A 288358-nucleotide genomic window follows, 5' to 3' on the forward strand; every position below is an offset into this window, starting at 1 on the left:
GAGTTAATGAGATAATTTTTCTCCTTGGAGGCTACGCCACTGTTAAATCCATGAGTAAAGGCAGCCCTTGCACAGGCAGTACCTCCCATAGAGCAGGCCCCTGAAACAAAACATTACCTAATTGTAGGCTGCAACTCAACAACTACAGCCAAGAAAGGCTCCTCCTCTCTCTGACAGTAACTGCTCACAAGTGGGATGTGTTTGAATGCGAGCAGCTCCAGGATCTGTGTGCATACTCTCAAGGCTGTTTACATCCCTTCAACACGTCTGTGGTGGGTGGCCTTTCTCTGTTTTGTTTTTGATTGTTTCTACCCCCTCCTCTTTCCCTCAAAATCATTATTATTCTAACTGCTATTCCTTAGCCTGATTAAGGCTCTCTGGCTTTAGGAGGTATTTTAAATTTTGATTTAATAAAACAAAATAACAACACAGCAGAGAACCCTCAGGTCTTTGAGTGGATTCAGGCAAATGGATGTTTTGATTGTTTCTAGTCAGATCAGAATAAAGTATTTAAGGTATTTAGGCCTATGCCTAACTTAAAGCTAGGAGTCATGACATTATCTTCAACCTGACGGTGCCTCCGATCATCTGCAAGTATCTTGCTGAATCAGTAAAACAGTGCAGGAGAACAACCCTCATGCCTGCTAATATTTGAACTTCTTAAGCTTTCTTATTAAAAAGCATTTGGGTCAGCAGAGACTTTAAGAGGATTTTGTAGTCAGCCTATGATTTTACAAGGAAAAGAGATACAGGAGACAATTTTTTTTTTTTCTTTTTTTTTTTTTAAATCGACTAAATGAAATCAGTAAGGATGACTCTCGGCAATAAATGCTCCATTTAGGCTTGTTCTACTGCACAGGCAGAACAGGTAGTCTGCAAACAGGTTAACAATTAATACTAGAGGGATGGCTCTGCCAGCATTTCCCACTGAAAACCATTTACAGACTATGTAAATCTTGACCCTTATGAGGACAAATTTTTCAAGCTCAAGTCCAAATTTGTAAGTGTTTAGCAGTGAGTGTGGAGGTCAGATTTTCAGCAACTTGGGTCCCATTTAGACATTTAACAAAGGGTTCAGATTTTTGCAATTCCTTTGTGTAAGTAACTGGAGACATCTGAAAATTGGCTATGCGTTACAAGCAGCAGTTTCTGTTGCATGAAATAACCTTTACTTAACCTGGTTCATATCTAGTAGCACAGAGAGAAGTCTGATATGGTCTGCACAAAATTGCAAGAGTCCCATGCTGTAATAATCTATCAAGATGTTCTACATTGTGAAGAGGTGAGGTTTTGCAACAGGACAACACAACATTACAGCAAGTGAACAGCCATACAGTGGGGATTACCCTAACCCTTAATGTAGTGGAACAATGGAGTAAACATGCAATTATGCCCACCAACCAGCTGGGGCAAGCATTCAGTCCTTTTCATCTGCTCCCTACATTGGTAATGACAGCCAACTATGCAAAAATTTACAATAAGGTGAAGTCCTCCATGCCCCTCAACCAAATATAGGCTTAAGCCTAGCTCAACATTAGAGCCTGGGAATCATTACTTTTTGATCCCTGGGACAGCCTGCTTGACTCAAGTTTTAGATGTGAATTTGCACAGAGAATAAAACACACCTTGAACTTCCTCACACAGAGTCAAAACTCTCAGTTCCTCCTGCCCAGCTTCCCATTCAAATTGGTGACCCGTCCACTGCTGCACTTTCATCTAAGTTGCTTATTATGGATGACCAACCATCCTCGAAAACTGTGTAGGATATAATGCTCAGGGGCTTCTCCAGCATAATTTTGTTCTCACAGTACATGTTTGAGTGTGCTAAAAAAACCAAAACCCCGAAAACACCAAGCCAAAATCTGAGAAAAATTGCTGAGCATGTTCTTCTGTAATTTGTAACTCAAAACTATTAAATGCTTTTACTGCTTCGACTACAGTAGTAGTTGAAGGTCATAGAAAGAAATTAGGGTCTCATGTGCTAGTGGCAAAGGGTCAGGGAGAGTACATGCTAACAGCGTTATTCATAGATAAGAGCTTCTTAGCAGTTTATCATCCCTCCATCGTGGTTCTGTAGCGATCTTTCTAAGCTCCTGATGGAAGTTAACAACAGTTCTGAAAAGCTCAAAAACTCTTACCTTTTACAGAATGCTTAACAATACATTTAAGCTCCAGTTCTCGCATTTATTCTGGATTCAGTCATCAGTTCCTTATAAACACTTAAACCAAACAGTTAAAGGGCTGCAATCTAAAATACTAATGCCTCTTCCCATTTTCTTAGACTGACCTCACCTCATTTTTAGGGACTTTCCCTTGACTATGTGCATGCATATATTATTGTTTATAGAGAAAGAGATAGATATATCCACTGCACTACATGTACCAGCTAAAGGTTTCTCAGTGCTCTTGGCAAATTTAATCTTGTGACCTTGAAGGATGAAAAGCCTGGTTGGGGCCACTTAACATGGAAACTGGAGAAGAAGGGTCAGAGCTGCAATGGAAAGTTGGCTTTGGGAAGGCTTCAGGAGAGCTGGGCCTGCCCTCCCTGCTTCCTCAGGGGACCAGAGACACTCAATCCTGCTTCCAGGAAAACCTCTCTATCCCTGGGAGAAAGGGCAGTTCTGGCTTTCCAAGACTGGCAGAGGAGATATGGTGAGTTTTCCTGGACAATCACTTCTCCTTCTGCACTTCAGCATGCTGCTTCCCTCCTTGGACACACACATATATACAGGCAAAGTATAAAAATGAAGAGTACTCCGTTTATATACCTATTTGTATTTGCACAAGACCCAAAGGCAAAAAACTTTTAGGGCTCTGTAACCAACAAAACTTCCACTTGCCAAAACACTAACATTCCATTTTATAACATGGCATCACAGTGATCAGTCTGTCACAGCTGGAGTACAGTATTTATTCAGCCTTAAGTACTTCAAATTCATAGCAAGTTTGCTAAGCACATGAGGTCTTTCCTGCTGCAAGTTTACCAGGATTCATCCAGTCCTGGATTCACATGGAGGGGTACCACAGAGATGAGACAAAATGAGAGTAAGACTGAATAAAGTGGAAACTGAAAGGATGGCTGAGGTTCCTTTTTTCTTTTGGTATACACCAGATGACCACTAGAAACAGAGGATATCTTCAAGTTCATTATAATAAATTCCTAATACCCATATGTTTAGATTACTTGCTCCTGTGACCGTTCATTGCACAACTTTTACGTGCAGCACATATAGTAGGGCTGCTTGACTTTTTTCACTGCCTGTTTTTTCCCACTTCACAAAAAAAAAACCCGCAGCCACCTTGTCTTTGCCACAATGAGAGGTGACAGTTCATGCCATTGTCTCAGGATGTGATAACCCAAGAGCAGCCCCAGTCCACAAGGGATGTTGATGCTCCTGTAACGAGCGGTGAGCAAGAGGCAGTAGTTTGAAGCACAGCCCTAGGTGTCAGTTATTCTACTTTGTTAGGAAAGAGTAATTAGAAAATAACTCCCTGTTGCCTTCAACCCTCTCCCGCCACCCCCACTGGTTCTCATCCATCATCATGAAGACTTCTCTCAGTGATTCATTATGAGAAGGCTGCCTTTCCAAGCGAGGCACTGAGAGGAATTTTCCATTTCTCCCTCCCCCTGTGCACAGCAGCAATCTCATTTCATTACAAGCCCAGGATCCTAATGTCAGTGGCTTCAGGCATCTGCTAATAAGGAACAAGCAGTTTCCAGGAACAGGAGACACAATGAGTGCATTTAAAAACTCTTCTGAGAAATAAAACCCATCACGTGTTTTGATAGGGAAGGTGAGCAAAAGGTAAGGGCCTGTGAAAAGCTGAATGAAATCCTGGAGGGAGGGAGGGAGGGAGGGAGGGCGGGCTGGCCTGTAAAGTACACAGTAAAAGCACTATCAGACAGGATGAAAGAGAGCAAAGAAGCCTGGGCAAATACTGGTTTACCTACAGGACTCTAAGAAGAAATGTAGGGCAAATATATATTTGCACATATAGTACCAAGAGGCACAAAGCATTTCAAAAGCAGTAAGAATATTTGGAACAACTGAACTCAAGATATATTGCAACAGAACTGGGTTCTAACTCTGCCCATTTTGCTGGTTTCTCCTTCAGAAGTAATTGCAAAATTTATCTCTGCGTGAAGTGGCAAGAGGAATTACCTGTTTTAGTAAAGTTCTCAGATCCATGTGTATGTGCATGCACTACATGTCTATAACAAATACTGCAAAGGAGGAATTTTCACTATTCCAACTCCTTTGAGCTATTCTAGCTAGGTTCAGAGGATCCTTGAAAAGAGCTCGAAGTTTCTAACAGCCTTGCCAGTTTAAAGAAAGCTGTTTGTTAACTATATTGTTAAAGTTATACATATATTATACATACATATAGCATAGAGTTATATACTAAACCAAGCTCTATGTTCATTCTTGCAGGTACATATTGTAAATGGGGAATCTTTCCAGACCTGGAGTAGGAGTGTCCTAGTTCCTGAAGAGCAACCATCAGAGAGCACTGAACCGGTTCCACTTTGAGGACATCTAATACTCAAGAGTGCCACTAAGTTCCTCTCTGGAGGACATCATCCTACATCTGATGTCACCTATTTCTTTGAGGCTGGAGAAACAACACTGCTTGAAAAAAACAGCTTTACTCAAAACAAAGATTTAAAATCTGAGATATCAGCTCATTCAAGTTTCAAAGGGTTTGAGAAAAATTGCATTTAAGGTAGGAACTGAACTGAGGCAAATCAAATTAACTGACATAATGGCACAAAAGACAAGCCTTTTGTGGAAGCTGAATGTTGTGTCCTTACTAAAAGTATGTTTATGAACTGCCAGGTTTCTACAATACTTTTAAAGTAATAATTATACTTACACAGCAGAAGATAGACTGTGCTACTCTTGTGCTCACTGGTGCCAGAACTACACACTAGGCTCCCAAACAAGATAAAGTTCTCTCTGTAGATGCGATTGAAAAAAAAAAAAAAAAAGAAGTACAGCTCTGACTTGTTTTGAGTCAGCTTGCTGTGAGAATGCCAAGTGAGAAAAGTTTAAGGCTAAAAACCTGTCTTTCAACAGCTGTTAGAACATGTCAGGAATACCCAGAGGATGAATGCATTCAATTTGTGTAAGAACAGTGACAGTCTGAAACAGTGGAAAAATAAGTAATAGCAGGATATCACATGTTAATTTATCTGAGATGATGACTGATAGCAAAAGCAGAGTATCACATGATCGACTCCATGACATTTAATTCCAAAATTCTGGTCTAGATTTATCTCTGTTAACACTAATGATTTGTTTCTTATCAAGTCCTTTTGCTAGAGATCTCAAGTAGAGAAAAGGTGGATGGGATAGGAAGAGAGAGATCCATCCAAAAAGCTTGAAACTTCCTAGCTTGTGGTATTTTAGTGTAGTATATAAACATGTCAGTGAGATTAGACCTCCCTGCTATACCTTCATGCAGGCCTCAGTGCCTACATTTCCCCTTAAAAACTGAGAAAACTGTTGGCAAAAAGAATTTGGCATTTTACTACTGCTGAGGCAGGCAGAGTTTTTATGCTTTAACAAGCCATACCAAGACAAAAGCACTATGCAAACTGACCTACTTCTCCTATTCTACACATAACTTCTGTGCACACAACACAAACTCACTTGAATTGCTAAAAAAGAACTGAAAATAAAAAATACTTTCTTATTATGCTCTGACCTCTGCTTTATAAGGCAGGCTATGATTTTATTGCTGGTATTCTAGAGGGTTGTAAAGCCTGGTATTTGGTTAATTTTATGGAAGGTGTCAAACTTGATCAACATTAAAGAAAAATGTAAGTATTGTAGTTGTTGAAAACAGATCATGTTTTATTATGGCCTAACTGCACCAGAGTGTTTATTATACACTATTAACATGATTGCTGGATGTAGCTAACCAAAATTTGTAACAAGCTTTGTAATACAAGGGCTTATTCATCACTAGTACTATATTCTTGATAGATGCTATGAACTGTTTGTGGGAGTGCTGAAATTCATTAATAGTACTTACTAGTGAAAGGATTGTTTACAAAATCAGTGATGGAGAACTCATGTTGACATCTATCTTTGGCTTCCCAAGGAAACAGCTTGCTCCTAGGAAAGAAGTATTTAGTGTCTGCATTGTCTGCATACTCAAACATTTTAAGTGGTCACAATGCTCACCATATTTATTTTTTCTACACTGAGTAAAATTAGGAAGTGTTATTAGCCTCATTTTAGTGAGGGGAACTGAGCCACCTAGATTATGCAAGACATATCAAAAGTTTGTGGCAAGGCAGGCAATAATAGCCTGATAACTCAAGCTACTGCCATCATTACTGGATCTCTTAAAACTCCACAATTATTCCACGTACTTGTTCTGTACTCACAGGACTTTTACTCCTTTGGCCAGCTCAGCTGGCAAGAGCTGATACCACCAGATGCTATGACTCTCTAAAATGACGTAACACCAGATAACCCTAGACAGACAAAGAAGAAACAAATTTAATACTGCTTCAGTTAGGAAATATTCATTAAAACTGATCTACAACTTTTCTCTGGCTTGTTCCCATTGAATATAATGATTACCACACTGATATCTCAGTTGCTCTATCTGTTCTTTCACATAGATTACTGTGTCTGGAAACTTGGTGAGTGTACATTATAGAATATAGCTCCCAAGCAGATAAAGACCTATCAGCAGGGAAGTAAAATATGTGAATTATAACAGCACATGCACTGCGGTCTCTCTACCTTTATGTGCAAGACAACTACCGGGAGGTTAGTCTGAACATGGATTTACATTATAGTTAAACACATTTTGGGAAAAAGCTTTACAAAAAATACTTACAAATTGATTCAGTGGTAATAACACTCTACTGATTCTATTTTTGGGATCAGTTTCTTTAAACTTTGCATAATGTTGGTTTACTAAATGCTGATATAACAAGACAGCCACACTGCAATATTGAATTACCTTCAACCACATGCTTATGGTAGTACGAGATGAATTTGTCAACCTAAATTAATGGAATACAGATTCTGTTGTCAGAGAACACAAACTGTCGTCCAACAGCTATTTTCATGTTACTATTTAAAGGGCACCACCAGCAGCAAACTTCAAGCCTCATGGTTACTTGAAAGGCAAATGAAACACTACTTCCAAAACAGAATGCAGTTCCTGGCATCAGTTCTGTACTGAGGCTGGAAATCTAAAAGAATGACAATACTGCCATTATAGCTTGGGATTAAAAGAAAAAGGAAAATCTGTAGTTCTGCTGTCAAATATACAAATCTGATGTTAGCTCAGTCAGCACAGATCAAGTTTCACTACTTGACCTGGAAAGAAACACTCTTCTGGGAGGAATAATAATTCTTTCAGTCAATCTTCACAAGTTGGGCCCAGGAAAAGGAATTAAAAATAGATAAGACTGATGGCAGTAGTTAAGTTTCTAACATAACAGTGGGAGAGGACAGTCCGACTCATCAGCAAAGAAAAGATAACTGGAAATGGGAGATTAGAAGGCCACGCTCATTCCCACACAATTCCCAGACTTCCTAGTAACTCAGTCTGAACACTGTGAAAGCTAAATAAAGTTATAGCTAGTTTTTATATTATCTGAGGAAACTTGGTAAGGTACCAAAACTGCAAATGTAAATTAAATCTCTGGAAGGGATATTCTGGACAACATTCATGCCCTGCAAAAAGGAACAGCAAGTATGTCTCAGGCCACAAAACTAACAGGCTCTCACAGTATCTCTCTGACTAATAACATGAGCGATCCAGCTGCTGAAGAGCTCATGTGATATGAGGTTTTTTTGTTTAGTTGAGTTGTGTGTGATGCAACTCTCAAGTCCAGCTAAGAGATACTTCAATGCGCATTTTCCGTAGCTGGCTAGAACAGCAAGAGAAGTCTAGACACTAATATCCAGAAGGTCACAGAAATAACATTGCACCACTGTATTATGCCTACACAGATTCTGTCTACACAAAGGCATAGAGGGATGGCAACAAATTTAAGTGTAGTGGTCTTGTCAGTTAGCATAATAATAGATTAAAGCCTGAAAAAGAAACAAGGAAAGGATGGTATTGAAATTTAACTTCTTACCCACTCTGACAAATTATTTAGCCCTTTACACTTCTAAAGATTATTCAAGAGATTGGAAAAATAAATTACCTAAGTGAAAGTATACATACCCGTCTCTGCCAAGCTGCTATGGTTACTGCTTCTACTTCAGAAATAACAGAAAGACTGTCTACCCAATACCCTAGACTACCAGTGGGGAGCACATAAATTGAAAGGGAAAACTCATGCTAAATTAAAAAAAAAACCCAAACCAGAAGTACCTGACATAAACCAGATTAATGAAAGTTAAAGTGAAGTAAACACCACAGCTTCCCTCCTTTCTGCTACATAAGGTGAGTTGTTCCCATCCTGAACTGGGAAGGTACCATGGTTGCAGATGACCTAGACTTAGAGAAACCAGGATGACAAAGGAAAACAAGATGGATCCAGGAGAGGAGGTTCCTAGGATAAGGACAAATAGGCTTAGCCTTTGCTCAAAAAAGTGGACCAAATAGAATAAATAGCCACGTGTAAACAAAACAAAACCAACCAAGAAACTTAGACACAAAGTGTAATAAAAATCTCAAAGGACTACATCTTGCCTAAAGAAGGACACCAGTTTAACAGCAATTGTTTCATAGTCTGCACTGATCAATAGGTCTGAGGCTGCCAAAAGACGGTTTAACTCCTTTGCTGGGTTCTTCTCCTTAGATGTCCACCTGGGTATCCTGTGGAGAATCCACTGTCCTGGCAGGAAGCTATAGACCCAGGTGGCTGTGATAGATTCATAATGTTTTTTAAATGGTAGGAAAAAAAACCAGACTAGGTCAGTCTGCATTTTCCAGGCCAAACAGTGGGAAAATATTTAGTTAGGACATTTTTCTGCTAGCAGTAGAAGACATAGAAGATTAATATTCTTTTTTCTCCCACCAGATCTTTATGGTATCCAGCTGTAGTCTAAAACAGAGAATGAGAATGGTACAGCTGGACAAACCATGGTGCTAAAAATGTATATGTTCAGAAAACCTGGCCTACAGAAATCTTTCAAGAGCTCTGTAAGACCTGACAACTGCTTGCTCCACCAAAGCAGTGCCAATATTGGTGGGGTAACAGAGTAAATGCACTTTGGTGCTCTTAAACTGGGCAAACACCACAAAAATTACATAAAATTATTTAATGAAAAATTACCACAAAATGCAAGCATTTTCCTTGTCTATGGAAAAGGAGATCAGAAGCTAATTTTGTGACTGAGCACTTGTCCTACATAAATGAATTAAAATAAATAGGCATAGTATGCCTATTTATAGGCACAGTTTCAAAAATGCTGACTAAAGTAGTAAATACAGGTACATCAGCAACTAGCAGCCATAACCAGTTGTTAGCTACAAAACCTTCCAGGGTAGTTCTATTTCCATGGGAAAAAAATTCAATACTTTTTAGTAGTTGTTGACATTTCCTGCTTTTAGACACATGCTCTCTCACAAATTCTCCTGGAAAATATGTGTTACTTTACATTATAAACTTTTACTTAATGGCAGCTTTTAAGTCTTCTGTCAAAAACACATCCATGCACGAATGGAATACATAGGCTTTGAATCTTACTCAGCTAAATTGAAAGCGAAGACTGAACTACATTATAGCTGAAATCCATAGACACTCAACATTTAAATACTAAAACCAGTTGTATTAGTTGAAAAAGAATTGTTGAAGCCATTAAATATTAGGTAATTTTTACTCAAAAGATAACTTTGCTTCTCTAAGAATGAAAATACCTTTAGGAAGTACAGAATACTTCCTACCCTTCCTCCCAATGGAACAAGTAGCTGGGTACACATTAAATCCCATTTTCTCAAAGGCATTCTATACTTTGTGCTTACAGTCCTTTTCTGAGTACCTGTAAAAAGGAGAAGGAATAATCAAGATGGGACTAAATATTTAACATCACCTGAACTGCCACACAGGGTATAGCCTAATATCCACTTATGAAGGGGAAATGCTTGAAAACAGGGTGCAAGAAACAGGGCAAAAATCTTTCTCCGGTGTATTCTCCCAGCCTCTCTTAACAACAGGTCAGGAAATTCCTGAGTTGAATACTGTTTCTCAATCATTGTGGTTAATAGCCAGAGATAGAGCTCTTCCGCAAATCTGTCTAATCCTTCTTTATGAGTATTTTTATAAACTGTTGGCCTCTTCTGGTGACAATTTCACATTTTAAGGATGTACTTTCAGCGAAAGGTGGGATGTTCTATTTTGGTTGCCTTTTTCTCCAAATTGAAGAGTTTCAGTCAACATAAGTAACATCATCTTATTCTGACCCTGTTTTGTGTCCATTCTAATCCTGTGTCTCTTTTTTAATATTATAAAGCATCTGTGCTGTGTTCAAAATGTACCATATGGGTTAATTCTCTGATGGTATAATTTCTTTTGTTCATTTCCTTCCCTGCAATCGCCAATATCCTGTGTGGCTTTCTGGCTACTGTTAGGCATTTGCAGTGCTGCCTTATCTGTCAACAAATTCACTGTTGAACATGGTTAAAACTGTTGTTCCTCAGGACCCTCTTTCATAGTGAATCCCTCTGACACCGAGTATCACAAGGTCTTTCTCATTCTCCATGCAGCTAGGCAAAACTTTGATCACAGTGGATGATTTTGTAGTATCAGGAAGCTTGTTATTAACCTCACTGCTTCTCTTCAGTTCCAAGTAATTTTTGAAGTCAGCTGAGCACCATGGGCCTCACCAGAGATTGTTGTAGAAACCCTCTGCTAACAGAGGAACCTGATGATCTGTGCCTACATTTTATTTCTGATCCCTTTCTCAGTCACTCTGCCAGGCATCTTGAATTTTTAGTCAAAAACTTCTTGAAAGCTTTGCTATGTTATGCTGTCCTTAGACCAAAGAAAGCCCATATATATATATATCAGCATGTTGTAATTCCACAGGGGATTTTTTTTAGATAAATCACAGCTGAGATAAAGGGAGCTAAAAGGTGCCTTTCTTCCCCCATATTCTTTTCACCCATCATACTTTTCCAGTAGGGTTCTCAAAACCACAGCTGGGGCAAGACTAAACCTCCCAGGAGACAGCACACAGCGCTTGAGACTAGCTTCTGAAGATTCAGGATAAAATCTGGTCATTGCACAGGCAAGAACAAAGCCTTCCTATTTCAATGCCTTCCACAAAGTCCCATCTTCTATGGTTTCAAGTCAAACAAACCTCCCAAAACAAAAAAAACCAAACCCCACCACCACCACTAAAAAAACCCACAAAAAAAGTGGTAATTTTGCCTGGGATTTATAAAGACTGTTCACTGCCTTCTCAGTGACCACCCCCCCCCACCCCCCCACAACTGTCTCAGTTTTGGAAATCTCTTGTGACAGAAGAAAAATGAAATAAATTTAGCTGCTGCAAATTTCTGTTTGCCAAACTAAAAACTATTCATGATATCAAATCCTTGGCTAAGGCATTTGATAACTATATCCAGAGCAAATCCTCGTTACCCTAACAGTGAGTTGGTATTGTGTAAACTGCTGTGGCCCAGACAATGCTCTAATAAAGAGCATCATGTCAAATTCACAATGCAAGCCAATATGCGATTGTAACTAGGCAAACAGATCTTTGGTGTCATTTTGTTCATTTTACAAAATACATTTTAATCCTCACACTTCAGTGATTATTAAGCCTCATGTCAGACCAGTGTTTTTTAAACTTTAAAAATGTAGAAAGAGCAATCTAAAAGCTTCTTGTCTTCTAAAATAAACTCTTCCAAATTCCCATTACATTATCACAACTGGTTTTCCTGGATTAAAGGTACTATTTTCAAGTAACATTTTATTTTCCTAGCCTTCCCCCCCATTATTTTTAGAATAATGGACCTGACATGCTAGCAAAGCTAACCTAGGATTTTGAGGGGGAGAAATCTGGGTGGGTACTTGTTTACATCTCTTGAAAGGTGGTACTTGTCTGAATGAAATTTATTTTTAGCTTCTCAGCAACAGAGAGATGCCAATTCCTGTTTCTGTTGGTGCTTTCAATACTTTTGGCTTCTTATTGTGAAGTAATTTCCACATCTATAGTGCACAGTCACCTTATGCCCTTTGTGGAAGCCACTGATCTACATCACTTGCATTCAGTTTAGTTTCGAAACAGGTTTGCTGTCTCAATCTGCCAGGTCTTGATCTGTCAGTTTTAAAGTTCACATTTAAGAAACAAGACTTAAAAAAATTGACACCACTAGCTGAAAGAGTATAGAACCAAAGAGAACTGTGCAATTCCAATTCATACAAGAGCGGTTATTCTAGAATGTTTTCATATACGAATTAAAATTGCATTGTTTCTTTTTAAGGCATGAGCTTCTAAAATGGAAAATCACTATTAATTGTGGAATAACTAATCTATAGTCAGAAGACACAGTATTGTCAAAAGCCTTCCTTGCTGGTAAATATAATTGTTTCAGAAATTGTTGTGTTTGATGCGTTTAAGGAAACAGAATGTTAAATTCTCCAGAGTAGGATTTCTCCACTTCCGCAGGATATGATACAGGTTGGAAGGAGTCAGCAGCAGCTCTTACAGTGACTTCCAGTCTGTGACACATCTTTATTTCCAATGCAGATGAAAGAACGCTTTCTCAAAAAGAAATCAGATCACAAGACACAGCAATTACTCTTTAAAATATTAGAGAACACACTTTTTCACAGGATATACGCAGGGTACAGTTTCAGCTTGTTACTGTCAATATTCACAGTAAAATACTTTTGAAAAATAATCTATTTAAGTGCAGCTTAGAGCCGTCAAATGCCTGTTTATTTTGTTCTGCAGAAATAGTTATAAGATACCTAATGAGTTACTCTTTCTGTGTTCAGAGTTGCTCAACCAGTTGTGCACTACATCAATGCTGAAAGAGGTTTCTTGGAGAGCTTGAAGCTTCACAGTTTTTACCTGTTCCAACTGAAGCTCTATATTAAAGAACAAATGCAAAGCTCCTGTGCTCTAGATCTGCATGATAAGACATTGATCATCAGGCTAGCTTGTGAAGACACCTTAATGCCCTTTGGATTTGGGACATCCATGTTCTATGGTAAGACTTCTCTATTCAGATAGATTGTCCTGAATATTTACAGTCACTTAAATTTGTGGAGAAGGAACAGTGAGGAGACCAGTTGGCTTGATCTTGTTGATTCCTCCATCTAGGATGCAGACCCTTGGGTATTTGTTTTTCACTAGATGAGCTGCAAACTGAAACAGATATATCATTAGCACACTGCATATTATAGTCCTCAAATCAAAGTAACTTTGGTTTAAGTAAGGCGAGTTAAACAAAAGAAAAAATTATCGGACCCTAGAAGTTTGTTCTTTGCACCAACTAGTCCAACACAGGAACCCAGGCCTGTCTGTTGAAACAGCTGGGATGAATTTGGTGGTCATGAAAGTGTCACACTGATAACCGTGAACTTTATTTATCTCTGCTTAGGCAGGATTTTACCTCATTCTAACAGGATTATTTTATCTCAGAATAATCACTGGAACCCCTCTCAAAGCATGAAATAACAGATTTTTTTCTCTGCATTAACCTAACTCCCAGGTGGTTTTCTGTAGGTTCACAAGTGTACAAGCATCACAGTTTGATGGTATAGTATAGTCATTTGCTTACCTATTAAACTTGTCCAATGTGACTTGATTTCACAGATGTCAGATACGAATTTGGGGTCTAGCAGCTGCACTCTTGCCCCCCTGCCCCTCCCCATCTGCCCATAGGCAGGTTACATACTGCAAGCACATAGACCCCTCCCACCCCAGTCCTTGAAAGCCTCTCTTGCCAGTTAATTCATTCCATAAACCAAACACAGGAGTTGTCAGTTTCTGTGTAGCGATTTTTCATGAAGTTGCTACGCTGATGAAGGAACAATATTTTGTGTATTAAAAAAATAATAATGAGTAAAAAAAAAAATCAAAATAGTAAAATTAAGTATCAAAATCCCAAACCAAAGGAACAATATTTTGTGTTTAAGCTTAAACTTGCTTTTTAAATACTGATTGCAACACATTAAAAAGCAATCCACCAAAATGGATTAATCCGAGAGAAACTCCAATAGTTTTACCTTATTTCCAATAGCCGTGAAAAAGTCTGCCCCATCATCCCAATCTTTCAGATTGTTGCTTTATACTTGATTGACAAATTAGTACCATTTGTAAAATCAGAGTGCTTCAAAATGGGCTATGTAAAACAATCATAATTACTTTTTTGATCCTTTAAAATGATTTGTGATACTATTCCAGAACCTAGTGCAAGCATGACCTCTGAATAAGTAACTTTACAGAAACAACTAAATTACCAACTCAAGAACAGCAGTAGGCTCCCCATCCAAGCTTAGTACATGGGACTTCTTTTTACATTTACGTTCCTTCTAATTACCTTTGATAGTATAGCAGATACTAAGACAGAACGAGATGTACTACATAATTACCTGATCTAGTAGGTCCTGAAATAATCTCTTTAACAGGTAAGAGTTCATAGTAGCAATGTTTTAAACTCCTTCCATAGCCAGAACTTCTGCTTCACATCGAAGGTATTTTCTATATTCAAGCAATTAATTACTGTCCACTTATGTGACAAACACAGCTATGTTCCTTTCTCTGTGTTTCAGGATGGATTTAACCAGGGAATAACTAGTACATGGTCTGTAACCACTGAGGACTTGCTGAGGCAGAATAAGAGGCCACAGTGGATCAGTCAGGACATTTTGGCTGTTGTGTTTGTTTCAGGTACTTGCCTAAGGAAGACCAAAAGTAAGTTCAGTCATCTCTTCCCCCGTTAGTTTGGGTCAGTCAGCACAGGATTCAAAGGATCAAATAAAAAAAATCCTCACAATCTAACAATCAAAACAGCTAATAGTAAAGTTAGACCATATGTGGATGCCAGTTTTAATGAGAAAAGTAAATGCCATGCTTTTAGATAACCTCTCTGATGCAGCAGTGGTGTAATACACACAGAGATATCACTAGGAGAGTCCAAGTACCTCATGCTATAATCACAGTCCATAAAGATGTGGTGTATAGTAAAACAGATACAAAGATATTTCTCTTTGTCAAAAATAGCACTCAGCTGTGCATACCATGAGCTACAAAACCAGTATATATTCCTAGGGAAATACTCCTACCAGACATCTCTACTTCATATGTAATAACTGTCACCTCACAGTGCCCTCCACCTGTGACTAATGGATAGTGCTCTGTCTTGGACACCAATGCTGCTCATAGCTGGCAGAAATGAAAAATAGCAACAAGTGTTCAGACTGACAGGAAGCAGCATATTATTTGCTGAGTATAACGTCCCATGTGTCAGCAGAGAGGTTCAACTCCCTGTCTACTGATAATTTTACACTTCTGATAATAAACTGTAAACTCTGCTCCAAGTTTTCAGATGTTCTAGATATAACAAAACTACCATTCCACGCAATCTGAAAAGAAAAGATGCAAACAAATGCTTTGTGTTTAGGGTTTGAGCATTAAGGCCCGTGTCCCACTGTGTTTTAGAGCTACTTTAGTAACCAAGATATAGCTGGAAATAAATTTTCTTCACTGCATATGACAAGAGGTTCCTTTATAACCTTATGGCAAGGAATCTCTTGCTTCTTGCAGGGCCTCTGCGAAGCAAGCGCTGCAGAATCTGTGACTGTTAGCAAATGATAGGCAGAAAGCACAGAGCAGACAAGATGATATACCACAAGATGAACTGATTTTTTTTTTTTTTTACGTTGTCACAGAACTGTCTGCACTTGTCTACATAGCTTCAGTGAGACAGGCTGCAAATACAGCTCAAAATATTGCATCTGAACATCCAGCCAGGGAAAATCCAGTGAGCATGGAATGTACTACTATTGGTACCACACTACTGTGGGAATTAGCTGCAAGTCAGGAACCCACATGCATATACATTGCCATAAGCTGAGAGCTGCCATCGAACTCCAAATATCATCCTCCAAAAGCTTTGCACATACACCCGTCTCCCCGCTGCAAAGAAGAGAAGAGTCAAGGTTTAACTCACAGGGTAATAGGATTTGATCTGATTAAAGACATTCCTAGTTTTACCTTCTGCCTTCCCACATTGCGTCACTGAAAATAGAAACAGTAAATTTTAATAAAGAGTAGATTTAGAAGTACCCATCTTACTAGCACTACAGTCTTCCTAATTAAAGCTTTGACTTTTTATAGTTCTGTTCCTCAGTACATGTTTGTGCCTTCCTCTCTCAGACAGAGGAGCCTGCCAGTCAGACAAGAATGTGAACTTATTCACCATGTTTCTGAAGTGTTCCAACACCACCTGGTATCTTTCCCTGTCAAAATATATTGTATGAAGCTAGTATTTTCAAAACACATGAAAGCGTTATTTCTGGCATGTGAACTGATGGAAGGGCATGAGAGGAATGACTATTTGAAATAGCTACATAAACTTCCTCCCTAATGTGACCTTCATTTATGTTCAAATATCAGTAACTTAAATCGAAGAAATTAAGATAAATAAAAAAATTAATGTTTCCTAAAAAGTTGAAAAAAATCAGTGATCCAAAAAGAACAACATTTCATGCATCAACCCCGCCGCTCCCAAGGTGCTCTTCTGAATTAATGCCAGACTTTCTACAGCAGAAACTGCCACCTTGGACTTTACACACAGGCTCTATTCTCTTTATAAATGCTATCATGAAGTGTCAATGAAAAGTTTAATAACAGGCATCTGAATAAGTAATTTGTAGTCTACTAAATAACCTAAATTACAAAGGTGCTCTTAAGACAGAAGATAACATGGTGAGGAGATAAGCAAATGAGTTACATCATTCTCAATAACCTGTAAACCACCTACAATTTAAAGAAAGATTTTTTTGAAACATATAAAGGTAGTGCATTATACAGATTGATTTTAAATAGAAATGAACCTTTGTCATTTATAAGGTGATTATACTTTCTTAAATTTATCAAATGCTTGTGTTGACATTACTTCTGAGATATATCTGTTTCCCCATACCACCAGTGGATCAGTGTCCTCTGCAATGCTTCTGTTTTCCTTTAGACAACAACACTACTTGGGGGAAACAGTTATGCTTATCTGAGGTAGAGGATTAAAGGGATGCTATAAGACTTTAAGCTTTTTCCTTTCTGCCTCAGATGGCCTTTCCTCAAGATGTACTTCCCAAGAAAGTTCAGTTACTGTGTTTTTACTGCCTGCTTCTAGTGTTTAAATTGAACTTCCTATTGCTACTTTCACAGCAAATATTATATATGAAAGGATAAATATGTAGCAACTTATTTAATGACTACTATGTGATGGCTTTGGTGAAGGCTTTGGGAACACTGTTCCTCTATTAAGTAATGTATCAATCAATTCCACATAAAACACCCTTCCCGGTGAGTATATCTCAGCCAGAAAATTGTAATCTGTATTTGAAAGCAGTCAGCTAAGACTCTCTCACATTCAGATACAAGAAGTCAGGCTTTCCAAGACAGACAAGATGACAGGAAATTTGTATCAAAATTTGGGCAAATATTAAACACTTTACCCTGTATTAGTGTTGCTCTAAATACAAACGGCATAATAGGACTGCTCCTTTAAGTACCATCTGCACACTGGAGCATATATCAAAAAGTTTCTACTATCCTGTTCCAAGTAGTAAAATCACAGCTTTCAAGCATGTTGAATATATTACACCAGGAACATCACATTTTCAGACTGTCTATAGCAAAGAGTCTAATAACACAACACAGCTTGAGCAGCATCGTTCCCAACACCCTTGGGGCTAGCCTTCAGGGTTGCTATGTACACATTATTCACTTTCACAGACATTCTTGTGACAGGTTGTAATTAAAGGGCAAGCTGGGAGGGAAGGAGGAGTAACATACTGTACCAGAATACCAAAAAAGACCACTGTGACAAATGTTACCAGGGTATAAATGTTAATATCATACTCTGAAAGACCGAGAAGAAAGAGATATACTTTAGAAGCTAGATGAGAAATATTAACCTGATTTTGTAGTACTCATCTATTGCCACAAGATTATTATTAGTTTTTCATTTGTAAGCACTGGTGAAAGCACACCATACTCAAAGTGATCAATCTAGAGCTTTTTAAACAACACTTTCCATATGCCACAAAGCAGACCCAGCACATAAGATTATTTTTAGTCAGCTACTTCTTATACTAAAGGGTTCCAGATAAATTAAATGGCATTTTAACACCAAGGGAAAGAAGGGCAGCTAAAGCCTCCCATATCAACAAAACAGTGACTAGTTAATGGTTACAGTATTAGCATAAACTAAATGGAAGTACAAAACACAAGTAGTAAAACTTTGTTCAAACACATACTATGTAAAGAAGAGCAAAAAAGAGGAAGCAGGAAAAAGAGTGAAAAGAGAGAAAGGAAAAGAGTAAAAAGAGAGAAAGAAAAAGAGCAAACAAAAGGGAGAAACGGGGGAAAAAAAAAAAAGACGGACTTGCTGCTCTAACAAGATCAAGGAAAAATTCTTCACACACAGACCTGGCCAAAAAGGAGCATTTTCCATTCCATTAGTACAAAAACACAGCAGTAACTTAAAGGACTTACATGCAAAGATTTGAAAATAAACCTATACAAACAGGTATTTAATAGCTGGTTTCAGAATAAATGTTACTGAGTATGAAAGTAAGAGTAAACACTCAAACTTCTCCAAGTAATAACTTATAAACACCTGCATTTTTTGTTTTCCACCTAGAAATGATATATTAAAAAACAAACCCAGCTGAGAGCAAGCACTTGAAAATGAAAACTCAGTTGCAGAGATTTAGCTGTTGTAGCACAGCTAATTTATACTAAAATATATCCAGTGCACCCAATACAGCTAAATGGATTGTAAAATTAAAATGCAAAAAGCAAACCTATTCTGGTTTTGATTCAACAGAAGATAAAAGCTGTTAGCGAACAGAAATATGTATTTTTAAAAAGATGTGTAACAGTTGGCTTGAATATGAAAAAGAAAGCATGAGTCTTTCTGAAAGATTCTACCCCCCTCCAAGTCTAAAGACTGTCCTAGATGTCAAAGAAAGTTCAGAGAAATACTTGGTAGTGAAAACCCTTTCTTTGTGATTTGCAATACTTTTTGCTAATGCTACCCAAACTGGAGTCTTTTTTCTTAACCACAGAGACAGCTGATGAGAAAGCCTCTGGCAGATCCATACAGAAACTACCAGCTCTTCGGTATTACTGAGGGCATGCCTACACTGTCACTTTTGTCCCATTTCTTCTTAAACTCGAGGACAAATTCCTTGGCCCTCCCAAAAAATGGACACATTCCCTCCTGTAGCAGTCAGTCAGTCCTCTTCAAAAGCCGATTCAGATACAGTTTAGAGAAGAGCAAAACAGCATCTGCCCCAGACAAGCAGTCTGGATACTCGAATTGCCAAATTTGTCAATACCACTCTAGCTGGCAATATCCTTACACAAATCTCCTGGACCTATAACATACATTTATTAGTTCCTTACTGTCACTATTTCAGATTCTCTGAACTGAAATAGCAGGAAACATAAAACACTGTCTCAGAACTGAAAAACAGCCTCAGAAAGTGATAATTCTGTGTTATAATGCATTAGCCCTGAGTGTACAAAGTGATACAGCCTAATCATGCAAGCTCATGAAAGGACAAGAGTGCTCTTTCAGAGGTGCAGCCCACAAAGGCAGTATAACCACAGCCAAGACTGACTGGAAGACTCCAAGGAAACTGTGGAGCCTATCAGCAGCACTCCAGGATTCAGATTCACCATCTCCCATCTTTCCTGTCCTTACAGATCTCCCAGATGGCTGAGAAGAGTTGAGATCCTGCTTGCCAGCACGTCCCAGAAGTCAGACATATTTTGATAGGTAAAGCTGATGACCCATCCCACAGTCCCTCATCTCAGATACACCCAAGCCTCTGTGTAGTAAGGCACACAGATGGGACAAACAATGTCTACATCAACAAACAACTAAAATTTCCATTAACCATAACGGCTTGTCTCAGTGAAGATTAAAGAACAAAACTTATTTGGAGTTTTAAAAACAGCCTGCTTTCCTTGGCACCTACTTCAGAAGAGGAAAAGGAACAATCAAATTCTGATCCTGAGCCTCTCCAACTTTCATTTTCCCCCTTTCCTCTTTCATACCTAGATGGAAAGGGGGAATATTTAGGTCATCTCTGCTATACTTGAGGCATTCAGTGCAAACTAACCAAAGCCACTGACAATGGCAGAATTACAACAGCGTAACATAACTCCTGGCTGGCAGCCCAAGTGTCTTTTTTGGGCTGTGTGAAGAGCAATGTACTAGCAACAGCAGCCGGGTTATCTTTCTGTCAATGAAGGAAAACTTGCATGCATGTTACAATAATAAAAAGCACTAAATAATTCAAAATTTACAGAATAAGAAAGACTTCACTGTGTCTTGAGTAGAGGTACAAGCAGCAGGTTTGTTGCTGATTAACTAGGCCTTTCAGCCTCTTAAAAATACAAACTTAATCTCTTCCTCTTTAAAAGCAACAAAGAGGCAACTGATGATTCCAGTAGGCTGAGTAATGCAGATGGGAGGGTGATGCCTTAAGAAAACAAACATGAAAAAAAGACAGTCTGGCAGTCATAAGGAGCCCCTCCATCCCTGCAAAGAGCAAATATCTTCAGTTTTCATTTCACTTGTTCAATCACTTATCCGTAGAGAATATTTACAGGAAAATGTAGAATCTAAAAGATGGATAGTGGAAATACCTCAAGAAGTTTATCGCCTAATTTCTATTTACTTTCAGTCTAGAAATTTCATTAGGCCCTTCTAACTAAGTGTACCCATCTTTAGAAGCATGAACACATCTGCCCTTTAGTATTCTATGCAACACCTAATCTTCAGATCACCCTATAAAGTTTTATAGGTATCCATTTGTGTTTTTAAGACAGGTTTATAACAAGAAACCAGCTTCAACACGCAGGGACTTGCTTCTCTGGCAAGGCCTTTTTAAAAGGCCTGAGGAAGATGACAACAAAAATCACAAGAATTCAGTGATAACTGGACATTTTTACTCATGTGTCTCAGCCTTCATATAAGAAGAAATGTATCTTTGATAGTGTACTGAGAGAGAAAAAATGTTACTTTCATATAGAAAAAGTATTTTTTTTTTCAGAATAGGAATATGTTATATAAAAACAATCTCAGAATTGACCCTCTCCCCCTTGCTCTGAAAAGAGACAGAAAGATCTCATGGAAAATCAGGACTGTTTGCCTTTGCTTTGGAGATAATTCATATATTTTATCTGTTTACTACTGTGATGCAGTAGGAATGACTACCTTGTTTCAGTAACTTGTAGAAGTTGTCTAGACAATGTATTTATAGCAGCATAACTTATCTAGATAAAAAATAATCAGTGTAACAATCAGAAGTTATAATTTAGAATTTATTTCCCTACTATTAAGACAGATGTTTTTAAAGCTTTGATTTACAGCTTATCTAACTGTTTTTCCAAGGCAAGAAATAAATGAGTTGCTAATTATTAGACAGACTAAAGTGTCCTGTGTACTTTATTCTGTTCTAGCATTTAACTGACAATAAAGCACGTATATATTAAATGACCACACCACACGAGTAGAAGCATGTCACTGTCAAAATTGAGTTGCTGGAGCATGATTTAATATCAGGTAAGGTATTTCTCCTCTTCTAATTCCAGTCAACATTGCATTAATCTAGACAAAAAGCTGGAAACAGAAACAGATAATGCCTTAGCACCTCAGAGTTAATTGAAGGAGAAGAGATGAAGTAGTGATGTCACCCTTCCAAAAAAAGACCCAAACCAATCCTGTTCCTACATATGCATAACTATAATCCGCCTTTGCACTTGCTGTATCTCAGACTTTGAAAGTGACAAAAATCAGGAGACGTGCTATTTGCCATGCACTAAAAAAAAAGCAGCTACAGTTGAGCACTCATTGCCTATTTAACTATTATATTCCCAACTGTAATGATCCTCTGCCCATACCAGAATTTACAAGGTACTTATCTATCAATGGATTTGGGAAAGGGGAATTTAATTCACTTAAAGAGATGGCGCCACTTAACACATTTAAAAGTTAAAAATCAAAATAGAATCTGGTTTATTAACTCCAGCATAATGCCTTTCACGTAGATGTTTCCTGCTCTTTTCAGAGTCAAACAAGTATTTGCTCTGTTAACAAATGCCCAGAATCTCCTAGGAGAAGAAAGGCTGGCACAAAGTGAGAACCAGCCTAACAGAAGGAATATTCTGCAAAGAAGTGCGAGCCAAGCACCACCACACGATGCCCAGTGCAAACTCCTCTTCACTATACCATTATGCTGCTAACAGCACATTCAGTAATGCTCTTGCACATCAGCCAATCTGTTCATTTAATTTTTAGGGTAAATTAAATGGCTGAACAAGCAGGATTATCCTGTTTTAATTCTGTTTTAAGGAAGTATTCAACTAGAGCCAGAGCTATACTGAAGTCTGCGGCACTGCTGGCTTCCTTTGCCTCCTGCTGGAACAGTGCTGTGGTGAAGTTTTCACTTTTCCCTCTTGCCTATCGAGTTCTAGACAGCATTTTCTTTCCAATTTAAATGTTTTATCATCTGGCACCAAATCAAATACAAAAGATAGAAAATAAGTATGAAAAGGGGGAAAAGGCATTTTCTACATGTCTGTTGAGTACACTTAACTTTGCTTCTTTTTAAAAAAATTTATTTAAATGATGCCATGTAGGCATGAATACAAAAAGCAATTGAAAGATTCAACCTTCTAATTACAAATAGCCCCATAAATAATCAGTGTTTTTTCACACTTACCCCCACCTCTCTCAGTCCTGCATAAATTTAAACCAAACATCATCTAAAGGTGCCCATCTCCATATTTTTAAAGGAGTAAGTATCAGTGAAGACTTCTGAAACATTCTCCTTTATGGTGGCGGGTACATTTTGTGGCTCATTCCTTTTCAGCTGGAAATACATAACTCTGTCTAGAAAAAATACATTTGAAGCTGAACACCTTGGAACATTTCTTTGGATGTAATTGTTTTTGTTTCCATGCATTCATTTTTGCATTTTTTCATATGATTCAATTACCTAGTAAAATTCAAAAAGTAATAGCTATTCTTCTTGTCAAGCCTCAAGCTACATAGCTTTGGATTGGTTAAATTCATGAATAGTGCCAGACAGTTTTATGCAGCCATGCAGGGTAAAACTGAAATTTGTCTTAAAAATTAATCCACAAAAGAAAGGCATTCTAAATTTTATCACCACAGTCAAATTGAGGCTGGTTTTATATGTACTCTAAGGGTGCGATAGAGGTGGTGAGTCCCTATCAGTATTTAGGCTCCAATATTTAATTAATCTGTGGTCAAACTGGTCAATCCAGTATTTTGTTGCTATTTAAAACTCTACACTCTTTAGTTAGACTTTCAAGAACTCTAAAAGCAAAGCAAGAGGCAAAGCAACATTTCTCTTTTATGAAAAGCTATAATATTGACAATTCCAGGTAAACCAGGTAAACAATGTCTCAGTTGCAGAAAGTCTGGGTTTGCGGATAAGGCAGCACCCTCCTATACGACTGAAGTACTTGCACTTACTAAGCACGCTGCAAGTTTTCTATAGCTGCACTGCAAAGGAAACATTCAATTTTCATTTAACAAAAGATTTAAAAGGCAAAACAAATCTAAGTTTGCATAAGAAGTGTCACTACCCTGCAGGAGAAAACTGTATCTTAGCTATGGTGTAACCCACAAGCACTGTAAAGACTCTGTCCTTTCTTTTTGTCAGACAGGATTGTTTCTTCATGCTGTTTTAGACAGAATACTTATAGCGTTCCTCTGTTTCAGATAAAACATTTCTGACAGGTCCTGGAAAACAAGTCCCAGTAAATGACTTGGTAGTATGTGGGATATCTCCCATAAAGACACTCATTAGTGAATACCAAAGCACTTTCTTTTTCCTGTTCCATTTCTTCAGGATGTTAGTGAACAGTTAGGCTCTTACTGAGATAAATTAGGATGTTCAGTGATTTAAAATGTAATTGTTGAAAGAAGCTGCATAACCCACCATCAAACGTGTAAAACATTTAAATCATCTCCACTTCGCTCTTAGCATTTTATGCATTTTGCATTTGTTCGAGGAGGGGATTTATTCATTCAGCAGTTAGTGAGCAATTGTGATTATGCAAGTTAATTGCTTTCATGTTGAAATATTTATCGTGGACTTACCCAGATCTCATGCACGAACCTAGGTCTCACTCACTAAAACTATGTGAGATATGCTGTACAGTCTCTTTTATGCCATCACTGTTACTATTTAAGAGACTTGATACATATCACAAGTTAATTTTCTAAATGATGAAACACAGGTTAATGAGAGGGATTGCTCACACTACTTACAACTCCCTGTATGTATTAAAAACTCCAACATTTGTTGTGCTGATGCTTCTGCTGTCCACCACATGAAGACCTTTTAGTGGTCCACAACCCTCCTTGTCATATCAGGGCTACAGTTCATGCCCTCTGAATAAATAGACTTAAATTGTGGTGAACTCAAGGTACACCATACCTAAGAATTTTTTTTTTTTTAATTTAAAAAAAGACACAAAGGGTAACTCTTCTTCACCTGAGAGGAAAAATGGTGAAAGAAATGCTTCTACTTGTTATCCTGCTGGTTCACAACACTACCCAATATTTAGTTATAAAAGGAACAGCCAAGTCTGAATATTGTCCCTGTCTAGTTAAAGGCACTGACAATAAAAGTATAATACGAAAGTTACCATTCTCCACAGGAACCATTCTCCACTGAGCACAACTGCATGAGCTAAATGATTCTAAAAAAACTAATCAATACACTGTTTTTTATTAGCAGGAATATGAATTATATCTTATTTCCTTTGGACTTCATAACATACCTGTCCCCACCCTACTTACCTTGTGTGCTTCCTAACACCACGGAAAGTACACCCAAGTGAGTTTTGAAAACTAGATCTTACTGATGCACATTAGAAGTGCTGATGTCACTTCTATAACATGCCAAAATAAAGATTTTAAAGCCTAAAAAGGTCATGTTACATAATTTCATTTCAAAACATCAACTTTCTCAGCTGTTGATCACTTGTAGAAAAATGTTTTTGTCTAGAAGCAGAAATGAACAAAAAAATCCCCCCAAATCCTGTCATCATACCCAGTTACTAATCTGAATTATCCAGACTCTAGCATTTATTTACTACTCTCTGTATTAATGACACTGATGTATTTCTAAGTATCAACATATATTTTATAGCAATATACTTACAGCAGCTGTGTTCTTCACTACATTTCCTACAATCACCACAACTCTTCCTTTAAAGCTCTGGAGAGTGGCAGTTGCTGGGCACTGGACGAGATCCCCTTCTGCAGTAAATGCTGATGCAAATGGGACATTGATGCTGCCAGAAATGTGCCCACGGTTAAAGCTTAGGAAGATCAGTTAAGGACATCTGAAAGGCAGAAAGATCCGTGGTACATGCACAGCTGTGGGATGAACTTGCTCTTCATCCTGGCTGTCGTGATACAACACCATCAGTCTTTTGTACTAGTGTACTCATTTACTATTTACTCATATGGAGAAAACAACTTCTGACAGTACACAGAAAAAAAGGACAGAATGAAGAGTTGTTTGTTTCATAAAGGACATAGCACAGCACTACAGAAACTGATCTGTGAAATTAAACACTTGGTGCTAAGGACTAAATATCCACAGTATACATATTTTTGTGGATATTACTTCAGATCAGCTCTAGTTTGATAACAGGAGCCAAATACCAATAGGTAGCTGGAGCACCTCTTCCAGAGGAGTTTTATGCAAAAGGAATGAAGTACTTACAATAAGAACCAAAACTAAATAGGGATTATTGGAAAATTTCCTTAAACCTCCTGCCAACCCCCGCAAGCCCCCTACAATTTTGATCCAAACTGAAATTCTAGTGAACGTGCACTCAGATTCCCAGACACGCATCGTGTATATTATCTGCAGTCTGAATAACAGCAGGTGTGTATTGGGTATTGAAAAGCAAACAACATACAAATGCTAGCAACTTTCAGATATAGTTAGTTGTGCTTCACTTTCAAAGGATGATCGTTCAATGAGATTTTATGAACAAATATTGAATGTGAAACTCTCTTCAATAAAAATTAAGTTGGACCACTACTATTTAGCTTTTTATGAATTTGGAAATGCACCATGACCTTGACAAACCTCTGAATTACTTCCACAGACTGTACACACATGCCCAGAACACTCCCCTTCCCCAGCAAAAAACAAGCACACCTTTGAAGAGATGGGAAACAGTAAAGTTCTGCAAAAATATACACACTGTCAAATATCCAGATTAGTCACTCTTTATTACTGTACTTGCAGAGAGCTAGTTCAATTTATAATTAAATCTCAGAATCCTTTTTAATAAAGGAGCTGCCTTAAATGGAGGTAAGATTTAATTGACTTAGATTAATATTAGCATTACTTTCTTGTGATTTATGTAACAGTTTCAGCTTTATGGTCATCACTGTTAGTGTGGGAAAAACATTGCTATATAAAAAAATTTGAAAGAACAAAAGATGATCACGTACCATTCATTAATGTTGTCAGTTTGTTTCTATTTTGAAGGGGAAAATTATAACATCCCTCCTCACTAATCTGTGTCAACCGCCTTTCCTCAACCCCATTTATAACCACATCACTATCATTGCTACTAACCAGGATAGAAGTTCTGAAACAATTATTGTTTAGACAGAAAATGACTTTGGACAGATTTAGTTGCTCACTCTTATGCCACCGAGTATGCTTCACTGCTCAGAGAAACTTGACCTGATCTTTTATAAAAGAAATACATTTGATATCAACATTAGTACCAAACTAGATAGGATCCAAATTGTATTTGCTGTCATTCACTTTCTCCCTAGTCTTAAGTGACCATCTTAAGCATTCCAGTACTAAGACAATTAACAAAAAGGCCAAGATTTTGTGTGACAGTCTGAGAGACCATAAGCATGCAGCTATAACTTTCATAACAGGAATGGAAGGCTGCCAGTATTTCTGCTAATATCCTTAATGAAATGAGCCTTAGATGAATTGCTGGCCAACAGAGACACTGCTTTCAGTATATTTATTACCTTTTCATTAGAAAGTCTACTGTTACAAAGCTGTCTGTTGAGAAAAAGGGCTAGTAGCTCTTGACCTCGCAACATGAGCTTCATTAGAAAACAATGCCCTAGCTTTTAAGTGCATCCTAGTATGAAATATGAAGCATGTCTGATACTTGTCAAAAGTCCTCTCAATGCTTTTTTCAAATCACACTGAAAACAAAGTGAGAGTGAAGTTTAGCATGGCAGGCATAGACGATGAGGAAGACTAACAACAAAATGTAAGAAACAATCATATTTTTGAAACACCTCATAGTGGTCTGTCACATTTTAAAACACATGCCACTAACATACAGACTGCCTGATCCTATTGTACAGTTTGTTGAGATTTTCTCACAAAGACTGTTTCTTCACTGCAAGAATGAACAGGGCACTGAACACAGTATTCCTGTGGTTTCCCATGTATATTCATAACTGATGACAGTTTAATAGCCTTCTAAGATACCTTATGTTTTCTTCTACAACTGACATATAAATCAACTCACTTAAGGGGTAATTTTACTACCTACCAGGCTACCTTTTTAATAATGACGTTCCCTACCTCCTAATGCCAGATGGGTATTATGATTTAAGTCCACTCATTATGTAAAGGACAGGACATTTTAGTCTACCATAAACTCCAACCAGATCGAAACAACAGCACCAGTGATTACAGTGCACTGTTCAAGCTATGGAGATTTTCTCTCTTCAGTATTCTTTTGAATGCCTCCTCATTCAAAAAATATAAATGGAAAGTCTGATTAATATTTTGTAATATGAAAAACAGCCTCATAAAACCACTTACTTCATAGCAGACAGACGATTTTAAAATAAATGAAATTTTGAATCCACTCTGCTGGAGTAGAAAGAATTAGTATGACAGTAGAGTAGAACCTATTATCGAGCTATTAGGAAAGCTATAGAAACATTCAGGCAAACACCTTGCCTTTGATCCTGATTATAGTATAAATAAATCCATTACTGTACATAGATAATACCCTTTCAGTGCAATGACTGTAGTCTAGGCATTGTATATTACTTGGTCTCCTGCATTCTCCTTGATTTCTAGGAAGTAGCTTAAATAATTAATAACAGAATGATGCATGTAGAAATAGAAACATTATTTAAGTTGGTAGTATCAAAGCTTTGTATGCAGTAACAATAACCTTTTATGGTTTTTAATTCCAGGGACTTCTCTTTTTAACTGGAGTCAAAAAAGTGTTATCTCTTGATAAAGAAATGTCTCAGAAAATAGCCTGCATTTTTACTGTTTTCTGAATAAAGAGGACCACATTTTCAACAATCCAGATCCAGGAGTAAAGATGTTGCTGGAGCCTAGAACATAAAGAGTCAAACTACTCAGACACATGAATTTATACTTAATTGGAATCCTTAACTGACGCATGAAATTAATACATGCAAGCAGAAGAAAAATTACATTTTGTGTTCTTTTGACCATTTTGTTTTGTCTCCACAGCAGATCACATTACAGGTTCAAGTCTGGCATACAATAAAACGGTAATTCCTTAAAAATAACAATTTTAATTTAGAATAGTCCAATTATACTATTCTGTTTCCCCTGTAAATAATAAATCTATCTCTACATAGTAAAAAATAATATTTTTCTACTTCACCATACTTTGCCATAAATATTGCTAAATATTTAATAGAGAAAAATGTTAACGGCAGTGTTTTTCTCTATATACACAATTACCTTTAAAGTGGTATTTTAAGAAACTAGATGAAAAAAATCAGGTTGAAACATTATTTATTTAAATTTTTACTACATATTTTAGCCAAATATTGGCATTGATCCACCATTCACTTCACTGTCTAGAATTTACACTTTTCTAATATGCATGCATTATATTGGTAGCATTTGTTAGACACTGGAAGATCTTTTCTAATGGCAAAGATGTTGGAAGCCTGTTGAATCTCTATCATTGGTGATCTTTAAGAACAAGACAGACATACATAAAAGGAATGATCATCCTTTCTCAAAGGTGGACTAAAACTCACAATTCTTTTGTTATTTTTCTATTTAGTATTGTTTGCCCATGAAGAATTATGGCTTGTGACACAGCAAGTTAAGAGTACATTTACCGCAAAAAAGAACTGTCTACATCACCTTTGCTATTATGAAAGGAGAAATACTTAAAAAATGATACAAACCAGTAACAAGTATATTCCCAAATACTCGATAGAATGTTAAGAGTTACCTCTAATAAAATCTTGTCATTATTCCCACTTTTAGATGGATGTGGACAAAGATGTGCAAGAAAGACTCCCCCTTCCAGAACCCAAACAAACCCAGCCCTGTAACTGCACTACTTCAGAAAAACAATTAAAAAAAGACTCCACATGCAAAGAACTACATATCTGAAAAAAAAACCAAACGAGTAAGGTGTAGACAGAGTAGCAACCCTGATAATATAGCTTCAAGATACCTTTAGTACTTTTCTGAATATAAGCTAACTAGAGGACGTAAGTTAGGGAAGCCATATGGCTGCATTACCTGACCGTGGCAAGAAGGCACTCAATAGGAATTGATTTTCCACTGAGGGATTGGCAAAGCACAGGAGCCATCAACTCTTCTCTATCTCCCTTCCACTTAATTGGAAAGCCTCACATCCTTCCAAAATATTGGTCCTATTAAATGGGGAAGGTCTGCTGACAACACTTGTCATAAAAAAAAAAGTAGCATTAAAGCATTTGTGCTACTGGTACAAAGTGGTTTCACTGGACCCACAGTTTAAAATGGGAAGGCAAAAATACATTTCTCCTCTTCTCTGCAAGCCAGAGACATGACAAAAATGTCTGCCTTTGGTCCTTCCACTGTACCTCTACCACACCTATTTCCATTGTTTACCATTCTAACATCTCAGTGCCTACAGACAATGAAGTAGTAATTGACACAGGCATGATTTGGCAAGGCTGGCACTCAGATTTGAAGGATACTCTTCGCTGTTACGAATGTCCACCACCAGCAGCTTTGGCTTGCTAGACTTTGTTTTCTTTACAGGTGTTTTGGAATGACTAGGTCCTGTCAACTCACACAAATCAATCAGATCTTCTGCTGAAATTCGTGGTGACACCTCTGCCTTCAGGTCATCCAACTTGATGGAATCCCTAGACTTTAAAAGAAGAAAATTAATATTAGAGGTGATAAAACTAGAGTCATGGTGTTCTCTGAAACTTCTACTTACTTGACAACCTCAAAGTGTAACAATGCAGTTAGACAGAAACAGATCTCTTCCTTAGAACTCTGAACTAGTCTGAGTTAAACTACCTATACAGAAGAGCTCCAGAGCACTGCCAAATGCCTATCTGCTAATTATAGTCCTATTTCCTGTTGAAATTGTTAAAAAAATAAAATTGTTTGACAATCTGTGCAAACTATTTGTTTGTGATCTGTTAATGAATTATTCACTGTGGCCAAGGGGGTCACAAAACCCACAGAACGTTTCTCAGCATCAGAAATTAAGTAAATTGGCTAGAAAGCACTCTCTGAAAGGAGTTGCTGAAAGGCCTTATGCTTGGAGCAGGAAAGAACAGTAGCAATTGGAGACTTGGCACAGAAACTGCAGGGAAGCCTCTAAGATACAAAGCTATCTAAACACTACGTATTACCCCAGCCCAAAGAAAAGGCACAAATCAGGACACCAGAAACGTGAGAAATAGTCCTGTATTATAACCCAGAAAATTTTTTCCATAATTTTAGGGGATGGGGCAATTGTGGGACAGGACAGGTAATGATACAACACACAACACCACATACCTGGTAGTACTCAAGCAACTAGTTTGATAATACTTAAATCGTTTTTCATGAGAGCCTTCACTGTGAATTATCTCAGAAATATTCCTAAGTGCTAGCATTTCTGCACTTGACTTAGAAGCTCATGCATGTCTAAATTAAGCAAAAAAAATAAATCAACCCTCCTTATTTTTTGCAAATAGAGTGCAGAAATTCCGTATTTTCATTAATTACCAACACATACAAATCTCTGAACTGCAGCACAAAAAAATAAAATATGGCCACCATAAGACAGTTGTGAAATGTTTGAAGCCATGTCTCCACCTTCCTTCAGAGGCCGTTTTACACTGCTGAAACTTTCAAGTGCCATTACAACTACACTTTCACCCAAAAGAACTAGCTTGATTCTCAAAATAAATGAAGAAGGAAACCTCCAGCTTGTTCAAGAGGGTCAAACTTGGATCCTTTATAAGCAATAGGCAAAAAGATGTGCAGCATGCCCTAGGCTTTTGTTCTTGGGAACATTGGGTTTGCAAAACTTATCTGAAGACCTAAAAGTTAGAGGACTGCTACAGTCACTTTTCCTGTTATTACATATGCAAAGATGAGACTTTTTTCTTTAATCTCTTAGCTACGCTGGTGGAACTTGCAGGACTATATTTGCACTAAAATGTTCTCATATCACTTCAATCAAATGTTGAAAGTGCTTATTTTTTAAACCTTTCATAAGCTATGTAATTAAATATACATTATCATGCACCATGGTGTTAAGGAGTTAAACTACACTTATGTATAGTCTTCTGCAGCAAAAGCTTTTTTTTTTTTTTTTCTGTTGGTGCCATTGCTTCAATCTGAAGAATCACGGGTAAATTGTAAAGTAGCTTGTTTTCACTCTGATTTAATCCAGTAGATACAGAGTTAACAGGTTGGTTACATATGCAAAAAACCTCTATGGAACATATGGAACTCAACTTACTCTTAAGAGTTACGTACATGAAAGATACACTTATGGAGCTTAGTCATCTTACAAGAGAACTGGCTTGTCTTGTGCAACCATCGTGCTCCTGTTGACAGGAGGTCAAATAGAGGCAAAAGTTGTTTATAACTAAGTCCACAGCTATTTCTGGTGAGTTATTCTGGCTTGTCAGGAGACAGGAACAAACAGAGTGACTAGGATTCATTACAGGGAGCATATTCTGAAAGATCTTCAGACTGTTTTGATGTCTTATTCTTAAGGAAGAAGACCTATATTAATGAAATTGCCAACCACTTCATCATGAAGATTTGCTTGTGCACTATGCAGTTGTTCATAACATGAGCACAAGCATACAGAGATGGACTACAGAAAGTGGAAAAATAAAGAACAAATAGAACATTATCGCATATTATCTTTGAGAATGGGTCTATACAGTGCAGTCAAAATATAGGTCTTTCTAAGAGTATCACAGTAGTGAATTTTCCGCTTCAAAAAAAAAATTTATCTTTGTTATCTTGTTTTAGATTGCAGTGATCACCCTGATTCAAGACACTATGTGCTTATAGCCCATTAAAAAAAATTCAAGAGAACATGAGTAACACACTGAAGGAAACAGAGGCATTATTCATTAGTATTAGCCCAACTGACTGTTAGCTCTAGCTTTTGTTTTGGTTTCTAAACATACCAGTTTCTTAATTAATCTGATGACTACTCCAAGTTGAAAGAACAGAGAGGCATACACTTATTCTCCTGAGTTATGTCCCAGAAAAAAAAAGACTTCTTAGACAGTCCTTCTGCAGTTCAAAATACCTTTGCTGTAAAACAGATTATCAAAAAGCACTCAAAATTACAAACAAATCAGGGAATATATTTGTCCACCAAACTGCCTCTTCCATTGTATATGACAGTACTAAAACCAAAAGAACTTACAAATTGCTAGTCTCAGCACATAATTTCATCCCAAATTCAGAATAATAGAGGTCAAGATGCTTTATATTCAGAAAAATGCTTGATTTTCTGAGTAACACATTATTGTTTCAACAGAATAGCCAATACTCAAGGGAGACCTATTTCCTTACAAATAACAGTGTGACAGAGGACACAGCCAACTCCCAGTTGCTGTCTAAAGCCACCTCCCAGTTGAGTAGCTGGATTTCCCCAAGAGGAGTCCAAGGAAATGAATTTCATCAAAGGGGAGGAGGCGGGGGAACAATAAAGTCAAACTCTTCTCAAACTTCAGGCTTGCCAAAAGAATTCAGCAGTCCACGTCTAGGGGATTCACAGCAGACACAAGTTTGCAATACCAAACAAAGGCAGTAACGTAGAAAGAGCAGTTATTACATAAATACACATTTGGCTGAAACAGCCTGATGTTAATTTGCCTAATGACTAAAACTGGCAGACATCTCTATACCCTCCTCAGGCGACAGCTTCTGCCTCAGGAGAACATTTGTGGAGCAACACTGAGGAGGGAAGGGAAGAAAGGCTCCTGCAAAAAAAGTTCAATCCTTGAAACAGGGTCAGACAATTACAGGTAACAATAAACACAGGTAGCAAAGTCAGGCATTATAAATGTGGACTATGCCAGTGAAGCTCGCCGAGATGACCTGAATTAAGTCTTCTGGAGAAACATTTACATTACGACGGACTCTAATTATACAATCACTTCCTACTTTTGTTTATACAATTTTTGTCTAATTCAGCAGATGGGATGAATGCCTCAGGGAAGAATAAAAGTTTAAGAAGAAAGCATGATGTCTACAGCAGAAAACAAGACAGTCAAAATTCACCTGTACTGATATAAAAACATTTTCTCCTTATCTAAAAGTATAAAGCCACAAGAAGTGCTCCACAGGTAGACACCATCTCTCCTATGAATTGGTTTTAATAACCAGGATAAACATTTTTTTTCTTTTAATTGGGTTGAAAATAAGGAGAAACACATTCACCTGTGAATTTTACAGCTATCTTTGCTTTGACCTAGTATGTCCAGATTTGCCTAAATAGTATATTTAGTGATACATTACCTCTATACAGCTTTGAACAACACTGCAGCCTAAAGCTCCTTGACAGACTTGCAGGAAATAAAATTGCTGAATCAATTCTTGTTTTATCTGTTTTAACTGTTTTATCAGACTAATTTATTTCCTACAAAGTGAAATATGTGCACACACAAGTAAGATCATCTTTCCTAATTACACTTAAAAATTCGACTTTATCTGCTGTATCTGGTAACAACTACATCTCATGTCAGACATTTTCTCACAGGAATTTCCTAATGAACTGTCAGTCAGCACAAGCTAAACACAGCTAACACCAAGCTGCTAATCCTTCTACCAAGTCCTCCTCCTCATACCACCATCCTGCTATGGATACCTGTAGTTTGGCACTGGACTTGAGTTCAGACTGCTGTTGAGACTGTCATGGCGCCTCAGCACCCAAAACTTGCAGATTCTTCTGAACTTTTAATGCCTTTCCTACTCTTCTCCACAACAGTGTTCCAGCTCTTGTCTACCACCTCAGTGACTACTTGCTTAGCCTCAGTCTGGCCAACCAAGAGGAGATGCACTAGATGCAGACTGACATTTTAGACAAGAGGCTTAACATTTCTCCTGACTGCTGGCTTCAATTCCCTGTTTAGGCTTTATTATGTCATTGCAGGCATTGTTTTCTGGAAGAACCAGAAGGAATAGTAAGTGAAGGAAGGGAGAGGGCCCACTTTAAACCAAATTGTTTGAGTAAGGTTAGATGCTCTCAGAAAAAGTTTATGGCACTGATAGTCTCTTAGTAATTATTTACAAATATCCAACAAATTGTGAACAGGCAGTAGTATCCACTGAGATTTTGATTCCAGGTAAGTTAGTTGCACGTAATCACATCTCAGGACAGCTGCTTACAGTATCTTGTTGAATTTATCATCTGCAATTTTTTTTTTGTTTTAAACAATGAAGGGACCATAAGGACTATCCCACAAACCGAGATTCCCATGCAAGTAATACTTATTACTCTATTGGGGGTACAAACAGGACAAAAAAAAAAAATATAGCCAGGATAACCACTGGGAAAAGCTTAAGTCCAAATAGCATATCACATATATAAGATGCTTGTTTCTTCCCTTCAATTATTCTTCTGCTGTGATCTATTGACACTTTGACAAGGCAGATATGGTACATAATTTCTAAAAAAACCCTCCCTTACTCTTTCTTAAAAAAGGCAAAAACTTCACTTTAAGCACAATGCCACAATACAACAGTTAAAAGTCCGGTTACACACCTGTGTAGCACTCCAACAGTTTAGTCAATATATTCATGGTTTTAGAGATAGTGTAAGAAATTGTATACCGAATACAGCAGTTGTTTCACCTGTAAAGAGACAAGACTTATTCTAGCATATCCTAACTTCAAGCACGAATCTTGCTTTAGACGAGTCAGCTATAAGAAGTTGTTCATCAGGGAAGACTGCTTAATCAGCAGGTTGGTAAAAGAGTAGGAAAAAGAGTACTTAAGCTCAAATCTGAGGTCTACTTGCCTCCCAGAAGTTTCTCTGACAACACCCTAAATTCTTTACTTTTAAAGTACTTATTCTTCTCACCCCATTAATTTTCAAATAGGCCTGGGAATTGCTAAGCCATATGCATTTACTGCTCTTAATAAGAAGAAATAGGCATTAAGAATTTAATTTTTTTTTAATATTAGGAATTAAAGCTGCTTAAGCATTCTCAAATTAGAAGTCAAGCTTCAGAAAGATTAAAGCACTCCAGAACATGAAGCTAGCACAATCACAGCTCCTATCTATTTTTCCATTAGCCTGTAATCTCTTACAGGCATTTCATCCTGGCTATTAAATGAACCTGAACTTAACAGTCCCATCTGATAAACACAGGAGCTATAAAGCAACTTTTTATCCATGGAAAGGATAGCTTTATCTGAGTAGAAGCGGGGTTTCCACTCTTTTGTCTTTGAAGTTGGCAAAACTTATTGCAGCAAATTTAATACAGAGGGAACTTCAGACTGAAAGTCAATATAATTAAAATCTGGCGTTCAAGTAAAATAGTCCATGCAAAGTATCAAAGCCCTTCATAAAGAAACATGCTTCATGGAAGGTGTCATTCCATATTTTTAGAACATAACATTTTGTCTTGAAATCAGTGTATGCATGCATATCTAGGAAAAAGATGACAAAAACATTTTAAAACCAGCTTGGATAATGGTTTTAAAATATTTCTGAAGAACTGATCAAACGGAGAAAGAGGCAAAAGCCAATTCACACAGCAACCACAAATATATGCAACTCTGAATCAAGGGCCACACCAGTTTGTAGCAAAGACATTGCTGTTTGTGCTTGTTTTTACTTTAAATAACTATAATGGAGAAAAGATAATGTATTTTTTACAGTGAGTTCCACCTAAATATAATACTTAATGTCATGGTGCCATCATATAAGCTTTGGGATAATTATATTTGTACAGAGTAGCACTATTTTATACCAATTAAAATATAGCAGTCAGATGAAAACAACTGGTAGAAAAGGAGAAGAATAAACAAGAAGAACAGGACACTTCAGGACAGATTTGTAGGCAAAGACACTGCTATCGTGTTTTTATCAAAAAAGCAGTTTCTATGACAGACAGAGTCAGTTTTCAGGAAGTATCTGAAAACAAGACCAAATGAGAACACTGGATTTTAGCTGCATCATCTAAAATGGTTTTGTGACTGAAACCAATCATTACCAGTGTGTTTGCACTTAGTATTTTCTATGCAAATATTTTTGTTTATATCCTTCATAATTAAGTAGATGAAGGCAGTACTTGATCCCCTAGGAGCATTGTCCTTTACACATGTATTTTCGGTAAGGCTTTTTTGTTTGTTTGTTTTTAAACAAACAGAACGACCCCCATTGCTCCTGTGAATTCTGATGGCCTGATAAGCAAAAAGTATGTAACTCCTGTACCAACTGTGAAAGAATGATGCTTAAATCCACTGAAAAAAAGAGGCCTATACAGACAGGGAAGTATTCTAATGATCGTAAATAAATAAAAAGGAATATATGTCTTGACACACTCCCTAATCCCCCTTCCCTCTCCTCCCCCACCATTTTTTATGACCATTAAAGGGTCATAGAAAAAGGCTTCAATTTTTTTTATGTTCAATCAGGACTACTTATAAAGGAGAAGCAGCCAAACTTCCGGGTTTTAGGAACTGTTTTCTAAAATTTTCAAAGACTTGAGAGCCACTGCTCTCTACACAACCTACCAAACTCTTTCTTACGTTTCAGATTCAGTCCTCCCTTGCTATCATATTGTACTTCTTATATTTCCAAGTCAAGACATTGGTGCCTACCTTCTCTCTGCTCCCTATCTCCCTCTACTTATTTATTAAGTTTACTCAATTTCATTTGCAAGTACATTTTGCAAGCTGCACTCTTCCACTCTACCACCCTGACCCCACCACAGAGCTTCCTGCTCCAGAACACACACCTTAACGAGTAGGGAAACACCAACTTTTAGCTAATTGTCTTCATAAACATCCTCCAAACGTCTTTGTACACCATTGTAGGCAGTCTACAAAAACATACGTGAGCTCTGCTTGCTGAAGAAGCCTATTATTAAGGAAACCTCTCTCTTTCTCCCTGGAATAACATAATTGAGTGAATAAGGTGAGTCAGCAGCGCAGTTATTCCCTGCATGCAGCCAAGCAGACATGCTGCAAAGTCTCATTAGTTATTGCATCTGATATGACAAAACAGGCAAACAATTCTCATGACTGCAGGGAACCACTTTAAAATACAAAACTGAGCTGCAATCCAGTTGTGCCTGAAAAAAAAACCCACAAGACATGGCTTTAAAGTGAATTAAATCTTGAAAAAAAAGAAGTAGCAAGAACGATCTTGCAAGCCTTCCCCGCTTTCCATCAGTGCATGTTTTTTCCTCTTGATAGATGCTCTCTCCTTGACAAGAAACTGTATTACTTTGCTTTGAGAAAAAAATATTACAGAATCTTAGAAATATGAGCTGTCAGAGATTTCCTTGCGTTCTTGAAAAACAAAATCAACAGCAATTCAATATCACCTCTCAATGCAAATTGCAACTAGAAGAGAAATTTTCTTTCCCTCACAATGTGATCACCTATATCACTTGGTGTCAGAGACCTTGGATTTAGACAATCCATCTTTTCTCAAGATTCAACTGTAGTTGATATTTATCTATGATTGCTGTTCTCTAAACTGGCATTAACAATTGCAGCACAGCTCTGGGACATTTTCAGTTATTTACCACTGTGAAGCCTGCCAAAGAGCAAAACATACTGTTAGGGCTCTACCTTAACTGGTGACTATTAAGAGGAGTGCTGAATTTGAGTAATTGTCAAGAAGTTTGAAAGTACAGTTTAGCCAGACAGTTACCCTGTAAGCTGTACATGCTTTTCAGATCAATTTCCTTGGACTTCTGTACCACTTAGATCATTTTAGAAACTCGGGCTCAAGCTTTGGTGAGATAAACATAAGTCATCATTTTAGCATCAACAGAAACATTTATGTCCACCAACCTAAAATGTGTTCATTCACATTTGCAGGATGGCCTCCATGACTAACTTTTGCTGCAGGTTCAACTTTGTAGTCGGTATGCACTTTCTTCTAGTTATGCTGTCACATATATTTGAAAATCAGATCTTCCACCAGTAACAATGGCAGATGGGAATATATACATAGCTGTAAAAATTTTACTAGTAGATTAAGATGATGTTGACATAATCACACAGGCCACCAGCCAATTTGTATATACTAGGCTATCACCTGAAAGAATGCAGCAACACCACCAGGCAAGACAGTTGCATTCAGGAAAGTCTTCATCCTCTCACTGCACTTCCTAATGAAGTTAGATCATAATTATATCGTGTCCTGACTCAACTGAGAAAAAGCACAGCACTCAGCCTGGCCCAAGGTGCATTAAGAGAGAGATGTGATGGAATCCTGGATTCAAGGTTAGCCTAAGGCAGGCTCCTATAGAGACCTATACAGAGAAAAAGAACAGGGGGGTAGGACAGAGGACTGGGGAGTAGGGAGAACAAACACCTTAGACCTTTGATAGAAATAAGTATCTTGGACAGAATACACCCCCTTCCCATGTTATGAAAATTAATTTTTAATACACTTTCTTAATAGTACTGTTACACAGCACTGTGCTCTACAACATAACTTTCACAGCAGCAATATATGGCATATGCAGGAGTTAGTGCATGTTGTAATTAGAGTTGCTGTGAGTGGCAGGAGGCAGCCTTGTCTCTGTACCTGAGCATATTTGTGTGTGAGATAAACTACTAAGACCCTTGAGTTCACTTCTCCTCCAAAACCAACTTCAAAAATTTCTCCGTTGCCTTCTAATGCTACAAGCACACACATAAAAAAATGTAATACCAAGGGGACCATTTCTCTCTGCAGTATCTAGCTGTGCTTACCAAAAACTGAATAAAGCATTAATATTTTTAGATCCGTGCTGGTCCTAAAGCATATTTTGAGAACACTCAGTGGGTTATTCTGAGTGTTACTTCTAAAGTAAGTTCACATAACACACTGCACTGCTTTTTCGTTTTCCTTTTTTCAGATGTAGACTACTATTTTTTTGAGAAAATATGGATTATTTAACAAAGTATGAAATAAAACTGTCATCCAGGAAACCGCACCAAGTATTTATATTGGTTCCCAAAAAGACTTCTTTCCACTATAGTCCTCCCTGTCTCTCAAAGAGGGCTGGAGTCACTACTAAAACTTGTGAAAACAAAGTAACAACACCGTCTTCAGCCAGGCAGACAGCTTGCAACTAGGACTGCTAGAGCCTGAAATTGTACCCTCCTTAGGAGCTTGCAAGCTTATCTTATTATATATTTCTCAGGGGAGAATTCTAAAGCATCACTCACAATATGTTAACTTTACATCATATTGTCAGCAACCCAATAAATAATTACCAGTGAAATTATTAAAACACTGAGGTGTGTAACTATTTCCTAACATTCTCCATGCACTGGATGTGCATAAAAAAAATAAAGGACGTGTTTGAAAAATAGCTTACTGATACCACTCTTCAGTGAGACCAAGCAAATTCCTCCTTGTTAAAACTTAGTTATAATATAAGGCTTTACTCCAGCTGTACTTGTGGAAAGAAACATTTGCACAACACCAAGTTTCCAAGAATGGAACTGTGCCAGCTCACATATCACAGAGATCACCCAGCAAAAATCAGTAATGACAATGGGCATCAATCAATGTAGATGGAAAAAGCACAGGTAAAAACCATAGTGTCACTTTGCAGAGCTCAGATTCGTATTGCCAGCTACAGATGAGTATTGAGTATGGCTGAGCAGATGTAACATTGGCCAGAAAGAGTGGAAATCCTGGTTTTCCTCCATTTTTCATTTCAACATTCCAACAATTTACTCTGGCAAGGACTAACCTCAGATTACGTTACTAGTTCTACCCTCTGCATTTCAGACATCATTGGCTCATAGAGTACACTCCACAGGGGCTAAGATTGGGCATAGAAGGGAAAAACAGAGTTGGCTCAAACCAAATTTTTTAACAGCTGTAGCAAACTGGAATGCATTGTTCTGTTGTGTTTACTACTATGGGCCCAATCCTTTCTTTATCTTGTAAACAGCTCATTTGTCAATAACTTCTACACCTTAAAGGATGGTGACAATAGCTGCCATATTCCGTATTCTGACGTACAGTGGCTACAGCTTACATTTTTTAAAAATAAATTTCTTTCCCCCAGTAATATGACAAAACTGAAAAAAAACCAGAAAAATTAAACTCCTAAGACAAATTGATCAAAGGCTATCAAACCCAGAATCTGATTTTAAAACAATTTCCAAATAAAAAAAAAATAACATAAAAAGAACATTCTCATAAGATGTAGAGAGAGAGAGAACTGGCTAGATTGTTTTTTTTAAATTAATTTTACAGGTATAATTTCCCCTTTCCCCCCAGCACATTTTCTAATCAGTCATGGAATCCCAATTGTGGAAAGTCAGAAAGGTCAAATTCACTTAGCTTTCAACTTCAAAGTGGGTATAATTGCAAAGGCTTGTGAGGAAGGACTAGATGGACAATCAGTGAATCCAGAACCTGAGCCTAAGGCTTCAGCAGAGAGTGCTCTGGCTGCTCCGACTGCCCATTTACATTTATAGCAGACAAACACATCCCAGGGAGACTCAGAAACCAAGTCTGTGCAAAATGTTTACAATCCTTAAATATGATCTGAGTGTCTAACAAACTACTGAAGTCTCATATAAATAATATTTATATTATTATAAACATACTCCTTTAATTTTGCCTCAACTAAGAAAAAACACAGCATATTTGTTCCAATGAGTTTACATTCAATTAAAATAATTGCTATTTCTGTTACAACTTTAAAACAACTACAACATTCATTAGAGACTCTTAAATTAATGTTTAACATCAGTTATTTCCTAAGCCCTGTATTTCTTGTTTTATCCACTCTGGTAACTGATGTAATGCCTTATTTTCTATCAGAAGAAGTCCTAAAACATAAGAAAATATATTCTTATTTTTAAAAAGAAGCAGAGTAAAGAAAGTGCTAAAAAAAGGCTTCCTTCAGCTAATTTAATCTGCAAAACCAAAGCACTGGAAACAGTTTTCCTTACACTCCCCACTTTTTGGTTGCTGGTTGACTGGCTTATGAGTATCAAAAAACCTTTGAAAAGCTAACAAATACACAGAGAAAGTATTGAAGTTTTCAACAATTCCCAAAAATATTTGTCAGAATGTGATGGGCTTATGACATGCCTAATTAAACAGTGAATTGTTTATTCACTCACAGGAGAGTGACATAAAAAGTGTGTTTTAACCAACTCATCTCAAAAATGACAAACACAACTGCTCACTCGAGCTGTTAGCAGCTACAATCAGAAAAACAGAAGCATCAAAGGTATATGTAAAATAAATCAGAAACATTAACTCAGATCTTGACAAATTTTAGGAACAGCTTTCTGTTGAGTAGTAGCACAATGAAATAAGAGAACAAAAGCAAGTTCCCTACAAAACCAGAACACAAAACAAACCTGAAATGGGTCAAGGCAATCAGAAAACCCTTGAGGCAGAATAACATAACAGTCATTATGAACAGCACTGACAGTGCACTTGGACATATCCCTGCTTCTACCCTGAAACAGAAATGCTGGTATACACTACTCATTATGTTTCTTTTAGAAGAATAGATTGACTTTACACACTAGTTATTAAAGGGCTTAATATAAACCTAGGCAATACATTTTATATGGACAAATATATCCTAGGTGCATACAGTAAATTAAAAGCAACTGAGTGCTGACATGTTTATTGCAAATAGGCCTGAATTGCCATATGTAAGAAGTCTCTCATGCAACATATTCTTGATTATCTGCAAAGAAAACTTACCATCAGGAAACCTTTGCTCATATTATTTTTGATAAAAACAAATGTTTTTCATGTTTGTACTGTTTCATCAAACCATTAGTCATCTTCCCCCTTAGGTATTTCACCTACTGCATCAAAAATGAAAAGCTGAATTGGACCAGTGGCATTTAGATCAGTGCATGGGTCAATAATCATCTGGTAGACTTTTCTCCAGTTGAATGCTTTCACTCCCCAACATTCATCAGGAACTCCCACCATTGAAAAGAGGATTGACGGTAGAAAACAACGACAAAGGCATAATTGTATCAGCCTTGGGATTTCTGGGAGTGCCCTGTCACACCTGAGCAGACATTCATAAAGTAACTGCATCATTCTCTCACTTTTATTTAGAAGTATACAGGTAGCTGGAGAGAGCATACACCTACCATGTCTATAATAAGGGGGAGATACAGGCATAGCAAAAAATTGTTACATGACAAGTGTTACTTGTCTCTGTGGCTGCTGGACATAAAAAAATATAAAAATGTTGAGTTTTCAGGGTATGAAGTTAAGTTTCAGGAAGAGTAAGAAACAAATCATCTGTGTACTGGTCAATAAAAAAATTACAGACACAAATTTCAGTAGATTGCTACCAAAATTCATCAGTGAATCTAAAGGAGTTTTTCTGTTCTTAGTTTTGACATTTTATCTTTCTCAAAATAAACATGCAAACCCACTTAAGGTTCCCTCTGAAACTATTTCCTCCTTGAGATTTTATCTCAGTAGAAATATGCTTACTGGCTGAAAGATAAAAGATTAAACAACACACAAGTCCAGGAGGGAAGAGAGCACCCAAGCCTCTCTATGAAGTTGCAAATAGATGTCACTAAAATGAAAACTAAGAAATGCTAGTGATAAAAAGAATCAAAACAGTTTTGTTTTACTGGCTGCTGCTTTAGGGAGAAAAGTGCTCACCCAGGGGCAAGTACTTGTGTTATTATTAACCAAAGCACTATAATATGCAGATACACACAGATATTTGAGTAGCCAATAAAAAGCACTTAAGAAACAAACTGAAGCATCTTAAAAAGAAAATACAAATATAGGATTAGGAGACAGCTGGTGTTTAGAATTAAATACATTTAACACTTAATGTTTCAAGAAGTCATAAACTACCTTCAGAAGCAAACCCACAGCTTTGTTTACAGAGGAATTGTTTCCTACCCTCCCCACCCTCAACTACAGAGGTGACCCACAAATATAAAACTGGAGATGCAGAAGCAGTGCAAAGCGCTTGTCCAAATAATGCCCAAAAAATAGGTGGGGAAACAGCAAAGTCATTTTTTAAGAGCTAGACTGACCACCAAGGACACAATAGTGTTTTAGAAAATCCACTAAAGGCTTCTGTGTGTAAGAAAGAATGAACTCAGATTCCACTGTTTTTCAAGTAGAAAAATGTTTCCCCATGGCAGCAAACACCAGGTAGAGTACACATTTGAAGAAAGAATAGATAGTTCCAGGATTAAGGTTAAAAAAACCAAAACACAACACCTTTGGGTGTAATTAGTGTATTTTACCAACAATTTCAGAGGTTTTTTTAGCAACATTGCTCAAAACCATGAGAAGTGTCATCTTATAATGACAGATATCCAGAAGCGCAGAACTGGTCACAAGTGGGAGGTAGCTCATTAGTGGATCATGTTACACAGGATCTTTGAAGTCTGAACTATGGCTCCTGACAGAACCATAAAGTGCTTGGCTTGGATATGTCCATCTCAAAATCTGACATATAAAAAACCAGCACATGAGAGCAAACACGTTTGTACACTATAACTTAACATACGAGTCGGCTTCCTTGTCATTCAGGTGTCCATGAGATCAGTTTTCTCTTTGCTACACAAAAAGCCTGAATATGTTCACATATTTCTGTATAAATCACATAGTGCTGCTCCATATGGTGAGCTAAAAAACCCCCTACAGCAGCACCCAAAAGATTCAATACACTTGAGCTTCAAAAGAAGTTAAACCATCAGTTACACTGCAGTAAATGAAAAGTGCTTTGCTGTTAAGTAGAAATGAAAGAGAAGGCAACAGAAGTTATGGTATTTATTTTTCTTCTCTGTAACATACCAAAAACATTTGCTTAATTTCTTGGAAATTGTGGGATAGATGAGCCTAGTTACTGGCATTACAAACAAACCCAATTTCTGGTGTGAAAATAAAGTTGCTATCAGTAAAAAAAAAACACCCCAAAAATTTCTCAGGAAATGGAATTATACTGAGAGAAACTTTGCTTAACCCAAAAGAATGGATTTTTATCTCTGCTACAAATATAAATCTTTGTTCAGTAGACAATTGTTTTCTCCCATGGCCTTCCTTGCTATTTCCAAGTCCCTTCGCTCTTGCTTGGACACAGAAAGGCACAAGCACATCCTTAGGACTGAGAAGACTTGTCTTTTTCCTCTCTTGTCATCGTAACATTAAGAAAAGCTAGCACATACACAAAAACATTTTCACTGTTAGCACTGTCAGGCTGCCAAGAGAGACTGCATAATCTTGGAAGTTTTCATGACCTGACAGAACAAAGCCCTGGGCAAACCCATATGAATTCAGTGTTGGGCCTGTTTTCTGCAGGAATTTGTACCAGATGACTTCCTAAGGTCCTATCTGAAATATCCTATGAATGTGCAGCCCTAAGCTCCTTCAGAAAGTTTTACTACATATCTCTACAACAGCACAGCAGCAGTTGTGTTGGCTACAATTCCTGTGTAACAACCACCAGTACTCTCCTGTTACTTTTCTTCCCAGTTGCCTTTCTACATCTACTTATTATTTCTTAAATTCTGTAAGCTTTTTGGAGTTTCATTTTGGTTTGCATCTGCCTATCTAGCACTTGGTGTCCTGCATTTGTGGCTGAGGCTTCTAGAAAATACAGTAATAGAAATAAAATTAAAACTAAAGTAAAAATCAAGAAAATGACTTATTATCACACTCAGGTTTAAGGACTACTTAAAAAGTAAGATACACCTGAGCGACAATACACTGCTTAGTAGTTAGGAACAACAAATGGAACTAAAACCTAATGCAATTGACCAAATAGATACGGCAGGACTATGTATCCTTCCCCTATTCTTGTAACCTACTTATGAATGAATTCTGATTGTAGGAGAACATGGAACGAAAAAACCCAAAACTGTTTAACTTTTAAGAGACTGCCTAGATTTATATACTGCTGAGAGGAAGGAAAGGAATAATTTCAAATCACTATTCTTCAGATGGTGTATTTGACAAGGGAAACAACCATCAGATTTTACTGGAGAGAGAACGGAAAAATATTTTTGCTGAACTGAGTATCTATTTAATGCAGATATACTCTTAGCCACTAGTTATTCTTTGCCAAGACAAACACAGGCATAACTTGCATACTACCTCTCAAAATAACTTCAGCCATACCTTTAACCTGACACACCAAGATGGAAAAAGCAGCCAGAGCTGCCTGCATCACTTCCCAGTTACCTGCTTCTCACTGGCAAACTGTTCTTTTCACTATTTTTCTCCTAAGATAAAGCCTGTTTGTAGTTCTGCAGGTGAGTCATGGACATTGGCCTGTTGTGGTAACAAACACCACAGAACTGAAGAAGCAGGAGTTGGGAGAGGCAGAAATCCAGCACAAGAAGAAATAATTTTATTGGCATGTACATCAAAGAACCTGAAGTTCAAAGCAGTAAAGTTAAAAAAACCCAAACCCCAACAACCTCCCAGTTAGTTCTCATTCACTGCATTGGACTGTTCATCAAAATTAATAATATGGCATAGGCTCTAACACTGTGCACCAGCTGACAAACAAATCAGAACATCTGATGAATGTGTCAAACCCCTGTGCTTGAATGTGACAACAGAAATGTTAGTAAATGAGGTTTGGTGGGTATTTTCTTCTGGTCTAAATTTTAAGAGGAAAAAAACCCACCTGGGGCAGGAAAAACACACAATCTGAACAATTCTCCACCCTCCAGTTCCCAGGTCACTTACTAGGTCACTTCGAGGTGCTTCCTGATAATCTGCTGAAAAGCAGGACACTGAACTTTTTGTGCCATTGCTCTCACTGGCTTGCCGTGGAGGCTGTGCATATTGCCTGTATGTTGCACTCTTCGGGGTCCAGCGAAACAGGTTGATTGATTCACGAACACAACGCTCAATGTCAATCTCTGATCAGGGATTCAAAGAAAAAACAAGAAACGCAATCATGAAAAATTAGTAAAGCAAATTAACCTAGCTATGATATCGCTAAATAGACATATATCCATCTATACCTCTGTTTGTCTCTCTTCCCCCCTTAAAAAGCATATAGTTTTCAAAGATGTTTTCCCATTCAAAAAAACCACTTGGAAATTTTTTATGAAAAACTAGCAAAGACATTTTGAGCATTAATTTTATTCCTAGCTATGTATGGAAATACAGCAAGCTGTTTAAGAGAACCGTAACAGAACTTTAACCAAAGCAAAGACAGGAATATAATTGAAGCCTACTCGTTGTAAGGCATCTTCATTAAATGTCTTTACAAGTCAGACTATTGACTCTTAGATGTATGTACATGTAGTACATCAAAAGCACATTTCATGCAATGTATGGACATCAGGATTTTTGGATCAACTGAGTGTCTTATTTGTCAGTTAAATAGTGCTGTGAGCCAGACTGAAATCTTTCAGTTGTCAAACTTCGTGTGGCCTGCCATTTTGACAAAGCTACATGTTATCTGTTTGGTAGAAAACAGAAACACTAATTTTTGCCTGATGGCAAACAGAATGGATTTTAGAGCTGGGGTTTTCTGGTTTTTTTTTGTGGTTTTTTTTTTTTTTTTTTTTTTTTTAAAAAAAAGCATCCCAAACCCAACCAGACGTTCACAGTGAAACATTCTGGCTGAAGGAGTGAAGTGCCTGTGTGTGTGACAAAATACTACTCAACCTGGGAGGGAAGCAGACACCCATCAAATGGGAAGCATCCTAAAATAAGCTGCGGTCAAAAAAAAATTACTGAAGCGTAATGAAAAACATATGCAAAACAACAAAAAAGTAAACCTATTACAAATATTGTTTTTGCAACACTAAGCATCCTATATGTATCTGCATTCTAACAAGATGTAACATAAAAATAATTTACTTTTCTATCACTATAAAAAGACTGTTAGTTTTGCATCTCCTGTCTGCAGTCTCATGAACAGAAAAAATATTCTAGCTGCATTTTATGACAAACCTAGTGTGGCACATCAGACAAACAATGGGTATATTAGCACTTTCTTGTGTCTGTCCCAAGCATCTTGGATGATTCATTACAGCACTTGCAATTTAGAAGACTGAAGCATCAGCTTCTATGAAGAAAACAGAGGCACTGTAGCCAAGCTTTATCTGTGTATCTCAAACAGATTTGATACATTTCCATCAATCATTCATTGTCATCAACAGATTTGATGCATTGCCATCAATCAGGAAGTTACTCTGGTTACTCATTTAGCAGGGTAGTGAGTGAAAGAAGCTGAAATTGAAGATTGGGCAGAATATTCCAGTTGGATGAGATTATTCACTTTGTTTAAAAACTGAATGATGTGATCTATTAACTTCCCATTCAAAAAGCTGTCTGTATTCAGGTAGGATACAACCTGCAGCATATGCCTTAATTCCACTGAAGATGCTTATATACATCTTGCTTCTGAAATTCTGAAAAATGTGGGACTAAAGCTATGGTTTACCTAATTTTAATTATAGCTCTAAAACCTTTCTGTGGATGTGAAAGTAAATCACATTTTTCCTTAACCGTATCAGGTTCCCTAGCTACTTGGGATAATATTTGCCAGGGATAAATGGACTATATGATGTCTCAACAGTAACTAACAATTTTTCATTCTGTGATGTAAACTTATTACATTTTTCATCTTGAATATACTGTAATGGAAAAAAATATCCATGTAACTGCAGAATTTTATACATTTTCTAAATTCAGATAAAGACAGCTGATGTTATTATATTGATGTTATTAACACTGGTTATTATTCCTAGAGCTCAGAATACACTCTGAAGCATGGTCATTAGTCATATTTTCTCTACATTTCTGAAGACTCATTTTATTTATAAAAAGTGAAGAATTTCAGTTCAAAACTGTAGTCCATTTATGGTTTTTGTTTTTTCTGTAAAGAGACTGCTATAACAGTGAGTTATAGCCCTGTCTCCTGAGATTCTTAACTAAGGAAATATTAGCAGTACTTTTGTAATAAGTGAGATGAAAGCAGAATTTAGCCAGTAAAAAAAAAAAAACCAAAACACAAATAATAATTAATAGCTTGAGAAACATTTGGTTGTGAGAGGGCATAGTAGCCTACAAATATCTGAAATTGAAAACAGAGAACTGGGGGTTGGAATAGGGATGCTATGTGCAGTAGGAAGCTATGAAAAAGCTGAAAGCAGAAATAGGGATAGATAGAGTTAAGCATTGAGACGGACTATCAAAATATTTTTCCTAGAAACAAGCTCACTAATTCCAAAATGAATTCATTTAGAGAAGTGGGAAATGCAGCAATAAGTTTCCCTAAAAACGATAACCAGTTCTCACACACCGAGATGTAAGTAAAAAATCTAGGAGTCTGTTATTCTGTGACTCTTGGCTGTTTGGTTTCTCGTTTCTTCTAAGCAGCATTTCAGGAGGACAGTGGCCATGCCTGAAAATGGAATTCCACGGAACAAGAGGGAATTTTAAAAGGTTTGGGAGGAAGCCAACAAAAGCCTAACACTGATTTCCAGTCTGGCGATTAATTAATCTGCTTCTAAGTAATAAAAAATAAAAATATAACAAGTAGATTGTGGTTTCCACAAATAATTAAAAGAAGAATAAATGTATGCACACAGGTACATGCATGCATATGCATGGAAATGGTCAACTTCTATCACCCACAAGGGAGACAAGATTATTGGTAGTGAAAGAATTTACCCACATTCTTTTTTAAAAAAACAATTAGTTTCAGGATACTGGAGTCTAAGACAAAATTAAACTGGTGTAAATATTTACAGAACATTTGTTAGTCACATTGCATGAACAAGCTTCACACTTGAGTAACCTTCAAGCCCATCTTCACTTTGTTTGAAATTTTAGTTTAAGAAAATCACTTCCTGTCAGTAACTAAAATGCAATGCAGTCTTTTGGAGCCTTGCCGGATAAGATCTTTCCTCCTCCCTTTGGCTAATAAGTAAGGGTCTGCTGTGCTACTTCAATTCCGATTTCTTCCCATGCCCTTTCAAGACAAATGAGTCAGTCTCCAATTAAATGTCCATCTTTTGTTATCTCACCAAGACTCTGCATTCACACACTATTAATCCTGCTTGCACTCTCCCTGCTCTGAACTAACTGTGTTACAAGCCAGAAAAAACAAACGTATTTTACATATTATTGAAAACATACTGTTGGTATATCAGTAGTGTAAATATATTAAGACAGTACCTAGATTCTTGTGCAGGACTATGAACAAATGAACAGAGTACCTCACCAGGATGCCAGACTACTTGTCATGTGCAAACATCTTAGAACATCCTCCTGAGAACAGACTCTGCATAAATCTCAAGGCATCAGCAAGAAGCAAACAGAAACATTTAGAAAGGACAGGGAGGGCCTGCTCACTCATGAAAGTGTACATACAACATCTCTGTGCTCTCCAAAGTCCCAACATTGGGGTATTGTGTAGTATCAAAAGCACACGCCTTCCATTTTTATTGATACAAATTTTGCTGGAAAATCTACAAGAAGAACGTGGTGCCATAACATGGTGCCATTAACTGTGAAGCGTGCACTGAAAAAAATTAAGCCCAACTTTAAACATAATTACTATAAAAGTAAGTTTACATTTCAAAATTTAGTAGTCTAGTTTTCAAAAAAGTGCAGAGCACCTGCATTTCAAAACAGCCAAAGCTGGCACCCAAATACCTAGGAACTAAAAGTCACAAGTTTCATTTTACAACATTGGGTTGAGGAGTTCTGGCTCAACTGAGCTCAAAGTCAAGCAGCAATCAAAACCTTACAGGAAACAACTCTATGGCACCAGCTAACTACTCTATTACTTGGCATCAAAAGACTTTTCATGAGATTTCTAAATATGCAAATAATATGGGAATTGAAAAAGGCAGGGGTGGCAAAGTAAACAAAAAATGATCTAATAGTAATATCCTGGTTTTGCCATGGCCCCATGCCAATACTAAGCCTACTGAAGTATTGTGCTCCTTCGCTGAACTAAAATTCCTGGTTGCTCTAAAATGTTACTCATTTTGCTCTGTTCATGCTAAATTATCACTCCCTACCAAGCTGCTGCCTCTGTCAACAGCCCCAACTGAAAAGGACAGCTCAGCTGACATAGCTGCTTTTTAAGCTACATACATTTAGTGTTTATTATTATAGATACAGGAGAGAAATATACCACATTTGAAACAGATGTTAAAAAGAAAGCATCAGTTTAAAGGCAATACACCTATGACAAAAGTACAGAGAACTTTTTATTTTTACAGCAAAACTGGACATGCATACACTGTTCGCAGCAAGTGAAAGCAAGTAATGGAGAAAAACATAACATGAATGCTTAGTTCTTAAGGAAAATGTACACAGACCAAGTCTTTGTGAGCAGTTAATCAATTCCAGAGCCCTTTCCTTGGGTAACAGGACACCACTTAAGAAATTTGGCCAAAATAAACTGCTTCTGCATTTTGGAAACAGCCCAGAATTATGAGCTTGGTTTGACCTCTCCATCACAAATACTTTACTACTACCCTGCCAGGCAACATCAGCCACCACACTGCCACATAAATAGGCCAGAAAACCTCTTTGCTATAAAAGCAGAGAAGGTGAATAGGTCAGTTCGATCTCACAATTCCTGCTCTCAGAAGAAACAGAGGTGAAAGGCCATAAGACTTTTCTTTTCTGATGACATACAAAAAGATACACTAAGCCTAGATATTTAAAAGGACAAATCTAGGAAGAGAAGTGACATTTCTACCCAACATCTCTATTACTGCTAGAAGGTTACTATAAATGAAAAGGTCAATGCAACATTATTCTTTTTATATAATTTATTTCATACATTATAGGACAGTTGTGTTACTTCATTGTTTTGAGGATAGTAATTTGCTCTTAAACACATCAGCATCCCCTTCAGTGCATCTTGCAACAAAATTTTAAAGGCAACATAAATATCAGTCATTAATTTTAAAACTCTTCAGCTAGTAAGACAGAAGTCTTTGTTCTTCTTTCTACATGGATGCAAGGTGTGCATCTTTCAAAGAGCTGCCAGGAGTCCAAGTGTTGTCAATCAAGATGCCATCACAGTTCTTGCCTAATGCAGCAGGTGTACAGAAGTTGCATTCAGCTAGAAAAATTATTGGACACAGAAGTAAAGGAACAAACTACAGTACTCTGTCTTCACACAGATTGCATATTGCACACCTCTAATAAGGATCAATAATTTCAATGCTGCATTGACAGGCTACCTTGTCTGACAGCACATTACCCTACAATTCTTCCACTATTGCGGAATAAGAAATCTCTAGACAGTTCTCCACAGTCAATATTGTTTACTACCTCTGGGCAATACTGCTGTTTTCAGTGTACATGTGACAGTTGTCTTTGTTGGAAAGACAACACTTTCAACTATTCTCAAGTCTGAATGCCCAGAAACAGCAGTTAGTGTATCAAAAATGAAATGGTCCAGGCCCCTGCTTGGTGAAAACACATCAACCATCGGCATGAGGGTTCAGAAATGCTGGGAGAATAAGGACTTTTGTTTTTATGCAATGAAATCACATGTAATGTCCAAAGAGCACAAAAAGAATTTGTTGGTCTCTTGTCTTAATCCATAAAGGAGATGTTCAAGAACTGAGAAATTTGGAATGTATCCAGATAAAGAGTTCTGTAGCAGAGGGTGTTATGAAGATAATTCAAGTAGAAATGACAAATCTATGTGAGATACTGATGTTTCTGCTGAGACCAACAGCAGCTATGTTTGGCGCCTGGGTATAAACAAGGGAAACTGAGAGGAGTTGTGGAAAGTACAACTATTACAGTACCTGCAGTTATGCAGTCACCTGGATCAGTTTATGCAGAACTTACGAAAGTAGTGAGCAGTAGAGAGGAGCAGCAGAAAACACCATGAATTATTTCCTGAGACACTAGACTGCATAAAGGACAAACATGAATCCTTTTCTTACTCATGATTGTAAAATTGCTCCGAATCAGCAGTTTAGTGAAAAGGTTTCATAAAGAATGCCTTCCAGTATGGAAATGTGATGTTGTCCTGCATTGATAAAGATGAGCAGGGAAGACACAGAATGATGAATGACTATATGAAGAGTAAAGGTTTACTGTAAGTGACCACCAAATGTCACATGCTACGTCTTACCGAGAAAGACAACTAGTGTCGGCTAAGCTCCAACAGGAAAATGTGTTTTAAACAGTTTTATGAGGTGCGCCATGGCTCTTTAACAGCAGACATTTCTACAAGCTAACAAAATGTTAGCGACTTCTGGTCCGGCGCTGACATCAGAGTAGGATACTGGCCAACAACAGAAGGATATGAATTCACACTGTATAATGGAAATAGTCAGATGGAGGCTACTACGCAAAACCTGAGATGTACACAAGAATAAGGGGAAATAATGCAGATCAGCAGAAGAATGAGCATTATTTCATAGCTAGATGATAACCATCTACAGGAGATGCACAAAAGTACAGGTTTACAAACTGCAAGGATCAGCTTAGAGAAGAAACTTGTTAGAAATACATGGAAATGAAGAACTTGTGCCAACATTCAACAACATTAAATTTTTGATAGAAAAATATTGCTTGGGCTTTTCTGTGTTGTACAGTTTCTTAAAATCTTTCTCAAACTGGCTCAACAGACATTTAGCAATCTCAAATGCTAGTGAAAATTACCTCCTTTATCCTAAATCTGAAGTAATATGCAAATACTGAAGCTCAGTATGCATTAGTAAAGATCACACCATCTAAGTTTCTAGCTGGGTGGTATGTAAGAACCACTTCAGCTATTTCCAAGACATAACAGGTATAAAGTTATAAAGAACTCTACAATTGGAAACTCTGACCAGACCAAATGCTTATAAAACCAATCAATCTCTAAAGAGCCATAAGTAGAAGACCTTTATATTAACAGAGCTCTCCTCTTGTTAGCCTTCAGGATATTTTTAAGGAAATAATATGAAGTAACTTAGAATTTCTAGTTTTGAAATAAGACAAAAATTCAGGCAACCTTGAGAAGGAGTACCTGTTGCCATGAGAAAAGGATCAAAGCCTCTAATTTGACCTGTTGGTTCCTAGGCCAATAATGGAAAAAAACTTTACGTAAAGATTAATACGGGTAAGGTATCTAGATCTGCCTAAAGAGTATCCTGAACCATGTAACACCCACAAACTACCACAGATCAAGAAACATATTATTCAAGACTAAAATGTTACTATTTTCCCACAAATACAGTAACTGTAAACAGGAAGGATAATAATCATCTTGCTTATGTACCGATGCTTAAACCAGGTTTAATTTCTAAAAAAAATGCTCATCATTTGACACTACAGTAGATAACTTACTGAGATGCAAAACTGCCAGTGTTTACCATTAGTCAAGTCTATGTTAGTGTTTCACAGTGCAAAACTAGTAGCTTTAGAGTATCTAACCTATACATTTCTAAATGACTTAGTTCGCTGTATAATTAACCTACTCAGAAGTAAAAAAAGTTCCCCTATTCGATGAAAAAGCTTTCTAACATCCCCCATTTGAATTTACACGTGAAAGTATTTAAGAAACACATTCCTAAATATATTCTTATAAAAAAAAAAAAAAAAAAAGAAAAAAGACCATCTTTAAGACATTTTTAAGTTTGTGTCATTTCAGGGTTACACTCCCAGCGGACAAGTTTGTGGTTTATACTCTATCAGTTTACATGATTGCTGAATTTGTTGCTTTAGAATTATGCTATGCTGGTTAATTAAAAGAAAGAAAAAAAGGTTTTGGTTTGGGCTTTGAAGAACCAGCAAGAGATTTTCTAGCTCTTTGCCTGGCTCTGAAGTCAAATGATATGTGACTAGTCTATCCCCTAACAGAAGCTTTCCTAGACTTTAAATTTTTGAAGTAACAGAGGTTTCACCTGACACACCCCTGATGGGTACTTAGCCCATTTATCACCATTTTCAGAATACAGACAACATTCTTCATATGCAACGTGATGTTTTCCCAGTTGAGATACCTGTGCTTCCTAAATTGCCCTTCAATGCTAACAATCAAGTCCTGAAATTTATTCTGAGCTTGCAATATCAACAAAATCTTAGCTTTAGGTACAAACCCTGCTCTACTTCTTCATGTTTAGTTTTGGTCTTTCTGTTGACTTGTATTAAACTCCAGCTCTTAGTATATTAAGAACAAAGAAGTTTGGATAGACAGAATCAAATGCCTTACACAGATTTATAAAGGCAAGAGTTTAAGTTCTTTAAATATGAGAAAGTAGACCAAAGGGAATTGACAGCTATCCCAAAGTATGAGACCACTGAGAATTCACTTAAACAGACCTCATTTCTCAGTCCTTATTTTGGCAGAAAGATTTTTCTAGCTTTCAGACTGCACTTCCATTCCAATTCTGTATTTAAGTAGTTATGTGTATCTCTATTAACAACACTGGATATGCACACCCCCAAAATATATCTACATTCAGAGATGTGCTGCTAGTGTACATTTTAATCAAGGAATTTTAACACTGCAGTATTTGTGCAGCTTATATTAAAATCCTTCTCCATTAACAACTAGAGAACTAAAGATTATTGGAAAGATCATTTATACCTGTACAGGCAAAGAAACACATTCAGCATAACAAATACATAGACAGATACCCTATTAGGCACCTTGCTCTGTCAGCAACATTTTCCATAATTGTAAAAAAAAAATATCTAGTGCATACTCTTGCTTTCTAAGCACTAGTATAATCCTGAACCAGTTTTGCTCATAACGAAACAAAAACAAAGAGGGAAATAGTTTTCCAAGACACTTTTGTAAAGAGAAAAAAAAATAATAATTTGCCACATCTAGAGGCAAAACTCAGATAAAAGTGGCCTTCCCATGCCTAAAAATGCTAATATGTTTGACAGTCTACCTTCAGGTACTTTGATTTTATTCCAGGGTAAAGATATACAAAATCCTACATGACTAACAGGTGGCTTATTGTATTCTCCGAAGTCCCCTTTTGCTATGAAGAGTACATACAGGTTCTATCAAGAAACAGGAGGTGTAAGCTGTGCCTCAGACTGATTTTAAGACATGCACTAGGAAAAGTTCTACTGATGAACTCACTTTTCACCCTTTTTATGAAATACCATCTCTTGAGCCAGTCCTTTGCTAAAGGATATATATTTGATTTTCTTCTGCCAGAGCTACAGACTAGCAAGAACACTAATATAAATAAAGGATTATGGTATTTTTTCCTTAGTGTGTCACCCACTGCAGCATTTCTCTTTAGTCTCAAGAAGATATAATCTATAAATAGAACAGCATTTTGTTCATGTCACTACAAGTGGAAAACGTGAATAATTAAAGAATTCACAGCTTCAGGTAAAATGATATCAATCTTACAGAGTTTAACACTACCGAACAGCCTTGGTGAGCAGGTGTGCCCTAACAAATTGCTCTGCTTCTGTACCAAAGCCAGCTCCCAACCCATAGCTGGCTGTAAGCCATTTGGGGAAAAAAAAAAAAGGGGGGGGGGGGGAGGGGCAAAAAAAGAAAGCAAACAAAACCCCACTTACTAGCAGCAATGCACAGTTTCTGCTTCATAAATGCCAATATTTGGCAAAAATAATCTTTGTGAATTGCATTATAAAATATACCTGCCACTGGCATCTAAAAAAGCTAACACAGCATAGATGAGGAATATGTTCAGAAAAAGATGTTTCCATAAATTTCAGTCAGACCTCCATCTTTCAAAAAAAGAAAACTAGAAACATGATTTCCTTTTTGCTTCTCATGTCTTTTGGTATTTCCAATCCAATTTTTTTATGTTACAGTTATAGCACCATTATCATGCGCATCATGTGACAGAGACCAAATTACTGGTTTTCTTCAGACATACTGTAATATGGAAAAGCAGTCCAGCTTCACTAACTGCATGATAAATCACCTTGCAGTGTCATCTTCCATGGGGAACAACAGTTTTGAACTTGGGCAAGCTACAACACAGCCACATGTCAAAATTTCATAGCTGGAGTTATGAAAAAAGTTTCCTTTTAAAAGAGCTATTATGACACCTATTCCTCAGAGCTTCATCAAAAGCAGTTTTTTTACTATTCACTGGCACACTGAAGACCCCACTCTATCTCTTTCAGTCTCCTCAAATTTGGTGTTTTGATCTCAGAGTTTACATTTTTATTCAAGAAGTGGTGCAACAAATGGGAACAGGCACCAAACACCCACAAACTCAGTGTGGGCTTGGCAGCCAACTGCCATTTCTTCCTCCCACCAAATCTTAACTAACTAAATGCTGAACCACCAGAAAGTCTGGCACAATAAAAGTATATGAATCACAGATGTGGGCAGACAGAGGATTTTCAGGAAGAAAAAGAACAGAAAGTAAAATGGTAGCTACCTAGGGTCAGATACATATTTAAAGTAGAGTTCTCTGATGTACATCTAATTCTGCTGCTATCAGCAGAAACACATCACTCATAACTGAACCATACAATCTTAGTGTAGAATTTCCACTATTTTTTAATCTTCAGTCCATTTCTGAGATGCATGTAATCCTTCTAATCATTTATATGGCTTTCACCATCATGGGATTCAGCATTTTGGCATGTCACTACAATGGCAACAGATATAATTGTTTCTCCCACATCAGAGAAAATCTGTTCCTTGGAGAATCATTCTTGTGCTTTGATGATAGCTGGATCTTTGACTACATGCTGCATCTTAAAGCTACATGCCAGTGTCTCACAAAGTATAATCCTCCACATACTCCAATTCAACAGTTTTACTGTAGCTCCTTGTTCAACTGGATTGCTTTTCCACAGCCAGTCTTTCCAGACATTCTATCTGAGGTTGAGGTTCTTCCTTTGGAAGCACTGACTAGCCTTGAGTCAACAAAAATACACCTTCCTAAGGTGCACAGCATTAAAAGAACAAACCCTTCTCTTGCTCCAAAAATACAGAAGATGATTTTATTGTGTGAACTAACCTACAAGGCTTACTTGAAAGTATGTTTTATCTCACATCTAGGCTAAGTGTTTACCTGTTCTCTAATAGCATCTGTTCCCATCTTTTAGTTGTCCTATCTCTTCTCAACACCACAATTAATCTCTATATGTCAGTGATGACATTGGCATGGATCTCGGGTGGAAGATCTGTTCACCAGGCCCTGCACTGCACCCATTTCCAGGTGGGAGTGAATTGGTCTACAGGATCCTTCAACTGTTTGCAAATTGCTGTACATATCTGGATGCTTCCTTCCTGGGTTTGTTTCCCAACAAAAGGTGCTGGTGACTGCACTACTTGTACAACATGTAATGTACTTAGTAATCAAATCAAGCTACAATAATAATAATAATTTTTGAATTGCGTAGTGTACATGAATCACATGAACTTACGGCAAGATGTTAAAGACTAAGCTATAAGAAAAACTGCACGTTTTAAAGTAAAGTTACTCATACAGCTGGCCCTCAATGCATGAAACAACCTTCTGGGTTGTAAATTTGCTGATACATAAGATGCAGACATATCCAAACTGGCTTAGTACAAGTCAGTACTCGTCTGAAAGCAGAGTCCTGCCCCTGTTCTTGGTACCTCAGGAATTACATCATCAGAGTAGCACCACCCTTACCACCCTCATTTTCCTGCCACATTCTCCTGCTATGTGTCAGACTAAGATCAAGAAAAAGCAAAGGTAATGTATACTGTGTTTCCTCTCTCTGCATCACCCAGAGAGGATGAACTTTACTAAATCTCAAAACTACATGTAAAGAATTAGCAATGACTCCAGGGTTGGTTTTGTTTGTCTCAGTACCTCCTAAATCTTCTCTGGTATGTATATTGTTTGAATAAAGTTTATACTTAACAAAGCTCCTTAAACACAAGGAAAAAAAAAGAAAAAACAAACAAATAAAAAACCCCACCTTGGGGTACTAATTTCCTAAACAATCTAATTCTATTTAAGTTTTAGCAGTTGCTTATATGTCCCCTTTATACAGACCCATAAGGAATGAAATAGCACATTTGTTGCTACAGCAGAGGGAATTTCCAGTATTCTTAATTAACCAATTATTTTGTCAAATATTTCAAATAGATTTCCTAGTGGGCTAGAATATGGTAAAAACTATATATAAACAAATCAAGATTTTTAACACAGCTCCCGAAAATAGCAAGTAATGCCCAATTGTATTTGGTTTATAGATAAAATACGGACAAAGCTTTGAGACAAGTATTGAAAAGGATTTTCAGAATCAAGTAATCAATAATGACACTGGGACCCTTCTTTTCCCTCACATCATTAACTTTTTTAAACAGTAATTGAAACTGTGTTATATGCAGTAAACTGGAAATACAGTTATGGGGTTTTTTTTTAAACTCTAAATATGCATTTTTAGAAACTGTAAAAACAAGAAATCTTAAAAAAGCATTCCACAAAGTTGCAAGACTGCAGTAAAACAGCTTTATCAGTTTGGAAAGCAGGTCGCTTTCACTGGCAGCCTGAGATAAGCCATTTCAGTGCACAGAAAGCTTAAAAACCACAGGAGTTTTGGGCTGTTGAACAACAATTGATTTTAGATTGAAATTATTGCAGATGTTTTGAACAACATAATCTCTTCCTTGGGGTGACCCAGTTTCAGGTGAAGGTTGTTTGCAAATTACTTTCAGAAAATTTTCAGGCATGGTACAAAATTTATTTTAACCAAAATAACAGAAGTCCTGTCTGGAAGACAGAGGTGACAAAAACCAGAAGCAGTCAATACTACTTAATCAGAAATAAAACTCAGGTCAGAAAGAGAAGGCACAAGGATATGATAATTATATGTTCAAAGAAATTACTGTTTATAGAAGTCTCAGTTAGACCAATAACTTTTAAATCACACTAAGATTGTCTTTCATCCTCACTCTTTTTTCCCTTAGTAGTCAGTTTATGATATACTTCGGATTAATCTCACAATATTCAAATTGTGCCACTGTTGACATACAAAATATTTCAGGTAACAGGATCAAAAAAAAAAATCTTACCAGAAATACCATTCTACTAAAACATTTCCTAGCAGAGTATCAGCAAAGTTGTCAAACTATTATCAGCAGAAAGCATGTACGTTATAATATTACAGATTTTAGTGATTTCATTTTATTCCATAAACAGGTATGTATTATGAGAACTAAGGTGTTCTTACACATGACCTCAGCATGAAGTACTTCAATTGCCATTAAATCAGCTGGTTCAAGGTAAATTGGAATACATAATTTAAAACCACTCAAGGAAAAAAATATGGAGAAATGACATTAGGCAAGAAAATAAGTTAAATATTAATGAATCTAAGACATACAACTAATAGATGGGGGAGGAGGGAAGGGGGTAAAAGACAATCTCTTAGTTTAACACTCACATTTCAGACCATCTAAAGATATCCAGTTAAATTTAATAAGGGCATTTGAAATGACTAAGCATATAGACTGAAAATGAAAAAAACCACACTGTAAGGAATGGCATAAATAAATTTCTTATAAATTGAAAAATACAGCAGCAATTACATAGTACATACTAAACTGAAAGGTAGCAGAAAAGCAAAATTTTGAAATCCAGATACATGTTCAAGGGTATACAGTGAGGGACAGAATTTGTGACAATAATATTTAGAGAAATCACAGAGCTGCATCTGTGAGAACTCACTGAACTTCTGAGAAACTGATTTATGCAACTATGAACTTAGCCTCAGCCTGCTTGCTGCCATATCCTAGACTACTGCTAACCTCTGTAAACTCTGCAGGTGTGGAGACTGCCACACTTAAGAGCTGTTAAGCTTAAATGCTTTTCCAAACTTGATTCTCTCATTCAGTTCTGAAAAAGAATGACTTCTATTTAAATGAATTATGAATTACTGAATTGCACACATGGTGTTCAGAGCCCACTAAATCTATAATTAGCCAAGGAATTAGCCAAAAGTTACAGTTACCTTAAGAAAGGCCACACAATTAAAACAGTGTCACCTCTTAACCAAGACATATATCATGTTAGTAAGATCCTGGGTGGGAGAGAGGGAATTAATACAAGAATAGAAGTACGTTCTGGGTGCAGTAGCCTTCCAATTCATGGGTTATGTAAATATGAGGCCATCACAAATGGAAACACCTCTTTCAGTTAACATTCTCAGTTCAAACGCATTCTATTGTCTCATTAGAAAGTTGCTCAGAAATAAGATCCAAACTTCGTGGTTAACTGCATTTTTTTTTTTTTTAAAGATACAACACTTAACTTGTATGGATAGGTCAACCACCCCCCACTGAACGAGAAGACAGAACTTCTGCACAACAATCAAGTAGCCTCTGATCCGATTTTGAGGGTTCTTTTGAAAGCTTTACATTTCAAATGGAAATTGATTTAACACAGAGCAATTCCAACGGCTTCTATATTGCTTTCCCTAATTCTTTTACATTAATTGCTTCCACAGCAAAAGTTTAATTATTTTTTGAAATCAGGCTAATATTGGCATCAAAGTAGAAAAGCACTGTTTAAAACAGCACTATTTTTTTTTTTCACTGAGAAATCACTATCAACTGGATTGTTTCTATACATGGCATGTCTACACACAGTCACATGAATTATTTAAAATTGTTTCAAATTTACAATAAAGTACTCCAACGTTCACTTGGAAATAATAACAAGCTCACCCAATTCTTGCTGATGACAGCAAAAAGACTTCTACTAACTTCATCAAGCTGTAGTTAAGACCTAGACACTCTGACAGTGAGTTTGCCTACATATACCATGATTTCAGAACACATGTAAGATTTGTAGTATATATTCACATGCAAGCACATACCATCTTCAGCAACACACTGGAGAAGACAGAGAAAGAGGGAAGAGTTTTTTCTGTACCTGGCAAGTCTGAAAAAAGGAGAATGCATTCATTGAATCCATTAGCCAGAAGACGATCCCTCAGTTGTTGAAGTATTGCAACTCCAATACAGAATGGGAAGGAGGAATTTCCAAGCAGTAATGTATCCCACAAGTGAAAAATTTTGTGCAAAGGAAAGACATCTGCATGATGAACAAACACAATTAAAAAAAAGCTATAAGCATACAAGTTGATAAAAACATATACAACACGCACACACTTTTCCCCCTCCTGTCTTAGGGTTATTTTTATTTGGGAGCCAAAAGAACTCAACCTTTTTAGAAACAGGTTTGTCTTCATATGCAGTTTGATTATTCCGGATATCATCAGTGTCTTCTTTCATTAGTGAATACTTATAATTGTGCAGGTTTTCGGGTTTCACACACACACAAAATTAGGCAATTTATTTTTCTTTAGGTATGTGGAATTATGCATTAGGACATGCATTTCCAATAATATGAAGACATTAATGAGTTAGTAAGCTTAACTACTTAAAATTAGACAAGAAAATGAACAGAATAGAGCAAAAATTGGCAGAATAAAGGAAAGACAAGGAGAAAAGCCTATTACAAAAAAAGCCATTTTACATACAAAACTGAAGGTTGCTCTCCTAAAATAAGCTATCCTTCAACTAAATAATTCTAACTTTTTATTGCAATTCACTGCCAAGGAAACCATCCCTTTGGTCTTCCAAAAGTGATGATTCTCATGAAAGTTTTGGAAGAATGGACAACTGCAAGAACCAGTGCTTTACAGTCAAGATCTTTAGAAATTGCAATCAAGAATCTCACATTAAATTCTTTGATATTTCATCAGGGAAATAATCCATCAGCTCTTTTCATCCTGCCACTTTTTTAAAAATTCAAAGTCTGCCAATGTTGACATGAAATAAAAAAAAAAAATCAGATATCTTTGAATTACTTTCTAGACTTGCTTTAACAACTTTGTCCTCTTTCATTAAAAGCTCACCAAATTCTAAAGCTCTTTCAGTTCCCTAACATACATGCAGAAAGATCATAGTAAAATAGTGCTAGCAGAATAACAATGTGTCAAAGTGCAATAAAAAAGAAGCTTGTTTTGTTGGTCTCCAAATACAGGTACTCTCTTTCTTATATTATTTGGGTGAGAGCAGGGGAAGGTGGTGAGGTTTGTTTTTGGTTTTTTAACTATTATTATATCTTTTTTCTCCAGTAAATAACAGCTTCCTTTGCACGCTCCCTAAATACTGTGTGTGTAAAATAATCCAGTTCAAACTTAACATAATACTTTTTTAAAAAAATAAGAAAACGCTGATTATTGTCAAATCAGGGCAGAAAGTATGTGACAGGCACTGTTGAGACTCAAACCACAACACACATTCTTGCAAATTACAAGCAAGGTACTAAATGATAGACACATCACACCAATTAGGAAGGCTTTAGCTAAAAAAGTGAGAAAAACTGTGCTTAAGAAATATAAGAACATTTAATCAGAGAAAAAGAATGCATACTCACGTGTGAACATTGTAAGAAACCAAGGAATAGCATACAGCTGCAAAAGGTGGTGATGGGGGGAAGAGAACAAAAAAATGTTTTAAGAGCTGAAAGTGTTTATGAATTGTCTACTATATTAGAAATTGCCTAGCTTGGCACAAATGTCTTTAAAATGAGAAATAACTGCAGCGGCAGAACCACTATCACACAACTTTTAGCCCCTCAGAGGAGCTTCTTCCTCCCCCAGGCCCGCATTCTCATCTCCTTCAAATTACTAGTTTGTGATACTGTATTGAAAACAATAACAAAAATCACCCTCACTAGGCTTATGTTTGCAAAAAATAACTCCCAAAGTCAACTCAAACACCTGCTCTACTAAACTGCCACAGTTCTCACCCTACATATATATACCACTAAGTAAAAATTAGCAAAGGATGTCTGAACAAGCATAAAACAACTTGAATCAATATATCTCTTTGACTATGAAAAAAACCCTGGTTTTTTTATATATACTTAACAGTGCAAATCACAATTTCCAACAGAAAAATTAACCATATCTATTTTTTTCTCCTATGTTGGTGTGTATCAAAACGTATACTTGTCAGTGAAAGGCACTAAAAGAATGGTTTCATTCTCAAAAGCACAGTGTCAGTTACCAACACCAACTACGTTGTTCTACTGTGACCTTTAAAGGCAGCTGTTTTCTGAAGAATTTGAGAATTTGAAGAATAGTTTCATGCAAACTTTCATACACATGACATCATACAGAGAAGATTCAGTATGCATTAGAAGAGGTAAGCATTTACGACACCTTAAAGTTTATTAATGTTCAATGAAGTATTTAGCATGTTGAAGGCAACAATCTATTTTCTTGAACTGCACAGAAAGTCCCCACAAATTAAGAATGCAAAAGAGAGACATTCATTGTTGAATTTTACTTAGTTGCATAGCTCATATGCTCTGTTTTCCACTTCTGAAGATTTACAGTTAGACATAAAGCTTAATATATTACTTTTTAGCTCATAAAAAGTGCAAATTAGTCCTTGTATTAAGCTTTCCCTGGAAGTAAGCAAATGAGAAGCAGAAAGCATAACTGATATTATGTTAATAAATTACTACTTATTTCATAAACTCTTAACTGGGTAATGGCACTGATTAAATGATGCACACATTTGCTGAAAAGCTCTTTAGCACAGCTGTCTCTAAATTTTATTCCTACATGTTCATCTGAGCATCAGATAGTATCTGAACCATATTGTCCATAAAACTAAAAAAGCTGCGATGACCAGACTGTTCACCACTTTCAGTATTCAGGAGGCTTTTATAAAGCTTGGCCTCCAACCCCCCATTTGATTTTAAGGTTTCAAAAACCAAAACAAATCAATTTCTATCACCACTTTCATCTTATAATACATTCATACTATTTCCCAGAGTATTATCTTTGTCATGTCTTCAGGCTCCCTACTGAATAACATAGCCTCTTCCCTGAAATATCCCCTACGGTGGTTGTGACCAGCTGATACCTGTTTACCTGCTTCCTTGTCCACAATATCTTGCTTTCCATGCAGTAGGAAAACAATAATAACAGCCTGAGGCTCCTCTTTGCTTGGAGGTACAAATTATGTGGGTATAATTTTGAACCACATTACTTCCTTGGTATTTAAAAGCAATTACTTCCTCTTTTTCATATATTTGATTAAAACATTTTACTAAAGCAGATACACACTTTCTCCTAATTTCACAAACACTTCTATCTTGTATGCATCTACCTACATAAAAATACACAAGATTTGAAGCATTAAACAGATTATTATAAGGTAACCACAAGGCAAAGCACTGATTTGCTGTAAACTATCCTCATCAAACCTATCAACAATGACAGGAGAAGTAGGTCAAACTATTTAAGTAGAAGGTATTAGGCAAGTTTTTACTGAATGAATTTTTCCCACTGATTTTCATAAATATAATGTGCTAAGACAAGAAGGTCCTGGTAAACCTGAAGAGGTTATGGTTACTATTAATAAGCAGGCAAAGAAAAGTCACAACACTGATGGTATTATTCCACCATACAAGTCAAACTGAAAAAAACAGACAAAAAGAACTGCACTGACTTGAAGTCCTCAAATAGGCTGCCAAATTCTTTCAGACTGCACTTATAACATATTATTAGTAAATACTGCCCTCTAGCAATCACCGGCTGGAACAGCATTGTGCCATGCTTCTGTACTAACAAGCTGCTGATAAAGAGGTTTTCAACCCTTCACCACTAAACCTTGAAACCTAATGGGGTTGTGGTTTTTATTAACATTTAACTCTCCGTAGCTAGGAAGCATACCTAATGTTTAATCAAAGTAGCATCTGAACTGCTGGAACAGCCTGAGAATAAGTCACATTAAAATAAGAGCCTGTAAAACCAATACTTCATTTTTTAGTTAACTTTAAATTAACAACACCATAATTATCATTTTGCTTTGAGGTAAAATACAAGATCTTCTGTGCTTTTAAGCAAGGACTTGGACATTTCTTATACATGAACACAGTAGTACCCTAACATCAGTTCCCATTCAAATAATCTCAATAAATGCACAGGTTTTTTCAGTTACAACTGAAATCTCTTGTCCTTAAGATTTGGTTTCACTCTCCATCTTTCCATTATCCCTAGCTAAAGCTTCCTTTCCTGCTCTGCTGTGACAATTTCTGCTCAATACCTGAACTTGGAGATGCACTCCATTGTTTTTCAACAGGGTGAAGATGTTTACTTGCCCATAGTTAGATGGGCGTATTTTGAGAAGAGTGCATCTCCCATTAAACATTCAAAACTTTTAGATATTGTCTCAAATGACAGCAGAGAGGACTGAGAAAAGGTATCGTATATTTCTTTTCTTATTGTCCAGTAACAACCCCAAATACTGAAGATCTGTTAAGTAATCCAATCTTTCTTTCCAAGCTTACTAAACTAAAAGACCATTTGACATAGCTACACAAAAAGGTGGTCAAACAAAGAATGAAAGAATGATCCTCAGCTAAAAAGATGATCCTCAGCTAAAAGGAATCCCTTTCACCCTTGGGACACACCCACCCCTTCCTTCCCCCTCATCCACGGTCATCCTCACCAAGTAGAGAGCCCCAGCACCCAGGTGCACTGCTGCCACTGAACAAACATACAAACCAACTCACCCCTCAGCAGGGAGAGACACCCCCCACCCCCCCCCTTTCCCCCAGAGACCCCCTCCTGCCTGAGCACCAAAACTTCAAGGCCCTGCTTGCTTTCTTAAACGTACTGTAAAGGAGAATCTGTATTTTTTATTTACATTTTATATTTTTGTACATAGTTAGAAGGCCCACCATTTAAAGTGATCTTGGATTGACCAAAAGGGGGGCTTTGAAATGTGTTATCTTGTTACCTATCTCTGGCTTTACTTGTAGTGTGACCAGGCCCAAACCATTATCTCAAAGGAGAATAAAACAAAACCTTGTAAAAAAAAAAAATAGAAAAAGACAAAAATGAAAAAAAAGAATTTACAATCTTACCCTGAGTATTCCAGTAACTTGTTTTGTGCGTATGTACTTTAGCTGTACCATAGATCATGGTTTGTATGAGAAGGCAAGGCCAAAGATAAAAAGGCTTTTTCTCCGCCCCCCCCCCCCCCCCCCCCCCCGTGAAGTTGCTCTTTATTTTTACCTTTTTCTTTCTTTCTTTTTGGCTTGTTTGATGTACATGTGAAACAACGCTGTCCCACAATAAACCGGAATTTTATTTTGCTGAGTTTTCTAACAAGGTTGCCTCCCAACTGCTGCTTTTTGTTTTAATTTTCATTTGTCAAGAAAAATTTTTGGTTTGTTCTCTACAGCTTCATGAGAAGGGGAAGTGGAGAGAGAGGTGCTGATCTATTGTCCCTGGCGTCTAGTGATAGGACGTGTGGGAATGGCTCAAAGCTGCATCAGGGGAGGTTTAGACTGGACATTAGGAAGCATTTGTTTACCAAAAGGGTGGTCAAACACTGGAACAGGCTTCCTACAGATGTGGTTGATGCTCCAAGCCTGTCAGTGTTTAAGAAGCATTTGGACAATCCCCTTAACAACATGCTTTAACTTTGGTCAGCCCTGAAGTGGTCAGGCAGTTGGACTAGATGATTGCTGCAAGTCCCTTCCAACTGAAATAGTCTATTCTATAAAACCCTGATCTTGCACCTTCATGTTTTGTCTTCAAAAGACACACGTACTTAGCTTCAAGCCTATATGGTGCCTAGACAATTAATCATGTATTTAAATGTCACAGAAAGGTGAAAAAATATTTTGATAACTGAGGATACTAAGAGAATGCAGATTGAGTCCAATTTTTAGTATTAGATTCTACCCATCTATATGCACCTACACAAACAAAATTTGAGGAATGATCACTTTCCTCACAAGATAAAAATACCAACAAGAAACTTCTCCCCCAGATTCACCATTAGGTAATCATGTAACAGAACAGAGATAAAGTACTTCAATTGCAGAATTTTTAATTCTCACTTAGATGAAGTTCTATTACCAACACCTCCTGCATATTGCCAAAACCAAGCTAAGGTATCTATCTATGACAGCAGCTCCAGCACAATGATTTTAAGTAAGTGCAGCCAGACTTTGTCATCTCTGTTAATGGCCAGCTGACAACTGTGGCTAGCTTCCATAATTTGCACCTGAAAAGTTCTTTAGAATAATTTATGGCTATAGTTACCCTTTTAGTACTGTAGAACACTTCCTTGTTTTTCTTCAGTTCCAAATGGTCTGCTGTTGATGTCAGAATTATTCAGTAAAATATAGAATGTGTTATGAAGCATTATATAGGGTGAGGGAGATTATAAACTTTGGGAGAGTGAGCAAAGAAGAACTGTAAGATTCACTGTACATATCCCTCTATTTACATGTAAATCACACAGCCACAGCTATGTACTTAATCCAGGCACCACATCAGCTAACAATATTCACAACTATCCAAGCGTCAGCAGTGTTCAATATTCTGAGAGCTACGTGACCCGAAGCAAATGAGAAGAGTGCCAGGAAACACAATCTTTCCTGCAGCGGAGCCTGCGTTTCAATGATTAAAGATTAAGCAGGGTTTACTTTGATAGGATTAGTACTCAAGCACGAAACTCTGGTTCAGATCTCATTACTACAGTGCATATCCTTCACCTTGATGGATCCTCTTGCTGTCTTGTTACAGGTACAAAAACCACCTCTCTCACTAACCTAAAAAGGCAGAACAACTTTTACTTACAAAAAAAAAAAAAGAGACTATTTAGAAAGGACAAGCTCTCTTCAGAGGTTAGTGTTAATTTTAGAACTAGCATTTATATTCAATGCAAAGTCTTTTTTAAAAAAATACACCTCTGTTTTGTAATTATTTGCTACATTACCTAAGCATCTCTAGACTGTAACTCTTAGAGACAAGGTTCACATTTGACTATGTGCTGTCCAATGACTAGCAAAACACAAAAATGAAAATATTACAAGACAAGTGATTTTAAACTATTCCATCTGACTTGCACCTTGAAAGTTTTCAGTGGAGAATTATAACTGCATAAGCAGACACTAGGAGCTGCTGAAAGATCAACTAATACCTAAGATGGATTGTTGCAGAGCTCTCATGTAGGTTAGTAGCAGAAATGGGGACCTGTAAGATGGTCAGGGAAATTACATCTCTACCTCTTCAGTGAGAACTAGTATCCTGGACAAAATACACAGATTAATTGCTTTGGACATCCACAGCCTTTAACAAATAAACATCAAGTGCATTTACATAGTGATGCAGCAAAATTGATTCTCCCTCAGGAACTTAAATGTTGCTGTTATCCGCGCCTTTCATCCCCCCCCCCAAATATTCAGGGTTTCTACAGATGAATGCTCTCCCTTCTCTCCACCTTCCCTTCGTCTTCCTCCCACCCACTCTCTTTAGATGTGGGTGGCTCATCAGCAATACATGGGGCCTTCTCAAACATCTTTGTTTATAATGCAATACACTGGCTTTCTCTTTGGTTTATTTTGATGCCACAGTATCTCTTAAATTTATATCATTCATAAACAACATTATTACATTAAAAGCACTTCCAAAAATGAAAGCATCTCTTTGCTTTTCCATTAAAATTTTTGTAAACAGTGATAATGTGTATCTGCCAGTCCCAAAGACACACAAATTCACCCAGCAATTGTGTACAACAAATGACTTAAGAGAAGCTTGTCCTTGCTGCTTCAACTTAAAACTTATTTTACCAGAAAAGCTGGAAATGCTTTATAGTGCTTACAGGAGAAATGCACATAAGTTTCTTATTTATGAAATTTATAATTCTACATCAACATCTCTTGACTTGTTTCCTTGTTCCATTCTGACCTCTCGTCATGACCTCTCATCATCATCTGTTCTTGCGACCAACTTGTGATTACCAAATTTCTAATGTCAAATATGTCATGATATAGACTGTATGAATTAACAGGGTTCTCTCTATAGCCTTGCCTAAGTCTACTTTTCAGAAACATCGGCCATAAACTCCAATAATGCTATAGTATGCAGACCACCATTTTTATAGAGTATTATCTGGGCTTTCTGGACTATACATGCCTCTCTAAACAAAGGAAAAAAACTTCACTATTTACAGTGATAGCTAAAAGCGAGGCTCTAAAAGAAGGCCTTGTTTTGCTTTTTCCAGCATAGCCCTTCCTCTCTACTGCATTTTGGCTGTGATATCAGTTTTCATCTTCCTCCATCTTACAGGCTTCTTCCAATGAAGGCATAAAACTTACGACACAAATTAGGCACTTATCCAATGTTTCTGACAGACTCCAACAAATGACTGCTAAGCATCTGCCAAGGTCTGCCATATCTACAGATTAACCATTACTTGCAAATTGATGTGCCTTTTGTGTTAACCAACAGCATTTAGTTCGTTTGCAGAAATTTTGCTATTAGTCATTTATAGACACATCAATTTTTGTATATTAATCCACACTTCAAAAATAAAATTATATACATCTTTTAAGTTATCATAACTGACTAGTAGTATTTCTACTGTTTTTATCATACCAACAGATTGGGAAGGTCTGAAGTATGTAAAACAACAATCAAAACTTCACCATTTTATCAACATATTCAGAACGGTGCATTAATGTGAAAGTCCCACTTTATGTCAAACTGCTACTGAAGGAGTCTGGAAAGGCATCTCATCCTAGTTGCCCTCCATTTTTTACTTCCTTTGAACAATACTTATAAGAACGCTTAGCACTTACATCTGGAATAAAACCAATTTCATTAAGGTGGTTACTCAGCTCTGGATCATGGAATGCAATCATCTGGGAAAACACCGTCAGGTATTCTGAAATGACAAGCATATTGAAGATCATTGTCAAAAACGTAAGCCACCACGTGCTGCTAGCTCACAACAGAGCTGTAGAAAAGGAAGAAAACTTCTTTAAATTTTTTTTTTTTTAAACCTACAATAAACCAGCAAGTGAATACACTACTGCCCTCCTTGTCACCATTATATTCAATACAGAGGAAGAAAGGTTTAATTTCTCTTCCTTAGTACTTCTCAATTTGATTTTTCAACAATGGTTTACTTGGCTCATACTTAGGTTGTGATTATGTTTGACATGAAAAGTTAAAGACTTTTCAGTATGAGTATGAGCCACAAGATATTGATGGAACCAGATTAGAACAAGACTGTTCCAAGGATTTTTAAGACCCAAACTCTTTTAGTGATACACAAAGTTGATATGCTTTAAATTATATTCTGTGTGGTTTCTTTTCTACAAAGTTAAATTCTGTATTCTGGAAGCTCAGGTTTTTAAGGCAATGGGGCTTTAAGGTTACCACCTCCATGATCAGTAACATCTTAATTTGTATTTTTTGGAACAGGTAAGGAGAAATACTTACATTACATCTTCAGCATGGCACATTAGGCTGATGGTTACAATTTCATTAAGTTGTCTAAATAACATGTGCTTTTAATTAGAAAAGAAGCAGACAGCAGCACACAGACACTGACAGATTTCTCTTTCTGTTCTGCCCCTCTCCCAATTTTATCCACATTGTCATATGCTTTGTTAGAAGGAAAATGAAGAGGCAACATTGCAATTTTGTAACAGATGGCAATTCCTTTTCCTCCATGCTCCCAGGAAGAGAGTAATTAGGGCCCAGATTGCTAGTTGAGGGGAGGAAGAGAGACAGAGAATGTGAACGCTGGTCCCAGATCAGAACATGCTGGCATCTCAATGCTCCACAGACTACTGTGTAAATAACTCCCTATTACTCTGTCTTCATCCCTGAAGTGGCAAAATTAAATTCCAGTTCCACTGCTAAGAAGCACAGAAGTGGCTCTGCTGGAATAATTCCATGCATAGACACCTTTAAGAACAGAAGTGGGTGTAAGCGTTCAGATGTTTACAGACTCCTATCTTACTTAAATCTTGATTATCTGCACTCAGGTTAGCTCCTCTCAGGTTAAGCCAGCAAGTTAAGAACAATCACTCTGTAAAATAAATCTATTTGGACTAAACATTTTAAAAGATGATTCTGCCTCAGGAAGACTGATAAACAAGGCTCTCACTGTAAGAACACAAGGGAAACGAGCCACAGTACTACTGAAGTTATACTTGAAAGGATGCCTAATTCTCCAAGATAAGTTGCAATAAAAATTAAGACCTCTTCAGTCTACTTCAGAATTTTGAGACTTTTGCTTCAAGCTGCAAAGACAAGGCCACAGCACACTAAACCTCTCAGGAGATTTCTGGCATCTTAGGAGTGCCAGCCTTTCCCTTCTGACACTACATCTCTATTATGTCACAGATGCCCTGGCAGCACTCAGCTGAGCAGTTAGGTGGGTAAACAGACCCGTGCTGAGTTTTGTATCCCCAAGGCCAGACTGCTTTGGAGCTACTCACATCTCATTTTCTCAGTTTCAAGATGAAGTTATTTTTGTTCACATACATACAAGTTAGGGAGATAACTGAACTCATGCCTTAAAAATTATTATCATGTAGTATGGTATGAATTTAAGAAGTGCATCTCTAAGGTGTATCTGACATGAATTCAATGAAACTGAATATGAAAATAAAATGAAATTTTAGTCTGGAGAAGAGGAGGCTGAGGGGAGAGCTCATCGCCCTCTACAACTACCTGAAAGGAGGTTGCAGAGAGCTGGGGATGAGTCTCTTTAACCAAGTAACAAGCGATAGAACAAGAGATAATGGCCTCAAGTTACGCCAGGGAAGGTTTAGACTAGATATTAGGAAGTATTTCTTTACAGAATGGGTTGTTAGGCGTTGGAATGCGCTGCCCAGGGAGGTGGTGGAGTCCCCATCCCCGGAGGTGTATAAGAGTAGGGTCGACATAGTGCTGAGGGACATGGTGTAGTTGGGAACTGTTAATGCTGGGTTGATGGTTGGACTGGATGATCTTCAAGGTCTTTTCCAACCTAGATGATTCTGTGATTCTGTGAAACAGCCACTAATCACAAGTCAGGTATAGCAGATCAGTAATCCTACACATTCCTAACACATTCCAACGTATTGCTGAAAACAATTTCACAATTAGCTTCCTGAAGCACATTTATTTTAAAAATTAAGATTCATGCCCATGATAGTTCTCCACAGATGTACTACAGGTTGGTAAATACCATCTTTATTTGACTATCCAGTCTCATGAAATAGAATTACTGTGTGGGATTACATGGTTAATTAAGGGTCTATCAAAACCACACAAATCTTCACAAAAATGTATCGCTTAGGTCCAGCCAATTGCTGTTGGTTGGAATTTTATTATATTAATTTCTGTTTTATATAACTGGTCATTCCATACCTAAACCTCTTTAACTGCTCTTGCTTCCTGTTTCATGTAAGGAAATATGTCTGATAAGCTTAGAAACACCACCTGTCTTCATTGTATAGGACAAAGTCAGAAATGAGGTATGCTGAACTCTGCAGTTTGAAAGATTCCACCCATCCACTCCTACACGGAAGACACAAAGAAGCTAAAAACTAAAATTGCACTAGACAGTTAAATGACACATTCTTAACACTTTCTTCCAACCCAATAAGGCAGGGAAATTACACAGATTTTTCCTTTAAAACCATATTTACACATTGGTGCTTGACATACAACCCTAGAAAGGATTAAATCAGGATACTGAAAGAATCCTAAAAGTTCCAGTCTCCCTGAGTCCTTGATGATGCCAGATGTTGCACAGGAACGCCTACATCTACTTTGGTTCACGGAATCCTACTGACCTACATTTCTAACTTTGGCTGACACATATTATTGTAAGGCCCCTTAGGAATAACATCAGGGAACTTGAGAGAGCAAAAGTATGATTTTATGGAAGAGTATACCTCCTTTGAGAAAAGTCTTTACCAAGCCATTAATCTTGAAGTCTAAAGCAGTTGTGTCCACAGGAGCATCTAATAGAATATACTTACACACTGCCCCTTTTTTTTTCCAGCTAGCACTCTCTCTTTACAGACAAAAGGATGCAAACGAGTTCTGTTGAATGCTCTTTCCAAACTGTTATTTTACGTATTCAGTTCATAACACCTCTTAATCCACCGTCTTTCATATGTAAACTCTCCTGACCACTGTGTTCTCTCCTTATGCTAGCTCTTCCCTATTATCAGTACATAAGTGCTTTTCTGTCTTAATTATTTTTTGTTGATCAGTTCTTATTTTCCTTTTGTTTTTTTGGACAAAATATGAGAAACACCATTTCTAAGTTGAGGAGATTCACAGGTCATATACAAAAGAATTTCTTTAAAAAAATACAAGGACAGCAAGCCATGGTGAAACACAATATTCAAACACCACTCAGAACTGCTTGCAATTCAAAACATTCATTAGCACCTGTTTTTCTAAAGTACTGATGGTTTTTCAAACAGCTTCTATTGGTTTTTAAAAACTGTCTGCAAGTTTAAAAACTTGACTGTGCCAAGGTGGCTTTCTAGGTCTAAACAATTCCTTCTTCATGTTTCCATGAAATTTACAATTAATTTTAGAGTAGACAGACATTTACCTTCCAGATATTTTTTTAATTTGTCTGAGCTACTTACATAGTTGTTGAAGACTGAACTATGGAACATTGTTCCTCAGGGTTCTTCAACTCCTGTCCTGTACTGAGTGATATTATCTTCTGTTCAGTAAGAAACTCCCCTCAAATCCCTAACTCTCTGAATACCATGACTTCCATTTTCTGCAGAGTCCCTAGTTGGTACTGTTCCTCTTCATTTTCCCTCATTGTCAAAATAGCTCCTGTAACAGTATGATTTTGATCACCTGAAGGGTAGGTCTCTACAATCTAACGCTGGAAAGACTATTTCCTTATTTTGTAACTTTGCATGATCAGCTGACTCTTACCTTGGATACTACACAGAACACTTCTGGATATTTTTTTTTTTTGTGTGTGTGTGTAGTTGGTGTTTTTCTCCTGCCTGAATCTTTACCCACTTATTTTGTTCCTATTTTTCTTGCACAGCTGTTCTTATTTATCTAAAATAAAGCTTTAGAATGAAATAGGTGGGTATTTCTACAGTGTAATTCTAGCTGTGTTCCAATTTACAACCATTTGAAAAAGTGTATTTATATATCCAGAAATAATTCTGCTTCTTTTAGAACTACAAAATAAATACAAGGACTTACCTTGAATAACATGAGAATTATCCTTCAGAAAGAAGTTATACAAATACTTGGGGATAAAAGCAGACATGCAGGCATATGCCAGAGCTGAAAGAATTAGAAAAATGAATACAGCTATGGAGGTAGAAACATACGTACACTTAGAAAAGATCATTATTAACCAGATAATAAGCATAAATACCTAAATCAATCTATACACAAAAATGATTGTAAAACATATAAAAAGGACATATTCTTCAATAAAGAATTTTAAAAAGCTCCTAAAAAAGTCTCCTTCTGTCACTGAGTAATCAATATAAATCTGGTTGGACCTGGTCTGCACCCAGTTTATTTCTGTACTTCTCAGTGACACAGTAATGAGATGATGTTTGGAAAGCCATGGTGATGTTTGTATCAAAAAGTGAAGGTCCCTGGATGAATAAAATTTTAGAAGGCAGTTTCAGGCAACTGCATTGTTGCAGTTATAGGTTTTCTCCTACAGAACTTACAGCCAGTTTATGCCCCATCAGACTCCCATCTCATCTCTAACTTCAGCTCAGAAAGAGACTAGAGTTCAGAAGAAAAACCACAGAGTGGAATATAATTAAAAATACTGTCAGAAAGACGGACAAAAACATCTTAAATTTCTCAACAGCTCCTCACATACATACCAGATAGAGATTAGAGGGTAAAAAATTTAGTGTTTGTACCCTTGATTAATTCCTGGGAACTTGGCTAAGAGACAATCTATTGTAACACAATTCTTAGCCATGGTGCTAGACCACAGATGTAAAACAGAAATGAGGGTTTGTTGTAAATTGTCCAAAGACAGTAAATATAATTTTGGGAGTTTCTAAGCAAAACATCATATTTATAGCAAATATGACATCGGATCGTGTTATAAATTAATTGTGTTACAACTTTTCTATCATTGAAATCACTTCTCAAATATCCAAGCCAAATGTGTACAATTAAGTTCATAAACCAGAACACAAAATTTTACATAATTCACTACTATTATGTTTTGCTTCAGCTGAAAGAAAACAAGGTTCTACAGTCAAACTGTGTAGGAACATGTCCACGAGCAAGAAAAATCTGTTGAAATGGTTGAATTAGTATGCACAGCAGGCATAATAAGAGTCATTTCCTAAGAAACTAGTTTTCCCCACACAGACCTTATATAAAGAAAGCCATGTGCAACAGAATAGAAGATTGGACTAGACCTGTTCTGAACAAATTGCATTCCAAGAACGTAAAGGGCACATATCCAAAGCTGGTCTGATAAGCTTTTAGGCATTTAAAACAATCATCAGCTTTTCTGAATAAAGCTAGTCTGACAGGTTGCCCTGGTTTCTGCAGAGATAGAGTTAATTTTCTTTCTAGTAGCTGGTATGGTGTTGTGTTTTGGATTTAGCATGACAGTAATGTTGATAACACATTGATGTTTTTAGTTATTGTTAAGCAGCATTTGTATTAAATCAAGGACTTTTCAGCTTCTCATGCCCTGCCAGTGAGAAGGCTGGAGGGGCACAAGAAGTTGGGAGGGAACACAGCCAGGACAGTTGATTCAAACTGGCCAAAGGGATATTCCATGCCATATGGCATCATGGCCAGTATATAAACTGGGGGGGAAAGCTGGCCGGGGGCCGCTGCTCAGGAACTGGCTGGGCATTGGTCAGTGGGTGGTGAGCAACTGCATTGTGCATCGCTTGCTTTGTATATTCTATTATTTTCTTCCTTTTCTGTTCTATTAAACTGCCTTTATCTCAGTCCATGAGTTTTATTTATTTTTTTTTTTTCCCCCCTCTGTTCTCTCCCCCATCCCGCTGGGGGCAGGCTGTGTGGTGCTTAGCTGCTGGTTGGGGTTAAACCACAACACAGGTTAACAGTTAGGTTAACAAATAATGCTTTCACATTAAGTGAGGCTGAACTACAGCTTCACTGAAAAAGACAAGTACTAGAGAAGCACTTCTTGCTATTCTATAATGAAGGTTATTTGTGCTTTTTCTTATATATTTATTATTGTACTTGGCAATAAACACAGGGTTTGAACCCCTGTTTGAAGAGCAGTACACCACATATGCTTTTCAAAAACCAACCATTTCTTTTGACTTGTGGCAACATGAGCTTTAAAGTTCCTTAGTAGCTACAGAAAGTTTCCATCTATAAGTGGGTGCACACATATCTGTCTACAACTAGATACAGATGACAGACTGTGCTTCCCCCTCATCCCCAGCAGAAAAAGGTACTCACCTTCATTGTTAAAATTCAAGTACAGAAATGGTGCACAAAGAGAGTCAAGACCTAAAGAGAGAAGAGCCATGAAGAAACTGCATAAAGAGCTCATTTATTGTAATGCACAAGATAGTCATTAATTTATCATGAAAATTTGCATACTTGATAATGATTACAATTCTGCAATGTCAGGCTCTGCATGTAATGCTGAGAACAACTGTGAAATCAATGCATGAAAACAGAGAGGATTTCAAATTGTTGAACTATAATGCTGAATTGATTATTCTGCCAAGGCTTCCAAGAAATGCATTTACCATCCCAAGAACTCGCTCAGTAACTTTTGCAGTTTTACCTTGGGACTGAACAGTAAGCGAGACTTTTTTTTTTTTTAATAAAGTGACTGAAACTTAAGGACAATAAATACATAAGAAAGAAGGGGGCACTTTGCATTACAAATTAAATACAAATTACTAGGATCTAAGTTTGCAATAATGCACAGATTCATTCTTCAAAAGAAACAGAAAGGAAAGCACTCAAAAAAAGCCTACGGGGTGGCAGGGGGCGGGAAGTGGGGGAGATATTTTTAAGTCATCACAGCTTTCCAGTTAATTATGTGACTGTGCCAACTAGTTGAACTCACCTTGCCAGTACACCAAATCAGGATGGGAAACAACCCAGGCTTTCAATACACGTCTAAACTTTGCATGACCCTCTGGTGATGACAGCAATTCATCATACTGGTGGCAACGAGGAATATCAACTTCAATCTGCACCGCAGCCAAACATATAATAGAAAAAGAAATCAGGGTAAGTGGGGTAGTACTACAGCAATCTTGCAACACTAGAGGTGGAAGTCAGCCAAAGAACATAGGTCAGACCACCACCATAAACACAATCTGCTTCCTCCATCACTCTCAAAATCAAAACTGAAAGGGGACAGGGGACTCTTAACAGCCCTGTCAAAGATTAACAACAGAGACTTTTTCCAGATTCATATTTCTAAAAGGGTTCTAACCCTTGAAAAAGGCAGAAAGCAGATTACAGTTATATTTTTTTTTTCAGATCCAACTTTTGGACTCTTTTCAGGTGCTAATATCACTTTGCCCTAAAGGATAATCAAATCAGACTTCTCAGAACATTGTACCCAATTTGATGGAAAATATTTCTTCACTCAGCCAAAAGGAACAGCTGTTGCTCGTGATGTCTTTTTATGTCTGGCATGGTTTCTTGGAGAACCAAATTGCTCAAGAACCCATTTTTGTGAAGCACAGCTCACCTTACAGGATCTCAGGGTACTCAGCACTATCTGGTACAAAGTCCAACAGGCACAACTAACATCTGATAAAAACAGGACTTTTAACAATACATCAGTAATATTGTCCACTACACTCTGCTGCTGCTACAGAAACAGTGATTCTGAAGTAAAAGAGGATCTCACTTTCCACATGTTATAACATAACTTGAGTTAAACTACTTGTTCGTATCTGTTTAGGAAGATTCTTGCTACAGCATGAATAAGGTTAGAGGACAGGGGGAACCCTTTTAGTATTATCAGCTACATCTGCTGTAATAGGCAAATGACTTTTGCATTACTTCAAGTGACAATATTTGATAGCACCAGAAGTCTTACTTGTCTGTCTGTAGGAATTGGTGTGTCTTTATCAATGGCATCATATTTTGCTTGTATGGCACCCTAAATGTGGAAGAAGAACACTTGAATTTAGAAAGACCTTACTAACATAAATGCATATTACAATGTACATGCTGATACACAGAAGCTGACTGGTTTTGTTAGGTGCTTTAGTTAGCAACTTTCTTTTCCTGAAAAAATTTCCTAAAGTACATAAAATTCTGAGAGTTGAATTTTAACAAACCCATCTTTAGTCTTATTCAGGACACATAGACCTTCCTGTGACCTCCTCTGTACCATCTTCAGTGATTTTCAGTTGTTTATACAGAAAGCTATGTACTTGACACAGTTTTCCATTTTCAAGTTAAGAAATGCTCTCAATTTAAATTTAGTGCTTACCTCAGCCACTGGCAAGTGGTTTTCAGCATCATCTCTAAAGGCACTGAATCCAGCTGTCTGTTAATTATTACTGATACTACCAATATACACTACTCCTAAGTAGCCTGTCCTTGCTTGAGTCCCAAGACAGACATACCAACAAGTCCATCTTAATGTTATGGAACAGGGTAACAACTATCTGCATTGTACAGATGGTAAGCTGATGAAGCATGAGAACTTACTCATCTCCCAAGACCCAGGCTACAATCTTGACCAGCAACTTGTTCTTTACCTTTACAGCTTTTTTTTTTGGTCATGTTATATAGCACTCAGCAGATCACATCCTAAGCTAAAGATCCTAAATAACCCGGGATGTATTATCTATAAGAACCTCTTTGCTGCACTACTGCAGATTGCAAGCAGGGTAGATGCAAAAGCTGAGTAGTCAAGCAATCTCTGTTAGGAGTCCTCATTTCAGGGACATTCCTTTCTAGTCCTTTGTCCAAATGGGTTACGTTTAATTTATTTATTTTCCAGTCTTTGGAGGAAGTGCATTGATTGGTAGGTGAGAAAAATACATTTGATATGCTTCATTGTGTTTGCCCAACTATTGCTGACCAGAGCAGAAGGATTCTAACTGCATTTGTCAAAATATTAAAAAGCAAACCAAAAAACCCCATTAACTACCAATTGTATTTAAACAATCTAGCAAAATTTGGCTGTATGGGTAGTATTTTTCTATCCCCTAATCAAAATTTAAGGCAGTCAAGTTTATATACATTCTGTGAAATCAAATATTAGAAACAAGAAGCAAGTTTGTCTGAACATTGTCTTTGTTTACACAATTTCATGACTCATTTTGCTTGAAATTCCAGTAATTCTACCTGCCAAATCTTCAAATCCATTCCAGCTTCCCTGTCAATCCCATTCTTATCCCATTCCCTCCCCAGCCAGTACTGGAACTTCTGCAAAAGCCCTCCCATTACCCTTACCTCAACACCCAACAGAGCAGCCCAGGTTATGCCTCTCAGAAGAGGAGGGATGTCAACCCTGGCTTCTTTCCAAATTTGGTTTTTCTTATATGGGTAGGCCTTCAAAGAGAAGAGATTAACAGCAAAAAATGTTTCCATGTAACTGAAACAATTCAAATCCCCATCCCAAGACAGTCGTTCCCCCAAGGGACAAACGCTGTCAGACTGGACAGTAAATGCAAGTTTTACAGCAAGTCGGTTTCATTCCTGGAAGGCCTGTATAGCGGACTACTGTTTGATGTTAAAATACTCACTCTTCCTCATAAATGTGTTCACGTGCTTTGGTATATATTTGATATATAAATTTACTAATCCAAATTTTTATTAAAAGTTTTTTCTTCATTATATGTTTCTTTTCATACCAAGTATCCAACACTTTTTATTAAATATTTCCAGTTTATACCTTCCTAAGTACTGCACTTGATGCACATCAGCTCTCTCTCATTCTTAAGCAAGAATCCAACTCTCTGCGTATATGTAAATTAGGGACTGGTATTTTCCCCACTCAGTATAAGCCCCATATTTCTTAACATGGCACTGCTACAGTGAAGACTGGTATTGTTTTCAAGTACCTTACTGCTTCGAAATGTAGAAAAGTTACAGGCGTATTTACACCTATAATAGCTTAGTCTGTTATGAAATAAAGGATGAGAAATATTTTCTTCAGTAAATAACAGGTATTAGCAGCAGCTCTATTTTCACGTGCGCACTTTAAAATCTACTTTTATATTCATGACTACTGAAAAGACATATTTCTCATAATTTTATTTTCAATCTTATGCAGGGTTTTCTTCCCCCCTTCCCGCTGTGGTCTCTTGTATCTCTGCTTCCTTTTTCAATTACTTGGTCTTTTAAAAACCCTCTAATTAACAGACCAAATCCAATTATTCAGCATCAGAAAGATTCCATACCTTCAACAGCCTGTCAAACAGGATAATTCTATTTAGCTGGTACTCTGTGTCCCTCTCCCGGATGATCAGAGGAAGACTAGCAGCTGCAGACAGCTCATTAGTACTATTTGAATGAGGTAAAGTTGATTGGCTGGAAAAAGAGTTAGGATAGCAGTAGTGAACAAATACAAATCACTCTGAAAAAAATTAATATCCTGTGATGCATTTCTGAGCCAGAAACAAGTATAAATGTATAATTTTGAATATTCAGCAGAAACAGTTGATTTCCAGAACAGATAAACAGGCTAGGATCCTCAGTTTGGTATCAGGGCCCTAAGTTCACCCAGTGCAGAGTGTTTATCAGTTCTCGTTGACTTTAAGAGCCAAATGAGGACATGTTAGGTCTGCTTTTGGAAGGCAGTTGTGTCTAGCTGTGCAGTGTGCCACTCAAATAGAACTAATAACTCAAAATTCAGTCCTTTATATATGTACAAACTTACACACACACTTACTCATCTTCAAGCAATGGATAAAATGCTTCCCCACCAACATCTTTCAGTCTCTGAAATGAAGAATAAAAATAATTATCAGAATGCTGCTCAGAATTCAAGCGGAAATATTTAGTGGAATACAAAACTATTAATTAGCAATTCATCTACCAAATTTAATAGCGTGCCTTGAGATCTAAGCATTAGCGCAATCCTCCATCAGCAAAGAAACATACAGTCTTTAACACTAAAAACTTTTGCTAATACAGGCTGAGTTGATGGAAGTTCTGCCTGAACACTCGTCTCATACATAAACGTATTTCCACATAAAAAAATAGCTGCCATGGGCCATGGATTAATAGATCAATACTATTACATAGTTCTTTTCCTTGTTTTTCTACATGGAATTCCTATCCAAGTAGCTGCAAAGCAACTGCACAACTTGGTTTTATGTTTTCAATCAGTTCAAGAGTTATGCAAATTTGAGTTCCTTTTAGTAGCAGCATCTGAAAGCTGCACAGAAATACAGACGCTCTCTGGAAAGGTGACAGACAAGCATGCTTGGACTTTTGCCTGAAGTTTTCAGACATCTTTGGTGCATTGTGATTAATGTTTAATACCATCCTCCCTGCAGTGCTCTGTTTTGCAGTTCAATCCCTAACTTAAAGGCATACAGCACACAGCCTGTTCCTCCTGGAATTGACAGAACAGTTCATTCTCAGTTCATTCAGTACTCATCCTCTTTTGATTACAAGGATCATGCTCTGCTCTATAAAAGGTGTTTGAAGAATTGCATAAGTTCAAAAATTTATTTCAACTAACACTGCAAGGTTCAGGCTTGTTTCTTCCCCAAAAGAAAACTTCAGTATATACTTATTTGCTGCTGTATTTATAGAAGTATGCAGCAATATCCAAAATTACAGAATGAAGTGTTTTAAAAAAAGCTTTGAAAGCTGCCCTTTTAGTAGGAGCTGCAGTGCGTATTACCCTTAAAATAGCTGTTATATATTCTTAACCTCTGCCCCCCCACCCCCCCATCCCTCAAAGCCCATCAACCAAGCAAACAAAACAACGCAGTTCTTTGGTCCGTTTTCATGTCTTTGTGTGAAGTAATGCAGAGTTCTACTGAAGAAGTATGTTTACACAGTATTTGCCACATTGCCCCTAAAATTAAGGTAATGGTGGCAGAGATAAAGACTTCAGGAGTCGCCTTCCTTTCTGTATTAATGAAGTCCTAGGGCTTGGACAATAGGCCCAAGCCAGAGTTGACCTATAGATGAATCCTGTACATTTTGTAACTGATAACCATTGTGCTAGAAGGTATTGTACTAAGTTATAACAAACCACCTATGCTGATGTAAAAAGTGCTAAAGTGTTGAAGTATTGAAGCCTGAACAACAGGCCTCGAGGCAAAGGTGCTAACTTCGTATGTAGACATTAGCGCAATATGTATGCTCATTAACGAAAGATGTAGCTTAGATATCATATACTCATGATGAATGTAATGAAAACATGTCTATCCCGAATGTATCTTCCTCTTTGTGTAGGGGCTAGTTAACAAGGCCATGAAGCCAGCTGTCCGGCCTTGGGTCCAGACGCATAGCCTTGTTCTAAAAAGAACATAAATAAATTAGATAAGCAGGGAAACTCCCTTAGCTTCTCCTTTGCGCCCTGGCCAGGCTCTGGGGAAATCTAATGTGAGAGTGAAACCAGATGTTCCGCTTAAAACAAAGGTGCCAGTTATTTTGGCTTGCTGATTTTTGGTATATAAGGCTGGACCCGCTTGCAGCGACTCTGGATGCCTCACCTACGGATGGACGCATAGCGTAGGATTTCCCACTTGCCGGGACAGGCTCTCCAAATCCTCGCTGCAACCAGGGCTCCCCAGCGTCTGCAAATCTGGATGATGGTAACATACGCAAGTGGTGATGTACCTTTCTTAATCACTATTCTCTCTCTTTGGTGGTAATGATTTGATGCATTGCCCTGTATTTTCCTATTTGTTTACTTTAAGTGCACTATTCTGTCTTTTCTTCCTGTATGTTTTCTGTATCACTCTGTTACATTATTTAGTTATCCCCAGTAAAATATGCCTACTCTTTTCACTCTCGTGTCCAAGTTTAACTGGGATCCTTAATCAGCAAAACAATTAACCCCTGTAATAATATGAAAAGGTTTTTTATAAAGACTGACAGAATTTCATTTGGTACTAAAAAAGCAACCTGCAAACAGTGCAGCATAAATTTCTAGTTCTACAGCAATAAAGCTCTGTAAGTGCGAAGACATGTGAACAATTAAAACATTTCAGTGACATATGCAGTAAATCTTGTGACTGATCATTACATCGGGCAAAATTACGAGTTATCATCTGTTGATTTTTCTACTGAAGATGGAAGAAAGCTGCATTACTGCATTTTAGCAAAACGCTTTGAAGTCACCTTTTGAACTAGTTGTTTAATAGCTATGTATTCCAAAGATTAGTAATTAGCTCCTGGAAACTTGGTATCCAACTTCAAGTATAAAGCCTTTAAGAAGCTGCAACTGAATTGAGTTGATCTTTCTTTTGAATATTGTGAGCCACCTACAGACAGGAATTAAAGAATGCAAGACGACACTCACTGTTCAATTAGTTCAGTAATCGTGGAGAATATCAGGTATTACAGAACTATTTGGGCTACACCAGAACAAAGCAGGTAACAAAAATTAGGAAAGGGAGGGACACAGGAAGGGGATAGAGGGACAGAAGATAAATCAAATTTAGTAAGCTTTTACAAAGCAATTTAATAGCATAAATCACAATTTGACTCAGACACCAAGAAGTGTTCCCTTGGAATCATAACACTGTCATTTGTAGGAACAGTAGTAGGAGCTGCTGCTCTGTACTCCCTTTAAACAAATGATTCTGCAGTGAAGACATAAGAACAAGTGCACAATCGTATTCTTACGTTTCGGAGCTGGCACAGAGACAAAGTCACTGTTGTGTCATCTAGGAGGGAACTTCTATCTCGTCCTTGCCCAAAGCTCTCACCATCTTCTAACAAAAAGCTTCAAAAGGGAGAAAAAAAAAAAATCAGGTCATTTTATAACATAAGACTTGAGTTAGAAAAGAATAGAAGATTCTTACATCAATCAGCGTTTCCTCTTTAAAACAAAATACTAGCTCTTAGAAGTATACTGTATTGACTCTGCATGGCATGAAACCTGCTATCAAGGGAATGTACAATCACCGTAAATTATTCAAACAGTTTTTGCTGTAAAAAACCCCATTTCAGGTTTTCTATAACTTTGGTTTGCACACAAAGAAAGAGTAATGAGATATGGGATTAATATTCCCTTTTATTCCTTGATCAGGTCTGTCATTTATTGTGAAAAGCAAAAATAAAACATTATTGTCATATGAAAGCCATTTCCCACCATGACAAAAAACAAGCAAAAGCCTGACCCAGATCTTTTCTGTTGCAGTCCATCTAAGGATACAAATGCACCCAAGAAAGAGTATACAAAAATTGTCTATTTGGTGATCTTTTTAAAGCAGACAACATGAAATTGATTTCCAGAAATTAAGCTAACATTCTCAGTATCACTTAAAAGATGGAGTTAGACTGCATTTTTGAAATTAACACCTCAGCTTCAAGATCAATAGTATGATGAAAAATGTTTTCCCCTTGTAATTCAAAACCACATGCATTCACCTATGGGTGAGGCAATCTCTCCAAAATCTCACTCTAATTTTGCCACCAAAATAGCACTTAAAATCTAGTCCCACCTTTTTTTTTTTTTTTCAAGATATTTCACTTTGACTGTGCACTAACTTCACGTGTTTTTAAAACCCAGAACCAGCAAATTTATCTACATGGACACATAACTATGCTTATTGAGATCAGATTGTAGGATTAAAACATGAATAGACTACATAAAATTGCAGTGTGTGCAGCAGTAAGATAAAAGTAGTTATGTCTAAAATGCTGTTACAGAATTCTAAGTCATAAAACTAGGCATTTTAAAATAAAGTAATCAGCTGATCTGCTGAATAACTGGGCTGACCATTCAGCACTGCTGCTCCGTGAAAGGGAATTCAGAATGTGAGGGGTTGCTACAGAATGTATTAAATTATATTACAATTACAAATCTGCTGTTGAAGCACAGTGAGACATTTTTACTAAAACTTAATGCTATTGGAAAGCGTGCTAATTTTAGAGACTTCCAGTTCAGTATTTTGCACTGCACCTACGTATCTTCAAATTTCAGAAAGCAATATGAAGTGCAGGTAGGGGACAGATATAAGGCAGTCAAACAATGCCTTAAATTGGGTAAGAGAAGTGACATGATTTCCTGCTCTTCAAGAATGCTATTTTTCACATATACAGGTATTGAAACTAAAAACCAAACCAAAATGTTCTCTCAGAATCAGTGGCCTTATCCACCCATTCTCCTTTCCCTTGAAGTGCTTTTCCTTCCTTACTTGGGAAGTGTGCAGACAGGTGGTTTTGATCGAATGATTTCCTTGTTGACAAGTTCTTTCTCCAAGTCTCCTCCAGCCAAACACCAAAGATAATAAACCTCTTCAATTGATCTTTCTGCTAGGTAATCACTATCTTCATCTATTAGGGGAAACCACATAAAAATGAGTTACAGCTTTTTAGGCAGCTTGTATTTCTTCCTACCACTCTAAATACATATAGTTGGGGAAAAAAAAAAAAGTTATTATGCTTGAAAGGTCCTCAACCTTAATGTGAAGTTATAGGAAAAGTGACCTTCCCTTTGCAAGTGCCCTTTAGGAAGATTTACAGAAAGAGCACATGGACAGAAGTCAGAAAAAAGCAAATATTTCTGCAGTTGCCTTGGTGTCAGAAAATAGAACCGATTGGATAAATACATTGAAGTGTGGATTTTTGCTTCCTGTGTGTCTTTAAAACAAACAAACAAAAGCAAGCACTATTTTGTACACAACACAGCACTAAGGGTAAAAATAAGAAACTAGTGATTCATAATGAGTAGTTATAATCTATCTTCCCTTCACATACCATAGCCATAATAACAAGGTATAAAATCTTAAGTCTCCAAAAATTGTATAACGAGATTTTCTAAACGTGTAGAAATCTGAGTTCATCAGAAAAAGTTTATGAGGGCTTAAAAGCAGTAACACTTTCAGCGTACTGTAGTTTAAAACTTAGAAATGTCATCTTTTATTCTAGAATGTGACCTCTTTCAGAAGGATTTAGTTTTCCAATATTCCAAAAAATCACCTCATGCTATGATCCAGCAGAATCCAATTGTCAATTCACAACACGATTTAGTGAAAAAAATCTGCCTTGTACATGCACATGTCCAAATTCTAAAGGCAAAAAATGATGTTGATATTCCAATCTGGACTTGAATACTAATGATAACTATTTCCTGAGGTTGAAACACAAAATCAAGATGCTCTCCTTTGACTTGCACACATCCCTCAAAACATGTTTGCCCAATCTCTGCCCATTAAACAACATACTACAAGAATGTAGTATTGTAACATTTAATAGTTTCTCTCCAACAAAGTATTCAAAGAAAACATGAAAACATTTTATTTTCCTTCCCCCTTCAATGACATTTATCCCACTACCTGCTTTTACCTTTACATAATTGACTTATGTCTTCAGGAAGCGTTAAATTAGCACACCTTGGAAAAGATGAGAACAGACCAGCAGGTTTGTGGAAAAGAGGATATACTGAGGATACTTCACTGAACAAACTGTCATGCAGCAATTCCTCTGGAGTTGGCCTTGAATTAAGAAAAGAGAATAAAACATTAAGAGTAAAGTGCTTCCAAAAATGTTACATTTCAGTAAGAAATGTCCCCAGTAACAAGTATTGGCAAGTTATTTTAAATTATATTGGATTTCAGAAAGTTTTATACCAAAACCATCTACCAATTTTGTTCAATTCATGATGCATAACACACCACACAGTCTGCTTACACCCCAAGTTCAGATCTCACCTTTATTTAATATACATGGCATCTATTTCAATGCCCCTTTAATTCCTCTAAGCAGAGATGGAAAAATGCAAGTGCAAAGCCTTGATTAAAGAACAAAAGCATACTTCAGTTTTCAGAAGAAAGTTGTGGTGGACCGACATCACAAAAAAGTACTTTGAAAGAAGAGATTTGAAGAAAGCAGCCCTAATTCTGGCTACAACAGAGCTATAGTAACCACCACCAACTTCCAGACATGGAATCAGTAAAAGCTGTGAACTTAGAACTAAAATGCCTGAATAGTTTTCCCCCAAAATACTCAGATTCAATTTAAAGGTTTTGCACACTTGATTTCTACAGACCTTCCCCCCTGCCCCCGCAATGCTTTTCCTTTAAAACAGTGAAAACCAACAAACCCAAGAATTTCTTATAGGTAGCACAAATTGTCAGTATTCCAAAAAAGGTTCTGCAGCAGGTCTTCTAATTTCATATTGTCACTAGATGCATGGACTGAATACTTGCCTCTTAGAAGGCTGGAATGTAAGGCATTTCTTCAGTAGAGCTATAATATTTTCAGAAAGGTCCTGGAACATAAGAAAAATATAGAGGAGGTCTGTTTATTACTGTCTTAATTCAGCAAGCCACTTAGCTCATACTTAACTTTTAACATACAGACTATTCCTTTGAGGGCAATAGTCAGAATCCTTTTACACAATGTCTCAAAATATACAGACGTTAAAATTCAGTGATTAATTCTGGGGGCGGGGACAAGTTGAACTGTATAAACCTACGCTATGAGAATGTATAAAGTGGACCAGATAGAAGACTAAGTGGCTAGAAGAAAATACTTAACTCCCAACACTTTGTAACTTATTAAACTATCCAGAGAGCTATCACATTTACTGTGATGGACAGTAATTTTAGGAAAGAATGAATATTACCAGTACTGGCTATTTGAAAGGAACTTGAATATGCAGTTCAGACTCATACTGCAGTACATCAAGTGACCAAATAAGTGAAAAAACATAAATAAACGTGTGAAATACTATGCAACAATAATAAAATGTTTTGGATAAGACAGCATCAAAGAGCAAACTAGTTCCACAAACCTTAATAATATCAAGGCAACCATGTTCTTCAGCCAATACAGTTACAATATCATCTACACAGCCTTTGAAAAACAAACAGAATAAAAAGTTAGAGCCTGTGAAAAAAGTGATACCAATTAAAACAGAATATCAGGTAAAAACCCCACCTCAATAAAAAGCATGTAACTTCAACTTTTTATTGACATTGCCACATCACCTGAAAGTGAATTCTCAAAATTAGAAATTAAAATTATCACCTATGCAGACAGAAAATTGAAGCCTAAGAAAGTAGCACATCTAATTTAACAGCACACATCTTTTTGCAGGTTTAGTAAATCTGGAGCATCAGTCTCTGCCAAATAAATTAAAACAGTCTTTCCACTTATAAAAAAAAAAAAAACAAACCCCTGAAAGAACTTAAAAATAACTGCATATAGAAGCTCAAAGTAATTTTCATTTTGTTGCTACTTGCAGATAATTCTAGCAGTATTTTATAAGTTGTTTTCAACACATTATTGACAAAATAATTTCCAAATCAGGAATGTTTTTCAGTGGATAAAGGTTACCAATAACTTGCACGCAACTTGAAGGGGACCAAAATGCTTCAGGAAGCTTTGTTAACAAATCACTTACAAAAACAGTCAGAATTTCAGCACCCAAGCACTAACTGCTGAGTGAAAAAGATATTTCCACTAACAGTAACTAACTTTAACAGTATTACTCTTTGCTCTGGATAATAGTAACTGATAAAGCTTCATATTGCAAATTCATGCCCTTCCTCTCCCCATGGTTTATACATAAACCCCACAAGAAACACAATTTTAAAAGCCAGAAAATAGTCCCACTTCCAGACTCATTTACATTAATCAAAAATTTCACATCTACGGTAATGTTTTATAGTTTGTAGGGGAAGCCAGAAACAAAAGCCTGGATACATGTCTTGGCTCTCTTTATTTTCTGTCTTCCTATTTGAGTTCTCCCTGCTTGGGATTTGGTGCACAAGCACTACTAGTGCAGGGACAGTTTTCTTTATTGTCATACAACAACTAATACATTTCAGAAACCTCCTGCAACACAAAACAACAAATAACCATCAGTGTGACCTTTCCTGAGCATGCTTTTTTATAGTATGCCCTTGCTCTAACATACTTATAGCTGTTCTGCAAAGTTATTTTTCCTGGCACCCACCTCTGCACCTTCCCTAGACCAGCAACCATGCTTCAAATGCCTATTTAATCCTGGAGATGAAAGCTGACAAAGGTAAAGTGCCTTAGTTCCGAGCATCACAAGCTGACTAGTCTGTAAAACTCTAATTATAGAACTGCTTGGAAACTTAAAAAATTGCTTTACTTACCTAACATAATTATAAATTTCAATCTTTCTGCTATCTCCAAGCTTTGGAATAATTTTCTCCCCTAAATAAATAAGAAAATCAAATCAACAGCTGATACATAAAAATATTTAGATAGTGTACACACCCACCTATATATAAAGACAGTGAAATAAGCTTCTATATATCACTTTTAGATTTAGGAAAACTATCTGTTAGAACAGAAAACGTTATCTACCCCAACTATAGCAGAAACAGTTTCATGCCATCATAAAGAAAAAAAATGTATAATTTATAATGTCTCTTAACGGGAACAAATGCAAAGAAAAAAAAGCAAAACAAAGCCCCAAGCTGCCTTAGCAAACCTGCAGGTTTATTATTAATTCAGTGAACAAAACAGCTTTCAAAAACTATTTTTTCCAATGTGAGCATGAACAAAGGTAATTAATTACTAAACGTGGTAATCATCATAGCTTGTATTACTGCACAGTGCAAAAAAAGTAATCTGAAAATCCCTTTAAAGGTGCTTCAAAAAATATTATTGCATTTTTAAGAAAATATACTTGAAAAGAATAATGATCTATGAACACTATGCAAATTTACAGAAGAGCAGAATATGCAAAACACTATTTCCAATGTCCTGATCTAATCACCATATAAAACACTATAGAAAACAAGTTCTTGACCATGCAATTGTCTGACAATTTATCTTACATAATGTGACTAAATATCGAGGTATTTGCTAGATCATACCTCCCTACAGAATGCTGCTGTCTTTGAATGAAAGAAATCCAGTTTAACATAAACAAATATTAAAGATTATGCTGTCAGAATTCAGTTCCATTTCTACAGTCAAATAAGCATTTTCCAAATAAACCCTTAATTCTGTGAAGAAGCTCTTTAAACTCTGGCAATAAGGCAGATGCTCCCTTCTCCTCCTCTCCATGAAACTTTATGAGTTCCTCTTTCTTTCCAAGGAAAATGAGGGCATGACAGCAATGGTTATTTCATGCTTAAAAGCACAATTAAAACAAATTATCTAGAGAGACTTCTTGGTTCAGAAGCTATTGCTCACTACAAATTTGATCATGCAATCACATCATTGTGGCATAACAGGCAGCTGCCCTTCATGGTTAACACATATACTCATATCAAGCCAATGTGCATCCTACTATTTAATCCACCACCAATACTGTCCAGGTAAGAATGTTAACATATTCTGATTTTTGGACTCGGGTGATGGACACAGTGTCATGAACCCCATACTCAAGAGCAATCAAGAAAATGTAACTAATCCCCAAGAGTCACTATCAAGAGAATAATCCTCTTACATACCATGCAAAGCTCAAATAATATTATACCAAGAGACCACAGATCTGATTTAGGGCCAGAAGGCAGAGGCTTCTCACACTGAGTATGATCACTTGGTTTGACTATTCCCTGTGCAATTACTTCAGGTGCCAGATATGATGGGTACCTAGAAAGATGCAGCAACATTAAGTAATATTCTGTCTATCCAAAACAAACCTATCTTTCAGTTACAGTAATAAAAATAATTTTACATTCTGAGAAACTAGAAATAGCAATGCAGATGGTTCTATTTTATTCAGTCAATATCTACACGTTGCAGCAAAGTTTCAGTTCAATCGCAAAATACATAGTGTGTACTACATAAAAAGTCAAATCTTAATCACTAGTTCGGTGTTTTTGTGAGAGGAAATAACAGCAGCTTTCAAAACAGTGTATCTACATATCTCAAAGAAAATGTGTACTGAGTTTCAGCACTAGCACATTAAATAAATGTATCCTAGACCCATATTTGGGGGTGGTGGCAGTATCCCCCTCCATTGACAGTGTTCCCATCAAATAACTTCTGAATTTGTAAAAAAAGCAACAAAAGGTGTTGAGGACATATTCTACCCACTGCTAGATCATTTTAAAATAACGTTATCGATTTTTCTGTCAACAATTCATTATAATACTTAAAAAATCTGAAATCACCTTTTGAAGGGAAACATCATTACTTCTTTTGGGCATTTGTTTAAGAATCAGATCAGTATTTCAATTGTAAACAACATGACACCTCAAAAGAACAAAAAGTGGCAAGGAAACACTGCAAAGCAGCGTGTCACTTTGGCAAGACAGTAAGATCATGTGAAAATAAATCACAAAATTATGAAGAGACGAGGTCTACAATGTTGCACAACAGTGAAGCACTGATTGTGCTTCTTCCTAAATTTAAAATTTGATTGTACCTCCAGAATCCGAGTCACAGGGAACTGCTGCATTTGAAGGCAAGTCTAGGCAATAAGGACTGACATCACATAGTTACAGTAACATGCTTGCATGGTACCCATTCTCTGGCTTTCATTAACTTTACCTAGTCGGATGATAACCTATTCAGTGGCATTATCAGAAGCTTCTGTGTAAGGGGTGTATGCAACACATATGAATTAAAACAGCAACCTATAAACTGTGCATACACATTTTTGAAGATGATTAGTCAAACCAAATATATTTCCTGAAAAAATACATCCCTGATGTATTTGTACTGTGTAGCTACTTACCCTATAGGAAAATCAACATCAACACCTTGAGCAGTCATATGGTAGAGTCCAAATTTAGCCAGTTTCACATGTCCCTGAAAAGGAAAAAAATAAATGATCAATTGCAGCAGATTCTGACCTTGGAAGAATCTGTGTTTAAGTTAAAAAAAAAATGTAAAAATCATTTTTGCATTAGCTATCAGAAGAGATACCTATAAAAAGTCATTCTTTTCCATATATTCCATATATTTCCATCTCATCGATTACACAGAACTCCACTGCAAGTTAATAAGGAGCTTATTTCTAATGCTTTTACTTTCCAAGACCATTAAGTAATCACCTTTGGAACACACAAGAAAATCAGAACTTTGTAAGTTACCGTATATTTTCAGTAAATTAAAAAGGCTTAAATACTCTATTGTACATTTTTCCTGTTTGAAAACTGTTCAAAATCCTGTTTGAATCCTAGAACTCCCTAAGCATCACCACTATTTCCTCACCTTTTCCATTTACCCAGCCTTGCTCCTCCAGTCCTTCCCATCAACTCATTACTGTCTTGCTCTCCTTAACTGTATCAACACATATTTCAAACCAGTTTTCCAGGTGCCTCCTATTGTTCTGTGGAGGCAGAATATTAACACCAAAACAACAAAAAATAGGCATAGAAGTTAAAACTGATGTATTGTTTCTGATGGATTTTGAATATACTGAGCCAGCCTGCAGATGGTGCAATAGTGAAGCCTACAGCAGCAAGCTATTCAAGTGCAGGGGTAAAGTTTAGAAGTTTATGGTCTCATGGCCCCCTTTTGCTCTTTTTTTGACTGTTGGAGTATCTTAAAACCCTGAAGTGCTTTTGCTTGTTAGAGCATTATTATGACTTTCATTTGTTTACAAGTAAGTCAAAACCACTGTTCCTCCTTTCCTTCTTCCTCTTTTCCTTCTGCCTTCCAAAGGGAGGATCCAGCTATTCTATCTAAAGTGAGTAAGAAGGGGAATGAGAGAGGGGTTATGCAGACAGGATAAGCTCTTTAGCTGTCAGTTCAGATGAAGCGACTGCTCTGAGTACAACAGCAGCTATTAATTTCTCTCAGTTTTTATGAGCAGAACCTGTAATCCACACTGCCAACTCAACAGTCTGTGACAACAAAGTTGACAGACACTGGAACTTTAAAAATTATCTTAAAAGGCAAGTATCAAGTATATAAAAAATATCTGAGAAGTCAAGTATCAGATCACCATGAAACACAGGAAATATTATTAACAGCTAATTAGCCAGAAGAAATATTTTCCCATTCAAACAGCTAGGAAGGTCTTGTAACTAACTAGACTGATGACAAGTAGACTTAGATTACCACCTTAAAAAAAAAAGGTGAAAAAAGTAGTTTGGGATAAAAGAAAATGAGAAAAGAGAAAAATAAAATTTGAAATATATTTGAAATTTAGGAAATGGGGAAAACTGTGGTTCTAAAAAAACCAAACCCAACGCTTTTCCAGATACGCTATTTTTTCCCCCATCAGAAGGGCAGTGACTGCCCAATCTCCAAAGATAATATAGCATGCTACTTGTTGGCAGCAAGAGGAAACAACAAAAACCAACCAAAACCATAGATTTATTCCTGTAGGTGTACCTTTCGATCCAAAAGAATATTGCAAGGGGAGAGTGCTCGGTGGACCATTCCGTGTTTGTTCATATATTGCAAGCCTTGCAAAACCTCATATGCTATGCATAAGATCCTTGAAGAACTGGGAAAAAAAGAAGAAAGTAATGTTATACTGAATGTTTCACTTTTTAATTTGTAAAAATGCACTGTTCCATAGTTATTCCAAACACAAGTGAGACATTTACAATTCCTGAACAGTTTAAGGGATCAATATTGAATACAGTAGGATATGTTCAGAGCCATACACAACTCCTCAATACCCCACAACTAGGTTTCTTCACACTGAATTGGTCCTTAAAACCCCAAAGTATAAAATATTCTCTGCAATAGAAACTATGAGATATACCTCAACTAATTAGGAAAAAAAATTCCAACCCTCCTTTATTTTTATTTGCTTTTCCTCAGTCTGCTATTGATATTCACAGCGAAGTTCAACTAAACAAAAGCTTTTGAAACTCAGATGTTAACTGGGGCTTAGCTAGAAGATAGTGCAGAGGCATGGCTAGATCACGCATATAGTCTTCAGTCATCTCAACATCTAAAACAAGAAACAAAAGAAAGGGCAGAAAACTTAATTTTCAGCACATTTTGGTTTACAACCTTGGAAGCAACAACCTTACTGTCTTTTGAAATGGTGAACTTTACCATCCAGATCATTTTGACACAACTATATATTTTGACAGAAGTTACCATTTACTACAAGTGCTGGTAACTCTAAAGAGGAATTTTTGTGAACAAGTGAAGAGGAATTTGTACAGAGACCACCAGTATTAGGCTTCAAAAGCGCATCCAAAGTAAGAACAAAAGGCACAGATCTGATGTCCCCCAGAAAGATTCCTTTTAACTTGTTACCTTCCTCATTTCCCACCCACACCACCTCAGAGCACATTTCAGGCCTGTTTGGCAAATTTATCACCGAAGGCACTGGTTTACAAAGTGTCCAGAAAACAAAGCATATGTACTTATGAAGGCATCCCCATTTTTTAATTTCATTGTTAAAGAATAACACACAATTCCGGACAAGGCTCGCTACCTTCTCTTTCTTATTAAAAATTTGTGTAACAGCAAAATGAAGGGGAGCATTACAGACTGGCAAGAGTGACAAGCCAACCAACTGACTAAACACCAAAATTTAATAAATTAAAGCTTTATTAGCTGCTATTTATACCTGATGGAATACCAGAACTTTGTAACGAGAGTAAATTGCTAGATTTTGACAAAAGCCACAATTCCAAGGCAACACAGAAATACTGAAAAGAGCTGTTTCAATAATAGTTTGAGGCCACCATTAAGTTACCTTACATGGAGCTATTCTCTAGACTCTAACCTTTTTCCTAGGAGAGCTCTGTACTAATTTACTCTAGTTGTGAAGATACACTTTTAAGTGAAATTTTAAGCACAAGGGAATCTATTGTAACATACGTCCACACTGCTGTATCCTCGATCATAGCATTTGGAAGTCATTCTCAAGGTCTTAGCAATTCAACCAAAACCACATGGCTAATAACCACAAAAACAAAACAAAATCCCACAACTATCTCTCTCCTCTCTCACTGGCACTTTTTCTTTCCCATCCCTCCCACCCCCAAGTTATACAATACACCACAGCATCAGACACCACTAGCTGTGTAGTGTTTCCTCCCAGTCATTCCTGGGCTGAGATATAACTGTGGTAAAAAATTTACCTTACAAGCTTTCATCTTCCTTGTACATTTTTTTTGTCTGCAACGTAAATATTAACAATAATGGTTGCAAACAGAATCCTTTCTCTCGCTTTTTGCAGAACTTTGCAAAACAAGACATGAAAAATAGATTATGAAGAATTCCTGTTTTCAGTAAGGAAACAATTGCATGTGAACAATTAGTACATTATGAGGTATTTTAGCCTAAAAGGTGTTTCTTTGTATTAAAAAAATCAAAGTAAATATAAAGTGCAATTTTGCGACCGTTGTGCCTGAGGAGTGCAGTGTGCTCCGGCGGCACTAGGGGCCCTCAGACACCCATTTATTCTCCATGTTCTCTTGCAATTCATAAAAATAGAACCCGGGCAAATGCCTGAACATACTGCTTTTGGATTCTTTGCTCCTCAAGATAAGTCGTCCATGGCATTACAACGACCAGCAACACATATTTTTCGTCGCACATAATTCTCAGTGTTCTTAAACTCTTGATGCCACCCTGCTGGGGAGAAGTGTTCAGCCAAGTACCTCACCCTCAAGCTGAAGCATGTACACCACCTCCCCAGGAGAGAGGGAACGCTGTGTAACAAGCTCTTCATAGTGCTGTTGCAGATTATCTAGTTCTTATTTAATTTATTAGGTAAAACACACTGTTTGTGGTTATTACCCATGAGATTTGCCTTTAACTGCAAAGGGCCTGGCAACAACACTCACCACTGTTATCGAGTACAAGACATCTCTCTGCTTTAAACTCCCCAAGGCCAAGTTCAACAGCAAGCAGTCCCTTGCCTCACTGGAGATCATTACCAAGGCTAACCCTTTGCTTCAGTGGGGCTCAGCTCCCAGCTTCTACAGCAACTCTGTCAACACAGCACTGCAATGGGGTTCTGGCAAGTGCAGAAGGCGCACTCATGAAGCTTCTTCTTCCAAGCTTCAGATTAAGGTAACCTTTAAAAAGCCCCCATAAGTAGAAAAAGAAAACACAGTCCTAAGTGAAGAGGACATTTACAATACCCAATGTTAGGGTATTGTTTTCCCTGATTATCTGGAAGCCTATTTTTCAATAGACTAGCTAGTGTCAAACTATGATAGATCTAGAGGGATGGTTTAGCCACTGGGGCTCTGGAACTGCAGAGGTTTCAGTACCCTCCTTTAACAGGAGGTGGGGAAAAACAGCAACAGGAAAAGCACTAGAAACAGCACAGGAGACATGGCGGCCCAATGAAGGTGTGGCAGGTTCAACACCAACTATGCTACACCACTGACCTAACAAGAGCCGTAACAACAGTTGTATGGCATGAAATACCCTGTTCATCTCAGCAGCTCATCATCATGGTCGTGACTTTAAACTATTGTGAAGTGAATCATTCCACTGCTCAGGGCAGATATGGTATGAGGCAGTAAGTAAAAGCATGAAAGTGTGACATGCACTTCAACCACTGGCAGATCTGGAGGGACACTGGTTGTCTTCGGTTTCCTAGCTCTCCTAACAAGGCTTGTTTTAAGGTTCTTTTCCTCTCCACAAATGTGAGAAAGAGAGAAGCAACAGGAGTTCCTCTGCAAAAGGAACAATTCACAGGCAGATAAAAAGGCATGATCTCTCCACAACTACTAGCGCAGTTTCAAGGAGCAGGCTTCGTTTTAATTCTCAATCTGGATACCAACAAATCTACTCTGCTGTAGCCTACTCAGGCTTTTGAAAAGGGGTTCCCTTTAAGTGAAAGGATTGCACATTGATGTAAAATCAAGCTGCTTGGATTTAATCATTGCCTGCTTTTTTCCTGGTTTGGAGAAGAAGAAATGTTGCCATGAAAAGGGGTCATTTTGTGTTCCTTCATTCTAGAAATTAAGAACTGAAAAATTATAAGGATTAAAACAAATACCAGGTTTAGGTCTGTAACTTGAATGTAACCATAGCAAAGGAAGCATGAAGGATAACTGAATTCCTCCCTCAGAAATTATTCTTTTAAGTAGGAGGGGAAAAAAAAACCTCTACAAGTTGATATGAGCAAGTTCAGCCAACAGTGCAAAACCAGCATGGTTGAGAGGCATGTGCTTGGCATTTGTGGGTGGAGAGAGAAGGGAAGACGACTTAAAAACCCACAAAAATGAGGATTGTTTTATTACCTCCAGAATTTGTCAGACCAAAAGCTATACCAGACAAATGACTAATTTCCACACTGTAATAGTACACAGGTGGCTGCACTGTGCCTTTACAAAAAAACATTTAACTTTTCCACTGAGCAGTCAGCCTGATCTTCAGCCTGTTCAATTCTTACTGTTAAGCACACAAAGCCATTTTCTGGAAGTCTGCTTCAGAAATAATGAACCTAACCTGTCAGGAAACAGATGTTTTAGCAGAGTTTCAATCTCCTGTGGTGTTGCAAACCCACTGATTAAATAATCTGATTGCTTAGGACACTTTTGTCACTTTTTGGATTCAGAAGAAAAAAAAAAATTCTTCTTAGTGCACCCACTACAATCTTCCATCTGACTCAGAACAGCTTCTGGGCCAGGTTGAAAGGGGGAAGTTGTACTAGAAGAAATCGGCATACTGAGAATCTTACCTTTCTTCAAAAGGATCAGATATTAACAAACAGAGAGGTGGAAAGAGGGATTTATCAGGAACCAAGTAAAGACAATAAGCCCCTAAAATAATTAGTGGAATAGAGAGATAGTGACAGAACAGCACATGGGAACAAACATCTAGGAAGGCTTGCCCATGCCATAGGTCAACAGAAGCACAAGATAAAAAAAGGTTGGAAACACATTTAGAAATTAGAAAGTTTATGATAGAAAGGTGGGATTCTGAGTTCTTGGAAAAAACCCCACAAACCAACAATCAACAACCACACCTATGTATGATTCAGTTTGAATGGTTAACTTATTATTTGTGATTATTAATGGGAATGATAATGCAGCTGGCTTGTAGAAGCAGGAGGCTGGATTCCAAGATAAGATGCTCTAGGAACAAACAACTTTCTGCAACTGATTATTTTCATTTTAGATAAAATTACTGGTCTTCTAAAACCTACAAATGGCCATACTAGCTCAGACCAAAAAGTATTTGAGACCACTATCCTGTTTCCAAAAAAGAAGACAGACAGATGCCTCGGAGACAGAGCATACAAAACAAGCATATATGAAACGTTCCCTGATATTCTCCTGGCTTCCAACCTCTTTACTTCAAGCTTGCTTCTGCATGAAAAAAAGTTTGCCTCCTAAGCATCACATCTGACGATGTCAGAACATAAAGTAACCCCTGCAAGACTCAACAGCTCTTGTAACAGGATACCCATTATTCCAAGTCTTTCATCCATGTTCACAGAATATCATCCACAAGTTACTGTGGAAATTCACAGCCACCAAGTATTCTGTTGGTAAGATCTCCTTGCTGTCTATTTTATCATGAGGTTCTCTTCATGGTGCTCTGTTGCGCTAACCTCCAGAAAGCCAATTTTAAATTTCAGCTTCAAGCAACAAAAAGCAATTGCTTAACTCCAGAGTAGGAAAAGTGATAAGAGGACTGTAGATCATACAGTTGGAAATCAGGGATAGGTAGATAAGACTATAAGACTTATCGGAGATAAGACTTGACTTATTAAACTGTTGGAATAGAAGAATTCAAACAGGAAAAAAGAAACAATGAAGAGATAAAATTTCAGCATTCATGTCAGTATTATGGAAGTTACAGGTTCACACAAGTTCCTTTTCCTCCAGCTTAAAGGAAAATTAATGCTAATCCGCACATGAATTCACCATATTAATCATCTTTAACAGAAGTGCATTCAAGGCATTAACTGGAAATACATCTTCTCCATCCTTTTTTTGATGTTGCAATAAAAATAGTTTAACATGAAAGAGTAATTTGGTATCTCAAAAGATCTTCCGCCTGCTTGCCATCTCCAGCCCTACCTTCTCCTAGACAAAGCAATCTCCCCTTTTGATGAGTTTGACCCAAGCAGCTGTAGTCGCTACAGTGCAATTAACCAGAACACAGATGTACGTGGACAGCGGTAGAGAAGCAAAGATAACTGGGGCTGGAGGTAGACTGGAGGCAGCAGCAAAATCTTGGGGAGAGAAAAAATATTTCTGGTTGTTACAAATGCATTTGTGCTATTTTTAACTGGTTATGGCCAGTTGTAAATCTCACTTGCTTTTATGCTTTGATAACAGTCAACATGGAGTACCTAATCCATTTTGTAGAAGGAAGAAAGCTGTGCCCGGCAAGTACTGAGAGTGCAATCAACCCTTAAGGGACTATTTTGAATAAGAGTGTTTCATCTCGTGAAATGAACAGAGGCCCTACTGGAATTTGAAACAACACAGGACTGGCACCAGAAAGCAAGCCTCATCATCTACTTAACTGTAGAGAGCCCTGGTACCTACTGGAGACATATATATGGATTAGTGTTAAGTCATGCTTCTTCAGTGCAGTGGCAACTCAAGACAAAAGGAAATTGCTAACAAAAACTGGAACTAGAAGTATTTTGACTTCCCTCAGGAAGGCAGAGCAAGACCAAATGGGCTAAAATTATGCTGATGATACCATGTTCCACAGTTTCTCTTTCCTCAGAGTTAGAACTCCTGGGTACATACACAGAAGTGCATGCTTAAGGAAGTCCTTTATCAAATCTGTGCATCCTGTTCTAACACTGTATTATTGTAAACTCTAGAGGAAGGGAACCTCAGCTACCAGGAGTCTTAAGAAGCTTTATGGCACTGATACACAGGAGCAAAAACACGGGTTCCTCTTCCAAAGAGGAGTGTCAGACAGGATCTGCCCCAAGGAAGCACACCAGAGCAACACAAACCAGCAATGTCATCAATCACTACCCTAGAACTCATGAAACTAACACACATTTGGAATTCAGGAAGGAGATTCATCACAAAAAACTGTGTCCGTTCAAAGTGGAATGGAACCAGGTTGTGAACAGATGTAATGTTTCTGAACTCATAAAAGTGACAATATTTCAATACAAGCAAAACTATAAAACAAAGAAAATGACATTTGCAGTTAGTTCCATTACTGCCAACAATGCAGATAGACTGGTTAGGAGTGGTGTGGCCAAGTGGTTACAGCAAAGGATAAAGTTTGGGTATAATCCCAGCTGAGACAATCACTACAGTGACCTCAAGAAAGCCATCTGACCTCCTTATGCCTCAGTCAACCAGCTGGAAAACTGGATAAAAAGCAGGACTGGGTTGAAAAACAGATGTGCAGATAAATTGGGTCTTCCTGGGTAAATAAATTACAAAATACCCTATACAGAACATAAAGAGTTTGATGCAGGTGGGAATGGTTTATTTAGCACTTTATTATGTGTTTGATTAAAAAATGGCACTAGGGACCGAGATGGTAAACACTGCCAATTTACTTGGAAATGCATTCACGTTATCAGAATGAAGTGAACTGGAAGGGAATGCAACAAGCAGAGAATACCAGACAAAAAAAAGAATTTTATAGGCAAAGTCCTCAGGAAGTCTCTAACTCATGCACAGAGGTATTTCACACAGGATATCTTCAACAAGTTCATATTGCTCAACTGAGGAAACTCAAAAGTTCTTTCATTCCTTTTTTAAAGTTCTAAGCTGCAAGCATGACTTTAAAAGCAATGCAAATGATGTTACATTTTTATGAAGGTCTCAACTTGTAATGTACAATAAAAAAGTCCATAAAACAACGAAGGCGCAGATAAAGAACAACTTCATATATAGAGCAGATTGCACACAAAGATTTTTAATAGCAGGTGATTTTTCAGATCATTATCAGTATGACTGATTTAAGTGTATCTGCTCCCCATAAAGCAAAAATTTTAAAACATCGCACCTTGAATTCCTTTAAGACATCTAGCATTCATCCCATAAATTGTGGGAGTAAAGGAACAAAGTCCTTTTGAAAAGTAAGCACACCTTATAAAGCACCATCTTAATGAAACTTCTAGTGCCATCTGGTTTAGTGCACAGAAGGGTAAAGACACACTCACATTCTCAGTTTTTGATCTTGCCACCGATTAACTTCTGAAAAGGCATTTTTTGCATCTTACCCTAGCTGGCTCATATGTAAAAGGTATAATAAAGATACTTATAATTGGACCAAAAAGTGCAATGAAATAAACATTTCAATCACCACATGTAAAGTTAGGTAAAGCAGCCCTCATTTAAAACCAGATCACAGTCTGCATTCTTATCACAGACAATGCATTCTGAGATAACTAACACAATAGAACTAGATGCACAGGTGATAAGAGAACAAGACCTAATGGGATGAAAACCAAGACAGTGACCTCGAGATACAATAAAGAACTTAACTTCAACAGCATTATATACATGTAACATATATTACATTGCCAACATTTCATTAAAGGAAACAACGCATCTCACATTCCCCTCTCGTCCAAGAGAAGTGAACTGGTAAAATGTAGGAGTAGAATTATGATCAATTGAAATCAGATCTCTAAAAATCTTTATTTTGTTTTCTTTTGGACTTCATCTGAACAAATACATGCACTTTTAAAAGGCCACACATTTTGTGATCAACAATCCTGGCAAGGTCTATCACAATCTGACAGACTCAGGAAAACCATCAGACAACATATAAAAAGCAAATAAGGGAATTAACTGCAGATAGGATATTCTTCCTTTACAATAAAAGGCACTAAATCAGATCTTCAGCTGCTCAGGGATGTCTTGTTAAGTTACACCCAAACCAGGCATGAAATCCTATGCTCTAGGCAAGGACTATCATTACTTTGTATCTGAATGCACCAGCACCTTAATTCCTAGGCAGTTAAATTTCAGCTCTCAAAGTAGAGAGGCCTTCACATTTGTCTATTAAACAATTCACTATGCAATAAATGGTACAAGTAGCAGTATTACCAGAGCCTTAAACCACACAATCATTGAAGGAAAAGTGACTTCTAAAGATGCATGATGAATGGTCACACAGTAGCTAGTGCATATTTCCTTACCTTCCTCCATGTTAAAAGTTTTATCTGAAAAACAACTGCTGTTTGCATGCTGAAATGCCAAATGGCAACTATAGATGAGCGTCTGGCTCAGACTCTGTGCTTCTGAAGACACCTAAGTCGATAAGCCTGAAAGTGACTTTTGTACCAAGCAAACTTTGCTTGCTTCCCAAATCCTGACCTGTCACAATTCCTACATACTAACAATCTTTTCAGACTTAAACACCTAATGTTACATGTTTAAATAGAAAATAGATGACAGAAAAAGTAACAGACCTAGCAAAGATCACATCTAAATTCTCTCAGTTTGGAGAGCTGAGGATAAAACAAAATCATGGGTTTGGATTTTTCACCATAACCTTTGTTATGAAAATAAAACCAACAACTTCATACCATAGGAACCATTAGAAAAGGTAAATGCCTGATTCAGAATGACCAATAAATACGAAACTGCCACCAGGTCCACACATTCCCGAGGCTGACTTCAAAAAGAATAGTTCTGCTACTACAAGGAGGGGGTGGGAAGGATTACAAAAGCTTGTGGTTACAACTATATAGGTAAGATTTTTCTCTCGAAGATAAAGAAAATATTCTAAAGTAATCACACTAAGTGACCAAACTGTACTAAACTGGCATTTCAAAAAACACTAAATGATAGTTACAATACAATGACAAGAGTTGGCAACACTGACTTTGCAGCAAAAAATTACAGAAAAGGAGTATTATGCATTACAGAGTCCATGTGATCCCTGTAACTCACCAGCAATAGCACATCCTTTCAGCAGATAGAGCAGTATAAAAGGCAGTTATAGACTTGGGAAAGTGGGTAACAAGCACCAAAGTGAGGTGCTCCACAAAACTTTTTTATTATCCCTCAGCCAGCAACTCTTCACCTAGCTCATTGCACCAGTGCGCCGCTGAGAAATTTTGCTGCTGCACAACTCGACAGCTGCAGGATTTTTGTAATACAGGAAAACTAAGAAGTTGAGGAAATTTATTTCCCTTTCCTACAAAAAACGTTTGAGGAACATAAGCAGCAAAGATGAAGACCAAGAAGTATTCTTCTTGTTTTGATATCACTTTTAAACCAGAAAAGTTAAGATTCAGTTAACACACGTTAGCAACTTCCAGATCTCCAAAGCTTTCTGGTTGTATGGAATACCTTCATATCTGAGAACATAGTTGTTTTAAGGGTCAAATCTTTGCAAGCCCCACTTCAAACCAGCGATCAAAACAGGAAGTTCTCCTTTGTCTGTACGCTTCTGACACATGCTGTGAAAACATTGTTTCCAAAGGCTGAAGTTGGCAGGTTAGACTATCACATCCAGGTATCAGTCAATGCACTCTCTACACAAAAATCCTATTTGGAGCTGGGGATCTCTACCCAGCACTCACCTAACAGAACATAATTTGGTCTGCTATTCTCCTCTACCACTACAGATGTTTTGAGACTAACATAAAAGGATGATTTCAGTTAGACTAAATTTCCAGAACACCATTCTTCTACATTTTTCTCTCAAAAATATATTAACGATTTAAGAAAAAAATTATACTTCAAAAAAGTTTACATTACATTATGCATTGTCAATTGTCAAAAATCAATGGAAGCTTTTTTTTTTTTTCAAGTGTAGTTTTTAAATATAAGTGTTGACCTAATGTCAATTATGGCAACACTATGTTGACCTCAAGCATATTTAAAGTGGTCTTTGAAGGGGAAGAAAATAATAAAATCCTTTTTCAGAAGTACCACAGTCATTCATTATAAAGATTTTAAAAAATGTGATTTACAATCTCCCTATTTATAGTTAGATGATATCTTTAATGATTGCTGAATCCAGACCGAGAAACAAAAATAGTGTTTAATGCCCAGGTGTTAATTTCTAATTTGATCCAACACAGTTATCAGAAATTATAGTAATTAACCAAAACACTGTCCATCCTGTGTTGTTAGTTCACCCAATGAATATCTAAAAGTTACTCCAAGCTTTCAATACTACACTTATAGACACTACCATGAGCTTGTTCAGCAGCAATTCTGTAAAGTCAGCAAGTCTCAGTACTATTTGCATTAGTCACTCAAAATTACTATTTTTCAAAGGTTTGCTGACAGGATACCGCTGATTAATTTCATCACTGCTGTTCTGCCTCCTTCCATTAAGAAAAGAGGTAATATGGCAGAGAGTTTGCTAGTACGGTCTTTGCCAAGAAAGAAGGGAAGTGGGGTGGGTAGGAGGATATTATCAGAACTGCCTTACTGTGCTACAAGTTAACTTAGTGCAGCTTCCTTCTATACACCAAGGCCATAAGGAAAACATTTTCTTAATCAAAGGCACAGCCATGTACATATGAAAGAACAGCATCAGTGGGCCACCTTAGGCTGTACGTTTGAAGCACTGTTTTAAAACAAATGTTCATATGCTTGAGGTACATTATTTTCAATACTGAAGCAGCCTTTTTTCACCCTGAACTGCTATACCATTCAGGCTTAGCTCAACAGGATGACAGAAGATTATTCTGCCACTGCTGTCTTTAACCAGACAGAACTCAAGCCTTATAAACTGGAAGCTGTAACCTTATACCCACTTTATAAAGAGAACTGAGATTTTACTAGGGCTGAGGATTCTCTGCTACAAAGATCAGCATCACCGCAAGAGTTTTTTAGAAACAAACACCAAGACAGCAACATTTTGAAGTTTTCATTCTGATGGGGAGTGGGTCATAATCTACATTTATTCTTAGAAACAACTCTTCAACCATGTCATTACAAGACTAAAGGTCTTGTCATACTTTCAACTGTGAGCAGAGGAATTATTTCGAGATATCATTACTAAGAGGAAGCTTTCTAGGAAGTTTTGCTTAGAGTGACATTATTCACAAGAAAAAGCTAAAGATGCTTTATTCGAAAACAATGCTTTTGGTTGAGTCTTTCAGCAAGGGCTTTCATTCCTATATTATATAGTCCTTGGTTGAAATAAATGAATTGGGGGATAGCCACAGAATTCCAAGGCTGCTTTAAGCATTCTCTCTAAAAAAAAAAAAAAAAAAAAATTTTCCTTAAGACAATTTGTTTGTATATTAGCTTCTCTGCTTCTAAGAACATGCATATGCACAGCATACACAGAGGACTAACACCGGGTTTACAGTGCACAACATTTTTTTCCCCATAAAGAAAAGCAAACCTACTGTTTTATTACTTTTGTAAATGCTGCACCAGCAAAACAGCTGAAGTTGGCTTGTACCAGTTGTTTATCATCTTTGATAAAATTACAAGAGCTGAAGAAAAATGAGATTTCAGAAATCACTAGAAAATAAAAACAAGTTAAGGTTGTCTGCTCCAAATTTGATGGAAATTTTGTACAAAAAGGCACCAAATGGCTAGCCATAGCCTAAGTATAGGAAAGAAACATGTCTCCAATGCTCATTTTTCACTGACATCATATTAAATCTGCAGATCTCTCAAGATCAAACTGTCTGAAGAGTTAAAATTAAAAAAACAAAACCCAAAAAACCCAGTGCCTACATTATCTTTATTGCATTTTAAACCTGAATGACTTCTTCTGGAGACTACAAAATATTACCAATAGCAGACAGGAAAGAATTCACATGTCTCCTTTTATATTTTACCATAAACTTGCACAAACTTCAGTTATGCCTGGAAGCCAAACATAAATGAATCACAGAGCATGCAGGTACTGAATCCAGTGTTTTCCTTATCTTTGAACCTCTCCCAGCTTGGACAGATGTGCCATTCTTCACTATGCTGGAAGAGAACAGAACTGATGAGCTCCTGGAAATCCAGCTTTCTTATTCAGACACCCAAAGCATGGGGCTACCGACCATTAAAATACTGCCTGAATTCAAAGATCATGTATTATGAATTACTGTGTAACATGGTTAAGAAAGAAATTGTTAGTAACAACGGGATTCTCAACGCCACGTCTTCTGCTCCTGAAGAAATCCAACATTTTTTTCCCTTTGTTTGGGGATTAAAATAGTCCCAAATCACTCTCCAGTGCACAAAAAGCTGAAAGAATTTTCATCTCAGACAATGAAAAAACAGAGAGCTCCCCTTCTTCAAAGACCTAAACCCTGAAGAACTCAGCTCCCTTTGAGAATTTAGCTTCTCTCAGCAGAATAGTCTTCTTGTGCACATAATTTAGTTCAAGAAGCAGCCAAATAATCTCCTGCAGAGATTAAAGATGATCTCATGACTATTGCACAAGAATCCTCAGGTAGGGAGAAGGAAGTCTTCACTGAAAGCAGGCATTATTATCCTGTTACCACACCCCACCCCACTCCGCCCCCCCCCCCCCAAAAAAAAGTTTTCTATGGTAGCAAATGGTCAAGAAAATAACACAAGAACAAGTGTTCACAATTTTAAGAATTTGCATGAGGGCTATAAATGCTACACCATCTCACCACAGTGGCTCAGAACACAAAAGTGAGCAACCTCACAGGTACTATATTTAAAACTACAGAATGCGTAGAGATTACTGAGGATATACAGGGAAAAATATTTTTTTTTCCCCAAGAAGTACACACAAACACAGAAATTTGTACAAGAACCAACTATCCTCATCTACTTTCAGCATCTTACCTGTAATTCTACAAATATCAAGTAAAGCAAGAACTATGTCCCACACCTTCTAGCTTCTCTTGTTTCACTCGGCCCTGAAACACACTAAGTATTCAATCTTTGCAAATTAATTATATCTGTCAGGAATTCTGAGCAACTAAGATGAAAAGAGGAGAGACTTGACTCTACTTACAGGTTACTTTGATAATCAGCAAAGGGGATATGTAAGCTACTTACGCAGCTTACAGCTCAAAGCTTTTCTGCAGCTTATGCAGAATGGAGTTTTAAGTTATACAAATGAGACATCAACCTTTAGTTTTGTGTTTGCAGCAGAGAGCTTAAGGCAACTTAAGGAGTTCTATATTAAGACTTGAGTTCAGATCAGAGCATACTTTTAAAGGATCCCCTCTTGATCAGCCCCTCTTACCACACTTGATTCAGAACAGTTTCAGAGCACACAAGTTGGATTCCTTTTAGATCAACCAGAAGGTAGGATCCGGAACCTGCCTATTGCCCTGCAGCTGCAAACGGGCATTTGGTCCAGAGCAGACTAGAACTATATGGAATAAGCACCCTAAAAGATTATAGCACGCTTTGCTTTACACATCTGTTCCCACTGGATCACACTGCTTGCTAATAGAGACAGCCTTAGATAGGCCCTTTTTCTTAGTACACATCATCCAAAGCTTTTTTTACCTCATTTGTGGTAGCCTTTGCTCCTACGTTCCACAAAGACACTCTAGCACTGTGGGCCAAGGGGAGCACGGCCAGCCTACAGGCCCTCCCCACGACTGAGCCAGCTCCCAACCTCAGCCAGCATTGCCTGTATGAACTCTTACCTGCAGGAGGGCACAAGCAGGGGCAAAAGTCTGAGCTGCAGCTGACCACAGCTTCCTCCACCACAGCCAGGGAGCATATGTAGTTAGACTCTCAGGTGGAGGACTCTTGCCCTACTGCAACTGAGGGCCAGGTACTGAGCAGACATTTTAAGATCACAGATGTGCTTTCTCCCATTTAAGGTTACAATGGACAACTGCATATTTTAGTTTATTTTTAAGGAAGACCTATATCTATGGCCTAAGAATAGAGTATTGCTCAATGTTATCCATTTTTCCTTCCCCCTGCAACAGAAGTGACGGGCCCCTAACTTCATTATACAAGGAGATGGATTCTCTCTCATTCTTTCTGTGGTGCCCCAGGTGGATCAGAAAAATCTCATTAAGAATCTGATCAATGAAAATTTTAAAAAGAAAAGCTGAAAATGAAGTGTAGTTATTAATGCAGTTAACATTATTGCAGCTGCGTGGCAGTATGAACTGAACTGACAGCTCTAGAAATCGTGACTAGCGAACAATAAATAATACTGTACTGCTGTCCTTGCAGCCAGACAGGATTGATTTTTTGTTATTAATTTCTGCAGTTCTGTGAAGCACTGCCAGTTGAGAAAAGAAAAAAAAGGAGCAAAGCAGGCCTGTTGGCTACTTCTTGATAGAGTAGCTGTAGAGCTAACACACTAGAATATAATTAATTTCTTAAAAAATAAATTGCATTAAAAAAGGAAAGTAATTTCAAAGAAACAAATATTACCACTAACTCCAGTAACTACAGATACTACTAGCAATGATAACTGAGCATGCTTTCTTTTTTTACGAGTTACTCGATAGCAGGAAAAACACCTAGGACTTTGCAAAACCACACTAAAGCAATCTCTAGAAATTTCTCAGACTTTGACATAAAGACTGCACTTTAGGCATCTCTCCATGAGAAGATGAAGCATTAGCAACAAGCTATATTCCCAATTAAACCTCTGCCCTGCCCCCATTTTATAAAGGTGCAACAGAATTTTTAAAGCTATGAACAAAACATTGCACAGCTCTTCTCCTAGAGTCAGGCGTTTCCTGTAAATCAGTAGAGCTTGCAACAGCGTTCTTTTAACAAACAACTTGGCTATACCATACTTTTTTTTAAAAAAAATCTAGATATCTAAGGTGAAAAGCCATACCTAGATACATTTTAGTGGTTAGCTCAAAAAACCTGGATCCCTATTATCAATGGTACAGATGCTACTCAAGTGAAACAGAATGGAAAGTTCCAAGAGAACAGTCTGCAAATACAGGTGATCAAAGGGACTTTGCAAGTAGGCCAATAAGCAACGGTGCTGTTAGGAATTTCATAGCTAACAACTAATATTCCAAAAGGCATTAGAAGTGCATCACTTTGATCTATATCCCAGTACGCGCCATCACAACAGGCAGGAAACGCCAACCTAGAAAAGTAACAATAAAAACTTAAGTGTAGCCAAAGCAGATGCCTGTGACTATAAATTAGAAATGTATTAATCAGCATATAATTAGTATTCAATTTCCTTGAAAGTACTATGAGAAATGTGATTACCAAAGGGGCAAATAGAGATGGATATAGTTGCATGTAGAAGAAATCCACACAACAAAAGCCAGATAAAAGGACAAGAGAAGCACAGCAGACTGTAAATATGCAGGACATACTCCCAAATACATAAGGATGACTGGCAAAACATAAAACAAAGCAAGCAGTACTGGGAATACAGACCACCCCTTGCGGGGGCTGTAGAGTGGTGGTAACAAAAAAATCAGGCATTAGATAACAGTAGAAGCAAGACCAGTCCACACTGGTTCTTACTTCACTCAAAAAGCTCTCAAGCCTGATCACCTCAACTTCCAAGGAACACCAAGGGCCATAGCTACCACTGTTAACTGTACAACATCAGCTCTGCAGTATTGTATACTCACAGCTAATTTACAGTATCTGTTAAAGACTAACAGTTTTGTGTACACAGTGATGATTAATAACATGCATGAGTTAACCTTTAGCAAAGGTGTGCTGTTAATGAATGAAATTAATGTTTTAAACCTTAAATCTTGCCTCATCTGCCAGCCTTCTAAACACTATCACAGCAATCTCCAATTCCCTGGTATCTACCTAGCTATAAACACACGCACAACTGCTTATATTCAGTCCCAATACAAGTTCCTTCTGTCTGCACACGTACCTGTCCACCTGAAGGTCCTGCTGGTTCAGGAGCCAAGCAATTCAGTTAACTTACTGCTGTGCTCATGATATGGTGCCTGCAAAATTGCAGGGAGGGGAAAAAAGTGCTATACCATGTTTCCCATATCATGATGTTCTGTAAATCTATCATTTCAAGTCTGGCACAACACTGATGTAGGGACGGTATGCGACTAATGCAGCTTCTAGGCAGGAAAGCAGCTAGCCTGGAGTGAATGCGCAAGTCTGGGTCTATTTGCACTGTAAAATAGAGGAGCTTGAACCCAAGGAGAGAACATCCACATGCACAGAAGAAACAATATCAAGCCACAATGACGTTAGAGATGTTTGCAAGCATATCAATGCATCTAAATAAACCAGCTGTCTGATCCCTAATTTGTGACAAATGCTCCCTTGAAAACATTGCTCAGTAGTTCCAAATGTGAGAACTTGGACTTGAAAAATATAATCCCTTTCTAAAAGTATGCACTGTATAGCGAGTTTAATGAGTGTTAGCTCATCCTTTTTTTCCTTCCTAAAAGCAGGATGAAGTGTCAAACACTGTATTAACTTAGAATAACCATATACTAACCACATCTTGTTCTCACAAGTCTACAAGCAATTTTTATTCTAAACACAACTATCATAAATCAACATTAAGATTAATAATGTGGCTTGAATCTAGTAAGATTTTCACAGTACAGATTTGACATTTGGTTTTTCAGCCATTAGCTCTTTAGTAGTAGTTTGCTCATTTATGCAGAATGGAATTTTAACACTGATCCTTACACAATTCCTTGCAGAAATATTTCTGCAGGATGAAGCCACCCTCCTGCTGAGGTTGATGTTTGGTCTGTTCGAGAGAAACTCATCATCCTCTTTCATTCAAAACCCTCAGCTAGTTTTGTTCTCAATTAACTCAGCATACCTCATCTTCAGCTCAAGAACTTTAATATTGCTTTTAGCACGGAAATCTGTATGAAGTGTCTACAAGCAACTACAGAAGAAGCATAGTAGCGCAAAAGGTTGAAATATAATTACACACTTTTTCCACATCTACAGACATTATGTGGTATACAGCTACAATATCTACTTTTTAATAGAAGGATTCTACTGTTTTCTTTTTTCTTGGAAGAGAAGATCAGAAACAAGTGTGCACTCACTGTTGGGTTTCACATGTAAGGGAGACATGGACACATGTTCTGGGATGTCTTTGTGCTGCCATCAAACACTGCAGCCAACTATACAAGCAAAGAATTTGGTTCCATACCTAAAAAGATCACTCAGACATCAAGAGCAGTAACGTTCACCTCGAATACCTCAAGAAAGCTCTACCCCTTTTCCATTCCAAACAATCATTTTCTCGTGAGGGGAAACACAGTCACAGGAGTCAACTTATGCTAAAAGGAATGCTACAGGAAGATTTTCAGCCAGACTAAAAATTGCTTACAGAAATAAAATACTCCTATATGAAGAAAAGCATCATTGAACAATATATAAACAAGTCTGGACTAATAGCTAATCTTTCATCATAGCTCTGGAAGTACAGCATTGGCTAGAAACTAAAGGAAAACTCTACAGACACTAAATGTCCAAACTACAGACTCTCACACATGCTTAGGAAAAAAATAATTTTAAGTTTGTTTATTAATGCTACTTCATTTTACTACTTCATCATTTATTCTTGCTAAATGCAGCCTCATTATGACATATGGACTTCTCATGTGAAATTCCAACACAGACTTGATTCAAAGCAGAATACACTCAGCCCTTGAAGTTCTGCTCATATGCAGCTCTTCAAGTCAAACCATGTAAAACCTTCAGCCTTTTGATGACTTGCACCTGTCTTACAATATTTTTGAAGAAACCCTGGCTACTCAGAAATTGCTTTTTCCCCCCTGTCTAATAATCTCTTCCGTAACGTAGTTTCACTTCAAGTTTGCCAAAAGCACACTAACAGCAAGGCTAGCATAAAGAAATCTAATCCAATCAATGAGCAGACAACTGTTTAATACAGCCAAATAAAATGTACTCATCCGAATCAGTCAGATCATGTTTTCTCCAAACTAGTAAACAGCTGCAGACACAGTCTGCTTCCCATCAGATGTTCTGTGTATAACAAACTATACCTTGTATCTCTGATGGTTCACTAGTAATTCTTCAAAACCATGACTTTCAAAACATATGACAACTATATTTTATTGAAGAAATTAATAGGCTTAGACTGCTCAAGCCACAAATTGAAGACCAGTCCAGAAACACTATTGTAGGTGCCAAAAGTCTGCTGAAAGTTAGTATTTGCTGGCATTTTTATTATTATGAATACAAGTGCAGACCAACTCCTTTGAAGAAACGCACTTCAAGTGTGACAAAAGGAAAAGCTCACAACGCCTATTATAACAGCACAGGAGCAGAGAAAATAACTCCTTTAACGCTGTCTGGAAAAGGTATCCCAAAGGAGTACTTATAAATGTGTTTAAAAGATGGAGAACCTTAAAAGTAAATGCACATCTTACATTCTAGTCTGTGGTACAAACAGTGCTAAAATAACTGGCAAACTTTGAAAATTTAGTAAAATTTTGACTGCCACAAACATGAAAACTACCCTTAGTGAGACTGCTGAAGTACAAAACTTCTACCCACCATAATTTTTTGTGACTTATTTTCAATTCATTCACAAGAAAAAATCCTTGCATGTGCAAGAAGACAGACACAAAGGAAGCCAGCCAGACTGAGACACATTTTCAAATCTCGGAACAGCAGTAAACTATTATGAGCTTAAATCAGGTATTTACTATTTTTGCTTGACTATATACATAAATTTCTAGCTGTTTAAAAATTTAACTGACTCCTAAACATACTTCAGAGAGCTGTGTTTGCACTAATGTGACTGTTACAAACTAAAATTCAGTGCATACTTTCTCTCAGAGTAACAACAAACAGGACAATAAACAGGGAATAAACAAATCAGGAGACAATGACCCAGACTACAGTCTCTCACACAGAGGACAATGGAGACTGGTCTGGTAAAAAACGGGACATCAATGCCCAAAATTCTTATCCTACCCTATCCTATCCTAAAACTCTTCTCCATGGTTGCAGCTTGAGTTCCCTGTGGCACACAGCTCCAAAAGAGCTCCCCTGCTGTTATTGTGATGCCCTGTGGAAGCACAGTAAAGAAAGTTGGAATTAGTGTTACTTTTAGAAGCATTGATTGTAGTTATGATGTACACATGGCTATCACCTGAATAAAATACAGAAAACACTAAACTAAATTCCTTTCTGCCTCTGGTTCCCTACGGTAAGAACTGCAAAGTGCCAACTCATTTCATCCATTTGAGAGTCCTTGAAATTTACCTGATAACAGCAGCAAATGCTCCTTCTAGGATCCCAAATATGCATCACTCTAAAGAAAATAATCTGGCTATAAATTACCAAACACTTACTTGCAATAAATACCCTTTGAAAGTAAAGTTGAGCATGTAAACTTTGAGGACAATGGCAAACCATCTTTGTAATTCCTGGAGACTGTTGTTACAGTATCGTTAGGTAATAAATAAATTCTTGAATATATCACAAATCCAAGTTCCACAAAATTTTTGGTGGTTTGCTCAGTAAAATGACTTACTGCACTGTGACAGCAAGGTAAATGGTTAGAGCTCTAATACCCAGTATTCGGCCCCTATGTGCAACTGATTCATTAGAATTAGAAAACATGGTGAAACTCTGAGGTTAATTGAACAAAGAACTCCACTGCATTTCTTTTTTTGGATATAATTAATATAATAAGGAATGTATGCTACACGTGATGCATGACTTCAGGAAAGATTAACTGCGAATAACTACCAAACAGCTGTATGGCCTGTTTGCCAGTATGTATGGAAAGATAGACAGTCCATAATGTAATGTCTTGAATTTCAGCACTAACAAAATAGAAGATTTCCTGCTGATTTTACATCGGCTTGTGGTACAGGTGCAAAGGACTTAGGTTACTGGCAAGCGTAAGGAAAATTAATCTAGAAAACAGAAGAGCAGCTTCTCACATTCCATAAACAGTTTATAAAATTAATTACAATAGCATACACATCAACTCCGGATGTGTAACCAGCTATGCAACCAGAATAAATGGAAAAAGCCAAATACTTCCCTCCAAAGGTAATTGATATAGACAGATCACATAACCAATAACTGGGAATTGGTCCATCCAAGTTACTTCTGGACGTTTACGGGTCTCACATAAGAACCAAAAATGTCAGTTTTCATTAAAAAAGTAGAAGTAGAGGGAAAATGTCACTCTTGCAAGAAACTTCATTTGAAGTCAACATAATTTATTTTAGTTACTACTGCAAAAGCTGTAATTTACAGTAGATGAACCACTAATGTCTCATAAAGCTATGAACATACATATATAGCCCTATACCTCAGGTGTTACAACTTCCTGAAGAAATCCCAATTGGCTCATTAAAAGAAAGATCAGATAGTAGAGTAACTTATTTCAGTAAAAACTCTCTCAAGCCAAGAGGAAAAAATAAAGCCAGGCTTTATGCATTTACCCTTAACAGAGCCACGGCCTAACTAGCTGAGGTTACTGTCACAAGCTAAGTAACTTCTCTCACTATATCAAAAAAACAAAGTTCCATACCTTAGAAAACTATCAAAAATCCTTCTGGATGCTGCAAAACACATGCTAGTATAGATGGACATAAAGGATGTGCATACAGACCATAACTGTTTTTTGAGAAAGTTTGTTCATAAAATTATGATAGAGAAATAATTTTTTTTTTCCCCCTCAAGAAAGGACATCTTGCCCCTTGCAAGTTTTAAGGCTGCAGGATTAAATTGCAACAAAAGTTGTCAGAGAATCTACATAAGTATACTGTATCAAGAAATTCAAAGCAAATTAAAATAGCTACAAAAACAGTCAAGAGGCAGCAGACAGTCTGGGCTGCTTCTCATCTGACACCAAGATATACACCTCCAAAGAACAGTGTGACAACTGAATGAAAAAGGAAAGAAAGGAGCTTCTAATGCTTTAACTATTTCTGGAACTTTACACAACAGGAACCTTTATCTCTGCCAGACAACATTGTTAACATACTATTTAGGGGTTGCAAAGCTCGAAAGGCTACAAATCCAGTATTACTACCTGTATACAAATCTAATTTGGGATGAGTCACTGGCAGGCTGTCTGGATAGTACTTTATCAAACACATCTGAGATGCCTAATGTTAACTGGGAAGACACATAAAAATTTGTTGATTATTTTACTGAGTAATCATCTTCTCTATGCTTACATGAGATGAAACCTAATGCTTGCTATAAACTTTTCAGAAACTAGAATGAAGAGACTTTGAATTTCTTTAGACACGTTTTATATTTACATATTTCTGTGGTCTGAAAATAATCAGTTAGCCTACAATGCCTTCCTATCCCAAATGGAAATAATGTTTCTCTTCTTCCACCTTTCATATTTTCTGTGTTACATATTAATTAGGACAAGGGCCCACTTCTTTGCTCCAAAAGTAATAGTGATAGATGAAAAATACAGTTAACACTTTTAGCAACAAGTCTGATGGGGATTTTGTTTGTCTGTTTGCTTCTTTAAAGATATAGCTCAACTATTTTATATATCGTAGTATGAAAGCAAATATTCTTGACATCCAGTCTTTGGACTTGGTTTTGACCAAAGCCTTGCTGAAGCGACTGTATTAACCAAAATTCAAATCACTTATTAGCACCCTGGCATATGTATTTGACATCCTGTCCACTTTCTAGTTAATAAATTAATACATTTCTGCATATGAAAAATACACATCAAATTCTGTTTTTTCTAGTGAAAGTTGTATTTCATCTGGCAGGCATACAATCTTCAAATTAATTCTTAGTAAGATACTTATCCTGTCATAGGACTGATTTTATTTTTAAAAAGAAAACCCCCAACTACTAGTACCAGACAGACAAGATTTACGAGTTACAAAGTATTTCAGTTGTAAGGAAGTGCCCTGTAAGTATTCTAGCTTTTAGAATTGTATGGAAATAAGTACTCCCTCTTTCAGGCATATGTTTCATCTGATAAACAATGTCTTCAGGTTAAACTTTGACAGAGTAAAATTTATATAAACCAGTAAAAGTTAAAAAAGGTCTGGGACTTTGCTACAGGCGATATATGAAATTATGGTGAATAGATTTGTGTTCAGCTTGACACCTTACCTGACTGGCTTGCTTTCTCGTAGCAAATCTTCCAGACTCTTTTCACAGTGTTCAGCTGCCACAACCAGTCTCTCTAATTGAAAAAAAAAAAAGTATAAGAGGACTAGAATCCAAATGAGACAATGGGAGTACAAACTTCTCAGACTAGCTATTTGGCAAATGTTAAAATATTCTGGCATACACTGTATGGACAATTACACATAATTAAGTGTTAAAGATGTGTAACTTCTGGATATCACCACCATTTTCATTTATGAGATACAGCAGATTATCCTTCCAGTTTCCTCATGCAAAGCACTGTCAATCCATCCATCCATCCATCCATCCATCCATCCATCCATCCATCCATCCATCCATCTCCTAATAAATGTTGAATCCCTCAGCAAGTGTCAGTCAGATTTGACTTAAGAATTGAGGTCTCAGTGACAAGCATCTACAAATTTGCAGGAATCTGTAGCTGCGTTGATGAGAGACTCACAGTAACACCAGCTTTGAGAAAAGGGACTCAGGGTGAGCACAGGAGTTTTAGTCCTGATGGGCCAACTAGCACATTACTAGCTCTAGTACCTCTTGCCCAACAAGTAGCTACAGGACTTGCAGGGGTCCCATGTGTTCCAAAGCTTAAAGCTAGAATCTTGTTACCTAACTCTATGTATCTCCTTTTTGAAATCAAAGAACCACTTGAGCTTTCTTTGAAAGAAAAAATTCTGGGATTGCCTTCTATAATGCTAGCAAAGATTTAAAAGTAGTTAAATTTTACCAAAAAAATCAGTTTAAATGTTTTCCTATTTATTTCTTTTACAGTCCCTTTTTGAGGATCTTCTTGGAGGGAATGCACACATGTAATTTTTTTTTTTTTTACAGTTTTCTTAGTCTGCTTTCATATTTCTCTGTAAGAGCAGAAACTGAAATTTTCAAAAAAATAACATGAAATCACTATGCATAGGATTGACAAGTGAAAAATTCTGTCAGTATCAGAATAAAATTTGCCACCAAATTTGCTGTATTATTTGAAAGTGATTAACTGCTATTCTAACCACTAGGAATATAACAGTCTCCTGACTTCATGGTTAGACATTTTATTTGCTGTCCTTCAAATTACTTCAATTATCAAAATATATTTTCTCCTTCATATTTATACACACTCATAAACCTTTGTGTCATTGACTCTTTATTGTCAAGAAGGCCATGTTTTCGCATTTAACCATAACTTTTATTTACTAAATGTTATGTCAGCTACTGTTTCTTAACCTTTCATCCTAAACAGTATTGTAAGAAAATCCCAGTTTCTATTTCAAGAAGATGAAAATGAATAAACTTTCTAGATCTCCTGACTGCAGAAAATGAAAAATTTAAAAATTTGAGAACAAATGAAAACACACAAAGTATCCCCTATCCCACAGAATGCTTCAGTGTTTGGAGTTTGCAGAATTCTCATTTTCTAAAAATCTGAAGCATCCTATCATACTGCATTCTAAAGGGGAAAAAATTACTTTCTCTATTTTATGAGACCCTGTAGCTAATCAAACAAATACATACAATGTACTTTTATATGGGAACATTGTTGATTTAAAAGTTAAAGGTGGCAACCACTTAAATTGTCACAGGTGTTGCAGTCTTTTTGTGGAAATTAAGTGCTGTACTCCTGATGAGCCTGCAACTGAATAAGATCATTTGGAGCAGAAAAAACACAACAGAAGCCTTATTTGAGCTAACAATACATGTAATACAGTCACTAAAAAAAAATAAATCTGTACTAGAATAAAGTAACTGTAGTGGGAGAGATCTTAAAGAGCTAGAATAAAAAAAATAAAATAAGGGAAGCTTGCAGCCAAGACATGAGATGACTGAGAGAACAAGAACAGCTGCAAATCAAGTACAAGAAACCTAACCATCACATGAAAATGTTCACCACATTAGAACATGGGTGTAGGAGCTCAGCATCAAAAATACACGTATTTCAGCATCCCACAGAAAGACACGGCACAGCAACTGAGTACAAGAATTTTACAGTGAGGTATAAAAAGAAGAAAGTTCTTAGCTTTTATCAGTTAGCATAGCATATAACAAAAGAGGACAGACAACTAACATCTGTCTCAACTCTGTAGAGGAGAAACAAAAGCACCAGTATTGCCAGTCACAGCAAAGGAATACAGTCATTTTGAGACTGAAAACCAGCCACTTCCTGGTGCTAGGCAATATTCTGCTCAGACATCTTTAGATATCTTGTCACAAAAATATAACTGTAACCACACATAAAATTTCCTTGTTAAACAGATACTCACCATGTTTACCTCTGGTAATGTCAACATACTGGCAAAGCCTGGGATGGGTGATTGTTTTAAGGATTTGAAATCTCCCCAAAATTTTGATGGAGTTAGGTGTCAAAGGAAGGCCATTACTTCCACAAACATCATGTGGCAGAGCTGAGGCAAAGAAGGTGGAGGCACCCATCTCAGTGTCTTTTAAAGGAAACATCTTTTTCACACAATCTTATGCCCTTCAGAGCAATTTGTGTTCCTTAAAAAGAAAACACAGAGTAAAAATTTATCTGCAAAAGATACAGATTCTTGTGACTCAGTTTACTAGTTTATTAAATAATGCAATTAAAAAGGTTTTTTTTCTCTGTTATGGAGGAATGGGACATTTTAGCATAACGAACACAATGATCATAATAATAATAATAATAATACAGTGCTGCTGCATCATAAACGCCACATTTAAAGATGAAAATATAGTGATAGTTTTAAACACAGTTTTAAGAATCAAATAAAATTATTTTAAGAGCAGATAAATGCTTTAATACAATCTTCAGATGATCGTATATCATCTGAATACTATATTGCAGATATACTGCAATATAGTATGTTATTTATTCAAAAACCAGTAAAGGCACCAAACAGAAGAAGCACCTTCCAAAATACCATCATCAGGCCACAAATACAGATTACCACAGCTTTAGTGATGATCCAGTATCTATATACTATAGCATTCCTAATAGTTAAAGCTATGAAGTCACACTCTTCTGTCCTATTGCCATTTCTTTCCTTACCCATCGGTAAACTGCTAGCTCACACACTAACTCAATAACAAATTAGGGAAGTAATCTTCCTTAATTTTTCCTTAAATATTTCTGTGAGACAGTCAAGTGAAATAAGTTAGCTTGCAATTTAGTTCCAGGAGCACTTAGTTCCATGACCATTTTTCCCTCCAACAGGAACAAACTCTCTCCTCTGAACTATGCATCACAAATCAGTGTGAGCTAAACATTTTCTCTGTACTTTGTCATAACCAACCATTATGCCATTCAAGAATAGGAAAACCTAAACCATGCACAAGTGACAGACACTTTACAGTCAGCTAGGCCTCAGATAAAACCATCTGACCTCTTTTTGCTAGCAAACTAAGAATTTAACCTGAGGCGACAAGTACCAAAATCCAAAAGCTGAATTGAGCCTCTGCTCAGCTCATTTCTGGATTGCCCAGATGGTGGCTCGAGACACCACAAGCTGTTATTACGCACTGTTATCCCTCTGCACACATTAGCTTCCGTAGCACATACATACTTGTGTATAATGACACGTATACAAACAGACACATATACAAACACAGATAAAAAGGCCAAGCTTATATGCTCTTAAATGGGCTTTGGTCTGGAAGTTGTGATGGTGAAGTAGATGGCACTTCCAAATAACATGGGACTACAGGCCATAGAACAAAAAAGACCTTCATGGACAAGCCTGTGCAGAAGAGTACCATCCAGCTCACTTCAACTCCAGAGATGTTATGGCACAGAGTCTGGAGGCATCTGTGTATACAATGGAGAGAAATAGTCCACTGATGTGGAAACCACATCCAACTCTCGTGAGCTACAGAATAGTAATTATACGCTCTAAAGAGTAGAAACAGATATGCAGTGGCTCCAGAAAAAGAAGACGAAGAGCCTTCAGGATTTGAAGCCCGTAAGAGAAATAATACAGAAAGCTTAAAGTATAAAACCAACGTAATTCTTTCAAACTTGATGTGATAATTTTTTATCATTTTAGGGGCTTCATGAAACAAAATCCAAGTAGAACAAGATTATGCAGAGCACTAATAAAGCTAAGTGCTACTTTTTTATTACTTTTTCAGCCGACATCGACCCGCTGGTTTCAGGAAAAGCTATTCTCTCACAAGAGAGTCACACAGGAGAAGCAGAGCATTTAATACTTCAGCATCTCAAAATTATTGCTTCTCTAAGAGAATAACCTTGTTCCCAGCACAAAATTCTCAGTAAAATCCTACCAAGTTTCTTTTTTGATTAACTGAGAGTGATCCCACAACAGGTTGTGCAGAGATCCTTATATACATATTACTAAGAGATCCTTAGTAAACATATTTACTAAGTCTATACAAATGGAAATTATGGAACGTACCTTCTGTTTTAACTCATACAGTCCACTTTAAGATATAAAGCAAATATAAGACTGCTCTCATTTGTGGGGGTTTTTTTCCTGAATACACACAGACATGAGGTATGTAAATCTAAATTCTAATATACATCATCATATTAAATATGAATGCATAGCGTTAAGGAATCTTAAAAAAGGAAGAAAATAAATCTGAAACAGCATCAAGCATTGGAGTTTTTATAGTAGTACTTTTATATTAAAAGTCTTATTTGTAAAGATACAATGCTTTCATATCTCATGAATATTTAGTATTTTTCAGAAGTGATTTATTTTAGGATGCCAATAATGCAATTTAGAGTGAGAATATTCCATTGGAAAGACATAAATTGGACTGAGTGTAAGCACAAAGATTTATTGGCATGCAGCAAGTTCCAGTTGGAAAGCTTTAACTGTGTATTTATAAGACACATCCCTGTAAAAACATCATGGCTGCCAAATGAACTACCTGGCTTCAGAAAGAAAATATATCTTAACCATGAAGAAAAAAAGTCTTGATTTAAAGAATGAATTATAATTTTGCTTGGCACAATAGTCCTCTAATAATTGCTCTAAAATAAAAAAAAGTTAACATGAACAGAGTTGAGGAGAGGGAGAATAAAATTACGCCAAACAGCGAGCTGCATTATGTCTCTGATAAGTAAATATATTGTACGCTACATATTTAACTTAGGTAAGAAATGTTTTCATTTTTACTGTAGAAAAATAATCTGCTAGATAATACTTCTCTAATACATTGTATCTGCATTCAGCTGACATTTAAAAATGAATTTTAATAAAAAGAATTGTTAAATATCATCAGTTCAATTACCATTTTAAGAGATTAAACTTTTCTTATACTCTAGATCACTTGGCCTACAAAGATGAATTAGACCACCTGCAATGCTTTCAACTACACAACTGCACATTTATCACTCACTTCCTTTGCTTAGGAAGCACACAGACAAAAAGGAAGACATGAGGTAAGCAAACAATCTTTCCTGTCAGCCACCTGAAGGAATCAACAATGAATTTTAAAAGTATGCATTAAAACAAGTTCTCCCATTACAGAGTTAATTCTGTAGACTCCACTAAAGCAATGAAAAAAATTCTCTCTGAGGATGGAAGAGAGTTAGTTCTGTCAAATAGCTACCTTCACAATTAAACTCTGATCTCTGTCCTTAACTCTCAACTTCCATAAATTCCAGGCACTGACTTGAAAAATAAACCAAGTAACCCCAAAACTAAAAACTTAACCTTCCAACACACATTACAACTTAAGTTGGGTGGGTTTTTTTAAATAAATTATTTCAGTCTAGTAATTTTTCTAGTAGCTTACTGACATTTTTTAATTCAAACAGAAGTGTTATACATATTTTAAAAATTGATCTAAAACCAGATCTTATCTATTTTTAAATTGTAGGGGGGTTGGTTTTTTTTTGTTGTTTGTTTTTTTTTTTTAAATTCACATCAAAGTCTCTGCCACAATTATAGAGAGTACTACACAGTCTCCTCATGTTTAAGGCACAAAATTTTTCACCTCAGACTCACCTTTTCTATATATGAGACACATATCACATTAGTTTTATGATTTGGAGGAATGAATTATATCCTACAGAACTTACCCATTACTTTGAAATAAAAAGAGGAAGAAAAAAAGAAAGATTTGTTATTTTAAACTGACACCAAAAACAGTTAAGGCAAACTCAATTTTGGAACTGAATTCTGGAAATTCAATTTTGATAATCCAAAACAGTGAGGATGGAAGAGGAAGCAAAGACTTGTCTTATTAGTGTCATCTAAAATTACTGAGTCGTTGTTTCCAAAGCACTGTTTATTATGTGTATGAGAGACAGTCACATCTGCAAAATAGGTCTGGCATAAAGATTAGAAGTCCAGAAGTGGCCTGTTTTGCATCCCACCTCTGAATGACCCTCCCTAGTCCACTACCTCCATCCAAATCTCCCTTAGAAACGTTTACAGTGCACAAAACCACCAACAACATTCTCAGCAAAACCCTCCACAAACAGAGGACCTTTACAAATTCCTATTTAATATTCAGATTAGCACTGTTTTGATAAGTCTTTCACTTGATAGCTTTTCCATGCCCAACACTGAGAAATAAAACACAAGTTAGCCTCTCAACTACTGAGCAACTTATTTGCTCCCCTGAATACCTACTGCTCTCAGAGAACAAATTTTTTCATCGGAATTTAGCATTTTCTAGCCATCATTTACAACTTCTTCACTGCAGCAATGCTAAAGCAATTGAGTCAATGAACACTAAGAACTTTGCCCTTAAAAAAAATAAAAACATATAAATTCGATTCTCAGAAGCAAATATTGCACAAGACCAACCTGAATGAATCCATCTTGTGAAACACATCTATGGTTTCTAAAGTGTCCACATACACAAATAAAGACAACTAGCCATCTGCTCATATCTGTTAGTAATTTGAAATGGCTAGTTATTTAAATGCCTCCTGAGTATCCAGGTGTAAATGTCTCTTGCATAATAAAGGCAGCTTTTCAGAATTAAAGCATAATTATAATCAGTACTGCTATTGAATTATTTTTAAAGCAATTGAGAACAATTTCAGGAGAGGAGGTGGCCTGAATATTCTATCCTGACACTATTTTTCATTAAATCACAGTATTTTCAAGAAAGTACACCATTTAATAAGACAAAATTTCTTCACAAAATATCTTTCCTTTTGTTCTTAAGTCTTAAAACATTCCTGTTGCAACTGTAGTAATTCTTAATTTGATAAAATTAGTGGGCAGATAATTACAGATTATACACGCATTAGGCATACTTAAAAAAAATGTTAACATTGTTATTCTGTTCAGACTAATAAATTCAATGCAGAAAAGAAACACTTTGCTTCAGATTCCAGCTACACCAATTCAGCAACAGATAGAATAAATGTACTAAAATTATCATTATAATACTCTTACTCAAAATAAACAGAAAATGCAAATCAGATTTTGACAAGGCTCCAATGTTATTATTTTGTCTTCAATGAATACACAAATTTGAGGGAAAAAAACCCAGGCAAGTATCACGGTATTTTCAGCACAGGTAACTAACAAATATTTGAAGAGTTGCTTTGTGAAAATGCTAAATAGTAATTCCTTTCCCTACTCTGGTAGGGATACTAAAGCATCACTTCGCTCAAATGAAATATGACCCATCAGCAAAGGTTAAAAAATGCTCTATCCCAGTAGTATTTGTAGAATTTTATGATACGCATATTAAAACCTCTGTATTCTACACTGGTATTTACATAAGAAGAGTTACCAGTGTTGCTTGAAGCATTTACAATGTTACTACATTGATTAAGACTTTGTTGCTGCTTTGAAAGCCAGGCGTAAGAGTCAGTGAGGCTCATGGACATCTCAAGTCTCATATCTACAGCTAGATCATTTAACTAGTGAGAAAAAACAACACTTGGATAGCATGAAGAAAACATAACTTAATTTTGATAGATCATGATACACTTTGGAGTCACATCTCTCTATTTTATAAACCTGCTATTTCTTTTACCTGTTTATCAATATCTTTTCGTTACAGTCTGACTGCCTGTTCCACTACATCAGTGTCGCTACGCACACAAAGATGGGGTTTGCTACCATTTGATTTATACATTATACACGGCTGCTCAGGAATTAAACCTAGTAAAAGAGAAACCAGTTTTAACCAGCTTGCTATATGACTGCTAGAAATACTGGTAACCTCTAAGGCCCTATAGGCACGCCAGCCAGAGACCCTGAGTCCTGAGGCACTACACCCGGGCCGGCGCTCGCAGTCCAAAACCGAGGCCAAAAAGGCGCGGCCCGGCGCTGTTTTTCCGACCGGCCCCGCACACCTCATGGCGCTGCGGGGGAGCGGGAGCGCGAGCGCTCGTCCTACGCCCCCGCCCCGCCTCGATCCCGCCACACCCGCCGGGCCGGCCACTCCCTCAGCCTCTCCGTTACCTAACGGCCACCAGCGGGGCTGCCGGCCTGGCCCCTGCCTGGCCCCGGCCTGGCAGGGAGAGGAGGGGAGGGCCAGGGCTGGTGCCGGTGCCAGGGGGTACCTGCACGCGCGCCGCCACCCCGCCGTCCCTGCTGCGCGCCGCGCCCCGCCCCCGAACGTGGCGTCACTAACTTCGCCCGCCCTCACCGCTCCAGGACGTCAGTCCACCCCGCGAGGCACTGGAAGGACCCTGTCGTAGAGACATCTAGCACGGTGCCTGAGCTTTCTTTTTGTTTGGGCCTTTGAAAAATAAAAGGAGCATAACACTCTTTCCCTCTCCCCTCCTCGCGTGTGTGTACGCTCTACTAGTACTCTGAGGAAAACGCGTTGAGTGTCTTGGCCGTAAAAACAATGCTCGCTGCGGGTAGTGAGACTTTCGTAGGTGCCTTCTTACAAACCTCAGGCGCTCGGTGGGCAGTCCAAAGTGGAGGGTCCTTTCCCTTAGCGAGTGAAGGTGTGTGGCAGCGGCGGCGGTTCGGTTCATGTGAGTGCTTTTTTGGGGGGGCGTTTGGGGGCCCGGCCGAGTCCCAGCATGGGGGAGGGCGGCTTTGTATTCTCAGCGCGCTTTCAGCGCGCCCGTGGGCGGCTCAGTTGGGTCGCCCCTCGCCGCTGGGTGGCTGTGTTATGGCGGTCTGATGCCGTGGGTCTACCCCACGGGCTGGGCTGGGCCGGGCCGAGCTCTCTGAAGGGAGGCGGGAGCCCGGTAGGGCCTCGTTAGTTGGTTTCGAGCCGGCGGCGCGCGGGGCGGGGAGCGGCTGGAGCGAGGGTTCCCTGCGGGTTATGTGCTGTGGTAGTGGTCGTGGAGAGGCCGCTGCCGTCCCTCTGAGGGGAATTCCCCTGCAGCGGAGGGACAGGATGAGTGCCTCTAATTAGAGGAAACGACGTTATGTTTGTTGTTGTTTACTTTGTATATAGGATTTTATCATGGGGCTTAATGTGTGCTGTAGCTGTAGGGTGGCATTCCAAGTACAGATACCGCACTTTGTGGGGAGGAAGCAGGCATGTGAAGTGGTTCTTCTGAAATCAGTTGTGTTCCTTAATTCAGCCCATCGATTGAAATGACAGTTTGGAAGTGGCATAGTGGTGGGCTGTTGAAGAACATGCTGCAGTAGCCTGGAAAGTATAGGCACGGAGTATCTACTGAATTTTGCATAGGAATGACTACTACTAATTGAAAAGTAGATGCTTTCTCTGTTTTGGTAAATGGTATGTATGTTCATTGTGCTTTTACATAGACTTCAGTGAGTGAAAAACAGTGTAAGTATTTGGTCCATCCTCAGTAGAGATACTTGCAAGATTTAACATACAGCCCATATTCTGTACAGGGATGGATGGACTGGACAGGAGGGATGAGCTTATGATTTGTTGCTTGTTAGATTACGTTACAAGTCCACAGCGAACCAGCACACAGCAATGGTACTGAAGTATTGTAGACCTTTAGGTAATAGGTAAGTGGTTTTGTCTGGGTTTAGCAGCTGGCAAAATGAAGAAATTACTACTGCACAATAAATAATCCTGCATTTCCTGCTCTTTAATTCAGATATTATTTTAATTTCGCAGATAGTTTTGCGATTCAGGATACTTAGATGAAATCTGTAGTAAGGTGAGGCAGTAGTGATTGAATATAGCATCCCATTTTTGTATGCCTTTATCGTTAACTTACTACATTATTCTCCAGTTACGTTTAAGTAATAATACGTTATTTAGCAGACCTGTTGGAAAGTAAGCCCCAAACCTGTAAAATAAAAGCAAAGTTCTAAAACTGAATTTTTAATTCTGCCTATTATTAAAAGGGATAAGGCCTTAGAAATGAGTAACAGAAGTTTGACAAATAGTATCAAATAGCTGGTAACGTGGAGTTTTTTGGTTTGGGGGGTTTTTTTGCTTGCTTGGTTGATTTGTGGTTTGGTTTGGGTTTTTTTAGCTTGCCTTAAGGATCTTTGCTTATCAACATGGCTTCACACCCTTGCAAATTAACAATATATTCTTGTTATGGTAATTTTGACTTTAAAGAATTTTAAGAAAAATATTGGTGAGTGGCTTCGGTGTTTTAGCAGCACTGAATCCTGAAGGTGCAAGATGTTGAAGGCAGAGTGATTTAAGTCAAAATGATTCTTAAAACTATCTTCAGCAAATTTGGGCTCTGGAACATCTTTTTCCAGTTGTAAATATGAAGCTTGTGCATATTTCCATATATTGCTATAGGTTTATTTGTCTCTTTCACACCTTTAAATATAGATAGAGAAAGAAACAACTTCTCATTCCCCAGACTGAAAGCAGTGGACAGTCTGGAGAGAATGGTATCAAATGGAAAAGGATATTTACTAAAAAAAAAGACATTTGTGCAAATCTGAAGATAATCCATCAGATTGGAAATAATAGGACTCTTGAGTTGTCTAGAAACTTGAAGACTTGATGCTTCTGATGATGAAGCATGTGAGTGGGACAACAACCTGAAAAATAAAAGTTTAATGCAGAAGGGTATGATGTAGTTGCTTTGACATCGTTATAACTCTAATTTAGTATGAATTTAACAATGGCAGGCTAACCTAGGGCCTCTTTATGGAAGGAGAGCCAAACAACCCATGGATATTTCTTCATCCTCTTCATTTAGATGTTCTCTGTAATGTCTTTTCTCCTAAATATATATGACTGAAGTCTGTTTAATACATTATTGTTATTTCAATTATATACGTTATCCAAGAATACTAGCAATGAAGTTAATTGGATGCCATGATGGGGGGAAGCAAACAACCCCCTAGGAGTTCTTGTGCTCTGCAAAATCCTTTAAATCAATTCATGGTATTTTCCTAAAATTTTTTCTGAAAATCAGTCAAGGGATTCTAGTCTACTAGAGTCTGACTTTCTACTGACCTGAAAGTTTCACAATATTATGTTTTCCTGAAAAGGTAACTACGAAATGTCATGTGAGTAATGCTCTGTCATGCAAGGTGTATTGGTGACATTCCTCCCTTTTCCTGCTCCTGTTCTTTCTAAAGTGTTGCCTGCTTAATATCCTTGGTAGAATCACTTCTTTGAAGAACAGAGTCCTAATTTAGAGAATGTTGAAATATATCTATTTAACTGTAATGTTTATCACTGAAATTTCATGCTATGTGCTTGACACAGTGAATTCCTAATGTAAGTGACACATCATCACAATAATTTGATTAGTTTTTCCAAATTATTTCTTAATCTTTTGTCTGTTTTTCTTCCATAAACTCCATAGAGACCTGGTTGTTTGTGACTTTGAGGGCTGGGGGGGGGGACAACAGTGGTGTTGTTTCTTAAAGTAGGACTAAAGTAGAAAGTAAAAAACTTTGGTTTTATATAAGTCTGTAATACATTGAGATACAGTACACATTTCAGTTGGCATGAAGCTTTAAAAACAGTTTCTGGAAATATTGTACATGTGCCTCAAAATATTCCTATACTTTTATTCTACAGCATGTTCTATACTACAGAACTGTGCTAGTTTGTATTATAAGATAGGAAGAGGTAACATAAGGTAATAATCAGCTGTAGTGATTTGTGTGGCTTCTTTCTGAAACAACAGACCACTTTAAAGTTGCTGCTCTGTGTAAATTTACAAATTAGCAGTAGAATCAAATTAGAAAACTACCAGTTTCTCAGCTTCACACCCTGACACCCCACCCCACAACCCCAGTAGAGATAGAATAAATAGTTTTATGGGTGTCATGTTAACTCTGTTCATTTCTGAAAAAGCCCTAAGAAGCAGCAGAGGTAGCTTGTACATTCTGGAGGACAAGAACTCAAATAATGGCATCAGAATGAATAGTGGATCTTGGATTGGTGAAAAAAAAAATGTACTGAGATGCAAAACAGGAGATAAGTTTTACCTAAGACCTCTCTAGACCAAGAGTGAAAAGTAGAGTTCTTGTGTACCCACCAAATCCCTCCTACTTTAGAAGTGTCCATAAGCATACTGGGGAAGTATCTATGTAATAAAAATAATGTAAACCAGTTGTCGTAAGAAGGATTGATCAAGTGTACAGGAAGACAAATCTGGTATCTATCATAATATTTTTGAACTTTCTCATTATGATTTGCTTTCTGTATGTCACAGCTGCCATGTGAATGAATTCATTCACTTTTGTCTCTTCTAAGGCAGTGTTTCCTAAAACCTAAGGAATGTGAAATGCTGAACAACACAGATAAAACTCAGAGGTCAGCATAGAGGGCAGCTGCTAGGAACATCAGATGTGAGCAAAGTGGATAGCATCTCCTGTTTCTTGTAGTGATATGAATTATATGATGTCAGTCCAGCAGAGACCTTTGGAAACCCCTGTTTATTCTCCTTCTAAACAGTTACCTGTATGATTCTTATTACCATCACCAAGAAACATTTCCCTTGTTAGATTTCCTGTCATACTAGGGGTAAGGGGGAAATTGATGCTTAGTTTTTATTTCCATGGTTACATTAGTATTAAGCAGTAGGGAGGAAAAAAGAAGTCTCCGGCCTTTTCCCCTCAGTGTGGTGGAAGCCATTCTTACTCATAATTTAACATGGTTTCAAAAAGATTTGGATACTTCTCAAAGCAGCCTTCTGCTTTCATTGTTCTGATTTTTTTTTTATATATAAATATTAAAATCTGGTTTTGTGCTTGGGAAAGTGCTTTCCTTTTAAAAAAATTCTTTTAAACAAAAACTGAAAAATGGTTTTCTGACTAGGCTTGGTGACCACAGATCAGTAAGTCATCAGTTAAAGTTTTCACAATTTTTTGTCTCTTGGAAAACAAGAAAATATACGTCTGCATTACGATGTTAGAGGTCAATTTCTTCAGAGTGAGTGTAAAATTAATACATTGGTGTTTTACCTCACAGGTGGTTTATTTATCCTGCTTTCATAGTTAGTAAATCTTTGATGTGTGGTGTTCTCCCAAATAGTCACACTAGGAACATATGGAAATACCACAATTAGAAGGTTAGGTTTTACTAGATGTTTTTTAAACTTAAATAAAACACAGTGATGTAAAAGAGGGAAGTATTACTGGTTTTGTAACACTGGGTGTAATGAAAAGACCTTAGCAGAAGAGGAGCAAAGATCTCAAGTTCATTCTCATCTATTATACCTTAATCACTTCTGGCAGATGTTTGCCTAACCTGTTTTTAAAACCTTTCAGTGATGGATATTCCACAACGTCCATAGGTAGCCTGTTCAGTCCTTTACTCTTACTTGAAAGTTTTCCAGATGTCTAACTTAAATCTTCCTTGCTTTTTCCTGTCTGCAGTAGATCTGTTGAACAGTTTAGTCACATTCTCGTACCAACTTCTTTATGTTTGAAGACCAAGACCAAGTCTCTCATCTACCTTCTCTTCTATAGACTAAACAACTACACTTCTTTCAAGCTTTTTGATCTTCTTTGAAGTGTCTTTAAAAAGTTGAGAGACAGGAAAGGAGAGTCTGAACAAAAGCAAGTATCTGTGTAATTGTGGGGGGTCTTGAGTATGCATGAGTGCAGTGTGAGTGGGAAGGCTCTTGAGTGACTGAGACAGTTTTGCCTATAATAAAATGTGGCTAGTCAGGCCTTTCCTGACTTGCCTCTCCTTTATTTCCTCCTGTCTCCCTCACACTTCTTTTCTAGAGAAATTACAAGTTTGAGCTGATTTTTTTTTTTTTTTTCTTTAAACTGGAGGGGAGGGGCATGGCAAGGGAATAGATTCCCAGGTGAGAAGTTGTTCTTCTCTGTAATGTTTGTGGGGTGGTGTTAATTCATTAATTCATTAGTTATTTGCCTTTACACTTTTGGAGACATAAAGTCTTCTAATGGTGAAGTCCATAACAAGCATGAAACATTTTGCAGGCAGGTATTTCCCTCCTGAAAATTTAGCCCCTGTGGTTCCAGTTAGTTGAATAGGTCTGATAGACAGAACAAGGTAAAGCACTTTTTTAGCATAATAAAAAAGTGCTATTTTGCTTGGGTAGCGTGATGGCTCAAGTGTTTTGAGATTGTCACGATATTCATTTGAGCATTTCTAAACTGTCCAAGCATACATGTTTATATTTAAATAAGAAAAGCTCCTTGCCTGAGCATACTCTGTGCTTCTGACAATTGCTTATAAATTCAGCGTGCAACTACAGCTGTGGTTTTAGGCATGGCAATCACTGGCATTCGTGATGACAAAATTCCGTGTGCCAGATCCTTGTTCAGTTTTCTAGGAAACAGTTAGTTACTTGTGATGCAAGTCATGGCCTGCTCTTGGGTGATACTCTGTAATACCAGGTGATTGGCCAACACAAAAAGAAATCAATGTAATTTATAGGTTTTTTTTTTTTTCTTTTTAAAGCCAGTTTTGACTTCCCCCCTGCCCTCCAAGAAACCGTCTTAAAAATGGCATGCCTTTCAGGACTGGCAGATGGTGGCTGTTTCAGATCTTAGTGCCCTCTTACTTTATTATTGCTAGCTTGTAAAATAATTTTCAATTTCAGTTTTCAATATAATATTATAAATAACTGGTTCAAATGGAAAAGAAGAGGAGTAATTCAGTTGCTCATTTTTTCTTTTGTATGCTATTTATTTTGCTATGGTAATTAATCTACTCCAATAATTCCAATGCTGCTGCTTACAGGCTAAGAGTGAGCTGCGTTAGCAGTAGTCTGCGACCACTGAAGAACTTGTTCCTGGGTTGTCATGTATATTCTTATTCTTGAATGTCCTTAGCTCTGTTCCTCTGTTACTCAACAAATTTTGTCTCCTACCGTGGGATCGAGGCAGGAATGGGAGGATAAAAGTAACTAGGAAACAAGTCACCATCTGAATAATCTTTTCTTCAAAGTCTTGGAGTGGAGCACCTTCCAGTTGTCCACTTGCACATTTGTGGTTTGTTTTGATTCATTCTGTTTTGTCAGAATATTGTCAGTTGGTCAGTAGCCTTCTGATAGGGTCCAAAAAACCTTTTTTTGTCCATATGGAGTGTGAACATTATTAATAAAAGTATAAATTACTTTTAAAGGGATAAGTGAGAGAATCATCTCTGCTTACTGAGATAAAACATAAGGTTTCTCTTAGGTTACATTTACAACCCAGAGTCATGATAGTCTGAAATGGATCTATTTTCATGTTTAAATGCATCAGTGAGAGTCTGTAGCAGCAGCTGTAATCAGTTGTTGACACTTGCTGTTTCTAAAGAAAATTACTTAGATATCTTACTGAAATGGGAATTGGATAAATTCCTCTTTGCTGTGTACAATTTTTAGAGAGAAATTCCAGAAAAGAGATACCTTCTGCTGACCTAGCTTTTACAATTTTGTTACATTTCAACTTTGTATACAATTCTTAAATTTTTATGCCACTTTATATAAATTATATAACAGCCTAGAAACTGTTCCTTGACTTCAAAAACTGTAGAGAGGGAAGCTTAAACTAGAATTCGTATTAGAAAGTGATATATACTATATTTAAGCATCATCCTAATGTTAAACACTACTCGTGTGGAAGAACCCATTCTTCTTTCCTCAGAATGCTGGAAAAAACTTGACAGAGATTCTGTGGTGGATTAGAGGAAATTTGAATTCTCTCATAACTGCTTCCCTGGTGTGTTGTCTTATATCCTAATTATCTGAATGCAGACAGGTTCTGAGACGCTTTTTACATTTGAAAGCGTCTGGCAATGCGTAAAATATTATAAAAAAATTGCCTTGAGTTAACAAATCTCTTCTTGAGATCATTTGGTACAATCTTTTGGCATAAGACTACCCATTATAGAAGACTTATTTCCATTTCCTTCTCGTCAGGAGCTTTCCCAACATAACTTCAACTGAGTATGAATTAATAGTTTAAAGATTAGTCTCTGACTTCAGGACCCTCTCTCGGAAATGATCCATGGCTATTGGATCTGGTTTCTATCCCAGAGTGTTTCTCAATTACAGTTTAATATACAGCTTTGTAGTGGCATCTTGTTTCAGACTCCGAAGATAAGTGAGCAGATCATTTCAGCAGCTCAGTTGGCTGGGGCACCTAGGGACTGCTGTTCCCACAAGAGTGCGTGGGCTTGCGCATGGCACGCCAGAGGCACTATGGCTTGGTAGCAGCTGCTCTGGAGTGAAGGCTGTAAGTTCACATTCATGCTTGTCCTACTGTAAGGTTTGAAACCTCCTGTGTGAAGTGCTCTAGTAATTGATAACAGTCACACACTAAGGAAGTCACTGTTGCCAGCTAGGATATGACACCAAATTGTACACCAGGGAAGTTAATCTTTTCTTAGGGGTTGAATTACCCTGCTATGTCCCAGTAGGTAAGTAATTTCACATCCATATGACCGTCTATAAAGTAATGCTAGTGATAAGAGCTAGGCACAGATTTTTTTTTCCCTTTACATATAGTTTATAGTTAACTGAGAACTTACCTGCTATTTGCACTTTTTGAAGATGCTAAATGAAGACATTCTAATTGAAAATAATTGGTTTTAAATGGTTGGATTTTTAGTAGAATAATTTGGAACACAGCAAAATTAGAATTTAGCTCAATTTGTCTTAAACTATGGAAAAAAAAGAAGCTTTGAATTCATAGATGAAATACTGCTATTCCCTGAAAGCTGCTTGGAGTATTTTTCTGTCAGATACTGTCAGTCTTAATAGCTGATATCAGCCCTCTCAATGTCCAAGATGAGTGCACAAGGGTTTTGTTTGTTGCTTTTTTTTTTTTCCTCTCTCTCTCTGCACAGATCTAGTATTTAAAAGAAGGGAAAATTTTCATCCTAGAAGTTTTAAAAGATGTGAACCTCAAATGATTTTCACTACATACAACTACAGAGAAGGTTCTGAAGGGCAATTACAGGACTACTTACTTTTTTGGTACCATTAAAAGATAAAATATATCTGTGCTTTCTGTCAAGCAGTGCTTAAGTATTTATAGAAGATGCGTTCCGTAAGTTTACCTTGGCGAACATACTATTAACTCAATAACCATGTTGCTATTCTGGACTGTGCCCAAAAGGGCTACTGAGTACACTTACTTTGAAATTGTGTTATCAAGTGCTCATAAAACCAGATATTTAGTAACAGTGGTGTTCCTAAATTAGTTCTTTTCAGTACCAGTGCGTGAACATTTTTGTGAGAAACGATTCATAAAAGTATGCAATGTTAAATTAACAGAGGGAAGAAGAAGGTGGGGGCACTGCACTGTAACAGCTAGAGTTTTGCAAGGAATTGTTTTAAATGACCAGGATTCCAATCCAAGAAAATAACTGATTTATTATAAAAGACAATAAGCAAAGCAGCGCTGGGTGCGTATTGGCGGAGCGGAGACTCCCTACGCACCCAGCGCTGCTTTGCTTATTGTCTTTTATAATAAATCAATTATTTTCTTGGATTGGAATCCTGGTCGTTTATAACAAAATTGGTGACCCCGACGTGATCTCCGGGTGGCATCCGGGGTTGGGTTTCCCCGGGAGGCGCCCCGCAAATTAATTCTTGCGGCCTGAGAAAATACCAGCCAAGGCTCGCCCCTTGAGATTAACGAACAAAAGGGAAAGGCAATAAGTAAAAGATTTGGAGCTCCAGGATTGGAAAGGAAACTGCAGTAAAAAAATTCTTTTTACCCGTAATTCTGGTGCATGAAGATCCGAACGAAGACAACGGAGTCATGAGTATAAGAGATGCCGTTCGGTTGAGATGTGTAAGAATGAAGACTAGGGGTGTCAGGGGCTATATATCCTGGGGACAAAGTCACCATCTGAGCCCTTGATAAACCTAAAATTGTGTCCCCAGGGGAATGAAGTTATATTTTTGGTAGATACTGGAGCAGAAAGATCCACCGTTAAGTATGTACCCACAGGGTGTCAAGTAAGCAAAAGCACTGCACTAGTGGTGGGAGCGAAGGGAGAACCTTTTAGGGTTCCTATCATCAAAAATGTGCAACTTGAATCTGAAGGTCAATTTTATATAGGGGATTTTCTTTTAGTTGAAGAAGCAGAAAACAATTTATTGGGACAGGATTTAATTGTTAAACTGGGAATAAATATGGAAGTAATAAAAGGGGAAATTACGGTAAAATTATATCAGTTAACAGAAAAAGATCCTACTTCTGGACACTCATGTTGGGTTACTTGTCAATGTTCAAATTGTAATAGAAAATAGTCTTGTATTTCATTTAAAAGGCAACTTTATTGTATGCAATGCCAAGATAATATCATAGTTAGTAGAGAGTAATTTGCTCAAATAGAGATTTATACCTTGTTTTGTGGATGGGAGTTGCTGATACCTACAACTTGGGAAGTATATGAAGCAGATTGGCACAAAGTCTTAAGACAGTGTGCCACAAGATTTGCTTGGAAGCGGACACAACAACAAAATAGGTGGAAATATCAACAAATTTAGAATCTGAAATTCGATTGGCAATTATGAACCTAGAATAAAACTCAGAATAGACTGTGTGTCTTCAGGTAATTAAGTTTATGGCTGAAAAGAATAGCTCCTCAAGAATACCACTGCTGTCGAGAAGAATTCATACCTCATTGCTCCAAGCAAAGGAGTAGACGAAGGAGACAGAGGGGTATAACGGTGGAGATAAAATCTGGAAAATACATCCACTAGCAGCCTACGACTGAAGACAATGCATAAAAATATGAGTAGTATTCTAGTGTTGTTATACCTAATCTATATCAAAAGTGTAACAAATGATTGGATACACCAACCTTTTGAATGGATCTTGGCCCGATGGGAAGACTCAATTGTTATAAAAAGAAACACAACAGTAGGCCCTCCCAGTTTTACTGCTTCACTCTGTGAGCTAGTGCCTATACAGCCATGCTTAAATCTGAAAGGCTATTATTTGTGCCCTGCTTCCAACCCTGGAAAAGGATATTGTAATCAACCTAGTCATTATTATTGTGCTTATTGGGGCTGCGAAACAGTCGCTTCTTCCTGGTCTCCTCCAATGAGAGATGAGTTCTTAAAAACAAGTTGGGGCCCCGAAGGATGTGATCCGCCCAGACATGACTTCAGTGGAGGTTCAATAAGTCATAGTAATTGTCTACATTTAAAAATCGATATCTTACAGCCAGAGGATCCAGCATGGATAATTGGTAGGACATGGGGACTTAGATATTGGGAACCTGGAACTGATAGGGGAGGATTAATCCTGATCCAGAAAAGACCTGTCCCACTGACACCTAAACCTAAACCCGTAGGCCCGAATAAGGTAATAACAAATGAAATTGAACAGAATAAGACAGTAGCAGATAACCTTGAAGCTAACATCACGAATACCCAGGAAAATATTACTGCTTTGAGACGCACAAGAAATATCCAAGAAAATATTGGACACATAGAATCTAACCCCTTATGGCGATTGGTACAAACTGCGTACCAAGCCCTTAACAGTACCAATCCTAACGCTACTCTTGGATGTTGGTTGTGTTATGATGTAAGACCACCTTTATACGAAGGAATAGGACTTAATGTTTCATACAGCCTAAGTAATGAAGATAGGCCAGAACAATGTAAATGGAATAAAAAGAAAATCGGGCTTACTATGCAACAAGTTAGAGGGAAAGGGACATGTATAGGAAGAGTACCTAGAAACCAAAAGAATTTGTGTGAAAATAAGATACAACGATTAAACAAAGTTGGAAATAAATGGGCTATACCAAAAGAAAGGGGATGGTGGATTTGCTCAAAGACAGGACTGACTCCCTGTTTGTCCCTAACTATGTTTAATGAGAACAAAGAATTTTGTATACAAATAACAGTCATGCCTCGAATTTTATATCATTCAAAAGAGACTGTCTTTAAATATTGGAATAATAACAACCTCAGGATAAAGAAAAGAGAACCACTCACTGCCCTGACAATTGCAGCCCTCATAGGTCTAGGAACTGCTGGGGCCGCGACTGGAATTACTTCTCTAGTTCGACAACATAAAGGATTATCATCCTTAAGGGCTGCAGTTGATGAAGATTTAGAAAGGATTGAAAAATCAATATCATTATTAGAAAAGTCCCTTACTTCTCTTTTGGAGGTCGTCTTGCAGAATAGAAGGGGGTTGGACTTACTATTTTTACAGCAAGGAGGGCTCTGTGTAGCTCTGGGAGAAGAGTGCTGCTTTTATGCAGATCACTCTGGGGTGGTTCGGGAATCCATGACCAAGCTGTATGAGGGCATTATACAAAGAAAGAAGGAAAGGGAAGCTCAACAAAGCTGGTTTGAATCATAGTTTAATCAATCCCCTTGGATGACCACTCTAATAACAACCTTAATGGGACCCCTGATTATTTTGTTATTAATTCTCACTTTTGGAGCTTGTATCTTAAGCAAATTAATTAGCCTTGTTAAGAACAGAATTGAAACTGTCCAACTCATGATATTAAGGCAACAATATACTGACTTAACAAGAAGAACACCGATTAGAAACTGAACTAGAAGATGCCACCTTTTTAGGGGCTGCTAAAGAAGCTATTTTTAAGCTTAACCAGCAAATTGAGGTATAAAAAGAAGAAGGGGGGACTGTAATAAACCATTGTAACTAATTTGCTAAGTTAAGCAAGGCAGGTACATTACGCTTGAATGATTTGTAAATGTCAAACCATAATATCTTGCTGTCTGAAATATTGTAAAAGTAGAATATGGTACCCTGTGAGGATCTGAAATGATTTGTGATCACTATAACCTATATTATAATTATGAAGAATATTTGAATACATACGGGTAAAATATAAAGTGTGCTATTCGCGTGGAACAATGTAATCGTTTCTCAGAAACCCCTCCTAGAGCTGATACGCAATCGCTTCCTAGAAACCCCTCCTAGAGCTGATATAACTGCTGTTTGAAAAAGCCTGTCAAAAGATGGAATCATGAGGCTTTCAAAAGACCCAATAGAAGAAAAGCACGCCAAGAGACCAAGGCTTCGAGACTTTCAAAAGACTCAATAGGAGGAGGACATGTACCCCAGCAACTCAAATGACCCAATGGAAGAAGAACAGGACAACTATCTGATGAAAAGAGATTGGCTAAGACGATGGTACCAGAGTATAAAAGACGCTGCTTTTTAGAACTCAGTGTGCGTATTGGCGGAGCAGAGACTCCCTACGCACCCAGCGCTGCTTTGCTTATTGTCTTTTGTAATAAATCAATTATTTTCTTGGATTGGAATCCTGGTCGTTTATAACAGGATGATAAAAGATAATTCAAAAAACTTTTCGTGTTCCCCTCTAATTTAGAGTATTGAAAACAACTCAGCCAAAAATAACCCTTTCAAGATTGCCCCCTTTGATTTGGGAAAGTCATTTCTGTGTGTCAGCTAGAATAACCACGATACTCAAAAGTGTCTTGTTTGCATAGGGTTTACATTTGCTTTATTGGTCTTGGCAAACTGATTTGGTTTTCAAAATGTGAAGTTAGTGTGTAAAATCTGAATGGTGGCTCTCTGTTCATAAGACTTAAATGATTCTCATTTTAAAAAGAAAAAAAACCTTCAATACAAGCAGTGTTTTTTGTACAGGAAAAAGTGGTGGGTTTTTTTTATACAAAGGGCATCTTTCTGTAAAAAACTTGTTTCAAATCAGTAGAAGATCTGAAATAGCTATGTAATAATATAACCCTTTGGTGAATGTTCATGTCTGAGCAGAAGGAGAGCTGTCATTTTGATTTCAAGTATCCTTTGAAATATTACTTTGCACACTTTGTTTAGAAATGATTAACATGATTGCTGTAGAGCCTTTGCTTCAGAAATTGGTTGTTTTCCTGCTGAGAATAGTGAAGTCTTCATCTGCAGAAATGTAAATCTACTGGAAATATTTTCCTTTGGAGTTTTTTTCTTTTAACTCGAAAAGGGAAAAAATAGTCTGTATATTTCTACCACACAAGTTAAAATCGTTGATCCTAAAGGTAGTTAGATACAATACTTTAGTTATATCTGGAGATTTTTCTAAGTAGATATGATGTTTGCTAGGAATTTTAAGTCTCTTCAACTTATGTACGTGATGAAAGGAAAGACCTGTGTTTTGAGGCTGATGCCAGGAATATGCAGTGGTAGATACTGCTGGCACATGGTTTTGAAGTGACATGTAACTGCTTCTGGCTGCTGAGGATTAGTTGTTGTCAGCCCACTTTAGATTTAAAAGTTACTTTAGACTCTTCACAGTTGAATAAATAACTTTCTCCGCACAGGGTAAGTTAGTATCTTTATAGGAGATTTTCATTAAAATATCATTCTCCTGTATTACGTGAGTAAATTCAACACTAGAAAGTACAATTGTGTGATGAATGAAACTGGGTCGTTGTGTGGGAAGGTTTTGCCTATGTAAATAAGATACTGAAACCACAGGCTCAAAGTTCTGCAAGGACAGCTTTTCCTGGTAAAGCTTTGTTTGACAGCTTTGTTGCTCTCCATTAAGAGATGTTTGTCATTTTTCTTGCATTGATTGCACACAGACACATGTGCACACAAACACGCACATTTTCAGGTTTAATTTTCTTCAGCTTTTATTTGGACCACATAAAAGAATACCTAAAGTTTCTGCCTCAGTAAATACCAGCAATTGTTAACGCAGTTGTAGTTAGAGAACACTTTTTTGCTGTACATCTGCATGATACCTGCTGAAGGCTTTCATGAATAAATAATGATTACTTTTTAACCTTACTACTTGCTTTAGCTGAATGGTTAAATCCTGTTTTTCTTTAGCTGTGCTACAAGATACTGTTTTTACGTGTAGAAAAGCCAATATTAATGTAAAAGTAACAAATTTCAAGATTTTTTACCAACATTGAACTATGTAAGATAACTAGTAGGCAGGTTTCAGACATTAAAAGTATTGTGAATTAAAATTGAAAAGGGAGATCAACGTTCCTGTGAACTACCTAACCAATGTAATTATTTTGCAGACTATTGCTGACATAAAATATCAAACTCTTGAGTTTCTGAGGAGAATCTTTAAAGTTTACTTTTAGCAGCTAGGGTTTTTGACAAGGGTTATTATACCTATTGCTCTGACAAACCCGAAAGAAAAAGATTGGATGTTGAGAGATACTTTTAAAATGTATTTTTGTTCTCAAGTGAGACCTGTCTTAGGGAGAGGGGGTAAATGTTTCTTGCTTCTTTACCTTTTTGTAACTACTGTGCCTGTTCTTAATTAAGGAGGTAGTGTGAATGTTCACTTTGTTAGGATAAGGTTACAAAATTCAATAAAATACCCAAGAAAAAGTGTTCTACTTGGTATCAACAGATAGATTTTGGTGTAGTTCTGATTATTATTCTGCTATCTGATTTATGGGTAGTTTATTCTGTAGTTATAACAGTAATCTAAAGCTTTCACTCCCCAGTAAAACCCTAGAGAGTGAACCACAGTACAGATTCTTTGAGTTCCTGTGGCATATGCTGACCTTGCAGGGTTGTCCAGATGCATCTGAGTCCACTTATATTTCTGAATTTATAGGCATATGTGTGTGTCTGTAATTGTGAAGTCCATCACCTGTTGAGCAAGTTTTATGAGGATACTTTGAAGCATGAGTAGCAGCTACTTTTTTTTTTCTTTTTAATATTCAATGAAAGGCCCTGGATACACTGTAATTTGGAAAATTAAGCTTTTAGAAATTAAAAAACCCCAAACCAACCGTGTCAATTTTTGATGTAAGCTTTCTGTTCCAAAGATTTGGATGTATTTTGGGTTTGGAAATCAGTGCTGAAGGTCAAAGAAGCAAGGTAGCATGTTGTGGGTGTTGCATCTTTTCCATCATGGGATTTATGTGAGAATTCCTTCTGCACGTGGTGATCATTTATCATAAGATTCTGATAGTACTATTAAAATATTAATGCAGTGGGATCCAAAAGGTATACACTGCTAAAAGAATACATAAGGCTGGCCAACTGTTTTGGCATATGAGCTGCTACTTAAATTTCAGACTGCACTATAAAGCGCAACCAGATGAATCTCTACTGAACTTCCAGGGGACCTGGCAGATGTAAGTGGGTGTGTAACCTGTTAAGGCTTAAGTCAAGTAGTGCAAAGAAGTTGCTTTTCTTGAGCCATGTTGTGAACCTTCCATGTCTGTTGAATTACTGGGCAGTCTTCTAAGATTAATAAAATAAGTTACATGTAACTTTGTATACAGTCTTTGTTACTGAAAATTTTTGGTAGCTCTGAAGGCAAAAAATTTGTTACAAACTGCATCCAAACTGCTTGACTTTTGTCTTAACCTGGACAGAACTCTTTGTAATTATGTCTCTGCTTTTGTTTAGTCCTTGGGGTGTCTGCTCAGAGATGGGAAAGAGTACAAAGTTAATTCAGAATTGGTCTGAGACAAGCATTAGTGAAAACTTCTGTCTGAATACAAATTTAGCACCAGCTTACAGCCAGGATGTGAATGAAGTTGCAAGTACTCTTAACTTACCTTAACCCTTTGAATGTTGCAGCGCGTTAAATTGTGATGCAGTTAATTAATATGTTGTGGCTGGCATCTGAAATGAAGAAATTAACAGTCAGAATCCAATATAACTGTTAAGCAGGTATTCTTTATTAGCAGTGCTGGCGTCATCCTGGGGATTCTCCACCATAAGGGCTCCCAAGAACTAGCAAGGGACATCAGTTTACATACACCCAAATTGTACAAATTCATTAGATTTCCTGGAAAGGGGTGTCTTATGATAATGAGTTCCCGGAATTCATTTACATAGTCTGAGCATGCGTAGTAGAAATAGAGTGAGGGTCTTCAGTGGTCGAGGGAAGAAGTACGTGGTCTTCACAGTGTCTGCTCTTTCAGAGCATGCGCAGTGAAGTCCAGGTGTCTTATTCCTAAATCGACGAGATCGTCCTCCCTAGATAGTATCTCTCTGTCCTTTTTGTTCGAGTTCCCCTTATCTTAGATTGCCCAAGTGCCCACTGAAGGCTTGGAGTCTGCTATCAGTGAGTTACATAGGGAGCGTTACTTTCCTCTAGACAGACAAAGAGGCCTAGGGAAAACAGCTGAGGAGTCCTTGGGAAACAAACACATGCAAAACTTTCATGCATCACAGTTTAGTCTTAATCAGAAATTCATTGGTTTGAGCCCTTTCACATCTAAGTCTTGAAATGCAAACTTCAACAAAAGACTACAATAATTTTTACTTCTGACTATTCAGTTTCTAATGATCTCTACCAAACAGTTCCAAGAGTTCCATTTTAATTCAAATTAAGCCTGTCATAATACTTGTAAAGTAAAAATTTCATGCTTTTACCTTTATTTGTTCTAATATATGTCCGTCTTCTTCATTCATTGCTTCTCATAGATTTGATTTTGGCTATCTCATTAATGCTGTGACTTGCTTGGGACTTTGTCTTTAAAGGAAAAAATGTAACAGACTTGTCTTCGTGTTTAAAAATAATCATTACTGAGTAACTTCTGTTGCCTCACAGTTGGTATCAGTGGATGGCCTTTTTTTTGTGCAATGTTCCATCACATTTTAAAAAAATCTCTTTCATACTGCAGTGTTTTTCAATATGAAAAAGTTTGGTTGTGTGTGTTTTTACTACTTAACGTCCATTTAAAATAGGGAGGGGTAGGCTCTTAGGGCTACTAAAAGACCTGTCTGCAGCTGGGACTGAGCCTGATTTATCTGGCAGCCAGAAGGGTTGAACTGCAGCCTCCAGAGCTAGCAAATCATTCCTTAGGGCTGGCATTGCTTCTTGGATGGACTGTGTTAGACATGTTAGTTGTTTGGAAATCTGCAAAGCAATTATTCTGACTCTCTCAGTGCAAAAGATGTGAGTTGAAATAACATATGGCAGAAATGTACAACTTTGCCTAATAATTTGCTGCTTGGCAAATTGCTTTCAATACTAACTACACAGGAGTTTACAGTTGATGAATATTTTAAAACTTGTATTTAAGTGCTCAAAAAAACCCCATCAGGCTGTTAAACTGTTTAAAGCCCCAGTTATAGCAATCACCTGTTTGGGGAGAATGAGGAAGATAGAATTCTTATGTCTTTTTGCAATTTGAAGTCTGCAAAACTGTATTGCCAAACTTTACAATACCCTCTTATGTTTTAGTCTGTAATTCCATTTTACTCATATTAAAAAGAGCATTCCTTCTTTAGCAAAATACAAGGATAATAGTTAAAATTTCATTTGGTCTTTTATAGTGCCATGTTTCTAGTACCTGGTAGGGGATCACTGATCTAGTACTGGAGTCAAAAATGAGGTTCCATGATGATTTATTTGACAATAACTTCTAGATTTTGATTTTTTTACACTGCAATTTATCAATATTGCTCAAAATTTTGACAAAAATACAGTGGGTTTTTGGGGTTGTTTGGGTCGGGTGGTTTTTGAGGGGTTTTTGTTGTTTGGTTGGGGTTTTTTTGGTCGTTGCTAGCTGTTGCTTTTCAAGTGTTTGCCATTCTTCTGCCAAAAATACTTAGGTATGTCTCCTTTGCTGTATGTGGAGAAGGACATCCATGTTTTGATCGTTTACATGCATTTGCTTAGGGCCTTAAACCATATTTTTTAGTTGTGTAAACTTACTTTGACAAGGTGAGATTCAGGAAACCTACTACATTCTTCCCTTACAGAGCTAACAACATACTTAATTTTGAAAGATGGATGAGCTGGTAGTTAAATCTTAACTGATCTGAGCCTGGCTTTTAAATGTGGGTGAAATGATATTTAAGTGTAATGGGGCGCACTGTGTCTTTTTGCTCCATTGTAACAAGGAAACCAGGGCTTTGATTGTGCTTAAGCAGTCTCAAGCAATGCTAATGTCGAAGATACTTCTGTTTCCTTCTCAGCATTACACTGCTGCTTACTGATACCTTAGCCTATTTGTATATTGGTTTAAAAGGCACATTTTTTGAAAACAGTTTGTGAACAGCTTCATATTTTACTTTATTTTGTGATTGAGGAATTAGATTTTTCTACAGATAAAACTGTGGAAAACCTGTGTTTTGCAGTAAATCTGATTCTTCTCTGTCTTTTGAAGCCTGGAAACATTTAATCTTTAGAATTGCATTTCCTGAGAATGAATATTTGAGTGTAAAATCCATGATTGCATACAATGTGTAGCAGATATAAAACCAGTGAAACACCCAATCTTTTGTGGTAGTGATAGGTAAGGGCATGAAATTTACTGAATATAGCTTATTTCCAAAATTTTCTAGAAATAGAATTATATCACTGCAAACTTGTAACTATTTCTAGACATTGCCTCCGTAATGACAAATTGAGAGCTGTTGCTGATCTGTGCTTTAATTAGAGTGAAGTAGGGAGATGATAAAGTCAAAACTAAAACTTGAACTCAGAACTAATCAGTTGTAGCTCTCCTCAGGTTTTTTTAATAGTTTAAATTTTCATAGTTTTGAAAACTAAGTTTTTCTACCAGAAATGTGAAATCAAATCAGCTATTGTTAATCTTAGTCAAAGATGTTTACAGCATCAGGTCTAGAATATTTTATCAGAAGTTAGGAGAAACCTGGAAGAGAGCATTGATTGTTAAAGCTGACATTGTTAATTCTCTGACAGGACAAGATGGGACAAGTTACAACAGTTTCCTAGTTGCACTGATACTTTGGTTTAGCAAAAGATAAGAGTTCCATTCTTTTTTCTTTCTGTTTTGATCTGCTCACTACTGTTCCTTACTTTGCAGAATAAAAAGGTGTGATGTGAGATTCTTAAATCCGATTCACTGTGTCCTGACAGTTCATAGAAGTGCAAAGCATGGGAAAGCAGAATCTGGCAAGCAGCTGGCATGTTCTGTTATATTTATGGGTTTTTGTAAGATTGTCTGCCAGAAACGACCATACTCAAAAAAGATGCTCAGATAGAAGTCATTGAACGCACTTCTTGCAGAAACAGAGTGATTGTTGATACTTTCTATCTTTTACAGAAAATAGAACACTTTGCTATACAAGTTGGCCACAATAAAGCATCTTGAGACATCTCACAGAAGAAAAGGAGTTTGATTTGAGAGCTGCTTGAGACTTAAGACCAAAGGCTTAGGAAGAGGAATTGCCATTAAATATGCTTTCTATAGTTTAAATTAATGAACTTTATTTAGCAAGGAAGAAATTACCGTTGTATTGCTGAAAACTTTTAGAATAAGGCAGATCCCACTGGTTCTGCTTCTTAATGACAAACTTCTAATTTGAACAGAGAACCTCAACTGAAAAACAAACATGTCTTTTTGCAGACTTCTATTTTCTCCCGTAGTGGCTCCTTGCCTAATCTTAAGTCTTGGTTGGAGGCTGTTCATGAACATGTCATTCTCTGTAAGGCATATGTTTATGCTATCTGGGCCATCTTGTGATTTCTATCTGCTCTTTGCTAAAGGTTAGTAGGATTGGCTTTGCTGTAGAAATACTTGATTCCTCCATAGCTAGCACAAAGTGAAGAGCAGTGATCATTTGGATCAAAGCAGCTGTGCAATGAAGAATGCTGTTGAGGTGTGGGGAGCTGTGAAAGTTTACCCTCTTACTGTGGATGAGTTAGTGTATATGTGGGAGAGGGAGAGAGGAGAAGCAGGCAGTTGTGATTTTGTTTCTTTTTACATATTTTGAGATTCAACACGTGCTCAGGGTAACCACCTGAAACACACATGGCATTTGGTTGTGTTGCATTAAGGCCGGTGGGAAAGAATGAGAAGAAGAAATACCTGAGCAGCAGTCACCTGAGAGAACAGCATAAAACGTTACTGAATTTAAAATGCCAAAATAAAGCTGCATCACTGTCATAGATGTATTTGATGCATGCATGCAGAACATGATCTGTAGGCAGTAAGTCTTACTAAACAGCCTGTGGGTTAGATTTTTTACAGTTAGTAACCTTACTTTGTGTGTTGATGTTAACAAAGCATTGTAAGAAAAAGCTGAGAACTTCGAAGTATTGAGCCGTTTTAAACCTCCAGCTGGAAAAAGGAATGCTTGAAGATAATTATTTTATGTTTTGAGAATCGGTTGGCTTCCAATTTCTGGTTTTTTGGTTAAATGATTGCTTTTCCAATAGTGAAAAGTAATTGGTTCCATGTTTGGACTATGGATAGATTCCAAAAACAATTTTTAGAGTTTAAGTTTTAAGTCTTGTCATTAATTTTATGGAGGTTTTGGCTTTTTTCTTGCTTTTAGAAACAGAGAATATTAATATTGAAGAGTAAGCTACAACAAGATTTGTGTTTTTAGCATCTTCTTGGTGTGTTCATTTTTTGATCTAGATACTTCTGAGGTCAAGGCCAATGTTGATAAACCAGTATTTATAAAACGTTGAAATTTTAGGGTAATTTGTACTATATGGGAAGTCTTGATTTATTGTAGAGAGTTTGCCACTTTGGGGACCCTTCCACATGATGTGTTGAGAAATGAAGTAGAATAATGCCTGTTTTCTCCTGTGAAGGTACTACAGTTACTTAGCAGACCACAGGAGGCAGTGCTTTCTGTTGAAAAAAATATAGGCAACTCTTAATCAGCAAGTAGAACGATGAGAAATTAAACAACTTTGATTGTGTAACTTCATTAATAACTGCAGGAGTTGAGTCTTTCATGTGAAGACTGAGTTCCATTGTAGTGGAGCAGGTGGATTTTGAAGCAGTTCCAAATGTCTTGCAGGTAACAAAGTAGTCCTCAGAGATCTGAAATTAATCAGTTTCCCTTAGCTGATCAACCAGGTAACTTCAGGAGGTTACCCTTTTCAGAAAGTCTGAATATAGCTACTCCTTACTTGTTTTTCAGAACTATTTTTTGTGTGAAGGGAAAGCAGCTTGTTAGTCACAATTTTATGAAGTGACTTTACTTTCAGTTGGCCTCTGGAACATTTCCTGCAAAACAGGTCAGAATGTATCTGTAATAAGATATGATTCTATTTTTTTAAGCTATATAGTATTCCTGGTTTTCTTTCCTGTTTTTACTTTGTGTATCACCAATAGGAGTTGGTTGGGTGAGGGAGTTTTTTTTGTGTGTGTGTGTGTGTCTGTGTGTCTGTGTGTCTGTGTGTCTGTGTGTATCTTACAAAAAAATTATGCACCCTTTTTAGATACAGGTGTTATCACTCTGCTGTATGGGTTCCTATGCCCGTGAAGCAGTTCATTTCAGCCTGTTGGCTCTTTATATTACTATTGGAAATACCTATTCCTTTGTGTTATTGTTACAATACTAGGTTTACAGAAATTTATTTGACAAGTGGGAAAATGTCTACCCGTTGTAATCATGTAACTTCATTTCCAGATCTTCAGTTCATTAGCCAACTTGGCTAAAACCTATAAAATGTACCAATTCTGTTCACTTTGAAGTTTTAGGAGCATTTCTGTTGTTGTTGGCAAAGTTTCCACTGTTAGTATTGTGTTCCCTGGAGAGAATATGTAGCTTGCAAGAAATCTTACTGGTATGCAGACAGTAATACCCCAGGCTTTGTATTATGCTGTGTTGGCCATAATAGTTTTATGTCTATTTGCATTTGACATCTAAATCAGTAATTTATTGGAGTCACTGTTTTCCTTTTTACAACCCTCTGTTTTCAGACTGCACATGAAAACAAAATTATTTATTAGCAGAGATTAATTTGAATAATGAAATTACTTTAGTTGTCCTGGAGAGATTATTTTACTGCTCTTATCTCCATGAGAGTTTCTTTTGAAAGAAAAATCTGTTGTGGATGAGTGGAAGGTGTGATGGCAGAAGTACTCTTACATCTTTAAGTGAAATGGTGTGTGTAAAACAGACTTTGATTGTATTAAGTTGCAAAGAAGGCAAGATGTGTGTTCATTCATCGCTTTTGCAGGAGTAATATACTGCATGCACCATCTGACTACTGTATCTCTCTCTGGCTTTGTGAATTTTACTTTGAGAACTTTTAATTACACTATTCCTGATTCAGTGCCTTTCACTTTTTTTAAAAAAAATTTTAAAAAGATGTATAACTGTGGAGAACTGACTTCTTTGTAATAGAAGATCAGATATCAAATGTAAGTTGATACTGAGAGTGCAGCAAAGGTGATATGTTGATACTGCCACAAGTGGAATTGTATTTGTTCACCTTTCAGGTATTTCTAGAGCTGTTTTGTCTTCAGCATGGCTTTTGTTGTAAATCCCAACAGAGAATATTTGTACGTTAAAAACAGATTTAGGTCATAGTGTCAGAATAATCTTGCAATAAAATGGGAACTTTTCTGCCAGTTTGATGTGAAAAAAGGCGTTTTCGGGCTCTGATAAAGTTGAGGAGACAATACATGCATCTGGATTGCCATTTCCTTACCAGTTCTTCCCTTTGTTGCCGTTGAAGGGAAAATTCACAGGAATTACATCACTGTTGCTTGGAAGATCTGCAAGGCATATTTTCTTCCCACCTATAATCAGTTTTCTTGATTTACAGATGAAACAGCTGTTAGTACAGATTCTTTCTTCATCTAGATACTGAGTGGGAGGGTAAAAGCATTATCTGCTGCAGATAGGAGTGACAGTAACTATTTCATTACTCTGTTACTATTATATGAGCTTTTATGGCTAGACACAAACGTGGCAGAGAAGGAAGCAGGCCAAATTTGGTAGCTTTCAAGAAATAAGGGCTGTACACAACGCATAGCTGGTTTCTGGAACATTAGAGAAACCCAGTAAAAGCTGTTGAACATCCTAAAAGAATGTTAGACAGCATTTATTTGTGCTCTTGCCTTTACTGGTCTTTTGTGTTTCCTGCTTCTTTAATTTGTTACCTGGGTGCCTGGCCTTTCATTTCAGTGGAAACAAAGTAAGACAATGGAAATCAGTGCTAAAATAACTCTGAAGGTGTAAACCTGCAGTAGAAGTTGTACTAATCAGAGATGAGTAAAAATGCTGATGAATTCTGCTTAAAAGTAAAATAACAGTAAATTCTTAATGTATGCATAACAACAATTGTATGAAGTATTCGGTATATTCTGAATAAATTTATTAGAGAAGTTTGGAAATTTTTGTTGGATGTTTCCATTTTCTTAGTCTCAATAAAATTCTGTGTACACTTAATAAATTCGTCAACTAAAACCAGGATATAATGTTCTCCTGTTCAACCTTTTCCCTTTTATTTCCTTTCTTTTCTGTTTTTTTCACAACTTTCTTTCTGAGAATGGGGAATTTTTTCTGTTTCATGAAGGAAGAACATGTTTTCTGCAGCTGGGAAGAAAAGTAACTTTTCTTCCAAAATAGTTGAAAGCAGCTGTCAAACATTAGATTCCATTTTAACGTTGCTTTTTGTTTAGGCTGTGCATTAGGAGGTGGGAGCCTAGCTTGTTCGCTTAGCAAATTTTCTTACTCAGCAACTGATTTTAGAACTGCTTCATGTGGTAAGAGATGATAGCATTTTTACACTAAGAAGTCATTAATTTTAGACTGTCTGTTGTTTGTCTAGGTTTTTAGCCCGTTTCTTGGTAAAGATGGCAGCCAACAATGCAGTGCTGAACAGACTGGAGCAGAAGGGTGCAGAGGCCGATCAAGTTATTGAATACCTCAAGCAACAAGTTGCTCTGCTCAAGGAGAAAGCTAGTAAGGAATTACCTATCATATGAAAAACTGTTAACCAGATGGTTAGCATTAAATACTCATAGGAAAAAATGAGAACATGGACAACTTCATTGGTGCTGTCAGCCTTTTAAGTGTGTTTCAAGTTCTCAAAGATAAAGCTTGTAATAGTAGCACCGCTTCACTGTCTTGTGGTTTGTGGGTTTTTTTGAAGCTGCTTATTCCGAAATAGAAAAGGCATGATTTAGGAAGGATTAATGACACAAACAGATTATGGAAATTTGATAGGACACGATTCCACTTGTGGGGGGAGAAAGGGTGTTGGGAAGAATATGAGACTATGCGTTTGCCTAAATGTGTTACTGCTTTTTCACCACTGTGGGATTCTCTCAAGAGTATTATACCTTCAGCTTTGATATTTTGTACATACCAGTATCAGTGAATTAAGGTGCTTCATACTACAAACATGTTCAAGCTTTTTCTAACAGGTTTCTTGGAATTTTTTCTTGTGAGTCTATTTACGGGGCTGAGAAGCTAGTATATTGAGAGGCAACTTGAGTACATAAGTATTGTAAAAAATGGCTATTTCAACAAAAAAAGGATTCCAAAATATTTCTGATGATATGCTTCTTGAAAGTTTTCGCTTTTTCAGTGTTTGGCTAACTGTTTTTCACTTTTCTTTAAAAACAAAGCCTCTGTTTGCCAAATGATGAATGCTAGTTATTGAAACCTGTTCTTTTTAATACATTGTCAACTCTAGTCTTGCAGGCATCTCTCCGAGAAGAAAAGAAGCTCCGTGTGGAAAATGCTAAACTGAAGAAAGAAATTGAAGGACTGAAACAGGAGCTAATTCAGGCAGAAATTCGAAATGGAGGTGGGAAAAAAAATCCTGTCCTCATACAACATAGATCTAGCTAGCAGAAAATATGATCAAAACTATCTTAATTCTTCCTGATTTTTATCTTTATGTATGTAACTCTATGCATTTCTTACAAATTCTGGATTTTCCCAGGTTCTGTGCCTATGACGAGTTACTTAATTCCAACATTTTAGTAAGCTGCAAGCCTATGCCAAATCTTAATCAGGCATGGAACTAGTTCTCTGTATGTTTTTGCACAGTACATTTCATAATAAACCCCGAATTTGACTGATGACAATGCCTCCTTATAATACCTTAGAAATTGCTGCATGTATAACACTTCTTGATACTCTGAATATTTACTCTAGCATGATTGAAAAACCCTATGGAAAATCAAGCCATAGTTCAAAGTACAGATGGGCATTGACTTATTAGAAAATCTGTGGTAATGTAAAATTAGAAACAACGCGTTTTGCATTTTTGATTCCATGCTTTAGTAAGACCAGCCTTTCATTGCACTGTTTTTCCTTCTTTGCACTTCTCTGTGTAGCTGGGTTCAGTTTGCACCATCGTTATATAATCCCTGTTAAAAAAGAAAGGTGAAAAAACAAAACTGAAGTGTTTCAGATCCTTCTTTAAAATTATTTCCAGAGAAAGCCTCTTCTGCCCTCAGCAGCTATTACTATTTTTACCCATGCTGTCAGTATTGTGAATTGGGTGAGATAGTATCCAGTGTAGCTGGCTGCTAGCATTCAACCATACTGAATGTTTTACTGGTAAAACAACAGATTCAGTCTTCAAAAAGACTAGCATTTTATAAATGCAGACAATTCTGTTTCTCCTTTTGGCATGAATAAAGCCCTTTCATGTGCTAAACCAAACCATTAGTTTATATTTCTCCATTGTCTGTTAGTCTGCTGCAGTTCTTGACAGGTATAGGATGTTTCACAGAACCTCTGTTACACTTGAGAGAGAAGTCTCAAGGAATACGATTTTTTTCCAAGATGAGAAAAGACTAGGAAATTAATATTTAGCTTGACGTACATCTTCCTTTATTTAGCTAGTTTATCTAAAAGGTAGTAGGATTAAATTCAGATCTTTTCTTTTGAAGTTAATTAGTGTATGTTAACTTTGACAGTATTATGTAGTTGAGTACAGAAATTAGATGGACACAACATGAAAAATATCACTTTAGATATTTTTTTGAAAATCTGAGAAACACGAAGTCCACAACTAGCAAGCAAAACAGCAAGCAAGTGGTTGTTGGTACAACCAATCTCAGGTTCAAATGATTTAAAGAAATTCTTTATACAAACATAATTCATGCAAATCGCTTTAGTGTTGAAGAGAGCAGGTATCAAAAAACACAGTGCAGTTCTTCAGGAAAGTTAATAAATGTCTGAAGTGTAAAAAGAAGCATGTATGCAGAGTGAAGAAATGTATAATAGTGACACTAGAAGGATTTGTCAAACAGTCACAGGTTGAGAGGGACCTAGAAAGATCATCTCGTTAACCTTTCTTGGTAAAGGGAGCCTAGATGATATTGTCTAGCACACTGATGATGCTTACCCAGTACCATGATTTGGTAAAAAGCCTTAATGAGATTCTTGAAGAGCAGAATATGGAAGGGAGGTGATTCTTCTGCTTTCATCTGGTGAGATTGATGATGAGATGGTGTTCAGAATTCTATATCAGCAGCTTAAAAAGAAATACGAAGGTAACATGCAGAATCTAGGGAAGGAAAGTGGGGAATCAGCAGGTTATTTTAGGGCTGCAGGTAATTCCTTAGGATGTGATTATTCAAATTCAGTTTCTTTAGTTACTCAGAAAAAAAAGTTGAGGAATGATCTGACTACAGTATAAAAATGATCTTATGCATAGCAAATTACAGAATAGTCTCCAGTATGACAATAGCTAGAAACTGAAACTACCAAACACAAATGAGAAATAACGAGTTAGTAGCAAAGATAACTAGATATTCAAATAAACTACAAAAAGACGTGGCGTTTGCTTATATGTTTTGTCGTATTTAGCACTTTTTCCCCTTTAAAAATGGGAAGGCATTGTTCTTAACTGATCAGAATAATCATATATACATTGTGAAATGTGTTTTGTAATGTTGTGCTTCACTAAGCAGTTGTGGTTTAGGTATTTAAACAAAATTTTAAGTTCTCTCTACTTTTTCATTTATGTTGGAAAATTAAAATGACATAGTGTTCAAAGTTCTGGTGCCCCTCAACTTTTGTGGTTTTGATTTTAGTAAAACAGATTGCTGTTCCTCCTGGTACAATCGTTTCTACAGCGTCATTTTCAGATGATGTTCCACAACCTACAGCAGTCACATCATCTCCTGGTTCCAAAAATCAAATTAAAGGTGAAGATGAAGAAAAGAAAAAGAAGGAAAAAGCAGAAAAAAGAGGTACTTCAGTTTCCTTAGCAGTGATATACAGTTAAGGCATTTAAATTATGCAAGTGCTTTTACATCAATTTAGGGACAGAAAAAAACAGTTTGTACAGCCACAGTAGGAAGAGTCATGTGCTAACACTTAAAACCTTAGAAGTACTTGGAGCTAATGAAGGCCATCAAGTAAGCTACAGATTCTTACTTAAATGGGATACGTGCCAACTTTTCTTTTAATGTGACTGAACTCCTTTATTAAAAAAAAAACCCACCCCACAAAAAAACCCAAAACCAAAAAACCCAAGACCCCCAACCTCCAAAACCTTGCAACAGAAAAAAGCAAAACCAAAACACACACACACACACACACACACACACAAAGGGAAGGGAAAAAAAAAAGCCATGTGGGGTGTGGAAGGAAATGGATACAAAGTTTAGAGACGTTTTTGGCAGACTGGATGGCTTTCTGTTCTGAGGCTTAGATTTTTTTTTTTTCTGCCAGGCCAAGTAGAAGGCATAGACCCGTTCAGCAAAATACCTTGCAAGCAATAGTAGCATAACATAATACTAAAGGAAGGGTGCTAAACTGCAGTTTTCTGAATCCTCTAAGTGTTTTTTTTTTTTCCTGGAAAATTCTTACAGGCAGTGAAGTTGCATCAGAATTGATCAGATACATCCATGTCAACACTGGTGAAATTGTGTGGCTAAGAGGAAGTGCTGGGTAGAGGACATCGACAGATAGCATAATCTGGTTTTGGCAACAGGGAAGAAATGTAGGAGGATATGTAGTTTTCCTAATGCCTTTCCTCCTGTTTTTCTTGTTTAGCTGTCTGTATTGACTTCTGTTTAACAAACTCCCTTAATAGAAGAAAGAAGGTGTTTATCACACTTGCACAAAAGTACAGGTGTCTATCTTGTAACTTACTCATGTTTTATAATCATTCTCTTATGCAAATTATTAGTTTGCTATGAAATGATTTGTACAGCTTTTCAGAGTTTGGATATTATGCTGATAGGGCACTGTATCTCTGATTTTTCTGGTGAGCTGTGTGCAGGCTTATAAGCTACTTCATTTTTTTGATGTACTTCAGCTTTTCACACATCAATATTCCACAGAGCTGTAAATATAAAAGCAGAGGCTACATGTCATATCAGTCAATTACTTCACATATTCAGTGGCTACAGAGCAAGTACTCAGTTTGTAAGGAAAAATAAAACTTTTCTTGTATTTCTCCTCATCTTGTATAAGTAGATTTAATTTGAAAAGCAATCTATTTGACTTCTTCCTTCAAGTGACTATATTTGGAAAAAGGTGAAATAGAGCGTGAACATTAAATAGAAGCTCTGAACAGGCTGTTTTTATAAAGTTTAATATCCATTGTAGGTATAGCATTTAAGAATCAGAGTAATCAATACGTAAAATTTGTTTTTTAGTCTTCAAATTGATGAAATTATGGAATATCTCAAATCCCTTTGCTTTCTGTCACCTATCTCATGTTTCCTCTGTGGTTATTCCCATGTTCTTTGTTCCACTCTTGCAAACTTCGTCTGTGAAACTTCTCTGGATATTGATTCTGGGCTGACTCTGACACTGGCTAGAGGAGTGCAGTTCTCTCCTTAGCTTGCGGCACTGAAATGGATGTTTCCCATGCATCTGTATATATGCTGTGTACAGACATGCTTTGCTGTGCTCTCTTCTTCCTTATTTGGTGACAGACTTCATTTCTCTAAAGTGAAATAACTAGCATGCTAGAAGCACGTGGTTTTTTTAACTCCAGACTATTGTAGAGAAATGTCATGAAGTGGAGAACAGTGTGGAATGATACCAAGGACAAAGTTGGGAGGCCTTTGATATAATCTTAGGTATTAAATATTAACTATTTTGACAGTATTTTTTCAGTTTCTCTTCAATTATTGTATATATGACTAGTTTTATTAGTCTATTTGTAGTCTATCTACAATTAGATTAATAAAACCCAGTCATAATCACTAGAGCTTTTTATTCATCATATATGAACTGTAATATTTTTGAAGAGCTATTGCTTATGTTAAAAAACATAATGCCTTTTTATTATTGAATATACTATTTAATTTCAACCATGTACTAGAGCAATGATAAACAAGTTAAATTGCGTGCTGTGACCACTTTTCCTTTTTTCCTCCCTAAAGAAGGGAGTTTAGTTTACATTAATATGTAAGCTGTCTTGGATGAAAGAATAACAGAATATGCTTATTTTAAATAAAGCACTTCTTAGACATTTCTTAATCCCCCAGAGATTGTAGTTGTTAAACAAATCTTGAATGCCTTTTAAACAGGACAATCTTATATACAAACTGGATGTAACTGGCTCATCTCAAAAGGAATATCTAAATAAGAAGCTGAGTATGGGGAGTGTTGCTTCACTGCTCTTTTATACTATGCAGTATATATGGGTGATGATAAAGCCTTGCATTGCCATGGGATAAAGACTCCACATGACTGGAACCTTGTAAGCCATGAACTTTCTCTCACACTAGTACATTTGGGAAGTGAAGAATGTTAGCCAAGATCATCTTGAAGGGTTACTTTGCAACTGTAACAGTACAGTTGGAGCGACTTAGCATTGTCCACTGTCAGAAGCACTAGTAACCTGATGACTTGTGATTGTCTAGTTTCCCTTTGCTGGTGAAACACCATGGCAAGACTTACTGGTAATTACTAATTATGAAAACAGTACTATTAGGTTTATTGATGTGGCCTTTGGAAGAGTGTATATGTCACTTACATACATGTTAGCTACACTTAAAAGTTTGGGATGACTTCACTTTACAAACAAGAAAATACCTCTGTCCGAAGGTGGTAGTTACTTGTAGTAACATTCTAAATTGAAGTGTGTATGGTGATTCTCCACTGGAAACCAGTAATAGAGGTGCTAACTCTTTACTCTTTATGAGATTGTAGATCACTTTCCCCTTGCAATAGTCATATATATTATTCATGCTTTTTTAAAAGTTTATTTCATGAACTAAACTTTTTTAATAGGTGAAAAGAAGGAGAAGAAACAGCAGCCAGCTGCTGGAAGTAGTGATGCAAAACCTGTAGATGTTTCTCGTCTGGATCTTCGTGTTGGCTGCATTATTACTGCTGAAAAGCATCCAGATGCAGACACTCTGTACGTTGAAGAAGTGGATGTTGGTGAAGGAAGCCCAAGGACTGTTGTCAGCGGTTTAGTGAAACATGTTCCTCTGGATCAGGTATTGACAAAATTATTTACTGATAGCTTTTCCTTTCTTAAGATCTTCCTCTGTTTAGAGGATGTGTTTACATTCTGCTAATTACAGTCATGAAAACAAAACCAAAATGCAAATGGAAGTAACGCTTAACACCATTTACCAGAAAAGAGGAGAAGTACCCTTACCCCAAATCAGTTCCTTTCTTCTTGCAGTGCTTCTATCCTGGGATCTTACTCTGACTCCTCTGTGATGCCATTGGTACACAGTGGGCTCCTAAACCAAACAGACTCTCCCTTTAGGTTTCCTAGTATAGTAGAGAACCCATAATAACTTTTTTGCTATCATCCAAACTTTTGAAACCTTTGCCTTCCAACTCTCTTTATAGCCCATTGATGTGTTTGACATGGACTAAAGCAAAGAGCATGTAAATTTAACTTGGCAGCGAGTGGCTTAAACAACAGTGGAATACAAAATGCATGTTTTTACTTTCCTGTCTGGAATAGAGTCTGCTTCTGTGCTTTTTTTTTTTAGTTGATATACTTCTGTGTTTGACATGCATGGTTTGTGTATGTCTTGGGAACGACCTAAGACTTCAAGATTACATTTTCCTTTCACACCTCTTCTAGAGGGTTAGTGGAAGGGAGGAATTGACTGAAGGCTGCTTCTAAATTCAAATACAAGCTTGGCAATTAAAGCAAATGTTGTATAGAGCAACTGCAAAACAGGTCATGAAGGAATTGATCTTAGTGTGGAAAAGCTACATTTTCTCAAATGCCTTTTCAATTCACGCCCTGTCCCCGTGGTAAGACTGCAAATGTAGGAGGCAACTAAAATTGTGATTTGTTTTTATGATACAGAAAGTTATTTAACTGAAAAAAATGACTGAACATAAAAGCTATTCTGCACTAATCACCTGATAGTGTCCAGTTACTGGATTTGCAGTGGGCAAAAATTCAAATTGTTCATTTTTAGCAGTCCACTCTCAAGAAAGTGTGTAGAAAAAACATCTTAAAAGCCTTTCTAAATAAATGTGTGAACATGAAGTGTATAGAATGCACCAGCAGTCACAGTCTTTTCTTTTTAACCTGCTTTCTGTCTGGAAAACATAATCCAAAGTACTCATTAACAGAGAATTAGGGATCATTCTTGGGAACAGTTTGTGTGTCTGGTTTTGGTTTTGGCAAGTCTATTAGTAAATTCTAAGGGGCAAGCTGCCATCTTTTTGTGGTTTTTGAAGTGTTCAAAAATGTGAAGGCCTGGCATGTGACTATTGCCATATATTTAAATAAAAATATATATTCAGGTCAAGTATAGACATAATTCACCAAAATTCAGCTATTTATGATTGTAGTGTTTGATGTGGTAATTTAGCAGTGTTTGAGGCTGTAGTATTTGTATCATCTGATTTTACTTTTGGTTAGGGAGCATAATGTGTATCTTCATTAACATCTCAGTATGCAGTGCAATTTATTTATGGGTGTGAGAACTTCTTGCATGCCCACTTTATATGTGGTACATCATGTTTTTGTGCACCACTGACGGATGCAAGTCAGAAGTTGCACCCTCAAGTATCACGTATAGATCGATACATGTGTCATCAGTAACAGGGATATGGAACTGAAGGATGAGGTGGACCATGCCAGTGCTGAGCTCTCAGCAACAGCTAGGGACAGTTGGAGAACATTCTGAAATGTCAGCAGGATTCGACAGCTTTTCTCCATTGCGTTTGGCTTTTTGAAGTGGAACTTGTGAGTTCTTCTAGCATCAATACCTGTTTCAGGCAATCATTCTTGAAATTCGGACTATTCTCAAATGTTGGTTTTTTTACCTCCTGAGATCCCCTTTAGCTTAAGAGATCCTCATGTCAGTGATCAGAAGTGAAGGACAAGAATGCAGAGTATGTATCTTAAACCTAGGAAGAAAAGGCCACCATCAGCCTCCAGAAACACCACCCTACAACCATATTTTGTGAGAGGACATGTTACAGCTGTATCTGTTATGAACGATATAGTCTCGTTTTTATAGCAGAAACTTTTTCTTTCTGCTTAAGTGACTTAATCTTTTTTTGTTCAGGATCATTGTTTGAGGGTTAGCGTTGTCCACCCAGGGATTAGCAAATGGTACTGGAATTTGTATTTCTTTTTCTTAGAATGGTAATTATATTCTTTATACATACTCTTGATCTTCTAATTTTCTTTGTCAAGTCTACAGGGAAAACATGTTTCTATAAATCATAAAGAACAGGGACTACAGCATGACTGTAAACTTATTACACATTCTGTGTAATATAAGACACTTCTTAAAGCAAACCACTTTTTTCCTCTGCTTTTATAGCATTATGCTTCAAGGCTGTATTAAATGCTGCTCTGTTTCTTTTCAGATATGAAACAAATAGGAATATCTATGTAACCAAGCTTGTGACTTGTAAATTATGTTCACTGGCAAACTTAAGATCCAGACAAGCATGTAATAAATTGAGGAGGACTTTTTGTTGCTGTTGGCATTGCAACTCATTCTGGTTTTAAAGCAATCAGTGTGTTGGTTTTAACATATTCACTAGCTGTTGCAGTCTGTCACGGTGTCTGATTTTGAGATATAGAGGGGTAGTTAGTTGATAATTAGTTATACAGGCAACTTCAAGGATTACCTGAGAAAAAGAGCAATTTAACACTTGTGCCTCAAGGGTAAGGTTGTGGTTTTTCTGTACAGTAAATTTCAGGATGAACTTTTCCTTGGTTTAGTTTCTTTGCTTCCTTTCTGTACACACCCCCCCCCCCCCCCCCCCAAGCTTCATTCTACCAGCATGTTAGGAAGATGCATTGTTTTATTCTGAATGTGAAGTAGCTATGTGTCCAACCATAGAAACTGTAGCAACTAACATTTGTGCTGAAACTAAATCAGTTTCTCACTGGTTGAATTGTCAGTTTTGAAGTTCGTGGATTTCTGAAACAGAAGGATTGGCTCTTTGGAAGGCCAGCAGAGGTTGTTACTCTTTCAAGGAGATAACATTTAAATTTCCTTTGCTTATTCTCAGCTCATTTATGTATCAAACACGTCAAGCTTTATGAGTTTCCTGTAGACATAGAATTGTTTCTGTTTGTGTCCTTTTAAGTGTCAGGAAAGTATATGTCAGGAAAATCCCTGATTTATTTTTACAGTTACTTACGAAAAACTAGATTGTTTCTTTTGTTCCTCTAACTTACGGGGTTGCAGAGAGTAGCCGTCAGTAGAATTACTGGATTTGACTCTTTGTAGTGTTTTGACACATTTCGGGGTTTTATTTATCATTTACTGTAAAAAAATCTCCTAAGAGCAATGCAGATAGAATGATACCCAAACATCAGATTACTTGATGGTTTGTAAGCAATTTTTTTGCACTTATTATGCATGAATACAGAGGGATCAACTATTGTGATTGAAGCCCTGTTTTCTGGAAACATTACAGTAAGTCCTTTCTATAAAAATTAACACAACCAATTTAAATAAAACCCCCAAACCTAAAATCTTTTGCATTGTTAGGAAGTATATATTTAGGTCTAGTTTCTTTTTTTCTCTATACTTAGGGAACTGTCCTTTATCTGAAAACAGTTTAAAAATGGAGCCATTTATAATAAAAAGGGAAAAAAAACAATCCTTGAAATAGCAATGTTCTGGTTTTGGCTGCCCATCTTGGGATGGATTTTTCTTTTTGTTTTATAAAAATATTTATTCAACCTTGTGAGTTTTCTTACCACTTATTTGTGAAATCAATGCCCATATCTTAGTATTAGAGCAGTGTTTCAAAAGCATTTGAAGATACTTTCTAGTGAAAACTTTAATTTTGTAGTAGTCATCAACTTATACAGAAGTCTCATGCAATATATATAAACATTTGGGCCACTGTGAGTGGTGAGAAAATGATGTGATGCTAGTCTGTTTTTCTTTCCTGTTAGCTTGACGGTGATCTCATTTCTGTATTAACGCAGCCTGGTTTTGTCAATTGTATAATCTGTAATAAAAAAGCAATGCTCTGAAGTCTAGAATTTTTTCCAGTTAGCCAAAACTAAAGTTGAGTGCCAAATGCAGAAATCTTGTTTCTTTTATTCTGTATCTCCATTTGCTAATTGTTATTCAGTGGTAGATAATGTCTACAACTTGCATTTTAGAGTCACTGACATTTTACAGCCATTTCTTGTGTTTTGGGCAATTTATATTGCTAGCAATAACTTAAGAAATTTTCAGTCAATGGACTGCCTTGAAACTTATGCAAGATCAACTTTTCATTATAACTGCTTAATTTTGGAGATATATATTTTTGCTTTTTAAAATTTTCTACTTGGAAAATATGCAGCATTTGGAATACTTGATCATATGAGTTTTATTAAATACTAATCCTGCAGCTTTGTTTAAAGTTTATATTGTAATGTACAAAGACTGAAATTTAGAAATAGGACTTTATATATATGTGCACTAGGAGTATGGGAATTAAGACTTCCTTACTTCCTGTCCATTTCTTAAGAATGGTCTGGGTTTCATTTTTATTCAGTTTGAAAGTGTGGTTTGTTTCCTAGGCTGAAGCATGGCAGTTTCCCCTGACAAAGTATGTTTTCTCTGATTTCCTGTTGTATTTTCATGAAAAATAAAACAACAAAGAAAGAAACCTAGTTTTACAGTTTTGCTCTAACAAATTGCAGTGCACAGTATATAAAGCCATTTTCAGTGCTTAAAAAAAAATCAAAGCATTAGGGTTAAATAAGGTACAATTTAAGATTGAAGTGAATTAATTATGTAAAACACATGTGTGCTTCCAGTGCTCAGTTTGAAATTTTTATCTATGACCTAGCCTAATTTGTAGAGTGTGTTTTCTTGTTATTAATATTATTATTAAATTAAAATTGTTTGGCTAATAGTGCCATATTGAAAGTGGACTCAAGTGGAAATTTAGAATAAGTAAAGATGAAATGCGGGTGAAATGCATCTCCTGGTTTTTGGATTTCTGAATTGCACGTTTTGTATTTCTATGCTAAGTGTGTCCCAGTTCAGCATTTATTCCATTATTCACTGCCCAACTCTTAAGTGGTTTAAATGTTGTTTGGTACTGATGTGCAGGCATTAAAATTGTGCATCTGTTACTGTATGCTTCTCTTGCCCATGTTATGGTCTCTTCATTGTAATTCTTTTGTTATAATGAAATAATGAAAGTCCCCAAAAGCATGTGGCATTTAAGTACTCATATCCTTCTGTGTTCTTACCCCAAGATGCAGAACCGGATGGCAATACTACTCTGTAACTTGAAGCCTGCAAAGATGAGAGGGGTAGTATCTCAAGCAATGGTGATGTGTGCCAGCTCCCCAGAAAAAGTGGAAATTCTGGCTCCCCCAGCTGGGGCAGCACCTGGGGATAGAATCACTTTTGAAGGTTTTCCTGGTAAGTAGGTATTGGGGAAATTGGAGGAAAAAGGTATGCCATGGTGACCTCAGTGTTGAAGCAGATAATGGATTTTGAAGTTGGTTGCATTTTTTGATGAAATTTTCTGAATTAGTTATATTCAAACTTTTTTGTTATTAGCATGCTAAGACTCTGTAAAATTGAAAAATACAGGGAAGTAACTGTAACTTGAAAAAGTTGTATAGTACTTTAATATAAAATTACCCACATTTCTAAGTCTTGATAAATATTTTTGTTTCTGAATTGTATGGACAAATGTATTTGCACTTTGCAAGTTACAGTAAGCAAATGTAAAGCATCTTTCCCAGTGTCTCAGTGTAAGTCATGAAGTAATAAGTTCCTGATTCCAGCTCCTTCCTCTAATTAAAGTGTTTGTTTTGAGGAGAAGGAGGGGATGGAGAGGATTGGAGGGTGGAAATCTCCTATTTATGAGAGGAACCTATAATATTCAAAACACCAGGGGTTTTTTGTTTGCTTGTCTGGGAGGAAATGGCTTTTTGGGTCTCCAAAGACAGACATTGGACTACTTACCACTTAATTAAATCAATAAATCCATATTTTTTTCAGAATATAAATAATAAAATAATCACATTTAAACCTTCTCAAAGATAATTTTTCATCCATTTTCCCACTTCCTCTACCTTCCACTCATCTTTGAAAATTATTAGTTTCTGACCCTGCATATTGGGAATTCAAATAAGCATCACAAATGTAACCTGTTGGTGAATGCTTCCCTCCTACCCAAATACCAGTTCATTAGTCTCACAGGCTGAAAGGAATATGGAGATTCAGCTTCTCCTGTTGCTGTCTTTGTTAGTACTGTAATTTTGTTATCTCTATCATGGCTTTAAGTGTTTGTCATCAGGAGATGTTGGTCCATTATGATCCTAGTAAGAAAGGCACTCAGACTGTAAAGTATCATTTAAAATGCTATTTATTAGAGCTGATGCTGAAAAGAGAGAATAGTATAAATAATGTTGCATCGCACAGATGATGGGAACCCCAAGGTGGTGCAACATCAAAAAGGCTGCTAGTCCATGTGCATTATGCTGTGCACTCCCTGTCCATAGAAGAGATTCCCCCCTTTTGGTCATTCAAGCTACTGTTGTATTTTCTTACTCATTTCGACTGTCAAACAGAAAGGAAGTTCTCTTGAGAACTTGATGCTGCACAGTGTTCCATAAAGGTGAGGACACACAGATGGCTCAAATCCCTGGTACCACACAGGAGCTGCCCGCATGCTTCTCTGTTACAATCAGCTGGCTAGGTTTATCCTGCCAGCTGCAGGTTATCCTGCACAGCACAAGCCTAGACCTGCTCAGGTCGACTGTTGTGTGGATTACTGAGTTCTCGATGAACAGTTGTCTTCTGGTCAGGATCACTGCATCACTTTATCTTAAGAAAAAGTGGTCTAACTCCCAGTATTTCCCATATTGGGTGGAGTTGTACGTGTATGCATTTATCAACAAAATTCAGGATGAGTTTGTTGCTGAAAAGTTGGCTTTCACATGTGAGAAAATGGTGTAGCTTTCTGTTTTCTACATAGAAATATATTAACCTCTTTAAACTATTGGACCTCTGACTATTTCTAGCTGTACAGCAGTGTTTTTATTTATGAACCTCTTGGCAAGCGCTATGCTTAAACATATTTGCATGAAATACCTTTCATAAACATATATGTATATAGCTATTTTTATATTTCATGATTGAAACTGTTATGCTCTAAAAAATATGTCTGTATTTTGGTTGGCATATGATAAAGGAAGCAGTGGTCTATCTAGGTGGTTTTGAAACAGAAGGAAAGTTCAGTTTGCTGTGATTTAATGCTCTGAAAATATTTTAAAATAATACTGTGTTTAACAAGGAAATCACTCTTGCAGCATTTTTTTCATGTTTAGTTTTCTGCATTAAAAATATACAAAGCTTGCTAGTTGAGATGCAGAATTGGTAAGCTGTACTGAAATCTGAAAGACTTCAGCAACTTCATTGACTAAATTGTAGAATACTCACTCATAACTTCTAGTAGTTATCACATATCCGTGAGTAAAGATAGATTAAATGTTGGATGTGTGACCTCTGTTACATGCAAGGATACACTCATTGCTTTCTGTTGCTGTGGAAATGGATGTGCAAGAGAGAGCACAAGCTGTAGAGTAAACCCTTCTAGTGCGTAAGCCCTGCAAAGTGATATACAAGTCAGCCTGGGCGTGTGGCTTTTTTTGAGAGGTGGAGAGTCTTTTTTGTTGTTTTTTTGTCTAAGGCATAACCTTACTCCAAACTTACATCTCAAGTAACTTCATATACCTGGCATTTGAAAATAATGTGAGAGCTGGAGGTAGTGCTGTTCTCTGGTAGCCAGCCTATCTATTCTTGCACATGACCAATGAGGTAAATTTTATCAAAATAATTAAACTATTTAACTCCAGGTTTTTTATAGTTGTAAAAAGCTTTTCCTAGAGCCAGTAGTAGAAATGTTTGTTTTAGAAATATTCCCAGGTGTTAATGTATACTGATACTCTGTTGACATTTTGATTCTTAGAAGCCATAGAATAAGCTAAAGGTGGTGAAAAGTTGTACTAGTTCTAAAGTTAAGAACTGCAGTCTGTGATACAAGGTATTGTATGCTTTGTGTCAGCTTCCTTCTGACAGGGAGCCAGAGACATGGAGCTCTAATAAGTGCCAAATAAAGGCTTTCACAACCCCTTTGAAAAGCATATATATTCAGAGACTAAGATTGTTGCCATTTACCTTCTTGTCCAAGTGATTAACAACTTTTGGTGGGTTTTTTTCTTTTTCTCCTTTTTAAACACCTGTTTGGGGTGTTTGCTTATTTGTTTTTATTCCTGAGTGGGGGAAACTCACTGGGAGACTGGAAGACTGTTTCTCAATTTTGAATGGGGTTGTATGTATCTTTGTGATGGTTTAGCCCCTGCCGGGGTCTGAGACCACGCGGCCGCTGCCCCTCCCCCACAAAGGGAGTGAAATACAAAGCCCCGAGACTGAGATAAGGAAAGGTTTAATACAAAAGTGCAACAGCAACACAACAAACAACAACAATGACAATAACAGTAATAGTGATAACAATGAACAGAGCAAAATATATACTGATACAGCAGTGAGAGAACCGGCTGCGCCAACCCACGCGATCACCGATTCTTCCTGCGCTCGCGCCAGGATGTGACGTCAGCATGATATATGAATAACCCGGCTAGAGCTTCCTCCCCACTGCTGGGGAAACTTAACCCTATCCTGGCTAAACCAGGACAATCTTTTACTCACCTTTTTTGTGTTAAAATCTCACATGCTTCTTAGCTGCTGTCTCCTCAAAGGCAACCTGGCACTTCACTGATACTGTTATCAGGAGGGTAGAGTCCTTGCTATGTCAGATGTCATTTAATGTCAGTGCTGAATTGTAACCATTTATGTTCTGACTCAGTTTTTTTTAAAGAGTAAATTTAAAGCGTAAAGATTCATTTTGAGTCCTTGTAATTAAAATAGAAAGGACAGCTGGGTTTTATTTTAGTTTGATGTATGAAAGCCTGTGAAGCAACAGAAGCAGCGGCAGCAACAATAAAGTGACTCTAAAACACACACAGCTGTCTACCAAGCAGCTTGGTATCAAGTTATTTTTAAGCCTTCTCTCTCCCCATACAAAATATTCATAAGATGCAGGCTAATCTTCCTTGGTAATTTTAGTCAAAGTAAACAAATGGTATCTTGATTCAGACTGATTGAACTTTTTTGTTCAGAAACTTGAGAATTTTCCTAGAATCATATTGAGTGTCCTAGAGGAGTGATTTGATAAGGAATGCTGTTGTCTGGAGGAGTGTTCTTTTTGTTTGTTTATTTGATGTTGTTGCCTTTAGGAGAACTTTAGCACCGTTACATATTCCAATACACAAATCTTCAAGATCTTTTGGGCCTTTTTTGTATTAAGAACTTCATAAAATTTCTATCCACCTTCAGTGGAAAAGGACTGATTTATGAACCCTAGAAAGATTGTTCCATTGCATATCTGTAAATTACTCCTACACAGTAATTGCCATAAGACAGCAATAATTCTTGGAGTTTTCACAGCTAATGGTGAAATTTTCTTTCTAGTAGCAGTATAATTGATGTTTTGACAAAACTCTTCAGTGCAAAAATGCCACAGGAAGCACAAACCTGTTAGTTATGTTATATAATTAGGTAATCATTCTGGTCTAAGAATCCTTGGCAATAACCATCTCTTTTTAGAAAATAAGTGCTAAAACTGGAGTGCGGTGGTTAGTCTGTATTTAACAGGTTTCTGTAGTCAAAGCTTTGGTGTATGGATGCTTTCCTTCAGTTGCATAGTTATAATCCACAGTGGGCTAAGTGTTGTTAACTTTTTGTGAGGTCACACATCACCACATCTTTTTGCCCTTTCTTGCGCTGAGATATATTCTTTCAGTTGTTACTGAGCTGTTACAATGTGGAGAGGTTTCTTGCTTATTATAAGAATTTATTTTGTAATATTTAAACTGCTAGACTGAATGACATGTTTAAGAATATTTAGGACCTCTTATTTTATGTTCTTTTTATGTAAAGAGTGGGAAGCTCATTAAACCATTACACAAGTTTAAATTTTTTTTTATAGAAACCCTTCTAAAGAATATTTTCTGGGAAGAAGGAATGCAATGAGGAGAAGTCATAGGAAAATGCACAGCCTAAAGCTCTGGTAGTATTTAAAATTGGTGCCTATGCTAATCTAATATGAGCTCACCACAGATCCCAAGGGAGCTTGATGCAGGATTCCAAAGAAACTTATTAACATCCAAAGCATGTTTTTTATAATAAAACTCAGGGGTTTTTTCTTACTGAAAAAATTCACTTGCTTTTAATATTTGAGGAGGGGGAAGGAAATGCACAATGGATCATTCAACATTCTGTTTAATGATTTTATTAGTTCGTATGCATTCACTTTGGTCTAAATCCAAGTCTGTTTTTGTTCATGAACTTGAGCATTGAACAGGATTTTTATTTTTGTGAAAATGTGCAATTAGCTCAAAATGTTTAATTTATTAATGGTATTACTGGTTTTTTCTTTTAAATATGAAGTGCACTGTGGTTGTGAAATAACTCGACTGCATTATTGAATCTTGCTCTGGCAAGGCTAGCCTACTTAACAGAGAAATCTGTCCAGTTCTGCTTCTCTTACGCAGTTATAGCATCCACAGAAGTTAGACCTGTCTACAGGCAGAAGTAACTTACTTCTGCAAGCATTGAAAATGTGAGTAGATTGAACCATTGAAAACAAGTAAAGAAGAAAAACAACAGGGCAAGCTGGAATGAGAGTAGTTCATTTAACCTCCTGTTGGTCAGCCAGTCAGGAATACACTAAGCAGTAATGAATTTCAACCAGCCACTAGAAACACATATGTTAAAATCCCTGTAGCCTTACGGTTTTTCTTCCTGAACCTTTGGGGACACTGAGTAGTGGAAGATGAGAGTACTTGATATTCTGCTCACTTGCAGAACTCCTCATTTTACTTTAGGAACTCCTAGCTCCTCTGAGAGGATCTCAGAGAGGATATATCATTTACTAGGATTTGGTTTTTGATTCTTGCTTTGTTCTGGAACTTAAGATATTAATAGTTGGGCAGAATGGTGCCAGTATGGCACTCCAAGCAAGTAAAAAATATATATAGTGTATCAACAGTTGAACAGAATGGAATCCCTTTCAGTGTTCAGACGTGCTCTAGTTATATTTAAAACAAGTCTTGGGGTTTTTTTATTTGTCCTGCCTGTGTTACACATAAGAGGTCAAGAGCACCCAACAGCATTATGATTAAATAACTTTTTAAATGAAATCTTTTTTTCTTTAAGAGAATCTGCATTGTATTAGAATTTAGAGATTAAATTTACCTGACCTTTGAACAGAAAATAATTATATAGCGAATTGATTGTCTTGCTCTATCTAGATGTCAGCAGGCAGCAGTTTATTCAGTATCTTTACAGCAAGAGCTTATTTAGCTTAGTTGTTTTGTTCCTACACTTTGCATTTCATGCCTATTTAAAAATAGGAAGAATATGACTCCAAAATACTTCACTATTATTCTATGTAATTTGTTAACAGTTTTTCAAAACATAAGTAGTAGAAACCTGCATTTTGTGGTCATTAGAGATCCTTAAATAGTCAGATTTGCTAATGTACTTAGACTGTCAATATGTCTAAGGCATAGGTAACTTATCATGGTGTACACATAGAAACAGGGAACTGAGACTTAGAGACTAAGGCCATAATTACTGAAGTAAAAGGTGACCTCTAATGCTTCTGTTATTTTAGGCACCAGAGCATGTCATCAAATAGTGCAAAAAGTAGCAGAATGGTGTTGAATGGTCGGGGCTAAAATTGTATGTCAGTATCCTAATTTTGGGCTACTCTTGTCTAAGTTCAATGTTTCTCAACTGTAAGGGCACCTGCCAAATTCACTTAATATTAACTGTTTATAAAAATTCATTAATTCCTAAACTTAAGATGCCAACAAACCTGTGTCTTGGTGAGTAGTGTATTTCTGTGGTCCACATCTACTTAATTCTTAGGAATCCTTTTGGTCTCTAGTAAATTTTGTAAACCAACAGCTAGCAACGGTTTGATTTCTTCCTTTTGACAGTATTTGTGGTCTGTTATTTATAACCTTTTTTTCCCCTGAAAGATCAGCATTTTGAGAAACACTCTGGAGACATTTCCTAGGGAATCCCTAATTCCAGTTAGTTTTCATTTTTAGAATTGCATGTAATGTTTTTTTTCCCTTAAAAGTGTGTGCAGTGATCCTATGTGGGCTGTCACAGATATGTACATGCTCTGCCTCCTGTGTTGTGTGCTATTAGGTTATTCTTTGTTTTGAAACAGGAGATCCTGAAAAGGAACTTAATCCCAAGAAGAAGATTTGGGAGCAAATCCAACCTGATCTTCATACCAATGACCAGTGTGTTGCTACGTACAAAGGAGTTCCATTTGAAGTGAAAGGAAAAGGAGTCTGCAGGGCAGAGACCATGGCAAACAGCGGAATTAAATAAATAAATAGTTATTAGAAGCTTTTTCAGACATTGAAATGGGAAGTAATGCAAGCACAATAAAAAACATGAATATTATTACCCCTCTGAAATGCGTGGCTAATACCTTTTTTGTTTGACTCCTCTTCCAGAGGTACAGAATGTGTTGGGTCTCCAATAGTTTCACAATTCACTCATTCACCATGCTTACTGTCCTTTGAGGTTAAGTGTTGTCAAGAGTCATTAACCACTCAGTGCTCAAGACGATTAAACCAAGGCTTGTTCATGGTAGAACTACAGGCAGGCAAGCATATTTTCTGGACAGCTAAAAGGTTTAGAGGATCTATGGAGCTAGGGCATCTCAATAAGGAAAAATTTCTGCCATGTTCCTTGTGTGCTAACTGCTCTTTAAGAGGTGCAGGAGTAGCAGTTGGTCAGTGAAGACCACAATTGTCTTTATTCTTTTAGTCACCTTTTAATAGTTTTTCTCCTCCTCTTCCAAGCAGTTTTCAGATATAAGTCTCTGCAACTTGGCTGTGTTGTCTCAGTAGTCTGCAGACAGTTGTAATAGAAAGATTAAACTATGGCCCTTTATGCCTTAAGATATACAAATGGACATACTTTCATGTCCCACAGTGAAGCTGTTATAATGTCAGTAAGATCAAAGCTGGCACTTTGCTAAAATAGTTCTTTATCTACTCCACCTAGATATTTCCTTCCAAATGATAGATAGTACTAAGAAAGAATGTACAGCAAATATATTGCCAGAGCTGGTCAAATACTACCCAAAAAAACCTCGTTTCCCATGCACCAACAGGTATAAAATGAATTGATTTTTTGTTTTAATGTACTTTTATGCAATTATATACAAAAGATGCTTTGGTTTTAACAGAAATAGCTTCTTTAGGTTTTACAGTTAGATTTATTCCATAATAATGTAGTACAAGTAGTCATCGTTGATATCATAAGAGCCTCAAATTACTACTTTTAATTCCTGCCTTTTAATAATCTGAAAATAACTATTTTAGATCAATTTACAATAAAACTTTTAAGTAACTATTTTGAGATACTTCAGATATTTTGGCATATGATACTTAACTAACTGGTTACTCTCTAACCACTGAAACAGTAAGCGCTTTTTTTAGCCACTGAAATAAAAGTAACTTATCCACTCTGAATTTTGCAGGCTTTGAACTTCATCCAGTAAACTGGGAGAGAAAAAAAAATGACAATGGTATAAAATTAAAAGGAACAGGCACAAAAGAAGAGATGAACAGATTTCTTTTTCAAATGTTTTGTATGTGCCTATAAACTGTGTTAATTTTTCATGCATCTGGGAACAAGCAGTAGTAATTAGTTCTTTTAAATGTGCTGAATAGCGTTCAGCATATGGGAACTATTTTATCTGCCGTATAAACTACATATCCAATAATGTCTTTATTGAACAAAATTCTTGAAGTTCAAAACCTCAATTCTAACTAATCCTGAATCAAGGTAAAGAAATATTTTTACAGTAGATAAAATTTAGCTTTTGATACTGGAAAGCTCTTTACAAACTTCGGAATTCAGAGGAACTTCTGACAGCTTGAAGAATTGGGCAAAGAGGCTTCCTTACAGTCTGAACTCATGTGCGTTTTTTAATTTTTTCTTTTTTTCTCACAGATCTCATAAAATCTCATTTGTGACTACATACACACATAATAGGATTGTGATTTAGAGCACTAACTTGTTCTGATTTTGTGGTTGAAGCTAGGATTCTCAGTGCAGTAGTGTGAAGTACTCCGTAAAAGACAAGTAGTTTGGTAATCTAAAGAGATATTTCCAACTGTGTGTTCAAAAGTATTTAGTATGGATATGGAATTTTCCAGTTGATGGCTTCTACTCTTCTATTAAATGTTACCTACCATAGAAAATAGACAAATGAGCATCTGAAAGCTAATTTTATTCCTTGCTGTGTTTAAGTAGAAGCACTTGATAATTATTTTGTCTTATAAAATTCAAGAGCTTTCTTAAGACAATAGCTCTTTCCTCTTTAATTATGCTCTTCTGGTTGTCTAGGAAAATGTATTTATGTTGTACTGAGCTCAGAAGCGATAACAAGGTACTTGAGGCACTGTGCAAGTATGCTTCCTCACTGAATCCAGCCTCTTCTGCCTTGTCTGCATGAGTAAGTAGAACTGCAGTGAAATTCTTCCATGTGGGACCCAGAAGTTCCTGTAATGAAAAACAAATCTTAAATAGTTATCTTTTCTTGTTCCTTTTCCTCACTCCCACCTCATATACTTATGCATTAACAGACCAGTTATATGTTCTTTTCCTGGCAGTAATCCAATTCATGCTATCTGAGTTGCTGAAATTTCTGGGGTTTTTCACCTTCCCAAGACATTGACATCCACTTTCAGTGGAATTATGTGGTCGTGCAGTACTAGCAGTTCTCTGTTCTCTTACTACAGATGTTAATAGAATTTCTCCAGTTAAAAAATGGCTGTGTAAATAAGGAAAAACGGTTGTTTAGCTATGTCACGCATTAGTTTGCATCAGTAATTTCCACATATCTGTATTTCTACACTTTTTACAGCTCTTTGAAATGTTTTTTAAAAAATCACCGAATAATCTTGTGTTGAAAAAATTAGTGATGAATTTTTGTGTAACACCAACTGCAATTCCAGCTGTATACCATAAAACTGAACTATTCTCAGCAATTCCAGAAAAACACAAACCAAATGCATCAACCTAAGTGATGGGCCAAAAAGTTTGTCTTTAACTGCTGTGGTTCATCTGATGGAGGGGAATGGAGAGAGAAAGCAAGCTACTTTTTTGTCAATGAGTACAGAAAGTTTTAATGTGAATAAGAGATTGGTCTTTCATTTACAGATATAAATGAAATTACAACTTCAGTACAATCATGCTAACTCCTGTGTATGACAAGAAGCCCACTTTGGTAATAAAGTCCACTTTGCAATGATCTTAACTCTGTAACCTAAATACCAAGGTGTATAAAACTGCTTTAAACAGTATCTTTCTACTTCCAAGATAAGCAGGAGTTAGAAAAACCTGTTGTAATGATAGTGATTAATCTGTTTTAGACACCAGGGATGAAAAGAGCACTAAACGTGTACAAAATTTTGGCATAAGATGTCTAAGGAAGTGTTGGGTTATCAGTTTTGGAGAGAGAGGATAGTGCATTTATTTGCAGAGGACTCAAAGTCAGTGCTAATGTTAGTTCTGAAATCAGTATCTGCCACTCTCTCAATTTATTAGGCTATGTTACTGAAATAAAAAAATCCAGAGATATTTAAATGCCAGTAGTCTTCTACTGATATGCCATCTTCATTGATACACCATCCCTAATTTGCAGATGATCATTGTGAAAACTCCTGACTGCTAAAGGTAGCCTTCACGCTAATCTCTTCTTGGAATGACATACTGAAATATAACCATTACTGTTCACTGGCACCCAGGCAGCTGTACTGCCCTCTTAGTTTGTGACGGATGAAATCACAGCATCTGGTCTTTTTTTAAGGGGAAAATAACTAAAAAGCCAACCATTATATAAGCTGAGAGCCAGTTGTAATCATGAAACAAAAGTGTTCCTTTCTCATTTTTTTTAAACATGCTTTATTTCTGTTCCAGTAGGGGCTTTAAAGGTCCATTTGAAGAGAAAAGGCATGGTGGCATCTAATGCTTTTAATGCCCACTTGGACTTGATTCAAAACAGTCTCAAACTAGAAGCATGATTATTTTTCATTGGCTTAGAATAAAAATATTTTGAATAAATACTGCTTTCTCTTAAATACCTTGAAGTATAGAGAGATGAACTGCATAAGGAAAAAGGGTAACACCAAAAAAAAATATGTGTGAACTGACAATGTGCAAGAGTTGAAATTGGAACCAACTCTCAAACTACCAGAAATGTGAGGAGTAGCCTACAATAGAGTAATCAGAAAGAAAGGGAGAGCAAATCAAATACATTTTGAAAGCTGTTTTTCTATCTAGATATTTATATAGTTTTATATTTTTAGCTACATATGCATTATATATTCAGATAATATCAGTTACAGCAGGTGATAAGTCTTGATGGACCAGGAAGTCCCTTCCAGTCCTAAAGATTTTTAGAAAGTTCATTAGTGTAAGAAAAATGCAAAGTGTAATGTGCAGACTTTAGCAATAACAGAAACCCTTTGTTTCTTCGTAAATCGTACAAACCTGGTTCATCTGATCAAATAAATAAACTAAGATATCTGCTTGCTGGTTTTTTTTTTTTTATTTCTTTGTTTTTCCTTCTTCTCCAAAGATACGAATGAATGGCAATGAAAAAATCTACAACTGAAAAGCAAGCCATTCCTTTTCAGTGTATCTTCCCACATATCTTGCCTACTTGCAGAAAAAAATTTTCCCCCAGGATCTTCAAAATATTTGCTTCAATGCTAGAAATTTTCCTTAGCCAGAGTACATTTATGGTAACTTTCTAGTTATTTTCTCTTGAACAGATAACAGCGTAGTGACAGTGCAGGACAAGCATCCTTGTCCCAGGTCAGTCATTTTCTGTGTGGTTTTGGACCTGTTGCTCTCTGCTTTGGTCCTATACAGAGCATGGGAGAGTGAGGTAACCTGACTTTTGCTTGCTTTAAATAGCATTCCTCTTCAACAAGCTAGATCTGTCATGATAGAGCATTAACTATAATTTCTGAGAGAAAAGCTTACTTTGATAGGTAAATTTCGTTCCTAAATTCCTTTGGGCTGAGCTCATGTACAAAAGAGAGCAGTTCTGCCTGTCTCTTCTCAGGTTTAATAGGGTAAGTGTAGCTATAGTGTATGGTGTTGGAGTTGTGTATGGCATGTTTCAACTGCTGGACTGGGAAGTGTTCCAGTTTTCAGCTGCACTTCTGTTTCACTTTTGCAGTCAACACTTGCATGGCTTTTGACACCTGAAGACAAAAGAGGTGCCATCAGGGCAGAAACTTCTATTTATTTATTTGTTACCTGGATGAACTGAATTATGTGATCACTTTCATCTGGACACAGCGGCAAGTCAGCCCTCAGGACCAAGAGAGCTAGATGCAGGCCTTCCTCCCCGAAGTGGTGAGCCAGGGCAGATCTCACTGTGTCTCTCACCTGCTCTTCGCTCAGAGCACTGTGAGGGTAGCTCGGAGTGTCAAGTACTTGAACGCGGAGAGCTAGCTCACAGCCATTTCTTCGTATAATCCCCAAAATGCGGCTGCTGTGTCCAAGACTGCAGCGTGTAGTTACAGAGCTTGGGGAGAGATGACTCTCAAAGTCTGCGCTGCCCAGCAGGCTGTTCCCAAGAGCACTTTTGCCAGTCTGAGTTCTTCCAAGGACAACAAGGTTGATGGTCATCTCATTGCTGTCTGCCATTGTCTATGTTTTAACCACAAACCTGTCACTAAGTGAAGAACAAATAACATGAGCCATTTTCGGTAACTTAAAAACCAGCAAAAATTGCTAAATTCACTGTCTTTTGAGTGTCCTTCCCTTCCTGAAATGTTTTAAGGAGTGTGTGGTGTAGGTAGACATTCAGTACAGCACATATACCTCTGTCTGATCCCAGGACAGATCTTTGCTGTCCTTCCCCGTCTGCTCCTAGGAAATAACAAGTCCCCATGGAAGGTGTCACAGGTAGAAGAGCAACCTAACAGGGTGCACTCCTACACTGGCAGAAACTGAAGAGCTGGGAAACAATCAGATGTGAGAAGAGTTTCAGCAACAAGTAGAGCAGATAAAGCTAATGAGAGACAACAGAAAAGTGAGGGGAGGGGAGGGAAGGGAGGAGTTGGGAAACAACCATGGAAAACGGCATGGGTAAGCGGGGAGAGTAGGTTATGAAAAGGAGGAAAACTATGGGAGGAAGAAGAGAATGGTGACAAATACGCACTGCAGTTATTAAGTGACCATATTTCAGGAAGTGAATCTTGTTTTTAGGAAAAAAATGGATAGTCAGGGAGGAGTAGCTTTTAAAGGAGCACTTCTTCACAGCAGAGAACAGCTTAGAACACATCTTTCATCAGCTACCACTAAAGTTGAAATAGTAATCTGAAAGAGCTTTCTGACACTTATAAGAAGTATGTCTTAATGAAAAAAGGAAGAACTAAAATAGGCAATGCCGCAGGTTCTAACCCCATATGAAATTGACTTCAGATATGCATGCTGTATAAACTTTTAGACTTACGGCACAGTTAGTGGAGAAGAGAAGCATAGACTGGTGTATGGAGAGGGGAGATGAGTATCATTTCCAGTTACTATAATTGTTCATAAATAAACCCTCTCATTCTCTTTGTACTTTTCTGTAATACAGTACCTGAAGGGTTTTTGGTGCTTGTAAATTGTCTAACAGGAATGCTGGCTGATTAAATAAATTCAGAGGTGTTTCAGGTGAAAAACCATATTGCCATATAAGTAGTTGATTTTAAGTTATGACACCTGAACTTCAGAAAGCTTTTTTTTGGTTTTGGGATTATTATTTTTTTTAGATACTATATTTAGGTACTCATAGAGAGCTCATGGATAATTTTAGAATGGGATTTCCTGTGATTAATTTATTTGGATTCTTGCATGTGCACTTCAAGCTTTCTCCCTCATATTAAATCCATGCCCAAATCAATCTTTTGAAATAACTTCAGTACAAAGCCAAACATGTGAGAACTATTAACATACTAATTTTGTTACAGACTACATTGAATACTGTACACGATGATCTTCCTTACTGAATTCACAGTGAGGTTTTTGTGGATTTTTCAATGATCAATTTCCTTTTTTTTTTTTTTTTAAGAATACTTTTAAAAAAGACACCTTTTGAAGTGGTTGTTATCAGTTATTCATCAGTCTAGATGTGCATTGTATTCTTTTCCTGTAGCATAATAATATGACATGTTGGACACGCATTTGCATGTTCCTTTTATAAATCTTGATCAAGGATTTGTTCTTTTTTTTTTTTTCCTGTAAGCGGTCTATGCTCAAACACATAGATTAATTTCATATTATGTCGCTTACCTTATTTTCCCTTTAATTCCTCTTTCATTCAGACTTCATTCATGAACCACGTGTGCAGTGTAAAACCAGGTTCATATGTGAACTTTGAAACTAACAGTGGCAATGTACCATGCTGAGACTGTTACGTACACATTAAGCTGGTTAATCTGTTACTGATAGATCTTCATTCAGTTGGACATGTTTGGTCAGTAATTGACACTGCTGAATTTTTGCAATTTAGCTGCAGTTACAGTTTTTGCAATCACTTTAGTGATTGTATGAACTTGGTGTTTTTGAAAGTTACTTGAATTCTGCCAGCAGTTAAGTGTGAGAATTATAATGGAGGTCCCGGAATTACTTTGTGTTGCATGTTCTTGAATGTGTGTCCATATATGCATGTGAAGAGCATATGCACTTTCTCTTATTATTGCAGTGAATTAATAATTGCAATATTTTCAAAGGACAATGTAAACCATATGCAGATGTAAAACTGTTTGCATAACAATGATGGATTAAAATAATCAAAAAATGGATTAAAATACAGGAATTATTTGTGAATCAGGAAGAAAACTGAAGGCTTGCACCACTGCCAGTCATGTGCATTTAGCCGTTGACTTGATAGCTTCATACATTTCTCTTGCAAGTACAGTTCTTTGCCATGCTATAGTAGCCTTAAAACCAGGGATAAGAAGATTGTCCAGAAAGGAGCTATCACTTTCTTTTTAGACAGTTTTCCGCAAGTGGGAAAGTGACTCCTGTGCCTTTAATGGATAATAAATACGAATTTGTGCTTTTATGACCACGTTCTAGTAACAGAACAAAAGAGTGGAGTTGAGCCCTTCTTGTCTGTTCACAAGGAAAGGTTTAGATAAGCCACCTCTCTGACTGTAAATCCCAGGTGGGTGGAGGCATGTGTTTACACCAAGGATATTAAGATATGTGCCATTACAGTGAGAAAAGAAACTTGTATGTAGGCTGTGTGTGATGGGAGGAAAGGAGGAAAACACTTTCCAAAGCCCAGTCCTGCTGTGGACATTGTCATCCAAAATGTAGCTCTGTGTGGGAGCCTGCAAGTCTTGGTTTACTGCAGCACCAGGGCTGTTCCTGCCTGCCACAGCAGTGAAGTGAGACTTCAGTTCCTCCAGAAGCCTCCTGTTTCCTGCTGTGCTGCCACAAGCACAGCCAATGCTTTGGCAGAAGGTAGGAGCTAATGGTGCCTTCACAGCCTCCTCACGTAAATTCACATCAGTCATCATGCATAAGTTCATAATTTGTGTTATTTGGCTGTAGATAGCTGTGTAATAATTTTGGTGCTATAGGTTTTTAAGAGGACATAGACAAGTTAGTTGCTTTCAGAGAGCTCCCTGCTCTTGAGCCTGCCTATTCTGGTGAGAGGTGAGACGTGAGACATTAAATCTTTTCCTGTATTGTATGTGTAGCAGAGGCAACTACTGATAGTTTCCACTGTGAAAAGCATTGTACCTCAATGCTGTGCACAACTTTTGTGTCTCAAGGCATATTTATGTTTAAAGTGTATAGCAAGGTTCCTTCGTTTGCTAAGTGGATACAAACTCAAAGAAGACTGGGTGGTGGGTGACTCGCAAAGCAAAAGGGTAGGTCGCTCTCATAAAACTGTGGATAATTGTGAAGATAAAATCCAGATGCTTCCTTTGAATTTGACTAGAAGTCTTGACTTTAGTTAAATTGTCACATAGCTCTGTACTTTTCATCAGACTGTTCCTATGCACAGTAATGCCTCTCATGACATCTGAGGTAATGTATGTCCTAACAGTTGCATCCGACTGAGCCAGTAGCCTGCCGAGATAATTTAAGATGTGGATGGACAAGGATTTAGACTACCAAGAAAGCTAGAATCCCAGAAGCAGAGGGTGTTGTATGCAAAATACAGCTTGCCCAGCTGGATGCAGAACGAGGCTTTTAGGCTGGCAAAATGGCTGTAAAATTAAGAGTAGTGTATAAATAAGGCACTGCTTAAATGATATCTAAAACTTGGCTAAGCAAACTTCCCCACAAAAAAGGCATTTCTTTCCAGTATTATTATGAATGTAATGCAGTCCAAGTTGGGACACATCTGGAAGGTCTTACAACAGCACAGGCAGAGGATTTTAAGAAGTTGCCTTCCTGGGAGGATATGAGGGAAAAAAAACTGATTTATATGACACTTGCTTAGGCTTCTCAAAGTACGTGGAAAGAGTCCTCCCCAAGGTGGCAGTATCAGCCTGCTCCTCAGGTATTGTGAAACTGCTGGGGTCTCCTTGCTCTAGAGTCCTATGCTGAAATACCAGGTCAGAAATGAGCTAAAGCATTAGAAAATACAGAAAAATTTCACGAGTCTTCAAGCATCTGAAATAAGAAATGTAAAAAGCATTTGTCTCTTCTTTGTCACAAGGAACATCTTTTACTTTATATATAAAATGCAGACAGAATAGCACCTAATGAATTTGAACTGCAGTAATGGAAAGGTAGCAGTTAAGAAACTGTGTTATTTACTGTCCCTTACATGATTCTTTTTCTAATAAAGACCTTCGTTTTTAAGTTGAGTTGGTGACATTTGTTATGGGTCTTTGGCTATGAGATCTTAAAATCTACTGTCAGAGTATTAATTTGCAAAGAACGAGTACAGAGTACTACAAAATTGCCCTGGATGCTTTTTAGCACTGCTCACTGCCAGTGGGTAAGGTTTTTTTTTTTAAACTTTGTTTTTATATAACTCTATTTTTGAAATGGCAAAGAGAAAACCGTAAACCAAAACCGAGCCTTTTACAGATTGGCAGGCAGCTTTCTGTAACTGATAAAGGAAGCCTTGTACTGCTCCCATAGAAATACTAAGCAAGTCTAGTGAGGAATTGTCAAGAATCTAAGGAAGTAAGGCCCCTAATCTAATTGAAAATAAGTGGCATTTGGGTATCCAGCTTCTTTAGTTGTCTTTGAAAAAGCAAGGCTAAAATAGTTTGCAAGTAACTGTTAGATTTGTATGTAGCTACAGTTAACTAGAGTTGCAATGCATCTTAGTCACATTACTGTGTCAGCTGCTGTTCTGTTGTAGTCCCTGTGATCACCCAGTTGGTTTGCACGCACCCCAGACAAGCTCTCCACGATGCTTGTTAGGGTATACCAAGCGGGCTAGATCTTCTAAACTGGAATAGCATAGCTTCTCTTCAGGCACATGGCATCCCTTACTATGTGTCATCTTTTAGTTCCCACGCCTTCCCAACACTTACAGCTTCTTTCCTGATGTGGGCTCTCATTTTAGCCCAAGATGATGCCATAATAAGTAATTTAAGATGTGCTTTGATGAGTTTCTCTTACTTAGAGAAAACCCAGTGAGGCCATTTTATGGATTGCCACACATGGAGGCGAGTTCTTAGCCTTCCCAAACAACATGAGAAATCCGGGAAGGTATGCAGTCCATGTAGTCAGTGCAGCTTCAGTTCTGTTAGATATAGATGTGTAATTTCTAAGAAAAACCAAGCATGTCACTGATGAGAGAGAGAGAGAACAGATTTAGTGGCACTGTACTCCTTTTGGACTGCATTCACAACAAAAACTGTGCTGATCCTGAAGGGACACATGCATAAAATACACTAATATTTCCTTAAAACAGATTATTATTTTTTTCCAGTCCTTAATATTTTTGAACACAAGTAAGCAATTGTCAGCAATCTACAAGATCATGTTTCTCTTTGCAGTATAGGTGGCTGTATAGGTTATGTGCTACTACATTGGCATTGCGAAGGGGAAAAGAGGTGGACCATAGCTGCAGAGTAACGCTGCAGTTGCACCAGGTTTTGGACAACATCTGTATAATTGTGGAACCAGCTCCTCACGTTCCCACTGCACTTCTTACAGTGGATTATGAGTTCCGGGCAAATACTGCTGGCAGAAAGGCAGATCAAGGAGCTGCCTTGCGTTTAAAAAAGAATTGAGGAGAACTGTTAGCACAGTGAGAACATCAGCCAGACTTTTTTTTCCTCTGAATCACTGAATCACTAAGATCCACAAGATATCCTTTTCCTTCATCCTCTGCAAATAATAGACAGCTTCAAATTAGAAACCAGTATCTTTGGCATGCTGATCTGGTAAGTCTCTGCTGTGGAAGTATTGTCTCTCTTCAGCTGGCAGGAATGATACTCTTTCAATCACTCTGCTTCTCAGTGTACTGAGAACAGAGCAGTGTAACAAGCCATGGGAGCACAGTCTCTTCTTGTTTTCTCTTAGTATGGTTTGGTGTGACATGGCTTTTCAAAATGTTGGAGGATGCATTGTAAAATAGGGTATGTCACACTTACTGTCAGAGGCTGCCAGTTTCTTAATTCTTTCACTAATCCCCACCTTCTCCAGTTTAACATGATTTTCCCCATGGCACCATATCATTTTTTTTTATATGCAAGGAATGTTTTTAATATACCATATTGTGCTATGCTGTCTCTTGAGCAGCTTAGAGATATTTAAACTGTCTTGCTTTCACCCACATTGCCAGGATATGTTTTCTCTAGTATAAAGGTTGGACGTAAGTCACTAGTGCACAGGTTTGGCCATAGGACTATGCCGCAAGGCTGACGTGTTTGTGTCTGTTCACTGCTTCATGTGAAATATGCAAAATATCCAAAGAAATAAAGGTGATGTTTTAAGTAAGACTACGCATATATAAATAATATTTAAAACAAAACAAACCCCAAAATCACAAAATGTTGATTTCGAAGGCATATATTTGGGAAAGAAACAATAATTAGAAAGTATGAAAATACAGACTTAAGGAAGAATACTTTTTCCTTACACATACTTAGCTGGATGAACTCTGTGACTGGTGTCATACATCTTCTGTTGTGACAGCATGAGTCAGGGTACCATACTCATTCACCTTCTTGTGATTAGCCTCAGAATTCATCCATGTGTGTAAAAATATTTTGCCCTTGGGGCAAAAGTGCTGTGAATTGAAAATATATCTGGAAGCTCAGGAAATCCAAATCTGGCTGCTCTTTCTGTAACACTCATTCCCTTATTCTGAGAAGCTGCACAATTTCTCAGTTTCCTCACCTAAATATTACGGAGAGCATTCACCTCTTTTGAAGATGTGTAGTGGGATTGATTTAGCTGAAGGGAACAGATTTCTGTAACGCACTAACAGCATTTTTTTTTTTTTTAAAAAAAAAGGTATTTTTAGCATATTGTAAAATGCTCCATAGGGACTCAAATGACTTAAGACATACTTTCCAAAAATATTCCCATGATGCCTGGAAAGGGTATCACCATTGTAACACTAATAACCACACGAGTTAGACTGATACACAGAAATAATTTAGGGCTTCAAGTGAAATTTAGTTTTGAATTGGAAAAAATAAACTTACATAGTGAGTGTGTGTTTTTACATTAGCTTCCCTATAGCTCAAACAGTGCTTGCCCATTGTCATTGGCTAAAATTTTACAAAACCTTTTTTTAGAGTCAGCACAAGATCATCGACAGGCCATGAAGAACAAACAAGAGTACTAATCTTTTCAGTCTACACCCACAACTCTTTCTTTAGAAACAGTATTTGTCTCAAATGAGAGAATGGATTTGTTTAAAAAAAAAATGGAAACTGTGATGCGGGAACAAAAACTGTCAACTGTCAGCATTTCCGTAACCTCACACGACCCGATTTTCATGTCTTAATTTATAATCTTGGTGTAAAGAGAAAACATGTTTTTGTTTTTCTTGTTTCAGATTTGAATAACTGGATGATTATATATAAATTTTCTGCATTTGTGCAGAAGATGTGATGTTTTTAACATCTGTCGGAGAACTGCATCTTAAATTCTTTCCTGCGATCATCTTTTGGGTGTTATTTTTCTGGTAACTTGGGGACTTCAAACTGTTTTTGAGAATTCTTATTCTAGCAAAAGGATATATCCATCCTGATTCAAGAAAATACTCTCTCTTTAGCATATATGCAATTAGGATTCAGTGGCTAAATTATCGGTTTCCTTAAAAAAGACAAACTATGACAAAATTCAATGGTTAGTTGAGTTTTGGTGTTTCCATGAAATGTATATTAAATAGGTTGCTACAGAGAGACAGCCTTAAACAGATGTTAGAGGGGAAATCTTCCTTTTAATTAGGAGAAATTTGTGCATGGTGATTTGGTACATCTTTGATACCATTACTTAAGCTGTTTGGATATAAAATAGGTTGTCTTCTGGTAGGATGTGACAGAGTTCACTGGAGGCTGGGGGAGTGTGATAAAGACTTTGTTCTGTAAGAGCTCTAAGCACAGCGTTTTTGACATATTTTCTCTATCCTTTGAACACATAACTTCACTGTAGCAATAAATAAAATAGACACTTTCTCAAAATGGTAAGTAGTAGCTTCTTAAAGCTGCAATTTTTAACCTACCTTTAGCACCAGAGTTCCACAGGGAGTACATGGACCTGACAGGCTTTGCAAATGGATGTGTTGAGAAAGGCAGACCTCTACCAGAGCATGCTGAGAAAGCATGAGAAATCATAATATGGAAGGAATTTACAAAAAAAAGAGTCTGCTGTAGTAGATGCAAGATTCAGTGGCTGTGAAATATGCACTATATCGCACTGGCTAGTGCTGCATTGTTCAATATTTGTCCACAAAACTTGGCGTGCTATTTCAGTCCCCATGATAATCACTATTATGGAAGACTGAGCTTGTGGACCCTGGCAGCTGAAAAGAGGAGTTATGCAGATGACTTCACACTGTTTAGAATTTCTGCATTTGGGGAATATTACGGAATTGCTAACAAATTAGTCTTTTTTAATTCTAGTGGCATGTATGCATTTCCTGCCCCAACATGTCCGTGCTTATTCATAGCACACCAAAAGAATCACAGATTATTTTTTTTGCCTTTGAATACAAACAGCATGAAGAAAGATATTTTTCTAGACATCAAAGAAAATGAAGTCAAAATGACCAATTCAAACACAGAAAACTGAACAGAAATCTAAATATTGGCCTGGTTTATGCCATTTAATGATAACAAGACCAGCTATTAAAGAAAACAAAGAGAGGCAAAAGAAAGGGAAGAGAGGATTTGCCTACAGTTTGTATTTAATCATGGACAAAAAGTTGGTAGAAAAATTGTAATTTGGACTATAATGTGGTGAAAAATAGCCTTTTTGGATCTTAGCACAAAGATGATGTGGTAATTCAGACTGTAATTTGAGTAAAACATATTGAGTACTTAAGTCTGCCCTTGCACATGAGTGATTTTTATTTATATTGTTTCACCTTTCATGTTTCTTGGATCTGAACGTACCTAACCTTACTGAAGCACAAATTTAGACATTGGAGTCCCTTAACTGCAGCTATGTCAACAGTGAAACACAGCAAACCAACAATTTAGAGTAAGAATTTAAATATATCAAAGGAAAACTGGGGATTGTACAAGCAGAGGGTAATTTCTTACGTGGAATATTGCCAAGGAATACCAGATATCTGTTGGCAAAAATGTCATATGAGCATGCTTTTGTTATTCCTTCTTCCCCAATATTGGGTTTGCACAGTATAAAACAAAACAAACAATAACAAACAAAAAAATGGAGGGGGGGAACCCTGCCCAAACTGAGAGGGAAGAGTGCAGGCATATGTTGTCCTTTTATAATAGGGAGTGCTGCATGTCTGCAGGCCTAGCAGAAAAGGACAAAGTGTTGCACTAGTGAGGAAAAGGCACCACAAAGTAGGGCAGAAGCTGTGAACTGAAAGATGTGATTAGACTGGGTGATGCAGGAGAAGCACCCTGGTTTGTTTGTTGGTTGGTTTATCAGTTGGAGGAATCGAACCTGAACCTAAAGAATATGTAAGTGTGAGGAGATGAACCTGATGAAACAAATAGTAAGATTGTACAGCTTTGCGTAGTGCAAGTTAAAATAACCACTTTTTTTTTTTTTTTTTTTTTGGAAGGCCTTAGAAAACCTGTATGTCAATTTATATCTGATATCAGGAATGTAAATTCCGACTATCTGCAAGATTAGGAAAAGGTATTGTGCAGCTACTGGTGGGTCTCTTTGAAAACTAACATTGGTCCTGGGGCAAAAAACAGATGGAACTTCTGAGGCTTAAGACAAGAGTGTCACAGAGGGATGCTCCAGGTAGTCTGCTCCTTCATTGTCTTACCCCTTAGATAACGTCCCTAATTTCTAGAAGTGCTCAGTGTCCAGGAATTCTCATCTGAGTCAGTAGGAAGGGACAAATATTGCAGCTTTGAATTAGACTTATGAATTTAAGTGCTTAAATGTGGATGTAACAATCTACCTTTTTGTCTCCTTCTTAAAAAATATTTTTTAAAAATAAGAAAATAAGGGAAAAGAAAAGAAAGTCCCATGTCCCCATTCTAAGCTGGTCCCAGATAACAGTGCAGGGATGATCTCTGGGTTTTGGAACATGGCTGCAGCTCCAGCAAATCCTGCATCATTACTGTTGTGAGGCTTTGCAGAAGTGTGTTTCAAAGTGGAGACTTGCTTTGAGTGAGAGGCCATATACAACTTCCACTGGCACAGATGGGAATTTTAGCACTGAATTTGTCAGCTTCTCCTCCAAATCATACAGTTTTTGTCCTTTTCACACGCATTCAGTTTTCTTTGGCAAGGTCTCAAATATAAAGGGCATCCACTGGCTACCAAACTGTGCCTTTGCCCAGCTCTTTCCTGCATTTATCAGTCTCTTTTGAGATCACCTTGAACCTTGTAGACTCTCTAGTCTGCAGCTTTTCAGATTCACCAACTGAAAAGAATGTAGAAAGAGTTTCAAGTATAAAATTGTGACTGTGACAGTAGCTGAAGAGTACTGAACAGGCTTTAATGCATGGAGGTATTGAACAAAAGCAGAATGGAGGTCTTGTGTGTAGGCACTGTTAAGCTTATTGAGAAAAAAGCAAGTATGTTGCTCTTGCACTGAGCCAGTAGAATGGGACAACAGTAAAACATCATTAAGATTAGTTCAATTTCCATGCACAACAGTTACTCATGACTCCTGCAAATACAGCAGATCAAGTTCCTTTCTGCTGTACCCCAGAATAACTTTGTTGGGTTCATTCGCTATAACTACAACAGTGTGCTTTTGGTTGGCTATGCTTATAAATCATTTGAGTAATGCTGGTTAAAACTGAAATAACATTGATATAAGTGAGACCTTTCACTTCAAATTGAGATGGCAAAGTATGTTCAGCCTCTTGAGAGGAAATGACAATGAGCTATGGCATACTCAAGGAAAGCTGAGCCTTGTAACCCTTGGGATCACATTGAGAAACTCTTTGTAAGGCTATGGCCTCTCACCTCATATTTTCAAGTGTCCAAACTGAATTTAATTCTGTTAAAGAGGAAGACACTCAGACTTTTATTTTTCCTGCAAGTTTGCATTCTCATTTCTCTCATTTTCACAAAGAACGTTACCTCAGAAACATTAAATGGGAAACATGTGCTTCAGGGCTAATGGTATTGCTGCTTTGTAAGGTCAGCTCCAAAGTCTCAATGTAAAGGCTTTGTTAATCTAAAGTGAAATAAAAGCAGCTGTCATAAAGCATGTGATATAGAAACTCTCATTTAAAGTTGTATTATATTTCTCTTATTATTTTTAATAGTCTGAATTGAGAGAGAGAAAAATATTTATTGAAAGGATAAAAACCAACACTTTTCTAAACTTCTCAAGAAAGGGCAGACAAATATTTTGTCACTGATAAAAAGACACTATCTTTAAGTGTCTTTTTTCCCCCCAGATAGTCATTTCTCTTAGGTCATGTATTCTGTCTACAAAAGAACAAGGAGTGTTGGTATTCTGTAACTGAGAATAGCAGACAAGATAGATACATTTTGCAGCTTTCTCAAGATGATGAAAGAACATTTTTCCTCTTTCTTATTAAGTTCTCGTTCTATCACTCCCAGTCAGGGATTTAATTTTGGTTGGTGTTCCCAAGGAAATGAATTGTCCCATGTTCCTACTTTATTTATCTGAGAGTTGCAGTCAGCATCAAACAAAACCAAGTATTACTGTTCACGTCCTGAGACCTCTGTGTGTTAATGAATACTGGTGTTTCTCTCACTGCAAATTGAATTTGCTTCTCCCTTTTACTGACCCCTCCAATCCCTACCTCGTATCTCATTAAGACTACTGCAGTTTGTGAGGTTGAGTTACTTCTTGTTACAAATGATCATTCAGTCTTTGTTGGAACAACTTTAGTTGTTGCACCTTGAGGACCAAAGGAAATGGTTCACATCAGAGAAGCTTCATGTTGGATATGCAATGGGGAAAGGTGTTGGCCTTGCTGGGTTTCTTGTCAGACAATTCCAGCCATGAAATCCACAGATTTTTACCTGCTGGGACAGGCGGTCAGCAGTTGCTAGTTGTGAACAGTTATCCTAATGGTTTTCATTTTGGGATTGCATCTATACAGCTTTTAAGATACACAATGTTTTAGTTATGCATAGGTATCAAGATAAAAGTTGCTGCTTTTTTAAAAACCATGCGTCACTGTGCATGTCTGATTCTTCTTTCTAAAGATTCTTTTGCAAAGGCATGTATTAAAAGCAGGACCCTCAGACATAACTTGGAGGTCAAACTATTTCATCAAGAAACTAAGAATTTGAGAAAGATAAACTGTGAAACTGAAAACTAAAACTACATGCAAGTGTTGGGTATGAACTTTTTCTGAGACTATAATGATCATTTGGCTATATCGAATTACATTATGGAAAAGTGCACAAATGTGGGAGCAGTTTATAAGATGTTGATTTGGAAATGTGCCTTTTAATGTATCTCAGTAAGAAAAGAAATAACTGGAGAAACCTTAAACTACGTTTTCTTCACTGCCTTGCTGGTCCTCATCAAAGCTATTACCTCGGCAATCAGAAAACTTGGACTATCTGCAGAGATGTTTGGGTTTTTTTAAAAACGTGTATGTACATTTTTCATATGTATCGTGGACATTTATTTTTCTCATCTTGGTTGTTTTCTTCCTAGTGCACAACAGATAACTCAGTTGTGATACAGCTATATAGTCTTTCATAGCTCAGTCAGCAATAAAATCTAGTGACAATTTTGGCACTCTACAAAGAGAAATAAGAATGCTATTAGCAGAAAACTAAACTAATAGTTCTACAATTTGTAAGCAGCACAGTGCTTTCCCTCTCAGTTTCAGCTGACTTTCCATTTTTCTAACTTCAAAATTAATTTCTGAGTTTATCTTGTTTAATATCTGTTTAATCTATTTCATATTTTCCTTTCCACCCTCTCAAATCTTTCTGCATTCATTGTAGATCTTTTTAACTGGGTGTAATTTTATAACACTGTAAAATGCCTTCATTTTCACTGTACAATTATAGATATTCTTTATAGAGCCTGTATCCATTTCATAACATACATCTTGAGATACTTGTTTTGGTGAACTTTAACTGGAACATCCTCAACTGTCTTTTATAACTCTTTTGGATATCTTTCTTTTGTTTTTCTTTTTTCTTCTGTTCTTTTTTATTTTTCTTTTTGAAATCACAGTTTCTTTTTTTACAGTTCTTCAAGAAATCAGAAACCTTATTAAAAACTGTCAAAATGGAAAAAACATGTTCTGTGAAGCCAGAATATGTCTGGTTTTATGGTCCATTCTTCCTTTTACACAAGATCAAAGCATCAAGGGACAAGAAAATAGGGTGAGAAAAGTCAATTGAAGCTTGCAGAAATCATGCTCAGGCCAAATATTTTTCCAGTGATTCATCAAAAATGTTGCAAAATGTAGTACTGGATTTTTAATGATCGCAGGTTTCACTGCCAGTTCTTGTAGGACATCCTGTCCTGGTGCGGTGCTTTAAAAAAAAAAAAAAAAAAAGCCGAGTAAATACATTAGGTCAAACCATAATTCAGGGACAACTGGAAGCCACTAATGGGATGGACATACCTCATTATGAAGCTGTGGTTTTTAAAAGAATGTAAATACTTATATTGGTGGTGGTAGAAGGCTCACATTTAATTTGATGGTGGAGAAATTTCTTCTAATTGAACAAGTTCCTGTTTCTTCTCCCAGGATAAAAGAATTCCTCAAAAGGGAGGCAAGTTCAGAAAAGAAGTGGTACAGGCATGACAACAACCATCTCTCACATTTCAGTTCTGCTGAAATAAAAGGTAAAACTTCAGAATTCACAAGATAGTTAGCAACAGGTTACTTGTTAAAGGACACTGATATAGTTTGTAAGGGATCCTTGACATGTGGAACGAAAGGATACACAGAAGAAGCAAAGACCCTGAGCTCTGTTGTCACATTAGGCATTGGTTGAGCAAGACACAGTGATAGTAGAAAATACAAGGTAAAGCAGAAGGGTGTGAGTCAATATCAAAGAAGTTGAAGGACAAAATAATTGTGAATGCTAGTCAAGGTCTATGTAACAATTTATCAAGTAAAATTGAAAGATGTCTGCATGAAATCTTGTATTTTGCTGAACTTTAACATGTACAAACCACTAATACAGAAGGGTTTGTTCCAACAGTTTTTTCCTGTCGGAAATTGCTGCCCTTTTTCTTTCTGGAGGTGGCTATATTTCAGATACACACCTGTTCCTTTTATATAAGGAGTAACACTGCAAGAGGAGCTCAGTCTATGGAGGAAAAAAAGAGGCCTTGAGAGGCTTCAGCTCCTGAGGCACTTGCCTGAGTGCCTTTCCATGGTGCTCTCTGCATAAAAATGAAGCCAGTTCAAACACCGCTGGTTTTCAGCCTAACCACATGTACTTTTCACTGTTTCCTGCTATACCACGTATCAAAAACTTATTTTTTTAAAAAAAAAGTAGAAACAGCAGAACACATGTACAGCTATATAACCTATATATTAATGAGATAAGCATATAGATAGTAGGAGAATAGAAGTAGATGCCAAGAGGTAACTTCAGAAACTCAGGTTTTGGTTTGAAGGAGAACTGCTACTGAAGATCAGTTTTGCTATCAAAGCATAGGATGCCTGCTATTTAAACTGCATATCACGTTTCTGTATCTATAGCTCACTCTACAATTTATTTTAAAACTGATCCATGACCTTTTTTCATATGGTAGTCTTAAAAGTGAGAATACATAGTTCAGTGCAATGGACCATAGTGTACAACCACATATAACCACAAAGGTTATCTACTAAGGAAGGTATGAAATAGAGAATAAACTTGGAATAAAATGTATGGGAAAACTTTGGCTTTCATACTACGTGGAAAAAGGCAAGCAGAATTGTCTCTTGTGAAACATCGAGTTATGTAATTGAAATTTTAAACATACAAGTTTCTTGGCTTCTCCTCCTTCCAGGATTACTGAGGTAGTGAAGATGGGATTCTACTTGTACTTCTCAAAATGTTATTAATGGCATTCCTGATTGCCAATGGAAATACCTCTGGTGACTTCTGATAGACTGTATTCATTTCTTTTGGGCTGTAAAACACTGACTGTTCCCAATCGTCTCAGTCACTCCAGGAGACAGTTTCCAGTGAAAAATCCATCAAGCTTAACACAGTGCACACACGTGTGTACATGTAAGCAAGAAGTGCCCAGCCTCTCTAATATGATGAGGACTGCAGAGAAATGGGCACATGCTGCTCCATGGCACTCACCCCCTTCTCTAGTGCTGCTGCTTTGGCAGTGTTTTTGTACTCATTGTAGAGCAGCAATGAATATTATAGTTAATGTGGTATCTTCACCCTGTTATTAAAAGCATCAATACCAACAAAACATGTTTTTTAAGGAAATGTCAAATTCTTACATTACCATAGTTTTCCACATCAGAAGGCATGGAAAGGTATAAGGAAAGAATCTCAGACTAAGTTGGATAGGAGTGCAGGAAGAAGAGGGCTAATTAGCTTTGCTCTCTCGGGCTAATCCTTAAGACCAAACAGTGGAGAGACAATAGAAAAGAAGATTTGACAAAGAAGGGGACCCAACTCCCACAATGAAAACCATAGCCTTGCAATTTTTTTCTTTAGATCATGCACCAAGAGGATTCAAGAAAAGGTTGGAGATTTTTATTGCTCTGGGAGGGAAAAACAGTTTTGTTAATACTCTTGCAAATGAAACAGTGGAGAGAAAATATGTGGTTTGTTTTGAGACATGCACAGAGGCATTTATTACAATTGTAAAGCATTGTTGATATGAAGCTGTTGTCTTTTTGGTCCAGCAGAAATGTGGCTGAGTGGTAATTTCAGTTTTGATTCCCAACACCTGTGCTGTAAAGGCGATGGCATACAAACAGCGGTTGCACCTGTGAGCTGCTGGCATGCCATGGGAAGGCTTTGCTCCCTTATTTTTGCTCCCTTATTTGTGGGATTTTTTTTCTCTAAAGAAGCACAGTAGTTTTTGATTTACAGTTATTTTAATTATTTTACACTGCAGAACTAAAAGAGAAGCTGATCTCTGATGAGCAGCAGCCTCTGGTTTTCTGCACTGAATAATGGAGGTGAGTGACTGGCTGTTGAAGTGAAGTGAGTGTTGAGGTGTGGGAATTAATTATTAAGGTACTGAAAGAAGGAGTTTTCTACATGTAGGCTGGGGAAAAAGAGGAGATGGATTGGGATAGCGGAGAAGTGGTGGTGCTTGATAGGTTAAGTGGAGGATATGTGGATGAAATCCTGTTCTCTGCTTATAGATGCACAAAAGGATCTGAGCAGCTCTGTGTCCCCATAGCTATGTCGGTATTTTCTAGTACTTGTTGCCTGTGAAGGAGACATTTGTCCATCTTTATCATAATATGTCTGTGCTCTTTTGCTCCTCTGTTGGATGAGTTTGGATTTAGAGGGCTTGCTGCCTTTTTTAGAAGTGTCTGAGGCTCTGATTAGCAAAGCTAATTCTTATCTAGGCTTGGGAGCATGTCAATAAAGCTGTTTCTGTGAATGTCCAAGAAATTCATTCACTCTCTGATTGCTACCAAATATCTTCAGTCTCTAGAGATTTGTCCTAACTTGTGAGCTTTCTGGGGAAGCAGTTGTCAATTCGCTTTTCAGCTGGACTGCTATGGAGAGATGCAAGTCATTTAGAGCTGGATCCAATGTGTATGTGGCCAGCCATTTGGCAGGGGCGAAGCTGAAAGAGAGAAAAGACACAAGAAGCAGAGAGTTTGATACATTCTGGAAAGGCTAGTCTGAGAGCCTGGCTGCCGCAATATTGAACTGAGACCTGTCAGAGAGACACATTTAGGTTTGTATGAGGAATAGTGAGTTGTTCCTCAAGCTCCATAGCTCTCTGAGGTATGTTGTATGTGGCTTTAAGTCATACACACATTTTGGTATGTGGACTGTCAAATAATACAACTAAATGCCTCACCTTGAGTCTTAGTAACCCAGAGATGGATACAGTCCTGGAGGTGCTGAGTGGAGAGAGCTTTGTGGTCAGAAGTATATACAGCTCTGCAGGGTGTTTTGTATCTGCTGATGTGTAGGGAAGAGAAAGCTGGTGATGCTGTGGCTGAATTTTTTAGAGGAAAGTAGTTAATGTCTGCCACTGTAGTCCTTATTGGTCTCAGTCTGTCATGGGCACCTGGGGAGATGGAGGCAATGGAGCTCAAAACCAAAAAGGAACTCATACAGGTGTGTGTGTAGGTTAGTGCTTTTCAGAGAGTTCCTCCTTGTCTGTTCATGCAATCTTAAAATGCTGCATATGAATGGAAAATGGTTAAAGTACTGTATTTTTGACTCCTATAGTCAGTTAATTTTGAATTTATGCACATAGGTCAGCCCTATAAGTAGTTTTATTTTTTTGCTCCTTCTCAAAAGGAAGAAAGAATTTCACCAAGTTTAAAAGAAAAAGAGAAGTTTGTATGGAAAACTTCAGGTTGGAGTGAATTAGTCCAACTCTTGAAAAGGTTTTTATTCCAGATAAAATTGCACCAGCTTGAAGACCAGTGCCTGATACTGGTGTAAGACAGGTGTGCTCATGATTAGAACATGGAGGTGAAGTGTGGTTCTGCTGCCTCAGTGGATCACACTAACTATAGGAGGCAGAGAATCAGCTGGTATCAGTTAGCCATCAAGATGTATGCCTTCAGCTGGCTTGCTGCCTGGCACACGCCTGTGTAGTAACAAGAGACAGGCAGGACTTCTGAGTACATTAGGAGGCAATTTGACACAGAACCAAGCAGGCAGCACAGAAGATGAAACAGGGAGCTTTAGAGGTAGGCGTAGAGTAAATTACCAAAGCATTTCTCTTTTCCATGTGTTTAATTTGAGGTCTGACTTCATAATAAGTGATCCCATGTGGTGCTTCCTTAAAGTAATACTTACCTATTGTAATCCTTTAAACATTTGGAGATGCCTGAAGTATGAGATCATTTTAATCTATTATCTGGAATGTACTAATCACACTCAACAAATTTCTGAACTGCTATTAAATATTTGAGCGTCATTTTCCCTCCTCATTCCACTCCCCCTGCTCCACCAGGGGTGGAGATATTACTGTTTCTGCAGCAACCTTGGTGTAGATACAGCTGTATCACGTATAACCAAGTTGGTGGTGAATGGTGGTTGAATAGAATGTTTTAGCTGAATGTGTATGTTTGGACAATGTAAATCAATGGTTTAATATAGTGAGTAACTTTCTCCTCAATTCAGCTGGTAGATTTTAGAGAAAGCGTTACTACAGGGGGAGCGACTTTATTTTTTTCTTTTTTTTTTTTTTTTCCTTCCATCAAATGTATGATAAACACAGTGACTGTTGGTTTTTTTGCCAGACAACTTGTATAGCCCTGGCTTGACTCTTGATAAATGTCTTGAAATCACACTGGGTTGATTGTACTCATTTTGGTGATGTGAAACAAAAGAAACAATGTTCTGTGCTTGTAGGTTTCTTTGCAAGGAATAGCACTGAGAATCTGAGGAATGCAAGAGTTTTCCAATAAAAACATCATAGTAATTGCATTCAATGAGTGAATCATACATGTTAATCTTTCAAATATGCTAGCATGGATTTTGTTAAGACTGACTGACTTGGCTAGTGTGATAGGTGCTGTTCTTTAGAAACATACCTAATGATAATGTGCGATCTCAAAGCAAGGTAGGGCCAAGTGAAGCTAGATCTTGGACATGAAACCTCCTGGAACACAATAGTTTGAATAAGCAGATGCTTTTTATTTTGGGAGGTGCTGCACTGCTAGAAGTGGTTTCCGTAATTACCATCATGATCCTTACAACTTGGTGCCACTAATAAAAATCAGTCAGTTTGGAAGGGACCTTAGGAAGTTGCCCAACACTAAATTCAGAGCCAGTCTGAAGTTCCTTAATTAAGGAAGCATAATCATTTCCCTAGAAAATTGGTGATGATCTGGTTGGTACAGCTGCATATGCTGTTAGCCTTCATTGTTGTCAGATCACACGAATCACTAAAGTTTAACCTCCTGTCCACCACGTCCCCAGAGTCTTTGCAGTGGAGCTGCTGGTCACGCAGTCAATTCCCACTCCAGGCCTGGTACAGCTCTTCCTTTGTAAGAGAACTAGGTTGCTTGAGAGACAAAATTCCTGCTCTTATTTCCCCAGCTGAGCTGTGATGTGCATTAATAGTCTACTATCTTTTTCCTATTATAATTGGTTGCATAGGGTTGCTGCTGTATACTGGTTAAAAAGTTGCCATGTTCCACCACCAAAAGGATTGTTTTTTATGTCAGAAGCATGACTGTATGGTCTAGACCTGAGAAAACGTGAAGAAAATCCAGATAACTTTGGGGAATTCTCTGAAGCTTTCTAAATGAAGAACACTAGAGAAGTGCAATGCATAGGTGCAAGATCCAGTTTGCTGGTGTCTCCAGTGCTACTTTCAGTAGCAAGAACATTTTTCTCAGAAGTTTTCCATGTACAGCTTTTGATCAGGAGTAACTCTGCTAAAGTAATACCAGACTGCAAGGTGTTTGGACTTACTTAGAAGATTTTTGCCTTGTCATTTGCTTTTATGTTTCTATTTTACCCTGATTTTCCTAAGACTAATCATTATGGGATTCTCTGTATCTTAACTAATACAGTTCAAGTTTTCATTTGAATACAACATGACTTGCCAAAACTGATCACAAAAGGAGACATGCTTGTAGTGAGTAGTAGATAAATAAGAGCTTGATTAATCTGAATACAATCCTAGGCTCAGAACACAGGTTAATAGTGAAATACCAGTTATTCTGTATACTCACACATATATAATGCTATACTATGTACTATGAACTATTTTGTGTATATAGAATACAATATTATATGCTATGAACTTCAGACTTTGTGTTGCTACAGGGTAGGACATGTGATCCCCACCCAGTGAAGCTGTCGCGGATGAAAGTATTAACACGGCAATATTTAGTAAGAAATCTAGGTTTATTAATAACTAACAGCAATTTGTTATTATAAAATAATTCAGAAATACTAAAAGAAAGAAAAGCGACTTATTCAGATTCTAAAATGACAAGATTCACACTAACTTACTTAACGGTACCTATATATACATATATACATGCATGCACATAACAAAATGGACAAACATACAGAAACAAAGGTGTTTGGATTCAGTGGAATGAACACAGAACAGACATACACACACAGGAACAAGGGTACGTACCCACACACACACACACACACACACACACAGAGTAAAGAGAAGCTAGCTCAAAGAAAATTTCCCTCTTGAGTTTAGAGCAAATACTCACAATGCCTTGGCATTCCTCAACGGGCGATAATTGAGACTCAAGCGGGGGACTTCGCCCTGGCCTTCCGTCTGGAGCAGACGACACCTTAAGGGTTTGGTACCTGAGAGGCGTCCCAGCTCAGGGGAGATGCTGGTCACAGGCCCACTGCGATCCAGGAGAGCTCAAAGGGTCTCCCTGGTGGTCGCCATTTATAGGGTCCAAGATAATTGACTTTTGTCAAATGCCTTCTGGTGCCTTCCAGCAGTTACAAAAGAATTTGATTAATGTGCGACTCTGTTATTGTTCCCATTTGACCACATCCCAGGCACAGGTGTGCCAGGCCCTGAGGAGTTGATGGGCCATTTTAACCATTTCCGAGCAATCGGGAGGGGCAGGAGCCAGGCTCGTTAACATTGTCAGTCCTTATCTCCACAGACTGGTGTATAGCTCGGGGGATGTGGGTGGAATCGCACCTAGCACCAAGCAGCCCAACAAAGAGGGGCGGGGGGGGTAAGGATTGCACCACCACAGAAGCAGAAATTCCATTAAAGCCCAGACATTAATTTCTTCATATGCTATATGTGTCCAGTGATGTTGTAACTGTGGAAATTAATTGTTTTGATTTTTTTCTTTCTTCCACTTCATTTTTTCTAAATCATACAAAAGCTATGCTATTTTCTGTTCCTGTCTCTTTTGGGGAATATCTTTAATACAAATTCTAATTTGTATTACTTGGTTAGCTCTTGATGCTGAGTGACAGGTGTAAGCTGATTGTCCAGTGCTATTAATTTAATGAAATGGGGAACTTAAATATCTTTCTCTGACAAGTTTCCAGAAATAAATTTCATCTTCATCTGTTTTTTCAGGCAACAAATGAGCAGTGAATAAAAAAAGCCAGTACTTGTCTAGGAGAGAAAATGTGAAGAATGAGACACTACAGCCCTCACCAGTGAAAAACTAGTTAAATATTTGAATTCATCCATGTGATCCTTATGAATATTCATGTACGTGGTGTAGGAAATTCAGCCTCAAGAACCAGGAGGCTTCCTGGCTTTTACTTTTTGTGCATGACTGCAGAGGAGGATTTAATGAAGTCCATAGATCACTTGCAGTATGGCTTTGGGAAGAAGTGACTGGGCAAAAACTTGTTTGTTGATCACAAAGTTCTTGGGCAATTTTTCTCTTCTGGAGACTTTGTTCATCCACTTAGAAGCCCATAAGTCTTTTTGGAAGTGTGTGAAAGAATCTTTTCAGGTAATAGTCATATTTAAAATGTCTTTCCATTGCTTCGTCGACCTGTTAGGGTTGATATCAATGTGACTGTTGGATCTTTGCCCTGTATTCCCCTTGTTTACTGAATTCTATCTAAATTCAGTCCTTAAAAGCTTGCTGGATCCCACATGTGCCTGATATACAGATAGTCCTGCTTCCTTCCTCCCCATCATCCCACTTTGCTGGTAGCGCAGCCCCCTTGTGCTGGGACCCCTGGTGCCTTATGCAACTGCTGGTAGCCTCCAGCCAGAGCCTGTGCATGGAGGCTTTGTCTATGGGGTCAGTAGAGTAGACCAAGGGCTGTTGTTTTGTTCTCAGCAATGGCAAGCCACTTACACGTACTTAGGAAAACTCTGTCTTTTGAAAGCATATTTGTTCTTGGTTTGTACTAATATGACTGTTTCCCTTCACCTTTCTATCAAGATTCAAGTTTAGCCTACATTTAAGCAGCTCTTTCTTGCTTACTCTGACTGAGTTCACAACTACCATGGATCAATAGAGCCCAATTATGACAAATCCCTTGTCATTCTGCAAGGAATGAAGAACAAATGGAGAAAACAGTCCTTTGAAAACAAGAACCTGAACTCAAACTTTAAGACAAATAAGAATCCCTGCATGTTCGGGTTTTGTGATTTGTTTGTTGTGTTTTTTTTTTTTTTAATAAACTCCACTTTTTCACTCTAGTTTTGGAACTGAGTTCACTATTTGTGCATGCCTAGGACTGGCCTTACTCTTGGTACAGGTTTTGGATTGTCATCCTACAAGTGGCAAAGCCATTTTTTAAACCTGTAACAAAGTGATCTATTCATTCTTCCCCCAAAAAAGTAATTAAAATTTTTATGTTTTGGTGTGTTCTTGGGACTTTAGTTTGTCGAAGTATTTCTCAATTTCCAGTAGACTATGATACCATTTGGTTTTGTATGTAAGAATTTCTATGAGATTTCAAACTCTTTACATTGTCTTCAGGCTTGCTTTGTTACAGATTCTGCTGCCACCCCCACACACACCCCCACCTTGGGTATATTCTTCATTCTTAATTTTCCTTTTAGACTGACTGCAAGCGAGTAGTCTTAACAATCAAGGTGGTAGTTGTTTACAGGAACCTTCTGCCTGTAAACTGGCACTTGATTGCATTCAATTTCTTTGAAATTAGAAAGCTGCAAAAATGCTTTTTTTTTTTCTGTTGGGCACTTCTCTCTTTTTGTAGTATTGAAGACAGTTTATGAGCTTTAGTCCTCAGTTTGTGCCACTGAAAGCAGTGTCTCCTTCAGTTTTTGAATTGGTTTCAGGGTAATTCCATCTGCTGGTTTAAAAAAAAAAGGAGAAAAGAAATATTTCTGGCAATAGATATGATGCATATGCAAAACTGAGACCCTCAAGGACTTTTTCAATTGAAAAATAAAAAGCATCACAAAATTGGCTCCTTTCAAGGCTTCAGAGAAGGCGCAGGTATGATAAAATCCTAGGCCCTGTAATTTCCTGGCTCTCAAGTATTTATTAAAGTGTATTTATCAAAGGTAATTCTTGACTGCCGGTCCTCTCTGCATATAGATCTCATAGGAACTTCCAAAACCCGTTCTTCCTATTTTCTTTCCCACTCCAACCCCAAGTTTTGTTCTAGATGCTTTTGACTTGATGAGACACATCAAACGATCCTACTGCTGACCCTTGTGGGGGAAGCGATGTTTTAGCTAAATTATTAAACACAATATCAATAGAAGGTGATTTTGCTTGTATTGGAGGCTTCTTCATAGTAAAACCACAACTGTATTCTGATTCTTTATGAACAAGACTGATATACAGATACTTCAAGGTTAGGGTAAAGCTGGAGGATACCTTTATCAGTAGAGAACATATTCCTTCTGAATCTCCCCAAGGAATGTGCGGCTATATTGTAGCTTTGGCTGCCTTTGTCCCTTACAAACTAAGTATTTGCACATTACAACACACTGAACTGTGGCAGTTATTGTTCATTGACATTATTTTTAAATTGGGATTTAGGGTGACTTACAGCCTTTTTAAAATGGTAGTGAATGTATTTCTTCTTGCACCTTTTTGGTGCCAAGTGCTTTGTATGGCAGGGTCATTTTTGGAAACTGTTGCTGCTGTTACTAGCTTAAGTATACAGTAGTGGAGTAGCTCAAATCAGGGATAGTTGCCTGTGAGCTATCTGCTAATACTTGGTTCATGCAAGTACTTACTCATACTTGCTTGGTTCATGTGGTTCCCTGGTCCATGAATAGTTCAAAGAAATTCAGTGGCTCTCTAAATTGGCTTAAAGAATGATGGAAAAACATGTCAAAACCTGATGTTAACTGGATTGTCTTTGTTTTCCATTTGACATTGTTTTACATTGTTTTTAAGTTGTTTAGCTATCCAAATAGGTTGGTGTTTAGAGAGGGAAAAAATAATGGGAAAAGTTAACATGACTTTAGTATTCAGAAAAGCTGGAGTTTAAATATTTGTCCCAAATCTGCAAAGACTCTTCTGCATTCCAGTGGACTGTACAATAGCATTTTCCTTATGCTCCTCTGTCTTTTAGAGTAACAAATTCTGTTAGGGTTTTTTTTATTTCTAAATATATGCGGGAGAATTCATAAGAAAACTGTCTAATTATCTTATTTTTAAAAAGTTGGTGGGAGGGGAGAAGAAAGGAGGAAAAAAAAAAAAAGAAACCAAAAAACCAAACAAACAACCTCAATCCCCCTTGCCATGCTCTTCTGAAATGCCCATGCCTTTGTTTATATTGCATAATTAAAAGAGGATGTTGGCTTTTTATAGGAAATTAGGAAAGCAATCAATGCATAATATAATAAATTGCTTTAGGATGTGTTGAGAAATGCCGTAAGAATGGGACAGGTACAATGTTACTCTTGGAAAGTGAACAAAAGATCTGTCTCTTCTTGCTCCACAAAACCAATGCAGTCAGTTGCTGAATAAGGAAGAGCTAAGATTGTTGCAAATTCTGGTTTCACTAAAGAGTGGGGGTCCATATAGCTGAGAAGAAGAGTAGGGCTGTGACAGCCTCCCAAGTGCAATGTGAGACTGAGTGTTATAGAGATGATACTGCCATGAACAGGAGGCATAGGAGGGGGACTGCTGATTTGCTGCTGGCTAGACTGGTTCCAGAGTGCTTTGGTTTTTAATATGTGGTAGATTAATATTTTTGAAGAGAATATTGTCTGGTTGTTTTGACCACCCAGAAGGCCAGTGACAAGAATCCTCCAAGTAAGTGGATTGGAGAGATCAACAGTGAACCTTGAAGACAGTTTGGTGTTGGCCATAATGCATGAGGGTATCTTGGAGCTGTGTATAGAGCCCTGGAAGCACTTCTAACCATCTGCTTCCTTGGGGAACAGAAAGACAGAGAAGACAAGATCATATTAATCAAAATGAAATATTAACTGTACTAACATTTTTCCTTTATGATTTCTGGGACAGTCCTGTCAGACAAAAATGTATCAGCAGAAGCGTTAGTGTATCTGAATGGGAGTGTAGGTAATGGTTCCATCAATTTCATCTCTTTATAAAGACCACAAATTATATCTGTTTGATAATAATTTGGGGGGGGGGGAGGAAATCCCAAACCACATACACAATTCTTCCTTTTGTATTTTATTTGTGGAATCATTAAATCAGCCAAAGCCCACCCCCAGTAACTTGCATGCATCCAGTTCCTGAAAGCTGAGATCCTGAAAAAATTAATATAATCATAAGAAATACAGGCTTGTCATTCTTAAATTTGACAGGTAATTAGGTCAATGAGTCTGGCCACTGTTGCACTCTTTAAGTAACTGAATTTTAAATATAAAATGAGCCTTCAAATTATGCCAGATGCAGTAGAAAATTGTCTTACCGTTATGGCTGCTAACTTGAAATACCTTAAGTTACTGCATGTATATTTTTAAAGCAATGGAAGAGTGTTGCAAGAATATGTTCTTAGCATGGATACATTGGGCTGTCTGCCAGTACCTTCTGGGGGAAACTTATCTGTAAGCTTTTTCTAGTAACTCTGGTGTACAGTGATGACTTCATAATGAACACAATTAATTGGATTTTTGTCAGAATCAAAAATACTTTTCAGTTTCATTTTAATTGTTCTATTAAGTCAATGAGATGGCTTTAACTGGTGTTTGTTGATTCAGCAATGAGTGAAAGCAATATCAGCCAATGAGGCAACATTTAGTGGATCAAACTGATCAAGGAAGTTGCAGGTGGTAGAAAGCAGCATCCCATCCCGTATCACTGGTGGTCATTTAGAGTGTATTTTTTACAGCTAGGTTGAAATAGGAATCAGTTTGCCAGCCCGCAGCATACAGACAGATATGGATTAGTATTTTAATGTGTCTCATCGAAAAACCTCAAAAGAACAAATGGATGAAGTCTTCCAGTATGGCAGCATTATGAGCTGCAGTGGAATAGAGTGTTACTACTGCTCAATCTGTCTAAAAGCCGAAAAAGTGTACTATAAGACAGAAATAATTCCTGAATTTTCACGGATTTCTTGGTCATTGTCACTAGCAAACTCTTCATGTCATTGCATGTGAGCTGGACAAAACCTTGTTTGTGACAATAGGGAGATCAAAACTGGAATAGTCAAAGCTTCAGTGCTGATCAACCCTGTTAATTTGCATAGACTGTGTCCTAGCCACAGGCATGCTTTCTTAACAGATTTCTGTGTTCATGGAATAGTTCCACTCCATTAGAAAGAAAGGAAATGCAAGAGATTTTGAAGTATCCAAGCTGCTACTGGATACCTTCTAGAAGAAAAGGATTAGCAGCCTGGGAGAGAGTGAGAGATATTTGGAGTTACTGTAGAAATAGAAACTATGAACAACGCTATTTCAGCAAACTGATCAAGTAGGAGCACATAGGTGAACTCTACTGTAAATACCAGATCTCTGGGACCTCTCACCTTGCTCTGATGCTAAGGCAAGCTGATTAGGTGGGAAAATCAATGCGATTTATAATGCAATTGAAAGCAACTTGACATCAGCTTAAATGTTAACTATTAAAAAAATCATCATCATTGGGAATAATATTTTTTCTTTATGTTGATAACATGACAGGTTTAAAAACTAACACAGAATTTAAGTGGTGGGTGGACATCTTTAACCACAACGCTCTCTTGGCCTGTTCAGTGGTATGACCTAAAGATCTGCTTTAACAGTGTATGACTGTAAGTGAAAAAAGTTGAAGTAGTTACCTAAACGTTGAGGTGTTACCAATTCTGAGAATTACTCTTGTGACATACAGAATCATCTAGGTTGGAAAGGACCTTGAAGATCATCTAGTCCAACCGCTAACCTAACACCGACAGTTTCTGACTACACCATATCCCTCAGCGCTATGTCGACCCTACTCCTAAACACCTCCAGGGATGGGGACTCCACCACCTCCCTGGGCAGCCCATTCCAACGCCTAACAACCTGTTCTGTAAAGAAATACTTCCTAATATCTAGTCTAAACCTTCCCTGGCACAACTTGAGGCCATTCCCTCTTGTCTTATCGCTCATTACTTGGTTAAAGAGACTCATCCCCAGCTCTCTGCAACCTCCTTTCAGGTAGTTGTAGAGGGCGATGAGGTCTCCCCTCAGCCTCCTCTTCTCCAAACTAAACAACCCCAGTTCCCTCAGCCGCTCCTCGTACGACATGTGCTCCAGACCCTGCACCAGCTTCGTTGCCCTTCTCTGGACACGCTCGAGTAATTCAATGTCCTTTTTATAGTGAGGGGCCCAAAACTGAACACAGGAATCGACGTGCGGCCTCACCAGTGCTGAGTACAGGGGTAAGATCACTTCCCTGTCCCTGCTGGCCACCCTATTTCTGATACAAGCCAGGATACCATTGGCCTTCTTGGCCACCTGGGCACACTGCTGGCTCATGTTCAGCCGGCTGTCAATCAACACCCCCAGGTCCCTCTCTGACTGGCAGCTCTCCAGCCACTCCTCCCCAAGCCTGTAGCGCTGCTGGGGGTTGTTGTGGCCCAAGTGCAGCACCCGGTATTTGGCCTTGTTGAAGCTCATACAGTTGGCCTTAGCCCATCGTTCCAGCCTGTCCAGGTCTCTCTGCAGAGCCTCCTTACCCTCGAGCAGATACATTTCTTGTGAAACTTGGATATGAGTAGATATGTGTTCGTAGCTCCCTCTTCAATAATTTGAAACTATGCTGTTGTGTCTTCCCTCACGTAATAAATTTATTTCTAAGGAGGAGGAACTCTGAATTGAATGTAAGGACTTGAAGCCCCTCCCCAATTACAAACGTGCCATTTTCTGCATGAGTATGTGACTTGCAGAATGTCCTAGCTCTAAAACATGTAAATCAATTATATATCTAGAAACACTGCTGTCTCTCCTCAGTGATAGCACTGTTCCTCATCAGGCAAGTCACGTTTACTTAACCACTGTGTACTCCTATACATGTCACTGCAATCAAATGGTTCTGAGCACATGAAGAAAACATCATGCACTTTGGTCAATAAACAAGATAGTTATCTTTGAGCTAAAATCCCAAATTATTTCCTTACTCCAACCACCAGGTTTCTGTTTGGGAGGGGAGGAGGACGACCCCCGAACAAAACCCCCCAACCATCCGTTCTGTATTGCCTCCCTGTTTCCCTGGCAAGTCTTGCATCCACATGGGAATTAGCATCTCTTTAGGTGAGAAGGCTCTGTTCAGTTTGTGGACATCCAGTTGGTGCTCACCTGCTGCCTCGCAGGTGAGGCTGTAATGGTGCAGACTGGCTTGACATCCATAACAGTATATGTCACCACTAAAACTGCATTTTAATTTCCAAGAATAAAATATTTTGTATTACTTGGGAGGAAAAAAAAAAAGCAAGATGCCAACTGATTCCAAAAAGACTGTCACAAAGACTTGAGGTTTACTGAATATACTGGGTGTTTTCAGCAATGCCTTTGAGGTTCACCCACTAACAATACTTCTGAAAAATGTCTTTAAAGTCTGCATCTTATTCTTTTGATGGATTACCAGAATCTCAGGCTCATGCCTGAATTTAGTGCTACGTAATCTGCAGCTAGGGCAGAGAAGGAGGAAATGAGATGAGAATGCCTGAAGAAACTTTAGATGTCCTTTCTTTGATGTATTTCACAATTTTAGCATGACTTCATAGCTGGCAGTATACAATATATACAAGACTCAGAGAGCCAACACAGCATGACAGCCTGAAACAGAAGTATGTGTTACATACCAAGAGAAAAGTGAACTAAACAGTCAGAAGTAACTGCAAAGTTCAGGCAAAGTTGTTATGAAAGTGCTGATTGTGGCTCCATAGTTATGAATTGACTTGGTTTTTATTTCTGAAGAAGATATTAAGTCCCTGTAATATCTAGAAAAAAATAGAGCACTTCTACTCTCAGATTACAGAAAAGAATAAATAAAAGTTATGTTGCTTTTCTGTATAGTGTGTGTACCTGGCTGGTGGTTCTTGTGCCTTCTGAAATAACACATTTTACTTATTGTTAGATTTGGAAGATTTATTACTTTCATGTATAAATCTCTATATACAACTTGTAATTAGGTCTAAGACTAACTGGAGACCTCGCTAGACAAACATGCTATGAACAGAGATTGTTAGACACCCTAAATATTACGGGAAGAAGAGTAGCCAGCTGTAATGTATCTTGCTAAGCAAAAAAGGGAAATTGCCACGTAACAAATCTTAAGCAAGTGATTTAGTACTACTTCAAGAGCTTCTTTCAGGCATATGGTGCTGTGATGGGTGCTTCAACCAGTGTTTTGCTAATGAAGTTAAACATCAGTGGGCAGTAGTAATGAACTTTAGATTTATTACATAGCCATGTAATCTTGGGATGACTGTGGACACCTGTGCATCAGGGATCGTTTGCTGTCACTGGTAAACCTGAGGTAGTCATGAAAGGTGGTTAGAAAGATTCTTCGCAGCTTGCCTGAAGGGGGAAGCACAGACAAATGTGTTGCTGTTCCTACCCCCAGTTCAGCAGATCTTTGAGTGTTTGGGGCTTCCAAGATTCAGTTATTTTAATAGCAAACGTGGCACATCGTGAAGATTTTGTTTTTCATCTGTACTTAGGTCTGATTGCTTCACTCACAAAAATGTTGGTGTGTTAACCACTTCTTTAAAAATGCTTGCAAACACTAGAGAACTGACATTCCGAAGATGGCAGGAAGCAGCTTCTTGACTGTCCATCAGTGGCAATTGTTACAAAATCTGCTCACTCACTTTTGTGCAACAGGATAAATTCTGGGAACAAATTTGGAAGTGAAATTAGAAGAAAGGCAGTAATTCAACTAGCAGAATTCTCATTTGGCATGTAAGGTGGGTGACTGTTTTGTTCTTTCTGCTTTTGCTTTGTATTGACCAGTAGAAAATATAACTTTATTTGGCAACATTAGAAATCTGATATGGGATGCCTGTAGCTTCTTATTAACTTTTTCCTATGTGTGTATGTGCTCAAATGGGTGTTTGCAACCTAACCACCGAGTTCAACTTTTTATTGGTGGAGGAAAAGTAAGGTCTGTCCTGATGACTTAAGTGGATGCTTCTATTCTACTGAAAGACAAAGGACCAAGATCTCCACTGGTTTTACTTTACAGACTATAGTTCTGTTTCATCTGTAGACAATTTGGCTTCAGGAAGGAATGCATGGTCCTGAAACAGTACGATACAGTGACCAGTGCAAAGGATGAGATGTGATCTCAGATGCAGGTCTGCTATTGCGCTGTGAAGCTGAAATCCTCTTTTGTTGAAAGATTAAGATGCTGTCTGTTACCTCTTACAGCAGTACTTATAGTTTTGATTTCCAGCTTCTCAGCCAAGTATCTGTTGTCAAAAGCATTCATGACTAAGGGAAAGGATTAAGGATTTTGCCAAACAAATAATAAAAAATAAGACTATCCATGTTCGTTCTTCCAGATGAAGATTATATTAAAGACATATTTAGGTAGCATGGTTAAACTTAGTTTTGTGTTTGTTTTGGTGTTTTTTATTTAAAGTGTATTTGCATTTATAATACAGCTTTTCTAATTGGCTGGTCACAAATTATATTAACTGTTTAAGAAACAGCATATGATAATTTGAGACAAGTGTATATAACATATTGAGTGTAGCCTCCAGTCCCCTTACTTCAAGGTACTCTAATTCATTATGATCCAATATATTATACCGATAGTGCAGGGAGATGCTGAGAGATATGTGATAAGCAAAGAGCTTTCTCTCTGAGTTAAGTAGTCTTACCCATTTTATGCATACTCCTCAATTTATGGCAAAGGTAGAGTGGACTAGTGTTAAGGTAAAAATGTAATCAGCTGTACAAAGGCTGAAGCCTAATATGTGATCATGGGCAGACAGAGTAGAGGCTAGGCCTCAGCCAAAGAGGAATTTTTCCTGTTCTCAGAGGAAGGAGGCCTTGTTCCCTGAAACATAGGTGTTCTGCTTATTTAAAAATCATTAGGAACACACTAAATCCAAAGTTTAAGACTGCTGACTTGCCAGTTGGAAATCCAGCATTGTGCACTGTGACAAATACAAGAAGCGAGTTCTGTTTTGGAGGAGAATAGCAGCTGTACTATTCCAACAAAACATCAGAACATAGCTCCCTTTTACATGCTTCCAAAACATGTCATAACTAATTCTTCACCTGCACAAAGTCCAAGCTCTATTAGGTTTAGTGAATTGTGTTTGATAAGCAAACAGTGCTGAGTTTTTTCATGGAGGAGATGAGGTGACTATGTGGCATTATAAGCTCTTATTCCTCTTTTCCCAGGTTGCTTTGTCAAACAGACAAGCTTGACATCTCTGGTGAATGCAGATTTCTTTCCTGTGCATTTCACAAGTTTATTGAAAAAATTATGATGATAAAAGTTCATGGTTACAGGAAACAGGAGAATTGTCATCCAAAGCAGCCTTTGCTGAAACTGAGTGAGATGTTTCTTCCTCCTTTCTGCTTTTGCCAGTACCTCTACAGGGCTTAAAATACACTTGTTTTGATAATAGAGACTGTTGCGTAACTAACATCTGAGAATGAAGTAAAGTATTTAGTGGATTTAGAGTAAATCTAAAACTCGGTCCAGCAACATGATTCTCAGTATAGAATCTCTGGATTCATTCCTTCTCTTGATAGTGTTCATTCTTGCAACTAATTTCTCATAAATTACCATAAATTCCTTCCTAAAACTTTAAACTAAAATAATACTAAACAATGGGAGCCAATTTGTTGTTTGTGTAACATTCTGCATATGCAATACTACTTCAGGATTTCCAAACTGACTCAGCATCCTTTGACAAACAAAATGCAGTCTTGATAACTGAGCGGCAAATCAAAACAACTACCCTTCCATTTGAACATCCTCTGTTAACTCATTGACACTGATGTAAAATATTTCACTGACCCACTAAATATGAGTAAACGGAATGTGCTCAAATGAGAGGAAATAATTTTGGAGAGAAGTCCACGAGGAACTCATAAGAAAGTGTTGAATTTTCTGATGTGCAGATATGTGATGACTGTAAAATAATGACAGAAGAGATTAATGAAACAGACGGTTGTGTCATGAATTAATCAAATGTCAGGATACAGTCTAGAGCGGTGGGAAAGATGGTTTGCATATACTCAGAGAACTGTGCCAAATGTAGTTTAGAAATGTCTGTGGAGAACAAAGGGCTGAGCTGATTGCAGAGTGCCCTGATGGCACCGTTGTAGAGAGATTGTTGAGTGAACGATCTTGGTGTGAGATGGTATCCTTCTTTCAAAGTACCAGTAGCTGTGAATGGTTTCCTGGCAGAGAGGGTATGCAGTGAGGTATCTACCAGAGAAGGCAGTGATGTGAAAAGTCAGTTTGGAAAGAGTGGGTATTTGAACATCTCTGGAAAGGTTGCTGTAAAGCTCAGAGTTAAAATACTCTGCAAATTTGGATCCCTGTATTACTATTAGGTTTCCAGCCACCACCGTAACGGGACCATTTTGTGTACCTGAAATGTATTGTATCATTTCATATGGCCGTTTTGTATATATGTCCTCGGTTCATACCATGCTGCTGATGAAACAACCTTGGGTTGTTTTTTTTTTCTTGACATGCCCCCTCCCCCTATGCTCATACTGTCTGATGTCTTAATCCTTTCTTTATCAAAATGTAAAACCTCTGGTGGCAGAAAACATGCTGAAAATTTGAATGGGGCATTGTCTCACCCCACACGCAATATTTGGCAGCCTCAGAGTGACTGTAATCACAGCTGCTTTCAAATCTGCTTGCTGTCAGAGGATCTCCCGCAGGCCCTGTGAAAGCCAACATTAAGACCAGAGCAGGAGCAATAAACTTCTGTCTTCCATGGTTATAGACATCCCAAAGCCTACTCAAAGGTGTGCTTAAACTGTAGCCAAAATCATCACTTTTCAGTTGGAGTTGCAGAGGTGGAAAAAAACCTTTCCCTTGATATTGTTAATGGATCAGTGTTGAAGAAATCTGCAGTGTAGTGATTTACTTACTCGGTTTAGCATCTTTCTTCAGAATTCTTGTGCTGGGAAAATATTGATTACAGCTAAGACCCTTTTTCAGTGCATTCAACTAAAGAACTTTTTGGGAGACCACGGATTTCTGTCCTTAGATGTTGGCCCCTCCGTTCCCATCCTCATACTTGCAAAATTATCGGTTCTGTCACCCTATGGTAATTTCACCCCATGGGAATGTCATGATCAGACCCATGGATAAATAGGACTCTTGCAACACATTGAAAATATAAACCAAACCCGTCACTCTTTCTGAAGAAGTTGTACAGTTCAGTCTGGGTCTTGAGAAACCCACACAAATGTTCCTCTTTTTTTATGGGGCTAGTTTTAAAGTTGTTTTAAATAAATAAATTTATAAAAACCTAATGAAAAGGGATCTCTTTCTTTACAAATGGTTTAATCCCACTGCTAGAGAGGATGTAATCCAGATGACTCTTTCAGAGGACAGGAAGGATTTCTGCCAATATTCTTATATTGCTGAAAGATTCACCAGGCAGCCTTCCTAGCTGGAAAAAAAAAAAATGTATTACAGTATCACTATTAGTTTTACCTCCACTTTCCACCCCCAATCCCCCTTTCTTAAATCTTTTGAGAAACAAAAAGGCAGCAGGGGTTCAAGTGAAGACCTTAAAAGGAATTTCTCATTAGTTTTAAAAGGTAGTTTTGCAAACTTTTGGTAAAGCAGTTAACTGAAACTTGACGTAATGTGGCTTATTTTCATTTAACAGTGTAATGATGTGGTGATAGAGTATGGCCATTTTACCTAACTGTATCTTTAGCAAGAATTCCGAAAGTTTTGATTTGAAGAAATAGAAGTTGTCCAAACTTAACATGTAATAATAAAGGTTTTGAATAACTGAACTCATCTCTTCGTGTGGTCTTACTTTTTTTTTAAAAAAAACCAAACCCCAAACATTTGCCCCAGCTTTTATATTTTTGGCTTTATTTGTTCTACACATTATTCTAGAGGTTGGGGGGCCTTGTGCCTTCAGAAAATTATACCAGATGTTACATGCTTCAAAAATCCACGTTTTCTGAATCCCTTTTGTGGTTGCGTGAGTTGTTTAAAACATTGTGATTAGCGTCATACCTAGTGATCATAAATCACAGTTTTCTGTGATCAGGCATTTATTTGCTGACATTTTATTTGTTCATCATTCAGTATTGCCAAATTTTAGTAACACTGTGGAAAATGCACCGTACTAAAGCTTTGTTCACATAAACTTCTTTGAAACATAGACTTTAGACTGATTGAGCAAGTCATAAAAGCAGCATCAAATGAATGAACACTTATAATCGTCCTCTGTGATTTCAGAGGTAAGATTAGCACAGATGCATACCTTGAGCCCATCTCTCTATGGGAAGGCATTATATGAAGTATAGTAAACAAAAATACAATTTTTGGGTTCTTCTCAGCAGAGATCAGATGGAGTAGCTGGAAGAGCACAGGCCAATATCTGATTTCATTCTAGCATTAACTTGCAACAGCTCATGGACTATTTTAGGAACCTTTTTTGTATTGTTGGGGCTCAGTTTCAAATAGTGATGCAAAGGAATGAGTGCTCTTGGCAGGCAGAAAATTCCCCCAAATTAGAAATGAAATTAGACTAGCATAAATAGTGTTACAACAGTAAGGTTAATCAGGAAATGGAATAATTTGTGGGAAAGGATTGTTAAAGTGTCAGTGTCAGAGACGTTCCTGGACTGCACATAGTGTAGATAGTGCTTCACTGAAAAGGAAGGGATGGGAAAGTCTCTTCTTCCTCAGTAACTGTAACACAAAGCACTGCTGCTTTTGTGCTTGTACGTTCTTTTTCATTTAACAGCAAACTTCTTGGTGAAGATCAGAAAACTCTTTACATAACCACTTCCTGGTATGTCCTTGAGTTGCTGATAGCTCAAAGGAGAAGCTTTTTTTTTTAAGTGTGAGTACTCTCTTCCTGTTCATGGCTTGTGTGGGATTGTTTGTGGCTGATTATTATGTATAAAGTGTAAGTAAAAATTTTAATGATTTTTGTATGTACAAAACTATGACCAAATGCCTTTTTCTGCTGTCAAAAGTTGTCACACAAAAGCACTTAGAAATGACCACCTGACTTAAGAAATAGATCTTGAATCTCTTTAGTCTGATATTCTGTCTTCACTGGTGACTAATACCAGACTGAGAGAGAGATGCATGAACTTCCAGTGTATGTTAAAGTAGGACAGTTTCAAATTCCTGTAATAACAAAGTCCTTTTCTCAAAACCTATTCTAAAGATGTAATGTTATTTCCAGAGGTAATACTGGTATTTTGTACAAGGATGTGCCGCCACTTTATAAGGAAAAATTAAACCAACTTGTCTTAAGGAACAACTTCATAGGTTAAAACAGTGAGAATTGAATGTTCAAGTGAGGAACACTTCACTCAAGTGACAGCATTTCAACTGAAGTGTCAAAGCACTGAGTTGATCACTTTATCAGCTTTTAACTGTGTTTTTTTCCACATCTCTGGATGAACAGCTGAGAAGCTGTACCTGTAGCGTCCACACCCATTTCTGAATATGCTGGTTATGGCTGTACAGTTTCTTCCTTGATGAAATTATCCTTCCACAGTACTAAAGGTATGTCTAAAGTGCAGGTCTTTGGAGTGCCTTCAGACTACCATGCCACAGTGTGTAGTTGGCTGATTTCAAGTCTGTCTGCAGTAGAATGAGGCATAGTATCATCCCTCCTCCCTCTTTTGCATCAAAAGAAGTCTAGGCACATGGGCCAGACTTGAGGCACACAAAGTATGTCCAGATTTAGCCTAAGTCAGAAAAAAATCGGTATCCTTTCCATGAAATGGTATTTGTGTCATCAATAACTACATTTGATTTTAAAAAAAAAAAAAAAAAAAAGCTAGTTGCATTGACCTTTTAATGATTCGGAAAATAAATGCCAGTTTCTAACCAACATCTTTGTTCCTAGCTTGTTAGAGTCCCTGACTACTATTGCACATCAATGTTAGGACCTTCAAAATAGCCTAGCAAAATTGATTCTTCCTTGCCTGGTTTTCAGGTAGCAGGGGAAGATAGAAAGGGCCATTTCCTTTAAAGACAAATCTATTGGCTACTGGTTGTCCTACAGAGACTCCAACAGTCTGTCTGGCAATGAAGTGGGGAGAGACTACAATAAAATTAGTGTCCTAAAATAAGAGATAAAAGTTGAAGATAGGAATCTTTTTTTTCATTGTAGTTCTTCAGCTTCTTGTTTATTAATTTTGTGCTTCAATTGTAAAACTGGAATATGGTAGTGATAGGGATTTATGTTCTCTGTTAATGTGAGCCGCAGTTAAAACCTCATGAAAGGACAGATAAAGGAAAACCAAACAAACCAGGAGTTCATTTGTTTTCATAACACAGTGGATCACAGTGGTAGCACAAATAGGACAGAGGAGAAGAAAATGGAAAACCAGGACTACCTTCAGCAGACTGAGTGGGGAGGGTAGAAAGTTACAGGTAAAATTGCATTTGATTGTTTTGTACTAAATTCATACATTGGCCAGAATCCCTGATACAAATTCTTCACACTGGAAAAATGTTTCTCAGGGGAATCTATCTTATTACTTTTTTTTCCATTTTGATGAAAAAAGTAATGATATGAAGTGGAAAATGTCAAGTAAAATTAATCTAAATATTGGTCTCATGTAACACAATAGAAAACACATTTTACTGTGTGGTGGTATTATTCGCTAAAGACCTTAAGTACAGGTGTGCCAAACTGTCAGAATATGTTTTATACAACTGATCGATTTTCCTTTGCTAGAAAATGCTGCAGTCCCTAGGGCTTGTGTCTCCCCTTGGACCATGACCTAGACAAGTTTTTAAACACTTGCTGAACAAGACCTACCACTCTGTTCCTTTTCATACCTATATACAGTCCCAAATGAGGATATTCTCCACCTGTGTAGTGTGGCTCTATTACTGCAGTGCCTAAGCATCTCACCTGGACCATTTCTGCTTTCTAAAAGACAATAGTGTGAAAGTGAGGGACAGACACCATAGAGGTGGTGTGACAACTGCAACCTAAACATAGATACAGTTTGCTTTCATTGCATGTCTACAGCAAGTCTGTCTGTGTGTGTCCTATCCCCAAAGTATGGATGTGGAGCAGGTAATGGAGGTCTGCAGCTGGAGTCTGCTGCCTGTGCTCCCTGAGGGTGTCCCTTGGGGACCTTGCTAGAAGAGAGTTGTTCATCAGTGGTAAGGCTAAGATGCAACTGTTGTACTCCAAACCAGAGAGTTTCTTATTTCGTTAACTGGAAGGTACAAAGCATGCGTGCTGATGGGCTTAGATGCTTCCAAGTTAAGCAATTAATCTTTGATGAAAATTTGATGCTAAATTTGTTACCAACTTTGATTTTTAGATTTTTGGAATCCCTTTGGTAATGTAATCCAAGATACACTGGAAACCCTTTCAAGAGCAAGAAATTAAACCCATATTTGCAAGTCTTGGCCAGTTTCCTAAATGCTAGAATGTCCTCCCTCTTGGAGTCTATTTTTCTGAAATGGAGCACTGCTGATTATGTGCTGTTCGGATGACAGCTTGGGAAATTTGTAAGAGGAGTGAAGGGTTGACCTACTTGTATCTTAAATTTTTTTTCTATGTTCTTTGTGAAGATGTTCCAGTTTAGTAGTTGATTTTAATTTATTGACACCTTGTCAAAAAACTTTTTGCCACAAATAGCTCTTTTCCAAGTAGAAAGCAAATAACTCTTTAAGTGGAATGTTTATATTAAAACAATTGTGACTGATGTGTCCAGCACTGCTACTTAGTTACTGCTGTTTATATACACTTTCTGCTGTTTGGAAGAGCCATATTGTCTCAGATCACCTTCAGTTCTCACTTAAGAATCTTTTGGGCTTTTGCTCTGATAGATACCAATTGTCTTTCTTGAATTTTAAACTTAGTCACATCTATACACACACGTATTAATTAGGGTCAGTGTTGAAGATGGATTTTAAGAATTAAAAATAGCGTTGTGGCCACAGCATTTGATTCTTTCAGGGTTAGAAGGATATGTAGTTCCTGTCAGCAATGTTCTCTGAAGTATCTTTGTTTCAAGGTCTATGCATTTGTTCATAAATAAACGTATCTATGCATATTTATTTATGTCTGTAGACTTTTTCTCCCACTGGTGAGAATAGCTGGCTTACCTTCAATACACAACAAGCAGTCAATTTAAGTACAATTCAAATTCACTTCTGTTTTTCTTAGCTAATGAGTAGCAAGTGATTTGCCAGCCCTAATTATGGCATTAATGTGTTTCCAAGAGACACAGAGAGAATAAATGCCATTAAATTCTACAGTGGCTTAAAGCAGTTTGGTGTAACTGTGTTTAAACAAAGCAAAATGCAGCCTCTCTTTGTTACATGCAGTCAGTGGTGGCAGCTGAGGTTTTTTCGTATGACAAAAAGCAGGCAAACTAAATGTCAGATTAGAACTGTCCTGCAGAAACCTAAAGAACTATTTTTATTTATAAATTTATTTTTATTTGGTAATTTTATTTTTACAAACTCTTCAGAAATGCATATATCAGCTCTCTGACAGCATGTGATGTTCAAGGTTGTGCAGTCAACTGAGGGGGCTGTATAGAAAATAGAATAAAAAACTGAGGTTCTTTGTTGCATATGCTTGAGGAGTATCACAAAGTAAGTGGGAAAAGATGAGCATGGGTCTTTTTTTTTTAAAGTTGGTTGGTTTTTTGGTTGGTTGGAGTTTTTTAATGCAGTGATGCGAAATTGTACCAACTGACAATCTCATCAGCTGCAACCTGGTTACATGGCATGTGAAAAATAGCCTGTGTAAGTATAGCAAATCCTTTCAGAGGGTACAGCTGGCTTGAAATGAGCTGTTAGAGAGGACTGTTGTATGGGCTGTTGCATACAAAAATCTCTTTTCCTCTTTTTATCTCTTCTTTTATTGAAAACGTATTATAAGCTCTGAGTTTGAGCTTTCCTTGAAAGCTTTAAAAAAACCTTATGTTCATATAGAGCAACTTATGTTTTCCTTATGTTGCTCCTGGTGCCAGAGGAATTTATAAAGTGCTTTTAGTGACTTAAAAGCCCACAAAAGTGTAGGATAATCCCTCCCTGTCTTTAACAGAGTCCAGTATCCCTTCATCAGCTGTCCTAGTGGGATGGCTCCTTATTGTAGTAATATGTCTTCTCCACTGTGGATGTATTTGGGCTTGTGGATAGGTTGAGGCTTGTTCTGACAAATGTATATTATTCTTCATCTTGCTCTTCCCTCTAGAAGGCTGAAATCATAAGAATTTGTAGGATCTTTCTGAGGCTTACCTGGTAGTACCAATGTGATAAAGCCATTTAAGTGTACACACCTGTACATGAATTCTCACTTCTCTGTTATACCAGTTTTTACAGGCTTTTCAAACACATGATCTGCTGACATGTACAGCACACAAGTACCAAGTGTACTCTGCTGCTTTGAGGCAAGAGCAGAGACTCTATCACCCCTGTCTTCTACAGGTGACTTTTGCTGCTGGTTTACATGTCATTTGGTTCTCTGTCCTATCTTAATAGTCCTGGTATCTCTAGAAAGCCTCATAACTGTATTTTTCAGTGCTATAGTGCGAATGGCCAGAAAACAAGTTAACAAGGGGTTAGAGCCACACTTGAAGCTCCGTCTCCATCAGCTTAAAAAGAAAATAAGGCTGTTGCACAGAAAGTATCTTGCTTAAGACACCTAAAAGAGATTTTGGGAAATCCTATTCCCAGTCTTGTAGGAGTTTCTTTTGCCCTCTTGTTACATGTTTTTGTACAAGTTTCACAGACTGAAATTAAAGTAGGTAAGTTAAAATCCTGGTCCAGCAAACCACATAATACTATAAAGTGCTTCTCTAAATTGGGATGTGAACCCTTAACTCCACTGAAAGTTTAGTGCTTAGCCACCTTTTGAGTATCATGATGTGAGGGACATGTCTGAAGATGGTGTTGCTATAGGACCAGGATCAGAAGTTGAGAGATTCTGGTTCACCCTTATCTATCCACAGTAAATGATACATCTCTTCCCTCACTTAAACTGAATGGTGGTGGTGTCTTTTTCACTCCATATGGAAAACCCATTTCATGCTTTGTCTTGCCTTGTATTCCAGACAATGGCTGGGGAAAGACTTCAGAGTAGAAAATACAGGAAAATTGGACTCTGATACTGAAACAGTCAGGAAATACCATATTCTAAGCTTAGTGGGCGCTGACATTTTTTTTTTTAAGAGATCCTTAGTCCTTAATATGACCCATATTAAAAAAATATCCTGTTAAATTCATCAGCTGTTCCCCACATGGTCTTAAAACACTTTCCAAGAAGGTATCTATGTATGTAACTTTTTTTGTTTGAACAGATTATTTAGTGTTTTCTTACTTTTATATGTCTCAAAGTTGGATGTTTATCTGGAAGGGAAAAATACTTAATAGCAGGTGGTATTTCCAGGTTCAAATAACATATCTTGATTTGAAACTATATTCAGTGATGTAAAATAGAAGGATATTTACTAGCATCAGACTTAGTGAATGGAACATTTTCCTTTTCGAACTTTAAATGTAAACTATAATGTTACATTTTAGATTTGTGTGGCTATTTGGAAGTAGTGTGTTATCCTTTGTCATGTTCAATACCAAGGAAAAATCCAATTTCTGAAAGGAAAATCTAGTTTTATTTTAATAAAGGATTGCATTTCTTTACTGGCTCAGAAAATCTTTAGGCAACAGATACATTTCAATGGAGTTGTCTCCAGTTTACAAAAAAAGTACTGAGTCATGGCCAAACAAGTTATGTGACTGCTTTTCTTCCAGCTGTTAGAGGCTAAAATCGGGAATAGAACACAAGTCTCCCAACTCCCTTGTGTGTCACTAAACCACCTTACTACTGTGTCATCTATAGCATCTTCTCTAGCACCTTCCTTTCTACTGAGCAGGCACATTAATCTTTACCTGATATTCTGTTTGGGTGGTCCTTTTACATATGGCAGAGAGATAAACAATGTGAAAGTTTAGCTGGTTCAAGGAACTATATTATATTACAATGCTTGGTTAGTTTAACTTTGGCACATGGTCGAATACAAGGGGTAATTATATTCTGGAGTTATTCAATATTTGAACAGCTTGGAAAGAACAGTCTTCAGGGAGGTGGAGGGCTAAGTTTGATTACAGAGCTGCCTTATTTATGCCTTATGGGACTATGTTGTTTGCTGGCTTGTTTCTGATTCGAGGTGCAAAAGAAATAAAATACTGACATAAAGATTTGAGTTAGAGTAGCTGAACACCAATAAGAGTATTTTGTTGAACAATGGATTTGATGAGTAGTGTTTAGCCATGTACGCAGCAGAAGGCATGTCTCACTGTTCCACACTGTGCAGCTTCCATATGGACATGTGTAAGAAGAGGAGTGAGACTGAATGTGAGTTTTATACTGAAAATCAAATAAGTGTTCTGTCTGGGTGTATTACCTGCCACCTAGGTTAGCTTACCATTTCAGTTCCTACTGTCTACTTATGACAAGAGTTTGCTGTAGGTCTTAACTATATGGCCCTTGATCCATCACTAGGAATTTATGGTCAGCGTTTGACCCATCAAACATATTTGAAAATTAATGGATATCTAAATCATTCAGGCAGCTCTGAAATCCCCATTCTTAATATTTCTGCACTATTCATTATCTTAGCTGTGATAAGATGCTGTAGTGATGAGTGCCTGAGGGCCGAAGACCCATCATTATTTGTCTTTCATTTTGCCTACATAAGATATCTTGCTCTGTTTCTGGAACTGTTTACTATGTGGTAATGTTCACTTTCCCAGGTTCTCTGAGGTAATTCTATAAAACAACACGTTGTCCCTTAAGAGGCCAAGGCAGATGACTGTTTGAGGGACATCTGAACCACATGATCTGTCCTGCAATGAACATCTGGTTCAAGATTCCCATCATGCTGGGAATGATTAATGAGTGTTTTTAAATGTATTTCACTTAATGACTATCTGACTTAGTACTAAATGGCTGTTGCCTTTCGCTTAAATATCTCACATCATACACCTGAGCTCTGAAGTATTTACCATGTTTTTTCTGTCTATTTTCTAGCAGCATAGTGTTTTGAATATATAAATGCACAGCATACAGCATTGCTTTCCCCCTTGAGACTTCTGAACACAAACTTTCTGCAGATGTGTAGGCTTGCAGGGAATCATTAGGTACAGAAGGCAGACTTTCTGAAAAGGGCTGACATTAGTGAGAATCAGGAGAAAAATATTTGATCATCAGTTGTCCAAGGATCCAGGTTCCTGAGAAAACAGGGAGATTTCCTGACTTGATTGCAGGTAAATGAGGAATTTCCCAGCACCTGAGCAAGTCAACAGCATGTAGCTATTGAATACTTTTGACACGAGTCTCATTGGGGGTGGGTTTGCATGGTGCTGTTGTGAAATCTGAAGGGCCATGGATAAGGTGAGTGAGATGGTGGGAAGATGGGGGTAAATGTTGATTTCCTTTTTAGGTACTAGCTAGAACCTTCGTGGCTAGCTCTGAAATAACACCTATCCTCACCACAGAAGATTTTGAACCATAGCAACAAGTAGAGTTCCCTGTCCAGGGAGGGCTGCTCTGAAGGGTGGAAGTCTGTGGCCTTGAGGAAAGGAAAAAAATCAGCTACTTTATTATTCTCATAGCACTACATAAGATCCACCTGGCTTTGTGACATGCCTGTTCTGTAGACATCAGTGAAACCTGGGAATGCAGAATGGAAAAGAATGAAGAAAAAAAAATACAAGAGTTTGTTCAGCACCTCACTGAAACCATTTGTAGCTTAACTGGCAGGCAGACAGGCATTTAAGATCTCACCAACTGGACACTGAGACAGTAGTTTTTCTTGTCCTGTTCTGAGGACATATGATGGGGAAAAGCTTTAGTTCTGCATTGACTGTAATTTGGCTATATAAGAGGTTAATCTCTCTGGCCCAGCCCATAACTCTGTTGCAGATTCTTTAATTTTGGGAGAAAGAATTAGCTCTTAAGTGCTTTCAAGGATGGAATCTATGTTCCTGCCGTTCTCAGACCCAATTTTGCTGTAACACTACTGCGTTTGTATAAGTGGCCTTAGACTGCTCAAAATAGAGATGTGTAAGGCCAGTTGATGGCCCACTGCGTTCTTCCAGTTGCTGAGAATTAGCCACATGGGACTAGGCAGTAGATAGACCCCTTTACTAAATCTAAGGGCCAAGTCCTGTCAGTGACACAGTGAGGACAACCCTTTTCCTCCCAGGTGATCCTTTGTTCTTTACACAGCAGATCCTTTTTCACTGCAAGAGGCCTTTCTGTGCTGCATGAACAGCATCAAGACTGAGCCATCAAAATCAGTTTAAAGCCCTTAAGCCCAAGATGTCACATCTGCTTTACAGAAATTACAACAGGAAAACAACATGATTTAAAAAAAAAAAAATCATTTCAAAATAAACAATGTAAAAACTTAGTGGAAAAACATCTGCAGTTTTCAGACCATTACAGCAGTTTGTCTGGAAGGTCATGGAGAATTTTTGCATTTTTTTTCTTGAATTTATTATTGTTTCCTTCTATTTCTAAACAGCATCATTTCCCACCAAGAAAGACTTAATTCTTGCTGATGTCAGCAACAGTATGTAGCTGTTAGGCAAGGTATACAGCATGTCTGAAATACTGGGAAGAATGTTTGCAATAATTAGGACAGCACAATAAATATGAAAGGCAACATTTACAAGGTTTTGTTCTTGTAAATTGTCTTAGAGGATGGAGATGCCTGGGAAAAAAAACAAAAAAACAAAAAAACAAAACAAAAACCCAAACCCAAACCAGAACTTCCCTAGCCACTAGAGCAGTTAGCGAAAGAAGCAATGATGCCTTTTTACATGCAAATAAGAAATAGCAAGCATAGTCACGTTTTGGACCAGAAAAAAAGTGTTATAAGTATGTCTGCACTGGGAGGGGCAGTGTCATGTAAGGAGGTATTGTGCCCGTGTATTGTTGCACAAGTATTGGAAACAATGTAGCTAAAGCTGCATGGTGGTGGAAGAGTTGTCTATGTGAGCTAATTATGTCGAGAAACAGAGTTAATCTGATCACACTGAATTTAGCTGGAAATGCTGTCCCTAAACTACTTTTGAACTAGCTTGTAAGAGCTAACAAGGTGTCTTACCAAAACTGCACTTCTGTGCAGAAATAAAGGCCACAGCAATACTAAGCAGCATCACTCAAATGCTGACTTGAGAGCTCTCATGCTGTTAAATGTTAGCGTGGTCACTGGCAGGACTTTGGTCCTGCAGGCCTTCCAAAATGCTTTATTTTTTTTATGAACATTTTACCAGCTCTGCAGATGTCACTAAATGGCTAATAACACTGCTATTGTAATAGAACTGTTTGCTGTCCCCTTCTTTCATAGATGCACAAAGGGAAAGATTTAGGAAAGCCAGTGTTCACAGAGAAGGCTAAAACAGAATAGTAAAAGTGTAAGTCCCTCTTGGTAGACTCTTGTGTACATTCAAAATATGCTTTCTTGTCATTTGCACTTGAATAGAAGCGCTGTTACTGCAGGAGTTGAGTCAGTGTTAAGAGACAGTGTTGTAGTGACTGGATTAAATCAAGTCTTTAAACTTCTGATACAACTGAATGCAACTCTGCCCCTGATTAACATTAAGCAAACCTGTCTCTTTAAGCTGTGATGTCCTGAATACTTGTTGTAACTTCTTATGAAAACACAAAACTTGTCTGCTTTCCAGTGCCCAATGTCACATATGGCTTTCTGGAGCTGACAGAAGGCAGACACTGTTGTACTTAGACTACAAAACTAAACAAGGATTGATTGCAGTGTGAGGGATCAGTGTAAATTTTGCTTAAGGCTAGGTTATGAGAGTGCTCTTTGGGATTAACTCAAGGCTCTTCCTCAGACTTCACATGGCAAGTGGGAAGCCTGTAACAAATCTAGTAGGATGTGATTTCATTATTTTACAGCTGCAAAAAAAAGAGCTGAACCATCAAACAAGCAAGATGTCTGATGCTAGTGTTATAATCTATTACCCTGTAATCAGCCTACACCCAGTGATGCAAAGCTCTTAATGACTGGGCATGTGCAGAACTCCTTCAACATACATCTGAGAAGTCCCCTTAAATTCAAGAGCAAGTGGGTTTATTAGGTTTGCCCAGAGTTAGCCAGGTAATGCAAATGCACTCTGTAAATAGTTTGCAGTAGTCAACTTCCATATCAACTAAAGTAAATTAATGGCAAAAGATGATAGCTCAGTCTTGATAATGCTGCATAGACACAAAAAATTTTCTCAGATGCTTGTAATGTAGCCAAATTCAAGTAATTTCTACCAGCTATTTCTTGGTTGAGATACTGATTTTCTCCATGTGTGGGAAGGGAGGAGTCTGTACTCTGCTATTTATAATAGCTTTTAAAAATTAATTTAGATTAATATCTATTTAAAATCTGTGTACGTGAATGAATATTCCTTTGGTGGACAGGGAGTATTTTATTCATTGTCTTCTTTTCAGGATCATGCTGTAAGCATTTTCCCCCTCTGATTTTATATGCCTGAACCTGTTGTTAAACTGAGATAAGGCGAGAAACCTGTGATCCACATGCAAAATGGTGAATTAGAAATGTTTCCAGCCATGCTTAATGCATGAACTCTTGTCTCCTTTTAACTTTGATTAGCACAGAAAGTAGCCCTTTGCTGTATGCTGAAGAAGGTGGCCTGTGCCACCTATGAATGCAGCCCCAGTGGACTAGGGACAGAAAGGCTGCACCTTTGTAGGATGGGATGTGAAAGAATTAACAGCACTGTTTGGTGCTAATGGGAAACTCGGGGGTGGTTCACTTGAGGTGACAAACAGCCTTTATAAAGTGACAAACTGTCCACTGAGAGCCTGGGCAGGATGAGCTGGGTTTGGCATACCAGCAGCAGTCTGTCTCCATATGTAGCAAGGTTTCTGAGGCAAGACTGTGAGATGATGATATGTGTGCATGTACGTATGAGTGTGTTGTGTTGGGTTACTGTGTGGTGGGGTTTTGGTAACAACAGAGGGGGCTATGGCAGCGGTCCCTGTGGGAAGCTTCTCGAAGTTCCCCCAGCTCCAAGTCGGACCTGCCTCTGGCCAAGGTCAAGCCACTTAGCAACAGTGGTTGAGCCTCCACAATAACGTATTTAGGAAGGGGAACCTGGGAGGAGGAGTTGAAGTTGTGAGGAGTTGTGAGGGAGACACTTATGCAAACGCTGAGGTCAGTGGAAGAAAGGGGAGGGGGGGAGAGGTGCACTGGAGAAGAGGCTCCCCTGCAGCCCGTGGTGAGGGGGCAGGCTGTCTCCCTGCCACCCATGGAGGTCACTGGTGGAGCAGATGCCAACCTGCAGCCCATGGAGGACCCAACACCAGAGCAGGTGGCTGTGCCCAAAGCAGTCTGGGACTCTGTGGGAAGCCCATGCTGGAGCATTTTGTTGCTGAGAGGATTGTGACATACAGGAGGGACCCACACCAGAGCAGTTCATGAAGAGCTGCAGCCCATAGGAGGGACTCATGTTGGAGAAAGTTTGTGGAGGACTGTCTCCTGTGAGAGGGACCCCATGCTAGAGCAGAGCAACAGTATGAGGAGTCTTTCCCCTGAGGAGGAAGGAGTGGCAGAGACAACAGGTGATGAACTGACCACAACCCTCATCCCCTGCCCCACTGCACCGCTCCTTCAGGAAACTGGGAACAAAGCTAAGCCTGGGAAGGAGAAAGGGGTGGGGGGAAGGTGTTTTTAAGATGTGGTAATGCTTCTCACTGTCCTATTCTGTTTGACTGGCAAATTAAGTGGTGGTGGTGTTTAAATTAATGTTCCTTTTTCTTCCCCTAATGAGTCTGTCTTTTGGCCATGACCATAATGGGTGGATCATGCCACCCTATCCTTATCTTGATTCCCGAGCCTTTTGTTTTATTTTCTCCTTCCCATTCCTGAGGGGGGAGACTGAGTGAGCGGCTGGGTGGTGCTCAGTTTTCCTCTGGGCTCAAACCATGACAGTTGTGTATAAGCTGGTTTTAAGAGTCGGGCAGGAAGGCTGGGAGCCTAGTTCTATTCCTGCTGAAGGTGGGAGAAAGCAGCCATTGAGGGAGAGTTAGAAGGGGAAACAGGGAGAAAGAGGAAATAAGAATGGAGCAAAATCAGAAGCACTTATTCATATTGTTTGTTTATCTTGGATTACTGAATGCATTGTTGCTTCCACTTAGTTGAACCAGTGTTTACTGCTTTATAGTGAGACATTTAAGTGTCAGATTTAAGCCTCAGCTATCAAACCCATCACTGTGGTGTGCATAATGGTATAAGCCAGCTAATTTTGCTGCTGTAACTGCAAAGAAATAATGACCAAACTAACAAACTCCAGGATCCATGTGCAAAGTCAGTAATGCAACCCATCTCTTTCCCCGCATGGTCGAGAACTTAAATACTGTGAAGAAGGTCTAGAACTTGCTCTGAGTTGGACTAGTTGTAAGGAGATTCTAACATGTTTACAAAATCCTTTTGTTTTGTCTTGGTGCTGATAATCACACCCCTGCTAAAGCAAGGACAATATTATGTCTGTATGGATGAAATTTAATGGCAACCCCAGATGGAATAAAATACTACTTACGAGGTAAATCAGATTGTGTCGATGAGATGTGGTTGATCTAATTTACAACCGAGTCTTCTCATTTAGTTAACAGGCTTTCCCCTCATACCAAAAATGCCCTATTTAATCTCCCCAGATCTACTCCCACGTTCTTTTTTCATATTTTATATCCAGAGTTTGGATGGTGTAGAAATCAGGAATGGGCCTCTGCCAAATTCTCTTTCTCTCTTTTTCTTTTTCTCCTCTTTGTCTCTCTTTTGTTCTCTCTTTCAGACTGATAATGCAATCCACAGTCAGCCATAGCTTGTAATGTTTTCCCTTTCTGTGGTTAGGAAGTTCCACTTGAAGGGACATTCTGGAAAAACCACAGTCAAGGAAGAACCTGGAAAGAGTACGTAAGCATAGCATATACTCGTGGGGGTAGCAGATGTAACAAGCTATAGTGCAAGTGACCTTTGCATCTAGTGATCCATCTGAAGTTGTAGGATGGAACTCCTGGTCTCTTTGGGGAGAGTCAAATATGCCCTCAGAGAGAGAAAAATCACAGGAACACTCCACAAGTCAAAACTGGTAGAGTTTCCAACCTGCTGTCTGTGAGTTATTCCAAATGGAATGCAAATTCATAAGACTGCAGTTATTCAGATTTTTTTCACACAGTTATTCCAGGTCCTTCATACTACAGATGAAGCTGAGCCATCTGAGAGTATCCACTCAAAGTGAACAGATTCATAAATTTGAAAAAATTGTACTGGAAACTAATATAGCTGCTCAATGTTTCCACAATTTGGCTCCTTAAATAAATAAAACTTAAAAAAAAAAAAAAAGGATTTCATTTATAGTATAGGCAGAATATACCAGCAATAGCACTGGAAGGTGAGTCTTGAGTAGCAAAATTGTCTGAGATTCCACATTATGTCTTCAGAATATTATTTTCCTATACTCTGGATGTAGGGAAATGCTAATATCCTAAGGCGCTCTTGTGGGAACTGTGAATCTTTAATTACATTCTCTATTCAAGGCCTAATAGTTGGATCTAACTTGCAGTAGGTGCTCAGAAAAATTTCAGTGGGTCCTGTTGAACTGGTGACTTCTTTTTGAGATAGAGGTTATTGAAACCATAAATAACATACTAGCAATAAACTCTACCGTTAGGGAGTTGTGATTGTCTGGTTAGGTCTCAGTGCATGAACAGGTCAGCAGAAACAACTTCAAATCCTTTCTTGCCTTGCGAATCTTGTCATTTGTGTCTGGCTGTAGAGTAGTTTCCACATCTGCACTTCTGCAACACATTGTGCCAAGTCCTGTGCACTCTGCTCATGTGAGTCATCACATTGACCTCAGCTAGATGGCTCCTGTGAGTAAAATGAACACAATTTGGCCCGTTGCCAGCACAAAAACTAATAGCTAGTTGCTGTATCTGGACTTCAGTTTCCTCAATGTTTCAAGGTACCTTATTTCAGCTGCCAAACATGGAGTATCTGAAAGCCCCATGTATGTTGTTACTTGAAGGCAAACAACCGGGCAGTCCTGAGGACTCTTGCACCACGATGGTTATCCCAGAAAACATTCCATGTTACGCAAAAGCCAAAGATTCCATGACTTCTGTTGTGGGCTCTCTTTCAAAATATGGGGTTTTTTTATTTCAAGAAGACTATGTTTCCCAAGAAAGCTTTTAGTGACATGTTTATTCATGTTGGTCAAATGAAAGTCATGTGGTACACCTCCGTTTCTGCTGTGGTGAGCCACGCGGTGTTTGATTATAATCCCACTATCTTGTGTGAAAAAAATAACCCAGCTGAATATCAGATGTGCCTAGCTTGCATGTCAGTGAAAGAGAAGGCATGTTACACAAGTCACCACACTTTGCAAACTCTATTTTTATTTTGGAACAACCTTCTCTTCAACTTTTTCCACTCTTTTCTTAGGCATGGAGTGAATCCAGGGTTCTTCCTAAGGTAACTCTATGAAAAGAAGACATAGGCACCAGGAAAGACAGCTGAATACCTGCCTTTTCATGTGGCTTCCCTTGTTTCTGGGATTAGTTGCACTAACTGGTTAGCTGATTTTTATACTCTGGAGATATATGAACGTGATTTCTGTAAGGGACTGTTCAAACATTGCATTCTCTTCAAAACTCAAGTGAGTGCCATCTCTCTGAATAAGTATTTGAAAAATCAACATATTTAAATACTTTAATATTTAAACATATTTGCCTTTAGAAATAAGTGTAAGACTTAATCAAAGTTATCCACTGCCTCTAAAAATAGAGACTTTGCAGACCTTTACATGAGCACAGGTAACGACTTTGTAGGGCTACCCAGCTTTGTTTCCCTGCTTCCTTCCTACCAGTAAGAGAATTTAGCACCAAGAATGTAAGATCCTTTTCGTGTGCGTGCAGATACATATGTAGCTGGTATAGGCATCTAAGTAGGCACATCTAATAAGCTAAAGAAAAGAACTGATGGGACAAGATGGACTGTGACATGCTGTGCAACTAGGTAATTGCTGAGCTGATGCTATGTTTATCAGCTTGGTCTGTTATTGCCTGTTTTATTTTTTTTATGTGCATATTTAGCTAAATTACTTAATTTTCCAAAAGGCTAGACATTCAGGGATCACATTCATGGTGGCTGAAGAGTAATTTTCAGAGCAGCCAAGTGGCAAAGCAAGTGTTGTGTTAGTAAAACTGACCAGTGAATGTGAAATAAGAGTATCCTAAAGTGATGGCTAGTCCAAATGACTAAAATGTAGAGTGAGAGGGGCTTTCTATGAGAATAGGAGAAATGTGTGTCAGGTGTGTGAAGCACAAGATCAGAGAAGTAGTCCACATATGCAGAGGACACTGTGTGTGCTGAAGGGGCAGAGGATGGCTGTAGCCCCTACGATCTGAATTGCTCCACTGGTGACCTGTATTGGAGGAATGACAGGAGAGGAACAAGGCCTCTTTGGCCCCACTGCCCAAACTGTGCATTCACAGAAGGGGCTGTATGACCTGGTCAGGCAGGATTGACACTTGTAGATTTAGCAGTTTTGGTCGCCCCAGAAATATCCATCTTCCTGTTAGTTATTTCAAAACAAATTCCATCATATTTCAAGCTTTGTGCATCTACAGGTGAGCCCGTTTAGTCTTGGGACACTGCACACTATTTATTTTGGTGCAGAACTTGTCCAGTGAGGTTTATTTCTAAAACATCTGTTTCAGACTTAACTTTTAAGATATTGCTGCCTTGTTTGCAATGGATATCCAAGTTTGAAGCCAGCAGGTAAAAGTACTTGGCAACTTAGAGTACAGAGGAAAACTGCGTTTGTTTCAACCATTGCAACGATGACTTGCAGTTAGCAAAGAAAAAAACACGGTGCCATCCTCCTGCTGGGAGCTTCAGAAAAATCAGATACAGACAGAGAAACAGGAGAAGGACAGAGCGGCCAGATCATGGGAACACTGAGATTCTGGTTCTGAATCAAGTCTGGTTTGTTTCCTTATTCATACCATGCCTGAAACTTGCAAGTTTTCATGAGAACAAAGAAATTAAGTGAACTTAAATACAGCTGGTTATCCCTCTAGGTACCATTGGATACATTTCAGTGTAATTTATTACTAAAAAGTGAAGGATGTTTTGCTTGATAGAAAACAGACAAAAAGAGGGAATTAACATCATAAGTGAAAGAAACGTGCTCCCTCTTAGCCATGGTATTGGGCTACTGCACTCTGGACGTGACTGTTGCAGCGCATGATGTTCCCTGTTCTGAGCATGCCCTGGGCAAAGAGCACAGAAAACCACTGCTTCACAGATGCCACCTCTGGTGAGCAGAGAGCTGGAATAGGCTATTTGGTACTGTCTTGAAGTGACCTGTCCTGCAACTGACCTTCGATCCTGGAGTTTTGGTGAGAACTGCTGCCTTCCTGACAGAGGATGGGGTATGAAGAGTGGCTAGGTGACTACTGCTGTTTAAACATGTTTTGTCATCATGTTATACCTGCTTAAGCCAGAAATCTTAGCTGGTTATGAAAGCAATTTTAAATAACTTTCCTTATGGTATTCTTGCTTTCCTGTCCTCTAATCAGTCTGTGCAGGCCACAGTAATTTTACTAGTTAGTACCAGTACAGTACAGTTTTCTTCTTCCATGAGAAACAGGTACTGACACCATTATGAAGACCTTGTCATCAGTTTATAGCTGAGCAGCCATTGGTTTGTGCTTTTAGGACTGGGTGTTTGTTGTTGTTTGTTTTTTTTTTTTTCTTTTTTCACCTCCCTCCCCACTGACTCCTCCAGACTCCTCCAACCCCTTCACTGGGGTTGGAAGGAGAGGGCACTCTACTGTCCATGCAAAACTAAGCTATAGGCTGCTTTTTTCTGTTGAGCTCCATAGAGGTAGAAGTGAGCTGATATAGATTAGCTGTAATATTTGAAGTACAGTACTGAGCAGAAAGTTGATTTTAAATGCGAATGGGTCACTTGGTCACACAACCAGGACATCTTCTAGTAGTCTTGTGGCACTAATGCAGCACTTGTGCAGTTACTAAACAGCAGAAACAAGGTCCGCTCACACAAAAAGTTACCCAACTAAAAGGAGCTTAACTGTTTTTCAAACTGGAAAGCTGCACTGGTGCAAAAAGCAAGTGAAAAGTTGTTTTGTAGTTGGAAACATATTCAGAGTTGGATGACCAAGCAGCTTCAGGAAGTCAGAGTTGCTGGTCCAGTCTGGTTAATTCTGGAATTTCTTTTCTTTCTTTTTTTTTTTTTTTTTTTCCCTTCCCCTGCTGCACACTTCATCAATTTCTAATATGAAAACCAAACCATTTCCTTATTTTCGTCATTTAATTTGGAACTGGATGGGACTTCTCTCTGTGTCCTCAGAATGATGAGGGCAGAAAGCTCATTTATCAAAGCTCTGCAACGAACAAAGCCAGGGCAGAGAAGCACAGGCATAATTAACAAGAAAAAAATGGAGCTTGTGGCTTGATGCTGATGGATACAGAATGTGCCACAAAGGAAACAAAGCTTTGAGAATGCTTTGAACATAAAACCAGTCTCACGGGATCAACAATTCCATGCCAGAGAGTAAATTCAGGATAAGATGGATAAGCTCCACCTATCATGACAACCAACAACCATACTGCTGCAACGGTGGACGATCTAGGTACTTCCTGGACATGTTTTGGGGTTGTCTGAGGAGGGAGGAGCCAGTTTACTTACTTATTTTCCCTATGAATGCTCCAGGTGGATTGAGCATTATTGTTATTGCTAGTTTTGTAATGGCAGAAGTGTGTGCCACAAAGGGATTTGTCCACAGTGAAATGGCATGTACTCCTTTGAGCTGTCAACAGCTTCTTTCTGTAGAAGACCCCAAAGACAAGACAGATGTGGTTAGACAGGTTCTGTTTGCATATATGATCACAAACCTACTGTAGCTTGTCATGCAACCAAGCTCAGTGTTACGGGCAGCACATCTATCTTCTAACCCCAACAGTCCTTAGGAAAAGTAAAACCAAATTCTGTATGAATGCTGCTGTCAAAAACAATTCATAAAGGATATAGGGAAACAAGCTTTTAAAAAGGTGTGTCTTTTCCTTGGAAACTGTTTCTTTTACCATATTCACATTTTTGTTTTCCTGTTGATTCAGAACTCTTTAATACTCAACTCCTTCAAAAACATGCTTACATATTCCTACCGCTACAGTCAAGTGTTGGACTAACCAGTAACAGAGTTTCAGCATGTACAGTGGAAACTATCTTGGATAAGAATAAACAAAACTTCTCTCTTGAAAAATAGGATGGAAACATGAAGATGCAGAACAGAGCTAGAGGGTGGGTTGCCAGTCCTGCTCGGTGGCAGTCCTTGCAAGATCAGTGAGGGTTACTATAAAACCCTCTGAGACTCGTGTATTTTTAAGATTGGTGGCAAGATTTAAAGCAACAAAAAGGAAAGGAAATGGATCTTGGTGCTGCATCTATATGAAATACTATTGAATGGGTTCTTAAATGTTGTGAAAGATGAGGAATTAAATTACCTTATACTGCCTTATTATTGGTGTCTTATCTTATATGGATAACCTGCCTTGGTCAAGTCAGCAAAGTGAACATGATTTAATGAACCTGTTCATATCTTTATGGATAAAAACATTTCATAGTGCAAGCTGGTTGAGGGTTGAAGAGTATGTATCATCAGAAGTGTATGTATAATCAGAAGTGATTGCATTACTGCCCCTTCATGAGTTACTACTACTCAGCAGATTTCTTTCATTGGCTGTGTACCTATTCTTTGGCTAGTGTGAAAACAAGCCAACATTAATTATTGGACTCATATTCATAGTATCTTAGGCTAACATATTTAATTCTGCAATTTCAGTGAACTAAAAATGTGCAATTTAAAGCAGTAACATGGTACATCACAGAACTTTTCCTGCTTGTGAATGTTTATGAAACAGGATAAATTTTCAAGACCAATTACTGGTCATGTGGAAGATAATTTGTTCACAGCATTGAAAAAAAAATCAACAACTTTAAATATCCTAAGCATTAAAATGTTTTTGTGTTAATTTGTTGTTTTATATGTATGTTTACAGATTACATGTGTGGTAGAACTCATCTGTGTTAATACCAAACTTGAATTCTGATTAAATCACTGAAAGGGGCCTATGCAGGGCTTGCTAATTCATTAAAGTCCAGAAATTTTCATGGTGACCTTAATGATGTAACTGTGCTGTCTTCCTGCTCTTTTTTTCTTAAATGCCTTTAGGCTTTTTATCTACTGTAAATATTTGTGAACCATAAACTTGTTTTTAAAAGTATCTATTCTCAGATAGCTTGCAATTGCAAATCTGACAGTCTGTTTTCTTTTGCCATGTCTCTTCTTTTCCAATTCCCACCGACAATTTCTTAAAAATTTCATGATGATTTTCCTAGTGTTTATTTATGGTTTTTGAGAATCAATGCAAACAGTATGTTTCAGTGAGGTTATGTGATAGTATTCTCTTCCTTTATATAAAACCACACAATTTTCAATTTCAGCACATTTCCACAACTAATGTTTTGCCTAAATCTGTACTCCCCCCTCCCAGTATTCTAATAGTTGTATTATAAGGAATATTTGGAAAATTTAAGTCAAGGGGGGGGTGGGGGGTGGGGGGGGTGGGCAGGGAGAGAAAAAATTGGCAATACTGTCTGTCTAGTCACAGCTATGGTGCAAGCCATGAAATCTGAACTACTTCATTTTTTTTCTTTGCATACCCCTGACCTGGGAAGGTGACTGCCTCTGGGGGAAGGAGATAATTTAATTTCCTTTCATGTTCACTTTCATTTGTCTGCAAAGAGGTGGCAGATTCGTGGGATCATGTATTTTGCTTTGGTGGTATAGCATATCTCTGCCATAGCACTTAGGTTAGACAACCAGATTTCCTTTGCTTCAGACCCTTGGGTGGGCATGAAACCAGACTGTGTAACTTTAAAGAAAAGGTCTTACCCAGTAAGCTGTCCAGTTACCCACTTAATTTTTACTTTGATTCTTTCATTAATAAAATAGTATAACAAAAAGACCTCAGGAAGAAGGAGTACTAGAGGAAAGGTGAGCAGGGTAGAAAAAGAATGGAAGTCACAGGTTGGGCTTTTTTGTTTTGTAGTCCATGTGCAAAGGGCTAAAAATTGATTATCTTAAAGGCTGTTGCTCAATAACTGAAAGCTATTCAGAAGTGTTGTATGCTCAACATGATCCTCAAAGAAATGTGTTAGCTGAAATTCCTTAGGGAAATGATGATAATTTCATTACCATTTAAAGTGTTTTTTTAAAAAAAATCATTAGTTCCTGGAATCAGTAAACATTGCCAAATTCAAAATACTGCAGTCTTCTCAGATGAATTGTTAGATTTCTAGAATGAATTTTAGATTTTTTTCTTAGTGTTCATAGCTCCCTCTTCAATAATTTGAAACTATGCTGTGGTGTCTTCCCTCACGTAATAAATTTATTTCTAAGGAGGAGGAACTCTGAATTGAATGTAAGGACTTGAAGCCCCTCCCCAATTACAAACGTGCCATTTTCTGCATGAGTATGTGACTTGCAGAATGTCCTAGCTTTAAAACATGTAAATCAATTATATATCTAGAAACACTGCTGTCTCTCCTCAGTGATAGCACTGTTCCTCATCAGGCAAGTCACGTTTACTTAACCACTGTGTACTCCTATACACGTCACTGCAATCAAACGGTTCTGAGCACATGAAGAAAACATCATGCACTTTGGTCAATAAACAAGATAGTTATCTTTGAGCTAAAATCCCAAATTATTTCCTTACTCCAACCACCAGGTTTCTGTTTGGGAGGGGAGGAGGACCCCAGAACAAAACCCCCCAACCATCCGTTCTGTATTGCCTCCCTGTTTCCCTGGCAAGTCTTGCATCCACATGGGAATTAGCATCTCTTTAGGTGAGAAGGCTCTGTTCAGTTTGTGGACATCCAGTTGGTGCTCACCTGCTGCCTCGCAGGTGAGGCTGTAATGGTGCAGACCGGCTTGACATGTGTAAAATGTCTGATGTGACCATGTGTTTGGCATGTTGCAACTGAGCTCAAGGTGGAGATAGAACTGAAGATATATCCATGGTCTAGAATAGTTCAGAAATGTCAAGTTTGCATTTTCCTCCAACTTAAAACCTCCTATTGACTCGCATGAAATATGGACACTTTTTGACTCCAATGAAAATTGTCACAAGGTAATAAGCAGTACCTGAATATCAACAGTGACAGATGTGACAGGCCTTTTTTGCACAGCTTTTTGTCTTTAACCATTTGGTGAACTGTCACTTTGGAAATAAATGGGTTTATTAACTCTTGTAGTAGAGTCTGGTTTTTTTTTAGAGTTATTGAAATAAAAGAAAAATCTAATCAGCCTTTAATACATAAATCCCTGGTAATTATTTACTCCCTCCCTTTCATGAGGCGCATTAGGTGCTTTAGTCAGTGACGTATAGGCACTGTGAGCACACGCAGAAGAACACTCCTCCCTAGCAAATGAGAGTCTCTTGACTGTAATCTACAGGTACCTTTGGGCCAGTAGAACTCTAATATTCAGGAGTAGTGGAGCACTACTGAGTGTATTGATGTCATATCATATATCTGATCCTAGAAAATAATGAACTGGGCTATTGGGAAAAACAGCCAAACTCTAGTGGTGGAAATAAATGCAATTGATTCACTGTCTCAGCTTTCCATGGCTTCTAACCCTTGAAGGGGCTTTTATTCTTAAAGAAAACTCTGTAAGGTGACCAAATTGTCATCAGTGTGCAGCTCTATCCCAGTGCAAGTTTCAGCCTTCCCGAGTGTGATCTCATCTAATGTACCCTTAATGCTATACTGACAATAGGAGGCTGGAGTGCACCTGTGGGTTTTTTTGTTTTGGTTTGTTTGATTGGTTCCCCTCCCCATTCCTTCCCGTAATTTCCTGGGAGTGTATTGCATGGTAAATTTCTTAATAGAATTCAGAAAATACGTATAAAATATCTTATTAAAATGTTGCTGGAGACCTATAACTGCCCCCAGGCATAATGCAGACATACAGATGTATTAGCGATCAGCCAGGAAGCAATAACTTGCTTTGTTTGGAATGCACAAATATGCTGAGATCAGGTGTTCAAAGCGTTGGCTGTTGTGTACCACTCAAATTTCTGGCTGTACCTGAACAAGCTTGCTCTGTGGGATCATGTTTTTGAAGGCTTACTAGTAACTGCAGGACTGGGACTTCTTGTCCATATTTACACTGAAGCTTGTGCTGTAAATCATTGTGGGTGTAGCACTGTTCTATTATTTGGGACAAAGGAGGATTTTATCAGAAAACTCTTCTTTGTACTGGGGAGAAGCTTTTCTCAAAGCTCTTGTAACTCGTCCTAGCTTTTTTTGGCTTTTGGCCAAAAAGGTGACTTAAGTTTTCTATGTGTAACAGACAGTCGGGTCATAAAATCTTGTGAAGTTTTGCTTTTAGAATTGCCACATAGAGTGACAGGGATACAAGTAAGTATAAGTAAAGTCTTGTCTTAGCCTATAGTCTCTCAGAAAGAAAATAACTGATATATAAAATAATTAGGGCTGCAATACTGAAGTTGGTTTAATGATATTTCTTTGATTATGCAATGGTGTAATCAAGAGATCAGATGTTTTAGTAGCTCAGAGGAATCTAGAAAGAGGATATATGAGTGGCATTTTGCTTTCATTAGTGTAATTATTGAGTATTTACTGAAGTTAGGTTTGATCAGTTTTGATACTATTGTAATGATGAAGAGGAACTGGACTTGTCTTATAATTATTTTTTTTAATAAATATAAAGCTGTCAGGCCAATAATTATTTGGGCAGAAAAGTGTTCTGGTGAAAACAGACAATGAGGTGCTAGATACTGTATTAGATTTGATAGTACGCAGAGAATGTCTAGTTTCACTGACATTTCAGGCTGTTTTTCTTGAACACTAGATAGGTACTTTCTAAGCCTAGGAAACAAACGTAGTCATTTTTTAAAAATTGGATATCTTTCATGATATTATTATGCAATGTAAAGCATGGAAGCCATAGCAAGAAGAGTGTGAGACAAAATGATCTAGCCTTGCAAAAGTATTAGTCATGGAACACTTTTGTTAGAAAACTGATCACCTTACCTTAAATTATTGAGGTCCTAGACCCATTGCAAAAAGGTGGGAATTCCCTCTTTCCCTTCTCTCCCACTCCTGCCAAAAAAGGACATCTTGCTGAAATACCACTCACAGCAGGAGGTCAGAAGTACTCTGTGTGCGTAAATCCTTCATATTCATCTATGTATTGGGAAATGCAAGGCTGGAGCATAAAATTTTTTAGTTCTGGCCAAACACGTACAAGACCATTGAAGATTACATATTCAGGTGTGGAATCTGCAATAAAGGGGGAAACAAATGCACAAGTAAAACCACATGAGACCAGGGTGTCTGTGCTCCAAGGCTGGCAGAAACGTAACGGCATCAACCAAGCAAGGTGCCTTTTAAGTAGTGGGCTGCCATCCAGTTAAAGGGGTAACCCTGTTCTACATCAATTGAAATGTTATACTTTTATGGGGTAGAAAATTGTAAGACAATTCCCAAGTTAATGACAGAAATGCATCATAGCTGAGAAATGGCATGTTAAAGAAAAACTTCTTTGAATTCCACTCAAGTGCACAGCATCAGTCCTTTTATCAGGTCAGGTGTTAGGAAGGTGTTTTTGGTTTGGTCTTGTTAAGACACCAAATGCCTTTCTTGCAATCACTGCCATAGGCTCGTGGATTGGGCACATTACAAACACATAACTCGAATGGCTCTACGAGCCAGTTGAATTAAGTGGAGGAAATGGTATACACTCTGGAGGAGTAGTTAAGGGGTGATGCAGGCCCCCCACTAGGGTGGAGTGGAAGGGCTGCAGGACTGGATGTGCTCCTGTGAGCAGAGTTCATGGTTGTCCTGCTGGCTCTGTAGAAATGTTGGCACCCGAGGTATCCTTGGTTCTGCCCAAGTATTCATTCTCCTACCTTTGTTTAGCCACACTATTTTAACCCACTGGAAAAAGATCCATTCAGAAGCTTTTACTTATCCACATACTTGATTTGCTTTAAATAAATATTCTTCCATCTATTTTACCTCTAAAAGTAAACTATTCAGCTACAGCTCATTAGTGTAGCTACAGCGTGACAGTGAATTAATTTTGTAGATGTGTATGTCTACAGCATTAACTGCACAGTAATAAAGCAAATGTGAAGTGAACTAAAGTGTGATTTCTTAAATAGACTTGAGTTTTCTTATAGAAGAAAAATTACGTAAATGTCAGCAATCTGTTCTAGTGTGATGAGGAACTTTCTGAGCAGTATGAAGAGAGATCTCACTATGACCATAAAGGGTCATGTCTTATATCAAAGAGTGTTCCCAGATCATTTCCTCTTGTGAATTGCTCTCCAGATCTAGCAATGTTTCTTACTGACTGCCTCTTTCATTCCTGCTTGATAATGCTGATTGAAGGACTGCAGCTTAACTCAGCAAAGAGGGAATTACCCGCCTTGAGCACAGTAAATTTAAATTGCATACTTCATGTATCTTCTCCCTTACAGCATTTTTAGGTTGGCTTATATTTTGATGAAACTCTGTGTATTTTGAGGAAGCACAAAGATAAATTTCAAGTATCTAGAGAACCTATTGCAAGGAAGCATATGTTTGAATGGAAGGTCCTTGAAGGTGATACTTTTTTCTATATTATTATAGCTTTATAGTTCTTAGCAAAATGTACAAACAATGATGTGATGGTGATGTAGAATTGGTAGTGTTCAGTCTACCTCTGTGATTGCCAAGCACAGAGGTAGATGATAGGGGGAGAAGAGTAGTGAGGTCAATAGATGTTTTCTTAATTAAGAAACGAGGAATTAGGCTAAGTGACTCTTATTAGTGTCTTCTTTAATGCTAATATTATATTATTTTCACCTATGATCTAATTACATGACTTTTAAATAGCAAAAAAATGCATTCATTCTCAAGACAAGTGGTGAGCACAGACTTTCAGAGCGTGGGTATGTGCACATCTCAACTATACTATTCTCTGGAAAAGGACGGTAGCAAAGGAAGTGGCTATGCAATGGACCCTGGGCAGACTGGGTAACTACCTCAAATAAGTCTATTCTTTTTAATGGGAAACATTGCTTGTACTGTTTTATACTGTTACTATAAACACAGGAGTCTGCTGAATGGTTTTGTCCATACCTGTTTAAAGTTATGGGACACTGGGGGGAAGGGGTGTTTTGGGGCTTGGGGGGTTACTTTTGTAACTTTCTGGGTTGACTTTTGCTCCAGAGGAATTGTGTCTGTGGCCTTCAATTACTGGAAAATATTGAGTCTGTCCAGTCTATCCCACTGAACAAGGCAGACATGATTCTTGCCTGTTTATTGTCGATTAGGAAATAAGGGTCTTGAGACTGGGTTTCTGTGAAGTAGTGATTTCAGGCATGGAGATCATGAGTTATGTACATTTTTACATACTAATTTGTCAGCTCTTGTATTCTCTCCATGGTTTCCATAAGCGGGGATTTGATAATATCCTGAAGCCTTCTTTCACCATTGTAGAATATTTTTTGTTTTCCTCTGTGCTTGCAAAATAAGCCTTTTCAGTTTTGCTTTTATTGTTAACCTTACCAGCAGAAAAACACACACAAAACCTGATTTTTAGAACCTGTAACTTGAGTGTTGCAGCTGTTATAGGGTGTGCTAGCCACTCTTTCAAGTACAAAAGCCATAACTGTGAAGTTAAATAAGTTATTTGTGGGATGTACTCAAATATATAGACTGTAACCACCTGTAGCACAGTATGTGGCTATTTGCTCAGACAAGAAGTTACAAACCATTATAAGCAATAAAAGTCACAATTCATACCTCTTTCATTTGACCTTTTTCAGATCTTCGGTGCTTGTGCCTTTTGTGTCTCTGTTTAGCCATCAAGATGATGATAAATATTTGGATTGAGTCATTCAGTTAAGGTGGAGGGGAGTAAGAACATTATTGCAGGTTTTCTTTTTTCAGTAGGGAAGAAAAATGAAGTAAATTAAGTGATGTAATGCGGTGTGTGCACTACAGAGAGGTTTTTGTTGATAAAAGGTAGACAATAACAGGTTTCTGAAAAATTTAGTGGAACTGACTTTAAAAAAAGATTCACAGGGGCATACTACAGTTTCCTAATGTCACAAGCATTACTCTGAAATGATGTCAAGACTGTTTAGAAAGGACACTCACTTTTCCTCTGTCTCTCCCACAGCTGTCTAGATGGAGTCAAAACCCAAATGGCTTGAGCTTAATGGTAACTTGAGGTCTAAAGAAAGATGCACCTTTGTTGTCTGGTAACTCCTAAAGGGTCCTGCAGTCCTCAGAGCTAGGAATGGGGTAGCTGTTTTCCACTGACTACTTCTTTTTAATTCCCAAGCTAAGCCTGGGAACCAAATAATCAGTTGAAGCTGGTTTTTATGTCTAACACCTGATATGTATGTCATGCTTTTACCTCAAGGGTAATGACTGCTCCTTATTTACTGCTTAGGAGTGGATAATTAATTAACAGGGGTGAGAATGTGCACGCTTGACTAGACACTTAAAAATCACATAGGTGATTCCTGGGATTAAATAATAATTTTTTTTTTAGTGTCTTAAAACAGCCTTGAACTGGAAAAGTTCTATTGTCAAAAGTATGTGCTGAAAACTTTATGTGTATGCTGTAATTTATTTTTATTACAAATAGTGCTTCTCCTACTCTGTTAAGAAGGATATAGAATCTCTACCAGGATAATAGAATAAAATCTTTGCTATGTTTATTGGTAGCACTTTATTGCATAATATTGGTGTTTTTTTCACAAGCTGTCTTAGTAACTAGTTTAGGTACACGGAGGTAGGTACATGAATTGCTTTTAAGTACCTTTTTTTTAACTAACTTTTGTAAGAAGACCTTGGTGAAGCATGTGACTAGCCAAGTGGACAGGGCCATCAGTTTGCAAGGTGATGTTCCCTTTGTGCTTACAAGAGGTTAAAGATGGCTATATTTAAAATGTGTGTACTAGAGCATTTATTGTTTACCAGCAGAACTGTCATCTTAATTTATAAGTAAAATATGTTATTACTGAACAACTTCTTATTTTATTTGGTAGAATGTTTTTGTGATGTTTAACTTGAAAGCCACAGTACAGGAAATCAATGGATGGTCTTTCTGTGGGGACGAGGCTCCTTATCCTGAGCATGTTCACAAGCTCCTGATAATTGCTAATTAATATTTGAGACTCAGGAAGTCATGAGTCTGTGGCTGAAGATGAGTGTTCCACCAGAATGCTGTGAATGTTGGTTTTACTTAATTAAGCATAGTAAAATGTTGGTTTTAAACCTCATTGTTCTGGCACGATCATGTTTCATTGTTGCACTCTCCAAACATTCTCCAGAGAGCTATATACTGAGAGCTCGTCTGTGACACTTCTCTGGCTGTGTGTTTCTAAACAGGCTGCTTGAGCATGCATGAAAAAGCAGGGGAGAGCTTGCAGGGCAGTAGGTCAAGCACCGTCAGTCATGGACTTCTGATGTGAGAGTGCTCTCTGGGTTTGGCGGTTCATGTGTTGGGTTCCAAAAGGATCCATCGCAGATGTTGCAATGGTGTTTATGACATAATATTTCTTCCCAACACAGTCAGATCACTGAAAGTGGCCATCAATAAGTGTATGTGTGGGGAACGCTTGCATGTGTGATTTCATGAGGGAGGCAAGTCAACCATCACATGCTGGAGGAACTTGGCCAAGTAATATACATAAAACTGGACTATGTCTCAGTGCTATCCCAAGAGGACCTGCATGCAGATGTTAGTAGGGCATTTGCAAAATGAAATCCCATCACAGAGAACTAAATCAAAGCTGGACTGCTGAGACGTGAAGCTCAAGTTCTTTGTGGCACGGTTTCCTCAAGCAGTTTTTATAAACACTTCCTAAACGTTTTATGAGCTATGAAAACAGTTGGGGAAACTGTGGAGCCACAGAAAGGTCACATGCTAAGTACGTTGCTGGAAAATGTTCAGTGAAGTTTGAGAACCAGCAATTCACTGACAATGTTATGGACCTCTGACAAACCTCTCTGCAGTGCCTTCTGCTTAACTATTTTTATTAAGACTTATCTATTGCTATTTATTTCTTTAAAGAAAATGCTCTGCTTACTAGACACTTATCTTAATTTCATGTTCGTTTAATTTGACACCATAAATTGTCCTGAATGAAAAGGTGAAAATTGATAGGTTTCTGCCTGTACCAGTATATGGTCTAGATTATGGAGGTGTGGTTTATTAATAAATAAAATTCTTTTAAAAAGTGCTATTTTCTGTATTTGATTTATGTTTGCAATTTCCGTAAATGCCAACAGCTTATATTGTGGTCTTCCATTCTCCAAGTTACTGGAGTTTCTGCTGACTTCCTCTGGGTTGCCTGTGAATATTCTTTGATGTGACTGTACAGAATTTATTCAGTGTGCCAAACTTTTGCTAGTTCTTCATACTCAACTTTTGCTAGTTTTCTCTGCTGAACAGGTGTCGTCTTGACATCTTGCTGATGGTCTGTCCATATTAGACAGGTCCATTTCACTGAACTATGAACAAAGCTGTACTAATATATCTGAGAGGACTGCAATGCTTGGAGGCTCCCAGCTTCCTCTCTTTCTGCAGTATTGTCTGTACAGGGAACCTTGGCAAACCAAGCCACCTCGCCCAAAGCGTGAACTGAATTTGGTGTTATTTTATATGGCACACTTTATTTTAATAGAGAATAGGCTAAAAGCATCCAAAACTAAGTACTAAACTGAGACAACAGACAATGTGCTCATCTGCCCTGTTTTGTTGAATTAAGGCTTTGAAATGGTAGTAAGTAAACTAAATGATAAATCATCAGATGCTGGCAGTTTCAGGAGCAGCGGCTGTTAATAGTACTTTAGGAATGCTTTATATTTGTGAACAAAGTTTATACCATGAAGATTGTGTGGTTAGCCATCACTTTCTCCTCTAATTTTTGGCCTTACTGCAGAAACAGTGATGTTAACTGTGGCCTTTCTTCACCTATAAAAGAAGGGGAAAGCTGGAGGAGGGTGAGTAACTGTCTTTTGGAGTGATGTCAGGGGAGACTTAATCATCTTCAGATCCCCACATAGCTTGGTGACTGCTGTGTCAGCCTGTTAGTAATTAGGACAGACCCCACTTGCCATGTAGGATAGCTTTGGAGTGCCTGCTCCCCACCCCTGAGGAGAGCCAGCGTGGGGCCTGACTGATGCACAGCTACTCTCCTGGATCTTTCTCTGAAGTTCAGATCACAATAAAGGAAATAATTGGGGGGGTGGGGGGGGAGCCCACCCCTGTAACATCTCTGTGAGACAAAAATGCTGTCAAAGAACTATGTGCAGCTATTCAGGAAGTCATATATTTTAGACAACTTGGTCTCACTATTAAGTTCAAACATTACTGAAATTTTCAGTGAGTGACTTCTGAGAGGCCCATGTCACCCTGAGCAGAAAAATGACTATACAACAAAGAGAAGCTGGGTAGAGAGACTCAATTCCCTTTAATGCATAAAACCTATCTTTTTTTTTTTTTTTTTGATTGTTCTCAAACGTGCATATGTGTGAGAAAGAAGAATGGGTATCTGGTCAATATGCTCATAGTTGCCTTGTTCCCTCTATGCTTCCTTTGTTCATTTTTCAGTTGCTGTAGTCCTTGAGGCACTCACTTGCTCAACAAGCAGCAAAAGCCGCATACTAAAACAAACACAAACATATTTGTGATATCCCTCTGACTTTCTCCGAGATGTTCAAGCTTTGCCTCAATTCTTGCCTATTGGAGAGACTCATAAATCAAAGGAAATAAGATGCTCAGTGAAACCTTGCAGAATGGTTGGAAATCTCTAGGTGAATGCATGTGGGACTGAGGCATTTGGGAAAGAAGTTTTTGAAGCTGTGACTGTTGAACTGAAATTGAATGTTGAAAGTGAGCAGTCATGCTTAACTTTGATGTTCACTTATTCAGCGTTCAGTATCTCAGTAGCATCAATCCATTCAAAATCATCTGTTTTGGGCCGTTAGGCACCACTGATACAAACTTGAAAGAGCCCACTTACGCTTCAGCAAAATTCAGTGGGAGCAAAGATCCTCAGTCCACATTTTCAGTGCGATTAATAAGTATTGGTGCAAATACATGCTGGCAGGATTTACAGAGTTCTGTAATTCTACGCAAGGAAGTTACCTAACTACTTCTGAAATCAATGGGGGATTATATATTCATGTTCTTCAATGCTTTTTGGAGATCTGACAAGATCCCTTCCTGTATCTATGGATATCTAAGTGTTTCTGAAAGTCTTTGAATCAAGTTCTTAAAACTGCAATGAGTGCATATAGGAGCTCTCACAAATATTTAGGGACTGTATTTCCTGCCACACCCACAGGAGGCTTACAGTTTGAATGTGTTACCACTGCTTTTGCAGCTATGAGGGGAATGAAGAAAATGAGTGAATCCTGTAGTGTCAGAAACCACGCCTGGCAGGTCTTACTCTTCTCTAGAGTCAAATAAAATTGAAATCATGCACAAGTCTGTGTGTATCTATAAACAGCTTGGCTTCTTGGATCCCACCATGCAGGGAGAGGCAGGAAGCTGACAAACATGAGAATGATTTAGTGAGGATGGAGTTGTTCACTTTTATAGAGAGGGTAAAAGGGAAGATAACTGCTACTTGAACATTTCTCCTCAAATTTAACCTAAACTGAGGCTTGAATGTGCTCCCGTTGATGTCAGTGAGTGTTTTATCATTGGCTTCCCTGGGAGCCGGATAACGTCTCCTCTTTACATGAAGTGTGGAGTTTTTTCTCCTCATTGTTTATAAGGTTTCTTTGTGGTCCTTACCATAGCAGTCTGAGCACCTCCATCAATGTGAATGCAGTGATTTCTGTGCTGTGCCTGTGAGTCAGATGTGGTGGTCTGCCACTTCAGAAGATGTGAAGTGAGGCACAGAAGGTTTGTGATGCTGCCTTCAGTAGATTGCACAGAAGGAGTCTGGCTGGCTCCACTTCCCTTTTTGCAGATTGAAATTGGCAGACTATTGCAGTTAACCTCAGTAGAATTCAAATGCGAAAGCTGAACTTGGAGGTGAGAAGCCCTGAATATCTGTGGTAAACTCTAGACTGTTTGCTTCGTTGCTTAACTGTTGACTTCATTGCTTAAGGAACTCAAAGTTCCTACTCACTCCAACAGAACCAGGATTTCTCCCTAAAGATTTCATTCAAAGCCCATTGAAAGAGATTCTGGTCTGTTCAATTAAATGTGGGTCCAAAAACCTCAGTTCAGTCATCAACTGGTTATGCTGTTTGTGCTGTGGCTGACATTTGCTTCATCTCTTTTCTAGTGTATATTAAATTGAAAAGCAGCCCGTACTTTGACCTTTCCTTGAGGCATCTAATTCAGATAACTGAGTCCTGGTGTCTTGGATAGGTGAGTGAGAATTGGAAGACCTGCGCTTTGGTTTTAGGTTTTACTGCTTATTTTAGACCTATAGAGAAGTTAACTTCAGTTTGGTTTCTCTCCTGTGAACATTGTAAGGTGAGTGTTAATGTTATTACATCAAGTGTTGTTTTGATGGCATTTCCTTTCTCCCTGATCATTTACTTTTGTTGTTATCTTCTCAGTAGGAAAGAGCACTTGGCTCTTTTTAAGTTCAGATCCTTACAAAGCGTTTAGCAAGACTCAAAAGCCTAATCTCAAATCCCAGAAGATGGTTGTTGAAGTGTGCATTCATGGGAAGATTCAGACCACAGAAGATGGTAACACTTTTAGGTGCTTTGTGGAGTTCCAAATGTTAAGAGACCGATCCATAGTATGAATATTTCAGCATTTCCTGGCTTATATAAAATCAACAATAACACAAGGGGCAGTATTTTTTGTGATTTATTTATACTTTAACTTCTGGGGCAAAACAGTAATCCACAAACACTTGAAAATGGCTGGAAAAGATGAACAAGCTACTTTGGTGTTTGGGGGGTTTGGAGAACAAAGAGGGAGATATCTTGGATTTCCTTTGGTTGCTAGATGAATTCTTTATCCTACTTGCTCATTTTGGATGAAGTGTCTATAATTTTTTATTTGTTTATTATTTTTAACACCTTGGAAAGCACTGTGACAGGACTTAGTGCTCATTCGATGCATGCTTGAATAGAGTGCTTACATGGCAATGCTTTACAGCTCCTTTGTGTATATCTTGATGGGAAACATTTATGACCTTTATTTACAGCTCCTTGTTATTTAGTGTTCCAGACTTGTAATTCAATTTATCTGACTCTGAATCATAAAGTACTACTCACCACTGTTCAGTTCTTCTTACTTGGTTTTTCCTTTGCCAGGAAATGTCATTGCTGAATGGTCTTTGCCAAACCCTGGTAGCTGCAGAGAAGCTGTTTGGGTCACTTGAAGGGTTCTCTGTTATAATCTTGGGTGAGGGATTTTTGTGTGTGCATGGGGGTTTTTTGTTGTTGCTTTGTTTGTTTTGCCTGGGAACTAAAAATATTTAAAATTGATACAGCTAATATTCTTAACTAGTTGGGGTTTTTTTCAGTATAAAATGGGTGCAGAATGGAGGCCTTATAAATTCATTGCCCTTTTATATGGGCTTTGAATGCTTTACAGTCCACATGGGATAGTAAAAAGTGTTAAGATATCAGGACAGTAAAAAGTATTCAGACAAAATATCCAGTTGCTGTCCAGCCCTTCTGTGAAGGAAATATTGTGGCTTTCCATCTGAACGTGAGATTTTCAGCTACTATAGACTACCAAGAATGTCAACACTTAATGTGTTTGTGGGAAAAATAAATAAATAAATTCAGTGCAAGGGTAATTTATAAATGACTTGAAGCATCAAACAACAGACATTCCTGCCTCTCCCAACCCAATACCATTATTGACTTTACCAGGGAATTCTTTGGTTTATTCCTTTAAATCATTTTTTATTCTTAACCAGAGAACAGCCTCACCTATCCTAATCTTGGATTTTTTGACATGTTGGCTAATTAATCTCTTAATTGAAAAAAGACTTTATACAGAATTCATCTGTTTTTTACATTATATACACGTAATTTATAACGTATGCTGAATTCATAACAGATACGAGTGAACACTTTCAACTCTTAAAAGCATTCGACACTTAAATTAACAGTGTCTCCAATATAATCCTGCTTTACCCACAGTATTAGATGTTTTGCTTACAAAACACATACTCTGTTTAAGACAGAGACATCATCTGTAGTCTAATCTAGGTGGAGTAACTTTGAAAATAAGGAATTACTTTATTAACATGGACTTTAATTATATGAAAGAAAAAAATATCTATATATTTGTCTGTATTCTTGAAGAAAAGGGATATTCTCCGTGTTCTGACACTGATCTCTTATTTACTGCACTATGGAATAAATCCACAAAAATCAGTAGAACTGTCTCAACATCAAGTTGGTGCAGGACTCAAACTGGACCTTAACTGTTAAAATTCAGATGTTTCATCCCAAACCAGAAGATAATTTTTAGAAGCCATTCATTTAAGTCATATGTAGTGAGGTAAGGCTCAAGGGCCATCTTTTTTTTGAAGTGAAAACTGTTCTGTGTCTTAAATGTCAGCTGAGCTGAAACACACTTTTTTTTTAGTCATTATTCCCAAAATAAACACCAAAAGATGATGAAATACAGCATTAAATAAGTTTTCCTCAGACTTAATAAAACAGTGAACGCTCACTATCAAAATCCAAGGTGAACTGGAATGTTTTCATTGCCATCTGTAGCTGAGATCTTCACAAGGAATAGAAGAGAGGGTTTTTCCTAATGGAAGGTGACTGGTTCCCAAAAAATTATTCCGAAAGATGAGCAATCAGACAAAATGATGAAAACTTGCAAAGATGCTGGGTACAGATGTTCTTGGTGCTAGTTATATATTGTTTGTAGTTCTTGTTGTGACTACCTTTGAGACTGTTAGTGAGAGCTGGTTTCTTGAAAGCTATATCACTACAAACACTCAACAGTAAATCTCACTATAACTAGGAAGGAAATTCTGCAGATGAATGTTTTGGCTGAATGCCTTATGAAGAAGGCATTAGCTGAAATATTAGTCTATAGAACTTCCTTTCCTCAGCTGTGTTCAACCTGTTAAAGTCCCTGTTCCGAACATATCCAACCCACGATTTGCTGAAATCAGATCTGGAGACCTGGTAGTTCTATCTGACTTGGAAGGGGGAAAGCTTTAAAGACTTGAGGAAAATGGAGGATCGTGTTGACTTACTTAAGAAAAATTAGTTTTCCACAATGAAGAGCAAACTCAGATTACTTCAAGGAAGCCAGAAGCATTTACATAAAGAGGTGTTTTTAAACATACTGCAAAAGTAATAACTGAAGACTGACCCGGTTATAAGACAGAATTTAGGAATAATGGTAAAATTTACTATTTAGGTGTTTACTTGCTAACTTTGCTGCATTTGATTTTGTTGATAGTTAATGCAGAGCCTCAGAAAACAAAAAGTTACAAAATTTCCAAGAAAATGCTGTGACGTTGTAAGATTATTGTTCTTTTTTTTTTTTTTTTTTTTCTCCAAAAGAACCAGTTTACTAAATAGTGTGTGTATAGAATAGTAGTGACCTTGGGGGCTATTCTTTGCTCCCAGTTCTGACAGCATGCATCATCACTGTTCTTATGATACAGCTGGGTTTCTGAAGGATCAGACAAAGAAATTAGAGGAATAACGGATTGCTGGTTAGGTTCAGAGGTTAACTTGCAGGATCATACCATTTCCTTAACCACAAGAGAAATTATTAGTATGGAATGCTTCTCAAATGAGCCTCCCCTTCTTTGTGCCTGTAACAACACATGCCTCTTCGGTACCTTCTGCATGGTATTTAGTCCAAGCTTCCTCCAGATTATCTATTAATAGCCTATCTTTAAATCCAGTGAATACCAAGCTAATTATTTTACTACACCCATGGCCCACTCAATCTGAAGGATTAAAGGGCAAAGGAAAAGCAGGAAAAAAGACCCCAAAACACAACAGAAAAAAAAAAAAAAATCTTACCAGGATTGTGAGTATGAGAATGTTTGCAAAGATCTTAATAACTGCACTGACATAAAGCATTCTCTCTGCACTCACTGCAGGTGCAGTATTCCTGCTCCCTAGAGAAGACTGTCTTTAAGTCTTTTCTCCTTGAGTCTTTCCACTCAAGTGAGAGGTGGGAGGCACAGATTGAAAGTGTTTTCCCCTAAGATTACCCCCCAAGGTACCAAAAATGTTATGTCTTCGGTTTGTCAGATGTTTTCCTTGGGCTCTTCCTTAGCAAGTTTACCGTAAGGTTGGACACCTGTTATTATGTAGAATAGCAATATATCAGAAGGTACACCAAGTGTAATGGAAAGAGGAAGGAAATGAAGGAAGATTTGATCTGTCATCCTGGATAACTGATGGAGCAGTAAGTTGATTTCCCTCTTTAGAAACAGGGCTTTCTGTAGGAGAGGGACCGTTTGTCCCTATAAACTCTGACTTTCTAAACTTCCTGTACTAGATGAACTTCACCAGATCTTGGCACTTTCCTGCCCATCTCCTCTTTTCTTTTTTTTTCTCCCACCCACCCCCCTTAGTACCAGCAAGTAACAGAACTCCTCTTACTCTAGGAAAGGAAATGGGCATGGAAGAACTTGTAAAAAGGAGTACTATATCTTACAAGAACCCAGAGTTCTTATGACGACTTGTTAATGACAGTTTTTTACCCCTGATTATTCCTTGTATATCACAACACTACCCCCTCTGTGAGAGGATTTTTACAGTGAATCTTAATGCCTTTTTCCCCTTTAATAATAATAATACAGAACTACAGAAAAAATTTGTCTTGTTTTAGTAAGAGTTCCTATGTGTTTGCAGAGGCTTACCTTAAACAGTGTGAGAAATGAATGGAGGAAGATAAATTAGGACAGTAGGTTTTCTGCAACCTTTCGTCACTGCAGACATGAGAAGAGAAAAAGAGGCTTAAGGATTAATCCACTAAATCAACAGTTTCTCAACAGACATTGCCTATCTTTACAAAAGATCTGATGTTTGGTGATGAGATTAGATCACTGGGGAGTCTGGCATGGGGAATTTACCCCTAATTTCTGTAAGGTAGTCATTAAATTCTGCCTTCAAGGAATGGCCTTCATATCTTGCATCTGTTTTCTTTATCTCTCAGTAGAATATAAATGATTTCACTGTTCACTTGCATATTTAATCCCTCTTTCAGCTTTATCAAGCTTTAGATCCCTTTTTAAAATGTTATTGGTTAACTTCTATTTTGAAAGAAGAATGTCCTGGATTCTTGTGCTTTGTATCCTGAATAACATCCCTATGAATATAGTCCTCAATACCAAGCTAATTGCATTTCTGAATGTCTCTTTAATCTGTCCATAAATGTGGTAGTGGAAAACTCTTGCAGAGAAGCATTCAGGAAAGCCTCATTAAAGAATGAGACATAATGGGCAACATTTTGGAAACTGCCTATGTGATTTCATAGGCACTAACTTGTTCTGCATGGTATGTATGTGTACATTTTTAAGAAAAACTCCTTGGATGAAATGTACTGGTTTCCTGCATGGTGTGTATCAGTGTCTCCAGTAGAATATGACTGTGCAGGTAAAAATCTGTCAGGATGATCATTCTGCTGTAGGAAACTTTGTAGTGATATGAACCTGTTAGCTGTGGTTTTCCTCCCTTGTGGAAGTAAAGCACAGAGAATAAGAAAAGGCATTTCCCCTGGTCTGACTGATACTCATGCTCTGTTGTCATTGGCAGCTATCACAAACTACAGAAAGAGGTTTAACCTCGAAGTACATCTTCATCCTACTTGAGCAGCAACCATTCTCTTTGCTATCATTTGTTAGGTTACTTTGTAGTCTTGCAGGCTAGAGGGTTTTGCTATCCATTCTGTGGTATCTAGACTTGGAAAATAAAGTACTTCGAACACTTCAGCTTAGAATGTTTAGGTCTCTGAGGTATTTGTATACTAATTCTTAAAGATTACAGGAAAATAGATGCAAACAATTATGAAAGCACTTGCAGATTTGGTAGGAACTCCAAATAGACGACAGTTACATTAAATTGCAGCTGGGATGGATTTCTTACAAGTGTGGAAATATCAGATGAGGATAATCTTTCACTGGACTATTAATCATTTGCTTGCTTTCCTGTGTCATAGATGGCAACACCTCATTTGTTTCAACTCACTTAACTTATCCTTGCCAGGATACATGTACTCTGTGTATCTGCTACCCGATACGCATTAGATAGCATTAGGACTTCTTTTGAAAGGTGACAACAACTGGACAGGTGAAAAGTTAAATAGTTAATGAGTGCTGTTGTCCCTGGAAAACAGGATAGTGAGCACAGCTCACCATAAGTTTTATCCAATAAAAGCTGTGCGTGGCCTTCTGAGCTACTTACATCCCTAGAGGCTGCAGATGCAGGTTCCCTGGCCAGACACACAGTGCAGGGAGGTTAGGCTGCTGTGCAGCCAAGCCTCCCTCACTGCTCATCCTGGCTCTGCTGCCTGGCTTAAAGCTGCCTGAATTTGTGCTGGCTTTCACTTTCACAGCTTCAGGCTGATAGGGAATGAGGGGTTTTAAAGCACTGCCAGCCTGTTTTTCTTCTTTGATTTCAATCTTTTTTTTTTTTTTTTTTTCCTGGTATAACAATAGCTCCACAGAGCAGATGCTCAGAAAGTATATCTGACATTAGTCAGTAAGGCTGACATTAGAGTGGGTCTCTTCCAGGGCTCCCATATGTCTACAGCAAGCTGAAGACAAGGGTGACAGGTTTTCCGGATGCTGTGACAGAGGCTCCAGGTCTTGCTCACCATCCGAGTATGTGTGCAGCACTTCTAGTTTCTAGGCCATTAGAGCCCTGCACTGAAGTCCATGCTGCTGAGTAGTCAGTGTTGCTTCTATCTAGATTAAGTTATTACACCAGCAGATTCTATAATCATCCTTCTGTTTGTCTGTATATGGAGTGAAAAATAATATCCAAAAGAGACACAGCATGCTATCCTGTGTTTATGACAGTACTTCCTTCCTACCGGTGACATTTCACTTCCAAATTTGAGATCCTACTGCAAAGAGTTGCAATAGTCTCAGCAAATCCATAAAATATCTGTAAAAGTTTTTTAGCATAGACAATAACACAAAGCATCCATCTTCCAATGCTGAAGCAGACATTTTGAATAAATTGATGCCACAATAGCCTAGCTGTTTCCAAAAGTAAGTTACAGGGGAAAAAAGACCCCACAAAGAAAAAAAAACAACAAAAAACTTTGAATGTTTGCAAAATGGAGTAAAATTTATGGCTTATGTTCAATTATCCTGTTTTTTTCTGTGTACCTAGATAAAATTATCTTTTTAAAGGAAAGTAAAGAGGAAGTTGCTTCATTAATACTGCGTGTGATTTTTATTGCCGATATATTCCTATATTACGTGGGCTTTTCTTGCATGACTGACAACCTTGTAAACTATGCCCACCCTGACTTCTTCAGGCTTTTCATTCTTAAAATAAATGTTAATGCTTTGTATTTATATCCCTTTATGCCCACGATATAACTCGTATAACATTCCATGTATTTGGAAACATGTTGTGCTTCAATTTCTGCCTTAAAAGTGACATTGCTTGCACTTTTGGAGCAGAATAAAAGTTTATAGTGGGGGGTTTTATGCATGACATTTTGAGGCACAGGGCTGGAGCATAGTTTTCTAGATGTCTTGAAGAAGGATGTAATTCAGAGCAAGGCAAGTTAGTCCTTTAAAATAAAAGCCAAAAAGTATATATTAAACTTTATTCTTGCCTCAATGAGCTCTCAGCACTGTAGCAAGTGATTCATTTCTCTAGATGCTGGACCCTGTCTACCACTACTCCCAGGTCTGCGTCCTGTGTTGCGTCTCAGCCACTTCTTACCTGTTGCACACCGTCAGCAGCTCAGCGCAGCTCCTAATAGAAAGCATGTGGTATTGGTTGTGTCCGTGCTTGCCTAGCTCATTATACTTGCTCACAACAGTTAATGTGGGCACCTTGTGCTCTGACTGCCATTGGTTCAGCCTCTTTGTTGCTGTAAAAACAAAGAGGAAGAGCAGCTAATAACCCTGTTCCTGAGCCAGGTACCAACATATGTTTCTGGATGATTTCTTTGATCTTCCTTGGCCGGTGGGGACCTCCAAGGCTATGTTCTCCTGTTTACTGTGTACGTGTGCCAGAACGGTGGAAACCTGGGAAGTTACATGTTTACGTCAGGAAGTGTTTGACCACAAACACCTGAGCCTTCAGAAAGGCTGTCAGGAGCATTGTGCTTTCAGACTCCTGAGAGTTGTGCCATATGAGACTATGTGCCAGCATAGTCTTCATGCCTGATACTCCTGTATAAACTTTATCAAGGGATAGGGAACTATAGGCTAAAGAAATGCCTATGCTTACTATTGTGCATCCCCAAAAAGTTCAGAAAGAGGATTCTTGCCCCCAACTTCCCTGCCCCCTAAACAGTCTGAACTAAGGTGCTTGCCTAGCAACGCAAATTTGAAGTGACAACTTATTTTTCATTTTTACTCTTGACATGTGGAAGTTTCATTCCAGAGCTTAAAAACACATCATTCTGAAGTCACATAGGTATCCTTTCCAAAAATGTCTCTTACTAACATTAATACTTCTACGCACATTTTTGGAGTCTCAGGACACTTCCATTATTTATTAATTAATGTTTTACTGGAATGTGATGCTTCTTGTGTATCTCCCTGGTTTTTCCTCCTCCCCAAGTTTGTGTAAATCTTGATGTTTTATAACTGGGGAGAATTAAATCTGCTATTGAAATGGGCTTCCATCCATCCCTAGGAGTGCCATAAAACTTTAATGTCTTTGTTATTTAGTGTGCTGTACAAGTCAGGAATAATTTTCTGGTTTTCACAACACCGGACAACTTCTCTAGCTCTGTAGGATTCCCACTCCCTACAGTGTTCCCATCTCCCCTAAATAAACTAATGCTGTCTTGTGGCTACAAAACTATTCTGCTGGAGACAGAGTTTCACATAGTACAGTGTGTGTGGTTAATATTCATGGCACATACTTAATTCATAATTTATCATTAACTTATTAATTTTAATTTCTTCCCAGTGGAGTCTGTAACACACCAGTGTTATCCAGTTTCTTTTCCCCACAGCTCTGGCCATCTGGAACAGTCTTGCTGCATGTCTTCACCTCAGCTACGCTTTCCCATTTCTTAAAACATGCAAATAAAAATTATCAGATATAGAGTCCTAAAATTAGATACCCAGTAAAAATGGCTTAGTTTTCAGAGTGAAGGCACTCCTGAAGTTACTGCTGAAGTCCGTGGCCACAGTGGCCAGTAATCGGTGAAGAATAAAGATGCATATCTTGTGGTCTGGAGATTTTAAAGTCCTAAAGAAAGCTTAGGTTGATGCTCCTCTGTGTTTAACACTTCTATTAGTGTGTTAGTGAGCTTTGAAATTCACCACCTGCTCATTCATGCATAAAATCCATTGGTGCACTTTGTGGAGCAGTCTGACAGCATGTGAACTGGACAGCATGTGAACTATTCAGCTGCAACTAAACCAAAAAATGTACTCCAACCTGCTAGTGGACATTCAGCCCACAGGACCAGACAGCTGCAAGTCAAAAGTAAAAGTCGCTGAATGCCCAGCAGTATGGCTATCTCATCTTCACCACTAGCCACTTCACTCTATGAATATATTTCTACTGTGCTGCACCACTTGCTAATGTATGCTTAGTCTATATTCTTATTCCTACTAGTTCCCACCTAATGAAGATCTTTCAGTGTTCCTTTGAACTTTAGAAGAAGACTTGGAGAAAAAGATTTAACTGCCCCCATGCTTATCTAGCTGAAATAATTCATGCTGGTACCAACAGCGTTTAACTTTAAAGCACTATAATCTTTGCTTGCCTTCAGAGCACATTTGTTCAGCACACCTTACCTGATTTTTCTGTCAGCAGGACTAATTAGAGGGCACTTGATTTCTTCTCAGCTGGTAGAATGACCAGTCTGATGACAGTGTTTTAAGACCTTAAGACTATTTTCCTGTAGAAGCATTAGTCCTCACTTCTGGCAATGGACCTAGAAATAAAAAAGGCACATCAGAAACATGTTATGAAGGAAACCCTTATTTTGGCTTAGGCTTAGCAAACTCTGTGACAAGGTGCTGCACTTCTTCACCATCTGTAAAGTGTATCTGGTTATGTAATTATGTGTTTCTGAGCAAGGTCTTCCTCTACACTATTTGATAATTAAATTTGGTTCCTCAAGATCTTCCTAGCTACACATGCATAAATCCTACTAGGAATCGATGCCACCACACCCGTGCTAGTTCAAAACACACCAAAGACTGCTTTCTTTTCCTGTGCAGTTCACTCTGCTTGGGTTTCCTTCCAGCCTTCATGTCTTTCCTCCCCAGGTTTGCAGAACAAAAGGTTTTTACAGACATCATGTTGTTGAAAGTCCTGTAGTGGGACCTGAAGAGGCACAGTCACAGTGCTTCCTCAAGATGAAATAAGAACTTGTTTGGATGTGTTTGGGAATGCTATTACAATATTGGCCAGGAGATTTCATTCTCAAAGCCTGGACTCTCCTTCAGTGGCTAGTAACTGTATTCATAAGTTGTACATAACTACCTTTTGTTTCCTCTTGCTGGCTGTAATTTTGTCAGTATATAATCTCTATTTTAGGGCTGGTTTTTGCACACATGGAACTTTATTGGATGATGACACATCTGGGGCACACTTTGCAATGTTTTTGTATTTTTTGTAAAAATCAGGGCAAAACCAGGGGTTTCTATAAATGGGAAAAGGAGACTTTTCCTCTCCTAACTAATTGGATGTAGGAAAAAAGGGCTTTTAATTAAAAATTTGGTGTGACTGTTTTTTGAAGCATGATGTATTTAAGTACTAAGGCACTTAAGGATAAAATATGATGTTACAAAGGTACAGAAGAAAACTTCAGGGAGTCTATTTGCAAAGGATATTTCAGCCAACACAGGGATGGTAATGCTTCAGGGATGCCTAGTAATTATGGGCCTTGGAGCAGCCGGTATTTTACAAGCAGCACCTTACACACAAGTTTCATTTAAAATTATTCTCAGTCTGATTGAACAAGTGAAGGAGGTTGTCCCAGGGAGTGACCACTCACTGCTGTGTGAAGACATCCAAATGATCTCATTTACTTAACACAGTTTAGTTGGAACAGGACCAGAGTACCTAGGGAGGAAGAGGATGAGAACAGAGTTATGGAAATTTGGGGAGGACACAGCATTAGGAAGCGGATCAATCAACTGTTGTTGATGGTGCACAAATAGAGGAGAAAACGGATGGTCTACAAATGCCAAGTTGTAGCCAGAGGAGGTCCTCAGAGACTAGTAAGAGCAGTTGGGACAGTATAAGGAAGAGCTATGCTGGAGTTGCTCTTCTCAGATTTCAGCCAGCTAGTAACGATGGTGTGTTTGGTTAGTCTGCAGAGGAAAGCGTGACCCTCTGCAAGTGGGATCAGGACTGGTTTTTAAGAAGGAAAGCTATGGATGCAGCTGGAAGAGGAAGTGCGATGCTTACCGGCTCTTCATCACATCCTTCCTCCCAGAGGTTTTCATCTTCTTACAGCTGCCAGCTGTGTTGGTCATGTGGATGACCTCACACCTGGTTAAGCAAAAAGGATCTAGGCTAGGTTAATTAGTTTAAATTGTATGTCTTTGGTAATCTGTCTTATGTTGATTGAAAGTAGCTGAAAAATGCTCCTACAGGCTGATTGGTGGGAGGGTAATTTCTAGCAGCAGCAGGCTGTAGAAGACAGTAACCTCTTCAGGAAGAGTGCTACTAAAAAAACCTGAGCGACTTAATGGATCAACAGCTGAATGGATTTTTGTAGACAAAGCAAAGGAGATGAGTAAGGAGTTAGTGGGGCAGGGAGGATAGGAGTGGGGTAGGAAAAGTCATGAGAGGAGGAAAATAGAGGTTAACAGTATGGAAAATAATCCATGTTCAATCAGGGTGGGCTTTTGATGTGTCCTCTGCAGGGACAGCTCCTGAACCTGTGAGAATTAGGATGTTCTTGTGACTTATTTTAGACATGCATATAATATATTTACTTTTTCAAATTTGGTGTGTTAATGTTGTCTATATTAGCATGACAGTTGAAAACACTTGAGAGATCTATTTGGAAATGCAATAAGATTTCATTCCTGTCATCATCTGAAAACTCAAATTTCAGATCAACTTCTTGGCATTTGAATGTGGTGAGGAGTTACATTACTGTCTATCAGCTCCCTTTGCTACTTGTGGGAAGCTGTTTCTCATTCTTAGCCTGTCCTGCAAAGCGTGCCCCCCCCCCCCCCCCCCCCCCGTTCTAAAAAGGCATGTAATGTAATCAGTCACTTATCTAGTCATGGCTGCTCAAGAGTTCCTCTCGAATATAATGAGCCAAAAGAAAGGGGAATGAGCACCGCTTTTCTCCATGTGCACACCTTGGTGGGTTTGAATCATTATAGTGTATAACAGGAAACGAGCAGAGAACTGAAAGAACTTTTTCTTTTCTCTAAAGCTATGAATCTTTTGCAAAGTTTTAATCAATTTCTACTCTGTATTTTTTCCCCTCCAAATAACTTATGCACTAATGGGACCTATTGTATTTATTCACGTTGGACATTTTTACAAGAAAAGCTATTAAGAGGAAGGACTCAAACTCAGTCCAATTTACCATGTATCCGGAGGCTTAACCAAAACTATTATTACATGAAAGAATGGAGGAAATTAAGAACAGGACCTTCGGAATACCAAATGCCAGTACAATTTTTTTTTTCTTAATTTTCTTTCTGTCTAATTAACTCTGTCGGAGATTTCAAAACAATTAGGCCCTAAAAAGGAAAAAGGGTAAAATAGTCATACCTAACTCTTCTGTGCATGTTAAATAATTCCATGCTGTGTTTCAGGCATCTTCTGGACTGAAAAAAAATATAAAAAAAACAGCTAACAGGAATTCTAGTGGTGCTTCTGGAAAAATCTCATCATCAGTTACTAAAAAGTGTGATGAGAGCCTCTTAGATAATAACATAGAGGGCTGTAATGATTAAGGAATGATCAGGTCTAGATGATACTACTCAGAAAAACATGACCTTAAAAAAGAAATAGTTGTTTGGGTGATTTTTTTCCAAAGGCAAAAAATGGTGAGAAATGTTAAGAGACCTAGAATATTCTTTTTTGTAAGATTCATTAAGAGTAAATTAAATTATACAGAAATTATAGTATCTTGAGAGTAGACAACCTCTTTGTGATAGGTTTGGTCACTAATAACCTGGTTTATTTGGTAGTGCTGTTGTGATTTTCCACCCTTTTTTGCAGTCTGTGCCTCATACAATCTCAACATCTGCACCTACTTTGATTGTAGCACAAAGATCATGGACTTAATCTAATTTAATGATAATTGTAGGGGACTTCTGCATGGATAACGATGAGATCTGGTAGAAGAAAAGACTATATGTTATCCAAGAGTCAAAAACGTGCAGTCTTTTTGAATGCCTCTGCTTTTAAGCTTGATGAAGTATGTGAAAAATCTAATTTCCAGCAAGATTTTAATTACCTCATGAAAATCTGCCTCTTTGTATGAAGTTCCAGCTGGATATTGAAAAGCAGAAGAGCCTCGAACCTGCCAGCACAGTCACTACTGTGAAGTTAGGAGGCAGTGAGTTTAAATTTGCATGTAACCCTGTGCTTATTTCTTTACTGCAAGAACAACTGAGTATTTCCATCAAGACATACATGTCTCTCTTCTAAATAAGCCACAGTGACCTCTGATGTGACAGAATGCTTCCTATAGCAAGACTTTTCTGCTACTGTTTTCTGGAGTGCTTGTGTGAGGTTCTGGTATGTGGCCTTTGGGGCAGAGGGAAATGTCAGAAGTATTAATATTCACCCGTCAACAGAACTTCTCTTTTCCTCTCTGCATTAACTAAGCATCTTGAGTACACTTGATGCAAATATGACACTTTATTTTTTGTTGCATAGAAGCTCTGGTTCTTTTGCCTTTGGCTGTTAATTCGGAGTATTGCTAGTTTTCTATTTTGTCTGGGTTTAGCCTGCTGTTCCCAGGCATAGTGGATTGCAGGTTTCCTGTGAAGAATTCTAGCAAAAATAGGAAAGACGACAAATTGCCTCAGCTGGCAATGTGATAAGAGAAAGCGTAATGTGATGGTAAGTCTTAACTGCAGTGCCACTGTGTCTTGAGGGCAGTCATTTTTGTCTCACTGGATGTCTTTTTCTACATGCGTGATTTTCTTGTATCAGGAAAGACTGTAAGACTTCCTTATAAAGGGAAATGAGCTCTTTAAGGCTCATTTCTACAAACTCTTATTTTTAAGTTATAGACTGGGAACATGTCCTCAATAGATGATGTACTGTGAAACAAAACTGAGACCTGCATCACCATGAGGATCACCATGTGGACCCAGTCTCTTTGCTGGGTTAGCTGCAAAGGTACTGACCCCTGAAGTTTTTTCTCTGTTGTAACAACAGTCTTTATTTTGTTTCTTAATGACTGCGATGGCATCCTGGTGGTGATCTGCCTAATGGCATGCTAGAGTTGTGAATTTTGCCAAGCTGTTCATAAAATTAGGAGGAAGGCATTCATTCTATTCTCTGAAGAATTTTACAGCCTAAGTGGGAGAGACAAACTGGCAAATGGAGGGATAGGAGATACAAGTTAAAAGTAGATTCACTGGATGTTAAAAAAAAAAAAAAAAGAGCCAAGAATTTGGGAGAGGTGAAGGGAAGTGCTCAGTTCTAATAATTTATTCTTTAGTTGAGACCTGCTGAGAAAGGCTCTCCAGCTAATTAAACAGCTAATGAGAAACATAGCTCCTGTGCCTCCACTTTGAAGCAAACATTTGCCTATGTTGGACTTGTAAATTTACTTCAGGCTTGTGATTACAGCAAGGTTATAGATCTTCACAACAACAGGCCATCACTGCTTACACTTGCTTTGGGTGCACGTGCTTTGACTGTGAAGTCCTGAAAAAACCTCTGCCAAGAGTGGATTCACAGTGGTGCACGTAGTAGAATATAGTCTTTGAAAAAACAAATCCAGTCCACAATGAAACACAAATATCAACTCGGGGTGTACAGACATGGAACGTTTAAATACATGACCTCAAAATTACTAGCTACAGCTACATACCTTCCACGAACTCAGAACTAGAACTTGGTAGCAGAACAAAGGATGGAGATTAAACATCTTATGAGCAAATTCCTTTTAAACTGAATATCTTAATGTAACATGGCCTTTGACAGTAAGCAGTTTTCTTTCTGTTTTGGTAGAATCTTTGTTTTCATTAAGCAAATAAGTATTTAAAACATTATTTCTCCATCTTGCTCCTGTCTGACAAATAGAGTGCAAGTACATTATTTATATGAGAAAGTTCTTTTTGCTGTAATGGAATAAACATGATCCTGAGTTAATGTTGCTGTCTAGATTTCAACAATCTTCATCTAAGTGTGAATAATAAGAGTTGTCAGAGTCTTTCTTTTAATTGGCTGGTAATCTGTGCATTTTCCTTTAACGTCCAGTAACATTTTTATTGCTGTTTTAGTGATCAGTTTATAACTCTTTACTACTACAAACTGTCAAACTGAGAGCAGTGCTTTACTCATTGCTGACTCAAAAGCAGAGCCTCCTAACAGATTTTCCCACTCTTCTCCCTTCCCTGTATGTTGTTTGGGCATTGCCCTTTGAAGTTTCAGCTGTAGGTATTAGTAACTTCTGTGTAAAACAGGTTAATCTGTTTGGTTTGGGTTTGTTGTGGGTTTTTTTGTTTTTTGTTTTTTGGTTTGTTTTGGGTTTTTTTTTTTTTTTAATAAGGAAAAATGGTAAAAATAAACAAGAAATAGGCCCAAGAATTAAGAAAGTTTGTTGTGGACCCATAGTGCTTCTCAGCTGAACTTGGTTGTTACTATCCTTAAACTGTCTGTGCTTCATGGAAAGAAAAAAGTTTGTTATCTTGAAGTATTTGCACATCTGCATAATATTTGAATGATCAAAGTATATTGCTGACTTTACAATGTACCTCCAACGTCTGTTTCAAAACTGTCACAAAAATCTTTGCTCTTATGGCTAGCATCCAAAGAAAAGGTGCAGTAACGTTTATCACCAAACTGTTGCTGTTTTCATGGTCTATAATACTGCAGATTAAGATGATTTAAGATTCGTGGAAAAAGGTTTTAATTGTGGCTTCTACAGTAAAGATATTTATTGCATGAATTCCTAGATCTGACTCTTAAAAGCTTTTAGAAACTTGCAAAATCACCTTGGGGAAAAAAAAAGCACAACTTTTTAACCATCTAACTACATCAGTGAAAACTGACAGCTGTGGTTCAAAGAACAGAGGGACACCCAGGATCAATTATTGATGTCTGAATTTGATTTTAATCATCTTTGCATGTGAGTGGGGACTAATTTATTTGTCCTCTGTACAGATGTTTTCATTGGCTGCTAAAGAACACTGGTTTGATTTATGAAAGGTCATAACAAATTGTTGCAAAGAATTCACAAGATGTTTCTGCAGCTGAATCAGAAATTTTCTTTCTCAAGGTATATCTGGGAAAGGTATGCCACAACATTTCATCTTTAAAAAGTATATGAATATACTGTGTCCAGTAGTGTGCATTGTGAAAATGTTCCTACTTCCACTTAGCCTAAGAGATTCAGATGACTTAACTATGTACATGATGTTACGTAGATTGATGTGTGAGCTCAGTAAAGGGTTATAAAGGGATAAAGTGGAACTTGCAACAGCCTAAAGTCTTCCTGAGTTGTTATGTGTTGAGCCACGTTCAACAGACTTCCTTTTGCTAAGTTTCATCACCAGTATTTTTAAAAAAATAAACCAAAGACAACTAAAGTGTACCAGTGAGGATGAATTTGGGGTACTTGCCTTCAAATTATATCAGACAGGTATTTCTCAAGAATAGGGATTGTTCCAACCTGTAGGCAGGAAAATGTGTTTTCTGTAAAATTCTCGTAAGTGCCAAATTTTTTGTTTTCCTCCCAGTTCTGCATGATGGATTACTCTTGCATATTTTGTACTTCCTTTCTCTAAAGACTCTTCATTGTGTTTTGCTGATTAGGGATACCAATTAAACTCAGACACCAGAGTGAGAAGAGCAGGTGTATTTTACTTGAAATAACTAAATAATATAACAGAATAATACAGAAAACATACAGTAGGAAAAGACAAAAAATAGCACGCTTAAATAGGAAAATACAGGGTAATGCATCAAATCATTACTACAAGAGAGAGAGAATAGTGATTAAGAAAGATACATCACCACTTGCATACTTTACCATCATCCAGATCCGCAGTCACTGGGGAGCCCCGGTTACAGCGAGGATTTGGAGAGCCTGTCCTGGCAAGTGTGAAATCCTACGCGGTGCGTCCACCCGTAGGTGAGGCATCCAAAATTGCTGTGAGCGGGTCCAGCCTTATACACCAGAGATCGACAAGCCAGAATAGCTGGCACCTTTGTTTTAAGCGGAAATATCTGGTTTTCATCTCACATTAGGTTCCCCCAGAACCTGGCCAGGGCTCGAGGCAGAAGCTAAGGGAGTTTCCCTGCTTATCTAGTTGATTTATGAGCAAGGTCACAAGGCCAGACAATTGTTTCTATGGCCCTGTTATCTTGCTCACACATAAAGAAAGATAAGGATACATTCAAGATAGACATGTTTTATGATGTTTAAGCTACATCTTCTATGCATATTTCACTAATGACTCCATACGGAGTTAGCAGTTTCGGCTCAGGGCCTGTTGCTCAGGCTTCAATATTCTCACCTTTTACATCAGAATAGGCGGTTTGCTGTAACTTAGTATAATACCTATTAGCACAATGGTTATCAGTTATAAAATGTACAGGATTCATCTATAGGTCAACTCTAGCTTGGACTTATTGTCCAAGCCTTAGCACTTCACATCGCGATCAATACATTTACTCAATAAAAACAAATCAGGAGAACCCAGGTCAGTGAACTGGATGATTAACATTTGCCATTTTTTTTCAGACCTGACACGGGTTACTAATGAAGTTCTATAAAATTACACTCACTAACTCAGTTTTGCTTTTGCTTTGTCCCCATACAGAGAAAAAGAATGTGGATGGGGGTCTAATAAATCTGTACAGATATTCTTACAGTGGTCTGAAATAATCACAGTCTGATTGCAAAGGACCCTAGTCAAAATTTGAAATATAGAAACCTGTCCTGATCCACAAATCATTACCTAGGTAAATAACTCTTTTTTTTTTTTTTTTTTTTTTTTTTTTTTTTTCTCCTAGTAGAAAGCACATAGCAGCTCCTACTAAATTATTTGTCACGTAGGTTTTGGTTTCCTTTAAAAATATCTGCTGGCTCAGGTAAATTAGGAATGAGTTGTTGAATGTATAATAAAGTTCTTCACTGTATTTGCTATTTTAAAATATTTCCTCAAGAGCTGCCATACAGAAGTATATAAATTATTTCAAATTTTTCTCTAGCAATTTTCTAAGAACACTTTGTTTATTTTCCTCAGCAGGCAGAGTTCAGGGCTTTATCTTGCATTTAAAGTTACAGTGTAAAACATTGATGTGATATGGTATTTTTGAAAAATTGAGAAGTTGTGCCAAGTATAGGGATGAGGGACAGAAACCTCTTCAATCTGAATTCACCAACTGGAAAATAAACTGTATCTGAGCAGCTCTGGTGGAGAAACAATCCTTAAAAATGGAAAATAGTCTTTGTTCTTTTATTGCATTTAGTTTACAAGATGAACAAGAACCAACAGGGTAAATAGCAGCTTCAGTTTGATTCTGTTTGCTTTATATTTATAGTTCTACAAAAAAGCACAAATCCCTTCCTTTGGGAGGATTTATATAGCTTCTTATCATCCCTAGAGCAGCTATATTATGCAGGATCTTACCCTTTTTGGCAAAATTTGCTGTGCCTTAGTCCAAAAATAAAACAAAAGGTAAAAGCAAAATGAGTGCTTTCTAGAAAATTTGATTCTGCAATTAATAAAGTCTTATTCTAAAAAAAACCCTCCAAAGTTTAGAACTCCCACTCTGACATCAGAACTAAAACTCAGATATTGATTTACACTGAAGTTATATTTCATTGTTTCTGGGTATTATAGATCCGTATTTTCCATTTTTTCAACAAACTTATGGATTCAGCTTCTTTACTCATATATATTATGCTCTTATTCATGTAACTGCAGGAATTCCACTCCTGAGACTTTTTAATTGGCAGCACTTGATGTGTGGTATAAAATCCTGGCAAAATGGCAAACCTCCCTTGACTTTACTGAGCAGGGTCTCAGTTTTGAGGTGCTAGGTCTGGTCAAATTCTCTTGCTGAAATAACTTTACAGGTGCCTTGTGGGATGACTGCCCACCCTGTTTGAATAAGACTGGAGGATGGAAAATCAAATAATGATGTTCAGCCCCAAACAAAACAAAGGTGATGCAAAAAAATCCATGGGTAGGGTATGAGGCTGACCTCTCCCTTTCAGGTGGTGACATTTGTTGAGCCTTGAGAATTCATGGGGCCCTTTCTGTTGTAGCTTGAATGTGTTGGAAACAGCATTATTTCTTTACCATTACTCACAATCAAAACTGGCCAGGAGACTAGTGGTTTTTCTTAGACATGGATCTTGTTACTGTGATCCATGTGTATGATACCTTAAGATGAGATAATTCCATGTAGAAGATAACCATAAACCTCTTCAAATATGAGCTGGTAGTAGTATAGTTTATGAGCACCATATGTTAATGTCATCTGTCTGGGACTTCAGTGCTGTTTGAGTTGGTGCTTTGTATTGATTTGAAATCTGTCACTTTTGAAATACCACCATTTTGGAGGCTGTAAAGCCGCAAAAAATTTGGTGTCAATAGTTTTAGTCTGTATCATGTTCTTTGTACTGTTGCCTGACTCTTCAAAAACACTCTCGCCCCTTCTCCAAGGCAGAATTAATCTGAATTTGACTAACAGTGAGCATGTTACTCCTAGGAAATTGTTGCATCCCAGTTACAGAATAGGCTCCTTGAATTCCCACCAGTTTGTCATATTCAAGATCTTGTTATAGGCTAAAAGAACACACTTTATATGCAAAGCCGAGAATTTAACATTAGTATAATTAAAATCTTAATTGTCTAATCAAAGGTTTATTATTATTCCTGTTACAATAATACTGACACTTATACTTTGAAGTAAATACGGCTAAAATGATGCATACACACGTTTTCTAGTATGTACCCCTTTCTCTGATGTTATAATTGCCCTTCCATTGGCATTCTGAGTCTGAAGATCAATGTTTTCAACCTTGGTGGAAGGTGAAGTTTCTGGTGAGTTGTCTGCATCCTGGGTATTCTGAGTCCATCCTTGGGAGAAGTCTCTCCTCACTTTAGGATCTGCTTGAAGGCATTTTTATGTTTGCTAACATGGTATGCATCTATCTCATTCTTCACTGGTCTGTAATTCCACGTTACATTTGAATTCACTATATATGGTGGTTTTGACATATGTTTGAGCCTTATTCTTTTCTCTCTTGGTTACCCCTAGAGCTCATTTTACCCAGCTTCCAAGGACTCATCCCTCTCCTGGCTAGTCACTGACCACTTGTTGCCAGTAGTTTATAGCGCTGGGACCTCTGGGATCATCCTGTGTCCATACTGACAAGGCTATGCTGCTCTCCTATGCCCTCCATGTTACTTTTTGGTTTAGGATCCCAAGTAGTACTTGTTATTGCCATCTGCTACTTAAAAGTAAGCCTTGCACCATGCAGTTATACAAAGCTAAGCTAAAGGCTAAAGGTAAAGTAGGCAATAGTCACCTAATGGTTGCTAGATAATTGCTCTTACAACTAAACAGGCTCAAACAAGAGCTTCATGCAGGAAGCCCAGACTGACATGTCCTGAGACCTCCACTGGTAGCATAATGCAAAACCGAGGATAACACTTGTCCTGCGACAAGCAATGGTAACACTTTATTTACTGGGCATCAGGGCTACAATAGAGAGTTGACAAATGGCAGAAACCATGGTGTTTGGGACTACTGAGAGGGAAAGCTGGGGTGGGTGAGGAAGGAGAAGTGTGCGGCTCATTCAACACATGAGGGGCGAGCATGGCATGAGTAAAGAAATACAACATTGACTTCAATTTACATTTGTATGTCTTCAGATGTGAAAGTGTAAGTATGTAAGTGAGAGTCACCTTAGTATAGAATCTTTTCTAGTATGATGTCAGTTTTGGAAAACAGGGTGTTTGATATGTCTCAGTTACAGGACTGTGGGTTAGCAGGATATAGACCAAATACTAAAGAACAGCCAGTTCCAGAAGTTTTTAAAGACTGTCTTCAGCACACCTTGCTGCTACCTAGTGCTTCTTAGAGTGCCTCTTCTGTGTATTGTCGGTAGGAGACAATAGCAGGTCTCTGGTCTGCTGAGAATTCCTCCCATCTGGGTGAGGAGAGTGATCCCCACAGGTCCTGTCCCACCAGTTACACCAAAAAAGCATGCTTTGCTTAAGTGAAATGTTTTAACCAAAGCAATCACCAAGGGGACAAGCGAGACTTTAAAAAGCACTGCAGGTCTGTATGACCTCTAAGTATTATTGCTCTTTATCTATTTTTTTTTTTTCATTTTATTATATTTTGAACAAAATACTGATTCCATTGAAAACTTGATTAATATTTGTAGCAAATTGAAATACTCCTCCTTGAAGTAGCTTGTCCACCATCTCTCTTGGGGGAGAAAAATCTGAAAACTACATAACCATGCTGGTCAGGGAAATCTCTTCAACAATGTTTCCACTGGTTTAATCAGTCTGGTTTCCAACACAGCTTCAGCCAGAATGTGGTTAGCCTGAAGTTATTGCATCTGCTGTTTGAGAACAGCAATAGGAAAGGATTGTCAGTAGTTTGAAGACCAGTTTGGTATTTTGGAGACCACGCTAAAGCTCCCTGTTCTGCCACAGACTTCCAAAGTGCCTCAGTACCCTATCTGTAAAATGTGAGCAACAGTACTTTTTTACAAGCACTGTTTTGTGAGGAAAAATAAAATTATTAAATATCCTGAAAATCTGAGTGGGAAAAGAAACCATAAAACATATTTGATTGGAAAAATGTTTCCTTTATTTTCTGGGAAAAAAAATACTCAACTTTTTATGAACTTAGCAGTGTGTCTTTTTGTTGGTTTTTTTTCCTCCCTCTCAGCCAGTCATTACATCAGTAGAGTTATGACCAAACTTGGACCCACTATGAAGAACCTAGTAGGTCAGTGGAGTTCAAAAATTTTAAGAAATCCAGGACCTGGAATTCATCGCCACTAAATTATAACTCTTCCAATAAATACTTTGAGAAACATGGGAACTGATGAGACTGTTCTTTAATGAAGAAAATCAAAGATGATGAGTTCTATAGGCAGTATTGAGCTAGTTGTCAGTAATTAGCTTCAGATGAGATTGTTGTCTTTAATGTTTCTCGACTATTCTTGGATGAGTTGGAACATACGATGAAAGTGTAATTACAGTCTTTGATATTTGGTGAATGTCTCAATGCTTCCTGGAAGTAGTCCAACAGGTTGTTTGGCCAAGTGGTTTGTGGGGTAGCCAGTTGCCTATACAAATAAAGGAAGAAAGACAAAACTGTTTAATTGTTCATGCAGTAAGTGGTCTCCTCATATACATTTTATGATGTGGTATTTTAAATGCATCTAAGGAAAAGTCAATCTAATGAAAGAACAAATGTTTTTTGTCTTTTATGTGGATTGTGTTACTTGTATGCTTATTGTATTTTTTAAAGTTCAGGCTCTTTAATGCTAATTATTAAAACAGTAAGTTCAGTGTGTCTGGGGTGGGGAAAATGAACACTTTAAAGAATACAGTGTGTGAAAGTGGATTCTGATAGGATGTATGTTGGTTTTGTGCTGGTGTAAGTACTGCTACTCTGGGGTTATGTCAGTGCAGTGCAAATGCAAATCAGGGCTTTAGTGTTTTAAAAACAATTATATATCATTTCAGTCTGAATGTTTACAGTTTAGTGAAGCTGTAAGCAGTTTTAAAACAAGGTCTTGTGTTTAGAGGTGCTTATAATTTCAGACTTCCCTGTCAGATTCACATCTAATAAGACTTCAAGTAGGATATAACTTGGAAAGCATGGACTAGGTCTAGTAAGTTGTAGAAAGAGGAAAAAAAAGTATTTTGGAAACTGAGAAAGATAGGAAACACAAGTAGCTTTATACCTGCTGTGATCAGGTGGAAAGGAGCATAGAGTATTATTCCAGATTTTCTTCTACAGAAGTTCTACAAAGGCGGGGAAGAGATAACAAATGTCTCCCCTGGGTGAGCTACCTTAGAACAGCATCAGAATATCTGGGAGGTAGATGTCCCCACTGAAGCACTGAGTCTGCAACAATCACCTTGTTGTGAAGGGCAACGTTGGCTCTTTGGGGGGTCAGCAGATGGAGATCTGGAGAAAAACCCCAAACTTAGTTATAATGCAGGTACAGTAAGTGGGAACTGTGAACCTACCAGATGCCAACATGTTTAAACCAGCATTTTGGAGACCTTTGCCCATTAGATGTTTTCTTTGTGCTTAGCTGAATGTCTAATGGAGGAAGATGGAATGGAGGCTGTCTGCTGCAAGCTGCCTCAGGACTTTCACTGGTATGCTTCTTGTAACGCCTAGCATATAGAGAGACAGGTGTGCCTTGCATGTTGATCTCTCCTTGCCTTTTCTGATAGCCACACCTTACATCTCTTCTCACTTGTACAGAAAGAATAATCAAATGCTGAAGTAATTTGTTTAATCAGTCATGTAATGACAATTTCTTCTCCTTGTTGCAATAAGCAGCTTAATCTTTGTGATAAATCCCTTGACAATAGAGTTAGTGTTGCTGTTTTGAATTAACACTTGTTTAAAACAGTTGTCCCATAATACTTGAAGTCCAGGTCAATAAGTTATGAAGGTATTTCAGAATAATTACAACATAAAATTTAGACAATTTGTCTTTGTCAATTTAAGCAAAATTGGATGACCTCATGGGAATCAGTCATATCAGTCATAAGCCTTAATTTCATCTGTGACTAACTGGAGGGTTTTTTTCATAGTACCTTTTGATAATTGGCATGCCTGAGCTATTTGGAACAGCAGACACCTTCCCACAGAAACTTGCACTTTCATCTTACAATTTCATGTGGACTTAAGCTCAGTACATTAGGAAGTCTTTTAGTATTAACATACAAAATTACCATCTGTTATGTAACTGTGGCTTTAGTCTAATGAATTATCTATAGATTCAAAGCATACCTGGTTAATTAAAGTTACCAGCTTTAACTAAGATAAATTAAAGTTAGAACTCCACTTCCTGCCCTTAGGTGAAAATCCATGGCCTTCTCTTCCCCGCCCCACCCCCTTCCATTACCTCTTCTTTTTCAGATAAGTTTTGAATACAGTGTTTTGGAAAACCTGTGCATAGTAAGTGCATAGCTCTGAAGTGAATTATCTTTGGGTTTATCTTCCTTAGATATTTCAAATTATCTCAAATGGATCCCAGATCTAAAGCTTTTCGTCTGTGGATGACAATGACAAATGTAGAAGCATTCAGGTGAGATGCAGGGGAAAGAATTAGGGAAAACAATCTACAAGACATTGTTGTCTGTAGAAACTGCATCACTGAAACATATGTCAAATGTCACTTGTATAGGAAGAAATTCGCAAAGCTCTAGAAAACCTCTGAGATGTCATTTTCAAGCACTGCATTTCAATCAGCATGGGGAATGAGGTGAAAAATGAAAATGAAATTAATAATTGTAAGATTTTTGTAAATGTTTCAGCTAATGAAAATAGGAACCCTTTTTGCTACTGTTTTGCTGAGTATCCTTATTGGATCTTTTGTTTAATAAGTTTGTGTAATTGAGGATAAACATGTGCTACTGTATTTTTATTTGCTTATAACATTACTCTTCCTGTACAAGTGAAACTAGTTTTTTGAGTACAAGAGTGAGTTTGCTGACGAACCAAAGACCTCAAAACACAAATTAGTAATGAATTAAAACAGACAATACAGTTTAAAAGATGAGGCCTTAACAGAATGCTTACAGTATGTATAAAAATTAAATTCATAGCAAAAAAAAAATCTTACAGTAGGTGCAATCACCAACATTAAATTTGTCTTTGTATGGGACTGGGATGTCTAATAAACAGCTAACTCTGTTATCTCTTAGACATGTATATGGTGGTGTCTGTGCTGGATGCCTTTCAGTTTTCTTGCCTCTTGGACTGGAAAATAATAAATAACGCACCCTCTGGTGCATTTGCATGTATTTGACATAACACAGGAATCTTAAAAATGAGAGACCATTTCTCTCGCATCTGGAACACGTCTAAATTATCACCAGTAACGTCCCCACTACAAATGGCTGAACAAGACAGTAAGGTGCTGTGTCAAATTTAGTCCAATTCCTTCTGCCCTGAAATGAACAACCACCAAAAAACTGAATGCACTATAGTTCCTAAAGTCCTTTTAAAAACAAAGCAATCAAATTTGGAATAATGGCTAGTTTTTAGCTATGAGTTGGTTTGATTTTCAATTGGTTTCAAGAGAGCCTTATCCCTTGTGCTTAAACCCATACATAGTCGATTACGTATTCTGTAATAACAGCAGCGTTTATACTCTGGTGATGTTCTACTAAAATGTGCCTGAGATCCTTATGGCTGTGCTTAGTTAAAGCCATTCAGTCCATGGACTTGCTTAGCATCTGAAAAATATTCCCCTCTCAAGATCCACAGAACCATGCCTAGCATTTCTCCTACCCTGCGAGCAGGTGGCCGGCACATTGGTGCAAAATGTCCAGCCATGCTGCTGTCTTCAATTAGGATTCCACTCAAAGCTGACTCATCTGTTACTATGGGGCTCTTGTCAACCTGGCTGCTTTCAACCCGTAAGTGTTAATGTGTCTATACCACAGTGCAGTTGTCAGTCATTCACACCAACACCCTCATGGCAAGGATTTGTTCCATAGGGTTAGCAGTGGTGCTGTGAGGATGGGACCGCCTCGTCCAACCTGCAAAACTGAGGACCATGGTTTTGCTTTGTGCATCTGTTCCTTTTATTTTCCATGGACTGAGTAACAATTTACCACCCAAAGAGATGAAGGGGTATATCCCACGCCTGTTGTGTTTGGATACCAGCACAAAGATGAGATGGTCTGTGGTGAAGTCTTGTGGTTTAGGAAATTATACTGCCTATTTTATTTTCCAGCAGGGTAAATCAAAGAAATAAATAGAAAATAAGCGATTTTTAAAAAAAAAATTCATTTTCAGTAACCAAGGTCGTACTCAGAGTAATTCTCCAGCATGCGTTAATACTGTGCCCTCCACCCCAGCCCCTGTGTGGTTTGCTGCTCTGTCCTATTTTTAAGGAGGAGAAATGGGACTGGTTGATTTTGCAGACTTTAAACCATTCTCTGGAAGCCTTTTTACTACTGCTAGCACCCCCTTTTTTTAGTGTAGATTCATCACAGCTGTTTGTGGCACAGCATCAGCCGCTGTTCAGACCCTGTAGTTGAAAGCATGCCCTTCTGCAGCCCAAAGGCAAATTAGTCCATCAACTTAATTCTTATGGGATTGTGGCTCTTGATTACTGGGCTCCTGCCACAGAGGTGATTTAATATCTTTCGAGTCTATGTGGACCAGGGTTGATGGAAGGTCATATCCCAGCTCACTGAGAAACATGCAAGTTTTCATTTTGGTTTTTTCCCAGTTTGGGCTCTGGTGACACTGATGCAATCCTCACCTTTTATTTTCCTTTCCTGTTCCCCACTTCTGGCTCTTGTAGCTTTGTCTCAACTACAGATATGGATGGTGTGGGAATAATGGGCAAGTGTGCATGTACATGCACATACACATTTTGTGTCAAATAAACTTTGTATTACCTATGTGAAGTACTTCTGCCTGAATGAATAGCGTTAAATCAAAACAGGCTGTGAGAGGGGAGCAAGAGGAAATGGAAGGACAGCTAAGATAAGGTATTCAGCTGCATCAACTGGTTTAATAAAAATGGCACTGGTACCTCTCTCTATATGTGCTTTGCCTTGTTTATATCCTTAGCTCATCACAGCTAGAACAATGTGGTGACTACAAAGCACACTGGGAGGTGGATTTAGGGGGAGAGGCTTGCAGTGAAGGAAATGTTACCTGAGCAACTATCCTAACCTACTGAACCATTCAGAAACACCAAGGCCTGTGGTTGCCTGCTGTGCCTTTATGCCCAGGTGTCATTTTTACTTCTGCGCAAGTGCTCATTATGGCATGGAGGGGGGATGAACTTACTACAGGCAAAGTGAAAGGCCTGTGGACCATCACTGTGTGCTCTGTACTGCCACTAGGATTGCTGAGAGTGCAGGTGCTGGCCTATTGATGCATCAGGGTTATTCATCTGCTGAAAACAACCAGCAGTGTTTCTGCTGGCTTTGAGCATCTGTCTGTAGCCCTGGTTTCATTTCTACAACACCTTTCCTTTACTGGCTGCATGAAAAATAGCATTCAGATCTTTTTTGTCTTGTTAGATCTCTTGCACACATGCATGCACAGAAAATATTGTCTTCTCATTGTTTTCTCGATCAGTATCTGGCATGCTTATGTCCCTGTAGGTCTAGGTCTGTCAGAGATATAGAGGGTGACATAACCTAGTGACCCCCAAGTAAACAGACAAGCAGTTTTAAAAACCAAAATTTTAGTGATTTGTTACTTAGGTTAGGGCATGCGCTTCACATATACTTTCACAAGAACATAAAACTTTCATAAGTCTCTGCATTTCTGCTGCAAAGTTAAAATACATTTCTTCAGCTGGCTTTGTCTTCTGCATTGAGTGCAAGGGTGAGAAAACCCAAACCCTGCTAACACAAAATATACCCTGCACACTTACTTGTTCCCTGGCAGCAAGATGAGAGAGGGATGAACTGTGTATGACTGGTATTAGTCACATTGATTATTATGTCCTACTGGAAGGTATATTGCTCTGAAGAGACCATTACAGGGAATTACCCCTGCACAGAGCAGGGCTGCTCACCCCAAAATATAAGGAACTTTCTCTGCCTGGTCTAAGAGAAACCCTAGCCCTAGTTTAGTAGAACGAAGCTTGTAAGGGCAGAGTATTTAGGAGTAATGGACAAAAATAAAAATGTTTGTAAGTCTTACTAGGTGCTAATTCTGGGCTTCCTTTAGTTGCCTTCTCCACCTCTTCTGTTCTCCTTTCAGTAGAGCATCTCTTTTTCTTTCTACAGCCTCTTCTTTCTTCTGCATCACATAGACGTACACAAGTTTATGAGACTGGATGGGATACACCCAAGGGTGCTGAAGGAGCTGGCTGGGGTGCTCACCAAGCCACTTTCCATCATTTACCAGCAGTCCTGGCTGACCGGGGAGGTCCCGACAGATTGGAAATTGGCCAATGTGATGCCCATATATAAGAAGGGTCGGAAGGATGATCTGGGAAATTACAGGCCTGTCAGCTTGACTTCAGTGCCCAGGAAGCTGATGGAGCAGCTCATCCAGAGTACCATCATACAACACATGTGGGACAACCAGATGATCAGGCCCAGTCAGCAGGGGTTTATGAAAGGCAGGTCCTGCTTGACAAACCTGATCTCCTTCTACAACAGGGTGACCTGCTTATTGGATGAGGGAAAGGATGTGGATGTTGTTTACCTTGACTTCAGTAAGGCCTTTGACACCGTTTCCCACAGCATTCTCCTGGCGAAACTGGCTGCTCGTGGCTTGGATGGGCACACGCTTTGCTGGGTAAAAAACTGGCTGGATGTCCGGGCCCAAAGAGTTGTGGTGAACGGAGTTAAATCCAGTTGGAGGCCGGTCACGAGTGGTGTCCCCCAGGGCTCGGTTTTGGGGCCACTCCTGTTTAACATCTTTATTGATGATCTCGATGAGGGGATCGAGTGCACCCTCACTAAGTTTGCAGCTGACACCAAGCTGGGTGGGAGTGTTGATCTGCTCGAGGGTAGGGAGGCTCTGCAGAGACACCTGAACAGGTTGGAGCAGTGGGCTAAGGCCAACTGTATGAGGTTCAATAAGGCCAAATGCCGGGTGCTGCACTTGGGCCACAACAACCCCCAGCAGGGCTACAGGCTTGGGGAGGAGTGGCTGGAGAGCTGCCAGTCAGAGAGGGACCTGGGGGTGTTGATTGACAGCCGGCTGAACATGAGCCAGCAGTGTGCCCAGGTGGCCAAGAAGGCCAATGGCATCCTGGCTTGTATCAGAAATAGGGTGGCCAGCAGGGACAGGGAAGTGATCTTACCCCTGTACTCAGCACTGGTGAGGCTGCACCTTGATTCCTGTGTTCAGTTTTGTGCCCCTCACTACAAAAAGGACATTGAATTACTCGAGCGTGTCCAGAGAAGGGCAACAAAGCTGGTGCAGGGTCTGGAGCACATGTCGTACGAGGAGCGGCTGAGGGAACTGGGGTTGTTTAGTTTGGAGAAGAGGAGGCTGAGGGGAGACCTCATTGCCCTCTACAACTACTTGAAAGGAGGTTGCAGAGAACTGGGGATGCGTCTCTTCAACCAAGTAACAAGTGATAGGACAAGAGGGAATGGCCTAAAGTTGCGCCAGGGAAGGTTTAGACTGGATATTAGGAAGCATTTCTTTACAGAACGGGTTGTTAGGCGTTGGGATGGGCTGCCCAGGGAGGTGGTGGAGTCCCCATCCCTGGAGGTGTTTAAGAGTTGGTTTGACATAGCGCTTAGGGACATGGTGTAGTTGAGAACACTCAGTGTTAGGTTAATGGTTGGACTAGATGATTTTCAAGGTCTTTTCCAACCTAGATGATTCTGTGATTCCTTGCTTGTTCTTTTCTTTAGTTTGCCTCATCCCAATGTAAATTGTTATTAACTGTCCTCTACGGTTTTCTGCAGAGCGCTGTTTTCTGTCCAGAGCTGGTTTTACTCTGTTAGTAGAATGCCTTGCACAGTGAGGTCCTCTCTAGTGGTGGGGCTCCAGGGCTCAGTGGTAATGAAAATAATAAAAGCGTGATACTTCATCATTACTTGTTTTTATGTTGATGTTAGTAACAGGGTGGTGTAATGAGCAAAAAAGTAGACCAATTGCCATGTTTTGATACTTTGAGTCTGGTTTGTAACAATTATCTGGCAAAAGAGCTTTCTTAATGCAGGTTATGTGGAAACCGCTTGGCTGACAATATAATCAGACCCAAAGAAGTCAACCTAACAGCACCCAGATGCTCCAGAAAATCATTGGGTGATCTGAGTATGATTATACAATCATTTCTTCCATCTTAACTAGCCTGTGACCAAATATATTCCTTGGTGATCTCCTTACTGCATAGCTATGTAAAAATTCCCAGAGCTGCAAAAGCTTTTTCCCTTGGTGTATGAATAAATCATGCACAAGCATGGCATTATCATGTTATAGGAGAGGCTGCCAGGCTGGATTCTTTACTGTAGTATGGCTAACTTGCCGCAGCTCAGTGTTGTGAAATCAGCTAAGGTGAGCTAAGAGAAATTTATGGCTGCCTCGTGCTCCCAAAGTGCTGTAAATTAGGCATGGTGAATTAATATAGTAGTGAATCTAACCCACAATTTTAAAGTGACCATAAAAGCCATTTTGTTATGTTGTGGGGTTTGGGGTATTTTTTTGGTGAAACATAACCATGTTGATGTTTGTTCTCATCTGATAGGTTATAGTATAATGAACACCTATAGTGGTGTAAGCTTGGTATTCTTATGTAGTTAAATCAAAAACCTGAACTCAGTTCTGAGCAGGTGGAACAAAAGGTGAATTGATTTTAATTATAAGGCTTTTCAGTTTCATTTAAGTGCCACCACTCAGTCTTTATTTGCTGTCCTCTAGGCTGAATTTAGATTTTTAAGCAACTTATCTAGAATAGTTGATTAGTCAGAGATCTAAATTAATTTCAGGTTTATTTCTAGTATTTAAAAATCTCTTAATCTCTGTGGCACTGCAATCTGGAGGGATTTTATTTTAAAGTTAATTTATATGTACCATCTAGGTTAAAACAAACTTTGTTTTAGATAACTATGAAAATATATGAATGCGCATTAGTGACTTGAAAGTGTGCATTAGTTAGGCATGTCTTTACACTATTCTGCACTGGTATCCTCCAGTGACTTAATTGGAATGTTGAGGTCTCCACTGACTCACTAAATCTTTGTTCTCAGGAGTGCTTAAACTGCCAGTGTTTATATTGAAACTGTTTACTTATTCATTTGGGTAAAAGCTCAAAGCATAATTTGTTGTAGTTGTTGTTCTGTTTTGAAAATAAGGAAAAAAAAATCAGTTTCAGATGCCCTATAGAAAACCAGTATATACTATTGAATTATTTCTGCATCCTTTTGGGCACCTCAACCTGCTATTAACTGAGCAGAGTATTGACAAAGGACTGCAAAATTAAATTCCATGTATTTGGGTTAGATAGATATAGTAAGAATAAAACATAGTGAATATAAAAATAAATGAAAGAGGGTAGGATGTGACGATCAAAAAAGGGCTTAGGGCTGGACAGGATAACCTCTTCTGAGCCTAAAAAGTGGAATGATAGAAAAGTGATGAAAGTAGGGCTGATTTGTGAGTTTGTCCCTAGCTGTGCTAGCTGGATGTGAGAAGGACTGACAGAACAGACGACTTCCTGAAGATGTACAGTTTTCTTCTCAGCAGGAACACTACCACTTTCTTACCTGGACTATGACTACAGAGTCATTCTTTTTACAATCAGGATGGTGAGACACTGGAACAGGTTGCCCAGAGAAGTTGTGGCTGCCCCCTCTCTGGAAGTGTTCTAGGCCAGGTTGGGCAGGACTTTGAGCAACCTGGTCTAGTGGAGGGTGTCCCTGCCCACGGGACATTTGTTTCTTCCATAAATACGATGGCACTGGTAAATACCAGGTACAAGGCAAGAGGTTCTTCAGGAGCCTGCTTTGCAGAGGGACTGTGAAAGTGCATCTTTTCCCTGTCTTTTTTTGGCGAGCCGTTCTTAGTATTCAGTAGCCTGCCGGTGATGTGTGTAGATGAGGTCCTCCCTGCACCTATGAAGGATGTGGGCTAACTCTTTTGACTGGGTGAGTCTGGGTGTGCCAGCACAATGCTGGCCTGTGGGAACTGGTGGAGACATGTTCACATGGGAGTGGGAGGAATATGAACTGGGAGCAGATTGTTTGCGCCTTTGTGCCTATGCCAACAGAGTCCTGAAAAGCTTTTTTTCCCTGCTAGTGTTAATCACTCTGACTGCTTGCTGAGGAAAATTGAAGTCCCTTTAAACTTTTTTTTTTTTTTTTGTAGGATTAATAAGCCATTCTGTTTTTTAACATCCTGACTCTCTGTTCTCTTATTTGTTCTGGTAGCTCTGTTCTGGTTTAAATAAATTTTTTATGAGCTTGGCTGACCGTAAGTGTACACAGTCTTCCAAAAGAGGCCTTGCTGGTGTCTTGTACCCAGACAAAAATGTTTGTCCCTGGTGGAAATTCCTCAAGGTACATCCAGAGTTAGATGGCATAAACATGTGAGAGTTTGGAAAATGTAGCCAGATCATTCTGTCCTCTGCTGTTTCCATCTGTGGAGCTGTCACAGTGGAAATCTAGTAATCCTGTTCCTGGTTTTCTGCTTTTTTTTTGCATCATTTTTTTGGGGTATCATGTCTAACCCAAAAATCACTGATTTTATTTTTCCTATAGGATATTCCAGCCCTCCATTGCATTGATGCTACTGGCAGACTCGGCTCCAAGACTGAAACAAGTAACCTCCTTTTAGCCTCATAGTTTCAGTACTTCCCCACAATTACTGATGTCCACTACCCCTTTTACAGTCCTGGTGCTAATCTCCACTTTTACCAGGTGAATGAAGAACTTCCCATATGGCACCATATCAAATGCTTCAGTGAGTCCAGTGGATTAGATTTTCTGTGTTTCTTTTGTCTAGAAAAGGAATTACCTTATCAGATAAAGTATGCTATCTGTCTGAAACATGTTTATGAGCTTGGCTGAGGAGCCAAAGGATGGTGCTACCATCTGTGGGATTGTGACCAATGATTTTGGAGAGCTCTCACTGACTTTTGGATAAGAACTGTGCTCAAGTAGAATACTGTGCATTTTTGTTGTTGTTATTGCCTAAATGTTACCTGTAATCTGCTTTTATTTTATTGTTAAATTTTTACCCTTACTAACTTTGGTTGACCACTTGAGTTCATTTTCATGGAGTTTCATCTACTCAGTATTAAACTTGGATAACCAATGGCAATATGATAGTAACTACTGCATGAGTGGAGGAAAAATATGCAAAATGTTTAGAAGCGTTTCCTCTAGTTTAGTGTGCAGTAGGAAAATATCTCTATTATTATTACTTGGACTATAAAATCACTACTAAAAACCACTTGGCTCCATTCTCCTGGTTTGATTTCTCTGATACCCTTTCTAAAAATAAGACCTGCATCACAGCTTTGCATCATCTGGTCTAGTCATCATACCTCACAATTCACCACTGAAGTGTTTATTAAGGGACACAGAAGTTATTTTTCCTAAGGCTGCACAGTCTTTGCTCCCAGTCTTTTAACAGGGAGTTTGAACAGGGAATATCAGTCTGTTAAGTCTCAGAAACAGAAACAAATGTCTGTTGAAAAATTCAAAGAAATTACTTCCGTTGTGTATCTGGGATTCTTTAGTAGTTGCCTGCAATTATCAGTTTAGCAGTAACCAAGTATCACACTGCACATTCTTTGAAAAACAAGTGTTTATTCACAAAGATCTGAACAGAGCTGCATCAGTGTAATGCATGCAAATAAAGGAAATACTGCAAGTATATTGATTCTTCCTTCCAGGCACTGATAAAATGAAAAACGCAGAAAGCATGCTATCACATTTCAAGTGAACAAAAAAAGAATTCTTGTAAATAAATGGTCAACAGATAAATTACTTCTTATAGCAATAAAACCACAAACTGAAATCACCTCTGTCACTATAAACAATTTTCAGTGACAAATATAATAATGCTTTACTTGTTTACACCATTGTGATACTGCTAATGTTCAAGACTCAATGATTTTTCTGAAGAATGGAGCCAGTTGTTATATTGGTGAAAATTAGATAAATTAGATTTCAGTGATCATCTCTCATTTTTTCATCCACAATGAAGTGGTATAGGGTTGTCCAAGCTGCCAAATCCCTTTCAAAATACTGTCAGATTTTCCAACAACTTTACAATTTGTTTGACTAACATTCTCATTTTCATGGGAAAACACTAATGATTTGTGCAGAGAACTAAAATTGGATGCAATAGAATTATTCTTGCAAATACAGCATTGAACTCTCCGTGTGCATCAACTTCAACAATGGGAGCATTGAAAGCTCCTTGTGTAAGTGTTAAGTCTGAAAACCTATTTGGCTTTTTCAGAAGGTTCCGCCTACATCCACCTCCTGAGATTCAGAAGCTGACATCTGTTTTGGTTCCTTGACCGAGTGTATGGTTGAGATACAATCAGTAAAGGATATCATTCTTTATCATTTATTCCTAGTGGTAGTTTGCTGAATACAAAAGCACATGCACTTGTCCATATGACTAAATGCTAAAATAGTTAAATATTGAACCGCAGAGAATTGTTAAACATGAGCAGATGTAATACTTAGAGGTAGACTTGCATATTTGAGGCTGGAAGGTATCTTCTTGTGTGTATGTGTACTTAGGTTTGTTATGGGGAGGCAAATTGTACTTCTCTGGACAGGTTCCTTGCCAGATGTTTCTTACTACATCAGATGATTGAGGAACCAAAGTACATCTGGCTATTAAAATATCTTTATATGGTTACATGATTTATTTGGAAAGCATGGTTGAAACTAGTAAGTTTACAACTATGTGAATAGCTCTTACCAGTATCTGGATAGACATAGTAAGCTTTGGAACTTAAATTAGACAACAGTGCTGTTCTGTGGTTATTTACGAGGTGTGTTTATTTATTTTTAAGATTATTACATTCAAGCAGCCTTCTATTTACTTTGTGCTATTTTGGTATTTTTGCTGAAAGTCAAGAGACTTAAATAAACCCAGAGTCTCTATGGATTATAGTTATGTACTGTTTTATACATGCTGGGAAGCCATAAGCCTTCAGGCTGAGATAACTGTGTAGTAAACATATATTTTATGAAATAATACCTTTAACACATGTTGCTTAAAAAAAAGGAGGGGGAAGACAGTTCATCTCTGTCTGTCGCAACAGACTACTAAAAAAAATAAATTTAGAAGAGCTCCAGTTGTTCTCCCAGTTTTGGAAAAGAGATGATTTTACTTGAGGTCTCCATAAGGTAGCAAGGAGCACTTTTGAATATGTTCAGTGAGCCTAATGACACTGTGAGATCCAAATTCTAACAAGCTGTCACTCAAAGATGAAAGAGGAGGTATCACTGGGAACACAGAAAGGATGCTTTTCATTTAAGACTTTGCATTTTGCCTGTCAGTGATTTCTACTGATGAAGCATGAGATATTACTGCATTTGGTGTTTGCAAGGATGTAATGTAATTCAATATTCTGGTGCAATTATTAGGCAAGTATTTGATAATACTCAGTAACAGAGGGGCTGAAAAGGCAATTCAGTGTTCCATTCACTCTGAAATACCTACTGCTTCAGGTGCCAACTCTGGACTTGCAGGTCCTCAGCTTTGCTCCGTCCAATAGAAAAAAAAATGCCATGTCATTCTCACTTCCTCTGAGCAATTTCTGAATACTGTTCCCTTTCTGATATCTGGATACTATCAACAAAATATTCTGTAGTGGCACAGTAACTATATATGGCATATAACATCTTGCATGGCCTCGTAAATAATAGCATTGTTACTGCTGCAAGGGTGTTATTTTGTCTTGCTTCAGTAAAGGATTAAATAAAAATATTGACTTTTATGTTATTGGTCATCTTAGCTAAAATTCATCAAAATAAGTAGCTAAAGATTGTTTTTCGGAGCTCAGTTTCTCCCACGGATTCGGGTAAATCTCAGTGCATCTGTCCAAATAGAGATTTTCCTTTAAAGTACTTCTTTATGAAAATAAAGGTTTGCAGCTGCTTCTTTTCTAGATGCTGGCTTAAATATTGAAGGAAAAAACCCACCTCTTTCTGATCTTACTTGCTTTTGATATTATATTTAGCCTTTAGCATTAATATTCACTTGCATTTCTTTCTTGTTCTCCTCCTTTTATTTTGATATAGCTCTAATTCTAAATTTTGAAGCAGATTTCTGGTTCCACAGATTAAATTCTTACAAGTAACTTACAAGGTAATCTTTTCTTGAAAGAAAAGTGAAATTTTATTATGAATCAAAATTTCTTTCAGCTCACGTATCATGGTCTCCATCACAGTCAGTCTACAACTATGAAAAGTAATTCAAACTGTCCAAAAATTTAAGTTTGTGATTTTATTGCTAATAGAAAAAATAATATAGCTGAGAATATTTCATGTTTTGACTAACTTTTTTCTGAAATAATGCCCAACGCACAAGTGGAAAAATATACTTTGGCTGTCTCATGCTCTCCTTCTCCTCTATGGAGTTTCTTGATCATACTACAATATTCATGATAAATCATGGACTTGCTTCTTGGTGAGAAGAACAGCTGAGTCATGAGAGATGCAGCCCATCCTGGAGAGGAGTGTGGTTGGTAACTTCCATAAGGAACCTTTACATATATATATGAACAAGCTAATATTTTACCGATATAGATTTGCTTCTAGGTTTTCATTTGTTATGCTTTCTAGCAACCTATCAGCATTTTCCCATGGAAAGCTGATAGTTTTTGCAGAAATATGTCCATTAGTTGGAAAAACAAACTTTTGTCAGCGAGAGTTTTAAGGCTGAATGAATGTTTTCCCATTGGAAATGTTGGTCTTCAGGAGTCAGTTACCAAAGTAGATAGCTACATTTTGTGCCAGCTGGAGCTTCTGTACACAGGTAGTTCCAATGAAAGCATAAGGACAACAAATATTCATACAGATCCGTCTTGATCTATAGCTCACACAGCCCTCTCCAACTAACAGAATATTTCATTTGATGTAAAATTTTCTTAGTTTTAGTGAATGTTAGACTTTCCTGATTTTTTTTTTTTTTAAGTGACTTTTCATGGTCTTATTATTTTGTTTGGTTTATCTGGATATACAATGTTTCTGTTAGTTTGAGTTAGAAATCAAGATGCATTTTTAACAAAAACAGAACTTGAGATGCATAGAAAACCTGTGGCTAGATGGTATTGAGAAATCCAGAATCATACACATTGCCATTGCATCTCTGTGGCTTTTTGGCAAGGTGATTTCAGAGCGGAAAACACTTTAGGTTACAATCTAGGCTTTATAATCTGTCAATTTCTTCTAAAAATGCACTTTCATTGATACAAGGAAAATAGACAGACAACCTATTAGTTTCTACTTGTTTCTTTATGCTGTCCTTTATCTCTTTAAGTGATTTTTATTGAACCGTTATTTATTTCAGCATTCTAGTGTCATCTTGATTCCTGCCATAGCAGCTCTGTACGATCACACCCTAGAGCTGCATGCATGAGCAGAACTGAAAGCCTCATTTTCCCAGGATATCATGACTACAGAAATGTATGTACCCCTTCCATCCTCATTTACTGTGGAGCATCTTGCACTTGACTACTTTTTTTCTTTTTTCTTAATGATTACCCTTTTTAATTTGGTTGCTTTTATGGGAGGGAAAGGAAGAAGAACTGACTGGCCTTATACAAACATCTGTTCAGGAAAGCAGCAAAAAAATCACTCTCCAAATTTGTGTAGCTACATATATCCCAATGCCCCTGATGTATGAATATATTTATGCATGCATACTGAATATTTGGCCTTTTTTTGCACATGAGCAAGCATTTGCTGCTAGCGCCAGCACTGTATCTTAAAAAGTTATTTCAGCTATACTGGTGAAGAGCAACATGATTGACAGTATAATTCACTGCAGGAATAATACATCCCTAAGCTCCTTAACTTTGCTTGGAAAACATTTTATGTAGACCATGTTTCAGATACGTAAACATTTTGTGGCTGTGTTTCAAGCATAGAAAAAACACACTTACAGTTTAAGATGTATTCAAATGGCTGTAAAAATGGAAAGTATGAATGAGTGCTAGGTAGTGTTATAAAATGTTTGAAAAATTTAGGAAAGTACAAATTCTGCAAAGCCGGTTTAGTTCCTCTTGCAGTATTTATGTCCATGCGGGGTGGCTACTTACTCAAATACTTGTGTTTTGACTGGGCTGAAAAAGTGGCAGGTCTGGATGGACTGGAGGTAGCCACAGGAAGTATTTGCACATCAGCCCTGCACTGATGGCTTTGCCAGGGAGGCCTGGATGGTGACAGCTGACCCCCTCTTACCCACTGGTACCCTGTTAGAAAGGACCCCAGCTGTCAGCGTCCAATGACCACCTTTACGAGTGCAGCATTGTCTTCCCTGCTCTGAGTTTTAATCTCTCAGGACTGGGAAAGCATTACACTGCACGCAAGCGTGGGCTCAATTTAAACAGTCCATTCATTTCACATTGTAATAACCTGCTCGTGCCCTTGACGTTTCCAGTGAATAGAGAATTGGGACATTATCAGTGACTAGTGAGGATGAAAGGAAATACTTCACCTCAGCTGTGGAAGCACCAGCATCTGTTATATTTTAACTGTTATCTTTGGCCGAGGACCTATAACTGATCTCACAGCTGAGACAGGAACCGCATGCATAAAGAAACTCTTTTTAACCCTCTCCTCCCCCATCACTCATGGGTGCTTGCCGCATGTGTTAATGTGAGAGCCATTAACACTTCCTCATCAGGAAATGCCACCTAATAGGCAAAGGGTTAATGACTAACTACAACATTTCTGGTGATGATACAGAAAGAGATGCTTTCTTTGTGTGATCTAATAGCAGTAGTATGACCGAAAGATCTTATCTAAATTAGTCAGGTATCTGACATACATGTAGCTATAACTGCTTCTTTCCAGCTCTATCTGTGGTTTCAGCCGATGTTTCATCTACTCTGAGGACATTTTTATGCACCAATAGTATCCAATGAATTGACCTATTTAGGGGAAATTTGGGTGGAAGGCAATTTGTTAGTTTTAATGCCATGTTGGTGGTTTAGCAGGTGACTGATGCAATTAAAGTTGATAAATTGGTGGTTGGAGTTCTTTAAAAAATAAGAAAATCCATGATTTTCCAGGAGCCACAGAATTAGCAACATGTTGATGTCGTTAATAATTTCTGAATGCTGTGACTGTCAAATGGGTTGTGGAATGAAAAAATGAAAGCAAAACATCAAAACACTTTTCAGTAAGAGAGACCCAGATGAATGTTTTATGTTGTACTCCCATTCTGTTTATCATTTCCTACACCATATAAACAAACAAACAAAATCTACTCACCTTAAAATCACCTTATAATTGTCAGTCAAGGAATTTTCTTTAGCTTTAACTTCTTAGTATGTAGTTGAAGCTAACAACCAGCTGTACCATAAGAGCTCCCAAAAATTGATTTGGGAGAAAGAAGAGGGGAAAAGCAGAGGAAAAAAAAAATAAATCTGAAAGCTTCTTACAAGACAAACCCAATTACCATTTATGGGGTTTTCTTTTTTCTATTGTAGTTTAGGACCAACATTGCATGCTGGCTTGGGGTGACTCTGTACAAGTCTGTCTTAAATGGTCAGGGAAAAAATAAAAACAAAAGGCCAAGGCAAGCCAAAGTAAATATTAATTTTTAAACTATGAACTGATATCCACAATGAAGTAACTGCTTTGGCAAACACCTGCAGTTTTGCTTATAGTGTTCATGCTTATAGTGAATAGGGAAAGAAAGGATTTTTGATAATTGGGATGAGAATCAGTGATATGAAACACACTGTAAAGAGGTTTCATGTGCAGTGAATTAAAAAGTAAATGTGTTATGCTTCCAGTGTTATGATTGACACATTCTTTGGCTTGACTATGTAATCTCTATTTGTACAAGTGCCAGATTAGATACCTTATTTTTGAATGTTTGTAGCCCTTTGCTAGCTCTCACAGCTTCAAGAAAAACTTGCAATGACAATAGATGAAGTTGTTTCATTTGCAGGGTAATACTAAGCATTGCCATTATATTGTTCCTTCGTGTAGCTCTAGAAAATGTCATTAAAATTTTAAACATTGAACAGCCTATGAAACTAGTGCTAGATAAAGCATTAACCTATGCATTGCACTGAATTTTTTAAGTTAAAGCTTAAGGCAAATTGTACTTTCCAGGTGTGTCCCTAGTAAAGCAATAGAACACACTATGTGGCATGCTAGATTGCATTTTGATGATTAAAATTCATGACCGGTTCCTAGAATTTAGGAAATAAATTAGGCAGTTTCAAATGGTACAAAAGAATTCTGCTCCTGACATTCCTAGTGTGATGTTAACAGTAGTAGGGAAATGTACCTGCCTTTCTAATAGGCTGTTTGTAGCCAGTTTCTGCTCACAAAACAAGTAACCACATGAGAAAATTTAATTTGGCCTAGGTAAAGAGGAAATAGCATGTTCTGTTTAATGTTGCCTAATGCTTCCTGTTAGAAGACCCTTTTAGTAGAGATACTTTGCTAAACTTAAGACTTATGAGTTTAAGTTCCCAGCCTTATCCTCATTTCTTGCCTTCCACCCTCCTTGCTCAAGAAGAAAATTTCAGGAAAATTAATTCATTTTTTCCAAAACTTAATTCAAGATTTTCAAGGTTGAATCTTTTCAAGGTTGAATTAAGGTAAAATATATTATTTGCTTTCCGTTAAATTGACTGATTGAGCTGCTGAGGAGGGTGATCTTTTGAGAAGCTACTGGACATAAAAAATAAAAGCAGAACTAGCAAACATTTTATTTGCTGACACCCAGGCAGTCTGGCAGAGAAGATGGAAACTGCTGTACTGAAGCCCAGACAAGCTGAGGGGCAGACAGAGACAGGGTCATTGGATAGTAAGAATATTCTCTCTATTCCTCCTAATGATTATTTTTAAATGGCAGGAAATTTTAATGTGCATTTGTAATTCAGCAAGGGAAGGGGGCTGCTGAGTAGAGGTATCAGTGTAACAACATGTTATTGCAAAATTTTGCTATCCTTGCCATTATAAATTACTTTTATAAATAGATCTAATGTAAATAAAAAGATACTCTGAGATACTGAGCAAGAAAGCTCAGGTTGAATTGTAAAAGCTACCTAATACCCTTTGAAATCAATGACAGGTATTTACAATATCTTCCAATTCACAATTGTGTCTTACCCTGATTAGTCCTAAAATTATGTCAAGGGAACAGACAAGGGTTTAATTTCAGCTTATATTAAAACTAACTAAATAACGTAACTACTATTTTCAGATACATTTGTTCCGTTTCTTCACTGTGCCAATATATAGCTCGGCTAAGCCTTAGGATTAAAATAAGTGATCCATGATACTAATTAACAGATTTATAAATCATTCTGTATGATCAAGCCATTCATAATTTTCCTGTCATATATGGCAAGGTGTGTGCTGTTGCCAGAAATATATTACAAGCGTAATGAAAACAAATAGTCCAAAATGCTGAGAAATCAAACAAAGTCTTATTAAAAATAACTTCAGTCATGGATCCAAAAAAGTAATTATTTGCACAGTTCCTATACCCCACAACACCTGAAAATTAGGTAATGTTTAACATATGTCAGATTGTAGGCCCAAACCCAAAGTCAATTGTTGAAGTCTGCCCTGGAGGAAAACCATAAATCAGACAGGATATGAGAAATGGCGACTGACTAATGCTGCTCAAGGATCAGGACAGTCAGAGGTGCTTCTAGCTGGTAAACTTGACAAAGTGCATGCAAGTTGGTCAAAATTGCACTGTAAAAGTAGCTCCACCACTCACGGCATAGCTGCCATGGTGCGTAAGCGCACTTGCGTACAGAGAAACAAGCAGGCTTTAGAGCAAGGTTTGGATTTCTTTTTTTAAAAAAAATAATTATTCACTCCAAATAATCTCTTGCTGAAATTCAGCCTATTGAGTTTGAAACAGTTCTCCAGGGGTGAGTTCATTAAAGGGCTGAAATATTTTAAACTGTTTCAGTGGGAATTTTTTGCAGTTGTTCTCTGTGATTCTTACTTTGAAGCTAGTGACCATCGATGTTGGAATTGTTAGATTGCTTTTGAGGCAAAGATTGAAAGCGAAAACTTTACTCAGCACTTATTAGTCCACATCTGGAGTACTGTGTCCTGCTTTGGGGCTTCAGGACAAGAAAGATGTTAATAGACTAGAGCAAGTTCAGCTGAGGGCCACCAGGATGATCAGGGCACTGGAACAGGTGCCTGGAAGTGGTGGCAGAGGGACCTGGGCTTGTTCGGCCTGGAAGACCACATAGCAGCCAATGCCTACAAGGAAGCTACTGAGGAAACACCACCAGCCTCCTTAAAGAGGTGCATGGCAGAAGGAGAAGAGACAGTGGGCATGAAGTGAAACAGGGCAGGTTCCCATTTGACACAGAAAACTGGTTTTTACTATGGCAGTCAAGCATTGGATCAGAGATGCCGCATGGTCTCCATCCTTGGAGACTGAGTTGGAGAAAGCCTTGGGCAACATGGCGTGAATTCAAACTTGGGACTGCTTTGTGTGGGAGGACATGGTGCGTGGATGTCCTCCCAAAGTCCTTTCCAGCCTGAAAGGCTCTCTGATCCTGAAAGAGAGACAGCAAGTAAGGGGTGAACAAAATGACTAGTAAAACTTATGTACCTTGCTAAAAACAGTTTGATCTGTTTATTTTACTTAGTAACCAAAAGTATAGAGTGACATAATTGATTCTGACCACGGCAATCCCCAGGTTACCACTAAAATTGTAGCTCAACAAAGTTTTGCAGTATGTAATGTTGTAACGCCTTGCACTTGTGCAGAACTCCTATCCAGTGATCTCTAACCCTGTACAAACTCGACTAACGAAGACTCAGTGCAGTCCTTTGAGGCAAAGGATATATTGCTGCTAATTTCATTTCTGCAGATGCAGCTTGCAGAAAGTTATTTTGACTGAAGTTGTGCTGGGTTTGACTGTAAATTTTTGTGGGGTCAGGGGAACTGGAACAGATCAGGTGTACTGAGAGCACAAAACGATGGTCAGCTCTACACTGAGCAGGCATGGAGTAAATTTCTTTTTCTGCCTATCCTTGAGCAGCTGATACATTGACATTGAGCCCTGCTTTACTGGTGACTGAGTAGTGGATACAGTGTGGGTCTCAGCTTCCTGCCCACTGTCCTCGCAGTTGGAAATAATGGGTATAACCTCAGTTTAGTTCCCACTGATGCTTGACACAGCCTGGCAGTGCTGCGTGGAAGAGAAAGAATTAAGTCTCCTTTTCCTTTGGAGTCACAGAAAGAAATTGGGGCAATTTAGTGTACAGAAAGTTAATGCCAGACGTAGATGTGGGCTTTGACTCTAAGAACAACTTGCTCATTACTCAGGCAGCAACAGGTGAATGTTCTTTTCCTTGCCTTATTACAATTTTGCCATTATTCACACATAGTCTCTACCCACACTTTCTGTATAACAAAGAAATCTACTTCAGGTATCAGTAGTTTAAGGATTTATAATCTCATAATCTGTGTTTTTCTCTGTCGTTCAAATTACTATAGCATCTCTTTACATCATGACTGATTGCTTAACCATTTTGAGAAATCTTTTGGTTGCCTAGATCTGAGACCGGTGTACTCATCTCCATACAAAAAAAAGTATTGGGAAAAAAAAGCATAAAATACTTATGAAATATCTTCTGTTTAGCTATGAAAAGCCTTTAAGTACTTTATTAATATTTGCCTGATAAACACAATAATCTGAAACTCATCTCTCTTGGCTTTCTGGTTAGGTTTAAAGGAAAAGTCAAGGAAAAAAGAAGGTAGTGAAACAACTTGTTGCAAAGAAATATTAGGACTGGAAAATGACACCTGTAGGGAAAGGCTTGAAAAATATTTTTTTTTTTTTACATACTGAGTTATGATTTGAAAGAGATATTCCTGATTCATTCCCTGCAAAAGCAATGGGTGCATCATCACAGGTTTTTCTCTGCTGGCAGGCTCAGCCCCTATGTAATCTACCAAAATTAAAAGAAGCACAACCCAAGCAGGTGTTTCCCACCATTCACAGATCCCTGCAGACAGCCATGTGAGTTCACCTAAGAGAGCATTGAGGTTTGCGTTTGGTTTAGTTTTTGTCTTTTAGCAAGTCTGACTTTATTAAGGGGAGGTATCGTTAGATGAGCTAATAAGGTTGGAAGAAACAGTTCTCCTGGGTGCACAGTCTGTTCTCAGGGCCAAGGTTGATGATAGACGTCAAGGTTAAAGCAGAAAAGTGAAAAGTGACTGACTGAAGAGCAGTGCTTTTTTGATCCTGATTTAAAAATGCGCAGAAGGCGATACCAGCCTTGGCATTTGCTTGAGTTAGGGACGTAATGCTATTTGCTTCTCCTCTTGCCCCAAGCTGGAGAAAACATAGACCGTGTTTTAGCTTAGCTTTCATGGACAGAATTGCTAACATGATTTCAGAGTCTGGGTGATTCTGAACTTGTCAAAATTACCTTGTGCTCAAATTTCAGCTTTGTCAACCATTAAATTAAAATTATCTTGATACTTTGCCTGGAAATGACTTAAAGATGAACACAGAATACATTGGCTTTATTTTTTGAAGAATAAGACTGACTTTTTATGTGTAGCTGTGTAGATACAGGGTGAACATAGCTCTCCTGCTGCTCCTTCTGGCTAACTTTAGGCAGATTGCTTCTTCTGAAGCTGGATCAACCTGAAGTAGGCAGGGCCTGGAGCTGAAATTCGCTGTTCCACACCTCAAGTTAGTGTCCTAACCACCAGCCTGTTTATTCCACTCATACTGGAATATAAAACCTCAAATGAGCAATGTCCAATTTGGCTCTGACTAAATGAAATTTAGTTAGAAATGTTCCAGCTAGCACTATTCATTGAACGATAATGCTGTGTGACCTAATTGTGAAATCATTAAATGCTTGCTGTGCCCCTAAACTGACAATGGAAAGGTGAATAAAGTCTGTTAATTGCTCTTTGATTTCCCCAGTCAACTTCCATTTCCTAAAAACTGCTAAGTGGTTTGTGCAAGTTTTTTTTAGGTCTGCAACTATCTTTTTAGAACTTAGCATGTGTGCTTGTTTGTCCTAGTTATTTTTGTAGTCCTCCTAGAGTAGGGATGGAAATCAAGCATTTCATACACTTCTAAAATTTCATTTATTTTATAGATGTGTTTTGATTTGCCTCAATTTACCTTTTTTTACATAGAAGGGTGTAATCCACTGAAACCCATGTAACAGCCCTTAAGTATCATAAAATAGTCTTAAGCCCAGGTAGAACCAGGCTGGTGGTTTCTGTGGGTGGGCTGGCTGTAGCCTGTGCTGGTGTAAATGGGGCAGAAGTCTTTGGGGCTGCCGCAGCTGAGAGCTGTAGTCGTGCTCCCATCTCATCTTTTCCTTCCTCTTGCTTGCCTGATTATTAGGCTTAGCCTCAGGGCCTTGAGAAAAACCCTTATTCTCAGCACAAGATCATGGCGCGGTACTCTCGCAGGGAACGTTACCATCTGGTGTCAGCAATTCTTGTTGTCCCAACTCTTGGCGCAATTCATATTTTCCGGACGCATGGGTGGCAGGATTTTCTGTGGCTGATTTCTTTTGTCTCTTTAAACACTCATTCTTCATTGCGAGCCTCATGGGCAGCGGGCTCTCCAGCCAAAGCGCGTGAACATGGAGGGGGGCTTTTCCACTAGTAAGCTTTTTACAATAGATGTCTATTATTCAAAATAAGGAAGGCAGTTTTATAAGGCCTGTGAGTGCACATTTCCCAGTCTGTTGCTTCTTAAATTACCAGGAATGCAAAAATAACCAATAGTTTGACCTCTTAAATCACAAATTGGATAGGCTTACCATTAAAGGACATTGTAAATGTGTTTCCCATTATTTAGTTAATTTCATGTGTTCAGCAGTGAGTTTTTGGATGTTTTGGGTTTATTTTAATTCTTTACAGAAATCATTTGATAACTTTCTTTCCTAGAGTTTGATTAGGTCCTCTGGACCTACAGCAAGAGAAACTGAAGACTTATAATGAAGGTTAGGTGGAGTTATAATCATAATATTCTTGCTACGAAAACTAATGGGTATATATTATAAAGCAGGGGTATAATGAATATAGTGACCTTCATAAATAAGATCTACCCATCTTTTATATTTGGTGACTTGAGACAAAAATTACGCCAGATGACTGTCCAAAATTGAGATGTAGTGTATACAGTTGACCAGAAATTACTTTTCTGCCTAGGAAGGAAAAAATTTTCTGGGAAATTTTTTCAGAGGGTAGGATCTGTACAAATTCTGCATGTTGGTCTGATTTTGTTCCCATTTAAATAGATGATAACCTTGTGCACTGTTTGTGGAAGTCCTGTCTAAGCAATGTAAGCATGTATCTTTTTTATTGCATCCTGTAAAGTTCCTATTTGTTATCCTTGTTTGTCTTCTAAATTTTTTTTCATTGATTAAGTTTTATCTTTTACTAGATCTTCATAACTCCTGATTAGCTTTTTAAGAAGAAGAGGTCCATTTATTGCAGACATTTCAGTGTAGAAGTAATGGAAGTGAGGGCAATGCTCTGGTTTTGCAAAGTGTTTGTTAAAAACTTTTTATAAGATCACTTACAAAATTTTTCTGTTTGACACTGGGCTTGTTTGAAAATAGTTTCATTATTTTTATCTTTTAAATATTTTTTCTACTTTTATTTAGAATTTTCATACCTGCAACTGTAATAAATTGCAAATGGAACAGGACGGAGTTTTGCTGGAACAAAAAAAGTTTCAAATATGTTATTAAAATAAAATTCCTGTACTTCATTTCAGATTAATCAGGCTCTATATAAGAAGAGAACGTGTGTGTCTTCTAAGTCATATCTGTATTTGGGGTATGAGTCAGGAGAAATTAAGTGGCTGCGTATTGTTCAAACTGTGGTAGGCCTGGACCTGTGCACACTGCCCTTGGGTAGATTGTGATTGCTTTTTCACCGTAATCATCTAGGGTCTGTTCCTGCAATAACTTGACTAGTTGCCTTTAGTTAGTTTGACATGTGCTAAAGCATTTGCAAAGTTAGAGCCTGCTGTCATACTTGCCTTCCTTGCATTTTTGTGTTGGTTGAGAGTGTAAGTATAAGATTTCCAACTGACAAGGACAGTCACCTTCCTTACCATTGCACTTCTCATATGGAGAAGATGCGGTCAGCAGATCTTCTGTGGCTGACAGGCTTGGAAGGAGATAGGCGGCTTCCTCATAGCCATGGCTGTGCTTTAAAAATATTTAACTCATACAGCTTGGTTGCTACCCAGTTGGCTAGAAGGGCATCAGTGCAAAAGGCAACCTTCTGTTAGTGGACCAGGCTTTGGAAGTCCAGTCCGTAGGACTGTACTCAAAATTAAGTCCTGCTCTCAGAGGATGAGAACAGTTTACCTTTATTTTTCATCTGGGGGGCATATAAAGTGGCCTGCTGTCAGGCAGAGGAAATGAAAGAGGAATGAGATAGACAACTGGAAGTGCAGGTGGTTTTACTGCTTTTGTGATGAAACTGTCTTCTGCCTTTGATTCCTTTAAGGGGAGCATGCAGTACGGCAAGCCCCTACTTTATTTCAGTGCATGCGAAGGTAAAATGTGTTTCATTAAAATGAGCTTCTAAATGTGTTTCATTAAAATAAGATTTTGAAAAATACTTAGATGATGACGACTAGATTCTCAAAGATAGTTTAAAGAAATGTGCATAGCATTCTGTGAACAGATAAAATGTCATCTGTAATTCTTTGGATATATTGCTTGTAATAGGCACTGTCATCCTCTGTTTAAAGTCTTATCAGTAAAGCATATAGAATAAAATCGTTATCAGTAACAGAACATTGCTCTAAAATGGCTTTGTTGAATGAAAGGCAGGACAAGAAATAGATAGTATTTAACTGTGCAGCTGCTTTTAATGGAGATATGCAAGCAAAACTCGCATAATGAATGTTGCTAAAATTTTGTTGGGCTGTTTCTAACTTTTTTTAAGCGAACATATTTATAGAAGTTGTAGAGTAGATAAACCTAAAGGTTCAGGATTCCACTTTAAGTGGTTCCATAGGTTGAAAGGCTACTGATATTTCATAGAGTAGACAATTTCCATGTAATCAGTCTGTGACCAATTCAGTCTAAGATACTGGATAGAGGAGGCAAATCTCTGAGTTACATTGAGGAAAGAAGCGGTTTATGTACATATATAACACAGTGTTTTGCTGTCACAACATTTTCACTGGCTTTTCTCTGTGTGTTTAGTCAAGTAATTTGAAATTTCTATTAGTAATTTATTTGGCCTGTACACCCTAGTTACTCAGTGTTCCCATTGCTTGAAGTACAGCAAAATGAAGAACAAAAAAACACTCTGTGACCCTAAGAATTTATCATCTTTGCATAAGACAAGGAAAAACGTATGTACACAGTAAAGGAGAGTAATAAAAGGATATTTGTCTACAGGACAGCAAGTGGTCTCAGCATGCAAGCAACTTAACCCTTGTCAGAT

General features: G+C 37.7%; 3 protein-coding genes across 15 annotated transcripts; 1 reads left to right on the forward strand and 2 right to left on the reverse strand.

Annotated features, from left to right (window-relative positions):
* Positions 1–12644: 12644 nt before the first annotated feature.
* TBCK (TBC1 domain containing kinase) lies at positions 12645–124940 on the reverse strand. 8 transcript variants are annotated; one of them, XM_074823219.1, is made up of 27 exons: positions 124732–124940; positions 124301–124428; positions 118612–118846; positions 116327–116399; positions 93837–93951; positions 92230–92303; positions 90998–91139; positions 89687–89747; positions 88354–88415; positions 87767–87828; positions 86904–87052; positions 85754–85892; positions 84237–84336; positions 81316–81365; positions 80825–80954; positions 79875–79973; positions 78505–78567; positions 77515–77641; positions 76893–76943; positions 74664–74747; positions 70268–70353; positions 63026–63062; positions 61514–61675; positions 46401–46576; positions 30211–30386; positions 25388–25547; positions 12645–13307 (listed from the first exon to the last, which is right to left on the reverse strand). In XM_074823219.1, exons 3-27 carry the CDS (start codon positions 118802–118804, stop codon positions 13197–13199), a joined length of 2682 nt encoding a protein of 893 aa, XP_074679320.1. In that variant the 5' UTR covers positions 118805–118846; positions 124301–124428; positions 124732–124940; the 3' UTR covers positions 12645–13196. The 8 variants fall into 8 exon arrangements, with proteins under 8 accessions (XP_074679320.1, XP_074679322.1, XP_074679323.1 ...); XM_074823221.1 differs by having other exon boundaries at positions 124833–124850; XM_074823226.1 differs by lacking the exon at positions 12645–13307 and adding an exon at positions 21678–21807.
* Positions 124941–125167: 227 nt separating this feature from the next.
* Positions 125168–168205, forward strand: AIMP1 (aminoacyl tRNA synthetase complex interacting multifunctional protein 1). Of its 5 annotated transcripts, none has more exons than XM_074823234.1 (7): positions 125181–125255; positions 149066–149199; positions 149936–150049; positions 152295–152453; positions 155458–155669; positions 160886–161054; positions 167950–168205. In XM_074823234.1, coding segments are annotated over exons 1-7 (957 nt in total). In that variant the 5' UTR covers positions 125181–125253; the 3' UTR covers positions 168117–168205. The 5 variants fall into 5 exon arrangements, with proteins under 5 accessions (XP_074679332.1, XP_074679335.1, XP_074679336.1 ...); XM_074823235.1 differs by lacking the exon at positions 125181–125255 and adding an exon at positions 125957–125977; XM_074823236.1 differs by lacking the exons at positions 125181–125255; positions 167950–168205 and adding exons at positions 134805–137751; positions 165694–165787.
* A 1496-nt stretch (positions 168206–169701) lies between these two features.
* On the reverse strand, positions 169702–175166 carry GIMD1 (GIMAP family P-loop NTPase domain containing 1). 2 transcript variants are annotated; one of them, XM_074823238.1, is made up of 3 exons: positions 175101–175166; positions 173076–173496; positions 169702–170306 (listed from the first exon to the last, which is right to left on the reverse strand). In XM_074823238.1, the coding sequence occupies exons 2-3, from the start codon at positions 173466–173468 to the stop codon at positions 170034–170036; spliced, it is 666 nt and encodes a 221-aa protein (XP_074679339.1). In that variant the 5' UTR covers positions 173469–173496; positions 175101–175166; the 3' UTR covers positions 169702–170033. The 2 variants fall into 2 exon arrangements, with proteins under 2 accessions (XP_074679339.1, XP_074679338.1); XM_074823237.1 differs by lacking the exon at positions 175101–175166 and having other exon boundaries at positions 173076–173846.
* Between the last annotated feature and the right edge of the window lie 113192 nt (positions 175167–288358).

Source organism: Strix aluco, chromosome 4 (assembly GCF_031877795.1).
Source record: "Strix aluco isolate bStrAlu1 chromosome 4, bStrAlu1.hap1, whole genome shotgun sequence".
NCBI lineage: Eukaryota > Metazoa > Chordata > Aves > Strigiformes > Strigidae > Strix > Strix aluco.

Coding starts and splice junctions, on each gene's coding strand:
- TBCK (XM_074823222.1), bottom strand. CDS start 118,804: ATGTTTCCTTTAAAAGACACTGAGATGGGTGCCTCCACCTTCTTTGCC. Junction 63,063..70,267: donor AAATTGGTTTTATTCCAGAT/GTAAGTGCTAAG, acceptor CACCTTTTGCAG/CTGTATGCTATTCCTTGGTT. Junction 13,308..25,387: donor TAGTGAAGAACACAGCTGCT/GTAAGTATATTG, acceptor TATCTGTTTCAG/TTTGCAGCTCATCTAGTGAA.
- AIMP1 (XM_074823231.1), top strand. CDS start 135,346: ATGCATAAAAATATGAGTAGTATTCTAGTGTTGTTATACCTAATCTAT.
- GIMD1 (XM_074823238.1), bottom strand. CDS start 173,468: ATGGCAGACAGCAATGAGATGACCATCAACCTTGTTGTCCTTGGAAGA. Junction 170,307..173,075: donor ACATAATTCAGTTCATCCAG/GTAACAAATAAA, acceptor TTTTCATTACAG/GAACTTCTGGGTCCCACATG.